The 288,358-nt window shown below is 46.2% G+C and overlaps 5 protein-coding genes across 29 annotated transcripts in view; 3 read left to right on the top strand and 2 right to left on the bottom strand.

Moving 5' to 3' along the window:
- Window positions 1-42,762, bottom strand: part of ZNF469 (zinc finger protein 469) — a 191,727-nt gene extending 148,965 nt beyond the window's left edge. The window contains exons 1-2 of one of the 3 annotated variants that reach the window (XM_021408829.1): window positions 40,595-42,762; window positions 11,531-11,593 (exon numbers count right to left, since the gene is read on the bottom strand). The gene's annotated coding sequence lies outside the window, so the exon portion shown is untranslated. Of the gene's footprint in view, window positions 1-11,530; window positions 11,594-12,943; window positions 13,768-17,050; window positions 18,693-40,594 lie in introns of those variants that run through there. The other 2 variants (XM_021408827.1, XM_021408828.1) reach the window with 2 other exon arrangements.
- On the bottom strand, window positions 47,912-179,787 carry BANP (BTG3 associated nuclear protein). 19 transcript variants are annotated; one of them, XR_002442273.1, is made up of 15 exons: window positions 179,617-179,786; window positions 168,535-168,679; window positions 167,966-168,037; window positions 167,592-167,686; window positions 165,982-166,181; window positions 152,275-152,397; window positions 151,442-151,617; window positions 140,567-140,806; window positions 124,531-124,698; window positions 115,956-116,086; window positions 112,756-112,827; window positions 110,729-110,773; window positions 52,726-52,869; window positions 49,760-52,233; window positions 47,912-48,714 (listed from the first exon to the last, which is right to left on the bottom strand). XR_002442273.1 is itself a non-coding variant. In XM_021408832.1 (15 exons), the coding sequence occupies exons 2-15, from the start codon at window positions 168,602-168,604 to the stop codon at window positions 48,643-48,645; spliced, it is 1,671 nt and encodes a 556-aa protein (XP_021264507.1). In that variant the 5' UTR covers window positions 168,605-168,679; window positions 179,617-179,785; the 3' UTR covers window positions 47,912-48,642. The 19 variants fall into 19 exon arrangements, 17 of the variants coding, with proteins under 17 accessions (XP_021264507.1, XP_021264505.1, XP_021264506.1 ...); XR_002442274.1 differs by having other exon boundaries at window positions 49,768-52,233; XM_021408832.1 differs by having other exon boundaries at window positions 52,171-52,233; window positions 179,617-179,785.
- On the top strand, window positions 187,052-206,379 carry CA5A (carbonic anhydrase 5A). The gene is made up of 7 exons (XM_021408848.1): window positions 187,052-187,236; window positions 193,662-193,859; window positions 198,110-198,228; window positions 199,922-200,017; window positions 200,184-200,246; window positions 200,853-201,008; window positions 202,840-206,379. The coding sequence occupies exons 1-7, from the start codon at window positions 187,101-187,103 to the stop codon at window positions 203,017-203,019; spliced, it is 948 nt and encodes a 315-aa protein (XP_021264523.1). The 5' UTR covers window positions 187,052-187,100; the 3' UTR covers window positions 203,020-206,379.
- On the top strand, window positions 209,306-243,722 carry SLC7A5 (solute carrier family 7 member 5). Its single transcript, XM_021408485.1, has 10 exons — window positions 209,306-210,054; window positions 221,797-221,922; window positions 232,418-232,523; window positions 233,245-233,289; window positions 234,555-234,678; window positions 235,776-235,879; window positions 236,429-236,525; window positions 236,861-237,010; window positions 238,039-238,216; window positions 239,903-243,722. The coding sequence occupies exons 1-10, from the start codon at window positions 209,460-209,462 to the stop codon at window positions 239,956-239,958; spliced, it is 1,581 nt and encodes a 526-aa protein (XP_021264160.1). The 5' UTR covers window positions 209,306-209,459; the 3' UTR covers window positions 239,959-243,722.
- On the top strand, window positions 257,267-284,269 carry KLHDC4 (kelch domain containing 4). 5 transcript variants are annotated; one of them, XM_021408478.1, is made up of 13 exons: window positions 257,505-257,646; window positions 258,399-258,490; window positions 259,471-259,526; window positions 260,659-260,757; window positions 261,578-261,719; window positions 263,772-263,908; window positions 271,046-271,138; window positions 272,078-272,237; window positions 278,740-278,821; window positions 280,843-281,051; window positions 282,349-282,751; window positions 283,259-283,372; window positions 283,660-284,269. In XM_021408478.1, the coding sequence occupies exons 7-13, from the start codon at window positions 271,083-271,085 to the stop codon at window positions 283,833-283,835; spliced, it is 1,200 nt and encodes a 399-aa protein (XP_021264153.1). In that variant the 5' UTR covers window positions 257,505-257,646; window positions 258,399-258,490; window positions 259,471-259,526; window positions 260,659-260,757; window positions 261,578-261,719; window positions 263,772-263,908; window positions 271,046-271,082; the 3' UTR covers window positions 283,836-284,269. The 5 variants fall into 5 exon arrangements, with proteins under 5 accessions (XP_021264151.1, XP_021264155.1, XP_021264153.1 ...); XM_021408476.1 differs by lacking the exons at window positions 257,505-257,646; window positions 261,578-261,719 and adding an exon at window positions 257,267-257,488 and having other exon boundaries at window positions 259,471-259,549; XM_021408481.1 differs by lacking the exon at window positions 261,578-261,719 and having other exon boundaries at window positions 257,628-257,646; window positions 259,471-259,549.

The following is a 288,358-nucleotide window of genomic DNA, read 5'->3' as shown; positions in this document are numbered from 1 at the left end:
AAAGATAACTTAGCATTCTTGCACAATTTTCTATTATAAAATGTAGTTCTTCCATCATTCTGAAAGCAGAAAAGCACTTAAATTGAAAGACCAGCTCCCAGAGGGCTGCTGGATTTACTGAGCATTGACAGTACTCATACAACAGAAGAGAAAGAGGAGCTCCTTCTCTGAAATGCACATGAGCTAAACTAGAGATGACAGGATTACGGCTGCGTTAAGCAGTGAGCTGGCTCTGCACAGCCCCCAGAAGATGACATGTTCCCAACCCTTACCGTGCTTACAGGCCAAATAGATGTACAGGATAAAACAAGCTCCAAATCAAATGTTTCTTGGAGAATTATATATATGGTTTTTTTCCCCTTAAATATTTCGGCTCCAATTCAGCCTGTTATTTCAGCATAAGACCGGTCTCCCTGGACACGAGGTTAGCCCCATGCCTTCACCGAGGAATGTGCTTCAGATGCACTGCTGAACTGCGACCTCTCGGATGACGTTGGGTCAAAAAGCATGCTTACAGCAGGGGAGGCTCTCGAATCAGAGCGATCTAGTATGAACCAAGATCCAACTTCCCAGCTGCGCTGGGCGTTTATTTTCGTTTTAGTCTTTAACATTTCACTACTGAGTGGTGTCATGCAAGAACCGTGCATGCATCCAGCAGGATCACTCTAAGGAGACCCAAGTGTGCAAAAGAAGCAACTGAATTTAAGAGCTGTTTTTACATAGAATAGAAGCAGCTGGCTCCAGAGGCTTCATTCTGTTTGACCTGTAGGCATTAAGAGCTCCAAGGCTGTCGTTACGTGCCTGTGCAGAGATTTCTCCACCTCCAGATCAACTACACTGCAGAGGTCAGTACTGCCTTAACTGAGCATTAGGAACTGACCAAAGTTGTGTGATATGCAACGTGGAGATGGCGTTAAATGAGGTTCAGCCTCATCAAAAACAAGACAGAGTCAAGAGGAAGCCTTCAAGTACCCATTTTATACCAGCATACTTCTTAACACCAGCAGCTATGTGCCAGCCCAATAATACTTCTTAAGGCTTTTAATTCCAAACCCAGAGCTATCGCATCCCCCAGTTACACCACAGCACGATAACCTTGACCAGACAGATTAATTTCCCAGAGATATGGCAATAAATGGTACTTAGAGCTGCTAACCCACTAAATAATTACCTATGTTGCAAAGTCAACAAACAGGTTTGGTAAGGGGTCCAGTCCTTCAGCATCCTGGATAACCACATTATAAAACCCCATTCACAACTTCAGTGCAGCCTCTGAATTAAGATCGGCACAAGTTTTGGCTCCTAATAACCAGCTCTAGAACCTCCCCTTACCATAGAACCCTTACACTAGAACCTTCCCTTACTACTACTCCTCTGTTTCAGTTGACTGCCATTTGCTCCTGGCACAACTCAGTGCTTCTGGAGAACCCAGCCCCCATTTGAGTCATTTCTCAAACTTATTATGCACCTACACATGGAAACACACACAGCACCCTGGGACCAAGAGGCCAAAGACCAAAAGGGAAGAGGCATCCAATGGTCACGGTGAAGACTGGCACATCCCCTAGCTACGACGTTCTCATGTTCCTTTAGCTCTACAAATAGCAAAGCTGTTGCACAATACGCAAAAAATAAATGTGCTTAGAGACTTTTTATCTTAGCAAAGAGTAAACGTGTTGCTTTCTGATAACATCAGAAATCCACAGAATGGGAAAACTCTAGGAAGAAACTGAACGCTGTAAAATCCTGGAAAATAATTAATAGATTTTTCTGGGCTTTCATAATAGCATTCACTTGGGTAACCATAAAAAAATGATTATTATGGTAATAAAACAGGATGAATAATTTATTATCAATCGCAGACAAACTGTTCCCTTCCAGAATTCTAAGATGACTGCATGCATGTGAAAATAATCTCTTAAATGTGTATGCTCGCTGTAACTGTTGGGAAAGAAGATGTCTGCCATCCTCTATAGTTTTATTGGATTTCGTTTCTCTTTTCCAAAGTTTTCCTTGGGAATTCAAATCATAAAATTAATCCTATTGGCACCCTGCTGTATCTGCAAGACTGCTTAACCTGCTTCTTCCCACTTGTTTAGCACAGGGCTCAGATTTGTTGCCTGCTGAGTTCTGAAACACACAGAACAAGTTGGGAAACTGCTCATTGACCCCCTCCCTAATACTTGCATCCCCTCCACAGAGGATACTGATACCCAGCATACACTTGCTTGCAAATCTGGTCTGCAAGAACAGCATTCAGAACTGCAGGCATCTTTGTATACAGACTGACCATCACAGTAATGAGTTAAGGTGCAGGGAATAAACCAGTTACTTGCCAGACACCACCACATTGCAATTGGAGGGGATCTTTTATCACAGAGTTCAGTCGTTAATGTATTTGCAAACTCAAGCATTATTCAAAGAAAAAAAAAAAGACCACAAAGACCAATGGCTGCATCACACAAAGGGGCTGTCCTGCTGCAATTCTCCAGCCTTGTCATAGCCTAAAATCTATCTCAGCCTCTTTACATCAGTAGCAAACCAAGACCCAGCTGTAGTCCCAGTCTCCACCACGACCACCAGTTTTCTGCTCTATGCTTTCTTCTGCTGCCCCTTAGATCTACACTGTACACCAGGACAGCGTATCTTGGGTCACGTGCCAATGTTAGCACTCACTACACCTATCTGCTAAACGAACAACCTTCCATTTTCAGTGTTTTCCCTTCAGTCTGTGCACTGAGTGATGATACTGAAGGCACTTATTAAACAAGAAAAAAAACACACTACTGTCCCTCAGTCTATTCAAACACTTCTGGCACATTCATTTACATCTGTATCATCTCATGCTTATTCTTCTTACAACTTCTCTACAGCTTCACTGGAGCCCTGTTGGCTATTACATGAAGTTCATCTTCATAGCAATAAAATTTTTCCTTTCTTTCTTCTGGAGACAGACGTCTGGAAGTTGGGTATTCCAAATAACAGGTTTATCCAGGCACTACCCAGGACTGCATTACATTTTGAGCTCACATCGAGGTCCCATGAGAAGCCTACATAAGAAATTGTTATCTTCTATTAAGCTCCAGCCCTCTCACCAGAAAAAAACAGGTTCCCTCCATCTCCCCAAGCACACAGTGCTGCTGACAACAGAGAAAAGCAAGGGGGAAAAGACGAACATGGCAAGTCCCAGAGATAACCCAGGTCCTGAGGGGGACATGCAATTACCCTGTGGTTAGTACGTGAGCAAAACCATTCTCTCTCCATGTCTGCTATAGCAGTAGGTTCAACAGAAGCCCTGAATTACCGTAACACAGAGATTACCAATGAGTACAAACACGAGCAATAAGTGAAGCTCCTTCCAAAACAAACAGCCATAATTCACTGAGACCTAACAAATTACCTATCGAGAAAAGTAGAAGCCTGATCTTAATAAAGCATAACTGCCTGGCTTGGATTTTGCAGATGTTCAAAGTGTTCACAATCTGGAATTAAATGAGACTAATCTAAATGTTAAATACAAACCATCATTCGGGCTCTATCTGTAACCCTCTGGTTCAACTCACAGCTCATTTTTCTGGAGTTCAACAAGCTACACATAAACCTTAGAGAAAGAAAAAGGATTCGCTTCGTGTCTAATGTAATCCATTAAGTAAGTCCTCATACACACGCCATCATAAAATTCAATTTATTATAGTTTGTAAAATGCGATTCCCCTCCGTGATAATTAAAAAGATATTGTAATAAAAAGTCTTCAGTCTCCATGCACTCGCATTTGTCAAGATTTGATTTTTATCTGAGCAGAAAGATTGTAAGGACACGGAATCACTCGTACAGCCTTCATGGGCTAACACAGCCTCAGGTGAGCCCGTCTTGTGTCACATCCATAGCAGGAAATTGAGCACCCGAAGATCCCTGCACCGCTTCCAGTGCACACAGATCCTTGGCACAAACAGGGGATTAACTCTGCTTTGGATTCAATGGCAAGCTCAGAGCTGGTGCTATTGAATGGGCAGAAGAACCAGAGGTACAGCACTGGTGCACCCAACCTGTGTTGGTAGCTAGTATCCTGGATCTCCTTGCCTGGTTTCCAAAAGGAGCCCAGTACTGTCCAGTTCAGTGTGCAATGCACAGTCATTTTTCCCTGACTCAAGTAGGAAAGGAGAATTTCCTTGCATACACTGCCAAGCCAATGCCAGAGAAACCTTGCACTCTGTTGGCACCTTTGCAGGGCGCAGCACCATTCCTTCGTGGCTTTTTCCTGGCCCCTTCTCCCTCTCCTAATACATACACACACAAAAAACCTAACCAGGACTCCAGCCCTGCACTCAACCACACATGGGAAAACCCAGCAAACCTCCTCAAGTCTGCTCTGAGCCCCCTGAACCTGCTACCTTAGCCTAAAACAGGCTTGACTGGCTCTGCAAGGAGCTGGGTGAATTGCCCTTGCTGTGAGCAGGAGGAGCAACCAGACAGGGATCAGAGAGCCCATTCTGGAAGCTGTCTCCTCATAGAAAGGTTGCCCAGAGATGCAGTAGATGCTCCATCCCTGCAGACACCCAGGGTCAGGCTGGGGGGGGGCTCTGAGCACCTGATGGAGCTGTGGCTGCTCCTGTTCATTGCAGGGAAATGGGACCACATGGCCTTCAGAGGTCCGTTCCAACCCATTTTTAGATGCTTTTATTGTAGAGAGCTAGGCAAAAAGCACTGCAGCATTCCCAATCCACTCATCCACACAACTCATACGGGTCAGTAAGTTTATTTGTTCGTATCCAGCCACACATAAAAACACATAATCTCTGTGAAGAATTTAAGAGCTTGAAGCAGGATACCTTAATTCAGACAAGTCACTGTAGAAACAGAACACAAACTGTGAGCTATTTGGAAGAGAGCCTAAGAGCAAAGCATGACAATAGATGGAGACTAAAGAACACAAGGACCATTGCTACCATATGGAGACCAGTATTTGTTTTGCAGAATCCAACCAGCAAGATCATTTATTTATTTTTACACAGCATCAGGCCAGGACTGAAAGGAAAAATCATGCAAAGAGCAGCAGAGGAGACAGCATAAAGGCTTGTCTCTTTTGTAGGCTCTATGGCAAAGCAAAGATTCCAACTGTACTATGCATTTAAACAGCTCCACTACAACGCCAGGTGATAATGCAAAGAAGAAACAGCGCTGTGCAATACATGCATTAATATTTAGTTATATATATATTTTAACAGGAATACCCTGAAATAATCTTCTACACCTTCATCTGCAGTTTTTGGTGTGTGAGCAGAGCTGCTGGTGCCTGCATGCACATCGATGCCATCCATGCTAGCTGTGGTGCATGAGCTGAAGGACAGCAGGTGAAACCTGCCAGCTGCTTCTCCCCTACTCCAGGAAGTCATGCAGTGCACTGATTTATCAATTACAAACAGCTTAAAAGGACATATATGCTTACATAGCTTGAAATATCCGTTCACAAAAGCCTCCAAGGCCACAGTGCCTCATAGAAAAGCAAGCAGAGCAAAGCAACGCATAGAGACGGTCAGCCCTCCTTTCTCACCAGCACTCCAAAAAACACATCTGGTTCTGGGAAGGGCCATCGCTCGCAGCTCATCTCAGCGCTGCACACGAGAGGGCACTGTTCCGTAGCTCAGGGGTTGGAGCACAAATTAATCGCGCTGCAGATGGAACTCTGTGCGAGCATCGAGCAATTAAACCTCCTCCGGAGAATTCATTGCAGCCAGAAGCAAACACAGCAACTGGTTCAACATCTGAAAACATCTCAGGTGATCAGTGACCAGCACTGCCCACTTGTCATAAACAAAAAAACAAGAGGAAAAAGCCAATTATCTTGCCACAACTATATCACTTTCCTGACATTACAAACCCAGAGATGACTCTGCAGAAGGGAGCAGCTTTTTGCTGGGGATACCAGCACAAGGGCTGCACATGGCACAGAGAGCTTCAGAGGACCTCGTGGTCCAGCCCGGGCTGGGTGAGCAGTTTGAGCTTGGCTGAGTAATGCAGGATGAAACAAATGCTCTACTTTGAGTATGTGAGGCTGAAGCAACCTCTAATTGAATCCAGCAAAGCAACTGGCTGCAAAGCAGTGACACCGCTGAGGCCTCGGGCAGAGGAGAGTGCCAGTGCTCCCAGGACCTTGGACTGCTATTAGTGGGGTGCAGGGGACACGGAAGGGACAGAAGCAGAGCAGCAAAGCAGCAAGCAGGTATACCAGGTTCAGAAGCACACAGAGCTGCCACTCCCGTAGAATAAACACTGCTAAAATAAAGGAAATTCTGCATAGTCATCCCAGATTTGCCCAGGAATACATGGGCTGTGCCTTCAGCTTCGCCCCCAGCCTGACACCCCTCCGACTGCTGCTGCATTTGCAACATTTGCTGCTCTCTCAGAGCAACACACATCACCTACGGCCTTCCTCCCCTCCCTCCTGTAACTTACCCAAACCAAATTAGCAGGAAAGACGTTTTTATTATTTAAAACACAGGCATCCACCCCCCCCCCCCCCCCCCCCGTCAAGCCCCAGTTTGAGGCTTCCTTATTCCTCCTGCAGCACGCGTTGACAGATGCCGCATTCCTCTCACTGCCATATGTTTCTGCACCAGGGGAAAGACAGCGGCAGACTACGGCCTGGAAACATAAGTGCGGCAGGAAATTGCTATCTGTTCATTTGATATAAAGGGAAATATATGCACGGCTTCTCCAAAGACAATAACAATAGGAACCGGGGCCAATGCCTTCATATCCGATTACCTGCATCCCAGAGCATTTTATTACTCCCTTCTTCACCTATAAGATTTACAAAGCTAAAATGTAAGAGGCCAAACCCCATATCTGCCTAGTCATCGTGTCTGTCTCTCGCATGCTTTCTCCTCTTTGTATGCCAGAAGAATGAGCCCCTCACCACAGGACAAGCAAAGCATTGTAGGCAGATGCCCCAGTACTACCGGGCACTGGTGACCACAGGCAGCTCAACTCTCCTTCCTACATGGCAGCCCATCCCAACCCTCCATCCTGCACAGCAGCCCACCCCACCCCCCACCATTCCATCCCTCCAACCCACGTGGCAGCCCACCCCATCCATCCTACATGGCAGCCCAGCCCATCCCTCCGCCCCATCCACCAGCAGGGCTTCCCAGCAGGAGGGCTGTATAAAGCTCCTGGATGAGAGGCATCCTGAAAGTGCCAAGTTGATTGGCCAGTGGAGGCTTTCCTTGTATTAAGTAACCTGAGGATGGCCTCAGTCCAGCGGTGTTGTGTGTTACCAAGGACAAAGTGCACGCCTGGAACAAAAATTTGTTGTCCTTAGGTAGCCTGTGAACTTCCTGAACTCATCTGAGCCTACGAATCAAGAGTTCATCGCTACATGCCACACTGAGGGATATTCATGTCTCCCTTGCCAATGCTCTGTATTGCTATGGAGTCATTATATCATCATCTGTATTTCAGAAAGATGTTTCAAACATCTGGTTAGCTTTAAATGCACAAAACCACATGCACACATCAGTATTCTTCACGTTAATCTGCTTCTCCCATGGTTATGAGGGAACGCAAGAGCACATGAACCTCAGTGACTCCTGACTGATGATGGACACTCTGTTTACATTTCAGCTGACAACACCAAGGTATTTCCTCTCCAGCTGCAGCCAAACAACAACAACAACGAATGAGCACCACCAGAACCCCCAGTCACGAGTCACGGAGCCCGAGCCCGCTGTCTCCAGGCCACGAGAGCTGCAGAGGTAATAACATCACAGCAACAAACAGCATCCTTCATCCCTATGCCAAAGAGATGCAGATGGAGAACATTATTTTACCTATTGCTTAGAGGCACTAAGCTCCAATCTGGGAACCGTTTAACGCAACAGTGATGATTAAACTAGAAAGTGAGCAGTCTCCTGCTTGCTCAATACCACGATAATAGAAGCAAAATGGAATTTGATCAAGAAGCAAAGCGGGCTCCAGAAAGGCACTGTTGGCTTAAGGGTCTCCAGGGAACACAGCATCACTGGGACCAAATCCCCAGCTCCACCACAACATGCATAGCACTGGATGAGAACAGGAAATCACAAGTAACATACCTGATCTGAAAACATCCTTCTATAAAAACCCTACAACATTTCCTTTTACTAGAAGGAATTCCTTCTTTAGGGAATAACATAGGAGATATTGGGAGAGCAGGGAAGGGGAAAGACTATCACCACTCCACCTCATTAGAAACACCTCTTCTGATAAGAGCTCTGAGAAATAGCAGGGCACCTACACAGTGGTTGTCTCAAAGAGAAGATAAATATGAAAGGAAGGATAAGCACACCAAGAGCTCCCTTGCCTTGACAGTTCACCTATGCCTCAGAGCTCCTGCACCACTTGTTTTTTTACCAACTTCAGATTCTTCATAAAAACTGCTTTATTTGGCCAGCCTTTGACCTAGTTATCATTTACCATGCTCTGTCACAAGAGAAAACTCTAGAGCCCTACAGCTGGTAGCATGCACTACCCCTGAGTGCTTCAACTCCTTTGGAGAAGGTATCAGAGAAGATGCGAGAACAGCTGTGCCTGCACTGCCTGTTGCAGCACTCCAGCCTGTGAGGACATGGTCATGACCATAAGTCTCATTCTCTCCTTTTAGTCCCCCCCCCCCCAAAAAAAAACCATCAGTTTTTTCCATCAGAATATAACAGCATTTGCAAAGCTTCATAGACACCTGGACCGAGTCCTGGGGGGACGGTGCTGTCTCCTGCTCTGACCTCCTGCAGCACGCCAACCACTGCAGTTCATCCAAGTACCCAGCTGTGCTAAGCCCAAGAACTGGAGCACTACAGCCAGAGCTCAAATGAAGCTGTGGTTAAGTGTGCCTCCCGGGCACACAGCCTTGATTTGACAAGTATCAAGAGATGGTAAATCCTCTGCGGTGCTCGTACTCCAACACGTGCTTCGCATCTCAGTCAATGCGTTGGTTTCTGCTTCCAGCCAGGATTCACATTATAACATTTCCTTTTGTTTCCAAAGCTTCCCCCCCACCCCAAATTACCCCCGTGCATAAATACCCAATCACTTCATTTTTTTTTTTCTTGAATTCAGTAGATTAAATATCTCACTTTCCTCACCTCTCAAGTTGAGAGTCTAGCTTTCCCAGTCCCCCTCGACTACATTGACAGCCTTTTTCAAAACAAACAAGACCCAACCCACAGTTTGGCAAGAGCACACAGCCCAGCATCACCGTGACCTCTTTTTCACCCACCAGGAGCATGGGTACCTCACTCTGTGACTGCCCCATCCCTTGGCACAAGCCTTTATTTCCCCACCAGCGCCGCAGGTACCGCCTGCCTGCACAGCTCTCAGATGTGGAGCTGCATCTGCATCAAAGCACGCTGAGTTTCCGTGGGCTGAGCTTACCAAAGCCTTCCAGACCACATGGCATTGCTTCTGCGCTCCCCCTCCATGCTTCCCGGCCAAAGCATGAGCTGTACAAAAGCTTTATCAGCAGTAATTCCATCTTGACTCTAGGCGGCTGATGAGACGATGGAATAACAATGTGCCAAACTCCACACAGCCCAGCTAGCAACCTCTCTTATTTCATGAGGGTTCCCTGATGATGACTATTTTTTCAGATGTATCGGCCAACTCTTAATCCACTTGGTATGCGTGCTTGATGCAGTAAAACGCTAATTGCTTTCTTAAGATCCAAGTCCAGCGCGTCCAAAATGTACCCAACTGTATTTCACCTAATTTTGTCTACCAAGTCCTGAAAGAGTGGCAAGTTCTGTTCAGCAGTCGGCCTCCATTAAAAAGCATCCAACAAAACCCATGTTTGGCCACAACTGGAACAGTTTATTAGTGCTTTTTTCTCCTCTATGGAGAAACTCCCAGGAAAACAGAGCAGCCAATCGAGCAGCAATAGTTCACTCCATTGGGAAGCCCAGTCTATCTGGGTGTCAAAGGCAAGAGCTGCTTTTCCCAAAACAGAAAACCAGATAAAAGCATCCATGAGAACAGGGCGCTCAGAGCAGAGCATTTGGGATTCCCACGAGATAATCATCTCTCAATAACAGCTCTCCAGAAGCACATGCGTGAATTGGTAACAGCCTCAAGAACACTCAGAACCAAAAGGTAAATCAAGTCTTCATACTCCCCTCATGCTGGTCAAATAACGCTCTGCTCATTCATCCTGCAAATCTGGCTCTCAGCTGAAGCCACAACAATCTACAAACAGCCCATCCACAAGCTCCCTATCACCCAGCTCTGATAACAGACCCAACGAGTCGCTATGAGTCCGGGCCACCACTGCCACTCAATCAGTCACCCAGGGCAGATGCTTTCATTCCCGTGCCAACCTTGACAATCAAAGGCTTTGATAAATCACACGTCCTCCCAACCCGCCTGCCAGTTGCCCACCAAACAGCGATAAACATTCAACAACTCTCTCCTCTGAGTAATCGGGAGAGAATTCGCCGGCGGCCGTGCGAGCGCCTTCGACGTGGATTCTCTTGTGAATATTTACTCGCACAAGTATGCGACGTGATGTTGCTTTCCCACAAATGTTCTTGGCAATGCAGATTTGCTCATCTGAAGCAGTTGGGGAATAAACAAAGGAGTGTGGTCAGAACGAGCAGCGCAGCGGCTCAGCGACTTCGAGATGGAAAAATGTTGATGGCGGATGATGCTGAGCGCGGCGAGGAGCGGCTCGGTGCCCATGCACTCATTGTTTGCTCAGCAATTTGCCTTCCCTGTGGCAAGAGGGCAAATCTGCCTCCTTTTCCTCTCCCCTCTATGCTCCTGCAGCCAAACGCTCGTTTCCAAGCGGAAATAGTGGAATGCAATGTATAGTAGCAAATACCAATAGGAAAACATATGAAAACGATCACATAAAATGGGTGAAGCACTTCATGCAATTCAATTGTATAGCCAGAACTCAGCACTGCCTCACACCCCGCGGTCACCAGAGAGTACCGTAACTTTAAAGTGATGAAAGGAGGTTGAGGATCAGTTTGACAAGACGTATTACAGTGCTGCAGACGCTTCAGAAGTGTGGGATGTCTCAGGTCACGCGAGGGGCTTTCCTCCTGGCACACCGCATCTGCGATAAGAAACAGCTGGGAAGGCAGCCCCAGCCCTCTGTATAGGCACAGCAATGCAGGATGCAAGAATGCAATGGCCATCAGCAGGGGTGCTGGTGCCCTTCGTGCAGCCCTGACCCCCTACACCTCCAAAACCCCTATTATTAAGGAAACAAGGACTTCAGCGGGGACACTGCAAGACCTCCTCGTGCCACGCAGCTCCCTCCAAACAGCACAATTCCCAGTCCCTATTTCCATGAGCCCCATCACCCTCTGGTTTTCATGAGCACAAACATCTTGTGGCAGGTAAAAAACACGGGACTTCAAAAAGCAAGGTTAAGCACCAAGCACAGATCCATCAGACCATCCAGACCCTTCTTTTCACTCCATAGCACTTCAGAAGGCACAGACCAACCCAGCAACTTATTGCACTTTCGATGGAAGAAAAATAAGAGAAGTACCTGGTGCAGGCGTTCAGGAGATGGATTCACACAGGACAGAATCAGCACGTTGAATCAATAATCCTGCCCCCAAAAAACAGGGAGAAAGAATAATTAATACTTGGTCAGAATTTATAACAGAAGATCATCCATCTCAAAAGCTCTCAGCAGAATAGCTTTGGAACACACTTATTCATTAAGGAGGAGGAGCCTTGAGTTTCTTTAAGCCATGAACTCTGTCCTGTAAAGGAATAGTTATTAAGGTCTGTAATAATATTGATTATTCACCCTCCTCCTATGGTCCAAGAATCAGATTTTTGTTCTAACATAAGCCTTTGTTAAAAAAAATGTTGGATGTCGAAGTTTCATGAACAAGCTTCTTCAGCAGCTGGTTCCTTTATGTCATCACAAAGTCTATCAGATAATTTCTTGATAGTACAAACACTAGCAATTACCCTTTCACCCCACAGAAATTTGTGAAAGTTGTCATGACAGACTGCTTTTTTAAATTATCTATTTTATCATTTCAACATGCAAAGAAATTATGAAACAATAAAAACGTTTCAGCAAAGACCTAAAACTTCAGGGACAGGGTTGCAATTTCCATTAACAGCATCCTCCATAAGCATAAATGTCTGCAGCCATCCTGATTGATTGTGGCAGCAAGAAAAGGGCTCAAAACCCAAACGAGATGCCAGGTAAGCTCTTATTTGCTGGAGATGAGAAGGGCTTTTCTTTTCAGGGTTGAAACTAAATGATCTTTATGACCTTTCCAACCCAAGCCATTCTATGATTCCCATCCCTACAGCGAGAGGATGGGAGTGACAGCATCCCCACGCCAACCTGCAGTCCCCACCATGCCCATCCCACTGCTGCCCACCAGAGCCCAAGCTGCCAGCTCCAAACATCAGATCATTGCTTTAAAGACTCAACACCCAAAGGCTCACATCAGCAGAAGCGTTAGCTGTTTCCTTACAATTAAGGAATAAATCCCAAGCTACTCAGATGGTAGGGAAATCCAGGATGCAACTATTAGACTCACAGAATCATTCAGGTTGGAAGAGAGCTTTGAGATCCTCAAGTCCAACCCCAACCCACTATACCCATGACCATGTCCCTCAGTGCCACATCTCCACGGTTCTGGGACACCTCCAGCAATGGTGACCCTGATGCCTCCCCAGGCACCCTGCGTTGGTGCATCACCACTCTTTTGGAGTGGAATTTTTTCCTGATATCCAGCCTGGTGCAACTTGAAGCCATCGCCTCTCATCCCACTGCTGTTACATGGGAGAAGACACCCACCCCCACCTTCCTTCCAAGCTGCTGTAGGGAGCAAACTGACTTTACCCAGAACCCAGCTGTCAGAAGGCAAACCCAAGTACCCCATGTTTATTTATTTATTGTAAATCTCATGACTTGCAGCAATTGACTCACAAGTATTAAGTGTGCGGGGCTGGCAGAGCTGCAAATCCCATTGACTCATCGCACGGACAGGGGAATCCTGGGGGTTACGACCACGTCTGGGAGGGAACAGGCCTCCCCATTCACTGCGGCCATCAGAGACTTCTTCCCAACGTATCTATGGCAAACAGAGCTCCATTGCACAACCAGCAACGCAAAGCGGCCCGCTAAAATACGGCCAGCATTTTGAAACCACAGAAAGAATGCCAGAAAGATAAATATTTATGGGCTTTGATGAGCTGCAGCACTGCGCTAATGAAATCAAGACTTCAATGTGCTTGGACCGTCCTTTACCCAAAAGGAGTAAGGCTTCACTGTAAATATTGCTGTGCAAATAAGTGATTTATGCAATCTCAATGGCAGGGAGCACACATGGTAGATCAGAGGGCAGTCTGTTAATTGACACTAAGACAGCCGTGCTGACACCAGGGAGCCCGGCAGCACTGGGAAGCAAAGCTCACCCACGCACCAAAATCCCATCGAGCTTCTGCAGTGCAGGAATCCCCAACGCAGAGCAGCACAGAGGTGCAGTTCCCTTCTGCAACCCTTGCTGCAAACTCTCAGGCCGTGCAGACACGCTGCTTTTCCCACCAGAAAGAACACCGCTCCACGAATTCCTGATAAACGCTTTTCCCATCGCATTATAGTCCCCCGGCAAAAAATAAGCCAGATAAGCAGTGCCTGCCTACAAGTGTTAGGATCATACTTCTAACACAGCTGAACTTCAAAGAGACCAAACAGAAGAACTGCTCATCCCAGCAAATACTCGCTCCAGCTCCCACCTCCAGTGTCTTTCAGGTGCCTGATAATCAGGTTATGCCATGGAAAGACTTGCAAATTAAAGGATTCCCCACCCGTACGGAGGTGGCTGATAAGCTTCTTACCCACTGACCTTCTAAACCCCTGAAATGATCAGGGAGTGAGACTGAAAAAAGAGAAGGGGGGGGAAAAAAAAAAAAAGAACACACATGGTAGCACACTCAAACATAATGGTCTTAAAAGGAAATAAAAGCTCTCTGTAGACTCCACATCCTCTAAACCCATTCTGAGAACAGATAAAAGCCACATTGTAGTCGAGCCTCCACCTCAACACTCAGGCAGAATCTAGGTCAGCATCCACCCGGAGGAGCTGATGTTTTAATCAGCGTCGCTTCCACCGCGGCTTTGGACTTTTATATAGGAGCTGGCAGCCGCCACCTTCGGCAACTCAATACTCCTTCGAAGACTCAGAGAGCCAAAAGTTGCACTTGAAAAGGACTTAGAAGCCGACTGAAAAACAAGGCGGGCTTTGCCCTTACTCAAAGGAAGATAAGTATCAAGAAAATATATCAAGAAATGAAGGTAACACCATGCGTCGGTACCAGCAGCTCCAAGGCAGCACTCCCTCCCCAGTGCCTCCCCATGCAGGTAGATGGGTCTGCTCCAGGTCCCGTGCCCGTGGGAGCAGCCCCCAGCCCACCCCTGTTGGGATCTGAAATGGGAACCAGGTCGCAGGGAGCTTCTGGGGCACTGGATTTCAAGTGGGACCATCTCTGCTGGCTGGAAACTCAGTTTCTCATCCCAGTTCTTCGGGATAGGACTCGGGATGTGGTTCCTCTTGGCTGCAATAAAGGAACTTCAGTTTTTCTGCCTGAGTAGCCCATAGAGACATCCGTTAGTTTTAACATTACTTGGTGGAAAAGAATGAGGTCCAGCGTGAGCCATTCGCTGCCCCCAGAGATGCAGAGCGGTGGGAGGGGATCCTTTGCTATCCAAAAAGAAATGTTTTGTCTCCATTCCATTCAGAAGAAAAAAAAATTATATAAAAACCCTCGTTCTGGAAGGTCTTGTTTCCATTCCTTTGTGGAACGAAGCCGCATTTTAATCCCCCTTATTTGTCCAAAGCATCAGTTGGTCACTGATAGCTCTCACTCCACCCCAGCTTGCATCAAGGGCCATTCCCAGCAATGGAGCAGCCACATTCAGCCTCCCATCCCCTGCTTAGCAAAGGGCTTTGTTTTGTTTCCTATTTGCATCGGTTTTATGTGCACGTGTCTGGTTTTATTACGTGCATCTCCCTCACCCTCCTGACCCAGCACCTCTTCCAGAGATCGCAGTCTCACTGTATGAGATATTCATCTCCAAACAACAACAAAACAAATCGAGAACACTTTTAGGCTGTGCCACTGCATGGGAAAGACGGGCTCTAAGTTAACGGCTTGAATTAACAAGCCAGCAAAACTTAAAGTGACCTTCTTTGTAGTTCTTGGCACTAGAGGAAACATCAAGCCTCCCTTTCTCCTCTTTTTTTTTCTTGTTTGCATGGCAGAAGATGGGTAAACAGAGAGCTGCTGATGGTATCAAGTGTTCTGTTTCAATTTTCGTCTCTAAGAAAGAGAAGAAAAACCTCCTCCTTCCCCAGCGCAGCCCCACCTCCAAGGCAGAGCTTTTACTGAATGATAAACGGTATAATTAAGTTTTAACGAGGCTGTCCACAAAGCAGCAGTATTCAAGCTATCCCCTGTAGCATACGCTTCGCAAAGGGTATGGGGGAAAACAGAGATGCTATTGAAGTCACGTTTCAACAGCATCCTCGTGTTTCTCAGTACGAGCCCTTTCGGGGGACGCAGCAATACCTCTGCTGGGATCACGTTGCTCAGGAGCTGTGCTGGGTGCAATGCCAGCTGCAGAACCACAGCACAGCCCAATGCCTCGTCCCCTGACCCCTCTTATTTCTTCTCCCAGCTGTTAGCTATTCTATTTTCCTTCCAAAGAGCTCCAGAAAGTTATTTACAGCCAGCGCTGCTATTTAGGAAACGCGCACCCACGTGCCCCGTAAATCAAACAGGGGAGTTGAATCAAACTTTTACAGTTTGAATAAATGGAAGTACGAGAAGCTTTCAAGGAGCACTTCCAGAGGACAGCCCATCTGTGCATCCCCCAGACCCGCACCCTCATCTGCTCTGTGCAGAAGCTACCACTGAGGGAACAGGAAAGAACTGCAGCAGGTGCTTAATGGAAATGGCTCTTGAACGTGCACTGCAGCGTGGATGTAAGCACTTGCTGCAGAGCCACACAGCTGAGGAACACTAAACCATGTTCTCAAAGCTCTTCACGTACCCAACAGGTGAATGCAAGCCATGCAAATCAAACCTCCAGAGAGGCCCCCCCCAAAAAAATCACAACTCAGCTGCTACCTAATCCCAGAAACACCTGGGGACCACTGACTCTCATGGCAATGTTAAACATTTCCAGGTATGCAATATTCTGCCTCCAGACAGGCAGGATGACCAGTTCTTAGGAGAGCTCAGCCACTCAACACGGATTTCCGAGGCTCCATCAGACCCCAGCTCTTCCTATTCAGGACTTGGCTCTGAAAGCTCAGAACCGAGGAAGGGAGAAGGCTGATATGGAGCAGACTGTGGCTACAAAGCACACAGTGCTGCAGAGGGATGGGCAGAGCTCACCCTCCCACAAGGAGCAGCGAGGGCTGCACTTGTCCCCTTCCTACAACATGCAAAAGACAATTCTTTGTTGTTCTCTCCAAGTAGCAGGTAACACAATGCATCACATAATTAATTACAATTGCCAGAGAGCAGCTGTCCTCAATCAAACATACAGGGTCACAAGGAGAAGAACAGAGGGAGATAATGTCAGCATCCATCAACAAGAAGGGACTTGGTACATGCACTGCCAGCACTTGGAAACCATAGAAAGGGCCTGGTAAGCAGTAACACTCAGACGTACCTGCTGGTGACACTGAGGAGCTCGGGACCAGACAGGATGAGGCTTTACAAGAAACACAGAGCAAAACCCAGAGCTACTTTGCTGCTAAGGAACGGCCCCTGAAGCTGCAGCAGTTCCTGTATGCCAAGATCTCAGACACAGGGCTGAGAGATACCACCCTGAGCAACACGGAAGGAGCAGGGGGAGCTTGGCAGCTGAGCCCCCAGCTCAGGGCAGGCAGCACAGTAGCACCAGCGATTCAGGAGGGAGTTGAACCAAACCACAGCTCAGCCTCCCACCCACGCACCAGGAAATCACAACCCATTAGCATCAAATACAGGCACTTTCAGGACACAGAGGAGACACCTCACTGACCTGCTGGGTTCATACGTGCTGCTCTGGAAAGCAAGGACAGCGCAGGGAGATGCTGAGGGCTGCAGCCAGGTCCCAGAAGAGATGACGAACTCCACAAGGTCAACATCAGCCCAAACGCAGCACCAAGCAACCCAAATCCAGGCAAAAAAACTTTCACAGGAGGAAAAGACCCACTACCCAACTCCCTTCCTGCTGCCGGCAAGCCCTTAAAACCCAGCTCCAAGCAGCTCCTACCCAATTATAGCCCCCAGGCAGGGGGAGGGCAGAAAGTGCTCATCTGCAGCCAGCTGGGAGCTGGGCTGGGCTCTCCCACCCCGTGATCTCTTTCAGCTGCCCACGATCACTGATCGCCCACCTGGGTGAGCACAGGCAGCACCAGGACAAGGGCTGCTCTCATGGCTATGGGTGCCTGGTGTCTTTCTGGGACTTGCTTTGCAGCTCTGCTCCCTGTCTGCCCACGATACGGATGCTCTTGGATTCCCTTGTACATGGCATGAGCAAGCGGCTCTCGCAAACTCTTCTGCAAGCCCTGGCGAAGAGGGTTGGGTTGCATAGCTAATGGTGGTGGCTATGTAGGCAAACAGTTTTGCAGCTGAGAATTTGCCCCATCAAACAGTGCTATTGTGCTCTTTGTAGCTGTTGTGGTTTCCATGGAAATAAATAGGAGGCATTACTCTCTGAGCAACCTATGTAAAGCTACGATGAACCTCCCAGAGCTTGCCATGGGAGCATCTGCATTCCCCAACAGGGGAGTTAGCCTCACCACCCCCACAGCAAAGAATTTCTTCCTAATCTACCAGTCTAAATCCATCCTCTTCCAGTTTAAAGCCATTTCCCCTCATCCCGTTGCTACAGCGCTGTCCCAAAAGCAGCACCCACAGCAAACTTTGCTGCTATGGCTCATAAAGTGCTTTACGAGCAGCAGCTGAAGTGCATCTTTCCCCACCCCAATCCACCGCCTGGGGAGCAGGCACAGCTCTCCCTGCCTTCTCCCACTTGAGCTGCTCCAACTTTGCTCAGGATTTGTGCAAACGTGGCTGCTCTTGTGCTGCCCCACGGATGGGTTCCTGTGCAAGAGCAGGGATGGGAGCTATCAAATACAGCTGCCTTAACCCCACCCCAAACGCAGCCTTGAGTTTCCTTCCCCCTCCCAGCAAACTGAAGCCCTGGAGATGCCCTCCCAAAGCTGCTGGATGGCATCACACCACTATGGGCATGGCAGCCCCAAGAGACAGCCCTGGGGCTGATTCCCAGCCACCTCCTCACTCTTCCTTAGCCTTTTGCTGACTTCAGTGCTTTCATGGACGTGCAGAAAATGCAGAAAGACCCCGAGCGACTGCACGGCAAAACGTTATTTCTGGATGGCAGCAAATGACAGCTCCGCTCCAGCCTCGCGTTTGCAGGCTAACTTATGGGATGTAGTTCCTATGGAGTAACCTTTCACCAGGCTGTAACGGTGTCAATTCTGCTTTTGGAAGAGCAGCGAGGTTGGGAATTGCCAAGATTCCCCAGCAAAAGGCGGCCAGGAGAAAGCCAGCTGTGACACCCCTACAAGTATGCTCTATATGAATGCTGGAGGGCTCGATGGAAACTGGAGAGCGCACCTCTGGTATTTGCAGTGTATGCATTTTTTTTCCGAGACCGAGGCCCGTTTTTGTGGGGCTATAAATCAGCCATAATAAAAATTAATTCTCAGCACAAAACACTGCCCCAAAGAAAATTTTTTTTCTTTCTTTCTTTTTTTTTTTTTTTTAACAGAATTTTTTTATATATAATTTTGGGTCGCGTTTCCACTTTGGGTTCTACTCCCGACGTTTCCTTCCCCCACCTGTCTGGTCCTGAAACCTTGCAGAAGATGGGCTCGGACCCAGCAGCCTGGATGTGACCTACAGGAAAACAGCAGAGGCAATGCCTGCCCTGGGGGATGGCCCCTGGACCCTGTGGGATGCGTGCACACCACTGAGATAGGTGCGCTGTGTGCAAGCAGCAATTGCGTTTCCCACCCATCCCGTGCCACGGTGCAGAGCAAATTCCCCTTGTTATGAGGATAAACCAGCACTCGGCCAATATTTAATGACTGGAGAGGATTTCCAGCCACAAATGTGAAGCCCTGGCAAGCGCTGGCTAAGAGCATTTCCTCCGCCCAGGTGTGCATGTGAGCAGCACTGGCTGGAAAACAGGCATTGCCAGGCTCAGGATGGACAGCCGCCCCGACGTGAGATGGATGGCTGCCCAGAGCTCAGAACCAGGGGGGGGAAAGGCTGAAATTCCAATAAAACTCGATCCACAGAAAATAGCAAAGGTCAAACAGTGCCACGGCAGCGCTGTCTTTCATTTAATTTTGGACAGGGCACAAGCCAGTCTTTCAGGGAGGAGCATAGTGCTGATGCCGCATTTTGCGGCTGGCAGCGGGACTGGGGTCGGTGGAGGTCCCTGTGCAGGGACTGGTGCATGGCACGTCCCCTCCTGCAGCACAGACACGTCCTGCAGGCAGCATCCCAGAGGCCCCGGCAAGCCCAAGCCTCTGCACATCAGAGTAGAAAAGCAGCTCCCAGGCAGCTTCCTTTGGCTGCAGAGGATGGCGATCCCAGGAGAGGATGCTGCCTGCTAACTCCACCTCCGTGCTGGTCTCAAGGCAGGGAGCCCCGGGAGCAATTTGAGATGTATCATTTCTAAGCAGTGCTCGAAGCCTCACAGCCCCCTATCTGGGGGAAAACAGGGGAAATCCCTTCCCTGCTGGGGAATTCCTTGTCCCAGGAGCAATCCCAGCACCTGCTGGATGCACCTCGCAAGGGTTTCCCTTGGATGAGCAGCAGAAGAATTGAAAGGGAAGAGAAAAAGAGAAAACTGAGCTGGAGGAGGAGGAGGAAAGCCACTCGCAGTCCGTGCCAGGACACTTCCAGCAGGCTGAGCCCACACCGTGCAGCCCTTCCCCCTGCCCCAAGCACATCAGCATTGCTGATGCCATGGGAAACCCCATGGACACCTCCCTGGGTGCTCTGCCTCACTCCCCTCTGCTTTTCAGCTCTGTGGCATCACAGCATCATGGCCCAGGGCCACGCTCCCACCTGTAGCTCGGGCTGCTCAGGCCTGGCTTGGCATGGGCTTCTTCCAGCTCGGGAGTCTTTGCAGCAAAGGTGAGAAAAGGGAACAAACAAATAAGCAGCAAGGAAGGCTGCCATCTAAGAATAAAATTAAGCCAGGGAAGATTTCGAATGTCAGAGTTTGCACCATCCCTTTCTCATCTGCCCTTGAGCAAAGACAGATAGTGAAATACCTCTGAAATGAGAAAAAAAAAATATTTAAAATGTGTTCTAAATGCTGCTAGCACGGGGCAGCAGCATGAGCTGTGTTATCTCGCTCCCCAGGACAAAGGGCTCATTAATCATCTTGCACTATTCCACGCATTGTATCTTATCTCGGCTTGCTCCCTACGCTCCCTTTCACAGGACATCCGTGAGCAGAAGTGACAGCAGTAAAGCATTCGTTCACATCACTATGTATCGATGCTCCTCACCAAAATGGGTTTAGTAGTGATAGAGATGCGGACACTGCCCCGGAAGGTGGTCACCTCCTGGGTGGGATCTGTCCACGGAGCAGGGTTGGGAATAGGAAACAAAACCCCGCAGCGACGAGGAACAACGTGAGGCCGTAAGGAAGGTGGAGCACAAGGGCACGAAGCAGGAATTAAGGCAGAAGAATTGCACAAGGTCCATTCTGTCTTGGGAGAACAAACCCTCAGTAAATAGGGCAGACCAGGTCCTGCCCCAGGCAGCCTGACAGCAGCACGAAGACTGAGATGCTGAGCTCTGGATGCAGCTCAGCCCCCATTAAAGCCATCCCATTAAAAGGGGCCCTACACCTGATCCCTACTGGAAAGCTGCTCCTGCAGCACGTGGGAATGGCTGCACCCTGCAGCTGGAGAGCGGCAGCACCGTGGCTGCGCTGGGATGGGGGGTCCTGGAGCACGTCCCGTCAGCAATGGCTGTGAATGGATGGAGGATGACATCAGCCCAAGAACAGAGATTGATTTTAGGGCCTAGGATGGGTGTATGCTGCAAGAAAACACTGCGAAACACCTTAGGATTAAAAGGATCGCAGGAATCCTTTGCAATCCCCGGGGTGCAGGCTGATCTCCCTGCTGCTGGCAGAGGACAGGCTGAAGCTTTTTGCTCCTGCCCTGGGGAGAGCCTTAGCACTGCACCCATGGGTGCTGCACCCCTGCCAGCGGGAACACCCCCAGGGCACCAAGAGCATTTCCATCATGCAAAATAGGGGCTGTCCGCAGAGAGCAGCAGCCCAGCAGTGAAGTAATGACCTTCAGGGAGGTGGAGACCGATGAGTTACGAACCCATCGCCGCTCCCCCCGCGGCCGAACTCATGTATACACTTATGCAATGATTTATTTGCATCCTGCACGAAAACAAATGGATGTTTTACATATTTATATCGTAAGGCAAACCGATATTTAAGCTGATCAAAGACAGCGGCAGATCTGGAGGCGATTAGAGCAAGTGTTTGCTTAACTGAGGTCACGCCGCGCTCGGTGCGGGGTGAGGCTGCGGATCTGCTGCGCACATGTGGGCGCGCGGAAGGGCAGCAGTGTGCTGGGAGCCCCCAGCATCCCAGCAGCCCCGACAGCTCGGGCACAGCCCAGCACGGCCCCCAGGTACATGCTGAAAATCCCTGCAGCCCGGGCTCTGAGTCGCAAAGCTGCCAGCTGCCTGCTTGCAGAGACGGGTGCTTCATTCTGCCAACCAGACCGGGCACAGCGAGGCTGTCACATCGCAGGGATCTTCCCCTGCAGCGTCTCAGGATAGGCACCGAACCGCAGCGCTGGGAATGGGACGCTGGGAATGGGATGCTGCTTCCCCTGTGGAAATGGGCAAGGGATAAAATGGCTGTCCCAGCTCCACTTGCAGAAGCAGCCCGCTGACAGGGAAGCGCAGTGCCTTGGGGCTGCGCTGGGGTTTGACATCTGGGGCCCCGCTGGCCGAAGGGGAACGCTCCTCCGTCCGTTTCACGGGATGCTGAATTGAAAACAGCATCGTTCTCTTCCACCCCCTTGTCGTCCCGGCTCTCTGCAACTCATTTCCTCCACCCTGACCCCTTTTTGGCACCTAGGTCACGGCGGGGAGGGACGGGGCTGCAGCCTGCGGCTGTCTGCGCGGGCACATCCCTAACGAGCCCACGTGTCCCATGCACGGGACGAGATGCTGCATTGCCCCGACATCACAGCGTGCTCCGGTTCTCCACCTGTTTCGGGCGGGATGGAAGATCGGCCCCAGCTGACTCTGGGGGTAGCTGCAGCGCTGCTGAAGTGCCGTCTGCTTTCCAGCACGCAGCCTCGCTGCAGGTGGAAGGCTCCCGGGAGGGCTGAGAGCTCAGCAACCACAGGAATGTTCTGCGGCACTTTCCTTTCCGTGCTGTGAAGGGCAGGCACTGCTTCAGTGCCGACACCAAGCACCTCAGTGATGCTTCGGAGTGGACGAAGCCGAGCAGCAAGCAGGGGGCTCTGCTGCGAGCTGTCCCCTCCCCACACATCCTCACCATCCCTGAGAAGTGGCTGGGACCTGAGGATTCCACAGCACAGCTCCAGGTTTGCCTTCCCCCTCCTTTTGGCAGTGCATGCAGGTCACAGTGCTCTGCCTTGCTGTGCGGGCATCAGCGTGATCGCAGGGTCGCACAGCCCGCTCACCGCAGAAAAGCAATCACTTGGTCTATGAAGGAATTTTGATACAGAAGAGCGAAAGAATTAAAACTTCCTGTAGCCAAATTCCTGCATAATACATAAAAGACACATGAAAGGGCAGCGACTTCAAACAGCATCTTCCAGAAACCGTTCGGCAGACAAACGAGGAGCCGTGATTTTCTATCAGTCAGCAGGACGGGGGCTGCCACGCACGTTTCCCATCACCTCCACTCCCCCCAGCCCTGGCTGATGGGCATGAGCCTCAGCCTCCCCCCAGCCAGGGAGAGACCTCTGCAGGACCCTCCTGTTTCCAAGACCTGACTCCCTGCAACGTGAAGGCACAGCCTGTGCATATCTGATCCCACAGGAACACCGCTGGATCGCAATGGAACTGGGATAAGCAAATGACCCCAAAATGAAGGGTTCCACGTCCCTTGTCTCCAGCCAACATCGTCCCTTTGCTGTGCACGCGTTCCCTTCAGCTCCCGGCTCTTGGCAAGGCCAACCCCAGCATCCATCTGCACCCCCCAAACCCTCCGCAAAGCCTTCGGAAAAGGACAGATTTCATCCCTCTTATCTCAGCTCCGGAGACAACATTTATCTTCTCTGACAGAGATCAACTTGGGACGCGAGCGAGGAGACGAATTAAAGGCCAGCAGACCCAGGAGGGCCCGCACTCCTCGGGTGGGAAGTCTGTGCCATCAGCATTTGGTTCCAGTTTGTCCCTCTGCTCGACACGTTGCCGGTGCTTGTGGGAGACTGAGCAGGCCACGCAGAGCACAGAGCTTGGGGATGCAAAATGGGACACGTATGGGATGGGGCCGCATCCCTGCCATGTCCCCTTGAGCTCCCCATGCTGTCCTGCAGCCACGTTGCTGCTGGCTCCCGGGCCGGCTGGGCTGCGGGACAGGGATGAAATAATATTTGGACGCGCTCAGCGGTAACAAGAAGGGTTTGCTCGCAGCGGCGTTGCGTGCCGGCAGGTTGCATGGGGTTTCAGGAAGATTTTGAGGTCACCGGTGTCACTTCATGGGGAGAGAAGCGGTTCGAAGTATTTGGTAGAGCAGGATGGGTTCCTCCGCCACACAGCGTCCTGCTCAAGGTGGGGAAATGATGCCGAAATGGTGGAATGGGCCACCAAAGCCTCAGAGATGCGGGGCATTGAAAGGCAAGAGGGGTTTTGGTGGGAGCCTGGACCTCTGGGCCACCAGAATCGGTCCCAAAGTGAGCAATGAGTGAAGCGAGCAAATCCCACCCTGAGCATCATCAGGTCAGACACGTCTGTCATCCTGGCATCAGGATCCAGAGCCGAAATGCTCCCGTTCAGGGAAGAAGCGCAGCAGCAGCTCCAGGAATGGAAAGTGAATCCAAGCAAATTCCCTGCCCAAGACAGAGCTCCTGGTTGCACAGACTTGGCTCATTTCTCTAGGAAAAGCTCTGTCCTCCCATGCCCTGCACAGCCCAGATTTGGAGCAAAGAGGGAGCAAACACTGCTCCATATGGATAGGAGACATCTGACGCGCTCCCTGTGCACCGTGTGTGGGTGAATAACGGCGTCTGAATCAAAAATCTCTTCTTGGTTCACCCAGAGCCTCAGCCGCTCCCTGCAGCACGCACACATCCAAGGCCCAGCTCAACAACAAAGCCCACTGCAGACTGCAATGAGCCAGGGATCTCCAGCCAGGCAGAGCAGCCCGGGCTCAAAAAACACGGTGTCCTGCCACGGAGAGGGTGTCTCTGCTGACCTCCCTCTATCAAAGCTTCCAGGTTCTGTTTGCTTGAACTCTCAGTTCCTTCTTTACAGTTCCCTGGAGCTGACATACTCATCGCCGACCGCGCTCCAGAAGTGACCCATCGTGCTGAGATCCAACGGCCAGACAGCACAGAGCAGCCCAGCCAGCAGCCTGCACAACAGCTCCTCGGTGGTGGCAAAACCGATCCGTGGGGAAGCAGCCTGGAAGGCTGCTCTGGGTGTGAAAGCCATGTGGGACAAGTTTCCAAGCACATGGCTTTGAGTTGCCCAGAGCAAGCGGAGCAGCCTGGGGTTGGGTTGCTCCTGGGTGCAGAGATGCGGCCTCACCAGTGGCTGCAGGAGCAGGGACAGGCAGCTGGAGATGCGGCACGTGCAGCCCGGCAGCACATCGTGATCTGCCCATGGGAGAGAGCTGCTCTTTCATTTTTCTCTGCAATTAAATGAACACGGGCGGCATTGAGCCGTGAGCTCAGCTCGCTTTGTGGGGTTTCTCTTGACATTTCGCCTGCAGAAAATATTGGCTGGTGGATTTTGGCAGCGGTTTTCCAAAGACCCAAAGAGGATCAGGCAGCAAATGCTCAAAAATGTGCACTTAACTCCCATTACGCAAACATCTCGAGCTCCACAGAAAATCCCAGCTGCCATTAGGAAGAGATTGCCAAGGATTCTGCTCTTCACTGCTTGAGCTTCTGTGCACCTCATGCCCAGAGCCCAACCTCCGCAGAGAACTTGGAGCTCTTTGGTGATAGAGGTTCATTCTCCACCGTGCGTTGGTGATGCCATCACTGGCCTTGTGCTTGCCCCCTTAAATGTGCTTAGGGGAAATAGGGGGGCGATGGTTCACAGCTGGCCTTGATGACCTCAGAGGTTTTTTCCGACCTTAATGATTCTATAACTCTACACTCAGCGCGCCCCATTCCCTCCTCACCTGCTTGGGAACCTCAGCAGTGACATCCCAGCCCCGGACTTCAGTGCCATGGAAATTCCTTCCAGGCAGGCAGCGCTTGGATTCTGTAAGGAGTTCTGTGGGCAGATCAGCACAGAGGGAACGAATTTGCTGCTTCCCTGAAATAACCGGTGCACAAGACAAAACACGCAACTACAAAAGGATGCAGCTGCCGCCCACTGTTGCACAAGCCTAACTAAAAAAGAACCCAAAGAAGCAGTGGTCTCCTCCTTCAATCCCACAAAGAGACTGCAAAGTGCCGGGGGCAGGCACTGCTATTCACCATCAGATAGAACGTGGAGGGGGGGGGGCGGGAGCAGGAGCTGGTCCTCTCCGGCATCCACATCCCTGCAGGCGTTCACCCAGCGTTAGTGCAAAGCTGTGACTACACCCTGCCCAGCAGGATGCAGGCTCAGGATGTCCCGAACGCTCCTGGGAAGCGCAGCCCTGCTGTGCTCAGCGTGGAGCTGCCATCAATTTTAAGGCTGTTTTTCAGAAATTCCCGCTGCTTGATTGGAACAAAACCCACATCCTCCCATGGCAAAGCCTCCATCCATTGGAGCAGCAGGAAACGATGATGCACTCTTTTCAAGGAACAGAGGCCCTGTTTACATAAAGGGCCGGGGAAGAACAGAAAGAACAATATCACAGGCTTGGAAAAGAGACTTTGGGTGTGGGTTGGGACCGCGACAGCGCTGAGAGGGACACAGCTTCCCTGCAGGTAGGGGCACGCAGCGCTCCCCACTCACCGCTCTCTAATACGCTTCCAGTAGATAAAAATGCAAAGCGACACCTGAGAGCTGTTCCTGTTTCTTCCAAAGCTTTCCGCAGAGGCCTCAGAGCCACCACAGCGAGCAGAATGTGAGTCTGTCCTGGTAGAGCACGAGGCGTCCCACCGCCGGGCTCGGAGCAGGATGCTGGGGCCGGCGAGCAGGGACTCTCCGAGGGCTGGGCAGGGCTCTGCCTCGCTCCTGCTTTTGAAGGGCTTTTCTCATGTTGTTTGAAAGTTTGTTTATCCATCTGGTTGTAATTCTGCTGAGGTTTGGGTGTTTTACAGTTAACGAGAAATGGTTGTGTGCACCCCAAGCTATAGCGAGCGGGAGAAAGGGTGGGGGCTCCTGGAAGCTGTTGCTGCGGACAGCTGAGCAAAGCACATTTCCTGCGAGGCCGTTTAAGCTTGGAGTCACAGCACTGGGGTCCTCCACTGGGCCCTGCAGAACTCTCTGCTCAGCACAGACGCTGCCCCTGTTTTCCTGCTCCTTTGACTCAAAGGCTCTCGGCGGGGACCTGCCCTCCCACTCCCACTTTGCCCCACTGCCTCCACCCGGGGACGATCGGGCACCACTGCTCCCCAGACTGAGAGCACTGAGCTTAGTCAAGGCCTTATCCTGGGTGTTGTATCAGCACAGCCTGTCCTTTCCTTACCATTTTCACCCTTTGCATCCCTCCTGATTCAAATCTGCCTGCCTGCGCTCCATAAGCTTCTAACTATCAGCTCCTAGCTATCAGCTGAAGGTTTAATTCCACTCGCGCTGCCTTGCTTGAGAAACGCTCGTGCCCCACGGTCATGGTTAGACTGAGTCACTTTCTGGCCAGACATCAGCAAAACTCTGCTGAATGGACAGGCAAAGCCCGAGGACCAGCTTGGTCCTGAATTCAACTACAAACAAATCATTCATCCACCGCGAATGAAGTTTTCCCAGCAGAGAGAGGGGAAAAGGTCCGGGTTTAGCACGCAGCCTTTACGCACTGAGAACTGTCCTTCCCAGCCACACAACGCACACGCTTCTCACTGTTCTCACCCTGTGCTTTACTACAGTCACGTAAGACAGCAGTGACTTCAGCTCACTGCACAGCAGAGGTGACACAGCACCCGTACAGGAACTACAGGCTGCATAACCTCAGATTTGAGGTCTCTGGGATTGAGTGACTCTGGGGTATTTTGTCATTTTTGGAAACAGGCGAAACACTGGAATATAACCCGTTGGGAGCAAATCCCAGGGAGGATGCTGGCAGCTCTGCAATCCCCCACAGCACCTGGTGGAGAAGGAGGGGATGGAGGAGCTGGCATCAGCTCCCTCCTGTCCTCCAGCCCAAGAGCTCTCGTGGCCCCGCTCCCCCCAGGACACAGATTCATCCATCCATAAGGAACAGAAAGGAATATTAATCTGGTCTCACTGCAGCCACCTGGGGCTGCACTAAGCTGAGCATGCAGTGACATGCTGGCAACATGTTTTTAGGGGTAGGTGGGTTGTCTTTTGGCCCAGAATTTTCATGGTTTTTTTTTTGTTTTTTTTTTCCTCCCCTGGGGCAGCGAAGCAGATCCTCCATTCTCAGTGCCTCTGAGAGCTTCAGAAATACAATGGGTGCTGCTGGATGTCTGGAGCTAATTAAATGAAAGCACCCAGGCTCAGCGGGCAGAGGAAGCTTGCTGAGCACGGGTACGTCAGCACTGCCCAGGTGTCTGCTCAGCACACTGTGCCCAGCTCACACCGAGTACTGCAAAGCCCCCAGAGGTTCCACCTCTGGATATTGAGGGCAGAAATGCCGTGGTTTTTCCATACCAGCAGTGCCACAATGCTGTGCCCAAGTCTAGATCCCCACTGTGATGCCACTGCGAGGACAGCAAAGAGGGAGAGAGAAACCTCAGCTGGATGCAGGGAAGGGGCAGCTGCTTCCCCACGGTTTGCTCGAGGAACTGCTGGGCTGCCAGTGCAGGAACAGGGCAGCAGCAGCGGGACCTGCAAGGCTTAGCAACTGAGAGCAAAAGATTGGACAAGGGGAAAAGCAACATTAATAAAACTCCCTTTGTTCTGCCCGGCCCGATATAAAAAGCACAGAGAACTGAAGCGGAGGGAGCAGCTCTCCCTTGCCTGCCAGTTGTGTTGTTCAAATCCAGATCGCTCGGTAAGAAAACAAACCCCAAAGCCAACACCATCCTCGTGCACTCACATCCTTGCTTGCACTGCATTGCCTTGCCCAAAAGCCACGAGATGCTCACTCCCACCCTGAAGTCATCCCGGCACCGCGCGCCTCTCGCTGACGGTTATGAACGGGTTTTAATCTGATGCTAAAGAGGTGAGGCCGCCAGTGCTGCGGGTAACAGCTGTCTCTGATTAACTCTGCGTTGTGGAGTCGGTTTCGTTTGGAAGCCCGCAGCCAACACGAAACTCCCTTTGGAAGGCCGTGGTGCCATTGTGCGAAGGGAAAAAAAATAATAAGAGAAACCTCAGGAGGAGATTAATTTATCATCCGCTGCTCGCTAACGTGTGTCCACAGGATGAACCTCTGTCACAAGACAGGGGGAAAGCCAGCCTTGGTCAAAGCCAATCTGGAGATTTCCTCAATCCCCGAGGAAAACAAATATCTGCTAATCTAGGAGTCTCCGGGCCAGAGCTGGATATCCATTAGACTGGGCAAAAGCCAGAACTTCAACTCTAGTCCTCCGCTTTTCCTTTTTTCTGTTGGGTCTTTGTATGTTTTTCAGCAAAGGGGTGAAGGTGGTGACTGCGTGATCCCCACCCAGTGCTCGGTGATGCCTCGAGTGTGAGCAGCAGGCAATGGTCCCTTCGGGCACCTCCTGGAGCTCGGGCATGACCCTGCCGTTCCAACACGACCCGTGCTGTGTTGCCAAGCCATGAGCCATGCCTTGGGCTGAACCTTAGCAAAGCTGTCCCGAAGGGAGAAGGCGGTGAGTGACCTCCAACACACACAACTGGGATCTGCCGAGCTGTAGCTCACCAGTGCAGCAGCACACAGATGGAACCAGCTGGAAGAGAGGGCTGTCTTTTTTTTTTTTTTTTTTTTTTTTTTTTTTTTTCTTTTTTTTTTTTAAAACTCCACTGTTTTAACTGGAAGATGATAATTCTAGGAGGGGGGTAGCACATCTCCTTACGTTTGGTTATGCCCAGCCTGAAATTATATTCACAGAGAGAGAAAACATCACCCCAGGACATCGTCTGGGTAAATCTTGAATCCTTACACCCGCTTCCTATGGCCCAGGACAGTGATTTCAGTTGCAAGGAAAACAACAGAGATACAACCAAACAACAACAACAACAAAAAAACAAAAACCCCACCGCTGACCCAGAGCTTTGCCTCTCCAAAGCTGCAATATGTCCGGCTGATGACAGACTCTGAGGCACTGCAATGGCCCTGGTATCTAAAACCTCTGCACAGAGACCTCAAAGGGTGGCAAAATATCTCAATATTCCTCTTCTCTTCTGACATCCATCACATAGGATGCAGCTGATGAGCAACGTCCGTGTCATCAGCCTCCAGCCAACAGTCCAACCTTGCCACCTCTGGTCAACACCCTCAGTCCAACCTCACCACCTCTGACCAATGCCATCGGTTCAACTTCGCCACCTCTGGTCAACGTCATTGACCCAGCGTTGGCACCCAGCTGACATCACCTTGCTCCAAGCACAGGGCTCTGCTATAGCTCACTGAGGATGGGCACCCGCAGTGGGGATGCCGCTCACTCTCCTGCTCTTGCCCTGAACCATGAAGCCCAGATGTGAAGCCCACAAAGCTGCCAGCTCCAGCATCCACCACAGCATGAGATGAGCCCGATTAACGCAACCGCTCATTGTGCTGGTGAAGGAACGGTCATTTTTGCATGAAGTCTCAGTTCATTTTTAACACAACAGTTGCATAAACATTTTTCTTTCTGGTTAATTGTAAAACACGGCCCAAGGTCTCCTCCAAAGTGAGTAAGGTGTTATTGTAAGGGGTGAGTGGGTAAAACACACTGGAAAGAAAAAAAAAAGAAAACAGAGCTATGCAAGCCTCAAGTCTTTTTCAGCTCTGGAGACTGAAATTATTAGAGTTCAAATCACTGCTATTTTCTGGAATAGCACCTGGGAGGAGGTTTAACCCTCGGAACAAGCATTATTAATTTTTTAAAAAGGGAATTTTAGTAGCTTTATTCTTCAGAGGAATGTAACTCCTGTATTATTAACGCCACCAGGGATTATTAAAAACGGTGAAAGCAAATTAAAATCTAATTCTGGTCTCACCATTTCCTGACTTATGCTTTTCCCATCCTGCAGCGTGAGATGCTGCAGAGGAACAGAGCACAGGACGGGCCAGGGGGAGCTCAGCTTGAGCTGGAGAATTCACTTCCAAGCCTCTGCCGCTGCCTTGCATTTCCCATTTCCACTTGTTTTCATTCTTTGGTGCATGCACACTGGGGAGAGCAACACTGGGAGTTCCCACAGCAAATAGAAACAGAAGAGATCCATCCGCTTACCTCGGTTTTTGGAGGGTCCCTGCCTGGGTGAGCCCCTGCCTGTCCCCGTGAGCACACACGCAGCGGGGATGACCACTCTCCAGCAGGTGACTGCACACAATGCTGCAGTTCCAAAGGTGTTCTTAAAAGATGTGACAGATATCACAGAGCACAGCCACCCCACAGCCCTCTCACAACAAACAAAGCCTTTATCCGGCAGCAGAACAAAGCTGCCCAGCGAGGAGGACTGGGAACCAGTGTGTGTCAGCATGCTTTTACTGGACACAGCCCCGCCTCAAGGTGAAAATAAACTAAAGGCAGTTGTTAAAGAATTGGAAACAGGTGATTCCTATTAAATTCCGCAGGACTTTTCTGAGTCCTTGTTTTCAAGCTGTGTCCCATCTCAGGAGATCAGACACAAACAGGTGCCCGGCGTTTGGTGAGCGCACACCACTTTAATCAGTTGCATGTGTGCACGCCCTGTTATCTACAAACAACTGTTTTTCATCTTTTTGCATTTGTCAAAACAAGGATGTTTTCCAGCAGAAATCTCCTACGGAGACGTCTGTGTCTTGCTGTGTCTGTGGCTTGCTGCAGAACGCATGAGGGTTTGCTTTTCATGGTTACTTCTATAGACCCCATGACTGCAGCCCACAGACACCCAAAGATGTGTTTGCCTGCTGCTGGCAGGATGACCCACAGAGCCGTGCAAAGATCCCCCCACCAGCACCATGTGTCTATGGGTACCAGGGCACGGGGAGAAAGGATGCAGCTCTGAGCTCTGGGAGAGAGGATGCTCCAGGGCCCTGCAGCTGTGCCTAAGCAGCCTCTGGGAGATGCAGGGCAGCGATGGAGAGGGCTCCATGTGCAGGTGTTCAGCATTTCTATGAAACCTCAGATTAAATCCTCCTGGATAATTTCTCTGTATAAGGTAGAAAGGTGCAGCCCTTTCTGCCCGGGAGTTTCCATGCCTAGAAATGCTCTGCAGGCTATAGATGGTGGTTTGGGGCTAAGGTCTAAAACCCCAAAGAAAATCATAAAGCCTTGGGAAAAGAAATCTATTTGACAAAGCAGAAGACATACTTGCAAATATATACATATATTCTTTTTTCCATCCAGTCCTCATCCTAATCTACCCAGGATGTCTGTTCTTAGCAAAGAGCCACCTTCTGTCCCTGGGTGCTTTGAAAAATAAAGACAGGAGTGTTCTGAGTTAGGAAAACAGCTGCAGGGGAATTTGCCCAGCAAAAAGCAACCTACGGCCCCACGTACCACCATCAGCACTACAAAGCCCTCCAGCCACAGACAGGAAGGGATGGGCAGGGAGAGGAACTGATCCAAACACAACTTTTCCTTGCCTGGAAAAGCTGAAGGTAGGAGAATCTGCTCACAGATGAGGAAAAGGCACTGAACCACCGAGGACAGACAGAAGCAGGTGTCAGTCTCTTCTGTCAGCTTTTGCATCTGAACAGAACCAGTCCTGGGGTGTTTCAGAACAGCCCAGAGAAAGCATCCAGATGAGCGTTTATCGCCAGCTCTGTCTGCACTAACACTTCATTGATGTTTCTTGCTAAGCCTGCAGAGGAAGCCTGTAGGAAAAGAGGCAAAAATGGCTTCTTCTCTATCTGCCGTGATGAAACCTTAACCTAAAACCTTGCTTGCACCTCTGTTGTTGCTTCCTGCTCTTGCAAGGTGAGTACGCACAGGGATATTTCCGCATGAAACATGGCTTGCCATGAAGCCCCTTGGGAACTCTGGGGGAGTATAAGCAGAAACACTGCCACTTCCAGAGCTCCCCTGCTCGAGAAGCTCAGGCCGAGAGCTGGGAGCTCAGTTTACAGCACAGTGGGAGCGAAACATGGACCAGTTTCCACCTCACTCAGCTCTCAGAAAGCTGGGGACAGACTGGACAAGGGGCACACAGGGCTCCTCCAGCCTGGTGGCTGCAAGCAGCTCCTCCTAGCATGCCCTGCAGAAAGAAACGCAATTTAGCCTCTGGGGGTAACTTTGCTGGGGGAAAAAAGAAAAAAAAAAAAAAACCAGCAGCAAAATTTGTGCAGAGGTGCTGTGATGCGTTTTCCTCTCCGTCCAGCGCCCACGTTGCTGCACGGTGTCTGCTTTGATTGCTTACTTTTTGCTGTGTAATCACCAATAATCATTTCTCCACGCTAGGACCATTAGGCATGCTTGTAAAGCGATTGCCTGGCCCCGAGAGACCGTGCAATCGGATAGCTCGTGTGCTAACCCATGAACTGCATCCACTTCAGCACACACAGGGCCCGAGGCCTCGAGGAAATCAGCAATCCAAACAAACCCTGCTGAGGTTTAAAAGATGAATTATTTTAATAATACTGAACTTAAACTGGATTCTGGGTTGGAGACGGTTCTCTGCAAAACGAGGCAAAATGTCTCTAACAAAAAGGGGGGGTTTGACCAAACTGCAGCTCCATTGTCACGTACTTTTGTCTCCTTTCCCTGTGCTGCTGATGAACTAGATTACTTATGTCTAAGCACAAGTCCAGTCTCTGTTTCCTTATCCATAAGCTTGCCCTTTCCACAGAAAAACGAAAGTGAGTGGATTAAAGATGGGGGAAAAAACCTGCTATCTCCAATGACTTCTGCTTCTGGCGCTTCAAGACCTGTTCCTTGCTTTGCTTGCTCTGCTTTATTCCTTGCCTTTACATCTCCCTCTTCCCAACAGCAAGCTGCAAAGGCCAGACAGTGCCACAATGTGCATGCCTTCTGCAAGGCAAGGGGGAACAAGGCCCTTCCACAGTTTTAGAGACCAAACCAAGAAAATAGGCAAGACAAGTTCTACAGGTGACCTCAACCCCATGCACGGCCTAGCAGATGACTGGTCCAGCCCACGTGCACGTGTGTGCACAAACACGAGTCCATCCACCAAGCCTTGAAATCCCAGCACAGACAAGGCAGACAGCTTCCCTCTGTTGCTGTTGGACAGATGTGATGACCCCCATGACCTCTGTGATCTCGGGGATGTCAGTCTATGGGTGAAAGCCAGCGCTCATACAGGAACTACCCCTTGGGAAGGCTACAGCAGCAAATCCCCCGGCTCAGATTTACTTTAGCAGTTTCCTAAGGTAAATACACCACAAAGCAACAAGAGGAAAGGGATGGGGAAGGACTCTGTCCTGGAGGAAGAGCAGCAATGCTATCCCATTAGTGAGAAGATGCTGGTTTCACCTGTAGCAATTCACTAGCGCCAAAACAGTTCCTTAATGGCTAAAAACATGTGTCACGGCACTGGATTTGCAAACAGTGCCATGTTCCACAGCTCGAGCCCTTTCCCAGTTGCAGCATGAGCAGTAAACCAGCACGGGATTGTTTTCTGCTGGCTGAGATGGAGCGGGTGTAGCCCAGCTCCAGCCTGGTCCCTGGAAGGAAAGCAGACCAGCTCTGCAGGCGCCCAGCCCTCCCTGCCTCTCTGCTAAGGACGCTGTTACCCCACAGCACTCCCCCTACCCAGAGCTCCCAAACAAAGCTCCACAAACTAAAAGAAACCAACCCCCTCCCCCTGCCCCCAGCACTTCAGCTCTGCTCTCGGTCTGGCAGCAGCCTGTTAGGCCCCTTCTAGGAACAGGAAAAGCTGTCACAGCAAACCCAGCTCCTAAGCTCTGGGTGATGAAGGGGCAGCTGCCCGCGCTTGCTCCTCACCACAGTGCCGTGCAGTTTGTTGCATAGCTACCATGCTGCCCAGTGGTCCTATGGCTCTGAGGGAGAGAACCTCAGCGCAGCCCCTCTGGGTTACCAGAACTTCAGCTCTTCTTGGAGAAAAAAAAACGTGCTTCAAACAGCCTACACTGAAAAATACAACTGTGATGCACCAGTGCACGCGCGACGCTGGACTCTGCTCCATGCCCGCTCTGCACAGGGAGATACACAGCATCCCCAAATTCAGGGTCTGGGTCTGCACCGCAGTTCGGGACCTTAAGCTCCCCACATCTGTGATGGAGCTCTCACACCTAGCAGCCCAGGTAAGAGCTGGCCCAATGGCATAAAGGAGATCCCAAATTCGGCCCCTCCATCACCATCTCTTACCCTCAGTGGAACCGGTGGCACAAGACTTCCAGCTGAGGACACCAGCACTCACACACAGGGCTGTTCTGTGCCGTGTGAAGGTGACGGATGCAGACACTCGTGCTGTGAACCCTGCGAAGGACAAGTCTCTGCAGGACAGCTGTGTGTGTCTGATGTCCTGCCAAAGAAGTGCTGGCCCTCGTGATGGAAAAAGATCTTCAGCATTAGCTGAAATCCAAACCGTGGTGTTGATGAATTACAACAATATATCCCTGAAAGACTCTGTTTTATTAAGGAATAAAACAGGATTGTGGAATAAAGGGAATTCAGCTGAATTCAGTCAGCTCATTAACTGGGTGGAAGCTTGCACAGATCGAAGTGAGACGCTCTTCTGGGAACGTGTGAACCTAAATCAAACAGGAAAAAAAGGAAGTGGATTGCAGGAAACAACTCTATGCTAATAAGAAAGTGAAGCAGATGAGATCTAGAAGGGCTCAGATGATCTGTTAGTGATGAGAACAGACACAGCAGACATATCATGAAGGGAGACCTGCATTTAGTCCCTTGTCCTGCTGAGGATGGTGAGACAGTGCTTCAAGCAGCTACAGAAGCAGGCTTAAAACGCTGGGAGGAGCTGAATGAGTATAGCTGGTCTTGGCTTCATCTCCCTGTCATAAAAACAAGTGAATTTAAGGCAGAGGATAAAAAGAAGTAGCAACAAGTGCAAAATAAGTAGAAAGTTTATGTACATTAGCTGTTTATAGCAGGAGAATGAGTCAGTCTATCCCAGCAGTTTTCATTACGACCCAGATTAGGCCTACAGTGAATCCCCACCTTGAAAATGGAAAAAGCTTCTGTATGTCGCATATAAATAGCAATTTTCCAGACACATGAGGACAAGAGCTCAGACTAACTGGACAGACATCGCTCCACCATGTAAAACTGCCATCGGGTTTTCTTATTATTAGCTAAAAACTGACCTTATTTACTGCAAAAGTTAAGAAGTGAAATCGTAGTTGAAAGGGAAAAGCTTTGTATGTTCACATACTACAGGACTCTATTCCATATGCTATAAGGTGGTGCTGGTTACCTGCTCCCCCTCTGGGAAATATAAGGCTGTCTAAACGGAGAGTCCATCTACCTCAGACTCCACTCGATGTAGATCCCAAAAGAACTAATAATGCAAACAAGGATGAAAGCCAGGATGGGTTGAACAGTTGCAGAGTGATGGTGAAAACCCTATTCTCAACCCAGGCTTCTCCCACGAGCATTGACGTGCACACTGGCCTCTGATGCCAAGACTCGTGTCCCTTGCACAATCAGCACAGCTCCAGCCTGCTACTCCCAGGTTCCTTTCATCCTATGGCTGACTTCCCTTGAAGATTGTTTCTTCCCTGGATCCAAGGAAACATCAGCGAGGAAAGGCAGCTGCTAATGCAAGCCAAAATTGAGCCAAGCATGGAGATGCTTCCTGGATCCTCAAGGAACCCTTTGGCTACAGCCTACTTGCAAAGGGACTCATTACCTATAAAATCAAACTTTATCATATGCAGCTGAAGGAGATCTGGGCTTTCCCTACAGAAACGCATGGGATCCCTAGCAAAGCCTAGCAGCTGTCTACAGCTGCTCCCTCCTTAAGCCATGCCTTAGGAGCACGCACAGAATATTTGGAGTGGGTTGGTGTGCTAGGAGGAGGCCTGTGCTAAACAACACCGAGGGGCTGGAAGCAGATCTATAGGGGAACTTGCCATAAGCACTGCAAATGCAAGGCAGCACTGCATGGCCTCAACACTTTCGATCAATCTCTGGTTGTGGGTTTTGCTGCTTTGGGATTGCTGCTGTTTTTTTTTTTTTTTAAGCTTCCTGGCTCTGAGCAATTACTGAACAACACCGGGACCCCGAGTAACAGGCTATCCCGAGAAAAAAGAAACAGCAGAAGGCTTTGCCAGAGCTGAAATCCATGAGAAATGAATCAAATGCAAAGTCTACCAAAACAGAGGACAACAGTGAGAACTGAGTGAAGGCTTTGTGGGAACAGGAGAGAAAGCTGCAGGTCAGCAGGCACTACTGCACGGACCACATCTCCCCAGGTAGAGAGGGGAGCTGCTAAACATGCAGAGTGAAGCAGAAGTGACTGCCTGCTGCCTTCATGCAGAAACTGCAGGTTGGAAGGACTCACCACTTTGGGAACAGAGCAAGGAAAAGAATCAACAGATTCGTTATACTCACAGGTTACTGCGAGAAAAAAAAAAACACGCAGACAAAAATAATTACCAGAATGTGTTAAAAAGGCAACATTTTCCATTACCTACAGAGGGAGATTTTTAGAGGGATGTCCGATGCCAAACATATTTCTGTGCTCGATGCATCAGCAGCCTTCTGGCAGGTGCCCTTAGAAAAACAAAGCGCGTGTTTGTGGGCATTCAGCACTCTATTTGAGAGGCACTTTCCTCAGCCTGTCACTTGGGCCGAGTTCAGCACCAGAGGTGTTTCGCTGGAAAATCCAACATATTTTTGTTGGTGTATCCAGGAGGGTTCCAAAGCCTACAGAGCGGATGCTTACAGCTGGGGAAAAATCTGCAGAAAAAGCAATGGGAGAAGCTCCAGCTCACTTTGCAAAGAGCCGGAGTCGCTAGGCTGGAGCTGAATTCCAAGCACTGGAAATAAGGAGAAGATAGGAGGCAGAGCAGGTTGGCTGCAGGCACCCGGCTGCCACAGCAGACAAGGAGGAGATTCAAGGATTTCCTGGAATGACCGAGTGCAAACAAAGCTGCCCTACTTCAGCTGCTCAGATTAGCAACCTGAGAGCGCTACTGTTCACAAAGCTGCCCCAGGGAACAAAGGATGCTGCTCCGAACGGAGCAGGCGTGGAAATTGAGAAAGCAAGGCTCCTGTGCTGCGAGATGCCTCCCGAGGGGTACGGCACAGGCTCTGCCATGGTCAAAACCAAGAGCCATGCCACTTGCACTGTGGTGCTGGTACCACCGAGGTGGAGATTTTGGCCATGGTGGATGGCTACATGCTTGAAAACAGAAGTCCCTCTGGTGTCACCCGCGATCGGTCACAAACCATGAGCATGACTGGAATACAGAAACGTCACCATCCCAGAAAGATGCTGAGCAAGGCACTCCTGGAGAGCACCTCCCAGTTTCAGCTACGAATGCGAGGAGCACATCAAGTCTGGCGGTTGCAGAGATGCACCCAACACCTCCTAATCCATCACTCTGCTACCAGCAGCAACAGCCTCACGTGCTGCATTCCCACCAGCACCACGACCAAGCTCTGGGCTCAGAGACCTGCTGATGGGAAAGGGGCTGCTCCCATCTCCCCCAGCCCCATATATATATTCTACTCTATATTCTCCATCTGCGTGATTGGAAAAATTACAGGTGGCAAATACCAGAGCTGTTGTAGAAGACAAGCACTCATGGGAAGCAACAATGCTTGACCAAGCTAATATACTTCTAATACACCTTTAATCTCAACAGGACCTTTCCACATTTGAGAGGATTTTGTTTAAAGGCAGTTGGACAGCAGAGAGAAATGTTTTACACCAGCCTAATGGAGAAATGGCCTGGAATTAGTTGGTCAGGATTGTCACATATGGCAAGAACAGTCAAACGAGGACAAAAATCAGTGCACTACGAACAGCTTTTCACCAGAACATTGGAGGCATACTTTAATTAAGAAAACGGTGTACGATCTGGATTATTAAACGCCTTGCCATGGTACGGCTCACTAGAAGACACAGCAGCAAACCACATCTCACTGAGTTTTACCAAGTGCCACACCTGAAATAACAGCCCCTTGTGATGGGCTTGACCACCTGCAGCAAGATCAGGGCTGGAGTTTCCTTTCCACCCTGCTCCTGTTATCACCAGTGCAGTGGCTTGGTGGAAAATGCCAAAACAGTAAAGCACCTACTGAGAAACTGCTCTTGAGCCGGGCTCTTGCTGGAACGTTTGCTCTGTGTTTCTAATCCATCACCTTGCTTCTTGGTTTTATTCATGCATGTCAACTCCAAGCTCGTTACGCTTAATCACTGCAGGTAAAATAATACAAAATATGTCCAACACTGCACATGTACTAAGGACCAAAGCTGGTGACAAGTGAAATTAGTGAATGGATTACTATTGGCATCCTGCGAATAGGAACTATGTGCTGAACGAGACAGTCCAAGCTTCAAAGAGACAGAGGGCTGATAAAGACAGGGAATGCAGGGAGGGAAATAACGCAATGTTTAAGAACAATACATCATGTTTAGACCTAATATGGAGAGGTCTTAGTAACTGAAAGAGTCACACTTTCCACTGCAGGCACAGAAAACAATGCACCATAGGAAGGGACCAGAGGGCAAGAAGCTGCTGGCATGCAAGGTTTTCTTCCTATTGAGTGTTAAGGGGCAGCACAGGGAAAAGAACTGATCTTAAATGAGAAACCAGATACGAGATGAGGATGGGCCAAGCAGGACTGCAGGAGTACCGACAAGTATTTGATGTGATAGAGAAGAAAAAGCCAAACGAGAGGAAGTTTGCTGAATGGATATGGTTTGGGCAAAAGTCAGCATTCATCAAAGCCAAGAGAAAAGGATGTTGCGTTAGTCGAGGCATGATGAGGCAACAACTTGGACAAGAGTTTTAGCTGTGAGGAAGAAAAGGTTAAACACTTATGGCTGAAAACACTTAATATAGGAACAGGAAAACAAGAAGATGTTTATTGGCCAGAAATAGAAGGAAAATCAATCCACCACCTGAGCTGCATCAGCTGAGACAAGCCCTCCCGGGAGACCTTCCTTCCCCTCCCACTTTGTCCAGCTTCCTCCTTCAGCCCTGCCTCCCATTCCCAGCTTTCTGTTATCATTTGGATGTCTATCTTTTCCTTCTGCAAAGGACTTGACCAAGGCAAACAGAGGGCTTGTAAATCCGCCTGCCTGGATGTGGCTTTTTGATGTCTGGAGTGCAGAGACACGCTGCTGAAATTTATGTTTTCCGAGGAGGACTGAGAAAGGGAGAAATTTATGTTAGGAAAAAGTGACTGTCATCTGAGTTTATCTCCCAATTTTGTAATGGAAAACAGGCTTCCTACAAACGCATACACACAGAGCCCAGCATGAAACCGCTCATGAACTGGAGGCACATTAACCAAGAACCGTTCCACAACCAGTGGTAATAACAACACGAACAACGCCGTACATCACACACCGCCTCCAACATGCCCGTCTCCCCAGCAGGGAGAAGCCAACCTGCTGAGAAGCAAAGCAGCAGCACCCCTCTGCTTTCCCATCCTTCACTCTGCTTTTATCAACCACGCTGGGTCCCCCGGAGCAGTGCACCGACCACAAAGTGCCCGCAGCCCTCGCAGACGTTGCTGTGCATCGCGCCGGCAGCAAAGAACGCACAGAGCTCAACCAGAGGGTGCTTCAAAGCCTGAAAGTGACAGCTCCGAGCCCACCCCAAACACGTGGATCGTCTGAATACGTCCGGCTTGATGAGCTGAAGCAGGCAGGTAATTAGTGCAACTCAGGCAATGAGATGGAAGGAGTTAAGGCGTTAAAGCAGAAACGTCCTGATTTGTATAGTAAAAAACAAGCAGATTGGCATTCCTGCTCCATGAGCGTGCTTCTCAATCCTTGGCAGTTCATTTGGAGTTCTGAATTTATGGCAGGAAGCAATATAGATCATGTTTCAGACGACTACAGTTTATTTCTTGAGACTGTCTGCAAAGAAACTTGAAACTTGCATTAAGATAAAGAGCATCTATTTGAGCTGGTCCCAAGTAACTTGAATGCAATACTACCTCAATTTCTGAAGCTCGCACCAAGCCATCTCAAAGTATTCAAACCATTCTGCAAGCGTTTAGACAGGAAGCTTTTCCATACTCACCCTGGAGGAAGTGGTGGCATTACTGATATATGTCCTGCACTACATTAAATGTGGCTGTGGAGTTATTTATGTGCTTTTCCTGACTTCTTTTGACACGGGAGTTGGTTGCAGCGCTGTATGATTACGTCTGCATCCTCGAATCTTTCTCAGCTGGAAAGTCTCAAGTTCCAAGCTGGGATTCCCTCTCCACCCCCTTCTCATGGACTTAACCCTCCTTCTGCTGGAAGCATCCAGTAAACATCCACAAAAAGCTCTTAGGTACAGAGACAGCAGAGAGGCAGGAAGCGGGCAGGCTGCATTTTAAGAGGAAAAAAAAAAAGACACTTTCTCAGATGCTCCCTGCTTTTTAGCTCTGTGCTACAAGAAAACACTTTCTAGTCACGGTCTTTTTAACTATGGACTCTTAGAAACTGATCCCAGAGGACCAGGGATTTCAAGTTGTTTTTTTCTAATTCTTTCTTGAATTCTTTTTCCTGTGATCTTTATCAACCCCTCCTCTCGCCGCTCGGTTCCCAGACCACCTACAGACAGAAGCATTGCTCATGAGTGAGACATTCACTGCCGGCTAAAAGCAAGCATCTGTGTACAAGAACCTATCTCACTGGCTTCAGTGGTTGCATCCAGCCCCCCACAACCCTCACGTGTCCGACTGTCCACCCACCACCACCGTGCCCACTAACCCATGTCCCCCATCCTGTGACCTCCCGTGGCCAGGCATGCCTGCCACTGCTGCTCTCCATCATCTTATTCAGGAGGCAGATGATCAGACAGACCAGAAAAACACCCTACAGCACAGCTCCAGTGGCTCAGAAGGTTTTGAGCGTTTGGAGAGATGCTAAGAACCCTCTGCTGTGTGGCTCATGGGTTTTATTCCTGAGTTTAATACTGAACTCATGAGTTTTCTTCAAAGACATTGCACAGAACAGTTCCCTACCGCCCTTAGTTACCGTGCCCCATTCCTAGGGCTATCTGGGTATCTTCTCATTACAAGTTGCAGACACTGCAAGAAACCAGGACAGCAGCAAAGCCCTCGATCTTTTCTACTTCTACTTCCACATTTTAATCGTATGGCTTTTAAATTTAGGACGCATCCAGCATCAACAGGCTGTGCTTTGCAGCACGTGTTGGGAGAGAAGAGCAGCAACATCCTCCGTGGTTCTTGAGTCTGGGGAATGCATTTAATGGCCGTGGGCTTTCCTGTGCGGATATACTGTTGTGAGGGTGTGTGGGAACCACGGGCATCCCCTGGGATAACCCTGGCACACACACAGCGGTGTGCAGCTGCTGTAGATCAATGCACGCTCCGTTGCCGTCACTCGGCGAGCCGCAGCATCGCGTGGGTGGATTTGGTGACAGCCCATCGAGAACAGGAGATACCTCAAGCTGAGGAATCCACCTCTCCTGACAGTTCATTCCAGTCATTAATCTTCTTTCGCGCTCATTGTCAAACGCCGTGTCTCGTTTCCCACCTGAACCGGAGTGGCTTACGGTTCATGTAATTCCCTCCCTGCCCAAACCCAAGAGCTCATCACTAGGCAGTATCTTCCTCCCAAAGGGATCGCTTGAATAAGTGCTTTCCTATCACCCTCTCTATTTGCCCAAGTCTGTGCACTGATTAAAGTAGCAAAGATTCAGAGGCACTCAGAGCCCACAGTTTGCAATCAGGAGGGAGCTCGAACATTTCTCTGCCACGTTCGCTCCTGCACAGCACAGAGCCTCCTATGGTGAAATGACACAGGTAAAAAAAAAAAATAATACATATGTATGTTTATAAGCAATTTCCCACACAGAAAACCTTCCCCAGAATATGCAGCCGCTTCCTGCTCATGGAAAAGGAAAGAAAGGATTTTCACAAACACGAAGGAGCAGTCAGACTTTTGCCACAGAAAAAAAAATCCGCATGAGAATGCATGCAAGCATCAAGAGTAGAAAGCAGAGAGATGCCCTGTTCTGCTTGCTGGCTGTCTGAAATGGTGAGAAGGAAAGTGCTGGAGAAGCTCCCAGTTTCATTAGAATGTTCGCTTTAATGAAACATGAAGGAATTCCAGGCAGAGCCCAAACCAGATGTAATACCCCCAGATGCTTACAAGCTATTTTACAACACAGCAAGTTATAAACAAGGCTTAAAAAACCTACAAAAAAAAAAAATTAAAAAAGCAGAACTTGTAACTATTCTTCTGCCCCCCACCCTGCCCCTGCCTACCTCCAAAGCTGCTGCTCCTTGGGTAAAAGGAGGACAGTTTTGTCAATATTGTACTTCAAAAAAAGGAAGGACTTCTCAATGCGAACCCCCTCCCTGGGCTGCGTGCTCAGCTGCAGAAAGGCAACCTGAATGAATGAGAAGGGAGGAAGGGATTCAAAACAAATGGACAAACAGCTCCTTTCTCAGCTGCTCCTCGATTCCTCCCACCTCCTCTTTTCACGAACATTTGGGCTTTTTTGTTTCTCCTCCGGTTTTGCTGAAGAGAGCAGGGAGCCCATTAGAGCAGGGGGATTAAGAGAGTTGAAGCCGGATTGAGTAATAAAACTGCTGGTAAGTAACGGCAATTATGCAAGGCAGATGGCCCCAGCCAGAGCTCAGCGTTTCAAAGGCGCAGGGCAGGGAGCAGAACTGCGCTCTGCTGTCGAGAGAGCACGTCATTTGTGTCTGCTGAAACGATACCAGTCTGTGATCATCGGAGAAGAGCTGCCCTAAGAGGGGTAGGACACCGGGGGGACGGGAGGGAAGGCGCTAAGCGGCGAGTGCAGCTGATGCTTCACCCAGTTGGGAAGGCTGAGCGCAGCTCTCCATGCACCCCACGCTACTGCCTACCTGCATTAACACAAGGGCTTGCAAAAGGAGTTCTGATTTTGCTACCGCGTGGGAAAAGCAGGGCAAAACCTGGTTATTAAACTGAAAACGCTGATGATTAATTGCAGACGTGTCACGTCCGAGGGTGGCTGTTTTTTATATGCTGTTAAGCCAAAGAAGAGAGCTACTTCCCTAGGCACAACTGCTTTCTCTGTCAGATGCGATTCAGAACACAGCAGCCCAAGGCTTTAGCGTTTATTATTTTTTAATTAGAGGTGGCTGGCCAAGCTCCTCTGCTAAGATCAATGCAGCAAAATGCATTTAGACTTTGCGTAAGTTTATAAAGACCATAGAAGTGGGGGGAAGTAAAAAAACAAATCAAAAGAAAGTGAAGAGAGAAGAGAGACAACTTCTAGCACTGAAGTAGGAAGAGCTGAAGCCACCCCAGGCCAACTGGGGGGCACGTACATATCCATATATGATTCTATGATATATTCATGGATGGGTGCATATTAGATACGTACACAAAGCGAGTCGAAGCGCACATTTCAATTAGTCAGATGGTGTCAGCCAGCTCCCAGTTTTTCCCTGCTTTACCAAGGAAGCCAAGGGCAAATTTAATATATGTTCATCTACTCAACTATTAAAAAATGTCTTATATGTACATACGGGATATTTATTCTCCCTGTGGTAATAACAAGAGTAAAGTCCCTTTTATTTCAGCTGACTTGCTTTAATTCTCAGCACCTGCTACGATGCACTGAAATTGGCAAGCAAACCCCAGTATACCTTTAACAGAAATCCCAAAGATTCCGTAAGAAAAACAGGGAATCAATGTGGACAATGGGGGGCTTTACTGCTTTCAAATGAAATATACCATAAGTGTCCAGGCTGTGGCACAGTGAGGGACAAGGAACGGTCTGTCCTTACAGCTGGCATCGCGGCGTAGGATGGAGTGACATCAGGCTAAGCTTTGCTTTCCATCCAAGCTTTTGTCAATCTGTTGCACAACTGGATTAAGTTTTTATTAAATAGCATGAAGAACCCAAAAGAAAATATTTACTGGAAGGTTGTGCAGCATATATTAACTCACGCTCGACTCAAGCTGTTGGACAGAGATGAAACTGGATAGTTTGCTTCAACATTCAAAAACACAGCTTCACTCGAGCGACTGCAAGAAGCACAGAACTTTTCCCTGCCTACTGGTTACATACAAATATCCACAGCCATGAAAAAAAATCCTAAAGATGTCATTTTGTGCCCAAAGTATAAAATTTTATTAGGCTTAATCAAAAGACATTCTCCTTGGACAAATGTAAACTGTGCACATTTTAATAAATAATAATAATAAAAAAAACCTTGAGGAAGTTTTCAATACTAGAATCCCCATACGTTTAAAAACAAAACAAAACCCAAGCAAAAAAAGGCCAATTAACAAACACAGGAGACACATGCCCTCGAATCAAACATCCCATGTGAAGTTGTGGATGAAGACAAAAAATAGGTTTTCCCCCAGTCCCACCTGGTTCATGACACTACTGACCGACGCTTGATGAGAAGTCCCCTGACCCACTCAGAGGCTGAGCTGCATCCCACCCACCTCAGCTCTCAGCTCCAGCTCCTGGCCACGCTTCCATCAGCTCCTGCCTCCACGTGCTGCAGTTAGTCACAGTTTTGCGGGGTATAAAACAACCTCTGTATAAACCAAACCTTGCTCAGCAAAGAGATCAAGCATGTCAGCTCGTAGCAGCGCGTTACAACGGCAATCTCAGCTTACCCCAAACAGCGTGGGTAACTAAATGACTTTCTTGTTCCTGGCTTCAGTCAAGGAAATGAGGTTTGACTGCTGAGTACTCATCTAAATCAGCAGAGCTTACAGAAGTGCTTTGGGATCGCCACGGGTGAAAGGGACGTTCTTATTTCTCATGATGGAAAACAGTTTTTGCTGAATTATGGCTGTGGTTCCAAATTTTCAGTGCCTAGATAGTTAGGAATTGTGAAGGAATTCCCAATACAAGGTTGCGCAAAGTGATATTCCGCTGTAATTTCTGTGTGTGGGTGGGTTTTTTCATTAGATAATAGTTTTCTCGCTGTGTTTTCTAACCTGAAACCCCAGAGCAGTTCTGTGAAGCAGATAGACATCAAAGACATGGCTACCAGAGTATGTAACCAGTAGGCATGTAACCAAACATGCCAGGTTCCCCACAATGGAGACAAGCTCCAGAACAACATCTTGGCCAGCATTCCTCGCTTTACAGGCAAATTGTCAATACTGAAATGTCTAAAACTGTGCCTAATGAAGACATTCCAGTTTATTTGGGTCACAGAAGGGTGCTCATTTTTATAGTTTTGTTTTGCAAGGCAAAATATGTAAAACTAATAAGGAATAAAAGAAAGAAAAACAAAACCAGAAAAGAAACAAGCCAACAACGTAGGACTCTTGGTCATAGGTTCTCACCCCCTGCCTCTTGGACTGAAGCAGTATCAGGGGAAAAAAAAATGGTTTAATACCATCAGAAGCTGTGAAAACGAAAGGAGACAAAATGAGAACTCATTTCTAGCAGACCTACCACAATGGTCAAACAGTCCTGGTGGGCAGAACTACCTCCGTGGGGACACAACAGTGACCTACCTGAATGGAGAGCCAAGAAAAGCCCTCACTACTGCTGCAAGAGCATCTTAAACATCTGTAGGACTTCTTACTGTTGATATGTTAGTTAGGATGGTCTCTGTACGAACACTTGCAACGGATCTTACAGACTCTTCGTAGTTACGAGCTTGTCCTGAAATGCTCTTCTTGGGAATGACTGGTTTGCACATGACATAGCCTGTGATGTCTAGAAAACATATAAAACATTCTTGAAAAGAAGTCATTTCCTCCTTGGAGAAAACCATAAATCCTCCAGTTACATAAAACCTAAGGGAACAGGGACAGCGATTACTCATAGGGATACCTGACTCAGTGCTGAAGTCTCTTTGAGCTATAAACACGATGTGACACAGCTTAGACTAATGCAAACACTGACAGCCCAGGAAAACCCCATGTCTTGAGGAACACGCAGTCATAACATCTGAATGCACAGAAGGACCTTAACATGGTCCTCTGCTGACCTACATATTTCAAATGATTTATACACTCTCCACTCCACACTGGTGAAGATTTCATTCTCCTGAAATCTAGCCAACGCTACGCACTTTCAGCAGAAGATTTGAGCAAGCAGCAGTCTAATGGCTAAAGGAAACCTCTCTTGAACCCAATTTTTTCCTCTTATGCTTCATTCTTCTACTTGAGCTGAAAACTGCAGAGGAAAAAAAACCTCTTAATGGTACCATAAAACAAAGACAGATATCTCTACACTTTAAATCTGAGTGTGTGTTTCCCGTGAAAGCAGGAGATGTCCAGGGCTCAAAAGGAAAGCTGGGCAAGAATAGGACCCTCTGATGAAGGCAGGAAAGGCTCTGTAGCCAATTTGGATGTAGCAAGGATGTGGTATGTGGCAGCACGCAGATGTGCCATCCCAATGCGTTCTCAAAGTCATTTCCAAGTGATAAATTATTATTAAACAGTCACACTAAAATGCACAGCCTTGCTTTATTTTTAGGCTTCTGTTTGGATGCCAAGCTCTCTAAAAATCGCCCAGTCTGGGAAACACTATTAAAAAAAGAAACTGAAGAGTAGCCAAATTCTTAGCCTGTTGCAAACATTGTATTCCGCGGGCTGCGGTTCGGTTTGCATTGTACTTGTGCGTCAACAAATACCCTAAAGAAAAGCAAGAACTGACATAAAGTGCAGCGCTTACCAGGGACAGCATTCCCAGGAACTGGGTGTGCACAGTCCCTCTTCTCAGAAAAATGTTCTCCTGAATTCAGCCATGTAGAATAGCTACGTCCCGCTCATTGATATATTAAACACAGTATGAGCCATATATTGACAATAACCATAAATAAAAACACAAGACAACCCCTCTCTCAGTAAATTCCATACTTTCCTAGGCAGGTTATAGCAAACATACGTCCTTTCCACTCAAGCTTAGCAAATATGAAAAGGTAGTTTTGCTGAGATTGGTATCAAGCTTCCCATAAGTCTTGGCAGAGAGAGGATTTCACCTTGCTGCTGCAGGCTGGATAACAAGACGAGAACGAGAAGTTCTGTAACTCAGCTTTTAAGGGATGAATCCCAAACTCAGGTATTGCCCCGAATGGCTGCACTACGGAGACAGGAGGTACTAAAAAGGAAAGAGCTCAGAAGAATCATTCACATTTTGTAAAAACGATTTCATAACGTCACTGTACAAAATAGGATTTGCAGACCCAAAAGCTTAACTGTTCCATTTTCCTTGTGCTGGAAATTTAGATAATAACGTTATCTGAGATTGACATCTTCCTTACAGACTTAACCTTACTCCTCGGTGGACAGCAGAGCTTGCCCAGTAGCATCTGTCTTCGGATGCTCCAGGACTACACTGCTCCATCACAGCCTGGTCAAGCCGTACTCGTTCCTAAAGCAGAGAGCAACTTAGAGCTGCACTATTCATAAATACACATTTATTTTTCATTAGAAATGCATAATTACAGCATTTAAAAGCATTTTCCCCTAGAAAAGTAGTTAAGCAACAGTACAAACAAAATTGTTAGTCTTCTGCAAATACATTTTTCATTACACCGAACAGAAAACACCAGCAAAAGGCTAATACTTGCAGTTATGGAATTTTTCTTTTTTTTTTTTTTTTTTTTTAAATATTTTCCATTTTTGTTATAAACAGCACAGCAAATAAAAAAAGCTGTCTGAACGGTGAAAAATATTGGAGCTCCTGATCTTCGATGCGTGGTACAGCAAGTATTGCGAAGCAGCAATACACCTCCTAAGACGCTCTGCAGACATTCAAATGGTGTAATTCACAGAAGAAACGACAGGATGGAACATTAATGTAAGTCTCACGGTTTCGATTAATTAGACTTCTTCCCAAAACGACTCTTTCCTCCTTAAATATACCTAAGGGCGGGCCATGTTTTTTTTGTTTTTTTTTTTTTTCTGAGGGGCATATTCTCAACAGACGCAGCGATGCAGCTCCAACTGCAGCAAATGGCTCTGGTTTATCCTGGCTGAGCACAAACAGATGGTCAGAAACCTGCTACGTGCAGGGGAGCGACCGTCAGTCTACGAGTCCACCTTCCCGGGGTTGCACGACGACTGCAGCACTTCATTTCCCACCGTGGCTCACTGACACCTCGGCTCGTGCAGCTCTTCGCCACTTCCTTATTGGATTTGGATGGCTCCGTGCTCTATCTGCATTTCTGGTTGGATTGCTGACTGGAGGGTGTCAGTGCCCTGCAGGAGGAAACGTGAGATCAGGAAATGGATGCGCAAACGTTTGTCGCTGATGCAGCCAAAGGAATGCTAACAAACCACACTAATACAAAGTTCTTCCATATACCAGAGCGTTATCTGTGTGAATATCAGCTCTGTGACAGAGCTGAAATAGGAGCGTGCTTACGAAGGCACTAAAAATGGCCAGAACAGAACAGCTTCCATACAAAAACTAATGCCCTTCAGGTTGGAAAAGAGGAGGTTGAAAGAACAAAACCGTAACAAGGACCTATAACATCATGAGTGGCAGAAAGAGAGCAAATAGCAAAGAAAAAAAAAACCTATTTAAATGTCTCTTCCCAGAGAGGAACCACCTGTAAGGAGAACCAGAACCAAAGCTGTGTGCTGCCCAAGCAGACAGGGGTCTCACTCCAGCACATTCTGACGGCTCAGGGCACGTGGGCTGGAGCTGAATGGTGCTATGGAAGAAAAACCCATCCGTGGCAATCACAGCAAGGCCAGCAAGTCCTGGGGTGACAAAACTATCACAGTATGATTATCTGTTTGCTCTGTGCTCTTCATTTTCCCTGCTGCTTCAGGACACGGGCTGAGCAGACCTCTGACCTTACCCACTGCAGTTCTTCTATGCTCTGTGCCAAATGAGAACATTGCTACCAATATTCTTTTTCCTCGAAATTCTCCCTAAGGGCCTCAGGCTCTCCCCACTTTCCAAGCCTAAGCAGTCCTCCGTGACAGCATTTAGAGTAAAACCAGTCATAGGAGGTCTCATCAAAGACGGAGTTGCCACGCAGCAGTACTAACAGTGCTGGGAAGGGGTAATCCTGCAGCGAATCGCCTTTTCGACCAAGTTAGCCCGAGTACGGAAAACCAGATTATCGAGCACGCTGCGTCGTTAAAGCTATAAAATGAGAAGCATTTCAGAACAGCTGTACTGGCTTGGATAAAGTCCCTCACACCCAATAATCCTTCCCCTGATAGCAGCCAATATCACAAACACAGATAAACTCCGAGAAAAGGGCAAGCGCTTAATGGTATTTTCCTGTACACTCCCACAGATTCCGGAGATCTGCTCTGGATGGATTTTCCCTCCATAAATTCATCTAATCGATGCTTTATGTAACGTCCTGGATACAGAAGTGTTTCCGTGGAAATTCTTCTTTTATGACAGCGTCTTCCCCGCAGCCCTGCTCTGCGCTCTCAGCCTGGGGCTGACACTCAATGAGCCACAAAGAAGCAGGGGCGGAAACCCAACCTGCTTTCCTCTCCTTTAGGGTTTGCCCAGCAGCCACGGGTTATTTACTCGAATGAAAATACAGGAGGTTCAAAATTATAGGGCGCCGCTTCTACGTGACGACCGGGCTGGGAAATCTTCTCTCCATCTCTCTGATTTATGGCCAGTAATTGCACACTGCTACAAGATCTGTTCCCGTCCCGCTTTAGAGGTAATTCGGCGTTTATTTACACGTTCAATAAATTGGAGTCAATAGATTACTGTCAATAGATGAGAGTCGAAGCAGTGAATAATTCTACCAGACTGCTACATTTGTTAGCAGGTAAAAGTCTTCAAGTGATGAGTTTTCTCTCTCATTAGAAGAAAGCTTTTATCCAAAATTTTTATTTATCCAAAATTCAGACTAATATAGAAGACTGCCCAAAGGGGACAGAAGCACAATTCAGGTTTGGAGTTATGCTTTTTCCAAAGCTGATGAAGTTTACCACCAACATAGGAAATCTGAGCACAGAATTAATCCAAAGACTCTTTGTCACGTTTTGTATCCCTAAATTCTGCAAGTGGTTACAAGTAAGAATGCTAGCGAGATAAGAAAACAAGCTCATTAAACCTGAATCTCCAAAACACATCTGGTCTCAAACGATGCTTCTGTAAGTGCATTTGCAATTTGATGCCTGCAAAAGAATGTTGGCACATGGATAGCTTGTGTTTATACCTGTGCTGTAAGGGGAACTAAGAGACTTCTGGAATACTTGCAATTCACACTTCTGCCTGCAGCCAATTTGCAAATGCAAAATCCCGCATCGCACTGAGAATGCTGAATTGAAGCGTGCACCACTGTGGGCTTCAGCTGAAGTCAGAGCAGGGACTCACTGCAAACAGCTCCCTGCCACCTTCAGGCACAGCTCTCAAGAACAGGAGGCCTTGTTTTCAGGCATTCAACAAACTCACACTTGCAGTGTTTTCAAGCGTGGAATTTGCATAGGGCATGGCATCCAACACAAGCAGACAATTAACTCCACTTTGCAAAGCTCTGATTGATAAACAGATTCAAAATCATTGAGAACATCTCAGTACCTCGGCAAAGGAGCCCACGAATGCAATCGTTGCTCCAGCCTTGGTGAGAGATATCTCTACGACCTCTCCCTTCTGATGAAGATCTTCCTAAGATGCTGTAGGACTGTTCCACGTTAGCCAAAAAAGCTACAGTTCTCCACGCAACTCCGAGTAGCGCAAATTCCACGTTGGTTTCTCCAATTCATTATCAGATCCTTGGTTTTCAGTTTGTGTAAACGGAGGAAATATTTATGGCAAACTTATTTTTAGTCTGTTTTTCCTTTCATACTTTTCTTATTTCACATTCCTTTTCTGTTTCTCTTCAGCTCTGTATAAATCTGTGGTTAACCACAATATTAAAACCTAACACGGTGCAAAGTGTCCCTGAAGAGAGAAGTAGCTCCTCTGGTGGCTGCCAGTCGTGTGGGAGACGGATGCTGATGTTTATAACCACAGCCTCCTGCCACGGGAGGTGGGAGCCAAGGGGGGAGCGCAGGCTCCAGGAACAGACCCAGCCCGTGGGTGCTGAATTTGAGACTCTCCAAGGCATGGAGTGAGGAAAGCAGCATGTCAGGAGAGAAACACCTCTCGCTATCCGATGCCTACATGCCTTATTAGTTGCATGGACCAGCAGCACTCTTGGTACTGCACGACTGCAAGAAATGAGGCACGATCCATCAGCAGCACTCTCATGTCTGGCACACTATTACAAGTGAGTGTGAATCAGTGACTGAGGAGGCCTGAGAGCACTGGCAACAGAGACAAACCTAGGGAAGGAACGTGACCTCCTTCATTTCTTATGCAAGTCAAGAGACCCAACACCCAAATGTTTGCAGCCAGATCAGAACTCTCTGCAAAACTGGGTACCTATCAGACAAAAATCCCTTCTAAGATTGGCTGCTGAGGATGGCATTATATTCTGGCTGGTAAGCCAACACATTTCTCAAGCACTAGGCATCCTCTAGAGAAGGTGCCCACAGGGTTCATGGAACAACATGTAATCATCTTCAGAAAAATCTCTGGCAACTGCTGTACTGTATTCCTGTACTGCCACCAGGCATGGCTTTGAGCTGGTTCTAGCCTCAGGCACGTGACTGTTCAAACTGATTTAAAAAAGAAATAAAACACACCTCCTCCACCTTAACTGACACCATCGAGTGTTCACTTACAATTGCACACATTGCAGCTCCCGGGGGAAATCCAGACTGCGGATCAAAATAACTGGAAAACTTCTGTCAGAAAGAGAATAACCTTTTTAAGAGAAACCTCAGTCTGAAAAACACTTTTTGGATAGTTTCCAAGCAAGTTTTTCTCCACGTCCTGTAAAAATGGCTCTCAGCCCTCAAGGATGCAGAAAAACAATGGTGACCAAAATAACTGTTCTCTGGGGGCACTGAGCAACAACGCAGAAGAAGGAATACTCCATAACCAGTTTTACCTTTAAGAAAGTTATGTTTCTTATTATAGACGGCTCTTTTTTTTTTTCCCCTTTTTTTAACAGTTTGGAAATAGGATCATACTCTCGAACGGGCACTTGAGCCCATCCATACCTTGAAGAAAACGACACTTCTTATTTTGTATTTTTGGTTTGGAAACAGGGCCGGGGACCCATTCAGATAGCTTATCTGGCAGGTGTTTCAACCAAGCTAAGTACATTCAGAAGGTAAATATATATATATATGGCAGATATATATATATATATCTACGCATATACGCAGGCATACTTGACTGGTGGCAGAGTGGTCTGTCACTGGCGTGAGCTGCACATACTGCACTTGGATATCGCTGCCTTGCAGAGGGGATCCATCAACACCTCCTGATGCAGGCTCGGCAGAGGCAACAGCGATCAGCTGAGCGCCCTGCAACACCTGCAAGCAGAGCAAAGGAGAAACAGCTTGTAAGCGGGCACAGCCAGAAACGCATTAGGAAAACATCTACCTTAAAACAGACGCAAAACCAAAGACGATTACACAGAAATTTGAGGAAACTTGTACATCAGTAACAGTTTGAATAATGCGGGCTTCCAGGAGGACGTGGTGTACACGTGGAAGATTCTCACAAAAGATTCTCACTGCGTTTTGCCTTATGAGACATGGATTCCTGCAGCTGTTCCTTGGAAGGGCTAACCTGCACCATACCCAGAAACGTTCAGCTCTCTTACAATCCCAAACACAAAATAAGCCATACCCTACCTCTATCAGCACTAGCAAAGGAATAAATCATCCTGGTGGCTTATGTCAAATAGGTCACTTTTAATACTAATTCATTCTAACAATAGTTAGCACACTAATTCCCCAGTCCACGTCTATATTCCCTGGGTGCCCCCAGTTCCCCCAGCTCTGCAGGGTTGTACCTGCGACCCAAGCAAAAGCAAGGCTTGTTGACTTAAGAAGCCACACAGAGGGAAAAGCCAAAGCACTGATTCTGCTGCGTAGTTTGTAAGTGTGAGAAGTGGCCTGTTCTACAGTTTGCAGTTATGAACACTGATCTGTTTGTTTTGACAGACGACAGATGAACACAGCAGCGCCGTCGGCTCAGGTTCCTCATAGGACGAGGTGGTGAGAAGGAGCAAAGCCGTGCAGCCAGCGACCACAGCGCTGATCTGGGGGAAGCTGCTTCAGAAAGCTCTTCTGCTTGGTTTTATGATGGCAGAAAGTGGGGGGGGGAGGGGGGGGGGGAGGAAACAAAGGGCAGATGTGGACTTTGCTCCCAGCATTCTTGCACCTTCAGGTTGAAGATCAGAGGGCAGGAGGCAGGTTTGCTGGGAAAAAAAAGGACTTGTTCAGTTTTGCTTGTTTGCTGCTGTCTCCTTGCATGGAAATGCTGTGCTCCTGCGGCTGGGAAACATTTCAGAAGATGTTTTTTTGGCCAACTGCTTCCAGCGAGAGATAGTGGCTTTCCGAAGGAGTGGGCTGTTACCGCCCTCATGATAAATGACACCTCCCTAAGCGTTGCAAAAGATAATTGATGAAGGATTCATAATTCTGCTAACGATTATTGAGAAGAGTACGTGGGACAGACCGAGCAGCCTGCGCTGCGGTAATGTCAATAGCACGCTGCCATCTCCCAAATAACGTGTTCACCGTTATATAAATAGAGAGACAGAGCCAAGATACTTATTCTCACAGCCAAACACATTCAACTTTCAACAATTTCTTACAGTAATGTTGATCTTCCTATTGTACACGAAGGTGCAGATTTACAAATCACTGCTAATTAACGCTCGCAGCCACTGACTCTACACATCTGCATGTTGACTGGTCGAGGCTGTGAGTCCCCCGTTAGCCAAAGAGCAACAAAAGAGCGGATGATTCACCTAAAATTGCTTGCTTAAAACCATCCCTGTGATTAGAGCCATTGTAATTTACTACTTGAAACACAAATCAGAATAAAATATACGTATGTAAACAACAGCAAGTCCCCCGATCTCATTTTAAAACGCGGCCAAAATACACAAACTCCGTTTTGGTTTCTATACGCTGTGAGTGCTGTTTTGTTTTTAACTACCCCTGGTATTTGAACCGCAGCGCTCAAAAGATGCCTTTCAAGCGAAGGAAGGAGAACCGAGAGCAAAAATAACATTGTTAACAAAAGCTTCCCTTACCCGAGTATGATTTCTCAGCTGATGGGAGGGTGGGTGGCCGTGAAGGAGTGGGCAGCGCAGCCCTTCCCTGGAGAGTGTGGGAGGCCAAGAGGTGACCCCTGGAAACGACCTTCGGGGTGTTGGCAGGGTTTTATGGGGATCTTGGGTGTTCCGAGATACCGTCAGCACCAAGCTGCAGAAGGATGCTGCGCTCTGTTTTTACAGGAGTAAGCAAAAGCCTCTTGTCCTGCACTATTTACTTTGGAACGACATGATACGCGTTGTCAGAACTGCATTGCAGTCCGTCCCATTGATTATCTGCGGCTCTAAAATGTATTTCGTCTCGTTAACTTCCGAAGCACGAACCTCAGGATGAATGCGAGCAACCAAACCAGCCCCTTTCTTGCACACCAACTGCTTTACAACAAAGAAGCCCACAGCTGCTGATAGCACCAGCTTCCCTGTTTTAGGGTGTGCTCCCAGCTGCACCCCTTCCAGCGCACTTCTGAAGAACTCACTTTGATAGTGCACAATCTGGAGACCAACTAACTCTGCTGTAAGCTATCTTACACCAAAACCATGTGATTCCTATTGATAATCTAACTTTATCATCCAGCTTGCCAAAACAATAGCCATATTTGCATAAAATACTTTTTGCTGTCCAAAGACACTTTCTCTATTGGTTTCACGCAAACAGCGATGTGCTTTTCATATTTTATGTTCTGCAGGACAAGCCATCTGCAATGAAATTTCATTCACAAAGAAATGTGAGTGATAAAGCCCAACTAGTTATCGCAGAGGATGAGTGGATAACATGCCAACAAGAATGGGTTTGTAATGGAATTGGAAGTAAAGCCGCCTCTGCAGTCATGATGGCACAGAACCTGGTGCTTCATCTGCTTTGCCAAAGAGCGGATCGATCCAATTCCAGGCTCAGTCTGCACCATTTGATCCCAATCCTTGTCTGAACACCTTTGTGTCCAATGCGACACGGTGGCCTACAGCACACTAAAGATACTGCTGCACTAACCACACCGTACTCATGAGAGAACACCATTCATTGGGAATCTCAAGTGCATTCAGACACGAAAATCCAAATGAACCGACATTAAGAACGACAAACGACATTTGCTTTAGGCACTAGTTGTGATTAAGATAGACCAGTTCTGTTTCGGTCTTAAAAATAGGCTAGAAGTTTGTTATGCTGCAGAATTCAGAGTGAAGTCATGCTTTCTAGCTCTCTCCAACAGCAGCACGGATCGATACTTGGTTCAGAAAATGCCCAATGTAGCCAATGGAGAGGGAAGTTTGCTTACGGGCCTGGGGCTCTGCATACGTTTGCAATACATTCTTTCATAGTATTCAAAGTCCCATGGAAAAAGAGGCATCCCAGTTTCCTTTCACATAGGGTAGGAAGCTCCTAGACGAAGAAATTCTCTCCAAATCCCATGCTGACAGGCTGACAGACAAATAAATGTGAAGAAGGACAGAGTTCATACAGCAGATTCAAGTGGATCCAAACAGACGCCCTCTAATCAGCAAGAGCATGCTTAATCAGATAAAAGCCCCAGCCCTATGACTTCAGTCTGCTTCGTTTCATAGTTTTGTCGTGTTTGCAAATACCACAAGTTTTATAGGAAACTATAGGGAGGCTGCAAAAATTAAAGACATCAAGGGATCAACAGCTTTATGTAGGGCAGTAGAGGAGCGGGGGAACAGAGCCTTCAGCAATAGGGGCAGGTGTGAGGATATGGCTTTTCTTTGGCTGCTCGCTTGGCTCCCAGACCAATACTTTAACTTTGTGATTCTTACCCGCCCTTGACCTTGAAATAAAGGAATTGTACCACAAAAATTAACAATCTGCCCTGAAAATGAACCTCTTTTCCCAGCTCCGCTGGGCTTCTCTAACATCCTGCCTCACTGCTCCAAAACAGGTAACAGAATATGGTTAAAGTAAAAAATAATAAACTTTCCTTCGAACAGAAGGGATTAATTCGTGCTCTGGACACCCACAAACAAGCAGCATGAAGGCAGCTTCCACTCACTCAGCACACAACCCAGCAGGACCCGACTGGGTTTCGCTCAAGCTCACTTGGGTTGGTGAGAGCTCAGGTCAGCAATAAGAACAATCCTACAAAAGTCAGCCCTTAAAATTAACAAGCAGGTCTTAAAAAAAGTATTTTTTTAAAATAATTCAGGGGAATATTTGGAAAAAGGACACGTTTGGCCATCTGTTACTGCTTGATGGCAGCGTAAGGCGTTGCCTTGACAGTGATGAGATGTTTAGCCCTCGCAGAGCCTTTACATCACCTTCACACACCCCTCTTTGCGGATGCGTTGAAGCTACCAATGCTCTTCAAACACTACTGGTGACCTGGCCTGATCTTCCCAACCTTCACGTTTCAATGAGGACCACACTGCACGGTGACCCTGGTACAACTCACCTCAACTGCAAAGCACCAGGGAGCCCCGTCCTTCACCGTACCCAGCTTTCAGAAGAAGAAAATGTTCCCTAACTCCTTCCGAAAGAACTCTAAGTGCGTTTCTATTAGTTTTGATTATAAATGATCCTAGAAATACCAGAAGGAAAAGTATTTTGCTCGGATGTTTATAATGAAGTGCGAACTCCTGGCATCACCAGCGCACGCAGAACCGCACTTTCTCCGACCAAACATTTCCTTTCCTTAGCGCTCCACAGATTCCAAGGAGACTCAAGAACCAATGGATCCGATAAAATGAGCTGAGAGGTGGACACATCCCTCCCATCCTCTTGAAGCAGACTGTGCCCATAGGCATCACCCACCCCTCCTTAGAGCTGTACGTGTGCTCGGATGGGACCCACAGAGCCTCGCAGCAGCAGCCAGCTGTGCTCCTACCGACCCCAACCTTGGCCTTCCTCCTGTTGGGTTCTTTTTGCTTCCTTTCCCCTCCGTTGTTTTTCTGTCCTTCTCTTTTCAAACTCTCGATGGATGGAAACATAAAGGCACGGAGTCTGAAGGTCCCACATTTCTATTTTTGGTCCTGTCTTCAGTGAGTTTGCCATGAAAAATGTGGTAATAATAAAATTAGTAGTAATAATGAAAACCAGCTATTTTCTCTGCTCTCCTCCTTTCCATTTTTGCCCATAACTAATAGTTCCATTCAACATTCAACTGCCAGGGCAGGAAATAATAATAATAATGAAAAAAAAAAGAAGAAGATTAAAATATAATACATTTTCCTTTGGTTTCTTCCAAAATTATTCAAGCACAATTTCCAACCATGGTTCAGATCATATCATCACATCCTCTACTGATTTTACTTATCGTAGAAAATTGTTCATCTAGATGCCTGCAACTTTTAAAGTCATCCCCTAGCCCCCAACCCTCCAGTAAAGGTAATTGTTTCAGGATAACTGAAGTTCATTTACAAAGAATAAAATCCCTCAGTCTGGTCCTTGACGGATCGAGCCTTCTAAAACACATTCTTGCTACTGTTGTTGTGTGCTTTTTTTTTATTAATCTAGGCAAGCACATGTGTTTGCCTACCCATAAAAAGCTCAGAACCAAGACACACTGGGATTTCGGTGCCTTTTTTTCCACCGTTTCTTCCCATTCCTGCTGCAGGAATGCAATAAAAGATGATGTTTCTTTAAATAATGAGACTTTGACTCACTGAAAGGGTGGTTGTTCATGGATGGCTCGCAGCTGAAAATGCCGTAACACTGACACACAGCAAATGCTGCACAAAAGAAGTGAGTTTTGCATAGGAAAGCCCTGTGCAATGCTGCAGCTAACACACTGATGAAAGGGCAGTTTGGGCACAAAAGTGTACAGACAGTGATGGCTTTACCGTCCTCCTGTGCTGTCATCACTGATGGCAAAACCACATGAATACATCCAAAGAACAAGCACGGCTCCTTCAAACACTAAGAAGTTCTGCTGATAAACACATTCACTTAAATAGCATAACTCCCTCTAACTCATTCTTTTCAGTCTTAAAGTTTTCCCTGTGGAGTCTTAATGCTAAGAACATGCACTGTGCCACTCGGTGCCAACGGAACATGTATTCAATAAATTTACAGGATCACAGATGAGTTTCCCTGGGACAGCAGTACTCTGCGGCCTGCAGCATCTAACACACTGCCTCATCTTCTCTCTTCTCTATGTTCCTTGCAGGAAAACATTTGGGAGGTGAAAGAGTAGACTGTACCACGCCAAGCAGGTCGCCAAGCCTTCCGCAGTATCACTCCTGCAGCACTTGTTCTTGGCACAATACGTTACCTTGCATTTGGCTTAATTAAAGGCAGGTGGAGTCAATCGTATCTAGCAATCTAGGTCAGAGGGCAAAAATGCCCTGTTACTTTCATTACTGAGCATTTAATTACACTGCCGTTACATATCATTAATTATCAGCTTTCCTTCATATCTTGCACTGAAACACCGAATAGCATTAATCAAAGATATTTGTGGGAAAACACTAGAAAATACTAACGGGAAGGCTTAAAATTACATTTTGCAATAGATCAACTAAATTATTTTGAATAAATTTAATATCACCTACAATCACTCGCTGCGGAGTTTCCTTTTCAAGTCATCTGAACGGCCTGTTGGAAATGCAGAGCCAACAGGTACAGTCAGCCAAGCCCACAGAAAAACACACAGTCTAGTTTTGATAAAGTCATACTGCTTCACATTAAATACTGCAACATTTTAATTATTTACTAAGTATATTCTAAACATTCCCCCCCCAAATTGAATTAAACTGAATTAAAAATGCACCCACTGTAATGTCTGTGCTCCGGTGGGCTCCACTTAAATATAAAAGCGACAGCTGCCGAAGAAAAAATGAGGCTATGACATCTGCTTTGCACTTGAGACAGACACCAGGGAGGGATTGAGCTATGGAAAGAAGAAAAAGGCACGGGCTGGGGGAGACCCAGCAGTAATGAAGTGACTACAAGTCAGAGGCTGTGAACCAAACATCCTACTTGCATTTCCCATCACCCAAATCGAATCGCTCCGCTCACCTGTCCTCACCCACTGCAGCGTGTCTGATAAGGATTTTGCAGAAAATTACACCGTGAGAGCATCGCTTGAGGCAATATATTCACTTTCCCATTGCAATGCGTTTTGTTTAAAATAAAAGCATGCTCAATCTAATGTAAGCGGGAGCAATATAAAAAGGATTCGCTGCCCTTAAATATTAGGGTGTCCTCCTGAAGTTAAGGATCTAGGTCGTAAAGCTTTGGGTCATTCCTGACTCCAACGACGCCCTGCACCTAAATTTGCTATTTATTTCCTGCATAAAATGTGCCAATACAAAAATAAATTCAGCATATATAAAAGTCCAAGATACAACCATTCCGAGAGAGAGGAACTCTCCCCGCTGTGTATTTCTAAGCGTGCTGCATCGAACCGTGCAAAATGGGACCTTAAATCTGTCAAAACTTCATTAACTTACACCCCTACAGGGCCATATAACTGAGAGCACCTCCTTTAAATTCCCCAAACTAAAGCCCATGAAAACCGACACTGATTTCGGGTCTACCAAGTGCGGAAAAACGAGGAGAGTAATTCCAGAGTGCGTTTTTATCAGTGGCACTATTTCCTTGCATAACAAATAATAAAGCATCTCATCTGCTCTTAGTTGGAGTATATCAAGCAGCACGGTTTTATTCCATAATGTCTACTTCGAGATTCCCTTAATGTGCTGGTACAAATCCCGCAGAAATGCAAGAACGCAAGCGGCAGCTATTGCGGTTAGCTGAACAAACTTGACAAAAAATGTCCATCCTTCTGGCCACTGCGGTCAGATTGAGCCAGATAAGGGGCGGCAAGCTGCGGCTTAGCAGATTTAAACCATCTGCATCCTCCGAAGAGCAGGAGCCCCTTCCCAGCACCTTGCTCCCCGCAAGCTGCATTTCAGAGAGCAGCCAGGCTCAAAGACAGCCAGGCTCTGCAGGCCTTAGGGACAAACCTGAGCCTCTGAAAATCCACGGTGTGCCATAAAGCCACCGGTACGCCCCAGCACGATGGTTTTATGGAGAGCTGCAGCCGCCGGTGAAACGTTGCAATGGGCCCCAAGCACAGGAGAGAGAGATGCACAGAGCTGGATCGAGATGCACAGAGCTGGATCCACATTTGGAAGGGAAAACGTGGCAGAGGTTCATGATCTTTATCAGCATTCCCCTCTACTTTTTTTTTTTTTTTTTTGCCTGTAATTAGTTGTAAATAAATAGTCTGGGGTCTTTGGAAAGCGTTCACATCTAATTTGGTAAATAAACTGGAGAAACATAAAGGGAGGAAAAAAGCTGAATAAACGCAGTCAGTTCGTGTTCTCTTGTTTCTCTTTCAGAACAGACAGCTCTCTCAACAGCACACCCCCCCCAACCCTTTCCAAAGCACAATGCAACCTAAGTAGCCTGACCCATTATACCTGTATATAATACATATAACATCTGTAGTAGTTAAAAATGCATAACGTGTACGAAAAACACAGGAGGCTCGCACCCTGCCCCCAGGTTACACCATCCTGCCTAAACTGGGGGGAACACCTGAGGGCGGAGGTGCAGGCGTTTGCTCAAGCATCTCATGCTTCTGCTGGGCCAGTGCTGCCCTGTGGCTGGGAGAGCCCCACTTGGCTCTCCCAGCACTCCCAGCCCCTTTGAGAAGCAGCTGGTAGCAACCAAAAAAAGGTAATTGGTGTAATTAAGACCTTATCTTTGCGCTGTTGCACTGGCTGAAAGGGATGCAAACTTCATTACTAGGAAATAAAGGGCTAAATCAAGCTCCGTATCATGTGATCTAAGACTTCATATAAGCTCATCGTGCTTACGTAAGTAGTTCAAACCTACATCAGCCTTTTCTGTTTGCTTGTTTTTAATTCAGCGAATGACCCACGCCACAGGTAGATGGACAATAAGGTCCCTGCCAGCATCAGGAAATGGGTAACAAAGCAAAGGAACAGGTATTGTCCCATGACACTTCGGGGTCGCATCCTACTGACTTCAGGAGGGGTCCACTACATGCAGAGCTGAACTTGGGCCCCATAAAATTATGCAAAATAAACCAAAACACAACACAGGCCTTCACTGAAAATGCACTTCAAAACTGGCACACGTGCAAACCTTGATTATAATTAGTTGGCAGTTGAGCCGCAGATGTAATTTCAGTAAAAATTACTTGGATATGGAAAGAAGAATTACCTCATCTAAATTGACTGCATCGAATTAAGGGGCTTGTAAGGGAATCTGCATCGTCCATCTGACTCATCTTTTGCACAAAGATGCTCTCAGAAAATGGCCCGCAGGGGGAAATTTCCCCAAAGAACTCTGTGGTTAACCAGCAGCTCTCCTCAGATGCCGTACTTCCCAAATCTCAACCCACAGCCTCACTTGGGCTGTTAGACAAAAGATAGTTTTGTGCAGAGGTACCTGAGTTAAGGAGTTAGAGCATCTCCTGCCCTCCTCCTCTAAAGGAGAGGCTCGGGCTCCGGTTCCTCCATCTCTTTTCTGCATCTCTCTTCAGCTTAAGCAGCGTGTTACCTTATTCAAGCTACACACACGCACACGGAGATAATCAGAGATAATCAACCCACCAAAATTATTTCACGTATCTCGATCATCTTTTAGAATAAATAATAAAAAAAAAAAAAAAGCAGAAATATTCCACCAAGCATTTCAGCCTTCTCAGCCTTCTGCATTGCTGCAGCGTGCAAAATCTTTCGAGCTAATTCAATCTAAGAATGGGAAAGATTATTCAAATCTTCACAGTTGCAATGCTTTGTGATGAAGCGTTCACTGCTCGCAGTAGGTACAGTAAAATGGATGGAACTACTTCCAAAAGTCAGAATTTTCAAGAGCAGACCATTAAGCTTCCCTACGATAATTCACTATTTCGAGAAATACTAACGAAGCTTTTGGCTTAAACGTTTTTTTGTTGGGATTTTTCTTTTTTTTTTTTTTTTTCTTTTCCAATAGAATGTTGTTTTTGGGATTTGGTCAACATACAACCGAGCGCTAGGAAGACATGGCTGGATCGTGCGGAGAAAAATACTACGGTGTCAAAGAAATGGTTCGAAGCTGGAGCTGCCGAGCGCACGAGCTCCAGAAGAGCCGGCCCCGAGTGACCCAGACTCGCTCCCACTGACCAGCACCGATAGAGGTTATCCCAGTGAAAAATAAACGGTGACTCACGCAGCATCTGGCTGGTGGGAAAGTTTTTGTTGTGACATAACAGCCAAGCGGGAGAGGAGTGCTTAAGTCTTCCAGGGCCGTCTTCCTTTATGTTTTGGTGTGACAGGGCTAAAAATGTAAATGGGGGTTTAAATGTCACCCTGCTGGTCTCGTCCTCCAGTCTCTAGTTCCTGCCAGGATGAGTTTACGCTTCAACAAAAGGTCAAGAGAAACGCCGAGGCGCTTTGCTTTAAGACAAACACACGCTACAGAATTCTGCTAAAGCCTTCAGCCACTTCCAGCAGAAAGAGCGTTCACAAACAACTTAAAAACTAGAATTCGGGCTGCTAGTGCTGACGAGAGGGTCTGTCCCCTGCCATGGGACCAGTAGTAAATACGCCACTTCAAAACAGATCACCGAGGATCTACCAGAATCACACGCATCTGTTATTTTGCTCTGAAACGTCTAAAACGACGCATTGGTTTCCACTCAGAGCGGTGATTTCAGTCGGATTCCAAAAAGAAGAGGCACGGAGGGGAGCTGCAAGTGCTTACATCGCAGCTGGCAGCGGGTCATGGGTTGGTTTTTTTTTTTGTTTTGTTTTTTTTTTTAATACTAGCAAAATAAGATGTGAAAGTTTGGCGCTTGTTGCTTGGGTAACAAAACACTGCTCCCACCGTACGCCGCGCGCTGCTGTGAAGAGGGAGAAATACAGATGGGGGGGGGGGGGAAAGCACATGTGACAACGACACGAGCCTCTGCGGGCAGGGGAACAGCAAAACTGGAGTTATCGCAACGCTGAGCAAAAGTCCTAAGGAGAAGAAGGTGAATGCGCTCCCTCCCGCGCTCATAATTACGAAGTGATGCCATCAGCTCGATTTATAACCGTCGGAAGTGCATAATGGCTCCAGAGGGGAAGCAGGAGAGCTGCGGGAGGAGGTGCCTGTCGCTGCGCCCGAGCTATAGATCAGCAGCTGGAGAAAGCTGCAAGCACGTACCTGTCAATTACAGAGCACTTAAGTGAGAAAGCAGCGCTCCTGAGAATTGCCTGAACCGCGTTCAAAGTTTCTCACGGAAACTTACACAGAAAATTACACCGTAGCCATAATACAAGGAAAAAAAAAAAGAAAAAAAGGGAGAAAGGATGAGACAAAGTGTAAATCTGACAGAAGTTAACAGCAGGTTCAAACATTCAGCTTTTTTTTTTCCAGCCAGCAAGCCCAAGGAACCCAGGAAACCTAAGGAAGATGCTCTCTGATTGGCACAGATAGAGAAGGATACAGAACTGTGTCACTTGGCTCAGGTTTTACTTTTCCACCCCATGGCTTGAACACAAACAACTTTGAGAAGCTCCACTGGGATGCACACAGGCAGTACAAACTGCAGAACCACAGGTTAGAGACACGGATACCATGAGAAAGAGATGGACATACAGCTCACAGCACTGCAACTATTTCCTTAGTAGGTGTCAAGCACGTCAGTGAGTAACAAGCGTCTTATTAAGTGGTCATCAACTTCTGTTTTGAATTCCAGTGACATCAGGATGAGTGCTAAGGGAAGTTGCTAACTGTGATGGATGGTGTGAGGAGGAGGAGGGTGGCTTCTATGGGGCATGCAATAGGAGAGCTCAGTCTCTGTCCTATGGCCCCAAAGGTAACATGGAGACGTTTGTCGCTGTGGTCAGATCACTTCCATGCAAGGCACAGTTCCAGATATTGAAAATACGGAGAGATTACAAAGAAAATCTTGAGTCTTCAAAATGTAATACCGGTTCTCAATTTCTCTTCTGACGCAGATACAGAAGAGATAAAGCTGTTTCCCCAAGCAGAATCTAGGACACAAATGAACACGAAGTGACCAATCGAAGAAAAACATCCAACCAGAACACCTGGGCTCCTCTAAATACTCTGCAGGAGATTACAGGATAACGGTAAGAAGAGAAATAAAATACCCAACACCCCTAATCTTGGCTTTATGTAACAGTTAAGTTCATGTAAAGAGAATCCAAAATAACAGGAGCTTCACCTACTTTGCTTCAATTGCAGCAGTGTCACTGCCAACAGCTCAGATCGCTCCAGCCATGACCAAAACCAAAAGCGGATGCAATGGACACTTCAAGCTCTGTATCATGTGTCACTTCAAAAAAAACAACCTATGTTTCACATCAAAAAGATTTTCAGACAATAGCGCTCAAAAGCCATTAGGAAAGCAAAATGATTGATTTCTTTTATTAAAGGAGGTGCTCTCGCTTCTATCCACTGTCACGTTCAAAACCGTCATCTTTTCGACGGGTTTCATCTGTCACACTAACACCAATCTCCCTCCTCTGATTTCCATCAAAGCTCACAGATAAGGAATCAGTTATAAATGCTCCCCTGAAACCTCATCTTTTCCGATCAGCTGCTCCATCAGCGCCCTGCTCAGCAATGCCACTTCGCATACGCTTTCCCTTCAGCCCAAGCACGGAGCAGACAGATGTTAGCACTGCCCTGCAGAAGCGCTTGGAAACCGGTGCTTCCTTCACACCAGCATTGGCAACGATGACACGAAAATGAATCCTAACAGGGTGTCAGTTCGGTGCGCTGCGTGTTACGGCCACGCAGATTATACTTCCCCAATTTTTGCAATGCGTTCTCGGTCACTGAATTGATTTCCTCCTTTGTTTTGTCTTTCTCAATAAGCTGACCTGTAGGAGCTGCATAAAGCGTTAAAAATGTGAACAGCAGGTAGGGAACACAAGCAACATCCCTCTCCTGGTAGTGAATTTTGAAATGCAGCTTTGGCTTGGTTGCATTAGCCTCCAGCACGATGTCCCGCGATGCACGGGAAAGCGTTTTCAGAGCAACCAGCATTACAGCTGATAACCAAAACTCAGCCGCTTCAATTCTGAACAAAGAAGAAGTGGTTGTTTATCCGCTCCACTTCCTGCACCGCTTAGAAAACCGTATCAAGTCATTCTAAGCACATTAGGTAACATGTACACACTGTTCTGCTATAAATCATTAAAATCTCTTTGTTTTGGGGTGGAAAACAATTGGCACAGTAGTTGAGTGCCTGTTCTCCCTCGTGGATTAAACTTCGACCATATGTCTGTTGTCAGGGCAATTTCACCCCCGAAGAACAGCCTCGGGACTCCTCCAAAGTTCCGCGCTCTTATCTGTGCTCTCTCATTTATTTACCCATTCGTTCACATCTCGCGTTCATTTTCCACTTCGGTGCAAGCCACGGCAGCCGCTCGCTTTGGGACGTGACCGTAGGATCCGCCCATCAGTGTGCAGGCTCCGAATGCCCCACGGCTGCAGGGCTCCCAGCTTCACCCCTGCACGGCTCCCAGATGCCAATGGCCACAGCTGAGCTGAACCCAGGTCCTCGCACACAGCGACACGTTGTGCTACCGGCCGAGCCCCCGGGCCAGCCAAAGGGCTCTCCTCTCCGAAGGGATAGGCAGTGAGCATTTGCATACACGTTAAACTTTCCGATCGTCGTCTGCGTTTGTTTTTTTTTTTTTACGACGCGTTTTGGAACAGCTCTCGATTTTTTTTTTTTTATTATTATTTTTCATTTTTGGTGAGAAAAGGGAGAGGAATACGGAGCGTGAATTTGAAGCAGGCTTCAATGAAAGCTCTGAACCCATAACTATTGTTTTCTTAGAGTACACATCTGGTTTTCCCCAGCATACTGCCAGTTCTGTAACTCAGTTTAATACCCAGCTGGGATAATGTAAAACTAGCATATAACCTAAAATCAGTGCGAGAAGCACATATTTTTGTTCAGTAATACATGTACGCGTGAAGTTCAACTTGACTAACGTTCTACCCACATACTGAAAAGTTTGCATCGGTGGAGGGGGGAGAGGAAGGGGGAATCACTCCCCAACCAGGCACTGTGCGTGTGTGGCCACACAACTGGAGACTGGAAGCAAAGCTCACCCGGAGCAGCATAAAATCGTGCTTTTCAAAGGTTAAAATTACTCTTTTTTTTTTTTTTTTTTTTTTTACAACGAAAAGGCAAGTTTTTAAAGAGCAGACATTTAAAATGTGGTTTTCTCCTAACATCAGAAAGGAATTATCAAAGAGGGTAGCACTAGTGCGTTGCAGGAATGTTCCCCGGGCTGTTGACAATCTTTTCCCTGACCAGCTTGAAACTTTCCTCTTTCTAGCCCGTGGGAAGCGCAGTGTCTGGTAACAACATTTTTACTCTTAGGAAACTAAGCATACTGCAGTGCACAGAGGAAACTGCTGACCAAAAAGCACTGAACCTAAGGAACACTCTTATATAGAAAAACATCTTCTTTTGGCAACTCTAATGGCCAAAACAGAAATCAAAAGCCGTGGCAGCAATAAAAGCGACAACCCGATAATGTTCTCCTGAAGGCTGCTAATAGGTAAGCGGGAAGCAAGGAACACGGCGAGCTTCTTTGGAAAGCAACTGGCAAAATGGTACTAAAGGAGTTGGAAGAGGTGTCTGTAAAAGTTGTTCCTTCCTCCAGCCCATTAATGCAAGAATTGTTTTGACTGAGATTATCAGTAACTCTGCATCCCTACCGTGTGAGTCTGATGCTGTACGGCTGGCTGTTCTTATGGAGACTAATAAAGGCTTAAAGAGAATTCAGTCTTTTAGAAAAAAAAGCAAAAACATTTGGACTTGATCAAATCTGGTCTCGATACAAATTACAGTATTTACAAACCAGATTTGCAGCCCTCACGTGGCTCCTGAGACTGTCCTGGGAACATAAATTCCAAGTTGCTTTTAATACAAGGATTCCATACAGCATGTACTCTAAAAAAGCATTTTGTTTCATATCTTCTGCAGAACACGTTACTTCTTTTTTTTTTTTTCCTGAAAAAATCAGTCTATTAGACAAACAGAACGTGATATTAGGACAGCAGACCTGAGCAATCTTGCTGCTCTGTGCCAACCCATCAGACTACCTGCACTGCATTGCTGCAGCTGGGACTCAAACCCAAAACCCACCATTAATTGGGGAATGCTGGAAATACTTCCTCTTACGTGGTGATCTTAAGAACCTATCTCCTCCTAGGTACCAACATTTATTTTCCTTTTCAAAAATCTTTGTATCTGGCTGTCATCACGACGGTCAAGGTGCAAAGACTCCACACTGCATACTACAAAGCTATCGCACGACATCCATTAAATCCATGCCTTTAGGGGGAAGGGAGGAAAGGGGGTTGAAGGAGAAGGAGGTAGCAAATGTTACTTAAGTATTTGCCATAGCAAGAAGATAAAAGCATAGGAAAAAATAAAGGAGTAAGACAGAATCCCCAAGGGTGCAGAAAATATACAGCTTGCGAACTATTCCCTCTGATACTTTACATATTTATTTACCTGCTGCTGTCCCTATGGCATTTTCCCACATGTCTGATGCAGAAATTAGATCACACAAAGCACAAAGAAGCCCACTATATACTAAATAAGCCACACGGGAGATAAGCAACAAAACGGCACCAAAAAAGATTAAGTTAAAAATGTTTTCTCCGTTCAACCACAAGCAAATCTTAAAAAAAAAAAACCTAATTATCCATCTTAGCATTTAAGATAACTAATAAACCACTGCACATCACAGATTTGGAGTAGCCAGTGTTAGAAATAATAATAGTTAATGGCTAGATATTAAAGTTTAAATGCTGGCAGATAGGTGAACAGGTAAACTTTTCCAACAGGTTTGAGAGTCTATGCTTTGAGAAGAATTTAATCTTCAAAATACATACAAACAAACATTCCTGGCCGTTTTTGTAACAGTGACACTTCCTATATACAACTGGCCAGGGGTTTAAGGTAATTGCCCAAGTGTGCAGACACAGCTGGAAATAATGAGAAGATAAGTATGAAATCTTGCCCAGCCTGAAGTGCTCAAGCTCCTCTCCCTGGTAATGCAGAGAAGAGAATTCCCGCATCATCCAAGGGTGAGTTTCTGCCTACAGTCACCAGATTTTTACTATTAGGGCTCAACAATTTAACACTTTGCTTCTCTCCCCTGCCAGGGAGCAGACCTGAACAGGACAATGAATCCAGCCGCGGTGCTTGCCGCTCCGAAACAGACAAGCTTCTTTGCGTTGCCCCTTCAAGATGCAGCTCATTTGGAGATTTTTCAGCTGTTTTCCCCTCTGAAATCCCATGTCTCCTGAACAGCTGTGGCAAACATCAGCACTGTTCTGGCTAATGACCTGTTTCACTGCCGGTCCCGGGTCCACGCCAGATTTTTTGCTGAATACTGCATTAACACGTTCCAAAATGACAAGAGGCAACTCAAAGAAAAAAAGCAGCAGCTCTTTTGGTGAGATACCCATAGGCAACACTTACAAAAGAAGCACTAGAGTTTGAACGTTTGACAACCTTTGATATTTCTTGACTAAGCTCAAAATTTGTCACAGTGGTAATTTCTAGCGTTGTAAAAATGTGCTGTCTTTGTGAACTAAATCACTGGTGACATTTACTGTGGTCTTTTCAGAGAGCCACACAGGTCAGTCCTAGACCTATTACGTGTTTTATGTACAAAGAGCTCCTTTGAGAGCACGAGCAAGCTCCACACAGATTGATGCATGCCTTTAAACCATTACAGATCTCATTACCGAAAACATAGCTGCAGTTGCTGACACTCATAAGCGAATTTCTCATGTATTAGGGCACAGGAAAACAGTAACGTTACACAATTCCCTTTGGAGTTTTCAGGGTGTCTAGCGAACAAGAGAGCAAAACACAGCAGCTACCTATGGGAACAGAGAAGCACTGTTGCTTTTCCTGGGCAGTGTGCGATGCTCTTGTGAACAAATCCACAGCTGAGGCTGCACACTCCCCTTTATTTTTCAGTGATGAACAAAACTGTATGCTGGAATGCTTACTGATGTTACTACTGGTAATGGTTACTTCCTCAGTCAGGTAATGTGTGCTGATCTCCACGGAGGCAAAGATGAAATAATGAAACTTTCAGTTAACATTGTAAAAATGGTGTGAAGACTCTTGTTGCTAACAAGGAGGTAATGAATACTCGGACAGTGCTAACGAGGCAATAAAGGTGCACCTGAAAATTACTCAGAGAGGACGAAGCTGGAAAAAAGGGACACAAGAAGGAATCTGAAAATGTGCATTCATATGCAGAGACCTCGTATATCAGTGCTCACACACATTTTATCTATCTATGTAAAGAATCTGAAGTAAGGATCCAAGAAGAGATAGAAATTCCATTAAAGAGATTAAGAGAAAAACCAAGAAGTTCAAAGCGACCCGATCTGTTTGATTCTCAACAGACTACCTTCAGGATAAAAATTATGCTGGAATATTGATGACAGTCAATAAAAAAAAAATAATAAAACCAACTGCTGAGCACTGCTGTTACTTGAGTTATGGGAAACATGGTAGAAATGTATTACTGTATGTTAAGATAAATACAGGGCACGGTCAATAAGGTCTGTATCTTGATAAATAGCTGAAAAACCTGTCAACATGCTGATAAAATATTAGACTCTAAGATAAATCAGCGATAGATCTGCAATTAATTTGTTGCATGCCAGATTCCTTAAAAACTTTAAGCAGAGAGGGGGGAACGTTCTGCACTGAGGAACAATTTGAAACAGTTAAAATCTGTTTGTAATGTAAGTTACAAAGCACATGGGCAATTGATGTACTTGTTATAAAGGGCAGAAGTTTCTACTCATACACTCAGCTCAAACCACTTGACTGGGAGCTGGCTGTGCACTTAAAGCAACGCTACCTTTCAAAAGCTTCCACAGGAATATTTTTAGATACACAAATAAAATTCAAAATACATTATATTCATCACAAGAGGGAAAGTGAAAAAAAAAAAAAACAGAACAGAAAAAGCAAACATCAGTTTTACTGTTTTTACTGGGGCTGGAAATTAGATTTCAGATAGAAAGGAAAGGATAAACACTGTTTGGTCTTATGTCTAAATATGTTTGTTCGCTGGTGGAGAACTGGGGAAGGTTTCCGTCCAAGGAAAATAATGAGCCCGACCCAACAAACCAAAGGGTGAGAGAGGATTCAGTCTGCGTGATAATAAGGATACAAATCATGTTAAATTACATGCGAGCAAAGAGACAGCTCTGAGCTTCACATACCAAGAATTTCTCACACTGATCCCATGCCCGAAATGCTTCTGGCCTCGATCCTTCTCTGGGCGCAGCTGCCTTGCACGGAAGTACCGCAGATTTTGGCCACCGAGCAAGCAAGGCCTGGCAGGAACACAGCGCGGCTGGGCCGCTCGCAAGGCCTATACCCGCCAAGGCCTGTGCCCGTTTGGGCCTCTCTCAAACTTTGCCCTTAGCTAAGCATCTAAACCACCGCCACCCCATGCACAACTCATGCACTGCACTGCAGTCGGGTTATGTTCCGCTTGCTGCACTGACATCCTTTGCTTTTCAGAGCATTTAGCCTTTCCACAGCAGGCCTGTGGGCAGAAGCAGGTTGCGTGCTCAGCCACTGAAATGCATTTTTTTTTAGTTCTACTTAGCACGCCTGCCGTACAGACCGGGTCAGTGAAGACCGAGAGAAAGCAAAGCGTGTACTGCCTTTAAGAGAGCGCAATAAAACCTTCAGAAAATTGATTTACAAAACATGCCAGGAAACTTGGAAAGCCAAATCAGTTTTAATATCATGATGACTGAGTGTATTTAAAAGGAAAATGAAAGGGAGGATGATTTTGCTTCAAAATGCAGTTAGATAAAATCTATCTTAGACCACAAATGTACAAAAGTAAATGAGTAATAAGCTGCTAATCTCCAAGACTTTTCCAAGTTTTTACTCACTCAATGGTAACAAAGAGGAATGGCCCCCTCTTTAATAGGAAATACTTTCTATTGGTCATCTATGACTAAGACTGCTAAAAGCCTCAGATTGACAATTTGGGGGGATTAGACAATTTTTCTGACTTTAAAAGTTCTGCTTTCCATTTCTTTAACAGCACTGAAAAGCCAAGAACTTTAAATAAAGGACATTTATTTAATGCCTATGTTGTTACTTACTTGATTGACAGGGCAGCACAATTACCAAAAATTCATTTGAAATACTGAAGGATTTTGAAATATCTGGCTAATGAGTGAATAATTGCCAAGCAACTTAATGACTTAAATCACTGGTATCCCAGGTAAATAGGAACTGCCCAGATACAGAATGTTCCCAGCAGAGAAGCCAAGACTGTGGAAACTGGCTCACGGCAAGCTGCGTGTTTTTGTGAATGCGATGCAGAGGACGGACTGGTGGAAGGACTCCTATGGGACAGGCTGAGCTGAAGGAATGCTCAAAGGCTATGAAAGATTTATTATCTAATGAAACCACCTGAATTTTTCTATGCGAAACGCACTGCATTTTCAACTCAAATAGCTACCTAAATGGCGTTATCTTTTCTCCTGAAGTATGCAGAGCGCTATTACCAAAGTAAAGAATTTTGCAGTAACTTGGGACAACATTACAGCCACAATAACAATGACAAAACACCAAGCAAATAAAACGACAGGTCAGTGTGAAAACCTTGGCTAAATATTCTGAAGGACTGAGCACTGAGCCCAATTCCCAATATCACTTAAAAGCAAAAGTGAAGAGAGAACAAATCACTTTTCCCTCAGTATACGGGGAGAATCTTTAGAATTAAAATTATGCACTAAACACGCTGTTTTACAGGACATCCCCAGCTACAGTATCCAGTTTTGCCAATATTTATCTTTGCAACTGAAGAAAAATGTTTTCTTTCATTATATTAGAAGGAAACGTAACACTTTGCCGAGCTGGATCCTGCATTGCATAGCACCGCAGTGCAGCTCGGTGCCAGGCAGCAGCCGGTGCCGTTCCATGCAGATCTGCTCTGAGCTGATCCAACCTGGGCACTCGGAGGCTCAGCACAGAGCCCTGGGGACCTGAAGCTTCAGCTCCACCTGGGTCTTTGGTTCTAACACATCATTTCCAGAGCTGAATACGATGCGATCTTACCAGTATCTAACTAGACACTGCCAAGAATTTTCACAGGCTTTGTGATTTATTGCTCTGGGTTGTTTTATTGTGATCATAACCTTTTTCATTAGCTTGTAAATTAACGATGCAAAAAAGCAAGGATAAAGCAGATATTCCGAAGTTGTCATGGTATTTTTTTTTATTAAAAACATTTTGAAAGTGAGTACTTGTTTTAGCCAAAAACAAAAGGCTCTAAGTTCCCTCTCTGCTTTTACACGCAGCTGCGGGCAACTGCTAGATGAACAGAACATTCTGCTACCTAACGAGACACAAGTATTTCTATTAGCTGGGAAAATTAAAACCAAACTCCTTAGAAGACACAAAAAGCTGACTTCAGGCTATTTCTGGTGGTGCTTGGTCAACATTTTCGCAAGGGATGCAAAGAATCTTTGAAGCAGTTCTGCGGTCTTCGAGCTTCAGTTGCCATAAGCAAGGAGGAGTGAATTGTTACTGTACCGAGCCACCTCAGCTAGAATCTTTGTTTATGAATTTGCACATCAAAAAAACTCTATTGTCAATGCGCACAACTCACGATGCACAACAACATAAAGAGCAGACGATTCAAACTGGAAAGCAATCTCACAGAAATGATGGAGTGCCAAATGAACCATCACTAGGGCAAATTTTAATCCTATCCATATAGTCCTATCCATCCTTGTTTCTTATTCTTGTGGCGCAGTGAAGGCACAAGGGCCCGTCAATACGGTGGTAGGGAAAATGAGCCATGGGGTGAATAAATATTAGGGGAGTTCCAGTAACATTGTAAGCAACTGAAAAAAAGTGTTTTTTTTTTCTTTTTAAACAAATCAGGTGTCATTCTTGAAAGAGATTGATGTGCTGTTTTACAACACGTGCTACGTTACATATAGCAATATGTAATGCACATACTCTTAAAACACTCAACAATGGCTGCAGGTAAAATTCTTACAAGAAGAATACTGAAGACATACACAGCATAAATGCTGAAAAAGAGCCTAGTGTTTTCCATTCACTTTTATTCCCCTTAGGCTCGCTTCAGAAATCCCAATCATCATAAACTAGCCATTGCATTTCAGACAACTATATATTTTCCCGAGCATTAACATTATTAACATATGAACGTACATAATTTAAAACAAACAAGTGACTTCATTTTGCCAGCTAAATGAAAAGCCTCCTGAAATGATTGCATTTGCAACATACTGAAAGAGAATTCATTTATATGAAACATAACAGGGAAATCAAATGCATCCCCAAGATTTTGGAAAACAACCATCACGAATACGTCAGGCTCTCCTGTTCGCTAAGAAGCGTGATGTATTTGAATACAAAGCACTGCACTACACGTCAGAGCTACGAGAGCTCTGAAGTTCCCGGTGAATGTGCAGACTGAGTGACTTTTATAGATCTGGTTCCCATCTGACACGGTCAGGGGACTTCGGAAGAGTTTCCCGATGCGGTTCAATGCACAGCAATATACATTTTGCTAATTGTCCGCAGAGGAACTGGAAGAATTTCCAGTTATTACTCATAAGCTCCTCTGCAAAGGAGGGCTGAGATGTGATCTCAAGCACAGCAGAAAGGAATCAAGCCGTTTTCCTCCAAAAGCAAGAACGCTTTGGCTCCTTCCCCAGTAAAAGCACGACAAAATCTATCGCTGAATCAGAGCAAAGGCTCAAAAATGCAAACAAGAAACCCAGGATTCCTAAGTTCTTATCTCCGTTCCCTATTCACCTAGGTGATTTGGGCAAATCATTGCTTCCATCCCCTCCCGAGTGCACTCAGGTCGTTACTACATCCTTAGGGGTATTTTTGGAGAGCTGTCTGACAGCAAGGCTCCAAATAACATTAACTGGGGGCACGGGCTGCTACCAGCGGCTCCACACATCTGGCAGGGGCTCCACTGACAGAGCTGCACTTAAAACCAGGTTTAAAATGAGAAATAAATCCCTGTCCCCCTGGAAGTAGCTAAGCAATTAGACCACGTCCTGTCCTGTGAGCGCCGTTTCAATTTTTATGGGATCCTGCGCTTCATCCGAAATTTCTCTGCGGCTGAACCCTTCGTCGCTGGAAATATTCATACAAGCCCCGTTCGCCGTTAAGCACATTACTAATTCGTCCATCAGCAGTCAAAACTCTACTCCTGCACAGGAGGGGCACACAGACGGGGCGATGTTTTGGAGCCACAACTAGGACTGCCATTAAAGACACGCAGCAACAAATAACTGCGCGGGGAAGGGACGGCGCGCCGCGCAGAGACAACGGCCTCATCAATTCACAAGCTTTCAGAATTACAGCAACGCTGGCACCTTGCATCCGTGACCAATCCCCTGAGATTCTCCCCGAAATCTGCTGCAGGAGGACTGGCACAACACAGCACCGCTAAGATGCGGTGCGACGACTGGCGAAACGCGCATCTGCGGCTCTTCAATCACGCACCGCCGAGCAAAAACAGCTCAGCTTTAAAACTGACAATACCAATTCCCTTCAACTGTATTTCAAACGTTCTTTGTTACCCTCTGAAAAAGAGGAGAGGTTTGCGAGCAGCGCGTTCCCTGTGGAAAGGAAGCGCCGCGTTCTGCTGAAGGCAGGCAACTCCGATGCGCTAATTATGAGTAGTTGGACAGAATTTAATTTGCAACCGTAACGAAAAACAACAACCAGCATAATCTGCACACTTTGAAAAACAAGAGCTGACATGCATCTATACCTATCCGAAGTTTTTTCTGCTTTTATAGATGCCGTTTTCATCTTTATTATATTTGCCAAATATTTTGTGGCATATTAGCACACGCGCAGCAGTGCTTTCAAAAAGTCATTTCTAGGAAGTTCCTAAAAAGCACAGTTTTTGCCTTAAAGTAAGTCCCCAAAAGGAGTCCAAAACCAAAAGTAAAATCCATTTTGTTTGTGAAATCTCGGCTTAATTTAGCATATTTTGGGGGGTCTAAAACATAAGCAGAACAGTAAGGAGAAAAAGTCCTAACACCTGATCTGTGCCAATTCTTCTCATGGCTATTTTGTTTAAACTTTTTCTTTCACTTTCCCATAGTTTGAGTCCTCACAACATCCCTCTGCGAACAGATACGACAAGGTTTCACAAAGCATTTGCTCCACCCAACGCCCAGTTCATATATGTTTTTACAGCACGGAGGGGGAAAAAACTTCAGAAGGACAGAAGGGATTTATCTTCTGCTTGATCTCTCTCTTTGCTCTCATTTTTCTTTCTATAGGTGACTTGCACGAATAGCAAATAGAAGGGCAAAATTCAACCAGCAATGTTCTTTTCGTGACAGCGGAACCACCTCCTGTCCCCTGGCTCCCCCAGCCCCGGGAGCACAGCTTAGCAGAGCTCCAGCCTAGGAAAAATCACTAACAAATGCTCACAGCTCTCAGAGTGAAAGCATTTCCAACGCACTGTTTTTTTTTTATATGGCATATATATGTATACGCATACTTAGACATATTTCACTAGCGTGGCCAATTAGGGAAAGCGGTTCAATATGCTCCTAATTTCTCTCTTAGAAAAAAAAATAAAATAAAATCATTTAAGTCGTCTTGCTGTCAGACACGCGTCTTTGGCCCATGTGAACCAGTTTCTGCCTCCTCCCAACACCCACGGGGCACTTCAGACATATTTCAGGGCTGGCCTCCGAATCCTGAGCAGACGTATGGGGGACTGCGAGAGAGCTCTCACTGAGTGCTGGGGAGCGCTTACGCTCTGAGCTGATAAGGAATGCAGCCAGGAGTGTCAGCACGGCGGGATTTTGTCAGCTGCAATGCAAAACGAGACAAGGTAATCCGTTTCTGAACCTCATCTGAGTTAAGATTTGCACTGCTTGAAGCGCAGTATGGAAGCTTCAAAGAAAAGCAGCACTGTAATATATATATTAATAAAATGCCCCCCCCCGCCCCCCCCGAGCTGATGTACCTCACGGTAACCAAACACCGGGCTCAGCTACTAACAGCTACTGAGTCCACAGAGCAGGAAAAAAAAACAAGCAATTAAAATAATGACATTCTTGTAGCCGCCGCTGAAAACGGCAAGGTCTGAGCCAGGTCCTGTCAAACCAACAGCAAAATTCCCAATGGCTTGGAATGGAATAGCACCAAACCAAAGCATGAGGAGCAGGATGGCGGCTGCGTGCACAGAGAAACAGGTTTGCTGAGGATGTGAGCATCGGATGTGTGAGCTGGGGCACGCGAGGCGAGCGGGGAAACCCAAGGTGCTCTCCCCAGAAGCTGCAGTACCACAATGCAGGCCCTAGAATTAAGGTAAACATAGGAAGTGGCATTCTGTCCAGCTGTCCGTCCTGCTATCCGGAGATGCACATGCTTAGCAGTGCCTATCTGGAACACAGAACATTTTTAAGTGGGTAAGCTAAGCTAGATCAAATCCCTCAGCAGACAATCTCATTCATAATTCAAGTGACTTCCACTCAATTCCATTTAATTAGACTCGAAAGTGAAATCAAGATACATGAATTAAATCCGCTTGAATTCTGTAATTTACTGCCCACACGTGGGCTTATTACGGTTTAAAATAATCCACTAAACGTATACCTACAGTTAATTTAGATAAGCTTTTTGAAGGATTCTTGCAAAGAGAAGCCGAGAACACAGGATCTCTCCAGAGGATGAGCTCAGCAGAGTTATCCAAGGCATTCCTGCACACCCATCTACAGCTTGGGGATTTTGCTTTTAAAACAGAACATCAAAACGAATCTCCGTTGAGAAGCTCACGTGTTTAATGCAGACTGCCATCACCTGCTGCAGCCACGTCACACTGCTGGCAATGGTCATTAAATACCTGCTGCAGGCACTGCTGGATGTAACACCCATCCGAGCGATTGTCATTAAACACAACGAACCCCACACTTGCCCTGCTGGTGCTCAGTCTTCCAAGCCAGCAGAGGCGTGCCAACAACTGTAAAAATTACATGGGAAATGCACTTCTTTCCTGCAATAAGCCTGACCTTCCAGAACGTCACCTTAAAGATTATCACAACGTCGTCCACCGAAGATGTTTTTCTCTCTGATGCCATTGCATTTCCCTCTTTCTTAGAGAGCTTAATTTGTTGCATGCAGTAACCCCATGTCCAACGTCTGTCCCATCTGGGTTGCGGTGGAGGGGCTGCCCGGAGCCTGCTCTACTGGAAGTCAGCCTGTTCTGCTGTAACTCTATTGCTACTGCACATCACCTCCATCCAAAGCCATCTCTGCGGGTATCCCCCTCCTCTGGGAGGCCAAAGTGGATGGAATGTGGGAGGCGATGCCACAACCAAGCCCAGCTCTAGTGAAAGAACCAGCTCCATTCCTTTTTTTTTTTTTTTTTAAATGAGAAATAAATGCTCTCTACCCCAAGATAAGGGGGTTGACACACGGAACCTGCAGGGGGCATGCTGCTTTCTTCCTCCGTCTTTCACACCTCCAAATTTGAGCTTCCATAAAGGAGAGCACGGCAGGTGCCGAGGCCACATCCTGCACTGTCACTGAGCACAAGCACCCAGCCCACGGCCCCGTGATCACCGTACAACAGGAGGGCACAAAGCCACAACTGTGTGACAACATACGGCACCACACATCAGCACTTGGATCTCAAATCTGCTTAATTGATACCATTCATAGCACGGCGCAGCCCTCCAAGTGTTAAGAGCAGCGGAAGCCAGCAGCGCTTACGTCTCACGTTTTCCATTTATCAGCTTAAAACCCCTTCTGAAACGCTGCCAAAACCGAATCAGAAAAACCTCTCGCTACCTAAAAGCCTCCTGCGGTGAATAACCCAACGTATCCGTCAAGCACGTCTACGCATTTTCAACAGCCTGAGAAATTGCTGAAAACTTAATTAATAAAGTCATTAAATGTTTAAGCTTTCCCCTTCTCGGAGGAAGTTGGTGCCTGTCCCTGGCGAATTATTTTCTAGGAAATTCCCGGGCTCTGTTTCCAGTTCCAAACACTTGTAGCTAAGGGCAGCGAGAAATAACGACATGAAAAACATTCAAAAGAAAAGCTTCATTTACAGACACGATATCCATCCATCTGCTCTGTCATGTGCAAACTAGAACAGAACCCACTACCGACTTCTGGTCAGTGCATCAACCTGCATAGACACAACAACTGAAGCCACGATGGGAAGGCACACGCATTTTGTACAGGTTCTGCATTGCAGATCCCCATGCTTGCTGCGACAGCTGTGCCTTATGGGTTATCATTTACAGAAGGCAAAGCCAAGCCCTGCAGGCACAGCGCTGAGCCGCAGCTCGCATTTATCGCCCTCTCTGCAGCAGGAGCGCTCCCCTTCCCGAGCACAACCGCAATATCAGAGCGACTCCCACCTCCCCAAAGAAACACACAGCGTCGCTCCATTCGTTTTTTACAGGAGAAACGCTGAGATCATTTTCGATGGCAAAGGAACAGGAGTGCAAATGCACCAAGAGAGTTCCTTGAGAGAAAGCGCAGCCGCCCGCTGAGCGCGCTGCTGGAAGAGGCACTTGTCCTGCCCTGCTGGCCTGGGCCTCTTTTGGCCTCGCTTCGCCTTTGCCAGACTCGCACTTGATGTTCACTTGTTTTTTGAGCCTTTACTAGGGTGTTTCTTGGAAATAATAAACACTGAACCCATTCTCTTGACTCATTATGGCTTGAATTTTATTTTCCACTGATTCTGGTAGGGATGGGTTTCCCATAAGGGATTCATTCCCTCGCTACCTAGGCTCTCCAACATTCCTGTTTCTGTTTTAGCAAGCAATAAAGGAATATTTTTGCTTGCGAGGAGCACTACGATTAACAGAGAAGTAACAAATTACACTGCCTGCTGGGTTAGTATTATTCCTTGTTGCATGGCAGGTTATTACCAGTAGAAACCTCTGGAAGCTGCAACACAAAACTAAAGGATTTTTTTTTATTATTTTTTTTAAACACAAATGAAACGTTAATTCCCATTTCTCCCAATCTTTTGTCATCCGTGTTTCCAAAAAAATCACTTCGTGGAAAAGATGGAAGTTATCTTTTGTTACATTTTCAAGAACACAAGGTTCAAGTTGAATGATGCCAGCGCTGTTGTTGGCTGGCTGCTTGCGAGCTGTCTGAAGCAATGCATGGAGAAGCCTTCCTGTGCAAACGGCCCTTGGATACACAGAGTCTCAAAGACTTGTTTGGCAAGGGCTCTTTCACAGGAAAACACTCAGTATGATTTTTTTTTTCCCCCCATAAAAAGACACAGACTGAAAGCAGAGATAACGGTATCCAAGTTTGTACGGGGGAAAAAAAAAATCAAACAATTGTAAAAACAGAAAATGAAAATACCTCCATCTCTGAAGCCTCTTTAGCTCCTGCGTAGTGCTCTCAAACAAGGGAGCACCTCTGAGGAGCTGCTTGGCTTCCTCAGAGACCAAACCCGGTGACTTCGGTGTCTGTGGACACGGTCCAAAGTTCCATCTTTGCATTCATTGCCAAGTTCTGACCTGACAGCTCAGCACAGCAGACAGAAGCACAACGCCAAAAGAATTCCTTCGCAGTTCTCTAGCACCCTGCTACTGCTGCGTTGCCCTTCGAAGTCCAGTTGCAAGCAGGGAGCTTCAAAACCCCCCACAGCCAGCGCTTAATTAGGCCTTAAAACCTCTGCACAAATCACTGTGTGTCTGGATCAGATTTCACTGCGGTGCTGCAGCGACGTGTCAGGAAAACTGTGATTTAATCGGTGAGTAAATTCATTTGGGTTGGAATTGTATTGCGTTGAAAATGCAAAACTTTCATGGAATCACAGAATAACCCGAGTTGGGCAGGACCTGTACGGACCATAGAGTCCAGCCCCAGTGGACACAGGAACACCCAATGGACACAGGAACACCCAAACTGGATGTGGCCAAAGGGAACCTCTGACCTCCCCAAATCTTACACTCCAATTCCCGTTCCAATAGGAGCACGGCGATAATTACAGACAATTATCACATAAGTGTCCTTACTCTGAATGCTGCAGCCTCCGTTATCTGCCTGTACATCACTGGTGCGTAACTGAAAAGGTGCTGATAGCCTGTTTTTATCTGCAGAGAAATAAATGACTTTACAAAAACGATTCGTTCCGTTCCCCTTGTAAGCCCAGCAGGGAAAGATACAACAACACGTGCAACAAGCTTCTCCTCTTTGAAAACAATCCTTTCCTTTCTTTTGTCGCGTATTTGAATATGGAGGATGGACAGTTTACGATCTGAGCTCTCTTTTTGGGCAGCATTTAGCCCAGCCTGGCTGCCACAGGCGTGCTCACACGCTTGTCACTGCCTGAGGTCTGCCATAAAACCGAGCACAGAGCTGCGCTGCACTGCTGGTCCACTGACAAAGCCGTGGCACTGAAGGTTACAGCCCAAATCTGGGGAGACCTCAAGTGTCTGCTTGAAAACATGCAACTGTGCCTCCCGTGGCCTGCCTGGGGCAGCTGGATGTCGAATGTTTCTCGTCTGAGAGCATTTAATGCAATTTACAAAGACTGAACTAGCGGAGCAGATGTATCCAATTCCCCTCCAGTGATTTTGCAAAATGAATTTAATTCCTCGTGAGTGTTTTGAATGATTTTTTTTTTCCCTCCCCCCCCCCAAAAAAAAAGAATAATACCAGAAATCGAGAACTTACAACTCAGCTTAACAGTAACAGACCATATACATAAACAACTCATAGGGGGGAACGCAGTCCTCAATCCAGCTGGTGTCATATTTACTGGTGAAAAAAGAATATGTTAAAGGAGTCCACGATACTTCCAATCCAAACATACTATTTACAGAACATACTTCTTTCCAAATTTATCTAAAAATCTAAAGGTGACTTCTATGGAGAATGGCAGCTACTCAGCATGTCTCCAGAAGGGTAAATCCTGAGCCAAGGAGCCCGTATGGAGTCCTAACATTAAGAGGAACGCTGTGGGATTTTTAATTGCTGTTTTTTTTTTAAAAAAACGTTTTAATATTCACATTCCAAAAGATGAAACAGCAACGTGCAAATCTTGGGAGGTGACAAACCATTCTGATACAACCCCTGCAACGGAATCCAAACGCAGTTAGTGCTCCCTGAGAGCAGAGCAGCACGAGGACAGGTGAAATCCATCCCCAGAAGCGTGAATTCATGCCACAGATGCACCCGTTAACTGTAGGCACTCACAAAGAAGAAACACACAGGAACAGAGGTGCTAATGTTCAACTAAATGAATGTGACAAGGCATGGGAAAGAAGGAAACTAAAAATCCTTGGTCATCATGCAAAACAGTATTTAGCATTATGCCCTTAAGTACGGGCTCAATTTCAGCTTCCCCAGCTAACCAACAAAAAAAAAAGCATAAGGGAAGCGGCCAAGGGGAAAGTAGTGAAATCTACCACGGAGCTGCAAGTTCTTTAGGAGAGGTTGGGAAGGTGAGCATCCCAAAGACAAACAGGCACACGGCGCTGCCCGTGCCGCACCGTGGCACTGAGTACAAGAGATCTCCTCACACTGCAGTGATTTAGCTCAGCACCACGAGACGCTTTTCACGTTTGCTTCTTCGCAGCACTTTGCTTCGTTTCCAAACGGAAAGTGACGCTTCCTTCAGCTTGCTCCCTGCAGCCAATGCCCTCCGTTCCAGCTAGGAGGGATTTACACGGGCTGTGCAGGGTCGGTGCCACGCTGCCGTGCTCCCAGCAGGAACTGCTGCTCCCACACCTCGGCACAGTGTGAGGAGAGCTGCAGGGAAACGAGCTGCTTGCACCACAAACGGAGCTGAGTACACTTTACATGAAGCCGTGCTTCAAGAAAGCATTGAAGGCTTCCGAAACGGGCGATTATTTTTTAAATTGCTGTCGCTAATTCGGAAAAATTCCCAACTGAATGCGAGCAGCAGAAGGGTCTTTTGGAAATGAAAGACTTAACCATACAAATTTGGGAAAACTCAGACAAAAAGACAACGATTAAGCAGTAGAAAAGTCTGTGAATCCTTACCAATTGCACGCTCCTCACCATCTCAGGGGGTAATACGGAATCTAAACTAAGTGCCGGGAGCAATTCCTCGCTCCGAAGCGGCGCATCCTCCGCGTTGCTGCTGGAACGTGAGCACCCTGCTCTCAGCTGCAAGCCAAAGCGCTCAGGGTGCTCGCTCCAAACGCATATTTCTCAGTGCCTTGCTGAACGGACTTGAAAGCGAGATAAAGCAGAGACAGCTGGAAATGCAACTTGGACAAAGGAAACAAACGCACCATGGACTCCGCCACTTCGCGCGCAAAGTTCTGGTTCATTTAATAAGGCTCTCCTGGCCAGGCAGGTGTAAGAGAAAACGCCGCTTTCTAATGCCCCTCTAACTCAGGCAAAAGTTAGAAAACTTTTTAAGTTTAAAAGGATAAAACCCCTTCTGAATACACCAGGGCTCAGAGCATCTGCGCTGCTGAAACGCTCATCCAGCTCAACACGTGTGAGGCTGTACGGAGGAAAGCAGGGCTGGAATTGCTCCTTTTTCGGACTCCCAGAGATGAAGACCAAATTTTGCTGCTTTTGACAGCACGTGCACCATTACAGCCGGGACAGAACTCGTTTAGCTCGCAATGACCAGGTTAGCCTGAGGTGTGCCTCCCCCAAGCCCTCTCTTTAACAGATAAATACTTTTTCAAAACGCTGTCGCTTCAGATCCTACAAACATCGACCCTCAGAATTATCAGATAAAAATCACCAAGGCACTCCATGGAAAAAGATCTCTTCTATCAGTAAAATCTGCAGAAAATGATTACAAAAATCGGCTGGGGGTTTTTTGTTTTACCCATCTGTTTCATATCAATTTCTTTCTCAAAATCCTTTAGCCTAGACATAGCATTACAAACAGCAGTAGTAAGTTAGAGAGTACTGTAACATAAGCTCATATATTTTAGTAATATAGGAAAATCCTCCCTCCATCCATCTAGGTTGAAAATTTTCTACACAAGATATTAATCGATAGTAAAATATTAACAGAAAGCACTCATTCAGCAGGGTATTTTCCCCATATCTCCTGTAATCCATTACCTTCTGGACGGGTTTGGGATCATTCTCCAAAATATAAAATGCACGTTATGAATGAACAATGTTCTCCTAGGTATATATTGCATGAAGGATCAGAAAAGCAGTCAATAAACCACTTCGCAGGTGTTTTTCCACCATTTCTTAACCAAAAGCCAATAGACCATCCAATCTGTTCTTCTCTTTGGTGGGAATGTGTTATAGCTTTGCAGCCATCAGCCTCAGTAAAGGCACCACCAGGTGTTCCCTTTCTCCATGTAGGCATGTGGCTGCAGGATGCTATTCCCAGCGTAATGAAGAGTTAATATGGAAAAGAAGTACACTTTAAGCGGGTTTTTTTGTTAGTTTAATCGCATACTAAACTCCAGCAATATGCCAGGACAACGTTGAAACAGAAGCTGTGTCCCTGCAATGGAGTTTGAGAAACGCTGCACCTTGCACCTGCCTGACAGCACACTTGCACACCTAAGCCATGTGCAGGCTCTGCTGGGGCAGACAGAGAGCACCCATGGGTGCAGTCCTACCATCCCCATCTCCTGAGCAAAGGGGCTTGGGGGAGGCACACCTCACATTAACCTGGTCACTGGGAGATAAACGAGTTCTGTCCCGGCTGTAATGGTGCACGTGCTGTCAAAAGCAGCAAAATTTGGTCTTCATCTCTGGGAATCTGAAAAAGGAGCAATGCCAACCCTAATTTCCTGTGCACAGCCTCACACGTGTTGAGCTGGATGAGCGTGTCGGCAGTGCAGAAGCTTTGAGCCCTAGTGCATCCAGAAGCCTACCCTTAATTAAGAGATTACTTTCGAAAGTCACTAAACGACTTTTCAACGTGCTGTTTTTTTCAGCCTCCAGAGCCTTGCCAGCAGGGTCACTTAAAGGCCCTCTGGGCTCTAAGCCAGAGCAGCAGCTCCAGAGCTGCACACCTCAGCCAGGAAGGCTCACACCATTGGTATCATTATATTTTAGCTGGAAAATCTTGACACAAGCAGCTGGGCTGATCGTGGCGCGACGAACACACGCACAGGGCGACGTGCACGTTGACCTGCCAACGGCACCAGTACAGCTCCTCCCCATCACCAGGGAGTTGTTTCGTGCAAAGAAAATGAGCTGCTGCTAAGTCTGCTGCAGATCTCAACCAAGGGCTTGGCCATTGGTGACCTTAAACCACTGGCATGAAGCAACATGCTTATCACCTAACTAATCCAGTCTTATGGCTGCCTGATCTTTTTCCTTCTGTAGCTACTATGGAAGATGTGGCTGATGGAAAGATTCTGCTCATTGTTAGGCTTTTGTTCCCCTCGCATAAATATTTGGTGCTTTTATTTTTTGTTCATCCCTCACATAGCCAGTAAAAGCTGCAACGACCGAGCCCTACCTCCCTGCCATTGAAGGATCCATGGGAACAATTCTACTGCTCTCCTGCAGGGCACCTTAGGAGACTGGCAGCGCTGGGATGTGCGGAGCAGCTCCTGCTACCTTGGACTCAATGGGAAAAAAAGAGATGGTAAAAATATCTGAATATTTCTGTTCAGCTGCGCATTCTGAATTGTGGACTTGCACTGGAGCAGCCACCAAGTCTCCTCTAAGGGCCGCTGGCTGTCTTGCAGCTGACACTGTCATCAAACTCTCATGTTTAATTATGCAGTTCCATCATTACAACTGTTAATAAGACCTAAGGCCAACCCCATCCCAAATGGCAGGACGCACTGCAGGCTGCTGTCCCAGCATCTGCTTTGGGGTGAACTTTTCTTTGCCTCAAAAAAGGACCGAATAGAAACTCAAAGACCCATGCAGCGATCTATTAAACAGGATCAGAAGGCAATCAGCAGTGAAGAGGCAGATAAGAGCAAGCCCGTTACAACCACTAGTAGTAACAAATGATGCTGACAGCAGGATTGATTGGGAACTGACCCCACGGATGCTGAGATTTCAGCCAACCAGGTTGTTACAGCACAAACCAATAGTTTCTGTAAGAATTTGTGATCCTTTTCTCCGCCGTTACCATCACACATGGTCAAGGATGACTGAGCAGCACATTGTTGGTGCTCTTGGATTGGAAATGAAGGGATAAAAACATGGGAGAAAGCAGCCCAGATTTGCAAACTTGCTCGCATTGGTTTTCTGAGCCAACCCTTTGCTGTTACCTTACTGAAATCCCATCTCTGCTTAATAAGAGGAAGACTACACAGCTGGAAAGAGAAGCAAAGCTACTCCTTGAGCATGCTTGGTGCTTAATCTCAGTGACTAGTGTTTCCCTGGGACACAAGCGACCGCAGTAAAAAGGACACATGGATGGATTTTCACAACACCGAGAACATGTTTTTTGAGGGAAAGTAAAAACAAAACTGCCAGATCAGCATAAACCAAATGAAGGAGATATTTCAGTTTCAAGTCTGGGCACAAAACGAGAGGGACCAAATGCTTTTTTTTTTTTAGAAAGGAAAAGAGCACTCTTTCTTTCTTGTCTAGAACCATGGACCTCATTCTTTCCGAGTCCCCATTTCACACCAAAAACATTCAGAAAATAACTATTTGTTAAAACAGTCCAGAGCCACTGCAATAAGAATTTATGCATAGAAAGCTACTCTCACTTATAAAAAAACAACTCTCCTAGAGCCCTACGAATTTTTACTTTTATTATTTGCTTGGTTTTTCTTCTTCAAAAACCAGACCTGGTGCACCTGGCACACAGCCGAGTCAGTACCTAATGAAGAGACCTAATCAAGAGGCAGAGGCACAGGGATGGGAGCTGGAATGCACTTGGGTCTTATGAACTTCCTAACCCCCATTGGATGGCTCAGGTTCGCTGCCTTTGTTTCGTCTGTCTCACCGGATGCTTTCCTTGGCACTGGTACAGGTGAGGGTTTTTCGCAGTCAACTGGATCAGCCTTCAATTACACAATTCTGAGCAGCCGTTTTGATGTTAAAGAGAAGAGCTCTGATTGAAGCTTTGGCTGGGTTATTGAATTCTAAATCATAAGAACCTAATAAAAGACCAAAACAGTCTTATAAATATTTATAATTTATTCTTATTACATTTTATTTATTACCGCCAAAAGTATGAACCATGGAAAATTACACTGTAGTCATCAAGAAAGGCCTTTTTTTTTTTTTTTACATTCTATAAACCGATAAACAGAAAGGATTCTAAATAAATCCTTTAGAGCTCCTAATCCAAGACAAACACGGTGATTATGATTGCAGAAAGCTCCCGCAGGGCATGTGCTGGGTACTCAGTTGTTTCACGTGGTAGAACTAACCCCTGCCTTGATAGGACGGCAGCTGCACTTTAAGGCCAGAGCACATCTGGTTATCCTACACACACACTGGAAAAATTGCTTCTCATTCAGACATGCAATGACCACTACCAAAAAGAAGTGAAACAGAGTATTTTCCCTGTAAAAATATTTTCACAATATCCGTGCTGGAACTCCAAGCTGTGCCATTGCTTTTTATGGTGGAAGTAATGGTTTTCATTGGCAACAAGCTCTACACCCCTGGAACTCAGGGTCTTGCTGGGGCTCCTCCTGTGCCAGAAGTATCAGAGCTGCAGCATCGGGATGTTCGTTCATCACTATTGTTTGTAACAGTAAACTAAATCTAAATACATGCAAGAAGGTCATTTGCCACTTGGTTTTCAGCCTCAGAGAATGGACCAACTTCCTCTAAATTTACAGTGCGATTTCAATCACAGCCATTGCCCCCCGATACCGCTTTCACGGTGACTGCTTTACGTTCTTCTTTTTGAACAAGGAAGAAAAACTTGGATCAGGAAACTGTTTAGTTCAAAACCATTTGATTCAGTCAAAACAAGAGGCTTCTGCGTATTCTATGACCTGCAGCTCTTTGCTGCCAGCAGCATTATCCTCCCCAAATTAAGCTGGTTTTGAAGCCTCTGAAACAAATGGCCAGCAAATGAAACAACAATGAAAAAATGATAAAGCAGAAAACAAGGAGCTTATACTTATCCCCTGGCCTTTATGTATCCAACCTGAGCTATACCATGCATACTTCAGGAAGGAAGAGGCCTTTTTTCTGTGAATCACCTTCATCCTGAACTTTTTTGGTCTTAGCCTTCTCGTAACCTTGAAAACCAATAACGATAAAATTCCAGAAATACTGCAGAGACCACAAGGGCACTTAACTGAAGTGTACTGTTACAGATATGACATTTAGAATCAGGCCTGGACTCGGCTGGACAGCTTCTCTAATATAATAAAAATAGCCTTTTCTTTCCCACATTTTACTATCTGTCTTTGTTTATTCAACCATTCAGCAGACCCAGCTGGATCACAGACATTGTCATCAAAGAAACATTCTAGGTCAGCCAGAAGTGGATGCCAATTGTCTAAAAATAAATAAAGGCTTTGTCACTGGAGTATAATTTTAAGGCCCTTGCAATGAATAATGGAGGAGAAGATCTTTCCAAGGAAGTGGGATGCACTGATTTCGAGCAGTAAGATTTCACAGTTAATCTGAAATTCACAGTTATAGTCAATTGCAGATAACCCCATTCTTATTTTACTCCCCATAAAAATGGTATGTGGAGGAGCTTATCAGAAAGCTTGGTACTAGTTTTAAACACTTAAAGAGTGGCAGAATACCTTGGAAGACAGACGAGACCAGCAACTATCTACCACGTAGGCAAGAAAACTGAAGCAATGCAGTGCACCAATTTCCTGTGGGTCACGATGTGTATAACTGGGATGAGATTTTACAATTTCTAGCATGTATCCCACATCTCTAAGTTATTTTCTCTAAGCTAAGAAGATAAAAAAAAGATCAGAACAAATAGCTTTATCCATATAGACTAATTGCTAAAGATCTTAAAAGACCTTAAATAAGGAGAGCACCTACAGAAGTCAAAGATAGCAGTACAACTAGCTGGGCATTGTAAGTGCAGCAAATCACTTGGAAGCAAATAGTTATTAACTAAAAATAAACTTATTTACAAAAGTTTTTAAAAGCAAGTCCTTCGGAGGGTAAATACAGAAGCTTTCCAGCTGACACTTATCCAGGTCTTGTAGGAGAGACAAGCTATTTTCTCCAGTGACTATCACTGGAGATAAAGGTTACTAACAGACCATGTGGGAACTCACTGTAAATCAAACAACGCTTGCTCCATTTATTTTGCCTTCATTAATTCCTACCTAAAGCACGTCCCAACCTTTTCCATTCAGTTCAAGGCGCCTTAAGAACAGACTGGCGCAGAGGAGACACACGTAAGGTTTGCTTTTGTGGTTTTGACACTGGGAAACTTGAGATACCAAACAAAAATTCCAGTAAATTGAGAGCAATGTACCACAGGCCATGCCCACAGCACCAGCGCAGCTGAGCACAGTCTCAGTCACTCTTTTCTTGGTGCACACCAGGCTCGCTTCGGATAACCTCAAGGTACCTGTTCACTATTGCACTATTCATTCTGCAGAGTACAGAGTAGGACGCACTGAGAGCAAACAAAAGATGCACACAAAAGCAGTGGCACTCAGATGAACAGTTTCCTGATTGTGGTTCACTGTCACGCTGTTGGTTCACCCAGCGAAGAAGCCTACAGAGATTTGGGGCTGGGTGGTGCAGGGTCAGGATCGCTGACAACAAATTGCAAATTTTACAATTTCCATTTCTTTAGAAATGAATGGTTTTGCCGCCAGGTCTTTCAACTTGCTAGAATCAATTCCTCCTGGCAAAATGAACGCCAAGTTCTACAGAAGCAACAATAACTTACTTATAAGATTACAACTTTGAAATCTACGAGCCACACTGCAGTCATCTCCTTGCCATCTCCCTCCCACATGCCACAGAGAGGCAAACTTCCAACCTCCAGCAATTAAAGAAAAGTGCAGGTTCATGTGAACCCCGGCCTGTGACGGAACGGACTGCATGCCATGCAGTTCCACATTTTGCATGGGAAATCCTTGCTCTGGCTCAGCTCTTACAGCGATAAGATGCTATGTGTCAAGGAACTCTGTAGCACAGTCACAGCCTCATATTTTTTGCCAACTGTCTGTGGCCGTATTCCTTCATACCAACAGCGATATCACGTTTTCTATAGTTAAACTGAGCAATGGCAGGCACTCCTCTGAGGAGGAGGAGTTTTGGCTTTCGGTTCAGCACTCAATAGATTATATGACATTAAGGAACAGAATAGATCCCAAAGAACGATAAATCCAAGTCCTAAAACAACAAAGTGTGTCAATATTTCTTTTAGGACTGAATTGATCTTCGCTGAGCCCGCTGTGCTTTTCTCTTGTTCAATATTTTGAAATCATCAAGATAAAACGCCCAAAGAATGACATGGTAACTGAGTACAATTCAAGTGAATATAATCCACTACTTGTTGTAAAACCAGGGAATTACTGAACTCATTGCTATACTTTTGGCATCGCCTGTGCGAGATATAAGCTCCCACATGCTCTTGACATCTGATATTGCTGTAACATACATTAGAAATGACGTTCCATCCCTTCAGAAGGAAATCCAACCAATTTCAAACATCCCCAAAGTTGCCGAAATTGTTCAGAATCTAACGTAAACTATCCCAGACAAATTATTTTCTTTTCTAATTGGTTGGAACTCTACTGTTCCTTAAAATAAGCCTCCGAGCAAAATGCCTCCTCGCAGCGCTCTCATTCTGCGAGCGTTACAACCCCAAGTTTCTTAGGTTTCTCAAAGCGTTCACGATAAAAATAGTCTGGAAAAAGAAACATTTAAACAGGAGAGGAAAAGGAAAAAAAAAAAAAGGTTTTGCACGTTTTTCTCATCAGGTTGGATTCTATTTTTCTATTAAAGTTATTCCAAAAAAGAAATGATTCACACTCCCCGAGTTTAAATGCTGAGAAATTTATGGTATCTTCCATCCTCGCTCTGCCTGCTCCAACATGAGCCTGCAAGCAATGGGAATTAGAAGCCACAGCAATGACAGGAACGTGAAACCAATGCTTCCCAGCCTCTCCGGGAGAACACGTCGGGTACTTGTGACCGCAAGCTTGCCTTTGTTTACTCTGTTGTGAAATACTTCGTATTCTGATCAGTTCTGTGGTTGCAAGAGGCTTAATGAATAAAATCTGCTCTAGCGATAATACCGAGACTGTCGTGAAGACAATTCCCTGTAAACACTGATAAACAAACACCACCATAAAGATAGGAAAGATAAAAGCTGGCTGAAGTTACTCTCATGTGTCATAGCATTAATTGACACAAAACGAGTGTCACGGTTTATCAACAGACCCATCCCTTCAGAGGGAAGAACTGAAAGCAGTGAGGACTCAGAGGTCCATTTTCTCCTCCCGATGGGCTACAGCCAGGCAGCACTCCCAGGAACACAACAAGGTGATGCAGGCTGCGCTGCACAGCTGGCAGTTTATTTCTCTTAAACGAACAGATCAGCTCAAGAGAAAAACGTCAGGACTGGAATGAAATATTCGCAGCCAACCTCGTGCACAGCACTTCTTGCTCCGTTAGTTAAATGCTCCGTGCCAACACCTGGACCTGCTGGCTGCCTTGCAGCATTGGTGTTGCTGATGGAGGGGTGCTTGCTGGCTGGCCCACAGCATCAATTCCATAGACAAAACCCCAATTATTAATAAATTAGTTTCCCGTCCTTCAGTTCAATGCTGACATCACATTCTACGCAGTGCAGGCATTCTTGCTTTCACTCCTCCATTGAACAAAATGCCAAAAGGTGATAATCAGTGCTGCTACTCTGCAATTTAACAGCATCTCATCCAGCTCCAGCTGCAAGGGTTTTCACTGATCTGAGATTACAAAACCTCCTAGTGCTCCCTGAAGATCTGTTTTTAACTCTTGGACAGTCACAATGCTTGTTTTTGAAGACTTATTTTTGAACAAAACCAGAAAAACCCGAGTTTGCTACCTTTAAATAAGTTACCACAAGGCCTACCAAATTCACACGGTGACGCTGGAGATGCATTGCCTCAAGCCCTCAGCTGCAATTAACGGCTTGAGTTGCTTTCTGCAAGATCCCATCCTCTGTGCAAGCTCTGGCAACTGCAGGCCACATTGTGTCTGATTCTGGACAGGGTTTGTCTGTGTATACTTGGTTTTGATCAGGTTGACATGTACTAAATTTAACTTCGGTCTTTGTTCCACTGTGCTTTTGGCTAAAACTCTAGAAATCATGTCTGCAAACAAAGTGTCTAAGTTTTGTTTTTCGCCGGCTAGTCTTCTACGCAGTCAAAAAAATAATCTCTATTTTCCAGAGGGATATCACCCACTTGCTCTATTTGGCAATACCAGTTAGTGGCTGATGGTCAGCTGGCCTCTCCGAGACACATCGTGAACACTTCTCACACGGCTGTATTAAGGCCAAAGCCTCCTCCTCTTTTCACTATACCAGTGCCTAATTTATCTAGCAACTGCTACCTACTGGTTCCCAGCCTTCAGTCCCGATTACACAGACGTAAAAGAAGAGCACAGAAGTCTGAAGGCTTGAGTCGTTTCTGTATCGTCACAGCTCTGTAGCTTCAGATGGTTTGGGGTTTTTCTTTTTTGGGGGGAAGGCGGCCAAAAGCAGCTCCTCTCCTCCCTCATTTACTGCCCTGGGCCTGCCCACCCCATCCCAACATATGTGCCAAGAAACCACTGCCCAGCAGCTCCTTCCTGGCTCCTCCATGCCCTCTGCTCAGCTCACCTCACCTGCAGGCCTCATCTTCTCTCTCCTGTTCCCATTTGCTCCCCAGTGCACGAGCATCCTCCAAGTTGAGCACCTCCTGAGCTGCCTCTGCCACGGGGCCTCTTCCTGAGTGCAAGCTCATGAGTGAGTCAGACCAACTCCAGAATATTATTCATCTCCCCTCCTCCCTGTTGCAGACATATCCAAAAACAGTGACAGTGCTGCTGAGACAGAAAACTTCCTAGCACATTACTGCTGCAGCAACCATAGCCCAGGCAATAAATTCTTCTGGCAGGCCAAATGCCCACCCCAGGCCGTGTGCTGCCCATCACTGCTCTGGGCTATCAAAACCATGCTGTTATTTCCAGCAGAGCATCCCCAGCACTGAACCGAACTCATACGATGATACAAGAAAACCATCATTTGCAACAAGATTAAAATCATAGAATGGCTTGGGTTGGAAGGGTGCTCAAGGATCACCAAGCTCCAACGCCCCCGTCACAGGCAGGGCTGCCAACCTCCACATCTAACACCAGACCAGGCTGCCCAGGGCCCCATCCAACCTGGCCTTGAACACCTCCAGGAGCGTGGCATCCACAACCTCTCTGGGCAGCCTCTTCCAGCAAAAAATCCATATAAAAACACAGTTCTGCTTATTACAGGCTGTTGTGACAGCCCTCCCGCCTTCGTGAGGAGGCAGAGATGCTGGATAAAGCAAAACCAAACATTCAGCAAACACTGCTGCTGGATGCCAGCTGTCTGCAGCATGTGGGCTGTGGCTGCAGGTCCCTTCTCCTGCAGGATTTGCATTCTGCACCATGCCACCGTAGCCAGGCTGTACCCACCGCCCTCCCATAACCCAAACAGCTTGCTTTCATCGACGAGCTCTGCTGCTTCCAAAAGCGTTCTGCTTCTGAGCTCTCTCCATCAGATTACAATTGTGATCTTATCTCTTATCGCCTTCCATCGCACTGGCAATAAAAAAAATCCTTCAAAATTGAAAACATAGTTCTCGAGTCGGATTAGTCACAGGACTTTCTATCATTTCAACCTCTTTGAGCACGCTCAGCCTTAGAAGGTGAGAATGAATAGCTCCCCTGTATTTCAGGTCTTCCCGAAGTGCAGCACCATTCTGATTTCTTCAATCCAATTTCACAGTTACTTTTTTTTTTTCCTCTTCCAGAGTTGAAAGAAAATGGCTAAATGCACCAAGTGTTCCAGAAGCAGCTATTACTGCCCAACCACATTCCTTTTCGTTGTACTCAGCCCATTTTGGTTTCAACTTTCCTGCACACCTAGCAAATGCAGATTTTAAACCCTCTGTTCTCCCACTGACTACACCCCTGTTTTCTTTTTATGCCCAGTGCAGCATGGAATTCAGTGATCCCATGAGACTTCTGCACGTGTGCCTTTGTATGTTTTGACATATATATATCTTTTCTAAACCCTATAGCCTGTTCCAAGTTGGCAGCATAAGCTTGGCAACCCTCTATGTACACCCTGCCTGGAAAACTCAGCTCCCAAAGGAGCTGTCCCTACCACCACCAATGCTGCCCAAGGAACGTCTCGGTTCTTCAGGTTGAAATTAAGCACAATCATTAACCCTAAAAGTGACACTTTCTGAATTACGTGCAACTGACTCACATTTTAGGGCTGTTTTTTTTCCTTTTAGACACAGCACAGTGGTATAAAGCTGTAGGATATGATATGCAAGAATACACTCACAGTTCGTTAATTGCCAAGCATGACTACCTGGCACAATTAAGTTTGCTTCTAAAATATACGTATTTCGGAATACATATCTTACAGAACTCCTACGCTGCTTTCAAGAAAGATTGTGGAGGAAGAACTGACTATGCAATGCAATCGATTCACAACAAATAAAGATGGAATCGAGGAGGAAAGCAGTCCCGAGCAATTCAACAGAATACTTCCATAGAAGCAACAAACCACCGAGCAGGAAATGAAAACAAAAAAAGCGATGCTCCCTTACAATTTCTGATCTCGGTTACCGCTCGCTCTCGAATGTTGTAATTTTTTGCATGAAGTCATAACCTGAGATCACATTCCTGGGGCTGTGCCAGAAGCTCTGTGCCGCTGCCCGCGCTGCGATGAAAGAGCCGGGAGCCCGGCAGCGAGCGGGATGCAGAGCGGTACCTGGCAGCCGCACGGAGCCCCAGGGAGAGCGCTGCCCAAATCGCTTGGAATCTGAGAAAGGGCTTCTGGGGCTCCAAACCAGTTATGCAAAAAGTGGCACGAGCACACTTCAAAGGGAACGGCGCAGGATATTCCTGAAGTTTCAGCAAAAAAGCACGGCCGGGAAGGAATGTCAGGGCAGGCGGGAGCCAGGAGGCAGCCTTTGATGGGCTCTGAGAACACAGACCAGGGGAAACCAACGCAAAGCCAAAATGAGAAGGTTCTTTGGGAGCCAAACTTTTCCTGGAGCAACTGGAGAAAAAAGATGCCAAAGCCCATCCTGAGGGAGAAACAAGCTCCTGATTAGACAGACATATGGAGACATATGGAGAGTAGAGAAAGTCTACTTTTTGACCTACAAAGAACGGTTCAAAAAGGCTTCAAGAAATGGGACAGAGATGATGTTTTTATTGAAGCTAATTCCTAAGACGTTGCCATTTATTGCTCAGAACAGAAGACCCACACAGCTCTTCACAGAATAAAAAATAAAATAAAAAAAACCAACAACGCTCTGGGGTCACAATAATTCAAAAGCAACCTTAAATTCGCAGCTCAGATGCAACTGATGCTCTGACATGTCTGTGCAGAACTGCAAGTCACAGAGCTGGCTTCTGTCAAGGCCGTGCCCAAACAAAGGCTCCCTCCTTCTGACCGACACCGCTTTCAGAACAGAAAAATGAGGTTTGTGTTACTGCTACGTGATGCATCTAGTACAACCAGATTAAGAAGAAATAGCTGGGAGCTCCTCTCATTGGGTTCTCTGTTCGACTCCTCCGTGGTGGCGATGGAGGCTGCAGCTTAAGAGACTGGAGGCAAAATGTCACCCAGGGTCCACCAATGTGTATGAAGATGAAGGAAATAATCAGCAGTGGAAACGCTCAGTGAAACAAAGAGCTGGCTGTATGTAACACCTAAACAAAGCCAGCCATCTGATAAGCTGCTTGGTGACCCCCACGAGATGGGTGCAACTCGTATAACCAAATTATTCTCCACCTACACATTTTTTCTAATTGTTACCTATTCCATATAGATGTTTCTGAATGAAGGGAGCGTGATTTTCTCCGCTCAGCAGTGAGAGCTGCTCAACCCCACGGCGCACTGGCACTCGAGGGGATGGTTTTATAACAGCACTTAGAAAACACGGTTTGCAAAAATCACAGCCCAGGCAGAAGCATCGGTGCTGCCGGGGAGCACAAACGTCCCGGGACGCTCTGAACATTGCACTGCTGCTGACACGGCCCCGCAGCTCCTTTCCATTTCTGTTCCATTATAAAACTCTGCTCGGGGAAACAAAGCATTTTCCTACACGCCGCCTCGGAGAAAGCGCGGGATGAGAGGATCGCGGCGTTGAACTGTTCTTTTAATTCCTCGTGGGGTCCAGGGCTCGGAGCAAATCATTTTGTTTCCTTGGTACTTGGTAACGGCAGCACCGCTCCTCAATGGGATTTCACCGAGACACACACGGGAGCTGTTCCTCCCCATTTCCTTCTCCTTAAAGCAGCCGCTCTCAAAACAATTCCCTGCAACACTCCATTGTATGCATTGCTGGTAAGTGCAGGCACGAAGCTAACAGCACAAGGTGAAAGTCACTTCCCCTACGGACACCCGACAACCTCAGCGCTCCCCCCACACACAGCACCCCGCCGAGCTCGGGCACAGCTGCAAAGTCACACGGTTACGCATTACTTTTTAAATTCAACCCCATAGCAGCCGCACCACAGGCGACGTGCTGGAGAGAGCAGGTTCCTGCACAGCCCTGCTCTGCTTCACAGCAAGAGAGAGGGACCGCGTGGGGAACGGCAGCGAACGCAGCGCTGAGATGCTGCCAGCAACACCGTAAAGCTCCATGGCTATCCAATAAAGCACAGAGGCACACGGGGGGCAGCCACCTCTCACCCCTCTTTAAGCACGACACAGGACAACCCTGACTTTTGTTTTTCTCTTCCTGGCCCTGTTTTGGTTTTCGTGTCACTAAATTTCATTATTGCGGCGCGTGTTTGTGCTGTCGCCCTCCTATTTTCACTACATTTGCTGATCACCTTCCAGCTTTTCTAGGGGAAGCACAAGAAAGCTTCGTAAATCGGCACGAAGAGAAAGTCTGGGGACATTTCAGCTGTCAGTTTTTGTCAGGTGCAGAAAAGCAAGGATTCTCACCGCATTCAAACACTTTGCCCCCGTTTCTGCTTTAATGGTAATTACAGTAAAAAACACAAACAGACGACAAATCCATTTCTCTAAAACGCTCCACTTGAACTGGAAAACACAGTTCTCAACGAATTCAACGTTTGGAATCAACGGAGCGTTCGCATGAATTTAGAGGAGAATTCCAAATCAATATCAGTTCTTGCCCTGACATCGAGATCTGACTTGAAGGAAAGACAAAGCCATCAGCTGCTAGGGCTGCAGCGTGCAATGGGAGCTGCCTCCTTGCTCAGGGCCATTAGCAGACGTGGGACAGCAGCCGCTGGATGCCGTGTGCCATGACAGGGGCTGACCCGGGGGGAACCACCAACTCGTCCGCTCTGCTTCCCTGCTCTGAGCAAAACAAATGTAAAGGGATGTTATTTGCTTCCAAGGGGTAATTCATTATTATTATTATTTTTTTTAATGAACTATGTTTTCTTCTTCTACAATTATGCACTAGTCTGTAATTAAAAGGTTTTTCAAGCCGGGAAATCCTGCAGGCAAAAATGATATATTTGTCTGAAAATTTATAATAGCGAAGGAGAGAAGTGATGAGGCAGAATCACAGAAGCATTGAGGTTGGAGAAGACCTCCCAGATCACCCAGTCCAGATCTCCCTGTCAGTTTTGAAGCTTGAGAAGTCTGCACTCCTAATTTTGTGGCTGACACGGAAAAGGAAAGGCTCTTCCACTTCATATTTCAGGCTGGGAAAAAATACATTAAACAACAAAAGCCTATAAAACAATCTGCCTTAGTCTGATGCAATGGAACTGGAAATGAGATTAAAACTGCGTTAGAAAAATGGAATGTCCTTAATTGACTCCCGAAGGTGCTGGCTTCCAACCCAGCACAGAAGCCACCAACGTGACCAGAGCCAGCAAACACGCAGCCCTTCCTTCACCGCCGCCGGATCGAGGGCACTAACAGCGTCCATTTGGTCAACGGTTCTGCAGTGCCCTAGGAATTTGTTTGTTCCCCTGACTCTCTTTGCTGAAGTTTTCATCATAGCTTTCCAGAAAAACAAAGAATTGCTGGAAGAAGTTTACAATTCAGTGATAGTGAACGGGGCCTCCAGCAGCGCAGCAAGCATTAAATGCGCTGCTCCACCTGGAAAACGTGGTCACCCAACTCTGACTTCGGATGTTCTGACTTCACGAAAGTCAGAAGTGACAGATTTTTTTAACAATCAAATCAGACAGCAGTCCCAAGATACATTCCACTACACTCCCATAACAATGAAAAATGCAGTACTCAGCACCCAGAAAAAAGTGTGCTGCTATCATTAGTGGAACAGCTCTAGAAAGTCACAGGTATTGCTATGCCAAGAGCAAATGGGGTTCTTCAAGGAACTGGTGCAATTTAAGTTTTCCCAAGGGAAGAGAGCATTTCTATTGAAGACATTTGCAGCCGGTGTACCTAATAAATGCTCCTAACATAAGCATTTTTTCCAAAAGAACAGATGGAAGTGTCCCTGAGCAGTCCTACCTACCCATGCCTACCTCAACCATTCCCAATCCTCCACACAGATTTCCTCCACGACTACTACTCCACTCCAAACAAAGTACATGGATCCAACCGAAGGTCATCTTAATTTGGAGCATCTCCATAAAAGACCAATCTGTTCCTCACATTTGGGGCTTTTACGAATAGATCTCCACAAACTGCCATGAAACATTCATGAACCTCATGACTGATTTCATTACTTAGAGTCCAGTGTCAAACAGACACCAAATAACGGAGCTCTCAGCATCCCTTGGAAAAGAATTAGGCCAATGACAAATGTTTTTGACAGTTCCACTCCCGTTATGCTGGATTGAGTCGCATTTTGTTTAATTCAGAACAGATGATTCACTGTTCACTTTCCCCGTGTTTCACGTAGCATCTCTCTGATTTATAACCACCGACAACAAAAAACATGCACCAAAAGGTAAAAATCATCTGGCATTTTACTACACATCTTTGAAGCTCAGCATCCTGCTCCTGGCACTGCACAGACCTGCAGACAGAACTGACTTCCCTTTAGGAGATCTGCAGTCCAGGTTCACGCCGAAACGCAACCCATTCACACACAGGTGTGTGGGACAGAGTCCATTTCATTGACAAAAACTTGATACCTGGCACTGAGTTTTAGTGTACACATCACTGGGACATACTCTTCCCTAGGTGCTTCCAAGCCCTTTTACCATCTGATAAGCTCTTTTTTATTGACCCGCTATAGAACAAATTTATCCTGAAGGAAAATGTGATCCCATCACCAAAGCAACAACAGAAGTCATTGTGCCATAGCTGGAACAATCTCTTTGGTTTTGGTCCGGTCTTTCTCACAACGTTTTGCTCTCCACATCTCTTTTGTTCGTACAGCACAGACGTCCTATCCCTGACATGCACATTGCTGTTTTCCTACCATTATTCACGCAAAATGCTTTAATATAGAAAAACTGCAAAAGAAGTCACACAGAACAGTTCTGGGATGTATAAATTCTGATCAACATTTTGTCATTACTAGTCAATACCTCTGCTTACTTACCGGCACCGCTGACATTTTGCTTCTACCCGAATCTGACGCATTACAGTGACTTCCACAACCCTCTTTCTTTCTTTTCAACAATTGAAACCAACGGGCTGACTGAGTTTTGGAATCAGCTCTGCAGCACCAGCCCTGAAAACACAGAGTCCTGGACACAAAACAGAGCCTAGGTCAGATGGGTTGGGTAAAACAGTCATGGGACTGAGATTCCCTGTTCCCAGGGTCGTTAGTGGCACTTGTAACAAAGCAGTTAACTAGAAAATCACACTAAGGTGACATATGACTTGAACGCTTCCTCCTGGTGAACTCTGTAACACTTGTGCTGTTTAACATAAATACGTAGCGTCAGTCCAAAAGCAGGGAATGATCTATTTCAGGAGGAGAAACAGTTGTTAAAAAAAGAAAACGGAGCCATTTATAACACAGATTCATTCATAGCCCAGCCCTGGTCGGAGCCCAGAGTCCCTATCAAAGGAACAGTATCTGTGTGTAAAGCAGTGCTGCTTCTTGCTTCCAGATCAGTCGGGAACTGATAGCTCTAGCTGGATAATTGATGGAGCCTGTATACAGCAATTAGTCCCAGCAGATCAGAGCAAATAAAATAAATCAAGCTTACAATTTAATGCACTTATTCCACAAAGAAGAATTTTGTTCGCAGAACGCTGAAGAAATGGCTAAAGCAAGCTACTGCGGATAGTTTTCCAAACGTACTTTCCAAATGTTACAGTAATAAAGTGAGATTTTGAATACGCCGAATACATCTCAGCTAATTAAAACAGCATCTGAGATCAGAACTGAAAACTGCGCTGTTGATGTGGGATTTCAATCACTAAAGCAAGCAACAAATTGGCCGTTTTGGAGGTTTTTTCTTAAGTGTCAGTATTTGCTTGAAACAAAAATTAACTATTAAAAATTCCAGCTGCAGAAATATGTGGTTTTCTATACGGTTTGTTCCAAGTCAGCACACAAGTCACAAAGGAATGTTCTCCGAACATCCTTCTTCAATTTATTAGATATTTGCTCCGCTACTTCAAAATATTTTAAGAATTCTGAAAAACTGGGCTGAAAAATCTGTTGGAACGATGGAAAGGATTAAATACAAAAAAACAACAGAGCTCCAAGCGTGGTGAAATCTCACCGCGTTTAACATTATCTTGCAAAAGCCATAGAAAGTCTGCGTAAACCACGTAGGTTTTCCCCCAAAGATCAGCTCGGTCCTCATTTCCAAATGAGCCACCGTGGTTTAACTTTGAAAAGAGATAGCAGTTGTGCCCCAACTCTTCAAGAAAGCAAATGCTTGAAGAGAGGAGACAAAACAGGGGAGTCCTCCTGTTTGTGAAACAGCAAAAAATCCCCTGGATCGCCCAAGCGAGGCAGGGAGCATGGAAATCTGGAGACAGGTTTAAATCAGCGAGATTTACCGTTGCACTTCACGCAGTGCAAAGTTTAACCGCGCTCATGGCCTGAACTCTATACCTGCCATTTAGTAACCTGACAACACGCGCACACGAACACGAGGACTTTGTTTTTCATCAGGGTGAAATGAGATCTCTCCATGCTGAACAGTTAAGCAATCAGAGGGGTCAGCCAGCAGCAAGCAAGTAGCTGCTTCCCAGCCACGGATATATAATACATGCAGCATGAACGCATCATGGGCACAAACAGCCCAACCCTTGCGCCCACCCCCCAAATTCTTCATGGGTCGCAGTCTGGAATGGGGGACAGTGATTTCTGAAAGCGCATCTGTTACGAGGGGCAGCCCTGCTGCTTAAAGGAACTGAGCACAGAACTCTTAGAACGCGCAGCGTGGAACAGCGATGGGAGATGCCACGACATCTGCGGTGTGAAGACAGGGCTCACGTCACGTGGCGAGAAAAATCATAAATGAGGAGCATTAAAAAAAAAACAACAAAACCCAAACAAAACAAAAAAGAAACGATTTCTCTAGATCAGCGCAGCGAGATAGCTTTGTGATGACTGCTATTCTACAAGCAGAGATTTTTATTACCAAAATCTCTAATAAGAGATGGCTTAGACCTATGCCTTCTACGAAGGCGGAGAAAATTATTTCTCCTTATATTTAAAAGATTATCACTTCATATCTCATCTCTTCTTATTAAGTTTACAGCAATATTAAAACAAGATTTGGGTGAATAAAGAACATAATATACTCAAAAATAGAGAACATATTCTTTGGAGCATTATAAATGCTCCCGTCTGCTTGAATGGAATTTTAATGGAACAACCCACCCTCTCAGGAGGAAAATAGAAAAAAAGATGACAGAAAATATTATCCTTTTCCAAACCCTTCATTAAACAGCCTTGCTGTACAACCACTGCAGATCACTCTATGGACTCTGTCGCTCAGGGACCGTACCAAACTGAGTGTAAGAGATGAACAAGTCACCTTTATTCATCTCTTCCACCAGCCAGAGCGCTCAAACAAAGCAAATCATTTGGAGGAGAAAATCCTAATATTTTTCAATATTAAAATAATACACTGATTTTAACATCTCTGCGCACTTTATTACTTTTGATCAGAAAGCCAAGGAACAGCAACTAAGGCTCTGATGTGAGAGCAAGACTCTACAGGTCATTAAGATATTGTGTTGGGAACTGGGACTTCTGAACAGAAGACAAAAATAGTTGAGTGACATAATGTCTAAGCCTTAAGAAGCGCTAGGGAAAAACTTTGTGTTTCAAACACAGACATTATATTATGCTCTTCGAGCCAACTATCTGCTGGAATTTACTATTTGCTCCCAAAACAAATCTTTACCTGCGTCACTGAAATGAAGCATGAAAGCAGCGTCAAATTTGGATCTTCTGTTATTAGTGGGAAGCTATTTCCTTCGTGTTTCGCTTTGCCAAAAGCTGAACCGACCAAAAAATGCCATAAATACATTAGAGATTTTGCTACTGAAGCCTGTTTACAGAGCCTTCAGCAGAGGGATTTTTTTTTCTGCACATAAAGGCAGGCTGGGTCTCACACTAGAAAAGGTCAAAAAAAGCAAGACAGAAGAGCATGGCTGATGAGAATTAGAGTAATTAACGACCATCATAAGATGAGGAAAGTTCTTAAGCAAGCTGACTTGAAAGGCAACCGTGGTGTTCTCTCAAACTAAGATAAGGATGATGCAATGTTATCACAACAAAGGTAGAGGCATAACCAAGTGTTGTCCCCATAAAAAGGGGAATAAATGCCAGCAAATACCAATCTCTTAGGGGCTCGTCGGAAAAAGAAAGAAAGCTGAGTCTGTTTCAAGCAGCACTATGGACTGTAGACGCTGGTCCTGTTCTGCAAAGCGAGTCGTGTTTGACTTGCATGCACAGCTCCTTCCAGCCACCTCTACCCTTGGGCTTTTTGTACATGGCCAGCCTCGTACATTCTGCTTAGGCAAACCCACTCTGCAGCAAGGCTTTTTGTTGCAGCTTGCCTAAATTACACCTGTAACTCAGCAGAAGGACATAGATTTTAACAGAGAAATGACAAATTGAAATGTTTACATTCGTCCTACATTTGCAGTTGGATTAGTTTAGAGAAGTCCACGACTGCATCGTGCAGAAGAAATTTTTCAGCCTGCTGGACCGAGCCCACGCTCCTTAGATCTGACGTTATAATCTGTAAGGAAGAACTGGAGCACGCAGCTGTACTTCACCTTGCTCATAACACAACTGGTAGAACAACAACAGCTCTGTAACTCTCAGACAGCACCATGCACCCCATGAGTGTTGGTGAATGTCAGTGGAGATGCAGAGCACAGCTGTGCCTATGAGTTCCTAAGCTCACATCTTAAATCAGATGCAGAACTGCACAAGAACAGCAATTAGCGGCCCCTGATAGACTACAGCACAAGAACTGCTACCCTAATTACGCAGTAACAGTGACTTAATATTTGGTTCATCTCCAGAGGAGCAATTCCTTCCTTCTGCTCCTGATGAACTGAGTTACACCTGTCTCTTTCCTCTGTGCTTCCTTCCTTTCCACATGTTAAAACCTAAATGGACACGTCTACCTGAAAAGATTAAGTGCACACAGCACTCCTTCCTTCCACTCTCTGTGACATTCAGATGAGAACTTCACCACGCACCACGGGTTTTCTTCTTGCCCCAGCTGAGGATACTGTGCATGGTGCTGGATGCGGGCAGCGTGGCTTGGTAAAACGAAGCAGCACCTTCTGGCAATAAAGGAGCAAGAGCATAGAGACAGAACAGCAGAGAGAAGAATAACTTAAAAGACAGCAAGGTGAAGGAGAAGACTTGTGCAAACAGCAGCAATGCTTATCCTTGGTTGCACGCTGCTTTGCATTTGCCAGAGCTGCAGCTCCTACTCCCATTTTAGAAGATGTTGGCACTTTCTCTCATCTTTAAGCAATAGAAGTCATGAAAACGACTGCACGCAAACAGGTTAATGCAGTGAGACTGCTACCAAAAATAACTTGCCTTGTTTTTAACCTTGAACCTAAAAATAATTTAGCAATCGTTTGTCGAATAACAGACCATTATAAAAAGTGCTAGTAACATACTCGGAAGGTTTTCCATTCTGTAAGGTACTTCGGAGGAAAAGAAAATACATGTTTTGAAATGTAAAGCTATGAGAAAAACTGAAGCTACTTTCCGATCGTTGTGGCTTTCAGGATGTGCTGCAGCTCTGCACTGACTCCAGAACTTGGCCATCCAATAACTCATTAGTGAAATTTTACATTGTTAACGAGAGCAGAAGGCCAATTACACCAAGTCCATATGCTCATGGGATATGAAGAGGTGCCTTCACTTTCAGGCTTCCAAGGCAGCTCCCTGGCAGGAGGGTCCCTTAACTCAGCAGCACAGACATGCAAGAAGTGGTCCACCAACACAACTGCGTTAAAACTGAAGTCTTAACCAGTTGGAAGCCCTGCATTTACGAAACAGGTGTTTTTCAAACATGATACCTCATTTATAAAGCAAGGCCTGCTGACTTGCAAGGACCATCTACACAGCTCAGCATTTTCTCCAGAAGTGGACAAGGTATGCAGTTTAAAGAAACTGGCATTTTCAATGAAATATCAGAATTATTTTTGCATTCTGCAACTACAGAGGATGCAATTTTTGCAATAGTATCCCTTAAGCAGCAGTTCCCTTTCTGTGCTTTGGTTCATATTTTATGCTTAGCTGACTGCCACCGTGGCCCTGTGTTTCCCCTAGTACAGTTTCCTAATATGAGGCAGGAGAATTTTGTCATTCCGACATCAAATCTAACAACCTGCAGCAAACATTTGTGCAGATTTGCTTCAGGAACCTTACACAAAACCACAATGACAAGGACCACCGAGCCTGTCCTGCCTATTGCTGTCCTACAGGACAGCATCCTGCCCTGCTGCAGTGTTACCAAAAGGTGCAAACCTTCCTCAATTCTTCAAAATCTATACGTATCTGTAAATCTTAACACAGTTAACGGCTTTAAAATTAGTTTGATTTTCATTTCCTGAAACACCTGTTCAACTAAAGCGCTGCCTTCTTGGGCAGACTGAGCCTGCAGGACTCAGGAGTCTGACGACTCATTTGCCTGATCCAAAGGGAGGAATGGAGTTTAAAATGGGGAACACCTCTTCTGTAGGCTGCCAAATTAAGGAGTGTATGTGCACAACGGTCAAGGAGAAAAAAAAGGAATAATCTCAATTAAAAGGCTCATGCTAAAATTTAAGTGGTCTTACTTAATCCATAAATACAGAATGTTTCTATATTAAATTTGCATACAGCACATTTTGCTTCAAAACGATTAATTTCGGCTCCTAACAAGAGAGCAGACCTGCAAGACTTCAGTACCACTTGTTACCAAAGAAGAACTACTAGGAAATAACCAGTTACTTTCTTCAAGACCATCCAAGCAGCGCCTGAGCTCCAGCTGCACCATATTGGGGTTTTCACTCTGCTGTTTTTCTTCTAGCAATCCTGTTTGTTTCTCGGCGCACGTTATTCAAAGCAGATGTGCTGCAACAGGGACGAGCCTCCTCCACCTCCTGCTACAGCCGCTGCAAGAGTTACGGTCTTCTTCCCTTCTGTCCGTTGCACACAAGCAGACACAGACCCCGATGCATGCACAAAGACTCACATTGCGAGCACGCCTCTGTCCCCATGGCACGGCACCTTGCAGGGCTGATGATGGAGCAGCTCGTGCCTTCGGATCGCCTCCTCATTCCTCCAGGCTTTCGCTCCGAAGGCGGCTGACAATCGTCTGAATGCTGCTGCCCTCTGCTGCTTAGAAATCAGGGATAGGAATGGCGCCTCGTACACCGTATTCGTTCTTGACCACAGAATCCCAATTAGGGGAAAAAAAAAATTGGTATTTTTAAATCCAGGACTTTTTAATTAGATCCATGATATGAGAATTGAGAACTGTGAAATGCAGCTCTTTCCTCTGTTTCAGATAATATATTATTATTGAAGTTGTTAATATTGATAGAAACCGCAGTATCTATCTCCAAAGGCTTAGGAAAGGCAATTAAAATGCATGTTCAGAAACTATATTAAACAGTTTCACTCCCAGTAAAATGACATCTGCAACAGGCATAGAAGCCAGCAGATGCCGGGTCAGTACATCAATACCTTTTTGTTTGTGTAACCGAAAACCTTGCTCGAATTAGGAACTAAATTGGACGTTCAAAAAGCATGCTGCTCTCCCTGCAAAGCAAAGCGTGAATATCTCAGTAATTATCAGCGAGGTAAACAGACAAAAACGAGCTCTCAGAAGAGCTGCTTCCAAACCGTCCCATAAGTTCCTAAGTAATTTCTTCCACAAACAAGCTACTCTTGTCTGAGTTTGATCTGCTCACAAGTGAGACTCCCTGGATGTTATGTGGAATTACTAGAATTAGCAAGGTTTATTCTCACCATTTGGAACCATTCTCTCCCTTTTTCCATCCCTCTAAGACTTAACAGCCTGCCCGGCACTTCAGGCTGCAGCAGAGAACAGCCACAGGACAGATGTTTCAAGCATAGGTGATGAGGTCATATCTCCTTTGAGCTTGTTACGGGGCGTGCTGCGTGTATTGAAACCAGACCTGAACAAGGCAGCGGATCCATCCTCCTCCCCAGGACACGAAAGACAAGCTCTCACTGATCCGTTCCTCACACACGTGTCGGCTCCGACCTTTCAGGCCCAGCAGCGGCAAGCTGACGGCAGCTTTGCAAGAATCTCTTTCCTGATCGTGGATTCATCCGCTCACAACAGATGCTGCACATACCACGGGTTGGGGATGCTCTGCTGAAGCTTACCTGCTGAGCTACCTCGGAGCTGCAGCAAAGGCAGCACGAAGGCTTGCAGAGAGGTGATGGGATCATTGCTCCATACAAACACCCCACTGAGCAGCAGGAGGACGTGTTACTCGGGTGATCCCCCCCCATGTACCTGGAGCCCAGCAGCTACAGCTGGCTCTCAGTGCACCACTAATCAAAAACTTTTATCCGGAAGAGACTGTGCCTATCTGTATTAGATGCTAAGTTGTTTTGTTGTCTTTTTTAAAGGAATGTATCAGAAACAATTCTAAGTGTTCACTGCATACACACAGTAGGAAGAATGACATTACAAAAGGAACTTCTAGTCGCTGGCTTTTTGCTGCTAACCACACAGGCTGTTTGTTCTGGATTCTGCTAACCATTCTAACTTACCTACACATACTCTCACTTCAGATTAAGCGAACTAATGCTTAATTATTATTATATTATTATTATACTATTCCTATTAATTATTTGTTCATTGAGCAGAACAAACCGTCAGCTCTCCAGTAATATATAGATGATCTTATTTCAGATTTTCAAGTGTACTAAATTTTTAATTTAAAAACTAGGGCTATTAGTTGAAGAACATTTGCCTGGTGTCACTTCAATTGATTTCTACATTGGAGTAACACTGGCTGTGAGGACACACTAGATGGAATGCCTAAAACACGACGCTGAGGAACATCAAATCTCTCAAGCTGTCCTGTTCTGCCTCTCTACACTCCAAAGCACATTTCCAAGCAGCGTGGCACCACGTGAGCACATCGTGTGCAGGGCACACATCAAACACCTCCTGACACGCAGGACACTATGGCTATCCGAAGGAAGACAATGATGGAGGTAGGGAGAAAGGAAGCCGGGTAATCAGAGGAAAGAGACAAATTAGAAACCTTCTAGTAATTCACAAGTACGAAACGCCGAGCCCGAAGAAATTCCCACTGCTCCAAGGCCTCAAGTGTTAGTTAATACAAAGTCTAATTATTTTTGCAGTTTGGTATTTTTATTAAACGTGCATTGAAATACGAAACTTTCAGCTAATAGAACACATGTGTAGGTAGAGCGTGTCCTTTTTGGCATGATTTCATTAGTTCCATGAACAACGATGCCAGAAAAACAAGATCTAAATTCAGTGCAACTACCAGGACAGACAATTCAGAAGTGGGTGGAAAAATAAAGAAAAAAGAAAAAAAATGAAGTCAACAACTGCAGCATTCTACAGAGAAGCTGCTATTTAGTGCCAGCATCATGAGGCTTTAAACACATCCGTCACCTTGGAAGCTTTACTGATAAAATTTCACGGTAGATTTATCCCATTTTTTCCTGTTTTTCAGATGAACAATCCCATGCTCTGCTCCAAACAAGAAGCAGAAGGCTTACAAGGAGCTGGGGTTGCAAAGGCTGCACCAGGAGGCAGAACCAAACTCATCCCAACAGAGGGGATATTTGGAGCCTGCTGAGGTGCTGCGGTTTAAGATAAAAATGATTTGCTAAGATAGAGAAAAGGAAAAGGACAAGAATTATGACAATATATATCTATACGAAAGCACATGGAGCAAGTGGTGCAGAAGCAATTCTCACCGCCCCCAACTGATGCAGTAACAAGAGGGAGACAGAACTCCCACCCTCCTCAGAACTCCTCCTGCACTGTGTCATATGGTACAGAATATCCCTCTGGCCAGTTCAAGTCAGCTGTCCTCATTCTGTTCCCTCCCCACTGCCTGGGCCCTTTGCTGAGAATGGCCTTGGCTCTGCACAGCACTGCTTAGCAGAGCTAGAAACTTGGGTGTGCTATCAGCACTGCTTTCCTCCTAGAACCAGGACACAGCATCACACCAGACGCTCTGAAGGAAACAATTCCACCCTGGCTGGGACTAAGACATAAGGTCACAGCAGTATGAGGGAAAAGGGAGAATAAGAAGCATTTTCAAAGGGAATAGCAAGTAGACAAACTGAGACCTAGTGCTGTTAGGAAGTACACATTTATCAGCTAGGCGTATTTGATAAGCGAATGAAGACGCCGAAGCGATGCATTATTCACTTCCCCTAATACCCAGCTGTTCAGAGTCCCCTGGCAGGGCACATTCAAGTTCTCAATCAGGAAGAAAAAGGCACTCTCCTGAAAAGTAATGGACAGGTGGGAAAAACCACAGAAGTCCTTTAGATCGCAGGTCATGCACAGCCGATGCGAGCTACTGGATTGTTATGACTTGCATTACCGCTGAACCGTATCGCATGACAGGTTTTTGTGCTCTTATCCCGCTGCCAGCGCCAAGGAAAATGCATTAGTTTCAACTTCCATTCTTAAACCACAAACAGAGTTGAGTTTAACTCATTTTCCTTCGCAATTTTTATGAGCTAATAGCTCGAAAACTGGTCGCTTAACGCGGCTCAGCTGATGAGCAGGAGCCAGCTCAGCCCCAGCTGCTGCAGGAATCATGTGAGCGCTGCTCATCCACCCCGGGGCAAAAACAAGCCACAAGGCCTCAGCTGCTGCTGGAGCTTTCGATGTCAAGTGAAGAAAGGAGATGAAATCCCCTAAATGGTCGCTTGCTCCTTGTTTTTGCTCTGCTGGAATACAGCTAAGCAGCAGGCGCTTTTGGGGGACCCGGGTGCTAAGTTCATTTCCTACACATACAGCCACTCAGAACCAAACTATCCCCACGGATATCTACACTGCTTAATAGCACACGTGTCTTTATACAGACAAGCTACTGATGTATTTTATGTGCACACATACCTGTATGTGCACACAACAAGAGCTTTCAGAATGCCTTTTTCCAGCGCTGTGTGTCCTAATGCAACCGGTCAGACGATCAGCAAGACTCAAGTGATGGGCATTTGTGTTTGGGAAGTCTCTTTGCTCCATAAGTATTTTAGCAGGAGACACAGCTGAGTGCTACACTGCATCATGGAAGGACATGCCTGCCCTGCCTGCCATGGAGGAGGGGGTCAGGAAAACGTTCAGCATTCAAGCACGTCCCTTAAAGTAGCATGAATTTGCAATGACAATTTACACTGTGTTCTTCAGCTTTACTTGAGATTGAGATGCAATTTGAGGCACACTTGTCACGAGCATGCACTGCAAGGGGAACAATAACAGTACTCAGCTGTGACCTACAAAATTCAAGTTAATTCATCGATGCCGCTGTCAGAGAGACGCCGAAGCAGCCAATATTAACCTTTCCAGAAGATGTAATACTGATATCAGTATGTTACCAGGAAGGGAGAACGATCAGTACGTTCCAAAACAAAGGTTATCACATGCACCCCAAACATCACCTTCCCCAGTCTCCGTTCTCAAAACTTATTTTTAATTACAGTCTCAGTACCAAACATTTAAAGCGTTGGGCTTTTTTTCATTTTTATTTTTTAAATTGCTCCCATGCTGGCCATGGTCAGAAGTCCTGAGCACCAACAGCTTCTCAGGCCTTCGGGTTCACGAGCCCTTGCAGTCTGAGCCTCTGCGGCTCAGGGCAGCGCTCGAGCTCCAGCCATCTGTCTCAGCTTATTAACATTCAACACCAACAGAAAAGCCTCAAAACAATTTTTTTTTTTTTTTCCTCCAAGTGGCCCGCCTAGAAAGCTCCGTACAGGAATATTTTTGTGCTGTGGACACGGTAATATAATTCAGCACTTAGCGAGAGTGTGCCTGAGATCAGATGTTAACAATATTGCCAACACCTAACATGGAAATTCTGCTCATTTGAACACTCACTGACTCATCACTCAAAGCAAAAACTTTTTTCTTACCTCATGTACACACATGCGCCTAATAAAACCATCTTATCAGAAAGAACAAAAGCAGATGTGAAAGATCTGCTTCTCCCAAAACAGCCATATAATGAAAAAATAGCTGCCTAAAACTCAGCAATAAATGCTCGTCGGTTTGCACAGCCTGCGGTCCACATCTGGCCCCAGTGACAGCTGATAGCATGGAAAAGAACACACTGTACATCAAATAATCAATCCAGTTAGTAAACATAGGAGCAAAGAGGCCAAAGAAAGTAGAAAACACGGGGATAAAGCCTATGGCAGGAGGAATGGTGCAAGTCTGGTCACACACTGAGCCCACAGACAAAATACTTAGTTGACGTTTTCTCATTTTGCAAGTTGTTTACTCAAACAAAGCCCAGAGCAGATTTTGCTCCATAAAACAGACACTAATAACACGAAATCATTCCAAGTGCAACACCAGTTACAAAGTAAGACGGTGCTTAGAGCTCAGCTCGGTTCCTACCTGCCCATCCTGCCCAACGTGCACTTGGTGTATCTGCAGGTTTCCCTGTAAAACAAAAGCATTGACAGTGAACAAGTTGTGAATCCAGAAAATTGCCCGCTCCTGGGAAAAAAAAAAAAAAGCCCGTTTCTCATCTCATTATCAAACTCCTTCAATATTAAGGAAATCTACTGATTTTGGAAATTCTTCTGAGGGCTATCTTGGCAATTCAGCTACGCTTCAATGCTCAGCGCTTTAACCACAAAGGATAAACAGACTTTACAGAAAAAAAAAAAGCAAGGAGGGTTTTCAGCACCAGCAAGCTTTCCTGGGATTGTTCTTTTTCCTTATTCATATAGAAGTGCCAACGTAAGTCAAAGCCTCATTAACTAGAATTAGCCGTGCAAGCTTTATCAGCACGGAACGCTGCCAGCCACCACCTGCTGTCAGAAAGTCCCTGTCTGTGCTGACAGGTTTTTTGTTTTATCAATATTTGAAGCTGAAGGCCAGCATGGTTCTGTTGCAGGAACTGCACCCACTGCAACAAACTCTGAGTAACGTCAAGTGCTTCAAAGGAAACCGCAGCTACAAAGTCTGAAAGTGAAAGAAGAATCGTGACAAAAGGAAGCTGGGACCCACGAGCTCAGGGATGCCTTGTTAAAAGCACAGGGACTAACAGAAAACCTGCTGCCCTAACAGCAAGGACTGCTTTCAGGAAAAGAAATTAGCTCTTTGATTTGCATCTTTTCTACATTTTCTCCTACTGGCAACACTTCTTTTTTTTTTTTGAAGCTGTGTACGTTGCAATAAACTTAAAACCAGATGTCTGCATCTGTCACAGACCAACGGAACCCTCCACTCCCTCACACCCAGCAGCTCCCATCGCATGGATGCGGGTGATTAAACCTCAGAATCAAATTATAACTGGAGATGATTAATTAATTTTGTTTTTCCAGTGGCTTTTAAACCAATGGTGTGTACTCAAGAACTGTCTCAGACTCATTGTAGCACACACCATGTCCCCTCAGTCCCCAAACATTTTGATCCTTCCTCGCTGCTCCCTTGGTCCGAAGAGCTTTGTCAAGAGCACTGCCTTTAACTGCAATATTTATGTAATATTTATCATAACATTTACTCTGCAATACCTCCCTGTGTCATCACTATTCCTCTGCACCAAAAGCGGTTCTTTGAAATATTATTTGGATACTTTGGAAAGCGATTAAGCTAACCCACGAACAGATATGTTTAATGTTGGGCAACAAAAATGCTACAAGGAAACCATACACAGTGCATACTGCAGTCTGTATTTATGCTTAACCTTATTTTGCTGTTGCTTCCTCATGTAAACAAGGTCTGAGAGCAGAGCAAATAGGACAGCAGCCCCTGCAGTTATGAGTTCCTATACATTCTTAAGTAACCACCAGCAGCCCCACTCGGGTACATGGAGCAGCTTCACGTGGTCATTTTGCCTGAGTGGAAAAAGAGCCCAAATTGGCGGGTTCAGCACTGGATTTATCCATCTCCGTTCTATAGCACAACTCCTATGGAAAAAATTATGAAGTGCAAGCAGTGCGGTGCCAGATTGCTCGATGCATAATGAAGGTAAATGCACTTCAGTCTGGAATATATCTTCACGAGGTGAAGTCTGACTGCTCTCCAGACTCCTGCTGAAGAGTTTACGCAATTAAAGACGCAGAGCATTCCCAACACATTCAGTTCATACACCTACAGAAAGCTGTCTCATTCCTCAATGGCAACGCAAGCACCCAAGCTTGGTTTCCTATAATGCTCTGAATATACCCAATTCCATCTCCAATGAAGACCATACACCACAATCATTAACATCACATCCAGACAGCGCAGCCTTCTCGGCTGGTCAGGAAAAGAAATAAATATAATAAAAAAAGTATATTGCATTTACTGCTGTGGCACAGAGTTTGTTCTGGCTCGACCACAAGCATTCACCCCGGCCCCTCGCAGGGCTGGGGAGCACGTTCCCAAATCAGGGCCCCACGTTCTACCCACAGGTACCCAACGCTTTAGCTCACCTCGCTGTCCTGCGTGATTTGGACTTGCTCGCCTTGAGGAACCTGGGCTATGTGGAGATGGCCCTGCGGGATCCACAACAAAAGAAAACACCAGGAAGCATCAGAAGAAAACCAAAACTAGAGGAAGAAACTACTCACTTGGATTGAATGCAGTTAAAACGTTCACAATTGCAGATGGAAGCAAAAGACTTATGCAGTGAAAAACATTTAAGATTGATTAAAAAAAACCTAAAGCGTAACCACATCTCACCAGCCTGTATGCAAAGTGTGAGTTGTGAAATCATTTATTTTCACCTCAGAGGAAATGAAAACGGGCAAAATTAAAACAGAAAGCCCATTTACACAGCACATCTCTCTACAAAAGAACCACCTGCAATTTTGACTGATGCACAAAGCATGGGGCTAACAGGCATTGGCAGATAGGCATTAGCCCTCCCAAACTGGGGAGTTCCAAAGAAGAAACCCATTTACAGACCTTGGAAACTCAATTCTTAAGAGAGATGTGACAAAACCACTCACAGTTTGTTTCTAAAAGGTATTTGTACCAATCATATGCATTTTGACATTCGCAAAGTCACGGTGAAGCACAGTCCCACGCTAACCACCACCTCACAAGCTGCCATAAATTGGCATGAAGTTAGTAATTCCAATGCAGCTACACTGGCTTGCGTTAGCTGAGAACCTGCCCTAGGGGTTTTAATAAGGTTAATGCTCAGCGTGGCTGGCCACACCACCCCTGCAGAATGGCATCACTTTATCATTTGATTGAAACGTGGATAAGAGGGGGGAAGGAATTCCTTGTGCGTCCTCACCAGCCCAGAGAGGTCTTTGCCACTGTGATTTACCTGGAGGGAGATTGGATTCTAAATAACCTACTTCAGAGTTTATAAGGCTTTGTGTTCATTTTAATATGCCTGCATGAGACAGAGATTAAAGATAATCATTTGGAATTCTGTCAAAGGCTCTTCTTATTTTATAACACAAGAACAATTGCATGTGATTTTCAAAGAAACACAGATCCCTCTATTTCAAACAGTTTCATTTCCTTTGGAAGGAAACTGTCTATTTATAGGGAGAAAAAAACATACTGAAAGTATCACTCTGACAATAGAGACTGTATATAAAATTAGAGCACAGCCCAGTCCACGTCGAGATTAGAATCAGTTTCCCTCTTTAGCATCGAGCTCTCAGGGCTCCCAGGGAAAAACAAGGAACATTTTAAAGACCCATTTATAGCGTTTTCAAACAAGCAATCCTTTCTGCCTGGGGACAGGGGGGGAAGAAGGTGACTTTTTTTTTCTTTAAACCTTTGTAGCACGCAGCATTCCAAAACAGAACTGCTCGTTCATCTTTTGCAGATACATAGCTGGCCTTCAAGGACAGACTCTTTAGTTTGCTCCTGAATTCCAACAACACCTCTCTGAATCTTAACTCAGAGCGTTTACAGACAGTCAGGAAATCCCTGGCATTCAGTTCTGCACTGATTTCTCTTTAAATACACACAGAATAAATGACTACTGCTATGGCAATGGCTCTCTGCCTTATCCATGCGTATCATTCCCTGCAACTGGAAAAGCAACACAATTTAATCTGCTTCATGGCCCTCCCTGCATGCCAGGCAAACTATGACCATGTTTCTGTTGTGGGTCATAGTGGATTTTTCCCAGATTTCACAACAATCACTTTAAGGATGATTGGCAGGTCCAGGTATTTTTTTTAAGGAAGCAAACTCCCATCAATTAGATCTATAAACATAACCATTTTGTCCATTATATCCCTGTATTTCATGTCATTCTCCTTCTACCTTGTCTTTTAAGACTTTAAAGTACTCTTTAATCATCACTAAGTGACACAAAGATGTATAAAGCAACCAAGAAGATACGCTCCTTAAAACGTACAGGGAAACTAAGAGACAAAGAAACTCACAAGATAACATGGTGAAGTAATGGAAAAGGGAGACAGAAGTTCCTCTTTGTTTCCTCTGTTGCCTCTCTCACTGGGGGGTAGAACACCCTACGTATTGAGAAAGACACCTCACTATCCTACTGCAGACTCTTCTTTGTAACAGCACTGACCAAAACCCTTGCCAGACCACTAGGTACTACAGGCTGCCATGCTGGCTAGTAGCTCCTCACATTTCCACAGCCTGGTTCCTATGGACAGAGGGCTTATGTCATCGCACAGAACAGGTACGTACACATCTGTGCACGTTTAGTTCTGCTCTGTGCCTGTACGCTGCCCACCAGAGCTGTGCACTGGCCCACACAAGACTTCTGGGTACCTTAAAATCATGAACACAGCCAGTGAAAAAGTTTAAGAAAAAGGTTTATACCTTACATGAGTGTGCATGAAAGCTGTCAACTGCAAAGACTAAAGTTTCTAAAAAACTAATGGCAGAGGGATTGCACACACACATCCTCAGGTTCCTACAACAAAGGAACGAGCATGCAGATGTAATTCACTATTTCTGAATGTTGCATATCCGAAACTCTACACGTCAGAAACATCACACCATCCATTTTCTCATTGTTTTCTTTCTTTCATATATATGATTTAAACAAAAGCCAATTCTTGCAGTTAAACCATGGCACACAGGAGCTAAACCAAGGTATGTTTTGGCAGAATACACAAATTTTGTTTAAAAATAATCATTGTCCGAGCTTTGCTAGCTGCGTCACGGTCAAAAAATGTCAATATTTATAACTTCTGCTTATATACATGTATCTAAATGAATACACATGTAAAGGTTCAGCTAACAGATGTTCAAAAATGCCTGAGAATGCAGTCATACTTAATGAAAACAAATGAAGCTACGATTCTATGAATCACATAAACGCATTTTTGTTTTGAAAGCCACAGTCAGAACTACCCCCTTAGTGTAAATGGTGCAGTTTGTAGGTCTGCTGTTAGTATTATGGTAACAAACGCAAGCACAGGGCCAGGTAGAGGCTCGACTTCTCAATTCTGGCTACAATAATGAACGTGTATTTATCTGCAATGATTTTGTGAGCAAGTCCCGCACGGGCATTTTTGCCAATAACTCTTTACATAAGCCTTCAATGTTTATTTTCTCAAAATCACGCTTACTACATGACAATGAGTCATCAGTAACACTAAAAAAATTAAATTCCCATTGAAGCTAAGTTTACACTAACGTGGAGTGTTTAAACAGAGCAATTTAGAAAAGGCTGAGTACATACTACTTGGACTTGTCCATCTTCTCCTATTTGGTGGATCTGAACCTGCTGGGCGTTGGCCAGTGCGTAGTGTAGTGCCTGGGGCTGGTTCTGCTGGATCTCGCTCGAGGCCGACACCGAGCTCTGAGGACCCTCTGAAAGAGACACAAATCCACCTTCGTTACATCTGCAGATCCCGTGCAACGAAGCGTGCTTAAAAACGGTGGAAAACAAGCAGAGTCAGTAAGCAGATGCAGATCATTTCTACATTCGTATTTCTTATGCCCATCGTTGCTCATTGGCTACAAATTTCAGTGGAGCCCCGATTAGGGTTTGTCTCGGTGAAAGCATACAGAGAAAAAGCATCTTTTGAATCTAGATTAAGGGTCCTGCAGATGTCAAAGTAACACGACAGGCAAAGCACACAAACTTCCTAAGCAGCTGAGCACTACAGGACCTGGCTGTTTCCTTCTGCTCACGGTGACAGCCAGCAGGAAAGTAGGCAGCAGATTTCAGTGGGATAACTTGCATTCAGAGCTCACATACTGTGTATTCACTTCTAGGCTTTCCTCTTCCAAGGAGAAGGCCCTCATAAATATAAGAGGCAAGAACTAAAATTAGGTTGTAATACACAACCACTCAACTACCATTATTTCTTGAAACCCGAGGTTTTTATGCACATGGGGGTCAATGATAACGGGAATAATGTTGGTAGTTCTGTATCAGAAGGGTGAAATGGAACACGAGGGAGCAGAGGCAATTTGGGGGAGGACATCACTGCAGGTGAACAGCACCAGATGCTGCATCCCACCAGGAAGAGCCTTGGAACATCCCCATGTCACACAGATGAGTGGGATTCTGCATCAGTCCCAGCTGGTTTTCCTTTTTTCCTAAATCTGAGACAACTAGAAGATCTGGACTGTCATAACAGGCTCTTAAAATAATGTATTTGAAGAAAGGCTTTTTTTATATACAGTGTTTCTGTAATCAGTTTAATGGTTTTCTTTCGCTACGCTACAAAAATATATCAGACAAAATCTTTCAAGCGGCAAATTTGTTTTACAGCCCTTTCTCCCAGAGTATTTATTGCTCCAACAATGACTTTTACGCTACGTGGTAACATAAAACACATTAACATTTAGCACACAGTAGCATTTGGTACTACAGGGCTTTCAAACCATTCAAGTGCAGGAAGCTCTAATAAAAATATTTAAGGAGTGCTGTCACTCTACTTCTGCTGTAGATAATTTTCTTACAAGATGTTAGGCATTGTTTAAATAAAGCCTAGGAGGGCCTCATCCTGCTCAGAGATGACTGATGTAGTTTGATTTTAAGCGCAACCAACGTAACAGGAAGCTGTTTTTCATAAATTAATACTTCTCCTTAATACCCTGAGATTAGGGCAGATTCTATGATTCTGTGATTCCTTTGAAAACAGAACGCTGCTTTCACAAGACCGAGCTTTATTCAATCATACAAAAATTTTAATGGAAATGTTCTTTAATAACATTGTCCATTTGGGTTTTTTTTCTTTTTTCATCATGTCTGCAAATGTTTGTGGACGAAGACAGTTTTGAGCCTAAGCCTGAACATGGGGATTGGAAATTAATTCAATGCCACCAAGCTTGTATTTACTCCTTTGTTGAAAAGCTTAGCTGCTTAACAGTTGAACTGAACAGCTGTAATTACGTCAACAATCTGCAAATGCGTAACGACAACCAGAGCCCTAATGGAATAGCTCAGTAAAACACAAGTACAGGGCTTTGGTATTGACTGGATACCTTACATTGGACTAGTAGGTAACACCCCAAAACGCATCATTTCTTAAATACAGTCCTGTTGCAATTCCAGTGCTTCCCACACTGCTGGGCAGCACACAGGACCGGGCTAACGAACTCTGTACCTGGTATGGAAAACTTCAGTGGCAGCCAAAGAGAAGGGCCATGGCCTGCTGTCAAATCAGGACACCTGATCATGCCTTCCATGGCCAGTAGCTTTGTCACAACCACTTCAAGTGGTGATTCCGTGCCCCCAGTTCCCTGCTACAGAACTCAACAGCCAAGCTACAACCCATCTGGACAGACCGTGGTGTCCAAATACACGAGCCTTCATTTAGATGAGTGTACGTGTACATAGAACTTCATATTTATACACGCTATATATACACACACGTGTATAGTACTAATGTATTACATGCACATAGAGAAAAGCATTTTCAACTTCCTAAATAAACTTTATTGCTCACAGATGCCAGAAATTATTAAGCTGCTCAGAAGTGGGAACAGAAGATAAGGACTGAATGCCATCACGCTGCATATATCTTGCATGGCCAATCGTAAATAGTTTTCACTTTGACTTCACTGCAACAACCATCGTTGGTTCAGTGTTTTTTTTTTGTTTTGTTTTCCTTTTTTCTCTTTAGGGATATAGAAGAGGATTGAAATGTGTGTAAGAACAAAACATCCTTTATATCCACCGCTTTTCTCCAAATATCTGACCAGACAAAAGCAATATTTATCCATTTTTAAACATTCCCCATTAAAAACAAACACAAACATGAATAGCACACAGCTTGAATAGAGGATATGTCAACGGTTATAAATCACCATCATGTAAACTATCTGGCTTTGCATGTACAACTTTGATACGTTAGAGAATCCCTGGCACTGAGAAGCCATGCAGCTGAACTCATGCTGTGAGATTTTCCGCTGCACCGGCTGCAATCCTTGGCCATCAGCTGGGCAGTACACAGCCCTGCTACCGAGCACATCACCTACAGCAAACCCAAAGCACCCCATGGAGATGGGAGAGTTTGGAGCTACCCAGAGAGCAGCACTGCTGCCCTGACCGCTCTGCAGTTGCTTACACTGTGATACAGGAGGAAAAAAAAAAAAAAAGCTGAAATATTCCTTCTTCCCTAATTGAGACAAGGCCTTCAGCATTTCTTCCTTCCTATTCTCATTAGGCTTCGTATTTATCAGTTGAAAATCTGCCTTCTCATTTTGGAAGGAAATGGAGGAGGTATGGATTCTGCAGTTGATGGGATCCGAGTTAAGTCTCCTCACTTGTGTACTGAGGCTCCAAACTGCTTTACTTCCCTGTAGGCTCCACACTTCTGCTTAAAGCCTAGGATGTGTTTTCTTATCTCCTTGATATGTAGTGCTAGCAAGGAAAGGTTAATGGGCAGATGAAGAAAAGCACTCTAAAAACAAGAAAAAACGGGGGGAAAAAAAGAAGCACCATTACCCAGGAATAAAACTGTATATTGTAAACCATTATCTCAGCCTGACTCATCCAGTGCTAAATGGCTCCAGTTTTGCAGAACAGCTTTGAAGATTTTGGCTGTGACATCTGTTTTCACATTGACATCTTGGCACAGCCGAGCACTTCAGCCCAAATCTACATGTAAATCCCAAAGTCATGGACCTAACTAATAATTCCAGCATGGAAAACTGTGATAACAGCTTTAACAATCTTAAGAGAAATTAAAAGAAAGGGAGAGGAGGCACTCTCCAGTTAATCCTCCTCTCAAAAAAACTCATTTCCTCCTCCCTTCCCTCCACAGACTGCTAACGAATTTAAAAAGAATATCTCACCAAATTATCATGGCAGCCACGTGCACCACTTCTATCAGAAAAAGGGAGAGAGGAAAGCACACATTAAGGAGTAACCCACTGGCTCAGAGAGGAGCAACCCACTGCAATTAATGCCTCAAGCCCAACAAAAGGAAGAGCCAGAAAAAAAATAAGGAAACAATTTCTGTCTCCATTTGACAGCCTGCTACGACTTTACGCCAACTGTAAATCTTGTGGATACTGTAAAGCTGCCCAGACAATTAAACATAGACCAATCTTACTGAGCATCCATGGGGGTGAAGGACAGAGAGGTGTTCATTGGTATCTCCCTATCAGCTTCCTGATCCTAGTCTGCAGCTCAGTTCCTCTTCAGCTCTTAGCATGTGAGCAGTACCCAACGAGTGCCAAAAACTTGTCGGGTCCATGCAAGGATGGCAGGCTCAGCGTGGTGCTTTCTGTCGCATTTCCACTGCTAATTCTTCCGTATCATAAACAGAGCAGAGAGGAATCTGTTATCATTTCCGCCCACACAATGCAAATCAAAGCCACGCACTATGAGGGCTTTTATGCACAAGAAGCAGAAAAAGCCTAAAAGTTTGGATGTGTCCAACAAGGGCAGAAGAATTAAGCTCAAGGACAGCAACTCGCTTTGGATGTAAATATTTCAGATTTATTATGTGTGCAATAACTCAACGCTCATAAAACCCACCAAACCACAGAGCAGATGAGGTTGGAAAAGTCCTCTGGAGATCACCTAATAAAATCCCCCCACTCAAACCAGGCTCAGCTACAGCAGTTTGCTCAGGACTGCGACCAGCAGGAGATGGAATCTCTGCAGGCTAGCTGGTCCTGTGGTCAACCACCCATAAGATCCCTCAAAACCAAAGCTGCACGAGTCAGGTCACAGACAGGTGAGTTTCAGACTGCTCTATTTTTTTAATGAAGCGAAGTAATTGCTTCTAAAAAGAACCTCTGGAAAATCAAGTACCCTGAATTCGTAGGAGAGTGCGTACAGGAGCCATGCTGATTTGACACTATTTCAAGAACCAACACAAATACTATTTCCAATGATATAGCTGAAACCAGGACACACGTTGAGTTGTTCAACAATTTTTCACTGCCAAACAGAAAAGGATGAAGCCATTCCACGCTTCTTGCACAGCAACATAAAGAAACACCGTGATACACACTGAGTTGGACTCCATGATCCTTGTGGGTCCCTTCCAGTTCAGGATATTCTACAACTCTGTGATTCAACAGAGAACAGTGCTCCTTTCCAACATTTGAAGAAAGTGCCAATAACTTTCTGTTGATTTAAACATATACGTTTATATGAAGATATAACAGAAAGACACCTTGCTATTATCAGATCTCAGAGAGAGGTGATGAAAATAATATTACTTCAAGCCAAACAACTGCTTTGGATTTGAGTTGTCTTTTCCGTTGTACCTTTTGATCCCAACTTCAACATGAACCACAATATATTACAAGTTCATAGTCAGAAAAACACTGCCAAACTATGGGAAAGAGTTCATGTGGGGAACACAGAGTTCATTCATTCACACTCAGGCCCTCAAAATCATATTTAATCATCACTTAATGATTAAAGTTATGATGATTAAATCAACACAATGATAACAGCTCATCTGCACGGCAGACACTATGACACTACGCATCTACTCAGCGTATTTGTTGATGGGAATGGAGCATCTTCAAAGAGAAGTGTTTCCTGAATGCTAAGGGAACATCTTTCAGAGTAAGCCCTAAAACTTCCTTAGGAAATGATGATCATTTGGCTGTGCATCAAAGGGTAATATTCCATGGGTATTCCTAATCCCTTTTTAAGGGATACACCGAGCCATAACAAAAATGCCCATTACATATGAACGAGCATGGAGCAAGCATTACACAGTGAAACCAAGCACAGATAATCTTCTGCAGAGCGCACCTAGAAGCTGAGCTAAGCCCTGCTAACAATAGTGGGAAAGACAGGTTCTCAAGTAGCTGGATTCCAGACCATTCGAGGCTCACCTTAACTTGCCCCTTGAAACAAACGCTACCATAAAAGCTGTCTGGGTTGATATGTAACACTTTCAAAAGCCGTCTTTGACAGCTATGTTGTCATAACTGTGAAATACAGACCCCCTTTACTTCAGAGCTGTGAAATATTACTTCTCCTTCCTGCTAACTGGCAGCAGGAATTCTGCTATATCCACTATACAGTGTATATAATAAGGAACAGATGCCTGTGAATTATGATGCTGTAATTCCATCGAGGGCTTCCAGAGATGTCAAACCACAAAGACAAAGCCTGAGCAGCTCACGGAGATACCTGAACAGACCAGGATTATCGCAGCCCTGTGGTGTGGAAGCTACCTTTCTCAACTCTGTGTGAATTTTTTTTTACTTCTATCTTCTTTTATTCCTTCCTTCCTCCCTGACTCAGCCCTTTATCCATCCCACCCTCCTGTTTTTTCCTCCTACCTCTTCTTCTTTCAGGTGAAATCCCGCTCCCACCTGCCTTTGGAATGCAATTAGTTTCTCTGAGGACCACCTGGCTCTGAGAACGGGGCTGTTTTTCTAACAACGTTTTCACAGCGGGTGCGAATGTAGTGGTGAATTCATCTAACATCTTTACAGCCTCCCAGAAAACGATGCCAGAGACATTCTGAGTAAGAGCAATGTTTTAAAGAAATTAACAAAAAAACTCAGAATCCATGGAACATTTTCACATACCATTACCAAAGGCAGATGTTAATGCTATTGCCAGTTCTCTACTTTTGGCTGCACAGCTTACGTGCAGTCCTGCAAATGACATGTCAAGATGCCTCGGCTGACCTCCACCATTTTTAGGACCATATTTAGGGTCTTCATCATGTTTAGGAGCATACTTCAGACGTGCAGTCACCTCTTTGCTATCCAGAGGAGCTGGGAGCTGAGACATCCTGCACAGTGGGAGCCCCAGGTGGCACAGAACACCGGGGAAATGCAGGAGATTGGGGGGGAAGCTCAAATCCCAGCAGTTACCCCAGGTGCATTTGTACCCATGGAACAAGATATTCCTGAGTGGTGTTTGTGGAACTGGGACCAGGCTAAAAGGAAGAAAAAAAAAAAAACCTGGAGGTTTCAGCTTAATGAACAACCCACAACATCTTACTTTATGACTTTCTAAAGTTAAGAACTCCCCGAATCTGTGTTTTACGTCTCTATACTGGTCTCTCCAAATCTCCCAACCTGGAGATTAAAGATAATATTTTTTAATAATAAATCTCAACAACAGTCAAAGCGTACGGCCTAATGAGCACAGGCCTGTAATAGCCCCTTACTACTGCACTTTTAGTCTAAGGAGACTGAAAATAAAACTCCCATCAACATATATATACGGCTTATGGTTATCATTAGGTTGATTAGTTGTTTTAATTTGAAAATTTTGGATTTGATTCCCAGTTCCAGCACATAAAAGTTTCCATTGAAAGCAGATTTTGGCTTCCTTTGCATGAGATACAGTGGTTAGTGTTAACATGCAACCAAAAATTTTATGCAGGCAAATAAACTTGCTTCCTTTTCTTTGGGCTCACTTCCAAAACACTGGTTTTAATATATGATGTACAAATGTCCCATAACACTGCTTTATATTAAAAGCATGAGCCAGAAACGTCCTATGAGAACACTTCTTAGCTCAGTATTTTTCATTTGTTATTATTATTCATGCCTACGCACCTATGTGGAAATACAGAATCAGCTACAACATATTTAATTTCTACAGAGGAGAATACTTTATAGGCAAAATTTAGCACGTCCTACTAAACGGTGCGGACACGCTGAGGAAGGTTTATTCACTTGACTCCACTCATGAGCATCAGCTGCAGATAAAATGCTTTGACCTTCTACTGAAAGTCTATCGTGGGAAATTACACGTGTGATGCTGCACGTTGTGAACTGTGTCAATTAGCACACGGGATGGACATTCCCAACCATGCCTGGGAAGTCAGTTCAGAGAACACACGTATCACCAAAGCCAAATCTCTCTTACACCATGGAATGTACCACGCTTTCCTTTCTGAGAAATCCGTATTTTACAACTGCTTTAGAGACAGTTTCCCTTCTCCCTCTCCTTTTGGTGCACAAACACACCTCTCGCTTCCTATCCTGGGTCAGCAGTACGTTCCAACCAGTGGCTTTGCAGCCACAATTTGTAGAAGCGATAGATTTTCACTCTACCAGGGACTGACTGTGGAACGAGCCCCAGGAGGGGCCGCCAAGGACTCTGCATGTACCAGAAGGTGGCTGGATTGCACTGAACCTACCACGATTTAGCTGTGAGTGGCTGCCTCCAATTACTAAATGAATGCTGCAGTCATTCCTTGAGGAGCACTGCAGACACGTGTCTATACTGTAACGGAGAAACAGGTCTCCTTGCCCATGATAAATGGTACTTAAGAAAAAAATAACAATAATACAAAATCCACTAAGAAATGGAGAGGAGAACTGTCTCCCTTTATAGTTCTTATGGGGAAAAAAAACCAACAGATTTGTGGGTACAATATGCACCTGTTACAGGTGTAACTTAAGAGAAAAATCTGCTGTAATGTGATAGAAAGTGCAGCAGAGTAGCAAAGTCCCAGGCTGCAGCAAGCGAGGACTTGTTCAAATGCAAGAACCATGGGCACAGAAACAAAGGAAAGAATCTGCTTACCTTCAGAAGGCCTCAGGCACGCAGAGATCTCCAGCAAGATCCCCTCACCTCCTCTGCCAACCCTTAAATGAGGGCTGGGAAGGGACGGGTCCTGGCTCTACCCCTTGCAGTCACTCAGGTGCATTGCTTGCAGCTGAGCTCCCCTGGGCTGGCCCTGCCTTCCCACCAGGTGCTCAGTCACTGCTTCAAGCTGTGACTTAGCATTCCCACTACACCTGTGCAAGGTGTATCGAAAGACAATTGCAGATATAACAATAAAAATAACTGTGAGATATAACAAAAAACTGCATGTTTCCACATTCCTGGATTTTAGGGGCTTTCTCTTTACCTGAACCACTGTAAGACGACGACGAAGGCGTTCGCCTTGAGAAGCTTTTCACGGCGAGACTCTGGCCCCGCTGCTTCCTCCTCCAAGCTGTTCGGCACTTGGAGTCTATGCTCTGCTTGATCCGATACCAGTCAGACTCTGAGATTCCAAATTTATAAAAGAGATGACCTGTAATTAGAGAGAGAAACACAAAGGGATGGAACCTAGCTTTCGGGAACACGCACCGCTGACGCACGCTGCCGTGCACACCGGGCAAACAAGGAACTGAACGATTCAGAGCAGCCTACAGAAAAACGGTGGCAGTCAGAAGCTGTACAGTGGGGTGATTTCAGCAACAACTTCAACAATATTCCCAACATTAAGGGTGCACAGTTGTGTATTTACAAGCATCGCTACCGTGAAGTTTTGAATGCATGCTTCTACCCGCGGAAACTGCACTCTCACATCTAAGATGAGCAGTACAGCAACAGAAGGAGCCAGCTCTCCTAAGCCCAAACTGGAGAAAGCTTTATTTATTGCTGATAGCGCTCACGACGTGTGCGTATGATAAGTACGAGGCCACATAAAGCTGCATATAAAACAAACTCTTAAAACTCAGTGCGGGATTCAATAGAACCCAATAAAAACACGGCACAACATTCAAGTCTTCTGAAAACGTTACTACTATTACTGAGTCATTTAAAGAGCCACATTCTGCACTTCCCAGCATTTGGTGCTAAGTTGCCAAACTCTTATAAAAACACCATGTTGACTTGTGAGTTGAACTGTTTGAGTGTTTTGAAACAAAGCTGATACAGATGGAGTCCCACTGCCAACACAAACCCCGTTCGTTAGCATCTGCAAACTCTGCACTCGAAGTGGAAGCCTAGTTGTACAAGAAGTGGTGCAAAAATACTCGTTGGGGTCCAAAGAATACTCATTTCGACATCTGGACAAATAGCTAAAAAATTGAGAAGGAAACATGTTGTACATGGCTAGCTCTTTCAAGGCACTTCTCACACCACTTTGCTGTAACCTCACAGCTCTTTACACGCTGCTGAAAGCACTCAGAATTGGGGGGTGTCTGACTGGACGTTAAGGGAAAATTATAACCCCTGCAACTGCAGAAAAAAAAAAAAAAAAAACACTTGAAAAAGTGAAGTCAAAGTTTCCAAACTGTGATGTAAACCAGAACCATCCGAACATTCAACAATCGGTGCAATTTCAGTACTTCTAAACTTCTCAGATTTAGTTCTGCAATAACGCAGTTAAAAACCAACCTGAAGCTGTAGTATTTGGTTTTGGTCAATGTGGCTGTGCTTGAAGGAGCTCTTAAAATTCTTGTACTCCTTTTTGTATTAATCGCTTACCATGCCCGGCACAATAAAACCAGCTTTTCAATCTACTGGGTTTACAAATTTACACCCCAACAGGATCCTGAAGTACACAAGGGAAGTAGTTACACTCAAGCTGCTGTACAGCCCTCTGAGCAGGGCACGTCCATTCCTGCAAGAGAAATAACTCCAAGGTGACAGCAGCAAAATGCCAGGTTTGCACAAACTAAGAGCTGTGGGCTTTCCTTTCTATTATACCTGAGCTGATAGTCCTCAGAATGTGAAATCCAGGGGCACCGACCTAATGTGGCCAAGAGGAACGTCGTATCCGTTAAGTCATCATCATTCTTCAGCTGTTTATTTTCTGACACTTCCTATTATTTTAGTATAGATTTGTTCAAAAAGCAACTCGAACATACAGGAGGAAAGCACTGGCATCAAGGAGCCGGTTCCAAAGCACTCTTAAAAGGCCAAGGACTGGTGACCAGCAAGTGACAGAGCCACGTTAACACAGAGGTTGCTTTAGAACCCCTGCACTGTGTCTCCAAACCAAGGGTTGGAGTAGGGAAGGAGGAAAACCGATCGAAATTATCATCTGCTGCTGTGCAACAGTTTCCTTTCCATGGGTGTCAGCAAAAGGAAAGCACATACTGTACTGTAAATACTGAGACCACATTTCTGAGTGCAATCTATTACTAATATGCGCTGTACGGAGAAATGGGTTTATAAATCTTTGCAGCAATGTCCAATAAAAACAGTCGTGTTTTAACTCTTGGTATGACCTCAGCTGTCAGTGCACACGGAGTACTTGCGTTGTCCTGCATAACACAGCCATATGCTCCGTGATCATTTTGAACAAATGTCCGTATTTTGTTCATAAATACATTTTAATGATTATCATCTTGTGCGCTGCCGTTAGAGAAGTGACTGCACTGGCTGCAGGTCTGAGAAAACTCTCCCAGTAAAGCAATCCAGCTAGGGATTTTAACTCTTACGGTGTTAGCACGGCACATTCCAGGATATCACTTCATCCCAACAGAAATCCAAAGCAATATCATTTATGACAAGAGCCTCGGCGAGCTGTTTGCATTGGGAGACCCAACGCCAGCAGGACAAGAGCTTGAGAAAGACGCTGGGTCGAGAGGTGAGACACAAAGCATTCCAGAAGCTGCTCCGTGGACAGAAGACAAGAAAAGACATTCGGCTTATTGACAGCAAAAGCTAATTGAAGTGATAAGGAGCGCTCACAAAATACCGGGCAGAGGGACCACTGCCTTCATAGAGAGAGCACAACTACAGAGGAAAGCAGGGAAGGCAGATGACGAGCTGAACAGGGTATAGTGAGAAAAGCAGAACTGGGACTGGAGAGTCTGCCACAGCCAGGTGTATTTCTTTTCCCTTACCCATTTCGTCTGATTGAGCTGCTCAAAGGCACAGAACTGGTGCAGATGATGCAGCTGCTGCACGCACACCACAACCGCACGCTCAGCCACAGCGACCGCACGTGCAAATCGGGCGTGACAAATCGGCCCTTAAGCACCAAGATAGCTGACATCCAGCCTACTGAATTGCACGTGTATAAATGCATCTCGCTGGCGCTCCAGCTCCAAGCGTTACCCTATTAACAGGTCATTAGCGACTGCCCCCGGAGCAGCCTGCTGATGGCTGAAGGAAGGGCTGATGCAGCTGATAGCAGGGGGGGGGGGGCTTTTTGAAGTACACATGCACATCCCGAAGAAAGCCTTCACCGTAACATTACAAATATGATTTACCTCGAGCAGAGAGATACATCTCGAGAACATGTGCAAGCAATATTCGAGAACGTAAGCGTGCTGCCTCGCTGCTCTCTCCCATAAGTGATCACATGCAGGAGAGCTTTCAGCCCAGCAGCTTGCTCTGAACACATCAAACGCCAGAAAAAAAAAGCATGAAAGGCAGGAATAAAGCAAGTGGCTGCAAATGAGACCTTTAACTTGGGGAAGTCCTTATTAGAAAAGACAGCAATGCTTCGGCGAGAGGGATTTTCAGAACGCTTGCTAGTCAAAAGCAGCACGAAGCGCCGCAATTTGTGGGCAGCACAGCTTCCCTGAGCCACATCACAGCCCTGATAAAAACATCAAGACACATTCAGCAGTGTAATCCAGTGCCTCGGCAAAAAGGCAGCGTGTTCTTGGAGGTCTTTTCTCCAGGACAAGGCACGGCCACCAGTAACAAAGGATGTGCTTGTTTTTAAATGCGAAGGGTCCGGAGCTCGCTTGCTTTGGGAAGCTCACCTCCCAGATAAAGCTTTCTAAAATGTCATCCAGCAAAAGCGAGGAGGAAAGCATCTGCACGTTGGGAAAAGTCAGCAAGGCAGCATGAAAAGCAGCAGGTGCAACGCTGCAGCTAGAGCCCAGCTCGGGAACACCGCACCACTTCTGGTGACACATTTGCTGAGAACTAAAAGATGCCACGACACAAAGTTCTACAACGTTTCTTGTGCGTCACAGAATAAATCTTTTTGTTGCACAAAGGGGAAAAAAAAAATTGGAAAGATGGTAAAGGTGAGCTGGTAAGAGCAGGAAGATTGCCAGCAATGGTGTTTGAAATGGCCATGCGTTCCCATGGGGCATCTAATGGACAAAATGTTGGGGGTTTTGAAATGTTTTTTTTCGTAAGGGAATAAAACAGAATTAAGAAAAAAAAAATGAAAACAACGCTCCTGAGAAAGTACTCCTCTCTTTCTTAAAGGTCAGAAGCCAGTCAGCAGACAAAGCAACCCACAGAAAACACTAAATTGTAGCAAAATTTAATTAAGAACAAATTGAGGAGGAAGAGAAGACGTTTGTAATATCAAAACCAGACACGAAATACTCCACATTCAAAATCCGCCTCCGAAAAAACAAACTTCATGTCAACAGCTCGCATTTAGATGCTGTATGTTGTGCTACTTCCCATTCTCCGTGAACAGCAGATTTACTTGCAAAATTAAAAGGCAAATCCTTGTATTCACGGAGCTGGCAGGGCTCCCTTTGCTGCCCTTTATCCTGGGATGGCACAGACTCGTGCTCTTCTATTGTTAGGTTCTGAAAGACCGAAGGGAAAGTGCTACCCCAGAAAAAAACAGACGTGCTCACGTCGAGTGCGATCCAAGCAGGCACACATGGAGAGCTGTTCTTTCCACTTTCAACTTCAACATTACTTTTAAAGTCTGCCCCGCTGCAGAGGATTCCAATTCAATCAAATTTCAGATTCAAGTGATCAAATTGATGAACAGAACCGCTTTCGTTTTTAAGCCACAAGACGGGCGCTGTGAAAAAGCAAGGGCTGCAGGTTTCACCGGCACACAATCAGAAAAAGGGGCGATGGTTTGGGGGCTTGGCCAATAAAAAGCATTTTTTCACAGCAGGGTCATGCATTTGGAGCTCTTTTTACGAAACGAATAGCGCGCGACAACAGAATCTGCCGCACGAAGGACGCCAACAAGATCGAGCACCTCTGCTGTTACTTCTTGCGTCTTCGGGCTTCAGTTCTCCCCATACAAAACCATGGCCGTGCACTGACCATATTGAAGCAATTTCTCAACGAGTGATTGTGTACTCGTTTAGGGCTGGGAGGAGGCGGGGGTACGCTCCCCAGTGCTCAGAGGCCAACCCCCCCGCACAGCCCCGAGATGAGTGGGGCTGGGCAGGGCGATGCCGGCCCTCCCTGCTGCCTCCGTGGGCTGGCGGGTGACTTCTGCAGCCTCACGTGCTTTGTGCCCCCGTGTCACCACTGCTGTCTGCACCGCTGCTCTCATCCACGGGATGAACAACGTCCAGAAAGAGATGGGGGCAGCTGGAAGAACTGGGGAGAGGAGGAGGAGGGAACGGAGCCTCAGCTACCGAGCCGGTCCTGCTTCCCATTTTGTCCCTACGGTTCCTTTGCTTAACTCTTACATTCAAATCTTTCCAACAGCTACAAACTTAGCGCAGAGCGCAGCGTGCACCCTTTCCAACACAGATGGCATTCAGGGGTGCATACGGGCAGCCTCAATCTCAGCAGAAAGCCTATTCTACCACGCAAAGCTAAGGGAGGATTTACCAAACCTGCACCAGTAACCACAAGAATTTTGAAACTCAAATATGAAAATCAACGTTAAGTGTCGGTGAAATCCCAGCTGTTAAAAGCAAGCTCCACTGTCAGCTCTTAACGAGAACGAACGTCCCGCTCCCCTGAGTGCAGAAGATACGGTTTAAGAGGATTTGCACAAATAAGGTCCCATGACAAATGGATTATTCTACTGCACTCTTCAACCAAGTTATAATAATACATAAAAGCCAAAATTACACATTAATCAAATTCCTTCCCGTGTGGACAACAGGAACTCTAACTGCAGATCGCATAAGGAACGTCATCTTCAATGACTCTCTGACCAAGTGCATAACTGCTCATTTCACAACTGTTTTACAACAAATACCCATACAGCGTTCACCTACAGTAAGGAAATTAAGTCTGGCGTGATGAGAGAATAAGGGAATTCCTGAATATCATTAAGGACATAATCTTAAAAAGAGGCATGCCTGAGGTAAACACTCCACATGTGAAAAATGTGAGTGAGTCATTGCTCCGAAATAGAAGCGTGTGATTATACAGTGTAGGGAACGAGGACTAACATTAGGGACACCGCAAATACACTCCTCCCAGGTGCGCATCGCTCAGCAGAACTGCGCTAGGCTTCCAGATGCCATCGCGCTCCGGGGTTACATAAATACACGTGTCAGCCCATTAAGGAACTAAATGAGTATTCCCATCGCTTTACGAGGCAGCTGGAACAGAAGCAGGCCCGCAGATAGCGAGCTCTGCAGGCTGAGCTGAATCCAGCTGTGCAGTGCCCCTCTCTGCTCCCCAGAGCACAGCAACGTGGCTCTAACAATTAATTACCCACGCCCCGACGGCCCTAAACCCCACAGCAACCCCCAGAATCCCCGGAGCTGAGGAATGGGATGGGTCGCCCTTTAGGATGAAAATCCTTCTAACACAAATGGCAGCAGCGTGTTTTTAGCTAGGTCGGGGAAACTAACGATTCAAAACGATGTGATCTCGGCTGCTAAAACGAAGCTGAGCTCAAATGAAGTCTCTGGCTGGGAGGAATCCTACCGAGGTGCAGCTGCAGAGCCGCGGCCACGGGGAGCGCCTGCATTTGTCCAGAGCACTCCTGGTCACAGAGCTTGCAAGAGCCCTCTGCAAAGCTCCTGCCAGGCAGCATCATCTCGCTGCAGGGAAAGACAGCGTTGGATTTTATTCTTTTATTTTTCCTGCTCTGAGGGTTTCCTTTCTCTTTTTAAATTAGCCCAGCCCAAGAGGCGTGAGATGTCTCTCTCTGTTCTTGCTTGCTACAAAATGCTGCCTTTTACTTTAAGAAATGTAAAGCGTTACGAAATTGAAAGCATTCTGAGACCCAAATTGTACGTGAGAATAGGAAGCACCTCTGGATGCTAACGCTGATGTTTCGCACTGACAATGTACTGTCATGCTCCTCGAAAGAATAACTAGTATTAACCCGAATGCTAGCTACTAACTCCCACTTAGCTAACCTGTAATTGTAATTTAATAAAAGTCAACTGGTCAGAATATTTCATTAATATTTGTTCTAAGTATTTACTTGGGTTTTATTCTTTTCCAGTGGAGCACAGAATCAGTGGAAACACGAAACTAAAAACTGTTTTAAATATTCCACAGATTAAAAGGACCAATCTCGGTCTGCAAGCTTTCATCAGAAGTTTCAAGAACAAAATATCCATGTATTTATTTTTTAGCACCTGGAACCTCGAAAGTGCCCCGATGCATCCTGCTCTCCAACATAAGAACTCCTGCAACCACTCACACCTTACCCCCTGCCTGCTAACCATGCCTGCCTGCTTCTAGCTGCTTTGCCAAGAGCAGAACCTGTTTGATTGACTCAAGGCAGAGCCATGAGCACGCAAACCATGACATCTAGTGGAGCAGCCATGTACCGGCCCGGCGAGGAGCAGCAGCATGCACAGCCCTTGCACAACGCTGCTCCATCTCCACTTCTGCTGCTCAGGGTTCCTGGGGTGCACAACCAGGATCTGCTCCCAGACAGGAGGGGGTCAATCCCTGAGCACGGCGGTGTTCCTTGCTCCTGCTTGCACACTCGATGGGATTTCCAAACTGTGTGTTCAATCGCAGTGCTCTGATGGTGACCCAATATTAGCAGCTGCCTATACGTAAGCATTTAAGAACCCAAGTGTCATTAGCAGGAGCCTAACTCCTTAATTAAATTTAACTCCAAATGAACTAACCCCACAAGAAAATAATTCCAGACCAAACCCGAGGGTTTATACCCTGGATATCTCCTGCTATCTCCCTGCTACGTGAAAGGTGCTCCACAGCAACAACATGAAATAGAACCACTTCTATTCTCCCCCGGTTTTGAAGGAAAACAGATTCCTAGCTCTGAAAAACATCTCGCAAATCTGAAGGCACAGCAAACGAAACAAAATACTTTGGGGAAAAAAACAAAACCAAACCAGAAGATCTATGTTTCATTTCCTCCCAGAATGTATATATCCATGCAACATTTGGGTCGCAGTATGAAAGTGAAATTGCATATTTCATATCTCTACGGCTGAAAGTCACGATGGCAGCATTCCACACAGACTACACAAGTGTTTTCATCTGAAACGTCTTCACGAAGATTAGGACCTGAAGGATGCCAGCCCTGTCCCGACCAATCCCCCTTCCAAATCAAAGATCTCGCGCGCTCACCCTTCCGCGTGATAAAAATGCATGCGTGCTTTTGAGCCTTCAAATCAATTCACCTTCCAGTTTGGCACGTTCAAAATGTCAGAGTTCATTTATGATCCGACTGAGCGAGCAAGGATCCTCCTATTCCTCTTAGTCCCTCTTTGGGGAGAACCGCTCCCGCACGGCCCATCGGCAGTCATACACCTGGGTATATGGTGTGTTTACTGCCGAGGGATCGACTTACTGCTTGAAATCAAAGCTGAAAACAAATGGAAGCCCCCAATTTGAAGTAATAAGGCGTGATCGAAATAAAAGGTTCTGATGCGAAGGAGCCGCTGCCAACAATCACACGTCAGGTCATTTCTGATCTCTACGCCTTGAAAGAGGAATTGATTAAACAGCCGTTTGTTTTTACACTGCACCACAATTTAACCTGACAGAGCCCGCGGTGAAACCGATGGAAAAAGGAGAGCAGAGGGCTTTGCTTTCGGCACCCCCCTCCCCGAGCCACCCCGTTACATAAGCCCTCGCCGCGGTGCCTCAGGATCCCATCTGGATGGCAGTCACCGCCCCACGTGCCGCCAAGAAAAACTCGCTTAGGAATCAACAACGAAAATTTCTCCCCTTCCGAAGGAGCTTGTGGGTTTGGAAAGGGCTGGCACGACAGAAACCTGAACGCTGCGGGGAATTTATTTACATTTTACTTGCAGCCCGCTTGAAGCATCTCCCCACGCCGCTCTTTAACCCTTAGGAAACGAAGGAGAGAGAGTTCAAAGCGGGGAAGGGAAAGCTCTGCAGCTTTCTGGAATTCCGTTTACGAGATGTTGTGGACGCGCAGCTCCCCACGACCGCGGCCGTCAGCTTTCCAGGGCAGCGTGCGTTACGTGTGCGCCGACCCATCTGCATTGTGCTGGCTGCTCCTGCTCTCACCATGTCAGGGATCAGCTATGTTACCTCTGACTGCTCACGTCTTCTCAAAGCACAGTGCAAAAGTTCAGCTTTCTCGCGAAAGTCTGTCGGTGGAACTTCTCTGAAAAAGGATGCTGTATGTTGGAATGATCAAAAATAACCCCACCGTATTTTATTTATGCACGGATCGAGCCCGAGCGATGCTGGGGAGCTGCCGGCCTCCAGCACAGGCAGCAAGAGCAAGGAAAGCTCCTGGCTCAGACCGCAGAGGGACGGCAGCACCGCACCGTGCAGCACCTGCCCTGCGGACAGCTGTGACCCTGCAGAAGGCTCCACATATGGAGAAATCAGCCTTCCCTTGCACTTGAAACTCCTGGATGGAACCGCAGTGCTGATGGAGAAGATCCTTGGACATTGCCGTCAACGTGAACCAGAAAGGGCCCAACCCTTCTCGATGCCATCAGTGTTTGGGGATTCTTACTACAGCAATCCGCAGTGACTTCTGAAATCCACCTAAGAATCCCTAGGTTTTCATTCTACAGCTATCATGCAAATGAATTACCATATTTGTAGCAGGAATTTTCACACTGAGCATCTCTCTCTTACTAACGACGCAATGTGGACCCTTTTTTTTTTTTGCATTATACCCTCCTGAAGCAATGTCTGAAATCACTAAGGAAACTCTTTTCACGTTCGTAGACGGGTCTGCTTCAGCACAGAGCAGGGCACTTCAGCACGTATGTTAAATACGCCTGGCCAAAGCGCAAAAGCATTGACAGGATGGAACAATCACGTTTAAGCCGTAAAGAGATGGTCCAAGTGACCTCATGTATTAGTTCTCTTCTTTCTCTAGAGCCCATGAACTCACACATGCTTGACAGCACATCATGCACAATCAAGCTACACGCAGTCGCAGTTACAACTGACAGGCCAGGCAGTTGGAAATGGAAAACTAAATTCATCGCTTTTACAATGCAAGAACCACAAGAGAAGTGGGAGATGGAGAGAGAAAACACCCTGCAAACAATTTATTCCTTCTTTTCCCCCAGAATTGCCACTTTCTTTTTTTTTCAGTTTATTAAACAGTAACTGGCCAGGAAAGTAATTGAAATATACACAAGCACCCAGGAAAGAAGAAAACAACAGCCAGCATTAAATTATAGTGCTTACATAAAGTCAGTAAGCAAGGGCCAGCATTGATGCCATTTATGAGAACTGCGGTGCCGAGATAAACTCGATGGGTTCTCATATTATCTTCTTGCCTAGCCTCAAAAGGGGTTATCACTTCCCTCCATGTGGCAGCGTTTAATTGATTCACAAAGCAGCAGCTATTTGGAACTGAAGCCAGACTTCTGCAGCTCTCAGGAAGACAACATGTTTGCAAAAAAGCAGCACTGCTGCATCAAGGCCTTCCCTGATGGTGCTGTACCAAACAAATAATGCTTTTGGGATATCATAAAAGCATAACAAATGTGTTTTTTTTCTTCCCCTTCTTTTCATTTAAAGATGTGCTGAGCTCTCAGGCTCTGCTTCTCACTCTCTGCTTGAGGTATGAGATAGCTCAGCAGCTCTGCAGACTCCTCCTGCTCTCTGCCCCAGTTCTCCCTGTACCAGTTACCACCATCACAGAAAGAACCATAAAAGCAGCTTTCCAGAACTTGTCTGATGGACGTGGTCCACTCAGTGAGATTCAGAGTGGAGGTTTCAAATAGCACTCAGCTTGGGAGAGTCTGCTTCAGCTCCTCCATCTGCCGCAGGCATGATGCTGCAGATTTGGGCGAATCCTTGTTTACTTACATTCAACCCTTTGAACTGTAAAATGGAGTTTGCCCTACCTCTAAACCACGATCTGGCAGTCAAGAAGCGCACTGCAATGTCTAATAACACCCCTGTCCTCAAAGGAACGGGCTGAAGTGAGTTTATATTTCCAAACTGCTCCATAGTATTTATTACTAGGAGAAGAAAATGTTGGCAAAAAGTATTTCCAGGGACCACAAGATTAGCTCATCCATGTGGACACAAACCACACAACTTTGTTTCAGAGTACTATAGCTTGGAAGATTAGTTAACGTCCTATATAACGAAGAAACAGAAGCACGGGTTAAAGAGAAAGCATTGGCAATCTGCAGCAAATTACCAGCTTGAGAGCTAGCACTGACCCAATGCTCTTTGCCCAACCTCCAGAGCACCCGGAGCAGCACTGACTTCAGTTAGTTGGTCTGTCCAAGGAGATGGACTGCAAATGCAATTAGCAATGTAGCCACAACCATTCGGGTTTAAAAAAAATATCGCATCAGTTTGTAGTCCTGATAAAATAGGAGAGATAGGACAAAATGCCCATTTTTTTAAATTTGATCCTTTTTTTTTTTTTTAATCCTCCATCTGCCTCCTGATGGAATCCCCCATCGAGCTGTGTGCCTCCAGTCACTCATAACCAGCACTTGGAGCAATGCGTGTTGCAGTTATGTACAGCAGTGCGTTGTACCACTGTATGTATGCCGTATGTTCTAGGGCAATATCCCATAATAAGACACACGTGAAGCCCAGGAAATGAAAGGAAGACAGAGTGCAAAACAAGTTTAAAGAGATTAGGAGAATAAAAGAATGGGCGTAATTTATAAAAACATTGAGATAGAAAGCTTTTCTAAAGTGGAAAAAAATAGCAAAGATTCTGCATTTGTAGAACACACACTGAGTAACTGCAGTGTTTTATGTAAAACGTTCTACATAACAACAGAAGTCTGAAGTCTCTCCTAAGACAGATCCTCTGGTGAGAAATATTAGAGCTAACAGCTTGTCTATGAGATGCAACTCCTTACCTTTCCCCCAACACTGACAAGCATGACGATGCGGACGGAGCAGAAGCGTGCTGCATTTGTTTTATACCCTGCACTGTTATTAAGATCAAAACCTTCATTAGAAGCAAATGAGAAGTTCAAACACGAGTGAATTACTGTGACCAGCACGTTCAAAATCTACAGGACAGGCTCCAAGCTGCTGAAACTGGCCTGACCTGCATTATGTGCATGAGTACATATATACAAATGCAACATGCTGCTCTACGTAGCACGCTCTACACAAGCAGGAGTCAAATGTGTTTCCTATTAAACAAATGCGGGTGGTCTGCTTCTCCATCTGAAGCAGGATCGTGTCGATAAATTTGGTAAAGCAACACAGTGCTTAATTCTATCCGAACAGCTCTCTGAAGAGCTCTCTTCTATCAAAGCTTATTCGTATCTTTCAGCTAGTAAAATATAAAGATGAAATAAGCGTTAACCCATGAACTGAAGGTTAATGAAATCCACTCTACAGAGCAGTCCTGGAAGCAGACAGGGAAATTCAGCAGAATAGCACTGAACTGACGAGGGCTGCAGCCAGTCATAACCACAGGGATCCTACTGAGAGGAACCCTTGGTGTCCGTCAGCACAACAGAACATAAGGGCACAGCTCTCCCTGCACACCGTGCATCTACATCTCTCTCTTCCATGCAGCCCCTCGCTTTGCCTTTCATTTCATTTCTAGATACTGACCGTGCCTTCTCTTGTCAAGTTTGGCCAAAATTGACACGTACGTTAAAAAAGGATTGGTGAGAGCCTGCAGAAACAAGTGTGCAGACGCAAGAGGCCGTCGCAGAAACGAGGCACTAACAGCAAAGTTATGCAGGGAATAATTCATGTTATTTCCTTTCCATCCTAGTATTACTATTTTATACAATGAGGACTATTGATAGTGGTGCTGTCTTTTACTGCTCAGTTTTTACAAAGTTCAGAAAACCCCTCTCCACGCTTCCCAAGGCCACATGTAAAATCATCCTCCACGTTACACAGTTTCTTGTAAATGCAAAATTCTCAATTTGGAAACACGTTGGGTTTTTGGGTGGTTTGTTTTTTTTTTTTTCCTTTTCAAACTCATCTGCAGAGATTGCTATAAGACCTCCAAAGGGCTAAACCTGAAGTTTCGTTACACACTGAAAATGAGAACTGCTGATGTTCTTATATTTCATGAGAAGACGTCTACGTTTTCAGCAGGGTTGAAGTAATGAGCTTCTTAATGACACATCGTGCATTTAAGTCATTTTGGTTTCTTGCCTAAAAACTTTCTTCACTGCTGCTGCCACCCCACAAGCACATTTATACCATTTATACCACAAATGAGAACGTACACTTCCAAAGATAAACTTCCATCTCCCTGTGGTAAACCTTGTGCAGTACACCAAGAATTTCTCATAGACATGCATCCGTTCGTTCCCTATAGCTTCTGCACATTATTCAAAATGTTTTCTATTAAACACAGATTTCGATGTCTTCTTTCCCTTCCAGAAAAAAAAGAAAGGAAGAAATAGCTTTCCACTGACAAACTTAAAGAAACCTGAAACAAAAGGAGAAATGTAATCCCTTACGCTCTGGCTTGAGCTTTGCTAGCTACGATTGGCAAAAGCAAGGCTGATGACATGAGATTTTCATTTAAGTTTAACACAACGCGTCAAAGTATTACTGCTCAGAGCACAAGCAAACCACACAGTCAGGACAACAACATAATTTAGCTCCCATGCCAGCACCGCACTCAGTTTTCAGCAGGATTTATGGAACAGCACATTGCCAATGGAAACCAGATGGGCTCTGGAGTGGTAGTGCCAAGCGGGCACGGTGTGCTGGGGCTCTTCTCACCTCCTCTCTGACAAATGGAAAGACGAAATCCTGGCACGGCTGAACTCGACAGGAGTTGTACAACGCAGCCAGGACCTCATCCTCAACTGCGATGAGGCATTCATCCATATGCTCTCTCACATCGCAGCAAATTCATCATCTGCCTACCGAAACCAAACTGCATTTTAAATGAATTATTGGTAGTGATAACATGACGTGAAATCATCGTTTGTGGGCCAATGTTGTTCCTGGTAAATTTATTGCTTCATCAAGCTTACATGAATTCTCTTTAGTTGACACGACAGATGCAAATCTCAACCACCATTAACATCCAGGCACCCAAAACAACCAACTGCGGGCAGGTTCATGCAGGGCACAGCTGTTTCCAAAGGCACACAGCCTCCAGTGGTTACACATCGGTTCCCAAAAGAAAGCAACACGTCAGACAGCGTGCAGAAGGAGCTTTCAGAACTGTGCCTGTGGCACGAAAGACAAACCCAGCAGTTCCTGTGCCCATCACTCAGAACGCTGCTGCTCATCGCCAGCGGCTGGTGGCACTCCTGCCACTGCAAACCCTTCCCACCTGCAGGGATCACCTCTGTCATCCAATTTCTTTAGGATCAGAATGCCTCATAGAAATGGACGTGCTCCTCGCTTGAGCGTTTGGTCACACACATTCCTTCCCAATGCTCGTCCTTTCAAAAAACCGTTCCTCCTACGCAACTAGTTGTAAGTTAACGTGTGCTCACAGATTTAAGGGGTGGGGAGAAGAGTTCAAAATTGTTTTAAAATTGGAGCTAGAAGAGGAGAAGGCTGTTCATTTTGACATATGTCTAAAAATCACTGTCTACAAGAATCTATCTAGGTTTAAAAACAATGTAACACGATCATTTGCACTGACGAGATCAATAGATAAGCAGGTTTTGGAGATCAAAATTCCTTTGGATCATAATCTCCCCAACAAATACAGATTTAATATGATTGCAGTACAAGCCTGACATCGTCTGCTTCAGGTACACAAAAAGACAGTTGGCCTCATGCAGCAAACTGAATGGTTATTGCCTATTACCATCCCTGACATAGCCAGTAAACTACTAGAAATGAAAACAGGTCAATAGGAGTTTATTTCTTGGCTCAGTTTAGAGTATAGAAAGCAGAGCAGTATCATCATCAAACACTCTTCCGTGTAACTATTAAACCCATTGCCCTAACAGAAGCATAAAAACAGAACATCAAATTCTTCAAACAGCAATGGAAATAAGCTCTCTCTGGCTATGTTCTTAAGCCTTAATTGGCATTTCAAATTGGCAATGGCATACAAAACATTTTAGTATAACAAATTATTCCTTCTCTACTAATCCACGGGTGATCTACATAAGATCTGACTAGAAAGAGTGAGACCTAGTTCAACGAGTCAAGTTGGTCATTTTTAGACACACTCAATTGTACACCAACACTTAAAGCTCTGCTCCCTCTATACACAGCAAAGGTATCACACAAGAGCTGAAGCATTGTGTCAGATGTTTGGATGTCTGCAAGGTCTTCACCTACTTGCTTTGCAGTAAAATATTTACACCACAGCACGAGGAAGAGACTTGGCTGTCCTCATTAATGCATTCACCAAGTAATCCCCCTACGTGAAGCCACCGTATCAGAGCGAGATGCACACACCCATATTCTCCTTCACTCCTCACTAGGGGCTATGCTTGCTGTACTCCATATGCAAAACGTATTTAATACCTTTCACACTGCCAAAATTGCTTCTGCAATGTAAGTAATATCTGTTTGTTACCGCATAATAGCTTTAATAACCAAAAAATCATGCACACTACAACAGACATTGTACATTAGCACCGTGTGAATTCTTGCTGGGAATCCACAGACTTGATGATACTTAATCTCTCCTTAAAAGAGATTGCAATTTTTTTTCCATCTCAATGTCAGCAAGGTTTTTGAACCAATGAACGCAAATGGAAAGCAAAAACTTGAGATAAAGACTATTACTTTGAACATGTGAGTAGTATTTAAGTGTTCCTGTTCATTGCAGGGGAGTTGGACCAGATGACCTTCAAGAGTCCCTTCCAACTCAAAAGATTCTATGGTTGTATGAATATTTAAATAAATAACTCGTTTCCTTTTATGATCTCTTCCAATTTAGCCAAAGTAATATTTGTCAGCCAGATTATTTGTTACACTTGGTGCGCTCGCAGCTGCTAGCTGCAATTAAATCTGAATTCAGATTTTAAGATTGAGGAATTTCTGGCCCACAACAAGCTACTTTAAAGCAGTCCATTAGGATTCCTTCATAAGCAAAAGCTAAAAAGCCATCTGTCTGGCAACACACCCCATTCTCACAAAACACAGCGCAACTGGGAGCAGCCCACAGTCGCTGCCTTACCTATGCAGTACAAACGGGGAACTTTCGGTATTATACTCACAGCGAATTCCATATATCATGAGAGGATCGAGCTGCTTCTTCCCATGCTTCCCCTGGCCTGAAAGGTTGGAGATGGCCTGAATTTCCCGATGGAAGAGATAATCGAGCAACGTCAGTGCCATCTTCTCGGCCGTGCGGCAGTTGGTGCTGATGTGCAGCATGTCAGCAGGGGTGATGGGGCAACGGACCCGCATCTCAGGGTTATTTTCATCTCCGAGCCACGTCCCGTTGGGGTAATCCTCTAGAAACAGAGATTGTAGAAATTGTTATCGTGACCAGGAATGCAACAGCGAGGTTCAAGCAGCAGCCAACATTTCTTAAGTTCTTTCCGTTTTCTCTGTCGTCTCCATAAGCTTCTTTCAGATCTAGAATGACTGATAGGCTCACAGCATTTGTTGTGGATAAGAAGTTATTCTCAGATCCACATCAACAGTGAGCAAAGCAATTACCATTAACATTCTGTTCTACAGAAGGAACGCGGTGCAATTAGCCCCCATGTCCAATTTGCTCTCACATAGCTTTTCAAAGTGCCTCATGTTAGAAGCCAACAGCTGAAAAAGCACACTGCATCCACAACGTTCTCATTTTTTAACAAGTTACTCATCCCCTAAAAATGAATTACTGCAACCCCACAGTATTCTCAAAGTATAGCTAATTTCAACAAGCTAGCAGCCTCGAACCACATTTCTCCCCAAAAGCATCAGGTTAAAATGAGTCTAAGCAAGATTATAAATTTAAGAAGTTATAATCAATAGTGGGCAGTAACTTGTCTGATCACTTACAAAAACAGTGTTTTAAGCAATAGCAATCACTCAAAGCGTAGCCAGACATCCCAAGCAAAATTTTGTTTTTCCCTCAAATTTACTGGCCAGTATTCTATATTATTTCCTAAAAACACAGCTTACCAAGGAATAGTCCCAGCACAAAGATAATAAATTAATCATTAGTCATCTCCCCAGTGCATTTTCGCTTCTCATCGAGGATGAGGTCATTAGCAGCACAATATATTTTAATTTTAATCGCTGCCAGAACTGCACCTAACTTCTCTGTGTACACACACACACTTATCTGTATGTATATCTCCAGAAGATTTTTGACTTGGCCTCAATGTCTCAAGTTTGAGGGGGGAAAAACTGTTCATTTTAAGAGAAATACCAAGCCCTCACTGTAAGCGAATCTTTGGTAATGCCAAAAGTTAGCGGCTTCGAGACTAACCAGGAACTAGAACCGAGCTCAGAAGGATGACCAACCACTAACAGAGGATGGGATGCAACACATGACACAGGGCGAGACGCTCGTTCCAAGTAAAAACTGAATTCCCAGTACAAATGTTGACAACGTCGGTAGGAACTGGGAAAAACAACAAATGTTCACTGACTGAGACCGTCTGATTTCTGGCTTTGCTCTTTGTGGAGTACAACACAAAGCTTCCCGACCTAGGAACCGTTGGCTCCTTGAGCGTTACAGCATCTTCCCACTGTTTCCCATACCCTCGGAATGGTAAAAATGAGAAAAGGAAATTCAGTGACATTATTTATCTCGCACAAAATGCCTCTGAAACGGAGTTTTATGGTACATATGAAGTCACAGAGCCCTGTCTTCCATAACCCCTTTAGCCAATAAAGTGACAGCATTCCAACCAATGAGCACTCTTCATATCGAACCCCAAGCCATCAGCAGCCTTACCTCTAACAACTGGTACATGCTGTCAGCTTGCATTTCCCTAGACTGTAAGCCAAGGATATGCGCAATAAAACCTAACATAAAAGCAACTCCAACACACAGAACACTTTTTCAATACGACCTTCAGGTTGGGTCATACCACTGCTGCCAGACGCAATTTAATTGCAATGAATAATGACAGTATGGAGCAAATGTTAGATTGTGCAATAGCGATGTATCATTACAAAAAGCAGATTATCAAATATAATAATGTCTAAGGCAAAAGTGCTTATCACTGACATATGGAGCAGCTAGTCCCTCAAATTTATTTCTGATGAAATCAGAACTTAATTCTCTGTTCTGAATATACTGTTATACTCCCGTTTTTATTCATAAGTACATAAAGTACTTTACATATATTTTTACTTGTACCTCACTTTTGATTCTAAACTAGGGAATAGAGCACACGGGTGGTTTTCTGTCCACAGCACCAGGTGCCATCTGAAAAATAAGGTGGTTCAGATTGATTACGACTTGTTTTGAATGCCACTGTGTCTGGTCTCACCACAAGTCTGGTTAACATTATCAAGGAAAATAACACTCTGTTCCTGAAGACAAATGGGGTGCTTGATAAAAATGCGGACAGGGCTGGCAAAGCAAAGATGTCATCGGAGAGATGTGGGTGTTTTTCAATGAGAATTAGGAAGCCCAAGGAAGATGCCACACTCCTTCCAAACCTTACAACCGTACCAGTTCCCACTATTACTACCATTAGGTGCAAGTTATTAACACACTGGCAAAACCTTTCTTCTGTACTCTTGCTATCAGCCCACACCATCCCAAGATTTTTATCATTTTGCAAAATCATCACTTGTGTGGTTTTGTCTTTTTTTTTTTTTTTTACTGGCACCAAGTCCAGAACATACTGTTTTCACCACATGCAACTGTCCTTTTATTGCTAGCAGCCTGCAAAAAAGACACTGCCTTGTTATTCTGACCTACGAATGCAAGCCCCACGTGAAATTCTGTCTTCTACTTTCATCCTGCTTTTAAAAGCTCATCTGAAAGCCTCCTTTTCCCTCTAGAAATACAAGTAATCATTAAAGAAAATGACTTGTATGAAATTACCAGTGGTCTTCACATACATCTACTCAACATTCATGCTAACAATTCCATTCAGTCCAAACCAAACCGGTTTGAAGGTGCCACGTTAATTCATTCCCTGCTGTCTTCTAAATGAAATTCTTCCTGTCAAAACGACACCTGAAACAGTACCAAAATGTTGATGGTAATGAGAGACTGATGATTCAGAAAGGCACGGTAACCTAACAAAAATTCTGACAGCTCTATGGATGCGCACAGTCTCCTCCTCGCCTCTTCCTTTCCCATGCATTCCAGGTCACATATACAAACATATACACGTAACCATCACCCAAAGCCTTACAAGCTGAGGTCCACAGGCTTTGATGTGTAATCATTTTGTTTGGTGGAACTTACATGAGTGAAGTTACACATGGCTGTCTCTCTGAGCTACCCACTGGCACACAAGCTAAAATTCTCCTTATCACACATGAAAATCCCTGACTCTCAAAGTGAGGCTGGATCAGGATCTTGGCAACCTGGTGGAGCTGTGGATGTCCCTGTTTGTTGCAGGGGAGATGGACTAGATGGCCTCTGGGGGTCCCTTCCAAGTCCCTAAGGTTTCTATGAAAATATTATCCATACCAAATTGTCAACACATGTGGCACCTTGTACACAACAAATAGGAAAAGACTGACACCCAAAATAATGGGGAGAAGAAGAAGCAGAGAGCCAGTCATGAGGGAACTGGCTCTGAACGAGTGGAAAAAAGAGACTGAATAGGGAGAGGGACAAAAAGGAGGAGTGTGATGGATGTTCTTTTCCCTAAGCAATTATTTAGCACATAAATACTATTGATTAAAGCTACTTCGTTTGAAGCTTCCAGCACTCAAGCCGCCTTTTTATGTTCACTGTAATGGTTCCTGATGTGAATTATCAGGCATTATATTTAATATCTAGATAGGATCTCGATGAGCCAGGTTATTTAGTACGTACATTGCAACAGTCAGATACCGAGCCAGGACTCCACTAGGCACTGCACAATCACACACAGCAGCACAAGGCTTCTACTCTTTAAAGGCAGCCAAAAGACAAAGAACACGTGAAGGGCTGGGGAGGACAAATATGCTCAGATAACACACTTTTCTTAAAAATCAGCACATATAAACGCACACGCTCATCCGTATGCCAGGGTAAACATAAACCTTTCTGGTTTCACCCCGAAGGATTTTTCTCTCGTTAATTTTCCTAATGGCTCTGTTGTCCCACTTAAACTCTGGCATTCAAAATGTGCTCTGGAGAGGAGCTCTGCCATGTGACTACGTGCTGCAGAAAGGTACTTCCTTGCAGTTCTGCACGCCAAATACTGTATCATCAGCAAAGTGGCTCTCGATCATTCCTATTTCCAGTGCTAAAAGTTCTGATGTTTTTATCTGATTTGCTCTCTGCACTCAGAAACTCATTTCAATGACAGACAATCTACGTTTCTAGTTTCTCTTCAGTTTTTTCAAGATCAGAAAATGTGCCTTTATCTCCAGCCTGCCGAATCCAGAACTAGTTTGCTTTTCAATGCTGTTTTCAAATCTTTTTGACTGTATTAAGTCCATTTCTTTTATCTCAAAACACAGTTGACCGTTCCTCTGTGACCGGAGAACACAATGGTTTCAAGCCAGCACGTGTGAGCAGACAGAGGAGGCTGGGGCTGCTACGTAACCACGCACTGCTACGGAAACAGTGCAGGGAGCTGTGAGGTTAGCATCCAAACCCCTGTGTCAAGAGCACAGCCACCGGACAAGAGTCACTGCAGATTTCATGCCTGGTCTCACTGTGCACGTGTGTGCTCCCACCCAAGGAGATGGCAGAGTCTGCGCTGCTACTCATGTCTCTCCAATGGGACACGTTCCCCTAATTTGACATACGAGCATCAGCGGTAAGACCAGAAACAAAGCTAGGCTTTGCTCTCTCACTAGGTGTTGTCAATCATTCCTTTAAAGAAAATCACTCCTTTAAACAAAAAACAAGATGAACCACCTGCCACATAAATACTGCAATTAACCTGTTCCATTATTCAGGGTAGCTGCATTTGTTTTACTAGAAAGGTTGAGTGGAAGCTGGTACTTGCAGCAGAAAAGAATACCAGGTAACTGCCATAGAAAGGCAGCGAGATGACTTATCCTTAAAACAAAAAGAAGCCCTGGTTCCTAGAGACATTAAGTAATATTCTGGCTGGCGTGTAGGAGATTCTGCGTCTTTTTAAATAAACTTGTGTCAAACAGACGGAGTCCTCTGCCCCTGCAAGGGTTCACAGTGGGGGGGTGATTAGCAGAGCTCCCAGTAATCCAAACCCAGTGCAGTCCCATTTCTATAGCTTTCTTTGGCTTTAACTCGTCAGTGAAGTTCGTGAGGTCTGATCAGTGTGCGTTCACATCAGCTGTGTACCCTGCTCTGCTATTTTAAGGAATGGAAAAAGTTTGCTCCGCGAAGGTTCACTCTTGCTGTCTGCATCTGGTCATAAGGAGCTCAGCAGGAGAAGCAGAAGAGTTGCAAGCGACGATCTAAAATGCAGGATTTGATCTTAACAGCGAACTAAAAATCCTGCAGATAAGTCTTGGCCACTTAAAAAACAGCTGCTTGGTATCACACTGCAAAAACTGTGAGCTCTGTTAAATACTGCTATTGGAAAATAACTGCTTTAGATGCAAAGCTGAGGGGACACGTCGTGACTACGCAATTTTCTTTGGAAAAAAAGAACCTATTTTTCCTTTAATTAACATGCCGCGTAGACCAGCTTTCCCTTATCTTCTCCAAAAATATGCATGTTTACATTTCTACTTCTAGTTTTGTGATAGTCTTAAAATGCAGTAAAAAGAACACTGAGAAAGGAGATACGACACCAAAGCATCACGTACAGTGCCAAACATTGCATGTCGGTGTTATCGAGCGTAAAGTTCACTGAACCAAAAGCTAAGTCAATGGATCTTGCCGTTTTATTTATATCACTTAAAAATAGTCTTCAAGGGGCTCTGTTTAAAAGCATTTCACATACTCGGACAGTATGTTTCTTTCTTAGCAGTTTCAAAGCCTTGGCTTTAGCTTAGACATTTCAAATAAGATTTGCTTTTAAAGCAGCACAGCAATGCTGAATGGGGCATTCTTATAACACAAAGATGAGAGGTCCGGCTCTCCTTCCTTCCATATTAAAAATAGGACAGTAACTCTATTGTCCAAGAAACAGATTTAAAAGGATAACAATGTGAATTAATGTTTCTGGAACAGATGCTCCTCTCGTCTGTACAGCAGGTCACAGAACAGAAACTTTAAATGTTACCACACACCGAATGTGCAAAAGAAAAACACTCTTACAATACTCCCTATATCTTGAAATCTCTTATATCTTGAAAGCAATGCGTGGTGCTAATCAAAATACTCCTGGGGATAGGTGTGCAAGCAGCGAATAATCACAGTGCCTTCGACAGCTTATTAGCAGAAGCATTCAACATCTGGGCTTCGTTGCTAAACTCAATCGGCTCTTCAAGTTTGTACTTCTTCTGGGCATAAGCAGCAAAAAACCAGCAAGTTCTGTTTATACCAACACTCTGATGGGAAGCTTTGAAGAGTAAGTGAGGAATGGCCATGGCTCGTGGTCTGCTTCCTACAAACCCAACCGTGCAATGACCCCTGCTCAGCACTGAGTGTTGGGGAAAGTACTATGGAAGTGCAGAACAAATACAACCCAGAATTTTTAGCACGTATTGAACATTAGGAACCTGCCATCAGCTGCTGAGGAAGGGAGAGCAACTCTGAACAGCGGAGATAGCAAAAGACAAGGTGTTCGTAGGGGGCTGTACAGTGGCACGGGATCACAGTGCTGGGTTATGGTGACAGGCTGTAACAGCATTTTGAATGGAAGGCCAGAGGAGGACAGAGAGTGAAGAGGATGGGAAGGAACTGGAACCTGGACAAGTGTTATTTTCATCTCAGATGTTATCTATTAAGAACATAAAAGCCTCCTTTTTAAGCACTGACCATTTGAAAGTCTATTCACCATTCTCAACGAAGTTTAATCGCTCGTAGTTACTCAGGCTTGCTGTTTCTCATCTAATGTGAACTCTCCGCAGTTAGAAGTTTAGACAAACACATTTGAGAACGTCAGAATATTGTTTAACAGATTTGTGGTGAGAATGAAAGCGCGTAGGGCTGCCAGGTTACAGCTTAGTCAACTGAAAACCAACCCTTGGCAGGATTACTGCACATACCAGTACCAGAGAGTTCATTAAAATCAGAAAATAAAAGAGGTGCTTAATATCGTAGGTTTAAAACTTCTGTAACTTAAAACTAGCGTGGATCTAACGTTCTTCTCAGTTTCTGCAGTGGAAGACAAAATCCAAAAAGAATGCCATGATATTAAAACCAAAGTTTTCGTGAAGAGTGACACTAGAGGAGCCTCTCCACCTCCAAAACTGCATCGGTGAAATTAAGGAGGTCACTTGCTCTGCTTATTTTTCATATCGTAGTGAATTGTACAAAGCCGCAGGGTGCCCGTGCCCGAAGTCACAGAATTCAGCAGACCTGACTGCAGTTCAATGGATGGATAAGCTATTCAGCACACACAGCTAAATGTTCACGGCCACAAATCATAGAAACAGAATCACCAAGGTTGGAAAAGAGCTCCAAGATCATCCAGCCCAACTATCCACATATCACCACCAGCTGCCCACTAAACCACGTCCCTTAGTTTCGACAAACTCTTTCTGGAGCAGCTCCTGAAGATCTACTGATGGCAACAATTTTAAAAGGCTCTTCATTAATCAGTTGCTCGTTGGTTTTAAGCCGCATTAGAAAGCTCAAGATACAAAAAGCACGACGTTGTTTGAACTGGGAATATGCTGTATTCAAAACCTACCCTAAAAACACGTTCATGTCAAAATCAACTGGGCTCACAAAAAGGCCAAAAGCACACCCACCAACTGATGACAGCCGCTTTAAACAAATCTTAGTGGTAAATGTTCGTTCCTTATTCCGTTAAATGAAAAAGATGCTTCATCCACACTGAGAACAAAAAAAAACTAGGGCAGCGAACAAGAAAAATCCCCCCAATTTTTGAACGCAGTTTTCTTCCGGATTAAAGAAAAAGCACAGAGCGCCCCAGGAAAATACATCACGAAAATGAATGTTTTCTGAACCATCGTATGGGATTCAATGTTTTTTTGGAGACAGCCAGCAGAGAGCAAACAATGCATCTGTTAACTGCATGCTGGAAACACCCCCAGGTCAAGGCCACGCTCAAGGTCAGCTGAAGGCACACCACGAGCACAGAGGCGTTTTGCTTTCTAGATACAAGGCAACAAATGGCACTTGTACTGGAAAAGGGCTGAAGTTTGCCCTTCTTGTCCCCTCGTATTTTAGGACCAATCCAGATTCCTCTGAGCAACTCAAAGTCATTCCGAATCCTGTCCCAGACAACGAAAGCGAGCTGATGAGCGCTGTAACTTTTGCGTTTTACTGCTGAAGAAAACAAGTCTGCACAACAGTTACTCTTCACTGCTTCCTTTACTAATAATGTCATTTGTGACATCCTGCAGGCTACGCTGCTTAGCATTCCCTCTGTACAAGCAGTCCTCTCTCATCTCCACGAGGGCACGAGAGGTAAGTGTGGGGATTACTAACCTGACCTCTCCAAGCATCCATCAGTCTCCAGGAGATTTGGAATGGATGACTGTTCTAAAGGTCTGAAGAAAATCAGATCTGAGGACGTTAATGGATTGGCCGTTTCTTCCAAATTTACATACACGACAACTGTGTAAAAGGCCAACATCACATCTGTTTGTGCAAATCTGTGCCAAAAGCACCAAGGTAAAAAGGGCATCATACAACAGGTTCCCTCCTAATGCTAGAAACTTTGCTCCTGACGTAGGGGACGCAGAGCTGCATGAAATATGAACAGACTCCACAGAGCTTCATACACAAGCCCTGCCATTGCAGGAACACCCCGTTTCCACTTGGGACATTTATTTGCTGAATAAAGATTTCTTAAAGATTTCTCAGTCTTTCCTGATTTAAATTCTGGGCCAACACACGCTCGGTTAAGTGTGAGCATGCAAAGTATTTTCCCTCTCTGGTAGCATAAGGTTTCTACCTCGTGCAGCTTTCAAGCTTTGCAAGGAAAGCTTAGAGAACAGTTTCTGCCATAGATACTGAGTGCCATGCATGCTGCATACTGTAACAAATGCAGCCTTTCCTGATGATGTTGTGCATACCAGATTCTGCTCATGAATGCTCAAAGTATGTCTGCTTCCATAGAAATTCCACAAAGTAAGCTTTTTTTGGGGGAAAAAAAAGATCTTTAAAAATACTTACTTCAATTTCCATTGAAACAATACAGGGCAATAATTTGCATTACCCTGAGCAGTATCTGCAGCATAACAATTTTATCATTTCTATTTGTGCCATTCATCCTCCCTATCAGCCATATTAAAACAGAATAAATAAATAAAAATTTGACAACCTCCTTTTTCATCCTTCCCCCTGTTTCCACCAAAGAAGCATATAATGTGTTTTACTGGTCTCCTTACTGGCACTCCAGTATGGAAAACAACTACAGGCTGTTTCCAAAGACCTCAGTGAGCATACCTTGTGTTCAGCCAGCTCCTATAGCCAGGGAGTTCTGGCTTTACATTCCACAGACTGAGGATCTATCTCTATTCCTTGCATCGTTAAGTTAGTCAGAGCCAAAGCTTTTATCAGTGATGCCTTCTGCCTGCTGCTTTCACTTGACTAACAGGACTCAGACCTTCCTCCCACTGGTTTCACCCATCTGGAAGAAATGGGTAACTAGGACACAGCTTGTAAAACTGGACATTTTAGGATTTCCTAGTCATCAGACATCGATCACAACTTGAGCACAGAAGACTTCCAGATATTCCCTAATCCGAGGAAGCAGAGATCTTATGCTAAATTCATCTGATTCCAAAAAGCACAGAATAAATTTCCTCACGTGGAAGCCAGAAAGGAATTCAGATAAAGTTAATCTGGAAAGAATTCAACAAGGAAGTTATACAACTAGTACAATTACTTTATGCAGATTAAAAATTCATTTTGCAGCCCATTCCTGCTTCTATTTTCAAATGGAAATGTCAGCACTATCTGCAATCCGAACATTTTTTGAGAGGGACTCCTCAGACAGCTAAGGGTCCTTTTGTCCTCAGATTGCTAAGGGTCCTTTTATTCTCCACTGACCCAAAGTGAAGTGCCCTTCAGGAGCAGCTCATTATCCCAACATACACATAGGACAGATCTCAAAGGAGCTTTATGAAACACTGTATGGGGTAGCCATCAGAATCAAAGAATCTCAGGTTTAAATGCTTCAGAACAATATTTTCAGAAACAATCTTTGGTGCACAACACTTGCAGTAGATCAATTTTTCAAGTTAAGCAAATATCAAAATTTATCATAAGTTATTTCCACCTAAAACTCAGTGCCCCTTATCCCATCTTGTCTGTGATTGAAATTCCTAACTAACATTCAATATTTCAATTATTTCCAACCATGTAAAATAGAGCATCTTTATAAGGCCAAACTAAAATTCTTTGACTTCATTAAAAGTGATTCGTGCATTTAAAAAAAAAATTCTAAAGAAATACTTCAGAAAAATCTGACACTAATCACTGCTCTGTTAACAGTGTCTTTCACATGAGTTTACTTATAAAACTCTTTAAGAGTTGCTAAAATAAATACTTTTCATTTATAGGAACTAAAGGAGTGGGTTGGCATAACAAGTTGAGATGGAGCAGTAGATGCTATTTCCCAGAGAAGGCATTTATGTTCCTGAAACAACCCAGTGATTGAAAATCCTGAAGGTTGCATGTCTTCATTAAAAAGGTTTTTTAAAAAAACATACACAGCTATAGGGAGGCATACATTTTACATTTTACAAGCAGTTTTAATTAGCTGTTCTGCCTGTAAAGCTAGTATAGATAATATATATATGACTGAAGTATATATATGAATATATATATATTCATTCAGTTTATTATTCATTCCCATCTGATGCTTGCCGTACTGAAGCTTCCAGCTGAATTTGGGTTCATTCCACCACCTCATTTGCTTTGCTCATGTAGTCTTAGGTCAGCATACCTTCAGAGTTCAGCGTAATAAGGGTGACATTGTTCCCAATACTTTGGCTTCCTAATTGTCCACTGTTGGATACTGAGTCACTGGCCTCAGAGCCACTCTCTCCATCTTCGTTGTGACTGTCGTCATGCCCTGGAACCTTCACCACTATGGTGTTCTGCCTACGTCCAGGAACAGCACTAGGGAAAAGAAAAGGATGTAACTTTGGGAAAACACAATCCTTGATCAGGAGAAACATCACGATAAGGGAATCAAAAACGCTAACTGAAAACTGCTCTAACAATCTGCTGTTTATAACTAATGGCTATCCAGCAAAAATAAAATGGAAGGAAAACAGCAGCGTAAATATTAATTTCAGGACAATAGTTTACACATCAAGAAAATTTTCTAACCACCATCTCCAACTCCACTTAATTTGAACTTTGCTTTCAATTGTGCACAATTGAACAGCCTTGCTGGGCTGCAGCGTACTCTTTATTCGGTTGATTAAATACAGGATATTGGCACGTTCCCAAGCAATTATGTATCCATGTAAAAAAAAATACGGCGCTACGGGAACTCTTTCAGTTGTCATCTCTCAACGAACGCTGAACTAATCCCAGCTCCTCTAAGATGTCCTCTCCACACCAGCGGCGAAGCAGTGCTCTGTACCTCCTCATGCAGGCTTTCCCCAGGCAGGACTGATGCATTCATTTAGTACTCGCATTTATTTTACCTTCCCCCCAGCCCCCCCATTACCTAGAACATTCCTCACTTTCACTGGGAATTGCTGCAGTCTGCTGCTGATCTGTCAAAGGAGGGAGCGAAGGGGGAGGATTCCCAGAACTGCTACTAACTTGCTAAGGATATTTTCCAGAGAATCCGCTGCTCTGCTCAATGGCTCTTCCTGCCCAACCATCTTGGCTACAATTGAATTCTGCCGGTCGTTGTTCAGTATTACTGTGGTCTGGGGAACGACACTACAAGACAAAAAGTCAGAGAGGAAAATGGAATGTAAAGGAGAAGACCTTTAAAATAATACATTAACACAATCTCATTGCTCAAATAGCCTACTTAAAGAACAAAGCTTAGAGGCAGTCCCTGTTTTTCTCCCTGCATCGCGGTTACGTATCAAATGCTAAAGCTGGTAATCCATCACACTTGACATCTGTATCACTTTAAGTACTCATAACTCTTTCAGAGGACCAACGGCTTCAATGGAATTATATAAAGTCCACGACCCCTGGAAAAGTGATAAAGAATCCATCAAGTCAAGACGCACAGGAGGAAGTCTGCAAACCACAGCTCCAGAGAGTCACCAAATTCTTGTTTTGAGAAGCCTGAAAGTGAGCATTCTCAGAGCTCCTACGGCCAACTTACGTGGTAAGGCAGCTGTGCTAGGAGGATAATTCCTAGAAAAAGAATGTGAAAATAAGGACAGCAGAATCAGATAAGGAGCTTAGTTGAAAAGTACGTATTGTTGGATGGGGCTGGGGGCTTTGAGGGGCACGGAGGTGAGAGCAGCATCGAGGGCATCAGAGTAGAACATTCAATGATAACAAGACTAAGCTATTTCTTGTATTAAAAAAAATGTAACACGACAGAAAAGCAGTCAGTGGACAGAGCAACAAGGAACCAGCATTGAGAAGCTATCACTGATTAAAATAAAAGCACTAAGTCTGCAACACAATACAAAAGTAAATATGTAGTAATTAATTGTCTTCGACACGCAGATTACTGTTTAATTTTGTTTCTGAGATTACCATCGTTATTCCCACACTATTTCTCTGCATTCTGAGCAAGGCATCGTTTTGATGTTGGAGCTGCTTTTCACCATGGTCATGGGGAACTGAAGGGCAGAAAGAACTCCAAAGAAATGTTTGTGCTCAAGTGACAGAGAAGGTTTTCTTCTTTCTCTTTGCTTCACGCAGTAAACAATCTGCTATTGTTTTTACTTGTCCAACATCTCAAACATAACTGATGGCCATTTATTTTTCCTAACTGTATTCCTTGGCTAATTGTTGAAAGAAATATGAAAGACAAACAAATTAAACAAATGTGATGACAGCAACTCTGTTTATTTCAGCTGTAACAGCGCCCGCTGCCATGAATATTCATGTGTGCTCATAAGGCTTTAAGTGCTACAATATCCATCGTTAAGATCTAACGAGAAGATAAGAAGCTGTCATAAGAGCGAACAACAAATGGATCTCAACTTTGGCTCCACTGAAGTGGCTGATATGGTTCTTTTGGAAAGAAAAAGTCCAAGGGCCTAATGCCCTGCTCCCCTCTTCCAGCAATTGTATCTGTTGCTAGTAACAAATGGGATTCCTTGAGGACTGCCAATGATCTGCTGGACTGCAAACCTCATGAAGCTCTGGAAGATGTTTGTCTAATCGTGGATGAGTACAGAGTGTGCTATAGCTTTTCATGTCGATGCAAAGTTCAAGCTCTATTAAGCAACAAATGGCTTGGGATTTTTGGGTTTATTTTAGTTGCGATCTGGAGTACAAGGGTTTACGATGCTTTCACAGTCACCTTTTCAACGTGATCTCTCATTAAGAGAAACTACGCACATTACCAGATGCCAAATTCTCCTACTTAAATAAAAAGGCAACTTCTATTTCCCCCAGCTTTAAGAGCAAACACCCACCCAGTGCTTGATCAAACACCAACGCGTGGCAGCGTTGGCAGCTGCCCCAGCCCAGCAGCCACGTGTTCTTGTTACATCTCCCAAGTTGTCCAAATGGATGAAGTTTTTACAGGGCAGCTTACAAGGTCACAAATCTCATACTTCCTCTTGGACGTTATTATCACCATCTTTCTCCCAAACATTTGCGAGTACCTTTTTAAAATTTCACTTACCAAAGCTTATTTTTAATGAACGCTGAATAATTAATTGCAGCTGTAGAGATAAATTCAATAAAATTCCATTTATCATGTCCCTAAGCTTTGGCTCATATTGAGCTTTGATTTGAAAAAAATTGTCTTAGCACTAAAAGAAAGAAGGTTTTGGTCTGTTTTTTTTTCAGACAATGTTCTTTTTAAAGGAGACACTCTGGACATTAAGCCAGATGGCACATACTTCATTTAAACCCATCATGAATGAGGAAACACTTTACTATAAACCATCAGTACAAATTTATCCCTCTCCTCAATGCATCAATGTATGTTCAAGCTCACTGATTAAATCCACTATTTTTCCTTTCCCCCCAAGATCTACCCCCTACAACAAACAGGCATGAAAACACCAGGTCCTCTGTAAGCATTATTCTATTAACTAGGAAAGGTTAAATTATTGAGAGGAAAAATCCACCATACGGTTGTTTGGGAGGAGCCACTAACTAAACATACCATTTTACTGACACTTCTTTTCCTGGCTATACAGCACAAAGGCAAAACCAGACACCACAGACACAAGGAAAATCTCAGTAACCAGTCACAGCGAGCGCCAACTTGTCCATCCATTGCTCTGCGTTTGGAAATGCGCTGCTACCAAGTGGTAAGGATTCACAGACTCAGTTTGGAGAGGAAACTGAGTCCCACAAAGCACAGTGGTAGAGAACAGCATCTGTTTGGAGATGTTCGACACAGCGCAACACTCAACAACCACTGACAAATCCTTCTCAGTGATTAACCTGAGTGGGAACTCTACATCTGGTTTCAAAATAACTGAATGAAGCTCCTTGTCCATTTCCAGGAATCACGAGGCAGTGGATAAAAGATCTCTTTCTGTGCTCTGTATCTAACACACAGACTCTAGTACAACCCATTCCGTTCCACTTTGATCCTAAAGTAGAAAGAATTTTTTTTTTTTTTTTTTAATGTGTAATGCTTAATTCCTGAAGAATGATGCTTCCAAAAGCAGAGACCTACGGAGGAGGAGGAGGTTGCCTTTCTGTTCAAACGGCCATGAAGGTTAAGCCAGAAACCATGGTTCTGGTCCACGCTCTGCACACGAGCGCGCTGCGAAGCTGCTGACCAGTTCTGACAACGAAGCATCAGGAGGCAGAAAGCTCTGAGAGCTGATGCTGTGAAACCTGAGCAGCTAATTAGCTGGAAGAAAAACAAAACAACAGTTGGGACCAATACAAAAAGGGAGGCCTGATGCTTGCCAACAGGAGGATTTCACTCTCAGTATGTACGCAGGCAAAACAGATAGGCACAAGATTCCCTGCAGATACGGGAATGCGCTCCCCAGTAAATTCCCTGTGAGATGTTCTATTGTCTGTTCTCAGTTTTGTTTATTTTAGGGAGACAGCAACAAGAAATCTGCTGAACCTGTACAACTTTAAACAAGGAGTTTATGTAGTCAAAACAGAAGGGGCAACCTTAAAGAGCCCAACGGAGGAAATTGTTAAATCTTATTACAGCCTACTGGATCCGCACAGTGGATTATTCTCTTTTCTTTTTCCAGACCGTACGCCTTATCCTGAAAATAAATCTACTGCAATTGTTACTTTTATCATTGCGACTATTTTATGTATTAAAACACAGAAAACGAAAATCAGGAAGAAGGAGGAGGGCAGCTACCGACGCTCAACCAGCTCCCAAATGAAGCAATTCTTTCTAGCAGTGCTGCCAGTACCATACTCACGACAATGATGGAAAGAAAGTATTAAAAGGGGTCAGAGGGAGTGCTGCAGAAACCCAGCATTGTTGCACGGGCTTCAGTAGTTTCCATTTATGTTCACATATTCCTTTCCCCATAAGCATTAGAACTTGGAGAGGCTACTTCTGCAGTTTGTCTGTTCTTGGACACAACTTAGTAAAAAAATATTTTAACAGCGCGATGCTTGTAGATAGATTTATATTTGGGGATTATGTTTTTTAATGTCACTAAATGATCTGCTAAATTACAGCAGAAAATATTTCTAAAAGAATAAACATGCCAGATAATGGTTTTCAAGCGCGTACATTCAGCCTCTGGCTTCTTTTTTAAAATACAGAAGAGCTTTCTATCTTCTGCATAAGAAAAATGCTGCCAATGGTAATTCTCAGTCTGGAAAATGTGGGAGTCAGATAGGATCATTACTCTTAACTCTGTCGGCTTTTTCCATTGCCAATAGCCTGTCAATCACGTAGAATGCCATCAATGCCATAAAAGAACTCAGCCACTGTGACACTGCCCACCGTATTCCTCCCAGATTAAGCTTTTATTTAGAAGAGAAAAAACAGAAGGAACTAACAGAACTAACCTTCTGGAGCGTCTCTGGGCATGCTAATACAAATAGTTAATGGAATCTTTACAGCAGCCTTCAACCAGTTAAAGAAAGAGGAGAGTCCTCTGTTCACTTCTGAGCCTCCTTTGCACATAAATGAATGCATGCAGCTCCTAATGTTCCAAAAGGGAAGAAAGTTGCCACCAGCTAAATGAATGGCAAGTGAATGTCGTTCACCAAGAAGAACAGCAGGACACCTGCTATAGAACAGAGCATGCTATCCGGGCACTCAAACAGTTAATGTTTTAATGTCCCTAAACTCTCCAGCCATCTAGCCATAGGCAGCTGCCAGAAAAGCAGCAGTGCTATCCGTCATTTTCAGTAACAGTTCAGTTACCCAAAATTATCTTTGGATTCCATGCATCTGGAATATCCCGTACAAGCAGACATTATAAAGATAGCATTAACGATTAGGTCCCACACGAAGACAAGCCAAAGTACACCGACCATCACGGGGGAGAGATTCACGGATCCGAAAACCGAGAAAGCTGTAATTAATTTATAGTAAAGATAAAGCAAAAGCAGCATTTATTAAAGCGCGCTTAACGTTTTAAGATTTAAAATACTCGAGCTGGAAACTCACTGTAAACTCCGGACATGTTCCAAGTTACAAAAGATATCTACGTAGAGTTTATGGTGCTCAGCCTTACCTACAGAGGCGGCCTTTGAACAGGCTGACACCTGGAAAGAGATGGATTACCGCTTTCGGACCAATTTTATCCATCAACTTTAAAACCTTTTAAACCGATCTGCTGTAAATTATCCTGCTCTGAGAAATGCCAAACACGTTTGTACGCCCGACTGTGATCATTCACAAACGCTAACAGCCTTTTGCAGGGGTTCTCCTACTGACCAGAAGCCACGCACTGCTACAAGTGACCTCCAGAACCGCCGCTTCCCAGTGGAGCTCAGCACTTTATGGATTTTACAGTACTGTGCATGTATAAAAGTAACTCTCACTTTAAAAAAAAGCTTCTCTCATTCTGAGCACAGCTGAAACTCTGTAGAAATTAAATGCACAGGGAAACGGTCTTTGAAGAAGCTTTAGACTAAGCAGACGCAGAAAAGAAGCAATAAAACAGTACAGCTGGGTCAGCTTGCAATCGGGAGTAAAGGATACCATAACCAGAAATGGCATTAGTCTTCTGCTTGTGAATAAAGACCAGAAAAAGACAGGTCACGACTTACAATCAGCAGGCTAACACAAGCCTCTTTAGAGATAAATGTACTCAAAAACATAACAGCAAAGATAACACAAAGATACATCAGTAATTTATCGTGGCTGGTAACAGACGTGCAGAACAGCAGAGCAGACTCATGAGAAGACTGTGGTGGCTTAATCCTTGAGTAAAATACTGCTTTCTCTTCGTAAACTCACTCCCAATCTGGGATGACACCTGTCCTAGGCACATTCCAAACAGAGAACAAAAACCACATCTTTTTTTCCTCAATTTCAAACGCGCAAACTACTGGAAATGAGACAAGAACTAACATGAAACGCGTGTCTTATAACCCAAATATCAAAGGGCTCTATTCCTAAAGACAAAAAAGCCCCGAGGAAATAAATGCCTCATCCGTACGCGTTATGGAAACCACCTGCAGCACGACCACAACGGGCAGCTGAGCACAGCAGCGTCAGCGGGGTGACGTGGGTAAAAGGGCCAGAAAGGAAACCCCAGAGTGGGGAAAACGTGCAACCAAAAATTCGCAGAGCAATCTGTTACGCTGAGCCACGTTACGAACAGGAGACTAAGTGCTCTTCTGTAAACTACAACGAATGGGGCAGATTTTACGATCCAAAAATCAAGTGGAACCTATCCTGGCGCGATCCGTTACCATGCAGTTGCCTACAATGAAAACTATTCCCCAAACTCTCTTACGCTTTCTAATCTCTGCATCATCACACTCGATGGGCAGTTTCAGCCTCCAGCATCACGACCGCAGCGCCAGGTTCCTGCAGGCAGAACCAAAGCACACAGCAGCGGTGCAGAAGCGATTTCCAACGTCTATTTCTGTTTCTCTTGCTTCTCATTACCCACCGAGTTACGCACACTCGCCACTACCCATGTATTTCTGGAGAGCCCGAGGATGCTGCTACCCCGAGAGCTGGTAGCGAAGCTTTCATATCCCTATTTTCACAAATAACACAGTTCTGAAGGACACCGGGAGCAGATTTCCTCTCTCATACCCCACCCTTTAATATGGAACAAAGAGATCGAGCTAAAGATATGCAAAAATGTACAGTTCCACAGAAGGGGAAAAAATTCCATTTGGAAAGACATTTGGATTCCAAAGCGCGCTTCTGACGTTTGGAAACGTATCAGTTAAATAACATCAGCTGCCAAGGGAGGCAGATGGAAGCCTGGCTCAGGGCAGCGTCGCCGATTCCTCGCTGCATGTGTGGCTTTGCATCCCTCTGCTTCCAGCCCCAGCTGCTTCCCACCTTGAGCAAAGCAAAGCCAGCGCTCTCCAAAACCAGCCATAGCTTCCCTCTTTAACAACGATGCTAACGAACCGTTTTCCATACGTAACGAAGACTAGCGGGTTGTGCAGCTTTTAAACCCAGTAACACGGGTGCATTAATCTGGTAACAGGTATGCACATTACTTTCAGTCACAACGTGGACATTCAACATCTGCCCTTTCCATAGGAAGAAGAAAATGTACCGCCAGCAATCCCTGCCTGATGAGGTGCTCTCCTTCTTGTCGGTGTATCCTTGGAACGAAACACTCCACGTTACAGCAATACTTCCAAGGGAGAGGGCTCCTAACGCTGAATTTTTCAACCCTAAGCATCTCCAGACACTGACATGAAAAACACATTCTCCAACCTGGAGCACAAAGCAATACACGAGGCTTTTCTGCCCCCTTCTGTTTACTACGTTGGAGAGATGACTTCTTAAAACACATAGCATGGAAATGTGTGCGTCCAGAAGCCGTTGTACTGCCTCAAACCTACTGAAATTTCAGAGTTGCACTAAAATAAAACCTTAAATTTTCTCTCATTTTACAATGGTCACGGGGTAAAAACTGTCCCCTTCTATTAAAAACAATAATTCCTTTCAAACATTTTGTCACACGTTTCTTTGGGAAAAAGGACAAGTGTCACCCATACAAATGCATTTCTCCTGAACCAAATTTCAATTCGTGTACTCTCCACCTCTATTTCTTAAATGCAATAGCTGGCTCTGCTCGTGGAACCACAGAATTGAGGTAAATCTTCTGCTTTCCCCAGAAGTCATCTAATATGACCTTATGGGATTTGGCAACAGCGCAGGTCAACCTACATTTTAATGCTTCTATAACTGGTTTGAAAGGGATTTTCTTATACATTAATCACGCTAGTAAATGTCCCCCCTAATCCAGACACAGAACTCAAAGCCTTTTTGATCCCCATCTACGCCTCCCTTTTCCATTAGCAGGTACCCTCACAGCTAATGGACGTCCATTCCTAAAATGTCTCAGCATTCGCCCTTTTGTGCCGTAAATTCCAGAATCACTCAAGCCAGACGCAGAACAAAGTTGTTGTACGTTAGCTAAGAGGGAATAAACATCCATTCACACGTGGTTCAAAACCAATACAAATGATTTCATGTTTTACACCTCCCAATTTAAAGGGCTCCGCATTGATCACAGGCAGAGTAGCAATGGGAAGCTTATGGTATGAGAGCATGGTAAATAGGCAAAAATTAAGGCCTGCAAGGCCTCTGCAAGACTGAGATGGGAAGAAAGTTTATTACCTCAGACTTGACTAAGCGTACATTGCTGAAAATCTTACCTACTGTTGTATATCTTTTAAGAATTAAAACCATCTCCTTCAATATTTTTTAAGCACATTTTAACCACATTTAAGAAGAAATCCGCTTATTTTGCGTCTGTTTCTCAGGCAGAAGTAATCAGCCATACTCGCTAAGCTGTCATCTGAGTCACTGCGCCGTTAGAAAGGATATTTCATCAGAAATCATGAAGTTAAAAACATATGGGCTGGGAAGAAGGAATCAACACAGTTCAAATCTTGGTCAGTTCAAAACGTTCTACAGATTAAGTTCCATCCATACACGCATGACTCTCCCAAAAACAGATGAAATGTTAGCATTAAATTGTTGTTTTAATTCTATAACTGACCTCGTGCTCTCAACCTAAATGCTATCTGAAAGTTATATATTGTTCCTGAATTTATCAAATCCCACCAACAAATTACTACATGTTTGGCTCCTCGATATCTTAATGCAACAATAATGGAATGCGAAATTCCAACGAGAACACTGCTGCACAAACCTCTTCAATCCAAGAGACCACTTCTCCTCAGCCCCGCGCGAATTTTAACTCCCAGCAGCGGAGGGATTCAATTCAAAACGGACACAAATCAATGATGCATGGAATTTGGAGCACTCGGTGATGGTCTGTAACAAAAACTCCAGACAGACAGAGCCTACAGGACAAGATTCATTTCTTAATATCTAAGCCTCCAGCACAAGCGTCCAAAACAAGAGTTATGATCGCTTGCAGCACGGCTGCTGTAGATCTTACCAGACACAGCAAATTGCAATAAAAATCAGAGTCAGGAGAGTTCCTAAACTATTTTTAATATAAGGATGTGCCGGTCCCAAGTATAATCAATCACAGAGGTTCGCTGAAGTTACAGCACGCACTTGTAACTGAGACGCCTGTGTCAACGCGCTCAAAAGATGTCAGTCGGAATTATTACCACTGAGGACCGCAGTCACTTCGAAGAAGTTGAGGCTGACAAGTTCTTCTGACAAACTGGGAGATTTTGGAAGGGCTCCAGTGTTTTTCAGGGAATCAGACGCTAAGTGCTTTGTCCGCAGATCAGCCAAAAGCAAACGCTATGCAGCTCAGGAACGGGGGCTGCCACCTCATTGCAGAATTCCAGTCCTTGCTTAAATTCAGTTCCTGACATTGAACTATGATTATAAGAGAAGCTCATTTTCAGACAAACACATCTATGACACCCCAGCAAGTTATGTGGGGATTTAATCTGTTAATTTAAGCCACAACAATTCCTCCAGGCTACAATGCAGATGAATGCTTGCCGACGTTGTAAGGAGCAGGTGCCTAATTTCCTTCAAGAAAACCACGGAGATCATACTTCATACCTGAAAACTAATGACTATATGTGTGTCTCCGCATGCAAAAACGGGTGTGCAAGAAACCCCTCTGTTACGTCTTTGCTGCTGGGGATTTAAGAAAAAGAGGTGGTAGAATTAAAGGCTAAAGCCAAAACAGGCAGGGAAAGTAATCGCATTTTGGGGCAAGTGATGCAATTACAAAGACCTGACTCCTTCAGTGAAAATTCAGTTTTGTCTAAAATGGTTTGGGGTTTTTCTGCTGGTTTTTTTTTTGTGGGTTTTTTTTTTTCAAAATGCCCAAATTATTTCGCTTATTATTATTACAGTACTATTATTATTTCATTAATATTGACTTTGTCCCCTAATCAGGGGTGTACCTGAAGTGCTACAGGCAGATTTGCCATCTCCCTTCCCATGCACAACGCCTATGGGCTGGACTCAGGCATAAGGAGCTGCTCAACACAAGGGCAGCACGGTCCCCTTCAGCTCCTCATGACACAATCCCATTAATTACAAACAGAACCCCTACTGGCTGACGCTGCAGGTATGACACTCCAGCTGCTAATTTAAAACAAGTTTGTTTGCACACAACACCGCTGACCGACACCAGAAAATAAGGGAGAACGTTGGTTAGTTGATTGATAGCACAGGGTCCGGACCCAAACCATGACAGGCGCTCATCTGTGTTTTTCTCAGTCACTCCCAAACTTCAAGGGCTGCACTGAGCACTCCGCTGGAACGAGGCCCCACCATCAGGCATCCCGATGGATCAACAAACAGCGCTTGCTTATATAAAGTGACAAGAATTTCTGTAAAGCCCATGAACTCCGATTTTGTTCCAAAGATTCTCCAAATACGTACTGGTTACCACCCCAAACAATGCAATTTCTTTTCAAGACTTACTTTTTTTTTTTTTTTTTTTTTGAACCTGGCTTAATTTAACATATTTTACAACACAAAGGGCTGTTGGGTCGTCTTCAGGGCTGAACGTGGAACCAGAGAAATACTTTTCCAGGCCTAAGTTCAATGCATGAGACCAGGCTCACGGCAGGCAAAACAATGTACCTGTAACTTGCAAAACAAACCCTATGCCATACTTCTTTCATGACGCTATATCCCACAATACGAGCTTTCTTTCAAACTGTGGCAACCTGAAAAAATTCCTCCTGCAAATGGAGCGCCTTCAGACTCGAAGCGAGCGCTCCTCCAGGAAGGGACCATCAGCTCTTACCTTTGGTTGCAGATATTCCCTACCCAAAAGGTTTACAACGCTGATCTACTTTATCAATGAATGTTAAAAGGAAAGAAAAAAACAGCCAGGAATTAAACTTGGATACTAGCTTACATTGCTTAATGAATTATACGAAAAAGAGGTTAACGACATTCCCCAGAGCCTCAGCAGCCACTATTTAACGATAAGAACTGAAGAATTACTATTCTTTTTGAAAGCCTGGATTAGTATCGTTGGATACTTCATTAAAATCAATAACAATCCTTATGATAAAAACGCAACAAAAATGAAAAAGCCATTCAGCACCTGATAACGTGAAATTAGGTTGGCTAAGGGAGTTGTAATTCATAGAAAATACATACAGAAAATTCCAGGTCTTTGGTTTTTATACCAATGCCTTCATTAATCCTAGTGGTCACAAACATATTAACGATCTACACCTATAAAAATACAGACGTTCTTACATCCTACCTGGTACACAACTGCATTGAGCCTTCTCTTCTGCATATAAGACAAAGAAAGACAAGTGCAGTGGCCTAGAACCAGCTGACGGAACCTACCGCCACCAGGAGTAACTGCAGCCAGGGCAGCCACATGCAGCTTCCTTTGAGTTGGCCAACATCCATCCCCAGAGCAGGTCTAGCTCAAGGACGCCGTGCCAGGCCCTTGCACAAATAATGCCTGCACAAAACCCTGCGGTTCCATTTGACTCTCCCATTAAAGACAAAAACATACCTCCACCCTCAGTGATCAGTATCCTAAATTGGTTAGCCCCAAACACATATCGGAAAGAACCTGATGTACATGGTCCGTAGTTTAACTTCACCATAACAAAGGTTCAAAGGAAAGATGTGAACAAAAGAGAAATTCTACTTACGTATGAATTTCCATATCTCATCAGAAACATTTTTATGATTATGAAGAAAATACCAATTTTAAATGTAAATCCCCTCCAAAATCAATACATTTCAAAAACTATTATCCTCGATTTAACAGCAATAAAAAAATTATACCCTTAAGAACACAGCAGAATTGCACAATGTAACATTGGCAGAATACACCCAGAAAAACAAATGAGAGAGAGTTCAGTAAAACCAAAACAAATTCCTGTGTTATCTAAAGCAATCAACCTGAACCATTTATACTTGGGCTCACTCACTTGGAAGAATGATGAATGGAAAGATGCTAACCAAAATAACGCTGTTTCTGGACTGAAACCTTTCAGATGAAAGATTTTCTTTAAAACACGGACAGAAGATTTCAGCCGTGCTGTCACACCATACGTTCATCAACTTATAAATCTCAGGGCCGGGCACACGCTGCATTTCAGACTTATCATGCGGGGCTGCCACTCTGACGGCCATCAGGCACCGCACCAGCACAGCTAGCCAAGAAGCTTTCAGCAGCTACCGGGATTGTTGAGCAGCGTGGTACCTCATAAAGAAAAGTAATTAGGTATTTCTAATGGCCACATAGGCAGGAAATGTTGCAGACAGAGGAAGAGACGCAATCAGTTTGAGAAGGGGAAAGCGGGGCTGTGACACAGAGCTGGACACGGCTCCCAACACCATGACAACGTACGTGCTCCACGACGAACTCACGGCATTACGCTCCTGCTGTTCTTGGCTCTTCTCAAAGCCCAACACAGCTCTGTGCAATCTAGCTCCATGCCCTCCATTCTTTTAGTTTTGAAACACTGACAGCCTTATTTCCAAATAAAGATGAAGAACTTGTGCTTATTTAGTCAGTTCTACCGGCAGCTGGTTGACAAGCCGCAGGTAAGTATGCTTTTGTTAGAGGGGTAACCCTGGCAGAAAACATTCATTTCTCATGGCAACAAGCTGATATTCCACCCTGTCTCACAAAGGCATGAACTACAAGATATAATAAAACGTGACCGTGAGCTTGAGATACATTCCTTAACCTAAAATACCAATTATTAAAACATCAATAATAAAAGTTAATAAAATACAGCAGCGAGCAAGTAGCAGCATAATAGAAAAAGGCTAACGTTGGTGGTTTGTGTTTGTTTGCTTACCTCATATGGATGCCCCTCACAACGTAAAATAAGGAATTTATTTTCTCCTATGAAGCTCTAAGGTAGCGCACCCAGAACACCGCACTGAGCATAACTTATTCAAAGTGTTTTTCAAGTATTAATCAAGTTCAGAATGGGTAGTGGAAAAGATCAGAAGGTGGAAAATCACACTGAGAAAAGACAATTTAGATTGGTGTATCTTGACTAGAATAGTATTATGTGAAAGTTGTCGATGGATGTTACACAGTTACAATGGGAAATGAGTAATCAACATTAAGAGAAGTATTAAGTTTTTCCTAGGAATAGAATTACCAACAATGGAAAAGTTGCTACACACAAAGTCTCTCGATCATCATATTCCTTTGGCTGGAAGAATATCCATGGTAAAATGATAGGCACATCAATATTTAAGATATTTAGAACCACATTATACAACTCAAAAAGGTGTTCCAGGTCAAACCTGCCACTTCACATTAAGGTGGATTCGATTATTCTACAGGTTTTCCATCTCAGACTTCTAACCCCAAAGCAATCACAGATACTATTCTATCGAGAGTCTTTAGAAAACAAGCACAAGAAACAATCTCCATTGTATTTCTGGCTGATAAAAATGTGAAGTAATCAGAATGACGAACTCATTAACTCAAAACAACCACATAAATAAATAAAGGAAAAGCAAATCTTCAAAACAGTCTAAAACAGCTGATGTGACTTTTTCCAGAGATGGATGAATCTGTCTCATTTAAGCCAAAATGAAACGTGGAAACAGTTGCAAACTGTCCACAGATGAGCGTGATGGGATTAGCCTTATTCTAACTAGAAGTAACATCGTGACATCGGGACAAAAGTTACCTTTGAGAAATTCATTCCACATTCATAAGCAGCACACCGAGATGCTGACAGCTATATGGAAACCACGGAGCTCGATGCCAGGGAAAGGGATTTGGGTCGTTTTACAAAGCGTTATTTCTATTCTTTTCTTACCATCGTACTTTATTGCAGGTCTGCGTAGCGCCAAGAGGAGAACCTGCCACCATGGGGACCTGGATGGGGCTATGCTGTTTGTTCATGACAAGATCCAACTTCTCTTCCAGTGATTTACAGGTAGCCTCTAGCGCCAGCAACTTTGCCTCAATGCTATCCAGTCGCAGGCATATTGTCTGATTAATGGAACACAGGAACGACTAGAAAGGGGAGAATGCAAGAGAAACTGCTTTTAAAAACTTACACATTTATCTCCAAGCACCATACATATAGGGAAGCTCAGATAAATGTGACTGGAAAACAATTCTAAAGGAGCTAGCAGTGTGCCTAGTGACTAAATTCAGCCACGGACAAAACCGATGACATCCAGGAGCATTTTAGCATTCTCAGACTCATCCAGATCCTTATTTAGAAGCCAAAAGCATCCGAGCCAAACACATTTTCACCTAAGCACTTTGTATGATTTCATACACCACAAAATCATTTAAAATGACATGCCAGTGCCTTTCATTCAAAGTATTTAAAAACAAAAGGATTATAAACATCTGAAAGCATCCTTTTGGATAAAGTCAAGATGTTTTTCCTGTCCAAGCAGATAAATTCACATGATTACAGTGGAAATTATTTCAACACAAATCACTTCAGAGATGATAAACGCCGCTCACTTTGGTTTTCTCCTGAACGGCAAGTCAGGAAAAGCAAATAAATAAAATCTGTTTTCCTAAGCAATTGTACTTAAAAGAAAGCATATTCCACTCGGTTTCCCTTGGGAAAAAATAGGCTACTGAAGGGTAATGGTACCCACGCTTCTCTGCAAACAGCAGCCACGCCATCTTGTGGCCCGCAGCTGCAATTTACACAGCTAATCCGGCCGTCCTACAGCACTGCTGCCCCACTGCTCTAAATACAGAGCTCCACTTTCTATGACAGAATTCCTCTGTCGAATCACATGCCACCGAACAAGCACGGCAGCAAAATACAACTCATTCACTTAAGCTGCAAGAAAAAAAAAAACACTGAAACACACTAGTAAGGGCAGCATAGAACCATAGAACGGCCTGGGTTGGAAGGAGCTCAAAGATCACCCAGCTCCAGCCCCTTTCCTTGGACAGGGATGGCCAAGAGGAGCTCAGGCACCAGGTCAGCATGGGAAGCTCTGTGAGCACAGAAAAGGCTGAGCTAACTGAGCCTGAACCAAATAGAGCTTAACTCTTAGCTGAAGAAATACTGTGTTTTACATTATATGTAGCTGCATGCTGTAATGATAATGAAAATGTTCAATTCATCTTATATATATATTACCTCTATATATTTATTACAACATCTGGGCATTGTAATACAGTATATCAAGTTTATTCTCTAGGTCAAGTTTACTCCGAATCACTGGAATTAATTCTGGTTACATTTTACTTTGCACATAAACTTTATGCTATCGATTTTACGCCAGAGATTTATCAATTCTCTAGATTCAAGAACTTTGGCACAAAAATGAATGCACATTGCAAGAAGGATATAATTCCAGTCTTACATACAAACACCTGTTCATTTTCCCCAGGAAAGCTTACTTAATTGGTTCTTTGAATAAAAACAGAAGGAGATATGATGGTAACCTTAATAGAGGGATCCTGGCAGTTAATTTCTATGCGCTGACGTTTCAGAGTGGGCTCTACATCATCGTCTGTCACTTCATGATTCGCCAACACAACTGCAAAGAAAAATAAGCTCTGCCATAGCGTCTACTACAACAGACAAGAATCATTAAAAATACATTAAATGGACAAATCACAAAGTATAAAAGCAGTTTGGTTAACATACCGTAAGTTTTTTCAGACTTACTTGTGTTAACTTGTGTTAAATTACGACAACAGCTTACTACTTCTCAGAAAATGATCATCCAGATCTGAGACAGTTTCAACTGCACTGAGGGTGTAAAGCTTGGGTGTTACCTTGGATATTTCTTCTTCTTTTTTAATTAGGAACTCACCGTGAGGAAGCAGAGTTGCCACATCAGCTGTTCTGCTTCGACAGATCCACTGGCTTCTGAAACCCCAACACTCTACAAAACCGTAAGCAGCGCTAATGAAGTTCTAACAAACACAGGATTTCCCCCACTCTATCCAGGGTAGCAACAGATAGTTTTCCCCCAAAACAGATTACCAAAAAAAGCTGCAAGCTTTCCCAAATAAATAGTTGGCTATGCAGACCATGCTGCGGGCAGTAATCCTGCCCAGCAGGATCCTAGCCATGCTGGGGCAGGTGGCTCCCAGCTGTTCCTCCAGCTCTTTGGAAACATTTCTGAACAAACTTTTGCCTTCTGCATCACAAGAAAGTTTTCGATAAGAGTTTATATTTTCTGTAACTGTGGTTACTGCTCATTTCTGTCAACACTTGCTCACCTATACGTGAGTAATAATCTGATCCAAAGGGTATTTAAGATAAAGAAAGCTGTTCGAATTTGGCAAGTACTCTTAATAAGCACTTGAGATTTCTTAAAAAAAAAAAAAAAAAAAAGTTCAGGAGCGATTTCCACCTTGTCAGTGGGCGATACTGTACCTGGGTTGTCTGGAGTCAGGTCTTCAACAGCAATCTGAACAACATCTGCCAAATCCTGTTCTGACATCATTCAGAACCAGGTTGCAATATCCAGTCAAACACCACTGCAGGCCCCCAGACAAGCCGTTTTACGAGACATGCAACCCTGAAAAACAGCAGCAAGAGGAGCATTAATCCCTGATATATAACAATTTAGCGCTTATTTTTTCAGTGACCAACAAAGAAAACTGCTCACACAATGGCACAAACTGCTGCGTTAATTGGAAGCTTCATCAAAGAGGCAGCAGCTGAACTATGGGCATCACCTCTATGAGTAACCTTCCTACATTAGGAGCAGGGCCACGGTGCAAGCCTTTCTTGCTGAGCCACCATTCTACATTTTCCCAATGGATAAAGAGATGGTTTAGCATCAGTGATTTGGTGGCTCACCAGTATAAAACACAAAATGTTTTCTTCCCAATGTATTGGCTTACTTTATTTTAAAGGCTTGTAAGAGAATTCAAGTCCATCCGTAAGTTGCAGGGTTTTAATTTGCAAATTATTACTTCACTCCTGGAAGCGCTCAGACCCAAGCCTTGATGTTGCAACAGCACATGAAGCTCCCAAACCACACAGCCCACTGCAGCCTGCACAGACCCATACACACACAAGGTCCTACCATGTACATACAGACTGTAACAGGCCTCCGAAATTCAGTGGGGACTGGGAGCTTCCTTGCTGCTAATTACAAGTAGACTTGAAACAAAAGTTCCCTTTTTTTTCTTGGCTATTGAATCTGTTTTTTTCTACTGTCCAATTCCGATGAAGCTATTTTCAGAATATTTCCTGATTTCTCAGCCCTGCTCCCTTGGAACTCTCCATCAGCGTTATTTATTAGGGTTTTAAGAGAAACCTTCAGCCTCTAAAATTGAATTAAAATCACTGGAATCGGTCGTATCTGTTCCTTCCCACAGTCATAAAAGGACGGGCAACAAATACAAAGAGATCGGTCAATTTTATTTTTTTTTCCCCCCCTTTCCAACCTGAAGCAAAAAACCACAAGCGAAATAATTTGAGGTTTACCCGTGGAAACGGTAATTCATCCCTTAACACGGACTCTGCCCCAGATCCAGCTCCGCATAAAGATTTCCCTCTTTCCCTCTTCCACCGGAACGCAAGAACGCCATTGACGCAGGCAGGTGGAGCACGGAGCGCTGGGGAGAGCATCGGAGCTCGGGAAGGATTCGGGACCCGGCAGCGCCCGTCCCCACGTTGGGACTCCCCACATCTCAGAACTGTTTACTCAAAATAGCGGCGTTGCCAGTGTTGAGTCATTTACAATTCTGATGGTGGTGAAAAACGGCTGGGACTGCGCGACCGTGGCAGCGCGCCCGAGAAAACTGGCAATCTCCCGCTGCGCGCGGGTGCCATTTGGCAAATGAGGTTTGCCATTTCTGAGAAACCCTGGTCCGCAGCCAGTCTTAACATAATAAAGCAGCTGTGCTCGAGTTACTGTCCATAATGTCACACACTGAAATACTGAGAACCCGGCCCTCGAGTTGAAGACATCCACCGCTCGAGCGCTAAAAATGGACCAACTACAACAAAACCCAACTTTGAGAACTTGGCCCATTTACACAATGTTGGATTTCACTGATACTTGCGTTTCGACCAGCTTCGCCCACGAAGACATCAGTAACTCATAAATCATTCCAAATTATTGCTATTTTTTTTTCAAGCCATTCTAATACATATTTAGCTTTCCAAAACTCATCATAAAACTGACTGAGATGAATTAAATCTTCCTGCAACACAAACACAAAGTAATTTCACGCTTCTGACCTCTGTTCTGCAGCTCTCGTGGGTCACAGCCCAAAGTATTCAACCTCAGATCAGAAAATAAGCCCTGAAGGATTCTGCCAGCCCTTAAATAACAGCACGGCAACCAAACCGTGATGGGGAAAACAGCCATGACACACACACAGCAGTGTTTCTTTGTAACATCGATGTTTTATTTCCATTTAAACACATTGTATTACAATTTCAAGGAATCCTGCACTGCTGGTAGGCAGTAGGCCAGCATCGGGACTGAACCCATTCTTGCATTCCCCGTGGGTGGAACAGAACATAGCAGTGCTGTCAGCAGACTCAATGAGCTGCTGCATGGAGAAGGGTGGTTATGGAAGCAGTTTCTGAGCGAGCTGCACCGTGTACTGCAACCGTAGCGGCTTCCACAACTCGGAATAACTCTTCCCAATTCAGAATTTCAGTTTGCAGTTGAGAACTTCCATAGCGGGCTAAAGAACCCTATGACCACCCCTTGACTTCAGAGCCAAGGGTGAAAGAATGATGAAATCAAAGTGTTACAGTTCGAATTAGACTGTCACCTTTGAAAAGTCTCAGTCTACAAATTCAGAACAATTTCCCCAATTTACTTTCCATGTATTTTACTCGGCCAAGTATTCAACATGTCTGAAAGCCAAATATTTCCTCTAACATCTGCCCGACATCCCCAGCCTTCCCCACTCGCCCGTTTTCTTCCTTCTGCCTGCAAGCCTTCCCCCCACTCACTCTAAATTAAGTTGGCACACACCAGCTTTAAGAACCCGACGCTGAAACATTACCTGGAACAAATATGAAGTGATAAGAGAAAAAACACAAACAGAAAGGCTGGAAGCTCGGGATAAGCCTCCACGGGGAAGGAAATGTGCCCGCTTTGCTTCCCCCAGGCCGGGTGCAGGTTGGGTCCTGCAGGGCCGGCCCGCTGTTACCTGGGGGAGGGCATGGGAACGCTGCTGAGCTCGAGCTCAGGATCCCTGCGAGCGCTCTCACTCCAAATCGATACACTCGATACTCTAGATTTAAAGTAGCCTTTGTTTAATTAAGTAAATTATTATTTGTAAGCAACTAAATTACGTTCAGGTCACCCGAATTCTAAATTAGCTTACCTGCGCATGAGTTTAATTTAATTAATCCATTTTAAAGCATTAATTCAGAATAATTCTTCTGAGCCTTCGCTTGTAAACAAACCTATTTACTGAAATATCTGATGGCTTTACAAAATCACGGGGCACCATTCCAAAGCGTATAACCAAACGCATCCAGTGACTTGTTAACATACGAGAACATGTGCTGAACAGAAATCTTCTCTCGTGCTAATTAGCGAGGGCAAACACTGTGTTCTTCAAAAAACACCAACGTTCTGCAAAGCTTTATTCTGCTCACAGTGTTTACTTGAACTTTTCTGATTCGAGCAGATCATTGCTCCCCTCGCTGGCACTTCTCAGCACTGGTAGAGTCAGAGAATCACTAAGGCTGGAAATGATCACTACAAGCACCCAGTCCAACCGCTGCCCCATCACCACCATGCCCACTGCACTGACAAAACACTTTGTCATGCTTCAATCTGTACCAAAATTTACCACCAGTTGTGCAAAACAAGGCTGAAGAGCGCCGTTTCGTTTCCAAAGGTTGTTCCTCTTCATTTCACTCTTCCTTTCAATCAAGGGCAATTTTCAAGTACGCCATTTTTGTTGCGTTCCCCTGAGTACCACCCCTGTTAGCCAAGCAGTCCATCTTTCCAAGCCTAACATCTACCTCAAAAGGGACAAGGAGCCTCATCTTGCCAAGAGCTGTGATTTGCTACAGAGGCAAACCAAATGGCTCCGTGCACTTTGCATGTGCAGGAAGGGTAGTAACCCTCTGCGAGGACAGCTTTGTTCACAAGCAGGAGGAGCCTATGGGGCAGAGGGATTACAGCACGCGGATCTGCCCTCGTGCAAGTTATGCAGAAGCAGCAAAAAGTCCCTCCGGGCACAAAACACAGCTTTTCAGATGCAATCCCCGTGAAGAATAAGCCAACACGCCCAGGTTATGAACTGGCACAGCAACGAGCATGCTGCATCTTCACGGAAACAAGCCCCAAGACCATTCCCATGCAGAGAGATGGGAAACACTCACCTAATTGGATACGTGAAGTTACTCATGGGAACTACGAGGTTCAGAACGCACCAACGCTCTTTCAGTCTTGCTCTGAGGCATGCAACAATTTCATGGCACCAAAGCCTGACTTTTCTCTAAGTTAAGGTCATTTCAGTTGGCAGGTGGAATGGAGCCTTCCTACACCAACTCCTTATTCCCCAGCAAGCCACGTTGTTGCTTATGTTATTACACCACAGCACGCAAGCTAAAATAGCAGCAGTGTAATAGAACATAGGGTTCAATGCTCTAAAGCTACAGTCCCTCAACACACCAAGTCAGAAGTCACTTTCAAAAATAAAAATAGGAAAAAAAAAAATCCGATTTTGCACCTTTTCATCACTATTTAAAACTAAAAGAGGAGACTCTAACCTTTCTCATCTTCTGTTTAGCTTTTATCATTCTCAACCCATGTAAAAGGGATGCAAAAGCATTGTGCTTCACATGAATTTCACAGCAGAGTTAAGCAACATGTGTTTCAGTTTAACGCTTTAAAAAATTGGTGTAATATACGTGCATCTTTGGTTCAGCCAAAGATCAGGAAAAAACGTCTGTGTGCCCAAAGCCCGACAGAAATGCTCCTTATCCGTACAAGCCAGGACAGCAGCCACAAGGCTCTGCAGATAGGTATATAAAATAAATATCACTGCTGATAGACTCCTGGACAAGGTCCTCACATGTAGACAGAAACATAAAAAAAAGGACAGCTGCTCCAAAAGTGAAGAATTATGGCCTTTCTTTGGAGTACAAAATCTTGCAGGAAAGCAAAAAAAACTACTCAAATATTGCTGGATCCCATATAATTATTATCACTTTATTGCTTTGCACTGTGTGGCCACACACGTCAACTCCAGCATGAGTTCCCCATGCACCTTGCACAAACATGCTCACTGCTGTCATGTGCAAACACCCACATCATTGATGTAATTATTCCCAAAGGAGCAAGGAAGGATTGGCTGACACTCATCACAAGTACACTTTAAAGGACTTGGACATGTCAAGTCTGAACTTAATTGCAGAGATATATAATCCTGCTGAATTTCATGACTATCTATATGGACTGGATGTACCTACGGGTTTGCAGATGCGGTGCCCCACAGCAGAGGTCAATTTTCTGCATCCCAGTAAAATCACCCAGGATACTGGTCATTAACGCTGGGCACAATTTGTACAGCTGAAAACCACCACGGAGAATCACAGAATCCAAGTACCACGCAAGAACTGCTCAGCTAGCAAACGCAGTGCGCAGAACCTGATGTAGCCATGGTGTTTTGTTGTTTTCATCCACTAGATGGAGAATCTTTATTGGTAACATCTCCAAAAGAAACACAAGCGCTTGAAGAACAGACTTCTTGAACCCGTTTCCCATTACATACATAGAAGGCTCTCCTTGTCTCAAGGAACCTTTGCCCATGACTGAGGGGCACTGAGGTGGGTTCTGCAGACATGTTTTCAATCTGGTGACCACACCACCACCTGAAACAGCAGCATCAGCCCACTGCAAACTGGGCATCCCTCTGCGTTACTTCATACTGGCTTTGGGAATTCCAAATCACCACTTAATGCGATCAGAATTATTTGGAGCAGATGTGAGCTCTTCACAAGAACCGTAACACTGCCAAAAGTGTAGGAGACCCAAAACAACAAGATGGGCATAGCCTCAGACCTTTCTACAACAGAAACTGCCCTCGAAAAGACAGCCCAAGCTTTGCACACATACAGGCACAGCCTTTCGAGACAGGTCTCCTTCGCAGCAGAGGGATGCGCATTCTCCCCTCACAAGGGACATTTCCCCCAGCACAGATGTGCTGATGAAGCAAGGCTTATCGCCAGAGCTTTGGCCATAAACTTCTCTCCAGTGCCATGAACTAGCAATGAAACTCCAATCTGGAGGTTCCTAATGCCTAGGACTAGAAGGAATACAGCCCAAAGGATCAGAGTTGCAGCCGACTACAACTGCAGCAATAGCCCACAGGTCTGTACATACTTACAGGAACAGTAGCAGTGAAATGCTACTGTAAAATGGTAAACTAACCACATAAAAAAGTGGAAACCCTAATTCATAATACAAATATATAGAAAGCAATCCAATAAACAAAATAGAACCATTACTATCTGATGAGCAAAAAGCTACAAAGAGGCATAGATGGACTCTTAAGAAGGAAACAGAAACAAATATGAGATGGGACCCATCTGAATCTCTGGTCCTCAAAATTTAAGATTCTTTTTTGTGTTATTTAAGCATGAAAAAATCACTGCTACGCTCCAGCCAAAACCTTAGAGTGCTGTTACTTAGAAACGGCAAGGAGCTTATTAAAAAATATTTCAACACATGGTAATTTAATATTTGAATCCCCTTTGGAAAGTGGGAAATAAACAGCATAACAAAATGGTGCCAACCAAAAATAACAGCTCTAAAAAAGTTGTCAGATGCTGCCAAGAGAAGAGGAGGTGGAAAAAAAAAAAAAAACCTCCCAATTACAATAGTTGCTCAAACTGAACAAAGGACAGCTTCTTGGGAGTGACCACCTACGTTATGGCTTATACCCTTACAAAGTATTTGCCTGTGTTCCTAAGGCAACTCCAGAAACCATTGCAGCAGTCAGGAACGGCTGCCGAAGCTTCCCTCCTGCATCACACCTTCATTCCATTTTACTGCGCAAATTATTTTCACAAGTATCTGTCAACTTGTGTTGTTTAAAACCATTTCCCTCTTACAAGACCACTGATGGAGTCAAGACCAAAAAATGGGAAATGGATTTTAAGGAATTGAGCATCGTTTTCAATTTATACCCCCGAACACCCATTTTTCCCCTTCCATTGTCCAATTGTTTCAGTATCACAAAGTAACTTTGTCTCATAAAGAAATAATTCTCTGTACTCAAGAGAACAGCTGACTGAAGAGTATCTCAGTGCATTAATCTTTCAGTGCCCACCGGAATAATGAGGTCTATTTAATTCAGTGCAATTATTTGCATTATTTGCAAGAAATCTTGGAGAATATTATTTGCTCTGAATAGAAGACATTACTAAAATCTGAGTGTGCTTCAAACTGAAAACACAGCAGTAGGCAGGTTTGTGTCTCAAACCAGAGAAGATCTGGCAGCCAGTTTCTAGTTTAGCAACATCCATGCTGTTCAAGAAGAATCAGAATATTTCATTGCTCAGATGAAACAAGAGCCCTGCACCTGGGACAGCAGACCCAGCCATGCACAACCGATGAGAAACACCCACCCCGGGGCACATCTCAGCGCTGACAGCACTGCTCAACAGAAATCCCCAGCGGTGAAACCAAACAAGAAGAGACTGCTGAGGGAAGCATCGTGGCCCATACTGCTCTGCAAACAGACAGCACTGTTGGGAAGCCACATCCATCTGCTAAGCTCTTCCATGTCCTGGGTTGTGCTGTCCTCACGCCAAGGCACCAGGTGCACATTACAGGGCTGCGTTGTGGAGCACAGATACTAAGCCAGAATTTATCTTCCTCTGATCATCGTATTAACTCATCACATTATAGCCAGCTCCTCTAGAGAGACAGAAAATAAATGGAAAGGCAGGCTGTGGGAATAAGACTCATATTTGAGCCTGACCTCATTCCCTAACGTCGTAAGATACCCTGTTCAGTGCAGCCTTTTCAATGGCACAAGGATTCAGACTGCAAGGTTACAGCACTAGAAAGCTTCACTTTCCCTTTGCAAAGTGACTTGGCTACAGCGTTTATAGGCTTTGCCCTGAAGGCTGCTCAGCCCCGACACAGGAGACGCCACGGGCCCAGCACGCAGCTTGCCTGCGCTCTGCAGAGCACACAACCCAGATCTCACTTCAGTCTGTAAATACCTGACATCTGGCTGGGGTTCAAAGGAGACTTGTGCAAATGCTTCATTCTTTTGTGCTTGGCTTACCTCAAACAGGAAGTTTACAGCAAAAGGGAGTAACACAGTTTTGTATTTTTCCAACCACGTGCTCATCTCCTATATATTGGAAACAATCTGATCTAGCCATTCTGGTGAAAAATAAAACCCCAGGAATGTTGCTACAGGTGCCTACTATCACAAAGCACAGTAGCCAGCATAAGATCTACAGCAAAACAAGTCACCTGCTTGCTCAGAAGTCTCACAGATTTATCTCCTGCAAACACTTACAAAACATCCAAGCTCCTGAAACAGACTTCAGTGCCACTTTAAAACCCAGGGATAACATTTGTGAGTTCTTAACCCCCCCCCCAAAAAAAAAAAAATCTGAAGAGCATCACCAGAACAAAACCACAGCTCCCATGTCCTTCTGAAATACTTTACCGGGACAGCCTGATCCTGTTTTGCCAGCATCCCCCCCCTCCTCCAGAAAGTAATTCCAGCTTAAACTTGCAAGAGTATATCTAGGTAGGCTGGTAGAGTTGATACATGTAGCAGGTACATTTGTGTTTGTAAGGAGCGGGGAAGTGTTTTTCTTCACAGTTTCTATGAATCCACACCATGGGCAGAAGATGAGCATTCTTTCTTCATCATAAGATACAGATGCATTTGAACGCAATGTACGTTTCCCTTGAGCAGTCAGGGTTTCCCCCTTCCAGTCACACTTTTACAAACAGGAAATGAGATGAAAGAATTTTGTCCAACAGATATCATCATAAATTATTTTATTTAAGGTCCCAAACGCAAAGGATTTTATAAAATTAACCTTTGTGTGCACGTTTGCTGTATGTATATGACATGCGGGCTAACAAGTGGTAGACAAAACTAAGCACTTAACAGCACCTTTTTCAAGAAGAGCTACAACTGCAAGGAAACAAGTGCTTGACATGACTTTCAAAGACATTTTATTTTTATTTTTTTCTTGAAAAAAAAAAGGAGTACCATTTAGCATGTAATGGATACGTTAAAAAAAAAGAAATTACTTCTATAGACAACAGCTAAACACCAAGTTTGAAACTAAAGCAAATCAGACCTGTGGAAGAAAAGTGTATTGGTGAAGTCTAGTATCCACAGACATCCTGTTGTTTGACTTGTTTGGCACGCACTGCCTCCTCTACAAGCAGCTCTTGCTGGTCTGCTCAACTCAGTTTCTGTAGGTCTCTGGGCCAAGAGCTTCTATGCACAAAGAGAAATGCCCCTCTCTTCCTTTTAAAATGGCTGTAATCAAAGTGCCTTTAATTGACTTCCTAAGGAGGAAGTCTCAATCCAAGCCATTCTTCAGTGAAAGATATGAAGGCATTCAAATTCTGAAAAAAAATAAAGATGTATTCTTCCTGCACAAACAATTCTTTAAAGGTCAGTGAAAAGCTGAAGATAAAAACCAGAGATGAGACAAAATGCTTGAAACGTGAGCCTGGATCCCACAACAGGGCACTGCTCTGCCAAGCAGGGGTCAACTTGCAAACAGCCCTTCTGGGTACAAGGAATCACAAGCTCGTCTTTCTTCACCTAGCCTGCGTAGAGCAGCACAGAACATGTACGTGGTGCTGTGCTACAAACAGAGCAGGCAGGCAACAAGCCTTAAAGACACACGTTCAGCAGAACAAGTGCTGATGGAATCCTGTCTGCTATGAACACGGACGGTCAGCATTGTGCTACCTGTGACGTGCTCAAATGCTCATTTTAAAGAACCTCACAGCTTTAAACCTGTTCTAAATCCATCCAGCCATAGCTGGATAATTAAGTCATTAAAGCCGGTTTCTGTTATAGCATAACAGATGATAAATTAAAAACAAAGAAAAAAAGTTGCAAAATATTTTCATCCTCTAAAGCAGATGGGCTGCTAATGCTTCCAGAATCCCAACGCCATCTTTCACTCTTCTAAATAAAATAAGAAGTCTTCCTTCCTAGCATGTAGTGCTGAAAACTGAACAACTGCCAAGGAGCCATTGAATGCACGGAGTCCAGTTTCAGCATCGCACACTCGTTATTCTGGCCAGTTCCCACGGACAGCCATTCACAGGTGCACAAACTCTCCCCACCCACATAAACCCATTGTTTCAGCAGGCACCGCTGTGATATGAAAACAAGCCGGGTGGTTCAGCTGTATTTTAAGACCTTGCGTGAGCACTCAAAACCCTACAGACAAATGTTATGTTTGTTCCTTGACATTGATCAGCAGGGTACTATGCTCAAGGTAACCTAACACGGAAAGGGGAAAAAAAAAGGGGGGGGGGATAGTTTTACAACAAATGATCTGAGCTACCATGTCACAAGATGCTGAAAGTTGCTCCAATGGAAGCAATCGCTCTGCTGCTGTACCCCCTCCCAACTTGTTTCCTTGGGATTTTTTATTTTTTTTCCCCTGGAGAACTCTAAAAATAAACTGATAGATAAACCATATCCACAGCAGGATAAAACCGCCGCGTTTAGTTAAGGGCGTAACTTCCCACAGTACGAGGGATTTAAAACTTTTTAAGATGCTGTTGTTGGTTTGTTTGTTTTTTTTCCAAATCACAGATAAGGACGAAGGGAAGAAAAACATTAAGAGCGTGTTGCCCACCCCCGAACAGAGCAGCACACAGCCCGGGTGCAGATGTGGGAAACCTTTACTGTGCCCGATGAACACACAGAACGCGGCCCCGGGGGGTTCCCCCTAGGAAGTCTCCAGCCCCCTCAATGTCACCGCTTATTTACGCTCTGTCGCGACAAGGTGGGGGGGCTGCGATTGCCCGGCGATACACCCCTCCTTCCCAAGACCCGAAAGGGGGAAGGCTCCTTCCAAAAGGGAAGGCGCAGCCTGAGGGAGCGGGGGCACCGCGGGGAGGGCCGGCCTCAGTCGCACGGGGACGGCGACGAGGGGAGTGGGCCGTGCCCGCGGAGCCCCCCGGTCCGGGCGCGGAGCAGGCAGGCGGGGAGCGAGGTGCGCGGGGCGGGCTGCAAGCAGGGCCCGGCTCCGGCGCCCCGCGGCCGCAGGAAGCGGAGGAGGAGGAGGAGGAAGAGAGGCCCCGGCCGCCCCCCCTCGCTCGCTCCCCGGCTGAGAGCCCGCGGCCCCCCCGCCTCACGCCCCTCCCCGGAGCCGCCGCCTCACGGCCCGGCTGCTCGGGCTGCGCTGTGAGGAGCGGGAACGCTGCGAGAAGCGGGGCTCTACGCCCGGCCTGAGGCCCCCCGGGAGCTCGGCCCCAGCCGTCCGGCCGCGGGGCGCCGTGGTTACCGTGTGCCGTGCCGAATTCTCGTGGTGTTTGTCGGGCGGCTGCGATAATGGCGTCCTTCCTCGCGAGAGATCTCCGTCTCCTCAGCGCGCACGCGCCGCCGCCCTGCGCCCGCTCAGCCCCCGCCCGCCTCGAGCGCCCGCGCAGGCGCAAGAGAGACGCGGCCTCGCAGCCGCCCTTCACGGCCGCGCCACTGGGAAAGACTATAACTCCCAGAGGGCAGCGCGCCCGCTCTTGGGCGCCGCCCCCGCCGAGCAGGCCGGGACCTGTAGTACACGCGGCTGGAGCGGTGCACTCTGGGAATTGTAGTCCGCACACTACACCGCCTCAGCGCGCGTAGACGCGCACGCCCCACGCGATGTACCCCTTTCAGCCCCTGCTCTGACTGGCAGACCTGCCCAGCGCCGTGGGGAGATTCCTCTCTGGCCCTATCTCAGGGCTGTTCCAAATGGCAGTGTCGCGTCTCTTTTTTATTATTGGTTTCCTGACCTGCCGAGCAAAGTAGCTGTGGTGTTCAGTCACTGCAGCTGTGAGTGAGCAGATGAAAAGCATCTCATCCCCTCAGGAGCTGCTGCACCACACACTCATGCTCTGCCTTCCGCTACTCCCTCCTATTAAATCCCTGATTAAACAGATCCTGAGCGCATGCATCACTGAAATGGGATGTTCTGAATGGGAGCTGTCGCATTAAGGAGAAAAATGTCACTCTGCTCGCTGAGGAACAGACAGCAAGTGGGAATTGGCTAAACAAGCACCCCAGAGCAATTCCTCTGTTGCCCCCTCCCTGCTCCTGATGCGAGCATGGAATGGAGAAGAGAGCAACTTGCTCTTAAAGAAGAAAAAAGATCATAACATCGTCACCAGATGTCATTTCTCAGCCCCAGCACAGCCAGCAGTGGCTTTCACGCTTTTGCATTAAAATGTTCCTCAAATGAGAAGCTTAAATCTACTCTGCATTGTCACAGTACGCGATTGATTCCATTCTGGTATGCCAGCACCTACAGACCTATGACCAAATGGTTTGGAGTCACTGCTGTAGCTGCTGGGTCAGCGGTCAAAACTCTGCTCTCGGGCACTGTAGGCTTGTGGTGTTCCATCCCGAGGTGTCTTCTGCACAACTTCTGTATCTGTGTGAAAGTAAATGGTGCAGGCCACAAAAGCTCCAGTTTCTGAAGTGTTTCTGACCCCAGGGAAGCAGCAGTTCCTCCTGCTCATCTGTCTGCGAGCTATGGGGAGAATCAGAGAACATAACCCATTTGTTTCACCTTTCAAACAGGGAAATTTATGCTGATGAGGCACCTGCACTGCGTCTTTCTTTGAAAGTGATAGTACTCGCTTCTTAAAACAATGTTTCCAGTGTTAAAGAGTCACTAGGAGCCTGGAAATTAACAATTGGTACTTACAAAAAGCCTTCCTTCTGCTTCCAGATTTGTAAATGTTCAGCTGAGTCCATGGATTTATTTAGCGTGTTCTTTTCCTTCACAAGCAGATTAGGAAGTTCAAAGGTTAAACTACTTATAAACTGACTTTTCACATAGGATTATTTCATGCTTTTCTGCACAGAGTTGCCCTATAACAGACTTGGCAAACTCAAGCAACCACTAGGTCCCTGCTAGAAAAACAACAGTATAAATAAATACCAGCACAGTACTTGCTGTGCAGAGATGCCAGTAAAATCCTTTGCTGTCAAAACCTAAATCCATCATAACAACCCTCCTGTTTTCTCATCAGTGCATTCCCTCCCAGAGATTATTAACTCAGGTTCTGCTGAGGAGGTGAGATCCTACTCCTCAAAGCCAGTAAATCACTTCTCACCTAAAACAACATATCAACCAATTATGTTATTCACCTGCAGTCATCAAAGTAACTGTAGGAAATCATGGCAGGATCCAGCTGACGTCTACAGCTTTGATCAGAGATAGCAACACAATAAAAAAAATACAACAATTTGGCACCTTCTCAGTGCTTAAATGAGGACCAATTTTGGTTTTTAGTCCTTATTTACAGTGTGAACCACTTAGCAAGGACAAACAGGTGTTTCCTGTGCTTCACAAAATCTCCTAAGCTTTATGAGCTTTCAAAAATGTGCTCACCTGAATATTTGTGCAATAATGTATTGAAATGCAGTATATGTTCCCTGTTAGCAAATGAGGACTTCACTTTACCACGAGCTAAGAGATTGCTTGTGAACAAGCACCAGGAAGAAGCTGATACACAGTTCTGTTCCAAGTTGAACCCACTGTAACTTGAGCAAGTGCCTTTGTCAAATCCACTCCTATTCCAGCCACCCCCCCTCCTTATAAAAATGAATAAGAACATCAGGGTGCTAATATATCATTCTTTTTTTTTAATTTTATAGAAGTAAATACATCTTATTGCCCTATTGGCTTATTCTCCCAAATGAAATAAGCTAGATATTTCCTTGTTGTTCTAATTCCTCACCTTTTTCATCCTTATTTTTCAGTCACTTTCTTGCACTTTGCACGTATGCTAACTTTTCTCTGTCTCATTATGAAAAATCATTTGGTTCCAGGAAACATCTAGCTTATTTTACCTTTGTATCAGCATTCACTCGCTATTGTTTCCTAAGGAAGTTGCTGCTTTTAGATGTTTTTGTGTAGATCAAAAAAGATTGGTATCTCGTTCATTGGTTTCCTTTTATTTATTTATTTTGTTGTTGTTAGAAGAAAAACCTTACTCTAGCGTCAGAGGTAAAAAATTAACACACTGTGCACACAATTTTGCAGCTGCATAAGCAGTAGGAAAACAAAGGTTGCCAAACAAAGCATTTGTTTAAACAAGTGACTGGCATTCATAATTACGTTCAGTGCCGAGCATGAGAGTATGGAAACAAAGGCGAGAAGAACACAAAAGATGGAAGTAACCCCAGAGCATTTGAAATAGGAACTTGATTATATACTATGATATTAAAAAAAAAATACTTGAAAATCTCCTGTTTATTAAGTTTCTGTCTGAGTTACTTTATTCATTTTCTTTATATTAATGCTCATAACTGGAGAGGAATACAAACATCCTTCTGAACACAGGATGCACTCTTCTGTGACATGGTGGTACTTAAGGAAAAGTGGCTGAATTAATATATAAGGATTCGTATAAATTACATTTTTCAAACACAGTTAATACTAATGCCATTTGTAAACCTGCTGCAGTGTTTCTGCTGATAGATAGGAAACCTTTCTGCTTGTTATCAGTCTTCCTCCTCCAACCACACGCTTCTCCTCACTGACTCTTCAGATAGCATGTCTATTTTCAATTCTTTCCTTATTTTTTTTATTTTTTTACAAAAACCAGGTTGGGATTTGGAGGCTTGTACTCCTAAACCTACTTCAGCTAGCACTGTGACTTAGGGCAAGACACAGACTTCTGTTCTGACTCTAATCTCACTTCAGTTCTAAGTATACCACATTTCATCTGCTGAAGATATTCCCAATTTTCATGAATGAGGAAGGAAGAAAAGACCTTGAAATCCCAAAGCAGAGAGAAAAACAGTGTTACCCATTTGATCACTCAGTTGGTCAAAGTTCACGGTCTTGTAAGGACATTTGTGCTAAGCTGAGAAATTAGGTGAGAAGGGTCAGGCTTGATCTCAGTGCTCTCTCATTTATTTACATACTGTTCAATTTCCGTGTATACGTCATGGAAAAAATAATAGGAATCTATTCCCTTTCTCAGAAATATGTAGTTCTAAAAAGCTCTCTTAGAATTTTGCCCTTCCGTGACCTTCCCAGGATCACGCTCCCAGCTGTGCCTGCTGCCCTTTTCCCTGTTACACAGCTGATAGCTTTGCCCAGTATTTGCTAGTTTGCTAGCTTTGTTCAGCTTTGCTACAGCCCATGTTTATTTGGTCAGGTACATCATCATCATCATCATCATCAGTCTTTTCTAGTCCACTGGCATTATCAAACACCTAAAGGGAAGCTCATCATACGTAACGTTGATAGAGGATTTTATCCTTTCCTTTAGACTGAAGGTTGCCTGAGAACCCCATTTGTTTACTATGTAGTCCTCAGCTCCATCCAGTTTCTTCAGATCTCCAGACAGAAAATGTTTCATAGCATCAATGTACAATTAATGCTATTATTCTAAGCCAAATTTGTCCATCTCCTATTCCTGGACCTGCATTTGTTTAAAAGTCTTTGCAATGTAACCCCACTTTTTCAGATGTGAGAGGTAAAACGAATGTGACCACTCAGCACCTGTCAGGACACACCTGGAATACACTTAGTCCCCTGATGCAAGAGAGAGATTGAAAAACTGGAGGTTGTTAGTGGGCTGGAGAGATCAGCCACATTAACAAAAGTTCTAACCAGCTCTGGATGTGGAAGAAAAGCTTTCCTTAGGCTGAAGTAATATGTAAGCCACGAGAAGTGTGTGCCAGACCACAGAGAAATGAGTGTTAAAGCCAACAGAGCAATCATCTGCTGTGTGAATGCTATCTAGATGGTATTTTTAGGTGCTCAGTAGAGGTTTCGTGCAGACAGCTCAGCAGCGATGCCAGTCTAGGTAGCTTCCATTTGTTCTATCCTGTCAGCTGTTATAAAACAGTAACTAGCTGAGGAAAATGTTAATTATGTGATTGCTTTAATTATACCTTCCTAACTATAGTAAAATTGCAAGACTACTTTTTCTCTGAATTGTTGGGCTTGGCTTGCCAATGTTGCAATTAAGACAACATCAGCGCAGGAACACCTTTGCAAGCATAATGCCAGGAGAAACAGATCTCTGGAAGCGCTATAGGTGAAATAGTGGAGTGGGAAATGAAGGTTTTGTTTCCTCTTTCTTCCCTAGGTCTGAATTTCAAATGGTGCAGAGACAGCATGCTGGATGTAAAGACAGACAGAGGATATTCTAATATTTCTCCTTTCAAAGGAATTGGTAACTGCCACATGGCACAGAAACAGTGCCAAAAACAGGAATGGAAAGACTGAAACTATAGCAGAACATCCTATGTGTGATTTCCTTCACGCTGTTCATGAGCTCACCTCTGATTATACTCTGTCCTGTCCAGGTTCTGCACTTCAGCTGGGAGGACGAAGCATCGCATTTCTCCCCAGTGGCTTAGCCTCCATGTTTACAGTCCTAAAAGCAACCAGTTTTTGCTCCCGGCTAGCTGGGAATTGAGCATGGGGCTTCACAGAAATAGCCGTAAATAATAAAGTTCAGACAGCACAAGGGAAGCTTATCTTTTGGGGAAAAAAAAAAACAAACACATTGATTCAGAGTGATCTGAATAGTTCTTCTGCGGAATCAGAATGTTGATAAGGTTGCACAGACCTAAACGCGTGCAGAATGTACATATTGGCAGCCCTCCAGCAAACATCAGAAAGAAAACAAATATCGAGCCTCTCTGTCCAGTCTGGAGGCACTTGGAGCAGAAGTCAGATGGGTAGTGACAGCAAGAGATCCCTAGCTTTTTGCTTCTCCAGTTTCTGTGAAGACTAAGAAAGCACATTTTTATTGCATCCAGTCACACTCCACATATGAGATTACCCACAATTAAGAGCAAAAATAGAAGCCTGATTTTGAAGATTTTCTGCTGGCAGAACCCCTGGCTGACAATGACGTGCTGACACTTCAAAGCAGGCAGCTGAGGTAATAAATGACAAGCATTAAGAAATACTCTCCTAAATAGCTGACTTGGGAACAGCAAATGGCACAGATAAGCCTGCTGCTTTAGGATACTAAAGAGGATTCCCTGAGCCTTCCACTTACACACTGTGCAGTAAGAGGTGACAGACATGCGTGTCTTTAATGAAAATATCACCAATTAAATATGTTTCTAATAAAAAATACCACCAGTTGTTAAGCAAAAACACCTACTGAGAAATTCTTCATCTGTAATTTTATGGATTAAGAAAGGACTGATTTTTAATGCCAGAATATTAATAGACTTATCACATCTTGTTCAATCACTGACAGATTATGTAGCTTTTAATATATGCCCTCCTATGTACTTAATAGAGGAAAACAGTCATGTGAACTTTACAACTACTTGCATAAAAATAATTAAAGGCCTCATTAGTGCTATGTGTTGTCAGGACCCTGAGGCCCCTAACAAGCCCTGATCACCTTAAGGAGCTTCACCTGGAGCCCCCACCATGCTCCCACCCATGGCCTAAGAGCCCGTTTAAGCTCAGGCTTGAGCTCTCTGAGCTTTGTTGTTGGGGCACTAACTTTCAGGTTTGCCTTTAGCCTTGTCAATAAGAAGGACTTTAGACCCATGCTGTTGCTTGGCTTTGGCCCTGTCTCCTTTCATTCCTGTTCAGGCTCCCTGGTTGGACCTTGGACCTGGTTTTCTGCTTGTTGCATTGTGAGCTTGTAATGGACCTTCTTATCAGGGCCAGCTCTGCTCAGTGTCTGCAGGATGGTATCCTGCTGGTAAGGGCTCTGATGGTACTGGGCTCCCCTTCCTCTGCCCTGGGAGAGAGCTGCCTGTCATTCCCTGACATGTGCAGGCACCCTCTGCAGATGTCTTTCCATCTTATTCCCATAGAGCTGATAATAACCTGCAACGCTGTGAGAAGTCTTTGGAGAATGAGTCGCTTGGTTTGAATGGGAATCTACAAGGGGTTGTGGTAGGAAGAGTGATTACAATGGCAGATACACCCCAAAGAAAGCAAAAAGGAGGCCATAAAACACAGATCTTTTCCATCAGGAAACAAAAGTTACTGAAATTGCATGTGGAAATAATGGAGTAGCTCTTCTCATGCTTTCATCCCTAAGAAGCAGGTCAGGGAACCCTGTTCTCCCACTGAAGAAACGCTTCAGCTGGGCCAAAGTGATGTTTGAGCTACAGTGGGAGCAGTAATGATGGTTCCACAGGTGTGTTCTCAGTCTACATGAAACAAACCCTCTTATGAGGCATCTTATAGCTCAGAAGAACAAATTCTTCACCTTGTGGTTGCTATAGTACTGTACTATGTGCTCAGAGTTGAAATATTTTTCTGCAGGCATTTGCTCCATCTCCTGCTCTGAGCAAGCCTTGTCTATCTACAAATGTCTGTGAATTCCTCAGCTTGGGCAGTCATCACTCCTCAGAATCACAATTGTCAATGACAGCAATGGTTAGCTATCAGTATTCAAAGAATGCATGCGTGAAGAAATGATAAGAAACCTCTTCTTGCATATGAAAGAGCAGTTTCTGTAACCCTTCAGTGTTCTTGGAGCCACATGAGAGAAAGCCTGGAAAGCACACAAATAATCATCAACTAGCCCAGCCTCCAACAAAATTAGAGCCAATGAGAAAAGCCAGAACAGGGACAAGTTGAAAATTAACTATTTGGTAAGCTTTCTCTCCAGCCAAGAAAGGGTGCTCTCAATTTTTTGTTATAAATAGGTCTGGAGATCCCTTGAAGCCGTTATGCCCACAGCATTTTTTTTTTCCTCTTTTCGTGTTGATAGGTTGCTGGATTCCGGAAAGTTCCTTGGGCTGTTTGACTAAGGGAAGATTTCAAGTGCTAAGGAGATGATGATGAATAGCATAAAGACAAATACCCTGGGACACTTATTCAAGCAGTTGAAAACTGTCTGGAGCTCACCAGCAGCGCCAGCACGAAGCTGCAGCCTGGCCGCCTGCACTCCTAAAAACAGGAACGATGCATGTAAGTATTTCTTGTTATCAAAACAGTTCTGGATACCCGCAGAAGTGAGATGCAGCGGTACAAAGATGGCAGATGCAGCTGATGCTCTTATTTCTTAGCTAACAGAAAAAGGGAATTTTTTTTTAGAATGTCCCTGAAAGTTTAAGGAAAAAGTGGATAGAAGGAGAGGAACTAGAGATAGAAATACCTTACCGAATTGCCTGATTTCTTTCCAAGTGCAGGATTCAAACGTTGTTATTTCTGCTCTAGCAGTGTTACTGGGTTCTTTGTGATTTCAGCTTGTAACTACAATGAAGAAACAGACTTTGCAACAACTAATTTTGTCGTGCAAGGCCTTAACTAGCTTCAATGAAATCTGGATTTACACAATGGATTCTGAATGGCTTTGAATTTAATGGATGCTACAATGTTAAATGTTGCAAATGAGGCCTAATAGAAGTACTAACCACAAAGCCTGCGTATAGCAGATCTATAAGAAATGACTTAAGTGCAATATACGCATAAATGAAAATGTCAAAGATTTAGTTGTTTGAAATGATGACAAGCTGATCTAAATCGGATTTGTAGTGAAGCCAGCCAGAGATTGCCTACTTGCTCATGTGAAGATAATGTCAGATGGAGAAATAGCGAAGAATAACTTTTTACATCTACCAAGTCCCTTTGTTTCCAGTATTTTTTTCTCTGTAAATGTATTTCTCTTATTAACTTTTCTCAGAGAACAGCTGTATCCCTCCTTGAAAACCCTGATGTGATTCTCATCTCTTCTTTTAATTATTTGGAATTGTTTGGTGGAGTCAGAAGGCACAGCGCAGAAAGGCTGCCATCTCTGTCTTGATGTGCTAATTGTTTGGGGGTTATCCATGGTCCATAGGATCCCACCAGGGAGCTAAATGATGCCATGTTTATTCCTGTGACCACTTGTCCATTGGAAACTGCACCGAGAAACCAAAATTCACGCTAACAGACATTCCTGGAAGAGATCATCCAAGGCCATTTCATCCCAAGGCCACTCTGCTATTAAACTAACTACAGATACTATCTGTTTTTGCTCACGTTCCTCTTCAGTTTAAGACAGATGCTATTTATTACTGAAATCTTTCTCTATTCCATGACATCTAGGCAGGAAATGCCAAAACAAACTGATTCAGAAAAATACCATCTTTGGAATGATTGGTTTCGGCTGCCAGGGAACAGACACTAGCTCTGAAGAAGCCAGCCTGTGTGTTCCTCCATCTGGTGGCTAGACCACGTACATAACATGCATTGAAAGCAAAACACACGTGCAATTAAACTCAGCTATTTGCAGATAATAGTACGAGCAGTCAGCTCAGCGACAAAGACTTGATCAAACAAATGGTCCACATTTTGAAGTTTGCCAAGACCAGACTATATAGTATTGTCTTCACTGAAAAGTTGATCTTTCTCATTTCACTGTTACCCTGAAGTTCATCTTTTACCTTTCCCTTTGTACCATTCCCATTCACAGAAGCAGTCTCTTGCCAAGCTAGGTGGTGATGCTCAGACTTTTGCTATGACAACACAGATTCAATCATTCAGAGACTGAAGCTTCCCAGTGCCTTTTGCTGGATTCTCATTGTGACCTCCCAAAAGTACAAACGAATTTCCTGCAATTCACTGAGGAAGCAGTGTAGAAACAATCCTGAGGAGCATAGGATATATGTGAAGATTTTTACTGACACTGAGTACCACAGTGGCTGCCTGCAGTAAACTCTATGGAGTATCCAACAATACGCAGAGGTTGGGGGTTTCAGGCACCTTCTAATACAATAAAAGAGTTGCTGGAAATGCTCTCCACTTCAAAGCTGTGGAGTATACCTTCATCCTGATAATTATTGCCAGAAAAAAACTGAAGGGCTTTCTGCTTTCTTACTCTTTGAGAACGTAAAGGGAAGCAGAGTCCTTTCATTCTATTTTAAATAACTGCCCAAGTACAGCAATGACACACGATCCAGGTGTGCCATCTCCAGGACAGCACATACAATTGCAGTAGCTGTACACAAATTGTCCACGAGATAGCTTAAGTCTTTTCCGTGCAGCGTTGCTAAACCCACGTGCATAATTTCAGCAAATGTTTTTATACAGAAAAGATAAAGCCCCTATTTACTTTACCTTGCCAACTGAAATTACCTTCTTATCTGGACTTAGCCTCAGCCACTGCCTTCTCATCCAGGCTCCTATCTCTGCCAAACCTTCTGGAAGCAGAGAAAAAAGCTCAGCGTTTCACAATCTGCTGCTGCTTTCCTGTTGAGCTTAAGAGTACTCTGTCAGTTGCATCCGTTTGATAAAAAGCATTGGACTGTTTATCAATAAACTGGCCTACATCACAGTCCAACTCTGACATCAGTTCAGCAGAACTTTCAACACCTTGTCATGATGGACCATAGCCAACCAGTGCCGCTATTGTCCAAAATCTTGATTCATACTAAAAAGCCTCAAAGAAATCAACCTATCTTGGATTTCCTCTCCAATATTCAATCCAAGTGGCTGAAGCAGAGCCATGGCCCTTTAAAGTTTATATGTTTATTTTTCTAATTCCGAATGTGTTGCTATGGAAAGCACAATGCAAGAAAAAAGCACATTTCTTTCAGATGGGTGCGGTTTCCTAACTGCTCCCACAGCCCTGTCCTCCTTGTTTTACTTCAGAGCAGGGTGAAGCTTGTTCAAAAGGCCCTGTGGAAACAAAGGGCTTTATTCAACAGGCCTTATTTTTTTATTATTTTTAGTTTTTAAAGATTAAAACCATAAAGACTAAAATCCACTAAAGCTGAGTCATTTTACCCTCATTTTTACTTGACAACTATCCAAACTAATTTTTGTACTCTTTATTCTAATTTAAATCCCTTATATGACATCTCCCCCCCTTCCCCCCCCAGGATACTTGAGGGGATTTCAGATAATTGTAAGCTACTCTTGCTTCACCAAACCAGATCTGGCAAACCACGAAAAAAAGTTTTGTCTCTTTACATCAAGTTTACATTAGTGCAAACTGGCAGCGGACCCTTTCATTTAACTGAATTTATTCTGGATTTTTTTTTACTGTACAACTGTTGCTATCAAGATGCTTTCTTGGAAATTGTTATAAATAACAAACAGCACATTAGTATGTGCAACCTGTATTTCAGTTTGGATCTTTACTCACACCCTGAAACTTCTGATGCTTTGGTACATCAGTGCTAATTGGACTTTCTAACAATTAGTCCAAATAGATCCGTTAAAGCATCCACAGCTGCTAGTAATCACAGAGAACAACTCAAAGTACAGAGCCACGGTGCCATTCTATCTACCTCAATTGGGAAAGGCAGGAAAAAAGAGCAGTGCCTCTAAATGCTATAAGACTAAATGTAGCACCACTGTGTCTGTCTGGAAGGTTCAAAAGAAAACAAAACAAGGTACAAATTTGTTCTAATGGGTCTGTCTTCATGGATAACTTGCGAGATGTCACCATTGTTCTACTACAGCATTTACTGTAACTGTTCTGACAGTACCGTGGATCTGCCCATAACAAAGGAAGATGAATAAACTAGACCCTTCCTCGTTGATCATAGATGAGGTATACATAAAGTCAGTGTACAGACTGTGTGGTAACTTAATTCTCAGTTTCTCTTCATTTGCCCATTTGGAAACTGATCTATTAAATAAGGTTTTTATTTGCTTCCCCTGTCAGTTCGGTATCACTTTCAGTTACCCCCTAGGCCAGTTGCCAGGTTTCTGGTTGTGCTGTTCCTCTTAGGCAGAAAGCACTGCCAGTGCAGGAACAACAGAGGGCGTAACTGAAACCCTCGAGATGGTCCAGAAAGGTCATAATTAAAAAAAAAAAAAACATGAGAAGAAAGATGTTGCAATTCTGGTAGCTGTCATTCTCTCCAGCTTGCTGCATGCCTGCCAAAAAGCACCTCTAACTGGGGCGTGGGCATGGAGAAGTTCTGTTTCTGAAATGGTCCAGAAAAAAAATGATTTTGGCCATTCTTGCTGAACGCTGAGAACAAAGTGTAGGGCTTTTCTTTTGCAGCTAGTCCTTGCATTTTTCTGCAGCTTCCAAAACAAAGAAAAGCAACACCTCGAGAAGGAAAAGGTTTTTCTGTAATTAAAGGCTCAAGCTTTACTGAAATACATGCTCAGTAAGAAACAGCACGTGTATGTAAGCTGGATGCACGTTCTGTGAATGATCCAGAAGGAAAACAGAAGTGTTGTGGGGCAGTTATTTCTCTGCAGCTTTGCAGCTGAACAGCCAATTGTTTCCACAAGCCTACGCTGTGAGAATTTTTCTCTGGTTGTGCCGTTCAGCCCACAAGAACTGACTCACTCTGTTCAGTTTAGTAGCTCTATAATAAGCTTTTAGAGATCCTTGCAGGATCAAATCCCTAAAAGGCTTGACAAAGTTTGGCTATCTTCGTGCTTCTTAGTGTAAAGACGACCGAGTGGAGTTGGGAGGCTTATTTTTCACATGTAGAGAAGTGACAGCTGCACAGCAACCAGGTTATGCTCCGCAACAATAAGCATCTATACTATGATGTAAACTCTACGTTAATTTGGTAGCCGTGTCCTCTAGGTCGCTCAAGACACTCAACTGTGTTTTGAGGACGTGTCACTGAAGAACGGAAAGTAATGATAAGCTTATTTTGCTAACAGATAAAAGGAAAAAACATCTCTTGTTTATGCTCAATGTTAAAAATATCTGAAGCTTCGCCAGTGCTCCCTGATGCAGTTAAGCATGGAGCTCACATGTGCTGTCCTCATAAGTAGCTTCAGCAACAGACATTTATGACCTGAGCTGAATACAGAGTCCTGAGCGTGGTCAGGAAACTACTGAGCTGTGGCAAAGCCTGAATGAATGACCTTCATGGTCTTTTGTTTCTTCTTTTTAAGTTACAGGAAGCTCCATGTGGGCAATAATAAACTTTAAAAACATTGGCAGTCAAAGCAAGAATTCACTGCATTTGCAATTGAATCCTAGCACATGGCACTTATCAGAAGGCATATTGAGGGACAGGGGAAGTAAAAGGAGATTCAGGTGTAATAAATCCTGACATTTGTATGAGATCGCATGCTGTCTGTGCACCTCCCTGTGCAGCCACTGGAAGCAAATGGCTTGCCAGATCTCAACTCTTTCAACTCAGGAGTGTCCAACTGGTGTTTTACTGTGGATGCAATGGAGACTTCTTACGCAGTACTGTAAACCACAGCAAACACTTCTCGCTTGCCTCCAGCTGAGTATCTTAGTTGATCCTGAGTACTCACACAGCTGAATCAGCCTGACCGTGGGAAATGGCCACCACGTACCTGCAGGCAGCTCTCATCTAAGGCGGCCGCAGGATGGAAGCCCGCCGGGCAGCGCAGCACCGCCCTCAGGGCGCCATGGCGGCGGGCGGGGCCGGGCCGGGAGGGGCCGCGATCCGCGATCCGCGGAGCGCCGCGCGATGCTCCCGCTGCTGCTGCGCCGGGCCGTGGCGGCGGCCGCTGCCTCATGGCGGGGGACGCGGCGGTGCAGCCTGGGGGCCTGCTGCTCGTACCGCCTGCGGAACGCCCGTGAGTGCCGCTCCCGTCGGGGCTCCCTCGTTGGAGCCGCGCGCGCCCATCCCGCCGCTCCCTCGGGGGAGCCGGTGGCTGCCTTCGTCCCCTCCGCTCTCCTTTCCCGATCTCTGAGGGGTCCCTGCCGCCTTCCAGCCCCGAGTTGAGGAGGTGCCAGGTCTCCCCGGGAAGGGCGGTGCGCTCCGTCCGCTCGCTTTGGGACACCGGCAAATGGCGGGCGGCTCGCGGGGAACTGCCCGCCCGAGGGTTTGCTCCTTGCCGGGGGAGGCGAAGGGAAAAGCTGCCCAGGGAGGTGGCGAGCCCCGACCCCGGGGGTGTCGGCGAACCGCCGGGATGTGGCACTGCGGGACGCGGTTGTGGGCACGGTGCGGTGGGCTTGGAGAGCTGAGGTCCGTGGGGAGGGGAGGCATCTCCACAGAGCGCTTCTGCCTGGGGCTGGGGGGTTCAGCCTGCGGCTGCTGCCAGCTGGCGTCGGGCAGCGGTGCGCCGAGGAAACTGCCGTGGTGTGGCAAAGCTGCAAACCGAGCTGCCTCGAAATCCATTTGCAATGAAAGGAAAACAATTTTCTGACAATTAAGAGGGGCAATTTCTTTGACGAGTGTTTTGCAAATGCACGAGTTTCGCCGCAGCTGTGAGTCAGCCTGTTAGGCTTCCCTGTGTAGCTCTGACTCACGTAATTGGAATTTTTTTTTTTTGATGCAGTTTCGTTTTTATCATTGTTATGAATTATTTTACTTTCCTAGGTACCTGCTAACTTAAATGATCCTTTGGAGCCAGTATTTCAATACGCCTTTTCTCGCCAGAAAGTTGTGAAGTTTTTAGATGTGAGTTCTGCCATCACGCGTCAGAGCCAAACTCTCTTTGTTGTCTTCCAGTGCATCCGCTTTGGCAGAGCCCGCTTACGATTCCCGGGGGCACTCGGCAGTCTCCGATCAACATCCAGTGGAGAGATAGCGTCTATGACCCCGTTCTGAAGCCTCTGAAAATCAGCTACGACCCAGCAACGTGTCTTCACATCTGGAACAACGGGTATTCGTTCCTGGTGGAGTTCGATGATTCTGATGATAGATCAAGTGAGCAGAACTGAGCGAGATCTACTCGATGTGTTGGTGACGCTTAGAGCGGAGAAGTCTTTGCTGTGAAAACCTCACGTTGAATAACAGTGCAAATGTTGAAAAGGAGCTTCAGCTAAACAGGTTTTTGGCAGTGGGAATTGTAGTTACAGAAGTTACATGTGGGCTCCCTTTTACCGTGCGTTTATTAACGTGGCTGTTGTACGCGCATTCTCTGTTGTAGGGTGACATTTATTTTTACTGCCCAAGCCTTAATGCCCTGCCTCTCCATAACATCCTGTAATAGTGCAGCTTTGCTTATGTGAGTCAATCTTCAGTCATAGGTGTATGTATCTACTTACCTTTAAGTAAGGTTTTATTATTAAACTTTATTAAAGTAATCTACCACTTCTCTTTTGCAATGTAAACAGATATATTTAATGCATTTGAAATAATCAGTAGCAAAATTACTTTCAGTTGGAAAGCATGCGTGCTGCAGTGGGAATGCTAAGTCACAGCTTGAAGCAGTGATGGAGCACCTGGTGGGAAGGCAGGGCCAGCCCAGGGGAGCTCAGCTGCAAGCAATGCACCTGAGTGACTGCAAGGGGTAGAGCCAGGACCCATCCCTTCCCAGCCCTCATTTAAGGGTTGGCAATGGAGGCGAGGGGATCTTGCTGGAGATCTCTGTTTGCTTGAGGCCTTCTGAAAGTAAGCAGCTTCTTTCCTTTGTTTCTGTGTCTACAGCTGCTGCATTTAGGCTTATCCTCACTTGCTGCAGCCTGGGACTTTGCTACCTCGCTCTCACTGCTGTGCTTTCCATCCCATTATAGTGTTACACATGCTTACTTAATTCTTTAAAAGTGTATTGAGATAATACTGAGCTGCTACCATATGGAGCAGGTGCATGTGTTCCTGTTGTTTTAGTATCAGCAGGAGTCTGTGCATGCAGAATCCAATCAAGCATTCCAGCAATTTATTAGGAATGAGCACTCTGACCTGAGCAGCTATTTTTTTATATGCTCAGTAGAGTCAAGTGATTAGAAATCGAGAGATTGCTACCAAATTAGAGATTTCCTGTTGATCGTTCCTTTTTAAACTTTAGTTTACCAAAGTATATTGTCATTTAAGAAGGATATTTTGTAAGAGTAGGTGAACTGGTCGGTCAGGGATATTGAGAAACACGTGATTCGTGTCAATTATTCAGCTTGTTTTGGAGGGGAGCACAGAGGGACCCTGGGCCAATCTGAACTTGTTGGATTAGAGGCATTTATCCTTGAGATGACTGCTTACCAGGAGAGATGCTGGAACTCCTTACGGGATTTCACAGTGCTCTTGGGAATGAAGCTTTTAGCACACTAGCAAATAAATGCTTAGTCTCCCTGGTACCAGCGTTTTTTGGTTGATGTTTGGAAGGAGGCTGATAGACAGTGTGGGTTTTCTGTCTGCTTGTTTTTTTATTGTTTACAGCTGTTCACCTAGGAAACATTCACACCCTTGTTCATTTCAGGGCCTGATGGTTTGTTTGTTTTCATTCTTTGGAGCTGTTCACCCAGGAAATGTTCTTGCCCTTGTTCATTTCAGGGCTTTCATATATAATAGAGAAACCACCTGTTTTTACAGTACAAACTGCACTTTCACTAATCAGAAGAGAGCTTACGATGGAGACGCACTAACAAACTCATCAGTGATTTTAGCCTATTAATTTTAGCTGTGTTTTTCTTTTAATCTTTCATTTATACATCCATAGCCTGTTATCTGTTGAGGACACATTCCCAGAAAGCGTGATTGTTTGCTGCAGTTCAGTGGATAGCGGTGTGGTTTTTTCCCTGTAAGAACTGATGCAGTAGAGGGGAGCTGCCAACAGGCAGTTAAGAAACGTGCAGGAAATATAGACAGGAAACAGTACTCATAGGGGCAAGCATGAGATGGAGACCCTCAGTTAGAGGGGTGCTGGCCTTTTTGAGGCTGGCTATTCACAGTGCATCGCAGCTCTGAAAGATCTCTTCTGTTTCATTTCCAAGACTGAAAGCTTGAGGTAAATCATAGTGAGCTTTCTTGCTGCCTCTTTCTGGCTGGCTGCCTTTCCATCATCGTCATCTTCCTTCAATTAAAGTCAGTTAATGGTGATGATGGTTCGTGGAGAGTGGTATTCAATCAGAGATGGAACTCCAAAATAACTGACAGAAACAACGCGTCATGGGGTGTTGCTGTATAAATGATCTGATTTCCAGGTGCCTGCATCTCTCCCCTGCCTTTCTCATTATTGTTGCTGTTCCTCATTTGTTTTCTTTCTGCCGGCTTATGCCTAACAATAATAGAAATCCAGAGAAGGAAGCTTATGAATAAATAAATTAGAAAAACAACAAAATTGAAACAGAAGACGAAGGTGTGCATCCAGGATAGACAGAAAAGCCCAACTCCTGAGATGAGGCAAAAAAGGCTTTGGCAAAAGATGCAGGCAGTGCTGCAATGGGGTGTTTGCTTTTGAGCAGAGCAGGAGGATGAAGGAGAGGGTGTGGGGAAGGTACGTACAGAATGTGGTCCTGTCTGTGTGCATGAATGCCATCCACTGCAAAGGAATGAGATGGCTGACGTGATTCTTTCCCCTTGTTATTTGTTAGTTTCTTATAACTTATAGCTTACTTTGAAATTATCAAAACCGTGGTAAAATGAGAGGAGGTAGACCAGGAAGCTGCTTATTTAAAAAAGGGGTTGTAAGGCCCTCTTCCCTTCTTGCCACTTTCTTCTGCCTGCTGGTTTTCTGCACGTGTGCCTATTCCTAACTCGGGAGCAAACATTCAGTTGAATGCGATTACTCACACGAATGTTGTCACTTACGGGTTTGCATCTTTGCTTAGTCAGGAATGAGTACAGAAGCCTTAATTCTGACTTGGCAGTGCAGGCCTCATCTTCATCCCATCCCTGGAACTTATGCCATCGTGATTTTTTTTTTGGTGATGGTCAGTTTTGTATTTATGCTAATTGCTCAGCAGCTGTGGATGAAATTAATTAAAACAAGCAATGTGTATTGATGTTTATCTCATCTCTGCTTGTTATGAAAGAGTATTTAGTTAGCATACCAGCAGTTTTTTAGTTCTGAAATAAAGCTTTCAATCCCTCTCATTTTTTTTTCTCCTTAGCATTAAAGTGATTAACTTCTTTCCAGAAGTAGTGTTGGATTATGCAGTTTATGTAGTGGTTTGCTGCAAAATTGAAGCATGATGTATGGTTAAGTAGAAATGGGCAAACTGGTTTCTACAGCAATGTGTTTGATATCAGCCCTTTGGAAGTAATGATGAGCTATAACTCTCAGATGCCCTGATGTAATAACAAGCAGGAAGGCTCTGCAGGATGTTCCTGGTTCAATTAGTTGGCAATGAATGGAAACCAGCAGCGCGCAGAAAACCAGGCGTCACGTTTTTCACTGATGTATTTACCAAATCCAGGGAGGCTTTCTGAAATCGGGACGGCAGGCTGAATGTTCACCCTTATTCCTGGCTACAAGATGCTTTATGGCTCCCAGAAACTGAGAGTGTTCCCACAGGCAAACTGTTCTTGTGCCCTTTGTGGAGCATTGTTTGCACAGTTCACAGTTGGCATAATACCAGCGATTTTTTTTTAATTTTTCCTGGGTATGCAGAGGATCTTTTTTAACATTTGTTAACGTGCAGTCTGAAAACTGCTGTGGGACAGAGGAGTACACTTGGGTGTTTGTAGCTTCAAAAGCAAGTTTGACACGATTTACTGATACTATTGGCGAAGCTTGAGTGAAAATGTTAAAGGCTTTTATTGCCATGGGAAATGTCAGCATTTCTCATAAATACTGAGGCTGCTTTAGGATGACAGCAGATGGATATCCATTGCTTAGTCACCCTATGTGTTTTCTGCAGTGAGGCAGTTCTCATCTGGCCGCTCCAAGAGGAGAGTATAGAACTAAATATGTAATCACCTTGACTCTACCAAACTTGATGTGAGATGCAAGGGGAAAAAAACCAGCACGTTGAGAGGAGTTGGATGGGGAGACTCTTCAGCTTATCTTTGATTTGACATAGGTTATTCAGACTGCAGGGGAAAAATAGTGATGTGTTTGAACAGTTGTATCCTTACAACGTGATTTGTAAAACTAACCAAGGGATAAGGGACTGTTCCAGCAAGATGCTTGCTCCAACAGATTTTTCTTTGGGTGAATGTGTTTGAAGGAACTGTGCTGCTTGTCTGGACAGTTCTAAATCATATTTGTTGCTGTGGATGTCTTGTCTTGTTTTTTTTAGTCATCGTCGGAGGTCCGTTGGAAAACCAGTACAGATTAAAGCAGTTCCACTTCCACTGGGGAGCCATCAACGAGTGGGGTTCAGAACACACAGTGGACAGTAAATTCTACCCAGCAGAGGTATGAGGAAAAGCCTGAGCAGTGCAGATAACAGAAGCTGCATCTTGGGCTGTCTGTGTACAAACTGTCATGCTTGCTAGAAAGTGCTGTATTTGTGAAAACTGCTTACTCTCAAGGATAAGACCTGCTAATTGCCACAGCTCATTCACCTATTTAGGAGTAAGTTTGTACTGACTGTATTTTCTGAAGGAGAACACAGACTGGAAGTAAACAGTGGCCCCTGCCTGAAAGCTTCAGTGATGTTTTCTTCTCCCTGAATGCCCACAGCAGAAGCTGCTGGACAAGCCAATGGCAGGCAGCGAAGCATCATTGCTATTCCAGCTCTGTCAGGAGGAAGTGGCACAAATCACTTGTCTTTCCTCCTTTTAAAGGGGAAAAGGGATCATAAACAGTCTCTGTAACAATCAGGGCGGGCGTTTGTCCTGGCATAATGAACTCGCAGGTTCCAGCTGATGCTGTGCATTATGCTGAGGTGAAATGTACAAACTCACTTCAGTTTGTTTTTACAAGTGCTTTACTCCTGAGCTGCAATAAACGGAGTTCGTGGGAGCTGCAGGATCTCTTTCCTTGGGAGTGCAGTGAATGTAGCACATCTCAGTTGCTGTCTAGTGGACCTCCAAGCCTCCCAGTCCTCAGTGCTTTAAAAGCACCTTGGTTGTTATTACTACACACTTACCAAGAATCCAAACTTGTACTAAATATTGTTCTTCTCAAATATTTGAAGAGAAAACAGAAGGCTGTTTGATTCTCTTGCCCATACCTGTAACTCCAGAAATCTAGCAGTACTCAACTTGTATACAGTATAATTCCCATGTGCATGTGAGCCTGGAGTCCTGGCTAATGTTGGACAGTTTCTTCCAATTATTAACAGAAAAAGAAAGAAAAAAGCATGAATGTTTCTTATTTCTGTGGAAATATAATGGCTCTCATGATGGCTTTATTTTCTGTTTTTAACTCTTATGAAATCACTGACGTGGCAGAATTCTGCCTCAGTACTTACGTAATTAAGGGAAAGAGTCAGTAAAGAGGATGGGGCCGAGGGGGAAAACACAGATGAAGTCGCTCAGGGCAGGTGGTATAACAGCAGTAAACATAATTATACACCAAAGGTGAAGCATTTGAAAAGTGTGGTTTTTTTTTCTGAGGGAATGTTTCTCTCCTGTTAATGTGTTCATAACGATGTCAGTCAGCTTTGTGAGGTACTTATTAGCAGCAAGGCTGTGACTAAGTGTTAGGACTGGTGTAGGCTGGCAGTTTATGCACAGAGCCTTTCAGAGAATGCATGTATCAGGCTGTAAGCAGTGCAAAGGAAGCGTGCTTTACATGGAGGACTTCTATTCTATTAAAGCAGATGGGAAAGTCCTTCAGTTCCAGTTATGCTAAGCAATTTTTGTCTATTTAACTATCATTTCTGTAATCTGTTCCCTGCTAACAGCATTCTTTTCATTTGTGTGACATGCACTTTATAGATTTTTTTGGGGTCTTGCTTAAAAAAGGCAGCTGGTAAGAAAAGAATTGCCTTTATTTTCTACCAGTGCTTTGGTCTTCATTTTTGTGGCCTCTGATTTCCATGGCCGCTCACTGCAGTGTTGCAAATTGCAAAGAACCAAGTGTAACAAAGATGAGAAGTCAAGTTTCTTGATGTCATTGCCGTGCTCTGTGTGTGTTGATGTCTCATTCGTTTATGTTTCAGCTGCATTTAGTACACTGGAATGCTGTGGTGTACCCAACTTTTGAAGAGGCTGTGATGGAGGGTGATGGCTTGGCTGTAATTGGAGTGTTTTTAAAGGTACTTCTGCTTTGTATAACAAGCTCTAATGATGATTTAGTTTTATTTTGGTAAAGCACATTTAGTGCAAAATACCTCTAGATGGCTTCTTGTTTGTCTGAAAGAGCTGATTAAGGTAGATAGGTAAGACGTTGGCTTAATATTTTCTCTTACTCGTCTTTTGTAGCTTGGAGCACATCATGAAGGGCTGCAGACATTGGTGGATGCCTTGCCAGCAATTAAACACAAGGTGAGTGTTTTTACACATCCCACCAGTTCTCAATCAGCGTAGCCAACAACCATTCAACAGAAATAATGCTTTGGGCATAGTAAAGTTCTAATGAATGTTAAGCGTCCGTAAGGGGTCTGATTGGCATGTGAATTATTGATTATACTGCAGAAAAAAATGCTATACTTAAAGGAGGAGATTGGATACTTCAAGCTTTCCAAATAATGAGAAAAAGAAATGGTGCTCTTGAGATTGTATCTCTTTAAGAGAGGGTAAAATACATGTGTAGAAAATGGTGAGTTCCTCCATACTGGCTGGTATCTCACTTGCTGCAGTCTGTTGTTCCTTTGCACACTTTGTTTTGTCTTGCAAGGATAGTAGGAATAACCAAATTTGGTCTGCTCAATAGCTGCTTCTACCTCAGACCTAGCTTAACAATCTTGTACAAGTTTGAGGCTTTACTTTACTACTTTAAGCAGATTATTACTAATACTTGCAGCACAATTTTACATTTGCAAACGTTTGTAGTATTTAATCTCATCATTAAGATCTCTTTAAATCTTCTGTCCTTTTTTTTTTTCCCCCTCCAATTGCAAGTTTTTAAAATAAGTTCTTTCTGGGGTTTAGGACACCGTTATTGAGTTTGATGTCTTTGACCCCTCCTGCCTGATACCTTCATGCCCTGATTACTGGACGTATGCAGGCTCTCTGACTACTCCCCCTCTTACTGAGTCAGTCACGTGGATTATTAAGAAGCAGCCGATAGAGGTCGATGAGAATCAGGTAAGTCTCTTGCTGATATTTAATACCACACCTGTTTGCCTGCCTGCTGCCACAGAGGGAAGAAGCACAGAAGCAGCTGCTTTGCACCCAGTATTTGTTTTGGGGTATCCTGATCTTAACAACAGACAGTGCTGGAAGGCTTAAGACCTCAGCAGTAAGCAGTTAAAGGTGTTTCTCCAGCTGCCCACACAGAGCTTTATCCTGATTTCTGGTAACAACACCTTGTGCTGGAAACTATGCCTTGAAACCTTACCAGGTTATTTACTAGAACGCCACGTAACTTTTCTCTGTTTACCGTAGTGCAGTCCTACTTGTTGTAGGGAGGGAGAAGAAAGGGTGTTTTTTTGTGAAATTCTGAACTCTGACCTTTTGTGCCTATAGCTGATAGTGCGTTCATTTGCACAGAACTCTTGCAGAACCTGCAAGGGCTGTTCCTTCCCTTGGGCAGGCTCTGAGGGTGCAGGAGGGATGGTGGCTCTGAGTCCTTCACATGCCATTCTCATGGCCAAAGATAGAGTCCCCACTGGGTTTTCTCCTTTGCCTTTGTCGGCGTGTCTGCTCACCACTTGGCTGTATTGCCTTTTTAAAAGGAAATTAAAATAAAAAAACCCAAGGGCAAAGGCTTCAGCAAGCGTTAAAACTACAGAAGTTAGTTCATATGGTCAGTAGTCTGCTGTCACCAGCCCTGCCTTTTTTTCATGCTCTTTATTGCTTCTGATTTTAGTACTTTGTTGTACAGTGTGACATTATTCCTTGGTATGAAATAGATGCAGGGCAAGTCAAAAATGGACGGGAGGACTGATCAGAACAGTGCTATTAACTGCTTTGTTATTGGCAGTTTTTAGGATACTTTTGTCTGTTCAGAGAAGTGCAGTAAATTGAGAGGCTTTACAAGCACAGAAAAAGTCCTGGAGATGGTTGCAAATAAGCAAAAACATTCTGGTCCAATCCACCAATTGTTTTTGTGGTTTAGAAGGCAATGCAAACTTGTTCTGTTTGGTTCTGTTTTTGTTTGTTTTTGAGACTTTGATCAATAATGAAGTGCAAGTCCAATCACAGGAGGCAAAATACTGATTCTGAATAGAACTGCTGCATGCAGCTCGACCATATGGGAAGTCAAACTCAAAACAAATATTAACAGTGAAGAACAGGCACGTACACGATGTTTTAGTTTAAATAAAGGAACAGAATGGGGAGACTGTAAGAGAGCAAGGAAAAATGAATGCGTATCTTTTTTTCTTGCACTTCAGACTTTTACTCGTTCTCTTGGTTCTTCACTCGTTCTTTCATGTCACTGAAAGTCTTATTGTTTACTTAGCATTCTTCTGTCCTTTGTGAGCATTAAAAATCTGATCTGCTGCACGCTTTGATCCCCAACTCTAAACCATTGAGAGCAAAAGCCATGTAGATTGTTGCAGGTTGAGACTGCGTTTTTCCTGAGTGTCAGCATATGCATGTCTGTATAAGAGAACAGAACTCCAGGAAGGGTTTGGAACTCCAGGAGCTAAATTGGGAGAGATTTATTTAAAGATAGCATATGTTCCATTTCTTGAATGGGAATCAGTTCCTTCTCAGATCTGACACATTTCATATCTAGCTTGCCTGAAGATGGCGTATGACCAACAGCTCATCTTCTGCATTGATATGGATGATGGCATAGTCTTTACCAGCAGGTGACGAAGAAGTGCCAGGAGGTCACGCTGAAATTTCTCAGAATGCAAATGTAACAGTACCTCTGATAATTTCCAAGCATGAATGACTGTGTTTTGTCATGTACTCCAAAAATTCTCCAGTTAGTAAAGTGACAAAATTGGCCGTTTCTCATTCTCAGCTGGAGGCATTTCGGATGCTGCTCTTCACTTCAGATGGTGAAGAAGAGAAGAGGATGGTGGACAACTTTCGCCCTCTTCAGCCGTTAATGAACAGAACCGTCCGCTCCTCCTTCCAGAGCAGGCATCTCTTGGATATTGAAGCACAGCACTCGGACCATGCTCAGCAGATCAGGCCATAGATGGCCCATGCAATGTCCGTCCAGATTGTAGTAACTGGGTTTTACTTTACTCTGTAATGATCTTTCCTTTTTTTTTTTGCAGGGTGTTTATGCCGTGCGGTTTCACAGACAGCTAGTTACGGTTCTAAGAGTCAATTGAGTTTCAGTAGAGAGGCTGTGTGTATTTTAATTTAAGGAAATAACACAAACTCTTAACAAATCCCTCACTCAAAAGCAGGGATCAATAAGGAATAATTTAGAAAGTTAAAGAAAAAGGAGGGCAGGAGATCTCTTTTCCTGTTTCTGTCTTCTGAATTGTTCTGCGTCTCTTCCAAACTGCTTCAGTGATTTGCTTAAATGAATAGTCCCAACTAAAAACACACTAACAAGCAGGAGGTGTGAAGGAGTGAAGTCTGTTAAGGTCCTCTGTGGAATTGCTTTGGAGGTTTGGGACTAGAACTGTCTCCTGCAGTCACGTGTACCGAGATGTTTTAGCTTTGTCCCTTTTTCAGAACAGCAGCAAAGACTTGGTGTGAAGGGTGGTGAGAAGAAAAGGAAAAAAATGCCTTGCCTGTGTGACCCATGTTTGGTAATGGATGACACAGAATGTCTGCCTTGTCTATACCATAAACCAGAATACTTTCCAAAACCTTATAGGGAGTGTAGAATGGGATTTGTGGACTAATTTTGCTTTTGAAACCTAATGGAATGGTAGATGAGTGTGGACAACATGCAGTGGTCAGATACTTGAAAGATTTTTTTTTTTTCCTGCAACTTCTAGAGCACCAGTGCACTCTTCCCAAAGTTTTATCTTAAGCTGAACTTCTGTTCTTGAGAGTTACCTACCCTCGTGGTTACTGGGGACCGTGTTTTTTATATAGCACCTTATGGTAACAAAGACAAGTGGTGGCTGGAACTCAGTTGTGGACCAGACAGAATTGTTTAAGCTACCAGTCGTGGGGCCTTATACTGAAGTTATGGTCCAATTGCCATGAACAATGTCTACCTCTGAAGTATGCTCCTAGCCATGATTTCCTGTAGTGCACCTTTCCCAGTGCCTTTTAATGCTTTGCTGTATTTAACAGTGTGCGTTCCAATTCCAAGTGTTCACTTTAAAAGCACTTTAACCCTTTTTTTTTTTTAGAGTGACCCTGATGATTTTAAAGCTTTTGACTATTTTTGTGTGACCAATCAAATTCCTGCCTTTGCTTCCTTAATAGCTCTACCTCAGACTTCTGTTGCATTTCAACAGTTGTGCCTTTCTCTGCTGGCAATATGGCTGCTTAATATTAGGGTGACTACATGGTAAATGCAAGAAAACCTCTCTTGGCTCCTGCTCCCTATGTAGTCTATATACATATTTAGGTAATGCCACTTCGTATATTCTGTATCTTCAATTTCATTACCTTTCCCAAGCCCTTACAGCTCAGTTGAATTATACCATGCATGACTTTGGCTGTACCTGCCAGATGGTTTTATTATGTTTCTGGTCTGCAGAGCCACTTCAGTGATGGTTTTGCCAGAGAATGGCAGGTTCTGAATAGAATTTGGGAAGGGATGTGTGCAGGCCTGGCAGTAGGAGGAGATTCCTTTTGCTTTGGACTTGAGTGCACTCAATCTTTGTTGTTAAGCTGGAGGCTTTCAGTGCTGCTCTTGGAGATTTTTCTTCTTCTGAGGGCCCTGTAGGAAGATGGCAGCAATTCAGAATTGACTGTGTTGCACATCTTGTTTGTCTGTGGGATTTTTGCTTCCCATCGTTAGCAATTAGGAAAAACCCTGTAATACAGAAACATCATAGTGTTGCCTTGACATTTAAAAGTGCAGGTGAGTCAGCAGAACTAAGCTAGGTAGAGGCATCCTGCATCAACCAAAGTATTTAAAACCACTGCTTTTAAATATGGAGGTGGATATGGTAGAGAGAACTGAAATAGGCTCCGTGAGATCAGGGAGAAGCCAGCTGCTTTACTGATGGAGGAAAACTGTTAGGATTACAGAGGGAACAACCTGGCTTAATTTGGATCAGTTTGAATTACCAGCTGAAAAGAGGAATGAAAAATTAACCTGCTTCCAGTTGCAAGCCAAGACAGTATCTCTGAATTGCTGTATAAGCTCTGATTAGGAAATCTTTTCTTGTGGGTATTAAAGTTCTTTAAAACAAGCACACTCTCACTATCATAAGTGAACGGGCCTCTAGAAAAGCTTCATGCAATTGCTCGAAGTATTTTAGTTGCCTTGGTAATTTTCCCTAAGTTTTTGTGTACCTCTGATCCACCGAGCTTGTTTCACTAACTCATGGACCTTCCCCGGCGTATGCAAATACAAAATACTCATTTTGTTCTTAGGGAATTACCGTGGTGTCAGTGTTCAATCTTCAGATGGTTTGTAATGCTCTAGGATGCTCACGTTCCACCGAGTTCTCATGGGTGAGGTTTGCTCCGTTGAAGGAAATTTCCTTCTTATTTGTGTAAATCTCTTTACCATGCCAGCATCACGCAGCTGTCTGAGATGGGGGTGGATATTCTGTTTTCAGTGAACTAAGATGCAAAATTCTCATAGAGGTTTACTCATTTTGTTCAAGTATTGCCGTGGAGGTTTTGTTGGCTAATGGGCGTACATAGAGTCACATCGAAATATTCTGACATAAGATCTATTTCAGCACTGAGTTTCATATATTTGTGGAAACAGGGTCAGAAAAGGAAAAAATAGACTGGAGAGTGCTAAAACAAACAAGCTTTCCAGGGCTTTGCTGTTACAGTTATGCTGCTTCCAGGATCCCCGTCGCATTTCCATGTTAGTGTTTTAGCATCTCTGGTTCCCATGGACGGTGCAGACTCCGGTTGAAATTAACAGACTGGAAATGAAAGTGGGTTTTTTTTGGTTTGTTTTCTAGTTTTTGTTGTATTTTATTGGGTTCTTATCTAATTTAGTTAGTGTTTGTAATGACTTTGCACAACTGCATTGGAAAGGTGTCTGCGTAGGAGTGTTTAGGCTCTTTTAGTCGGTACAATGGAGGAGGGTCAAAACAGACCAGGGTGTTTATCCTTGCATATTATCACTTCTGTTACTTAATACTGCTCTGGGAGACGTTCCTGTGGCAGCCAGTGCTGTGAATGAAAGGCTGTAGTGGAAATCATTGTGAGGATGGCTTATTGAAGGGAGAGTAGAAGTTCTCAAGTGCCTACTTCAATATTTGTCATGTGCCTAATGATAATTTACTGAAATAACCGTGTCTTTGTGGACAACATATGTAATGAGAAGTGCCTTTTGTACCCATGGGATACAGACCTTTCTTTTTAGTTTTGATGTAAAGAAACTTCTAGCTACTGCATTTTTAAGCTGTTAAACGAGTGTACAACTATGCAATAAAAAAAAGCACAGGAACCTGTGTCTGTATTTCATTGCGCAGTTGAGCTCTCCAAGTTAGAAAGTAGATTTTCTGCCAAGGAAAACAATACAATTCATCCTTCAGAATGACCCACTTCATTAGGAGCGGAATATGATCAGATGGCAGACGTTCTTTGATGCTGCAGTCTATGAAAGGCTCTGCTGAACTGTATTGTAATCGAGATGAAGGGACAATGACCTCTGTGTTGCAGCTGTACTGATGGATGTCCAGTTATTTGCTCCATCTGGATAGAGGCAACGTGCTGTCTACAGTGAGATTCCACATCTGAAGTTCCAAACTACTTCGTTTGATGGTTGGTGTGAAACTCAACCTAAAAACGGTCAGCTAAGTTCTTTTCTCTGTTGGGTAATTAGTGTTCATAGAACTGAACGATCTGACGTGTGGTGTAACTTACAAGAAGTTTCACATGTAGTGATTTTGCAGCGCTTCTACTGTTGTGGTGGTATGAATCTTATCAAATAACCTAAAAAAAAAAAAAGCCTTAATTAAAATAAATTGCTTTTACCAATAACAATTGGCTAATAACTAAAATAAACACGAAGTCATCTAGCTGACTTAGTAGTCGGGCTTAGGGCCTGGGTGTCACATAGGTACGTTGTGCTAAGCTGAAATTATTCAAACGAGTGCCCGCTTCTTTCCTTGGAATAGAAGGAGACTATTTCTGGTGAAGGAATTTGACCCCGTGAGTGGTTGTAGGCTTTGCCTACCCCTCTTCTGGAGGCCTTCCAGAAAGGCAAACCTTTTCAATAGGAGGGAAGATTGGCACAGGTTGAGAATAATACCAGCTCTACACTGCTTAAGGGTTCCAGGAGCTACCACCAATTCCACTTGGCCCAACAAAGAAGCTTAGGAGGGCTTGTAGCAATATAGCTGAGCCGTTTGCTGGAGAAATGGCTTTTCTTGGTGCCATGGGGCTGTCTTATTTTGATCAAGGCAGCTCTCACAACAAATGGTGAAGGACACGCGCGTTCGTTCGCACAAGTGGCCAGTTCACTTCTGCTGTTGGTAATTAGTGGCCTTTCTGACAAATAACTTTTCCGGTCTTTCTTTTTTTTTGGTGTGACAAATGGAAGTATTAACGTCTGGAGAGCCGGCTGTATAACCCAATTGCCTTCCGAGATCCCGCAGGATAACTTGGGGGACCTGAAGAGCTGAGGTTTGTGGTCAGAGCTGGTGATCATTCCGAACCATCTGTGCAGTGCTTTGAAGACAGAAGCTGCCCTATGAGCACACCCTGGCACCCACAGCACAGAGCAGGTATTTTCTCAGTACGAAGGGAGAAATGGTTGTGGAATGGACTCTGGTTCATGTGCAACACGGCCAGCTATGGGGGGTGACTTCAGATGGGGCTGCTGTGCTGCTGCTCAGCTGCTTCTTGAGCCTGGGATTTCCAGATGGGAATGGTGTCAAAACTGAGCTTGAAGCCTGCACGTTCTTAGCGCTCATTCTATGAAGAAGTTGCTTTTTTGGAAGAGCTGGAGGCAGAGAGAGAAAGGTAACCCGGTCCTGCTCCCGTGGAAACTGATGTGAATTAGAGTATCAGGATTAAAATGCCGGCTGTGAAGATGTCAATTTATTTGCCTTAAGGTAATCTTCCTTTGAAAAATAATCCATTCGGGTTCCAGTCACAGAGCCTGTGCGATAGAAGCGAGCAGGCTGGGAAAAGGATGGGGGATTTCCTGGTAAATTCTGATGATATTGCCCACTTTATTATTTTTTCATAGTCTGTGACATCTCTTCGGGATCCCGTTTCCTTTCGAAAACCAGGAAGATGTGCTCGGTGGCGAGGTCGTTTTTTTTTGTCTGTGCTTTCTTTCTCAGGATGCTCCTAGAAACTGAGCCAGGCAGTTGAAGCTCTGAGTGCTGCTGTGGCTCTTGGCCGCTAGGTGTCACGTTCTGCCAAGCTCTCCGAAAGCTCCGCACGGAGCCCGGCGTTCCTCTGCTGCCCCGAGGGTCACGCTGTCCCTGTCCAGTGCTAGCGACCTGAAAACGCGACTCGCATCTTCCAGCCTGCCCCAAAAGCGCGGACAGGACGTGTCTCAAAGGTATCTTCCAAAAACCCCCTGATGCGCCCCAGTGCCTGGAGCCGGGTTGGAAACCCGCGTGGAGGAGCACGGTTTGGGCACCGAGCCTTTGTTTTGGAGCCCGGGCACGACTTTGGTGTGTGACACCTGCTCTCCTGCAGCTGGGACACGGCTCCTCCGAGGCACCGCTCCCAGCTCGCCGTGGGGATGCTCGCTGCTGAGCGTGGGCTCCTGGGTGCAGAACTCATCTCCTATCCCGCAAAGGCAAGAGCTTAGTCAAGCATTGGCTCCGTTGTGGAGTTGCCAAGTAAGTCTCCTTGGATGCAGATCCTGTGCCTTCGCTGAGATAGGGAGATGGAAATGGCTTGTTCTGCCTGCGTGCTTGCCAGATGGGCAGGAGTTTTTGCTGTGAATGTATCTTTTTTAGTGTAAGAAGCGGCAGCAGGTTTCGGCAGTGCCTCTGCAGCAATGCAGGCAGCATGGCAGCTGGAACGTGGTCTGTGCTTTGAGTAAACACAGCATATAGAAGAACACAGCGAGCACCCTGAAACCAGACGAGGCTGTAGGATTTGGGTGATGCAGATTTTGCAGGATTCAGGGTTCCCCCCCGCTCCTCCGCCATATTCTGCTGTGTAAGAGCCCAGCTCAGGCCGGGTAACACAACTCCCGGCCTGGCCGGCTGCCCTGCGGGCTCCGCGGAGCCAACAGAGCCGGGGGCTGAACGGCGGGCACCGCTTTGCTCCCTTGCTTTCCCCGTCGCCCACCTTAGGGCGGAGGGCGCGGAGCTCGGCGCTTTCCCGGGGCAGAGCCCGCGGCGCGGCAACCGGCGCTGCCGCCTCCTCCTCCTCGCCGGGGGGGGGGAGGACGACGGCGAGGAGCCCAGCCCCTCGGCGGGCAGCTCCCCGCCTCACCGGGAGGCGCTCCCCGCACGCCGCCCACCGCCGAAGGAACAAAAGGGGCGGCTGCATGGTGGCAAGCGAGCGCCCGGCTGCTCCCGCCCCGCTCCGCGCCCCGCTCCGCTCCCCGCCACCATGTCGGGCAGCGGCGGCGGCAGCAGCGCGGTGAAGAAGAGGAGCCCGGCGGGCTCGGCCTCCTCCATGGCTCAGGAGGAGGAGAAGCAGGCGCTGGAGAAGATGCTGGAGGCGGCCGGAGGGGCGCAGGAGAACGGCTGCACCCGCACGCCTTCACCCGCCGCCGCTCCCGCTGAAGGCGAGGGGGTGGCCTTGCAGCGCTCCATCACGCTCATCAACGGCGTGGCCATCATCGTGGGGACCATCATCGGCTCCGGCATCTTCGTCACCCCCACCGGCGTGCTGCGGGAGGCCGGCTCGCCGGGGCTGTCGCTGGTGGTGTGGGCCGTGTGCGGGGCCTTCTCCATCGTGGGAGCCCTGTGCTACGCCGAGCTGGGCACCACCATCACCAAGTCCGGCGGGGACTATGCCTACATGCTGGAGGTGTACGGCTCCCTGCCCGCCTTCCTCAAGCTCTGGATAGAGCTGCTCATCATCCGGCCCTCCTCGCAGTACATCGTCGCTCTGGTTTTCGCCACCTACCTGCTCAAACCCATCTTCCCCACCTGCCCGGTGCCCGACGAAGCCGCCAAGCTGGTGGCCTGCCTCTGTGTCCGTAAGTAGCCGCACAATCCCCGCGTTCTCCCGTTTTCCCCGCGGGTTCCCTCCGCCCCACGTGGCTCCCGGCTCCCATCTTCCTCTGCCTTCCCCGCACGGCGGCTGCTCCCTTTTCTCCTTTGCCACGCTGTTCGGGCTGATTTTCAATGGATTTTTTTTTTTTTTTTGAACCGTGTGAGTAGAAGACCCCATCCCCAATAATCCAAGCGAAAAATAGTTCCCCCCCATCCTGCACGGTGGGCTGGGGAACCCCTCCGATGGCCGGAGCCGCAGCGGAGCAGCGTGCTGTCAATGCAGCGTGCGTCCTGGCTGCGCGCTGCGCTGGGATTGCTGTGCCCCACGGGAGCGCTGGGCCGGGGACTGGCATTTATCGGACTCTGTCTGTCCGTCCGTCCGTCCCAGCTAACCGTGCATCACAGGCTGCTATCTGGCTCCGGCAGCCGGTGCTGCGCTACCCGGCTGTTTTCAGCACCGCTTTTGAATCGTCGCTCGGCTCTCCTTTCCATGCTTGACAACTAGGCTGTGGGTTTTTAGGTTTGTTTGGGTTTGTTTTGCTGTGTTTTGGCTGGCAGATGTTGTTTCTCACGAGCGCTTGCCCCTCCAAGGAGTTCCGTGTGCCATGATAAGTTTTGGGCCACCGGTGTCTGTGCTGCGGTCCTCATCTTTTCTCTGTTTCCTGAGCTCTGGTGCTGTCAGTGAAGCCTCATTTCTCTTTGCTCTGGTGAATGCAAAGTCACCCCATCCAGATTCCCCATTCCACAAATACAGGAGCGGTTTCTGCCGTTCTTTCCCAATTTCCTAGTCCGTTGGTGTCCCACTCTACTGGTAGATCCTGTGCCATTGTAAAGATGTGTATTCCCATACTGTTCTTTCTTTTGGTGAGGGCTTCATAAAGCATTTATTTGATGCCTGACATTGCATGCTTTGTAGCTCTGAGGCTGTGGGGAGAGCAGTGCTGTCCGAGGGGAGGCTGTGTCAGATTCCTTCCTCCCCTGAGGATCGCAGGCATTCACAACTTGCAATCATTATAGGATGATATATTATCTGTAAACACCTTCATACACAAACTGACCAAGTCTCTTCATATGTACTTGACATTCCTTGCTAGCAGATAAAATGAGTAACAGCCAGGGCAGCAAACTGTGTATTTTGGGACAAGACTGAAACTTACTCCCCAGATAAACTTTTCAGAATGTCAAGGCAATGGGTCAGACGTATGGGCTTTCCTTCCAAGCCATGATCAAAGTGGAGTGCATACATTAAAACTATATATAGTCACCCATCTAATAAAGACGTAGCAGGCTTAGAAAATAGTTCTGCCGGTTGGTTTCTTGCATCTTGGGGTAAAATCTGCTTTTACATCTTCCTTGACTGTATGCAACATCTTTTCTTCAATGACACAGAAGAAGGGTGTGCATGCACGCGGTGTTCACCTTATTTATCTGCTGAGAAGCTAACAGCATTAGGGAGTTGGTTACGTAGACTTTCCTACTGTTAGGTCAAAGTAGCGCAGTGCACAAACACTTGATTTTATAGTTGACCAAAATCTTTGAGAACATGTCTTTCCCAAGACCTGACTTTTCATCTGCAGGAATTTTGCTGAAAGCCCTGGGATCAGGTGTTTCTGTTCCCATTTTGCTGATCAGAAAATAGATATGGGGATAACGTAGACTTGCCCGTGGCAAGATGTCTTCATCGGCGGGATGGATTGCATCATGAATCTTCTTGATGTCAGATCTCCTTCCCGCTTCTGCTTCTCTGATAAGTAATACGAGTGTCTGCAATATGCTTATGCTAGCAATTAGGTTTCCTGAAGCAGACTTTGTTCTTGAACCTTTGTGTTGAAAGGCCAAGGAGAGAGTTGCTAGTTCTACAAATCTGTGTCGTTTCCATGTGGTTCTCCTTTAAACCTTACTCCCCACTACCCCTGGTTACTGTTCTGTTTATGCTCTGGGTTAAATCTTTTTGTCTCCACTGCTTTTAAAGGTTAGTTCATCGTGCATTGCCTTCAGCAAGTTAGGTCTCTATAACCTTGTTTTCTGGAGTTAGCTTTCCTGCTGCCCGGTGCCAAAACCACATCATGAAATGGGAACAATAAATGAAGTAAATCTGGTCCAAGGGCTGAGGGAGTTACACAAAGCTTCAATGCACTTTCAAGCCGCTTTGTTACGGGGTTGTTCCAAACACCCCTAGCCAGTGATTTGGTGTTTGTTTTTCCAGGAGCCCTAGGGAAGGAAAAGTGACCTATTCGGGCATATGCTCTACAGCATATGTTCATCATAGAACGGGTTGGGTTGGAAGGATAATGAGTTATCTCAAAGAGGGAAAGAGTGATTTGGGAAGGAACAAGGGAATCTGGGCCCTGGACTCTTGACTTACTATGCAGCCAGCACCCAACCTCTAGAACAGTACGGGCTGTGTTCTTTGCAAAGTTTGTATCTCAACATAAGATGCAATTGACCGTATGGTTTCTGGGAAGAGGAGAAATAGGAAGTTAATCGTTTCTACTTCGTGTTACTGGTGTTGAACAGTTGAATGGGTTACGTGTTGTTTGGGATTTGCCACCGTGAAAGAAAAACAGCAATTGAGTTCCTGAGCATTAAGGTAATCTGAATAAATCACAGTCCTGAAAGAAGGAAAAAATAGTTGGAATAGGGAACTTGGTTTCCCTTACAGCACCGAGGAGGACAAAGTGGGTGGTAAGCAGAATTTAACTTCACGTAGACGCTTTCTGTAATGGGGATTGTAATCTGCAGATGAATGCAAGAGTTACTCCACGAGATGTTAGAGATGCTTGTCAAGGTTGCCAAATAAAAGTGTGAGAATCCACTGGAAGGAAGTCTGCCTGTAGTAAGATGGGTCAAGCTGTTCATCATCAGCGTGGCTTATTTTATGTTCATTGCACAACAGCTCGTGCTCCTTAGTTGTAAGAATTTGCAGGTAGTGGGTTTTAGCTGGTAGGTTACTTAGGTAGCCTGCGGTGATATAAACTGCACGTCGTTTAGCGTGTAAGATGGGATGCCTGATACTCCTAGGGCTGATAAACCATGAAGTTTACCTCTTTCACAGAGGATGGAGGAGCAGTTACTAGGTCCCGACTTCTCGTAGTTGATGATGCATCTACATTGTAGCATCAGTATTCTACATGGCAAAACTCAACCAGCTAAGGAGCCCGCTCCGGGTACCATCAGGAGGTTAAATGAGAATCCACTATATTCAGTGGTTCCTCTGTGGAAGCAGTGTCCAGGTGATGGTCTGAATGATGATGTGGGACAGCATCCAACCGAACGCGCGCCTCTGGGGTCGTGTGGTGCCCGCGGCCCGGATTTGTGTTTACAATTGGCTGCACTTGTGTGATGTTTCTCAGATTTGAGCTGACAAATCTTAAGGGGAAAAAAAAAAATCATTAAGAATTACAGAGCACAGCCCAATGTACAGTGTAAAGATAACACGCGTATTTCGTATTTCCAGCTGTGGATTTGAAGGTGTCATGCAAAAAATTCCCTGTGGATGAGGGAGATGGGATAATGTTTCTTCCAGACATGAGCTGGTTCTTGGCTGGTGTTTCACGTATCCGAGGCTGTTCTTCCTACAGATGCTCTTACACACAGCCTGCCCCCCACCCAAGTGCTGCGTAACAGATTATTCTATAATTCACTTATTTCTTGGCAACGTGATCTGCTCCCCGGAAGCTTAAGGAAACTGCCAGTTGCGTCTAATTTGACTCTTCTTCAATGTCAAGTGACTGATTTAACTGTTAGCTTCTGAAACCCGTTATTGCTTGCCAATTATATATGCTAATCTGGCACCGAGAACCCCAATATAGCTGCGGCAACATCTGCTCCTGCCAAAGCTGCCATGTTTTAATCTTCTTGCAGAGTTCTTTAGACTTCCTTTGCTGCTTCCGAATTGTTATTTCGGAGACTGCTGCAAGCGTGGGATTCCAGTAACATCATCGCACGTTCATCTCTTCTGTTAGGATCAACCTAAGAAGAAGCAGGAGCAGTGTGTGCAGAGCTGAGGCAAGCCCGGAGCACGCGTTGTGTGAAGTGCCTGCCATCCCTGAGTGTGCTGTGAGTTAGAGGCATCATCAAATCCAGTGGCTGACGAAAGTGCGTAAGCGCCTGCCTTGAGCGCCTGCCAAATTGTAGCCCATATTCAGTGGCGTTGTTTCAGCTAGAAACTGTGCATGTTGCAAGCAGGATGTCCTTTATCTGGTGCTGATATCTTACCCCAAATCTGGCAGGTGAGCTGTTTGGCCAGCTGCTAGAAATGAAGCTGTGGGTAGACTTAGAGCTCATCGGGTATTAGGTGGTAAGCGAAGCAAGCACAAAATGCATCTTAGACTTGTCTGTTCAAGGTAGGTTTATTCTGCAGCATTGATGCTTGGAATTAACCCGCCGTGCTGAGCGGGTTGTGAAGCTTTGAAGGCTTTTTTTTTTTTTTTTTTCCCCCTCTTCCAGAGAGGTGGATTAAGTAACTAAGCCGCATCTGTAAACGTGGGCCTGTTTGATCAGGTTGGAAGGAAGGGGTCTCTGCAGAATCCCTGCTGTATGGCTAATGCTGCAAGGCAGAGATTGCTTTTTTAAATCTGCGTTTAATTAGAGAGAGTAGCATTAATGCAAACAGCTTCTGACACTAGCAGGGCTCTCCTGAAATGGATGAGGGTTGGAGCACTCTTGTAACACAGCAAGCAACTACTGCGTTTCTTGGCATCCCTCTCCTGGCTCTTACACCAAATGTCCCATTAAATTTTATTGTATTTGAATGATTTACATTACCACTGAGATCCTTCCGAGTCTGGCTCTTCTAACATGAACAAATTGGGAAGGCTTTTTCGGAGAAACTCCCTGGAATCAGTCTAATTCAAAGCAGCGTGGCAGAGTGTTTCAGGCATGGCAGCAGCCTCGCGGTGCAGTGTCAGATGTGGCCGGGGGCTGAAGTGTGGTGGAGAGCCTGGAGCAGGGATGGTGATAGATCCGTGGGGTTCAGTGTGCACATAAAATATTGGTAAGGTGGTGCTTGCTGTTTGGAAGATACGTCGTGCAAAGTGATGGGAACGATGTCCAGCTTGCAGTCCAGTCCCTGCTGTATCTGCGAACCTGAAATTCGGTGTGCAGCTCTCCCTGGGGCTGCCTTGTTGCCCTGTGCTGTGTTGGCACAGCTCTTGGGAGACAGGGTGGCAAGTAAGGGCTTGTTAATTTTTTATCTTGCAGCATTCTGGAAATTTGCAGGTGTGTGGCTGCTTCTGGGCGCTGTGATACATGATGAAGTGCTCACTCCTCGGGGTGCCTGTTCTGAGCCTGATACAGCACCAGAGGTTTCCTGGAACTGAGAGCCAGCTGGGAGCTGGAGCTGTGATAGCAGCTTTGCTGTCCCTCTCCTAATGGTTCTGTGCAACAGGAGTTGAAGTGAGAGCACTTTTTTTTTCCCGGGATGGTGGTTCTTCTGTTCCTTCCCAGCCTGTTTGGGGATGGGTGCCATCACACGCATCTTGTTGCTAACCCTCTTCTTCCTCCCTTTGGTGTACAGATACCTCTGTCCTCTTTTTTCTTCACTCTCTATCCAACCTGTGTTCTGATTACAGCCCCCCTGCCCCGCAGCGTGCTCCCTTGGTTGGCTGAAGCTGGCAGGAGGGGCTGTTCCTTAGAGACGCACAGGGTTTGTGATTGCAGGGAGGCAGTGGCTCTGGGGGGGATCCCACTTTTAATCTCCAGTGGGAGCAGCAGCCCTTGCCTTCTCCTCTCACCTGTCATTTGCTGATGTGCTCACACCTCATTCCTCAGCATTGCTGCTCTGGGGAGAAGAATGTAAAGGAAGCTGGGAACTCCTGCAAAGATGCATGCAGGATTGCAAGTCAATTTTAATATTGACACATTTTCTCTGGTGCCAACTGCTCCTTTCCAGTCGCTTCACGTGAATCGAGCCTTTCCCTACTACAGACTGATTGCAACGGCTGTTAGGTTTCTCCAAGGACTTGTCCTTGAAGAAATAGCAGCAGAGGTTTTCTTTCTGTCTCTTCTGTTCGCCACTGTGCAGGGCACAGGGCTTCACTCAGCATCTATCAAGTTGAAGTTTCCCTTATCGCTTTCTGTCTGTGCCCTTGTATGCATGTCTTGTGTTAGCTTGTGCTACTAGAAGTAGATACCTGAGGCTGCTGGGAGGCTCTGTGTCCTCGTAGCCACCAGAACATAAGGTGAGTTCTGTTTGCCTTAGTGCATGGGTAAGGTATTGATTTCCCTGTGTTTAAAACTTTGTGCTCTGTTGAGAAATGCCTTATTTTTAATGAGTCCAACCCCCGTGGGCTTAGGCAGCAGCTCTCAGCAGGCAGTGTGTTCTTCTTTCAAGCCTGTGGGTTACTTCGTGTCTGTGCCACGTCCTGGTGCCATCCCTGTGGTTTGGTTCTCGGTGGCCACGTGCTTAGCTTGTCTCTTAGCTCGAAGCCTGGATGCGCTCTGCCTGCTGCAGGACAGAACCGTGCTCGTGTGCTGCCTGCGTTTTGTGAAGAGTGAAAGGAGCAGCTTTGGCTGTAGGATGGTGCAGCGGGAAGGGGCTGGGATCCGCGCTGTAAGTAACTGCAGGGAGAAAGCCAACATCATCCTGTGGCAGATGGTAAATGGGAGCATCGTGGTACGGCTGTAAGGGCTGAGCACTTGGGAAATGCATAAGATGTGAACAGGAGTGACTGCAGGAGGCATCCTCTGTGTGTTACAGTCCCTGTTTTCCTGGTGAGGAAGCTGAGGTGGAGCATGTCCCATCCTTCTTCCTTTTTCTTTTTCACGATGTATTCTGCAAATCCCCTGCCCTGCTGTGCACTGTCGCTCTGCTCTTGCAGTACCACGAATAGGAATCCATGGGTAACCTGCAGTAAGCCGAGTTCATGTATTAAAGCAAGCTGCTTATGTGCATTCATCCTCATTATAGAGGTGTATACAGACTTGCATAGGAGGCCCTGCAGAGCAAGACCAGGGAAACCGATAGGAAGTGAAACAAAGGACAACGGGGACATTGTGCAGTGCTCCCAAAGCAGCAGATAGCCTCACACACAGAGTGTGGGCAGCAGTGCCAGTGCCTCAACAACTCCACCATCCGTTTCAGCAGTGTTTCACCTGAAAACCTGCTAAAGATCTCGGGTAGGTGCTGAGCAAATCCTGTCTCCCCATCAGCAAGTGACACTGGCTGCTGGGATCGGATCCTTTTGTGCCCTGTGGAGGAGGACGGTTGCACAGCGCTCCGCATCGGCTGCGTGTCCGTTTGCATTTGTTCAAATGGAGCCGCCTTGAGCGCTGTCTTTTTTCCATTTCCTATCCCTGGCCACGTTCCATTACCCGTGAAAGCTGCAGCCCTGCCCTTTTCTCAAGGATAATTGCCAAGACTGTTGCATCATAAATGCCAAGCCCTGATTTACCTGTATTTAGCGCTCCATTCATGCGCTGTTTGCTTTGGGCAGAACCACATATGCCTACAGGGGAGCTTTCCTCCCTCCTGGCTTTGCTTTTTTGGACACAGATGATGATGTTACTGCAGTACATTCATCGTAGCCTTGGGCTTTGTCACTATCCCTTTCTACATCTGCTTTGTAGGGATTTATTCCCGTTGTTATCCAGTGTTTGGGAGGGATTGTGGAACTTGAGACCTGGAATCCCCATAAAATAAGAAGTGGGGTGGATGTTCTGCGTCCTATGTTGCGTTTGTCAGTTTATCCTGGGTTCCTATTAATGTCAGGGGGAAATTACCCAATCGTGCCAGTGAATTCCAGCAGAACAGGGTGAGTGACATGCCTGGGCTAAGCTGACACTGCTAGGACAGAGCAAATAATTGAAGCTGGACCCGCTGTTATCCTTGGGAAGCCCCATTTCTCTCGGACAGCCCCCAGCTGTCAGCTGGTGTTACCTTCACCCGCTGGCCTGGCTGAGTGTCCTGCAGGGAAGCTCTCCCAACAGCTAGGCTATGTCCTAAGGGAAGCCACGAATGGAGATGAAGGGGTGCGTGGCACTTCGTAAGCATACTCAGTCTACAGCAGTGAAATACCAGCGAGTATCACTTCCACCAAGGAGTAAAATAAAAATAGTACCCTCTCACATCTGAGCTCTCTGCGGCGTTCCGGCTCTCATTATCCCAATTATGCAAAGCCCTTTGAGTGGGGCCGCTGGCTGGGATGGATCTTTGGCTGGTGCTGCAACGTGTGTTCCTCGAATCACTCCTGAGAACCACGCCGTGGGTCGTGCCGAGGGCTGCCCCACTGCAGAGCTGCTTCCTGGCAGCTGGTGGGAGGCTCTGCCGCGTTGCTTTGTTTTTGTAGCCCATCTCATGCTGGAAAGCGTCGGAGCGTGGTAACTTTACCGCTCTCCTTTGGGAAAGACAAATATTATTGCATGGCGGGGAAAGCAAAGCGGAGAGGCTGTGACCTGAAGGGCCCTGAGCCGTGTCTGCCGTGGGGGAAGATCTCAGCTGTGTTCGGTCTCTGGCTCAATGTGTTTTCTTGTTTTCACGAAAGCTGTTTATCTGGAGCCGGTATATTCTGAAGGGCCAAAATGCAAAAGCTTCTGTCGCTTTTCGGTTTTGAACTGCCTGCAAGCTTTTGCCTTTTATGTCCAGCCCTAGCGGCAGACTTGTACACAAGCAGGAGGTGAAAAACGATCCCAGGACGGCAGCTCACTGCTTCGGCCCCCGCGCTATTGTCAAAGAAACAGAATGCCTAAATGGGGAAGGGAATGTCAGCGTTGCCCCTCCGAGGGCTGTCTTCGCTAACGGGAAAAGTGTGCTCCTAGACGTGTTAGCTCACGCTTTAAATATCCCTCTGTAAACAAGGAGAGGTTTATTTTTAGCATCATGGCCGGGCCGAGTGAGCCCTGGAGCCGCGGTTCCCCTCTCATCCTCCCCATTCGGATTCACCAGGGGTGTTTTCGGCCGACGAATTCCACGTGCTTGCTGTTATTCCTTTCCTTCTCTCCTCCCCGTCTCGCGCCCATACAGTAAGTTGGCCTTGCTCTCTATTCCGGTATTTTTCCTGCCCGTTTCTCTGGGCAGCGTCCCTTTCAGCAGGTGGTTGGAGCCAGATGTGCCCTGGCCTCCTGCTGCCCGCTGGCAGAGCTGTGACCCTGCTGCTCGGTGCTGCTGGACCCAGCTGCCTGGGGACGTGGTGTCTTTGCAGCGTGGCCCTATCTCTGCAGAGCAGCGCATGGTGAAGGCGCCGTGCGATAGCAGGTTATATTTGGGGGAATGCGCCTGGTGCGAGCTCTGCTTTCCTCGTCGCTTGCTTTCTGCCGTGTGCAGGGCAGCCAGAATGCAGCTCTTCTGTCACCTGCGGCCTCGCTCCGCTGGGTCAGTTCTGAAGCACCGCACTCCAAGCACCTGGGCTCCTCCAAGTGCCGAATGGGCTGAAATACACGATGCTAAAAGGAGTGCATCGTAAAATCCCTATTCTTTTAGTTTGCGTTGGCTCCTTTGCTTTTCTTTGGGAAGATTTCCAGCTCTCTCATTTTCCAAGCTTTATGCTGTCTTGTGTTCAGGTGACACTAGATTGTAGAGCTTTGCAAGGAACGGAGTAAAAGCCAACGCTCCTGAAAGCAGCCGCGGTGTTATGGGGCGTGCAGTGTGCTGTGCTCTTCCCTGCCCAAGGTTCCCCTTCCAGCTTTTCCTGAAGCCCTTAGCTGAGCAGCGTGCAGCCTCTGAAATCCGCTTATCCTGATGCGTGTCACCATGGTGCTGGGCTGCAGCGGGCTTTTAGACCCGTGAATGAATGATGCAATTTGTTCCCCTTCTTGCCTGCGTGTGCTCTGAGTCACCAGGAAGTCCTGTCACTCTGTGGCGCTCGAGCAGGAGTTGTGAGCAGGAGTTGTGAGCATGAGTATTGCTGTCAGACCCGGAAACCTGGAGTCCATGGGGACCGGGCTCTGCAGCCAGCCCTGGGTGCATCTGAGCGCATTCATCAGTTGCAGCAAGGTTATTCCCAGCTCTGCTGCAGGCTCCCTGAGCTCTTACCAATGTGGCTGCTGTCTTGGGGGCAGGGTAAGGATGGGAGGGTGGCTGTAAGCCAGTAAGACCCTTTTAAATGTCAGCGCTCATTCCTCCTCCCATCGTTTCATTTCTCAGTTTGCAGTTTGGTGTGCAAATTCCCCTCGTGCCCTCCCTGGAAGCAGAGTGTGAGGCTGCAGCAGCGAGCTGACGAGCAAGAAAATGATCCTGTGTGCCATGAGCCAGAGAGCGAAGGCGCTGCTGCTCCATCCCACTGCTTCCAGTTGGGCTGGTGCCCACACCCTTCAAGGGCACGTGTACCTCCAGTTGGGCACGGCTGTAATTTAGAGGTCATCTTTCTTCAGGGTAGTGTGTGTGTGTTGGGGATCTAAGGGGAGTGATGGAGCCATGCAGCTGCTGTATTTCTCCCTTCTTACCCCCCGTCAGCCTTTCTCCCCTCTGTCTGAAGCACGGGCACAGCTCAGCCCTTCTGGCAGCAGTCTGCCCCAGCAGTGCCCTGTTCTGAGGGCAGAGCTCTGACCTGATGGCTGTGCTGATGGGCCCCCTCACATCTCCTCTGATCAAAACTGAAATATCTCCATCAAATGCTTTGGGCTTTAAAATGTGAGCGTAGCCTGTGACTTCGGGAAGGCGACCTGAGCCTGAGTGCTTTGGGAAGCAGCTCTTTGGCTTGGGGGGGTGAGGAAGAGCCTTGCCACGAGGGCAGAGGGGAGCGAAAGGGCAACGTGTGACAGGCACACGAAGGAATGCAGTGGCCAGGCTGTATTCGAGCACGTCCCGTAACAGAGCAGCGCTGCTGGGCTCGCTCCATCCTGTACCAGCTTTAGAAAAGCTTGCCTGGCTTCTGGGGGGTAAAAATACAAGCTGCAACCTGAGTGGGAAAGGCTCAGAGCCCGCAGGGGGAGAAGCCTGTGGCTAAAGAGGGCAGGATGACGTCTGTCCACTCCTCCCCGGGCTGGCTGCTGCGGGCGCTGTGCGTGGGGTGGCATTCCCCCATCTCTGTAACAGGCCGCGGTGGTGGCTGTGACAATCTGTGCGACCTTCCTGGCACCACGGGGCGCTGGGGATTGAGTGCAGGAGCCCAGATTCACGGGGTTTGGCTTCTCTTCTCGCTGGCCCTTCTGACCCGCAGGCTTTGTTTGTTTCGTAGCTGGCTGAACGTGTCGGGGCTGCCTCCTTTTCTTTTACGTTCATGCAGCGCCAAGCGGCCTCGATAGCCTCTTAGGTGCTATTGTTAAGCTGGAAACAATACTTCAGTTCTGGAAGCTGTCCAGGCATCTCTAGGATGTTTCCGCGCAACTCCGACATCCCTGGTCAGGACGGGGATTGCAGCGGAGCGCTTTGATGCCGTTGGCCGCGGCTGCCACTTTTATTTCTGTGCCCTCAGCAATGTCCTTTCTGATGCAGAAGGGCAGTGCCTTGTCCTCAGGGAGCTCTCCGCTCGCCCTGCTGCAGAAACCGAGCACGGGACAGAGCGTGGAGAGCAGAGTGTTGTGTCTGAGAAGCTGCTATTCCAGGTCCTGGCTGACGCAGCTCAAAACGTGACGTTTCTTACCCATCATCACTGAGGAAGGTGGCAGTGTCCCAAGAGCCCCCAAACCAACGCACACAGATGCAGCTATGAGCTTGGTGAAGGGCGTCTGGTTATAAGAGACTCCTCGAGTTTGTTTGGGCCTTAGCAAGAAGCAGACGCCGACCAGTCGTCGTTTGTTGTCAGGGCTTTGCTGCAAGCTGATGTGTCTCCCCTGTCCTTTTCTTTCAGTGCTGCTCACAGCAGTGAACTGCTACAGTGTGAAAGCTGCTACCCGCGTCCAGGATGCCTTTGCTGCGGCGAAGCTGCTGGCGCTGGCTTTGATCATCATTCTTGGCTTCGTTCAGATTGCAAAGGGTGAGTACATCTCCTTCTGCTTCTGAAGGCGGTGCGGAGTTGGAGCTTGCCTGCCAGCTCACAAGCGAAAACCCAAGGAGATAGAAGTGGGAAGATGAAGCGAATTTTTGCCTTCTTTTCTTTTTTTCCCTCATTTGCCTCACGCGCGTATTAAAATCCCCTCCAACCCAGGGAAATACTTTGTTCCAAACCCCTTTGATCAGCTAATTTATACAGATGTGCTTAACTGGCTGCTTTTTTTTTGTTGTTGTTTTAATGAGTTTTGTTTTAGAAAAGAAAAAAAGAACTTTTCTCAGTGACCAGTACAGCCCTGCTTGGTCGAAGTGGATGTACATAATAGTCCCTCCCCTCTCTGCGAGGAGGATGTGCATGTTGGTATTTTAATTCCTGTTTCAGCTATGGGAGCCAGTGCTGTCTTTGCAGAATTTCTTGCTTTATCGGAGGTTTTATTTTCTTCCAGCTCAGTGCCTGCACTCAACAGGAACATTGTTTGAGGCTTATCGCAGAATATACCTCCCTCCTCTTTGTATCTCCCCTGCTTTGCTGAACTTCTTTCTGTCTTAGGAGGAAAAGTGAAAATAAGCCTTTGTTGGTTCTTTAATGTTTGACTAGAAGTCCTTGCAATTCTGTTTGTTTGCAGATAATAATCTTAATTTGCATGCTCGGAATCCCCTTCCCTCCCCTTGTGTCTTTGCTCCTTCTGTTGAGGCTGAGCCCCTCCCTGCCCTGGTTCCGTGGATAGAAATACATGTTGATTCCACGGGCTCCTATCTGTAAACAACAGGAGATTTTGGTCTCGTGCATAACAACCTGCATCCCGTACCCACCTGTCCCAGCAGCTCTTTACCTCCTGATAACTCACCAGCCTCAGCTTTTCTCCTCCCCTTGTGTTACATTATGCAGTCCTTCAGCTGCCAGCGGTGCCTCTGACCTATGAATGGAGCCTTTTGTGCAGCTCTCTCCTGCAGAGATGTCCTGGATGCTGCTTTCTCGTGCCCTCAGCTGACCTGGAACAGTGCACAGCCAGACAGGATCGCGGGCAGGGCTGAGCACGTGGCTTGCACCTTCTGTGCTGTCTCAGAAAGGCTGCTGGCAGCTGAAGCTGCAGTGTGTTTGAAGCTGTTTCCCTCTGCGTGCATCTTTTGGGTGGAAGTAGCATGAAACCTATTACAGCTGCAAGTTTTTGGGGAGGCCTCGGAAGGTACCAGCTGTGAGCTGCGTGCACGTTGCCATGCAGCTTGTTTCATGGGATGTTTAGTTTCCTACTAAACCACCTGGCTACTTAAGACAGAGAAAAGGAGCACGGTGAGAAGCAGCAGTTAGATTGTACCATTTGAAGGCACAGGGCTCTGTCTCCTGTGTGTGCACACAACGCTCGGGGGAAAGGAAACTGGATCAGGGCAGCAGTCTGGGGATGGAGTGAGACGTTCCTTAGAAAGCCTGCATTTGTATGCAGGGACACGCTTTTGTAAGGGGCACGCTACTGCTCGTCTGAGTTGCTGTTTTACAACACACTGCCTCGGTTTCTGCCCATAGCCTAGCGTGGATTTTATTGACCTCCTAATGGAAGTCGCGAGCTCTCTGCTAAATCACTCAGAATACACCCTTCCTTTTTAGTTTTTGCAACGTTCTCAGCTTTTCTTTGATGATCATCAGGGCTGGAGCGTCTTCCCTGCGAAGAAAGGCTGAGAGGGGTGGGCTTGTTCAGCCTGGAGAAGAGAAAGCTCCAGGGAGACCTCAGCGTGGCCTTCCAGTCCTTGAAGGGAGCTTGCAAGCAGGAAGAGGACTGACTTTTTCCACTGTCTGATAGCGATAGGACAAGGGGGAATGGCTTTAAACTAAAAGAGGGCAGGTTTAGCTTGGGTGTTTTATTCAGAGGGCGGTGAGGCGCTGGAACAGGTTGCCCAGCGAGGTGATGGGTGCCCCATCTCTGGAGGCATTCGAGGCCGGGTGGGATGGGATCCTGGGCAGCCTCATCTAGCGACTGACACCCGTGGAATGAGATGATCTTTAGGGCCCCCTCCAACCTAAGCCATCCTATGAAATCAGGCCAGATGACTCAACGCTCTTCTCTAGCAAGGATACATCGAGAGGCTTTTTTTCCTTCTTATCACTTCAGGCATGCTGGAAATGGGAAAGCGCTGCGCTGCTTCCTGTCTCTGTTAGGACGGGGAAAAAATGAATGCCATCTGTGAGTCAAGGGAAATGTTGGATTGGGCTTTAGGAAAACAGTTTCAACTAGAGCGGTGAGCTCAGGTAGGACGTGCAGAGAGGCTGTGGGACCGTGTGAGCGGAGATTTGCAGGAATGGATGAGTAGATGAATAGATGTCTCAGTGGTTTGAGTGAGGCAGGCCTGCCTTGAAGCAGGGAGACAAGCTGGTGCCTTGAGGCCCTCGTGTCTGCTCGGTGAGGCTGCGCTGCGGGCTGGTCCTACAATACAGAGCCGCTGGATCTTCTCCAGGAGAAATACTAGAGGGCCGGTCTTTTAAAGTGCTGACGCTTTGAAATGGATAACTTTCCTCCAAAAGGCCGTTTGACCTCTCGGGTAGGTGGGTGATCCAAGTCCCGTAGCCAGCGTCTCGCTTTTATTGCTCTTCAGTTGATTCTTTTATCCCAGCCGTGATGCTCCCTGCACAAAGCGGGCTCCCGGCGCAGCGAGCTCAGTCCCACACCGGCCACTGTTGTTGGGTGAAGTACAAGTCAAGCCCAAATGAATTCTGTGCTGTTTTGTCTGGTTTCAGCACTAGGGCCATGTGTTCCCATGGCTCGGGGTGGTGCCGGCACACTGCTGGTTAGTTCAGCGGTTACTTTCCCATCGCTGCTTTGTGTTTACAGTATCCATAAACAGAGGAGAGGGGCAATCCCACAGTTTCTTGCTCAAACGTGGAAACTTCTGAGACTTCACAGAAGTACGTCCTCCTCTGTACTGACCTCCCGCCTTCAGCTTTTGGGATTTTTGTCTTGTTGTCCTTCCATTCAACACGTTTGTTATTTTCCAAAAGGCAGTCACGTCTCAGGACAAATAGCGTGTGGCAATATTACCACGCGGAACACAGGGTTTCCTTGTGATCTTTCTGCAGACAGCTGGTTTGTATCTTCTTTCATGCAGCTTCAAAAGGAGGGGAGAAATTGGTTTCCTCCTTAACGCGGCCTTTCAGCTGCGTGACAGTTGAGTCAGTGTAAGCGATCCCCTTGGGATGCACTTATTGCACTAACACGAGTTGCACTTCTAAAGGCCTCTGTAGGACTGAAGTTGTGCTGCTTTGTAAGTTCAGTGTCCTGGACTTAGTGTGTTAGTGTGCAGAACCTTGCATGCGCTCCCCAGCTCTACCACCCTGCAGCCCGGCCCACTTAAGCAGTATAAATAACTTCTTGCATATGCAAGATCAGCGTTTTTTCCCTCTGCCCTTACTAAGAACTGGGCGTTGTTGTTTTTTTTTTTATCAGCCCTCAGGTTGCTTTCTGTCCAGCCCTTTCCGTTGCTTTCTGACCATGCTGTTAGTTGGGTGAGCAGACAGTAGGGCTCGGCTGGAAGGAGCGGAACAGTCAAGAAGTGTGCATGCTTAGAGATCAGCACTCCTGAGGAGCTCCAGCGAAGTCCTCCGTGTCAAACAAGTCTAGAATCACATCTCAGAAGGGATATTCAACCTTTTCTCTTAGCGATGTTCGAGGGTTTTTATTGTCCCCTTTTCCCTCTTAGTGCCTGATTCTGATCTCAAATCTCTTGTCTGCGCTGTCTCAAGCGCCTGCTATGATGGCAGCAGTCAGCATTATGCTGCCTCGTTCCCTTTGCTGTGCTTGCTGGAAAGCAGCAGAGCTGTGTCTGCTGAACCAGCACGGGGTGAGCTAAGGACAAAGTGGGCACGTCCAGCTCCGGACATTTCCCATGCAGGATTTCTCCTAGGCGGGGAATCTTGTTTGTGTCAGCCAGCGCTGGCACTCCTCACACCAATACTGCTTGCCCTTTGCAGAGGGGTATTTAGAGGTGGTACATTTTAAACTCTATGTGAGAGAGCTTCTGAAAGCGCAGAGATTAAGACCCAGACCTTCCATCGTTAAGGAGTTCGGCATGTCTATGAGGTCTAATAAAAATGCCATCTAAGTGCTCCAGATGCAAGGCAACATTTCAGGGCAGTGTGTGTGTGTGTGTGTGCTCACATCTGGGTATCTCTTTCATTTCTCAAATCCCTTTGCTAGAAGATGCCTTTTGATTTCTCTCTGTGGGGGTTATTTTGCTTGTTCTTTCTCTAGGTTTCTTTCAAGACCTGAGGGAAGGAAGGCTTACTCACTCTTCCTTCAGCCAGGGGCTGAACTCAGCCAACAGCAGAGGAGGGAGAGCAGCTCCGAGCTCAGAGGGCAGGGCTGCCACAGGTTTCCCTTTGGCCAGTTCCCATCACCTCTTGTGTTCACGGGGTGAGACCAAGAACAAATCTGATATTGAGAAGGCATTTTATGAGGTGATGTTTTCTCATTTTCTGCCCCATCCCTCGCGACCTGCCTTGTTGATGGCTGGGGTTGGATGCAGCAGGCAGCGTTGGCTCTGCGTGCCCTGTGCTGTGTGCAGCAGGGTGCCCGTGCTCGGGGCCCTGACCTGGGACATGGGAACCTTCTCGTGGTGGAGCTGTGGGTGTTTGAGATGAGCTTGGAGGACAAAGCCAAGCCAGGATGGGTGTTCACCCACTTATATCGTGACTAACTCGCACTGTAGATCCTCTTTGATGGAGATGAGACAAAGCCTATGGATAGTAAACATTCCTCCTGCCGTTAATTGTGTCCGTGCAAGTTGGGGCTGAGGCTCTCATACAAAAGATTGCAAGAAGCGTGCCCTGCAGCTGCCCGTGCTGTTTCTTGTTACCCTGGCAGTCAGAAATTCATGTTCCATTATTCAGACACACGTTTTACTGAGGGCAAGCTTTGAAGGAAAGCTGCTGTGCTTCCCTTACCCACCCTCCTGTTAACGGAGAGCGCGGGGAGTGGAAGATTGCACTGAAGGAGAGCACGAGGGAACGGGGAAGGCTGCCAGCATTCTGCACCTCTAAATCACATCAAGCGCATGGCGGAGATTAATCAGGCATCTCAACGTTAGCTGGAGGGCTGTTACAACACAGTTATGTTTTACGGGCCTCTCACTCTCTGATCTTTGATTTCATCCTCAGCCAAAGGTGAATGCAGGTGCTGAGGCCGGGTGGGCAGGCAGCTCGGTGCTGTGCAGCCTGTGTGTTCTGCTTTGCTGCTTCGTTTCTGCTCTGCCAACTCCTTCGTGCCCGCTCTGCCCCAGAAATTCTTGCCAATTACGGATCCAGGGGTAGAGTTTGGCTCGCTGGGGCTTTTGCGTTTTACAAGTGCGAAGTTGCCTGTCCCAAAATAAATAAAACAGGTTTAATAACAAATACAGAAGCAGGCAGTGACCTGTGCTGCTCGTTACGATCGCTGTGAGTGGCTCTGTTTGCACGCCCTGGAAGCCTGGCATTTAGTAATGAGGATGCGTGCTGCTGTTCAACATCTTACGTGGAAGTTCCTAGTTGTGTTAACTCCTCGGGGTGGAAGCGTGCCTTGGCAGCTGAGGAGTTGCGGATGGAGCACGTTACGCGTTGACGATTTTGGGCGCTCTGAAGGAGCTGCCAAAGGCTAGGTCGGGATGGGTGTTTTGTGTTCGAGCCTAAAGGGTGCACCCAGGCTTCTGCAGGGGACCTTGCTCTGCTGGTGGGAGCTGGGTGGGCGGTGAGGCAGCTGACAGGAGAGGCTCTGTTGGCTGCTCAGTTTTCCGAGTGCAGCTATCCCAGCAATGCAGATGTGTTTAACTAGAGAGCAGCTAATGCTTTGGCATTCGCTGTTTGCTTCCCTGCATCTCTGTCTGGGTCTCTTTGGCTGCAGCAGAAGTTGTCATTCATGCCCGACACGTATTGATGCAGTCAGCAGCTCCGTCTGCGCACGTGCGTTCTTTTGCTTGTGTTTTACATTGATCCTTTCCCACAGTTAATGACTTTGCAATTAATGGCCTGGGTGTCTGATGCTAGAGCTCTGGGTGACTGGCAGGTAAGGTGCCTGCCCTGGCTGTTCTTGGCTGTCTTGCTAATGAAGTTGGTTGGCTCTAGGCAGCTCCTCTTTGCCCTCCCTCTGGTCAGGTGGCTCATTGTTCTTTGTCTTTCCCAATCACAAGTTTCTATGGATGTGGCCTCAACCCTTTGTGCAGATAAGCAAAATAAAACCAAGCTTGTGGGAAGTGGCTGGAAACCCCCTGGGCGGTTTGTTTAGGGTTAGCACCTTGCCTTTCGTCTGCTCTGATAGGGGTGGACAAGGGGCATTTAGGAAATTCCTTTCCTGCTGTACCGAGGATCAAAGAGTCCCTATTTGTCCAGGCTCTCTGCGCTGCCTCTGCTTCCTGGCTCCTGGACAAGGCATGCTCTGTGGATGCCGTGCTCTGTGCTCACACCTGGCGGGGCCCGCGATGCTGCTTTTGGGTCTGCTTATTTATTTTTCATCAGCAGATGTTCTCCTGGCAGACACGGAGCTTGGGAAAGTCAGGAGGTGTTTGCACAAGGGGGAAGGGGGGGTGGGGGGGGCATTTTTGATGATATCAGCAGGATGGAGAGGAGGTGGAAAAGGTAACCAGGTCTCGTCTGGCCCAGTGCTCGGATGGAGCATTGCGGAGAGGAGCTGTGGAGTTCGAGGTCTGGGGCTTTCAGAAACTTCTCAGGAAGATTTTGTCTGAAGCGAATGGACGTAGGCAAGTTCCCATGCAGATCAGGGTGCGAGAGCGGAGTTTAGGAACGTGCGTGGTGGGTTAGCTTCTGAACACGGCTCCAGCAAACAGCTAACTGCTCTGCAGGCTCTGGGCGGCCTGAATGCCTCGATAGAGCTCATGGCGTGTTGTGGGGGCACGGATCTGGCAGCACAGTCCCAAAGGAGAAATAACAGCTCTTTGTGAACGGCGTTTCCAAAGCTTCCCTGCTCTGGGAGGAGAGGCATTTCCCATAGAACAGAAGGAAGCAATAGAAATAAGAAGCGTCATAACTTGTCCACAGCCGACGATGAGAGTCGGGAGCGTAACCCAGGAGCTCTGGCTCCTCCTTGGATGCTCCGTGCTGGTGCCAGATTTCCAGTGGTGTCTTTCAGACTGTAAGCAGGCACCCATGGGACCCCCCAAGTTCAATAGCTGCTGTGGAGCACTGTGCACAGAGAGCAGAGGCAGTGTGAGGTCGGTGAGCACCGTAAGGGAAGCACAAGTGGGCACGCGCTGGCAGCAGGGCTGTGTTCCCTCTCCTCACTGTTTAGGCAAGTTAAAAATACTTCATTATGGTTAACTGCTTTCTGCAGTAGAAGATTGCCGTGCTGTTAAAACCGGAGCGGACACGACTGGGGCGCAAATGAACGTTCTCAAAGAAAGGGTCTGAACATGCAGCGCGTGGACTGAAATAGGGCCCTCCTGCCGAAGGGCCCCAGGTGACCCATGGCTCACTGGTGTGCAATTACCAGAGTCTTGGCAGCTGGCAAGATCAGCAAATGGGATTTCTGTCAGAGCTTGTTACCTTAATTTGGTTAATTGTAGAGCAGAGTGCGGTTGAACAGCCAGTTCAAACCAGGTTTCAGAGCACCAGGGTGCCAGGCACGGGCAGGGAGCTGCCTGCTCCCAGCGGCTGTCGGTGGGACGGAATGGATGCAGGAGCCGAGGGGATGAGCAGAGCACGCCCCTGCCTGCAGCCTGTCACGGGCTGGGATGGGTTTGCTCACAAAGCCCTTGCTCTGTGGGAGCAGCCATGGCTGTGCTTGGCAATCTCACCTGCAAATTTGTACCCGTTGATTTGATCCCACGTCCTCCCAGAGGCGTGAGCTGTGTACAGTCAGGCTGGAAAGAGCAAGACGTAATGTGTGTCTGGAGCAGAAGTTCATCCCTCCGTCTTGAGCAGCAGGATAAGTGCCCGTGTTAGAGGCAGGAGGTAAGAAGAGCTGAGCTGCACCCCCAGCCCAGTATCCCCAGTCTCCGTCCGTGGCCGAGAGCAGCCACCTGTGGTGAACCTCAGAGCATGGAGGCTCTTTCTGGGACCTTTCTCAGCCTCCAGGTCTTCTGCAGCAGACGTGGTATCTTTGGATTTCTCTTCCAAGAATGAGTCTAACAACAGTTTGAACCTCCGAATAATTGGTGATGGGGCAGCTGTTAGCAAAGTCAGCACAAGGCGGGTGCAGTCGGAGCTCACCTGCTGTATTTTAAAACTTAGCCCCCGTAGAAAGACAGCTGGCATCCCTTTCTGGCAGTTTGAGGTTGGCTGGTTTGTTTTGCCCCAAGATGTGGTGCTGGTTGCGTCTGTGACCACGTGGCCATGAGGCACAAGTCAGTTACTATCTCTGGCAGGGCAGGATGGGGCTTTGAAAGGACGGCTCTCAGCTGAGATGTGATCTTCAGAGCAGGCTTGTTCAGGAACTCAGGCAGAAACCTGCTGTTCCCAAGTGGCTGGTGCATTGTGGTGCTGCATTCAGCTGTGCTCTTCTCCCTTCCTGGGCAGCTGTGCTGGCTCAGCCCTTCCCTGGTGGCACCCCAGGCAGCCTGGGGGGGCACAGAGCGAAACCTGCAGGTGTGACAGAAGAGAGAATGTGAGAGCTGGGTCAGCAGCATGAGCAGGCCTTTGGGAAGAGACATCTCAAGGGCTGTTTGAAATGCCCAGAGAGCTCTCCTACGCCGTCAGCACATGATTCCAGTAACTAATTAAAATCCCTGTTAACAAAGGTGTAGCTTATTCCCATAACAAAAGACCTGGGAAGAACTAGACTGGTAATTATTCAGGAGGTGCCGAAAATAAACTAAGGAGAGCGGAGGCTGTGGGATGGATGGAGCAGAATGTGATACCGGGCACACCCACCTCTCACTCAGCTCCATTGTTCAGAGCCAGGCCAGGGCACTAATGCTAAATTAAGATGATGTGGCCGAACCTGTAAGCCAGGAATTAAGGTTAAACTTTGCAGCATTGCATCAGTCTGCGTTTCCACGCAGCTCTCCTGTTTCAGTTCCTCGTTTCATTCAGGCGCTGGCAGCTGGGCCCTGGTTTGCAGCCTCCATCAGCTTGCTGGCTGATTTTAGACAAGTCACGTGGCTGGCCCATCTCTCCATTTCCGTCTTTTCCTCTGCCCCCTGCCCTGATTTTTGTACTCGTTTTCGCAATACTGCTCCCAACCGCGGATGCGCAGCAGAAGAGAGTGCTGAGCCCTGGGTAGGACTCAGCAGCAGGGAGAAATGGGGTGAAGAGGGGCGATGCCTGGGATGGGAAGGATGGAGATGGAGCAAGAGGTGCAATTCTCCCACACACACAGGACAGCTCCATGTCACGGCTTTGCGCTGCTGGCATGGGTTTGGAGCAGTCCCTAGCAAAGCCCCATAGAGAGAAGCACCCCCAGCAGACCGGAGCCCTGGCCCTTTCCCACTGCTGGGAACGTAGTGCTGTGTGTTTAAAGGTCTCTGGAAGCATGCTCGTTACTCTGCCTGCACAAACAGAGCTCTTGGTGGCCCAGGAGGAGGAAACTTCCCAGTGTGAAGCAGGAAGAAAGTGCTGTCCGAGGAGAAAACACCTCATGCTGTTCATACCTCTGTTCTTTCCCCACCTGCACGGCTGGGTACCTTGCGCTAAGAGCGGAAGGGTTAAGCTCCGGGCGCTGCTGACTGCCATGTGATGCGGTCGCTTGGGCGATTAGCAAAGATCTGTGCCCTAAGAGGAATCACATGGGCTGACGGGGCTCTGCGGCCGCACGCTGGGTGCAGGCGTGGTGCTGAGCCCTGCTCGCTCCCCTTCCTTCCTCGCCCAGGGCAGCGCCGGCTGCGCCGAAGGGAGCGCGGCTTCGCCAAGGCGGACGAGCACGGAGCCTCACATCAAAAGGCCGGGAACAAAACAGCTGCAGAGCGTTGCAAAGCAAAATAAATAAACCCTTGGCTGCTCTGGGGGGAGTTCGGACCAAATATACAATTGAGTCCTCTGTTAATGGCTTCTTATTTCAAAAGCAGCTCCATAACAGGAACTCGGGGTCTTCGAGCCCTGAAGGAGCTGACTTCTGATATTCAAGCCCTAAAAAAGCCAACTTCCCACAATCAAAGCGATTGCCGTAACCCTCTGCTTTATCAGGTGGAACTGGAGGAAATCCTGGGCCTTTTATCGAACGAGAGCAGCTTTCAGTTGAGAGAACAATGCGACAATATCTGTTTGCTTAGCATCTTCCAGCAGGAAGGCCCCCAAAGCGTTCTCTTCACAGAGAGATATCTGGGAGATTTACCTTGGTGATAGCACGTTGTTGTGTGAGAAGCCCTGACCGCTCGCTAATGGCCTGTTGCTCGACCGGGTGGATCTGGGCCTGATTATTTGGTGCATGACCCCAACTGAATCAAGCACTGTAAAACTGGAGGAGTCAGCGCAATCTGTGTGGGTGCAGGTGCTCTCCTGCACAGCCCCAGAATGCATCAGCGTGCCCATCGGCTGTGTGGCGTCAATCCTTTCTTCTTGTTCTCCTCTGCAGGTGATGTGACGAGCCTGACTCCTGAGCACTCCTTTGAAAACACGAAGGTGGGCGTGGGGAACATCGTGCTGGCCTTGTACAGTGGTCTTTTTGCCTATGGAGGATGGTAAGACGCAGCTCTCTTCCTTTTCTTGGTGTTAAATACTACGGTTTGTTCCTTTTGTCCCTAGATTGTGTTTGCAGGAGGAGGACGATCCCTCCAGCTCTTTCCTGTCACCAGGCCGGTGAGGCAGATAGATGCTCTGGGTTTCCCTACTAATGTTGATAGTCGTTCTTCACGTGCGATTTCCAGCCACGTTACTGAAGCATAAAGGCAGCACATGATGGATTGCTCGAGTTATCTCCTGAGAAGAAAGCAGGAGGGGTGGATTCCTGTAGCAGGGGCTTGCTGCATGCTGACAGATGAGTTTGGATGTGGCAAAGAAGGGAGACTGCCATGTCCCTCCCTGACAGCACCAAGCTCCTGGTGTACGTCGCTGTCAGCCCCTTTGAGCACTTAGCAGCTCAAGGACCTGCTCAAATTGCAGTGAATACCAACTAGTTGCAGCCATCCCACTGCCCACAGGGTGACCCTGTCACCAGCCCTGAGCCTGCAGCCAGCTCTCCTCTCCTCTTCTCTTGCATGGAAGCTGGCAGCATGGTGTGCAAGATCTGCCACCCAGGGCTTGCACTTGTGCAGGTTGGGAACTTAGGCATCATCCACTGTCAGTTTTACAGCAAGTTTTGGTTTCTCTCCCATCTGAAATCCCTCGCAGATAGGTAGGATGAAGGGCTTCATTTACTTTGCGGACTAACCAGAGTTCATTGCTGTTCTTTTCACGTTACAGGAATTACTTGAATTTTGTTACAGAAGAGATGATAAATCCCTACAGGTGGGTGTGGGTCCTGCGGTGACTTCCCTGGGAGGGAAACTTCTTCGTGGCTGTCCTGCATGTGTTGTGGGTTGTTCATCAGCCCAGAAGCCAAAGCCTCTTTGTAGGGCAATGGGCTAATGGCCTTGTTCTGCCTCGGATTAAGGGAAGGGGAATAATCATCTCTGTCTGAGAAGGGCTGTTGCTTACACTGGATTCCTGTACTGCTGATATTATCTGCGTTGTTGGAGTCCTATTTCCTTGGCATGGCACCTCTCTGAATTATAGGCAGGGAAGAGGCACTTAAAGCTTTATTGCTTTATTGTGTAAACTCCCACAACAATGTGCAGGCGTGCGTTTGTCATGCGCTCTTCCTGTTCTGTCGAGCAGCAGGCCGCTTTCTGCACCGCTCGTGCCTTGCAGGGCAGTGCCCAGGGAGCTGGTGAGATGAGGATGGGCTGCACCAAAGCAGGGCACCGCTGCTAGATCCCTTCTATGTGCCTGTAGGGAAGGTGCAGTCCTTCCATCAGCACAGGCTTTGGGATCAGCTGTGCAAGAGCCCGCTCCTGGCTGGCCCCAGCAGTGATTAGTGCCCGCTGGGAGCTAGGAGTTGACGCTTTCTTTTCTTGACAAACACGGTTAAAGAAAGTTTTTGCAGTTTGCAGTTATTTTCTGGACGCGGTCATGGCATTTGAGTCTCACCTCCTGTGACTTTGGACCAATTATACGTGGAACCAAGCAGGGTTTCCTTTTTCAGTTTCTGCTCACAAATGAGGTTAGGCTGTTGGGAAAGGCAAATTTGTACCAACGCGGCCTCGTCTGTGCAGCCCCCCTCAGCCTGTGGCTGAACTCATTTTCTCTGAGTTCCATCGGTCCAACCAGCTGCACAGAATGAGAGCTCAAAAGCAGCCGACTCAACCCCTGATCTTTCCATCCCCCACAAGAAAGCCACCAGCACAAATGCATCTCCTTTGTCCAAAGAGGATGACTGCACTAATGCTACTAGCTACCAAGAGCCGTGAGGTTTTATTTTTCCTTGTTTGCCCTGGCTGTGACCACGGATTACTGCTTCCCAGCCAGCCAGAGTCTCCCTCTGTAAGAAAAACCCCTTCTGCCGTCATCCTTCCCTCTGTCAGCTCCAAGCTGTTCCCGTGCAGGCATTTTCTGCTCTCCTGGAGCAGCGCAGTGTGACTGAGAAACTGTGTATGCTGGAGAGCCCTCATTGCTCCCTGTCAGTAGCTGTCCTCTTGGCTAGAGCTCCATGACAATTTATATTTTCTTCCTAGAAACCTGCCTCTGGCTATCATCATCTCACTACCTGTAGTCACTTTGGTTTATGTGCTGACAAACTTGGCTTACTTCACGACCCTGTCGACGGAGCAGATGCTGACGTCCGAAGCCGTGGCTGTGGTAGGTGCATTTCTGACGTGACTCATCTGGTTTCCAGGCCTGGTTAAATTGAACTTACAATCTCTGCATACATCTCCTACTTTGTCCCTCGCTGATCGTGGCTGCTTATAACAAAAATAAGCTGTTGTTTGACGGGAAATAAAGAGCAACTGTGACGGAGCAGGGAAGAACAGCGTGATACCAGGGGATTAATCACAGACAGGAGGGGCTCAGTTAGCGCTGCTCTTCGGTCATAAATAGCCCAGGTTCTGCTGCCGGCCCCATGACTTATCATCAGTTACCGGAACGTGATATTTATGGGAAAAGGTCATTCAGACAATACTGAACTGAGCCGTTCTCTCTCTCTCTCTGTATCTTCCTTGTTACAATTAAGAGAGAAAAAGAATACCTCTGTTAATTAAAATGCCAAGGAGGTCGGAAATCTGATGGCTTCAGAAATGAGTGGCGTGGCGTGACCTTGCAAAACTGTGTGACCAGGATTGTTTGGTGCTTCAGGGGTAATCTCCCGGCCCAGGATGGTTGGCCTGGGCCATCAGGGGACAGCTCCATCCTTTGGGTCAGCACAGAGCTCCAGCCTGCAAGGACACAGCGTGGCTTGCTGGAAATAGCAGCCTGCCTTGCGTTACTCCAGTTGTGTTCCTTTGCACGTCTGTCAAAATCAATGTGACTGTGATGGCATAGGACTGCAGTATGAGTGAGCCTGTAATTCAAGGCTACAACTCCAGGTCACTGCGTTTGTAAGGGGCTGCGTTCCAGCGTCCTCCCTCAGCTCCACGTGTGCAATTAGCAATATCTGAATGGCCGAATCTACTTCCATTTGGCTGTGAGCTTTTGGATAACTGTTCCAATAAATCTTGTCTCCCGACTCTCAGGGAAAGACTTTCTGCTGATTATTTATTTATTTTTTTTTTAAATTCCACCAATTTGTTTTTGGGAAAGGAGAGGCAGCAAACGGCAATGTGGAAAACTCCTTGGTAGTTTGAACCAGCAAACCGAGTTAATTGTTCAGATCTCTGCAAATGTTAAAGCTTTGTAGGCAACCGTGAGTTCTCTGGGGCATTTGGGTGTGATGCACCATTCTTGTTGACCCCATTTAGGACTTCGGGAATTACCACCTTGGTGTCATGTCCTGGATCATACCTGTCTTTGTGGGCTTATCGTGCTTCGGGTCCGTTAATGGATCTCTCTTCACCTCTTCCCGGTATGTTTCTTGCTGAGTTTTGTGGGCTTTGTTTACAAGCAGTGCTCGATGCCTCTTGGTTTGGAATAGTTGTCCTCCCCGGAGCAGCTGTGGGTAGACACAAAGTCTGAAGGGTCTGGAGGCCATGTGGGCAATGGTAGAAACAAAAATAAGGCTTTAAACCCATATCCAATTTAAAAGAAAGCCTGAAGTGGTCCCGGCCTTCAGTTCCTCAAGCAAAGCCCTGTTGAAGTTAATTAGGACATAAACAAACACAGGCTTGGAGTTCGTTGGCATTGCCTGAGAAAGTGGCTTTAATGAAAACCAGAAACTTACGAAACGTCAGGGCTGGGAATTCCTCCAGAGCGAGGGGAGAGGATGGGGCAGGGCACGGGCTGAGGAGGTGCCAGGTCTGATGCGCGTCCCCCAGGTTCTCTTAGGAAAGTCATTGAATTGTTCGCTCTGGGAAGGAGGATGTAGATACATCTTTACGGGCTGTCCCTGTGCAGGAGACAAACCCCAGCCCAGGGCTAAAGGTGGCAGAGGTGATAACTGCTCTGTGTCCCTCAGGCTGTTCTTCGTTGGATCCCGAGAAGGACACCTACCTTCAATCCTCTCTATGATTCACCCGAGGCTTCTCACTCCCGTGCCATCCCTCGTCTTTACGGTGAGCCCTGGGGTCTGTGATGAGGAATGCCAGCCTAGTATTGAGAAAAGGGTTGGGGATGGGATCCCAGTGGAGTGCTTGGAGAAGGCCTCCGAGCGCAGCCATTTCTGCTTGCTGCTGCGAGAGGGGATAGGTCCCTCTCATCTTATCTTATATCCCACTTCTGTTTAGGAATCATTCCAAGCACCAACCGAAAGTAGCTTAAATAAGTTAAAAAAAAAAAAATCAACATGATTCTCTTCTTGGCAGACAACTCCCATGTTCAGTGCTGTAATATACGTGGTTTTGCCTACTTTCCCCTTTGCTAATGGCTTTGTTTTTTTTTCTGGGTGCAGTGTGTCATGACTCTACTTTATGCCTTCTCCAATGACATTTTCTCAGTCATCAACTTCTTCAGCTTCTTCAACTGGCTGTGTGTGGCCCTGGCCATCATTGGCATGATGTGGCTGCGTTACAAGAAGCCGGAGCTGGAAAGGCCCATCAAGGTAAGAGCAGTGCAGGAGCTGCCTGCAGGTCCTCCCTGCGTTGGGCTTTTTCATTTGTGCTCAGAGAAAACACTGGAAATAGCTCTTCCAAACCGGTCAGAGGCTTCAGCTGGGGGAAGTGCCCTTGGCTTCCAGCAAGAACAGCTGCTTTTCCTGCATGGAAAAGGGACTGGAGTTGCAAGTGTATTGCCAGCAGGGGAAAAGCTGTGGAAGCGTGAGCTGTGTAGCTAACACAGGTGTCCCAGAGGCATCAAAATCTGCCCAAAGCGAATGGGTGCGCTCGCCACCCAGGAGGTGAAGAGTTGTGGTGGCAGTGAGAGCATAGGGATGAGGGATGCTCTGGGTGGCAGAGATGCGGGGTGGCCCAGCACACAGCTCTCAGTAGCTAACACGCTCCCCAGGACAATCCCCCGGGCGGTGACTCTCAGTGAAACGCTGTGTACCATCGTGGAATTCACTTAAAAGTTTTGATTTAATAAAGCAGACAAACCCATGCCTGCAGAGATGAGAACTTTGTTCTGTTTGTCCTTGGCCAGCTTGGCAGCGCTGCGTCCCGGCTGGGAGGAGGCCAAGACCATGTCAGCCACAAGCATGTCTGCCTTCCTTATGGGCATGTTTCTCACTCATCTCCCAGAGCACACTCAGGTCTCTGCCAGGCAACGGGGGGCCAGAGAGAAACAAACTCACAGACCTGTATCAGTGCCTTCCCAGAGTAACTCTTTGTGGAGTTTTCGTTGTTTTTTTTTTTTTTTTGGTTCCTTTGGCTTTTGTCGTTTTTTTTTTCTTTCTTTTTTTTTTTTTTCCCTTTGAAAAGATAAATGAAGGCAAAGCAGGCTGCTCTCAGCAGATGCCCTGCTCGGAGCAGTGTAACTGGGTCTCCTGGGAAGCAGAAGGTGCTATGGCTTGTGCTGTGTCTGCTGCTGCATTTGATGCTGTCAGTTCAGATGCTTTTTAGAAAGAATCATTCAAGAATGGTTTTCCCTCTTCCCCCGGTATAAGTTCTTACCTGTTCTTTGGTCCATGTGTAGGTGAACATCTGCCTGCCCATTTTCTTCATCCTGGCTTGCTTGTTTCTCATCGCTGTTTCCTTCTGGATGACACCAAAGGAATGTGGGATCGGCTTTGCCATTATCTTCAGCGGGATTCCTTTTTACTTGTTCGGGGTCTGGTGGCAAAACAAGCCCAAGTGGATTCTCCAAGGCATCTGTAAGTATGGCCAGGGCAGAGCAAGGGTGCAGCCTTGGCGCTTGCTCCAGGAATAGCCGTGCCTGCGGTGAGCATGCTGCAGCTAGCAGCACTGGCTCTTGCTTGTGCAGTGAGGGCTTCCAATGCCTTGGCTCTGATCAATGCTTCTAAGGCCAACAAGTTTTAGCTTGATGATTACCTTATCTACCAAGCACCTAAAGTGCACCTCGGCTTGTGATAATTGCAAAATTTAGGCCAAATATCTGCAGTGGAGCATAACTCAATGAGCACGTTGCTGCCTTCTGCCCCTTGTAAAAGCAAGGGGTTGAGCCTTTGCCAGCAGAGACTAGCTCTGTAGTGGTGTTGGGAGGGAAAAGAAGGAACAGCTCAGCATTCTGAGCACAGTTGGCCTCAATTTGACTGCTATCAGATCAGAATTAGTCCCACCTCATTGCTCGGCCAGCGCTAACGTTTCTGTTCCAGTCAAAGCTCTCTTTGACATCCAAATGTGACAGCAGAGCAAGGGGAGGAGAAAACCCTGCATCCCTTGGATGTTTTCTCTTATGGGACTTATTTTTAAGGCATCTTTGGATAACGTTTTCCAACAGCTGACTCTACACCAGGGTGTATTGTGAAGGGCTGGAAAGGCTGTGCTTGGCACACGCAACCTCTGTCTGAACAACTGCATCAAGAAAGTCAGCCCGTGTTGCCCAAGTACTAAGGTCTCCCATCTGTCTCCCATCCCTCATGCAGCAGGCTGACCCAGAAAAGCAGATGTGTAGAAATGCCCAGCCTCCACTGGGTGCTTTTTATGAAGGAGAAGATGATGTTTATCTGCGCTCAGCACTCATAATTCTTTTATTATTTTTTTTTCACACTTTTTTATTATTCTGAGTATTAGGCTCAGTTCCTGGAAGAGCTGTTTTTGCTGTGCCTAGGTGGTAAATTACTATAATGATTCTTTCCCCCCAGCAACAGCTTTTAAGGATAAGACAGAAAGTATTCTGGGAACACGTAGTGATAATCCTGCAAATGCCCTGCTAGAGACATGTGAACTTTAAACAGATGTGCATCCATATATTGCAGATAATTTGATCACCTCCAACTAATCTGAGTTTGACTTTGCTTGCGTGCATGTAGAACTGCTGCTGGTTTTCCTTGTCAGGACTGCTTAGTGGCATCCAAACAAGAGTGAAGCAGCAGAAAGGTGTGCTTGGATACCAGCCACCGTAACTAATGCTGGGAAAATAAAGCAGTCTAAAGAAGGTGTGTGCACGTACAGCCAAGGTTTTCCAAATTGGACGGAAACGCTTTGGCCTGTGCCCCTTCCTGCTATTGTGCCTGACTCTGTTTGGACTGCTTACAGCTCTGGCATCCAAATGCAGTTACTGTATCACCGTGCAAGTAGAAACTGGTGCAAAGTAGTTCCAGGAGCCTCTCCGGGCAGCGCAGCATCCATCTGCAGGAGCAAGGCTCCCACTGTTACATGCTCGAGTTCTAGGCAGGAGTGCGGAGCAGCCTGTGCTTTGCTTGCTTTCCAGTTTTAAACTGTATTTGGACTAATCCTGCTCAGAACCGCAGTGGGTCGGCTAGGGGCGTGCTCTGCTGCTTCTGAGGCGAAGAATCGTGAACTGAGACCAAGATAAATACGTTGGGCTCTCTGCATGCCATCTCTTTGACCCATACTTTGCTCTTTCCCCCCCGCAGTCCACGCGACAGCCATGTGCCAGAAACTGATGGAAGTGGTTCCGCAAGAATCGTAAGCAGGAAAAGCAGAGACGTTCGGCTCGAGGAAACGCACAATATTAAGACGACACAAGGAGAAAACACTTCTGATCCCTCATCAATAAAACCTAAGCACTGGAGCACCCTGTCAGAACTGCTTCATGTCTGACACCGTGCCGCCTGCTCTGCCTTGCCTCCTCCCGCCCTCCTGCTGCTGCCTGAGGAGTTCTCGGTACGAACGTGGGCCAGGAAGAGGAATTCCTGCCGGCGACTTCTTGGGCCTCCAGCCAGCCTCTGTGCGTGCGTGTGCGTGTGATACTGAGGGCTGCGCCTCGGTTCCGTGTGGGCTGGGTTGCTGCAGGGTTTTCAAAACTAAAATGAGCGGTGAGCCTGACCCACCTGGCCTACCTGGTCGGGGGGTGGGTGGGAAGCAAGGGTTGGCTGAGGGCTTGGGCTGGTGCTGGCTCTCACGCACGCTCAAGCTCACACCCAGATCCGTGCTTTGCGTTCTGTCCAGGGGGTGCCACTGGTGGTGATGGGTAGAGGTGAGACAAGGCAGAGCAGAACTAGTGTCAGAGAAACGGGAGTGAGGAGGCCTCGTCTGACTTTACTGTCTGGTCCCCTGCCATTGCGTGGCTGTAGCTCTCAGCTCCCAGCCGTCTCCTGCTGTTGACCTGGTTTGCTGGGATGCCCTTCACGAAAATGCCCACCCTGAGCCCTGTGTGACAGCGCTGGGATGGAGCAGGCCCAGGCGTGGAGTTCCTCCCAGTTAGCCCAGGGAACTGCAGGAGGTCAGTTCCGTAGCCTGCTCACTCCTTGTTTTCTTGTAGCTGTCATCCAGCGTGGGGTGAGCCCCGCTTGGCCCTGTCCTTGCCGTCAGGGTGACCCGTACTTGCCCCTAAGCCAACTCCAAAGATGAAATATGGGTGGGATTCTCCTGGCTTGTTCCCTGGGTTCCGCGTGGGAGATAGGACCAGCTGGGTCTGGGGGTTAGAAAGGGGTGCACACCCTGATGGCTGGGGCCTGCTTTAATCCTGGTCTCCTGTTCTGCTCAAGGAAGCCAGGACTGGAGGCTCCTTGAACGAGTGGCTCATATTGCCTCTGCACTCCAGGTGATAGTCAATTGGAACTCAAATGCATCTTTTCCCCACCCGTAAGCTGCACTTGTCTCTGTTACAATCTTCTTTGTGCTTGTGCTTTAGGAAGTGGTTGTTGATTTCTTTTCTCTACCAACCTTTTGTAAATTAAGCTGTTTGGAAGCTGGCATCCTCCAAGAGCAATTGCTACTTACTGGATTCTCCTCTTAGCACAGAGTCATTTTGGAGAAGAGGCATTAAGGACACCAATGGTACTACTAGCTCATGCACTGTCCTTTTAAGAAGCTCTTCAGCAAAACAAAGCTTTTATGTTATAGCAGGTAGCAGCTTCTGTCCTGTGTGGCAGTGACCACAGCCACGTCCCACACGTGTCTACGTGCAGCTCCTTGCTATTGCTTTGCCAGGCGTGCATCTTTGCTTTAAGGCAGGAATAGGTGAGACAATCATCACGCTGAAACCTTTGTGGTCACATTGCTTATTCCATGGCAATACAGTGCAGAGAGACCCAGCCCAACTCAGCTGCGCTTCACGCGCATCAACGCAGAGCTCTGCTTGAGCTGAGTTAGCCTATGGAGAATTGCAGCTGGTTGGGGTATGTCTGCAGTGCAGAAGTACCCAAAGTTCTGGCCGGTGCATGGCTGTTCAGGGACCTACGTGCAATGAATTGGAGCATCTCAGAGCCAGTGCCCATGGAGAGACGTTTGCATAGATAAGGTCGTGAATTACATAAATCCTGAACTCCGTTTTCCCTCTTTACGAGGAGTCCTCCTCCAGCTGAAGGCTGAGATGTTTTTGCAGGGTAGCGATGGGAAGTCGCTCCTTATGGGCCTGTTTAGTGGAGAAAAACCTGGCTCTCCCCTTCCCCTTTGGTCTTGGCAGTTTTTGGCTGCAGTGGTCTCAGGACTGGTTTCCTGCGGGGCCTGGATGGAATTTAGGGACTCTCAGTGCTAATAATATAAACCAGCAGAATTAACTCGAGTACTAATTTACATCAGATATAACTTGCATCACAAGACCAATCCACAGAGAGCTCAGAAATGGGTCCAAGTCTCCCAAACGTGTGGGGATTGCTTGGTTTGGGCATATCTCTTAATGAGTTTCATCAGTGATGAAGACCATCAATAAACGATATCCTCTTGGTGACCCTTTCACACTGGTTTTACAGAGGAGATGTCACACTGAGATTTATTTTTTTATTAACTGATCTTAATTAAAACCTTAACTCGCTCGCTTGCTTTTTAAGAACGTTGATTATTTTCTACTTGCTGCTAAAGATCTTTCTGTTGTGCTACTAACCTGCTGCCTCTGGCATTGACGTTGCACGTTGTGCAGTGACCTCGTTTCCGCAGCAATAGAGGTACAGGGAGGAACCGAACCAGGCACCAGCACAAATTCACACAACTTTTGTATTGGGCCAGCTCAGATCTCAGCCCTCCCAAAGCCCGATTTCTTTTATCCCCGATTCATGGAGGCCGCTTGTTCCCCTCTGCCAGAGCTTGGTGGCATGGCTGGTAGAGAAGGCTTTTTACACTCGAGATTAGGGAGGTGATAAATAAGCAGATAAGAGCGACTTTCATTTCAGCAAGGAAATGTGACTAAAGCCGTTTCTCCAAGGGGTGAAAGCTGTAAGTCACCACGGCTCCGTGGTCATGTCTCTGCAGGCGTTACCACGCAGTGAGCATTGCACCAAGCTGAGCCCCTGTCCCTTCCTGCGCTTCATGCAGCTTGGTTTTGAGTCTTTGGAGTCCCAGCATTGTGGGTATTATGGAACCGCGTCCCGTGGAATTCAGCGGAGGCTGCAGCCCATGGCTTTGCTTTGGGTTCCTCTTCCTGGTAAACACACCATTGTGTTCCAGCGGTCCTCTCTGTGTGCTGCTGAGTTCAAAGGGGTTCTGGCTCTTGCACAAACTTTCAGGACCCGTTGGGTGGAAGCTGGTGCAGGGAGGCTTTGTTCTCTGTGTGCTGTGTGTTTCCCACAGCCCTCCCCCAGCACCATGGGGAGAGCTGTGCGGTGCTGCCTGGCCCTGCAGGAAGGCTTCCTCTTTCTGCTGCTGCCCGTGCCTTTAGCCATGGCCACAGTGCTCTCGGGCTTCAGTAAGAATCCAAAAGGAAGAAAACAGCTGCGTGCTGTCCTTATGCAACACGCTGGCTGCCCGGGTGGCACAGCAGCTTGTGCACAACCCCGTTCCCAAAGACATCTGAAGGGAAAGGCACAGCGTGGCCAGACCCTGGTGGGGTTTTGCCTTCACAAGCTGCTGAAGCCACACTGCAGCTGGGGGAGGGCAGCCTGGGGGCTGTGCTGAGGCTGGGCACCTCACCAGAGCTCTGCACCACGGTCCCACCTCTGTCCGTGGAGCGGATGGGAGGTGGTCCTGTGATGGCTGAGCCCTCGGCCCTGAGCTGTTGCAGGGCTCTCCTTTGCTGTTTGCTTCAGGAGGGGCTGCAGCCCTGTACTGGCTTTGCCCATGCATGGGAAGTTTCTTCCCAGTTTACACGATCCAAACTGGAAGTGGCAATGGGGCGAGGGCTGCCCAGGGTCCAGCCGTAGCCCCTGGTATGGCACAGCCCTCTCCCCGGTCACAGTGGTTGGCAATGTCCCTTGGGTTAGGTCATCCCTAAGGAACCAATGTCCAGAGGATTTTCTTTGCTTCGAGCTCCTCACATGAGAAGGGGCGTTGCATCCCCCAGCTGCAGAGCGTCAACGAGAAAAGGAAAAAAAAAAAATAAAAAATATTTTTTTAAAACACTGAATTAATTTTCAAGTGGCCTAAACGAGACTTTCTATCTGCACCGCAACTCTTCCCATCGGTGACGCCCATCTCGGCGCAGGCTCCCGGCTGCCCCGTGCCGTGGGTTCTCCTGCGCAGGGATGGCCTTCACATGCCAAGGGAAGTCCCCATTGGTTCAGGGGGCAGAGCAGGGCCCGTGTGTCCCCCCACAGCCCTGCAGAGGGGGATGGCGGTGGGACACGGACCCGGCGCTGACCCGCAGAACAACAGGGCCGGAGTCACTGCTGCAGAATGAGCTGACTTTTCTGAAGTTCATATTTTTGTTCTTTTTTTTTTTTTTTTTAAAAGCAGGAATTATCTCAACCTCCGGAAAATCTAGATCTGATTTACCTTTTTTTTTTTTTTTTTTTTTTTTTTGTCGCATTTGGTTGCTTTGCAAAAAAAAAAAAAAAATTACTAATTTAAATGTTGCTGTAGATGACATTCTATTTATTTTAAGGGGTAAATATCTTTTAAGTCTTAATACTTCTACAGTCGATGCTATTTACAGTGTCTGTGCTCCCGTCGGCACAGCCAGCGGGAACGTCGTCAAACTGCCTTGTAAAACAAAATGTCTCCTGCAATGTATTTTTTTTCTAGTATTTCTTGATTCTTTTACGTCTGTGGTTAACAAACCTGTTCCGTGCTCGGGTTGTTTTATGTTTTGGGTTGTCCGGTTTTTGTTTGGTTGGTTGGTTTTTGTTTTTTTTTTTTTGTCGTTTGTTTTTTAACAAAGAAAGCTGAATTACAACTCTCCCGTTGCCGGTCTTTGCCTCCAACTCTTTTCATTTCGCGCGAGGTTCCGGTGTTGATCCCGCAGCCCCTCCTGCTCTCACGTGCACGTCCCTGTCTCTGGTTGGGCCAGATGAAGGGGATGGGGACGGGCAGTGGGGGGCACATGGAAAGGTGGAGGTGTGAGGAGTGCCACTGTGGGCGTGCAGGAGGAGATCTCGCCCCTACAGGAGAAGAGGGGGCCGAGCTTTCTCGGTGATGCACTTGCAGATGCCAGCGGGGAGAGGTGGGCACGGAACGAAGCTCCGAGAACCCGGCGGTGCGGGAGGCTGCGGTGCTGCTGCACACGTTGGTAGGGGATCTCTGCACTGCAGCCAGCTGGGTGAGAGCGGTTAGAGAACTCCCGAGAGAGGCAGTTCCTGCTTCAGGAGTGAGGATTGCGGCTGCTGCAGAAAGTAATGCTCGGAGGGAGGGAAGGCAGCGCTGCATGCTGGAGCCTTCTTAGAGCAAACCCAGCTTCTGCTGCAGCAACGTTCAGCTTTAGATGAAGTGAAGGAGGAAGTCAGGCGTGCAGAAATGAGGGCATTTGCAGGGCTGTTGTATGCAACCAGGGGCACGCACTGCATTAGAGGCGCTCGGTGGAGGTATTAATCTAAGGAAAACATCTCTAAAAGCCAGCGTGGCCAGAGAGCGGAATAGCGAGTGGCACCGGATTTAAAAGAGATCGGTCACAAAGTGACAGCTGTGGCCAAAGAAGGAAAACAGAAGAGAGAATGAACCCCGATAAGACACAGCAAACATTGCATTTGCAGTGCCACCACCGGCATGAGAACAGGATGGGGCTGGAGCCCGCAGGAAGCCGGCTCTGCACAGGGCTCCGCAGACAGAGATGGTGGCAGCAGAGAAATGACTTGAGTTGTTTGCATGGTGTTTGCTACAGCCTCGCTTGGAGAAGTTCCCGTGCTGGAGCTTTGCAGGGAACGTGCGCAGGGAACTGCTGCCAGACAAAGCGTCGTGCTTGGGAGCAAAGCTCCAGCTCTGGGTTTGGAGACTTGGAAAGCTCCTGCCAGGAAGGTCGGCCCAATGCGTGGCCCTGCAGCAATGCCCATGGTGTGGAAGGGGGCACACAGGGTGCTGGGGTGGGCAGAGGGTGCAGCGATAAGCCTGGAGCAGTTGCAAGAAGCTGTGATAGTGGACACAGTGAGCAGAGAGAAGAGTGTCCTGGGCAGAAACACCGCTTTGGGACAGGGTAGGAGCCGGCAGCTTCTGGTGACTTGTGTGAAATCCACAGTGGCCTGCAATGAGGTAAAAAGCAGAATTGCAGTGCTACTTTGTGTCATCACTCCGTGTGCCCATCCTGAGCATGAAGCTGCCCCGCTCGCCCCGACACAAAGGCAGGAAGGGGTTTCAGCGCACAGTGATGTTCATCACACGCTCAGGGGCAGAGGATGTTGGTGAGACCAGAAGTCTGGCCGCAGCAAAGTTCAAAAGGAGCGGAGAAAAGGGGCTGTTGTGAAGTGGAGCAGCGCTGAGCCTTGCTTTCCCAGGGCTGGGAGGGCAAAGTGGGGAGGGAAGGGATCGGGGCTGAGCAGTGATGGGAGGGGAAGGCTGGGAACGCAGCCCCAGGGCACGTCAGACATGGAGACTGATGTTTCCCCATTTATCTCCCCAAAACCAAAGCGGCACAGAGACGCTGAGCGGTCCACCACCAAGGATGGGTGAAGCAGCACAGCAGTGCCTCTGCAAGCTGGAGGCAAGCCCGGCAGAAAGCAATAACCCCGTCGTTTATTTGAAGGTTTGTGCACAAGATGAAAGGTGCCAAAGAAATGTGTTTGCAAGGGGGGAGAAGGCAGCCCGAGGGCGGGGTGTGATGCGCTGGGAGACGCTTCAAGGGCGCAAATGGGAAGGAAAGAAAGGAACTGAGGAGGGGTTGCGGCCACAGCCTCTGAGGGAGGTAAATTAATGTAGCAAAATGAGATCCAGGTGTGAGGAGAACGAATGGAGGAAGAGCCGGAGAGCTGGCGTTGACCAACTGCCTTGCAGCAAAGTAAAGAGGAGAACAAAACTGCCTCCTTAAAATTGAAGCAATGGAAGTTCTGCTCAGAAGCCTCTTTTTCTTTTTTTTGTTTTTTTCCAAAAAGGAGCCACGAGGAGCTGCTGCCATGTCCCCCGATGAAATAGAGGTGTTTCTCAGGAGGTTGGCAGCCTGGGTGCTCCTCCGGCCAGCTAGCGCTGTGCTGTGCTCCCGCTGCGCTGTCATCACTTGTCACTTTGTCATCTTTCAGAGCACAGCACAGCACCAGCGATGCCAGGGACATGCAGAGGGGTAGGGATGCACTCGCCAGGGCTCTGAGAAGAGCACATGACTGACTTTTATGGCTGCTGCTGGATGAGCTGACGGTCTCTACCCGTGCTCTGTCCGTGCGTGGTGCTAATGCGATGCAAGCTGTGAGCAGGGCATCAGCAAACACTTCCCAGACTGCTGGAAATGAGGTATTGTCTGTAACAGCATCGTGGCAGATCTCACAGCCTCCCGAGCGGCCAACGGCATCCTCGCAAAAATGAATAATAAAAACAAAATGTGCAGAGCCTCACACACGCTCTGTGCCATGAGCAAATGGTGCGGACGTGGCAAGGCGCCTGTACAAACCCTGCAAGTGTAACTGCACGGTGGGAACACAAACACGTTCTCCACTTGGACCGAGTTCCTGGCACATCCAGGCAGTGGCTGCAGGAGCTCTGGAGCTCACAGAGGTTCTTCCTCTACTTGTCTGGAGCAGCAGTGGCTGCTGTGACAAGGAGCTCATCCCTCCTGCCTGGGGGAGCTCATAAATCAGGTCTGGGCATCGCAGGTATTTGGGGTTGTGGTGCAATGAGATGCAGGTTGAGGTGCTGCTGCACGTCCTGTCTCACAGCCAGCAAATCAGTTAACACAAAAGGCAATGTCCGGAGGGTGTGCAGTACCTGCAGGCCAGGAGGGACCAAAGCTGCTGTCATAAAGGGCACACAGAGCTGCTGGGCCTGCAAGGACTCGCAGTGGGGCTGCTGCTGGCCCTGGTTTTCATTAAACAAAGTCAGCAGACCAACTGCATGTGGGTAATAAACCCAACTGTATGTGAAACCTTTCTACTCTGAGCTGAGAAAAGCAAGCTGAAGGTATCTGGGGTTGTGACAGCCGCAGCAGGGAGCTATGGGCAGACCAAGGGTGCAAAGCATTGAGGAGCAGGGATGTGCAGGGACCCCAAGGGAACATGCCATGGGGACACCACACTGCGAGACCAGGGAGTGCTGGGGTCCCCATCCCTGGGGGTTTCCCCGAACCACGGGGACGTGGCACTGAGGGATGTGGTTATGGGCCTGGTGGGGTGGGCTTGGGGATCCTAGAGGTCCTTCCAACCTGGATGATTCTGTGGCTCTAAGATGTGGCTTCGCCATGTCTCGTGCTCGGAGCACGCTGAGCTGCTGGCTCCCAGTGCCGCCGTGTCCGTCTGTCTGTCTGCAGCTTCCCCCCGCTGAATGGCGTTCTGCCATTTGCCAGCATTGTGTCTCCTTAGGAAAAAAAGCACAGATGGACAAAGCTGCTTTCAAAGAGATGCTGCCTTTCCGTGGCGCAAAGGGTTGGAGCTCTCACATGCTGTGTTCTCAATCACTGCAAACATCCGCGCTGGCTGCGGGCAGCGGATCACGGGGCGCGAGCAGGAGCTGTGGTGTGGAACAGGGAGCTCTGGGCTGACCGGCTGCTAATTGGAGCCTCCTTCCTCAGGTGGGGAGAATAATTGAAGGAAGACAAAATGCCAGCTCCTAGGAAAGAGCTATTTAAAGCCACACTAATCCAAGCGTACGGCAGTACCTGTGTGTAATTGGAAATTGCTGGTTGGTAACATTTTGGTTTCAGAAGGAACATCTGGGGATGGAAAAATCCTTCTGCTACTTGAACCTCCTGGAACCTGAGCGAACCCAGGCAGAAGATAAGACCAAAAATCTTGAGAAACATCCTCTATGGGATTTTCTTCTCGCTGCACGGGTCCAGTGCCACCTGGGTCTCTGTGCTTGCAGGAATGGAGCCCTTCACCCCAAAATTTGCTCAGGGCAGAGCTGCAGTGAGGTCACAGCAGTGGGCTGCAGAAGGGGATCTCCTGCAGGAACACGATTTACAACGATCAGCCACTTCAGTGCCTGCTTGCCATGACCTGTTCCCTGCCCAGACAATGGGGAAAGGCTTCAGCCCAGGAGCGCTGGGAGAGCAGAGCTCTGTTGATTCATGCAGGGGGTTAGGTGGGGAAGGATGCTTTCATGTGGTTCCTCGCCCTTATTACACAAATTCCAGGCTTTCTGTGGAGCTCACTCCCACTGTTTGTGCCGCCAGCTCCGGTCCTGGTGGTGATCTGGGGCTGCTTGCTCCAAGCATCAGCACAAGAACCGATCTGCTGCCTCCATGACCCAAAACGAAACCACAGGCACAGGGCAGGCTTCTCTCCCCTCTCTGCTGCAGACTTAGTTTGGAGGCTGCTTAACTCCAGCCAGGTGCAATGAACACAGGGCTTGGGAGGAGATGGGGAGTTGGAAACCAAGAGGAAAATTGGCCTGGCACGCAAAATGGAGCTTGATTCCACATTAGATCACGGAGTGAAGGTGTGCTGGGATGTGTGTCCCTGCCAGGTCGCGGTGCGGCAGGCAGAGGAGCGATGGCAGGATCTGGCTTTCAGCTAACTCACAGTGGGGGCAGGAGGATTTGGGCCATGGCCCTTACGTTCGTTCTGCAGCACCTGGGAAGATGAAGGGCTCTGGAGGCTGCTGCTCGATGGCCAAGCCAAACTGCTGGCACCGCTTGGGTTATGTTTCCCGGGTGTTCAGACTGATGCTTGGGGTTAGAGGATTTTCCCCAGCTGGGTTTGGTGGGACGGGCACGGGCAGTGCCCATCTCCTTGCCTCTCCCCAGCAAATAACCACCGGTGCAAACACCGCTGCCCTGCAGGCACAGCGAAGGAATTGAGGGATCTGTAGGAACGAGGAACCCAGCACCAGCCCACGCCTGCAGCTGAGCACTTTGCAGGCGAGCCCATGCCTGGGGAGAACCGCCAGCACCTCCAGCACTTCTGAGCATCTCCCAGTGCCATGTATTTGTCTGATCTGCGCTGATTCCCACTGTCAGAAAGCTGTAATACACACAGCATCCCGCAGCAGCCAGCCACCCCATTCCCTGCCCGTGCAGATGGGCTGCTGCTCACGCCGACCCCGCAACGTGACAGTTCATCTCATGGGAGAACACGAAGCTGGCCCGAGTGTCAACAGCCACCATAGAAACACAGCTCCCCGCTGTGATCCTGCCCAGATAGCGCCGCAGAGCAAGCAGCAGATAGCAGAGCAAATATTGGTTTTCCAGTGGGACCTAATGCCGCTCTGCTTCATCAGCAGGAATGGACCATCCGTGGTGTGTCAGATTGTTTTTCACGTGGGTTTCTTCATAATAAAGCCGTGTTTTCCACTTGAACATCACAGCAAAAAAAAAAAAAAGAAAAAAAAAAAAGCCTGATGTTACATATCAGCAAGGTCTGGTTCTCGCCTTTCTGCGTGCGTCTTCTATTCTAGTATGAGAAATGACATCACGGAGGAAATGATGATGGTTATTTCCAAGAGAGAACACGTACAGTAATAGAAAACCCCTAAGAGATACTAGTTGAGATTGCAGCTTGACGTTAAAATTAAACCTTTTCTTTGAAAAAGCAGATAGACAGATATGGAACCGTCACCTATTGCATCGTGAAGGTGAAAACGCTCTGAAAGTTGTTCAGAAGAGGATGTGATGTCATCTTTCACAAATAGAATCATACTCATTGCTGGAGTTTTCATCTAGCCCAGCGCTCCCTGCAGGACTGTGACAATGAGGTGAGGTTTGTACACGAGATGCTGCCTTGTGCTGGAACGAAAGAAGAAAGCTTTGCCTACACCTCACGATGTAGACAACCATCCCTATAGAGATGCTGCTAACCATCCCTGCAGGGAACTCTGAGTTTTGGGGTTCAGCCTTGCTGCAGCCACAGTGCTGCTCGTGGGCTCCATGCATGGTGTCTCACAAAGTGCAGACCCCATTGCAGCAGCCCCTTTGCCGTGCCCCAGCAGCCCAACACTTTAGGAGAACATTTCTATTCAGGAGGGAGTGGTTGATATACCCAGGTTTACCTTTCTAAGCCAGTGAGAATGAATAAATATTTTCTTTTCTTTTGCAAAACCACAAGGAATCTTGTCAGGGTCAGCATTTCCCGAGGGCAAATGTTTAACATGATAAGGGATGTATGGAGCTATCTTTATTGGGGGGCGACTAAACCAGACTGAACTGGAGTGAGAGAACATACCGAATCCCTCTGCATTGCAGTGCTCAGCATGGAAAAGTCATCAGCCCGAGGAGATGGCAGCAGGAGACAACCTGGCCCAGTCACGGTCAGGCTGGGGGCAGTGGCTTTTTGTGAAGACAAAACATGATTAATTTAATCAACAGTAGAATTAATTCAATCAGCATTGCCATTATCTGGACTGAGGTAGGTGAAAATCAAACACTAAAGGTCAGGCCCTGTCCTTTACCTCCTCAGCTGCAAAAAACTGCAGACGTTGGGCATGGCAGAAGGGTGAGGTCTGGCCTCTCCAGGGGTCTCCAGCCATCTGTGGCAGGCACTGGCCTCACTGCATCCTAGAAATGTCTTTGCCAATGTCACACCACTGCAGGCAGCCTCTGTCTCCCCGGCTTGGCACTCAGTTTTCTGAAAAGTCCAAATTCAACTCTGCCCCTGCCTGCCGTCACGCTACCAGGGCTTCTGCCCTCGTGGCTCTGGTGTTTCCTGCTCCATGAAGGCAGGATGCTCCTCTCATAAATATTCGGAGGCTCTGTGATGAGAGAGTCTGTAGTAGGAACTGAGGGTTGGCTCGGTGCTAACAGAACACTGATTACTCTTAACAAGGGAACTGGTAAGCTGTGTATGGACAGAAAACAGGGCTGAGAACCATGGGCAGTAGGTGATCCTCTCTACATCCATATGCAGCTTGACACCCATGGACACAGAGCACCATGTGCACCAGCTCCCGGGGCAGAACAAACCTTGGCGGGTGGAACAAATGTGCTCGGCCTCGCTCTCAGGGCAGGCAAAAGCCTTGCACTCAGTTCCCATCGGAACTGCTTCCTTCGTCATCTAATTAGTGACAACTGAAGAACAGGTTGGCGCTGCCTGAATCAGCGAGACCGGCAGTGACCGAAATGCAGATTCCTTGAGTGTGTTGTGCTGCTTTTCTCCTCGCATCCCCAAGCCTGGCCCTGGGCTGGGTTGCCCATTTCCCAGCAGTGGGAGCCCAGCACCTCCGCAGATGATGCAACGTCGCTGCTGCTCTTGCAGCACGGCGCGGAGCAAGCCACCCTTCATTGCAGAGCTGACACCCGGCGGCACGCAGGAGCCACTGCAAGTCCAGTCTTAGTACATTCCACCCTGGGTTGCATCAGACTCAGAATTTGAATAATGGGGAAAAAAATGGGTGGCGTACGTCAGGGCCGGAGATTTTGTGGTGGTTTTGGCTGCTTTGCTCTTGCTGGGCGATATGACCATCGCTGTCTGGAACTCACTGCTCACCCTGAGCTCTCTGGGGTTTCCCCTCACTCACTCCTTGCCCACTCATTTCACCAAATTATTTATCCTCCTCTTTAGGAATGCAAGGGGGGAATTCAAAGATGCCGGGGTGCCACGGATGGGGCTGAGCCCGCACCTGGGTCTCCCTACCAACTCCCGACCCACAGGTGAAGCGAGCCAATGCGCAATGACACAGGCATTTCAGATGAATGTTTTGCGTCATCTTTGTACGTAAGTGAGTGGAACAGCACCTGAGCACGCTCATCAATAAAACAGGAATAAAGCAAAACAAGCCTCATGACAGGTGAGGAGAAAGAGGTCCAGCTGTTACCAGCCACACTCCATCCCTGACATTGTGAATCCTACAGCCTTCCCCAGGGATGATTAAGCATCTCTAAAGAAGCTTAGGGAGCCTAATGAATGGCTTGCTAGCCTAATTAATAAAGATCCAGGACAGACATATAGGCAGCCTAAGATTTCTGCTTTCTTATTCCCATTCTGGGAGTAGGCACAGTGGCTCGAGCAGATTGATATGGGGCAATGGCACAGACAGACACAACAACAGCCGGACAGAGATCGCCTGTGTGGCTGCTGGAGCATTTTAATCAGGAGCAGCCTCCAGGCTGGGCTGCTCAATGCTGCCAGGCTCAGTGACTCTGCAGGCACCCTGCACACTTGAAATATCTGCTCTGATGAAATAGCGGAGGCAAAGAGCAGTCCTTGTTGCAATCCGTGTGACAGGATGCTTGACAAAGGACGAGCAAAAGAAAGCAGGGACACATGCGGAGGAATTCTGCTGCTCTACGAGGAAGTTTGCAACGGCTGATTTGAGTGCATTGAAACATTAGCTCCTACAAAAGTCCCGTCCTCCTGTGCTTTCATACATACATTTACATGCACGTGCACATAGGTTAAATCAGCAAAGCGTTTTTTTTTTTTTAAAGAATTTCCAAACGATTGTGCTTATCAACACAGTGGTAATTTTGAAAGACAAGCTCAGCAAACAGCATGAGAGGGCACTTCTCGGGTGGCAGCTGGTCGGGGCAAGCAGCTGAAATAATTTAGCAATCTTGAGCTGCTCACCAGGAGCAGAGCTGTGTTCACCAGGAGCAGCACCCTGGGCACTGCCAGGCGACCAGCACTCTCTCCTCACCCTCACAGGCAGTTTCAGCTGCTTTACACAAATGATTCTATAATCCTCCCAGTATATGGCCACCCTTAAAGGCTCCTCTGTTCCATCCTTCTTCAAGGCTAGAACCACTGTGTGTGCACAATGACCTTGTTTTCAGTCCCAGAATTCTCTCCAAGCAAGCATGGCGTGACGCTGAAGAGCAAAAAAAGCTGCAGCAAGAAATACATCTTAATGCTTCCTGCTCGCTATCTACCACGCCTCTCATCCTGGCACTTTCAGTGTGAGAACATTCATTCATTAAAAATGAGCAGAGTGCAGCTAGGCTGGGCAGCTTCACATGTACAGGAACATGGTGAGGAGGGGCCCCTTTGATCCTAAAAACAACCTTTTTTTTGATTTTAGGTGTTAGATATTCATTTTAGTGCTCAAATGGACAATTCTACATTTAAAAATTGAGCTCAGAGAGGGGAGAGGCATGCTCATTTGCTCTGGATCAGCAGTGGAGACATGCTTACTTGCTGTAGAAAGTGGTGAATTCAGATGAGGCTCCGTGGGTTTGTCCCTTTGGTTCTTTCCTATACATCAGCTGGAGCTGCCACCTTCATTATTGCTGCTCCTGGTGCTAATCATTAGTGCTATATAAATCACCCTCACCCTGAACATGCAAGATTGCTGCATCATTATTAATGATTAGAAATGTGAATTTCTGAACAACACTCCGGCTCTGTCTCGCTTTAATTCTTTCTCTGCAGTTTTCTTTCCCAAAACCACATAAAACCCAGTGATGTCCCACTGACATAGCGAGAGAAAGAGCCTTTTCAGATGTGCTGGGAAACCAGCCTCACGTGTGACAATCTGCTGATGGATTTAGATAGACATCCCTTGGGATCTGCACCTGAATAAAGCCACGCTTTGTACTCTCCCCCAGGGAAGGCTCTGCCTTTCTCTGCTTCCTCTGTTTTCAAGATATGAATGCACCAATTTCAACAAAGAAAATGCAGGAAGCCAATTGAATGGCCGTGAGATATTATCAGCCCCTGAATGGAGCAAAGCACCGTTGCTGACTTCGCAGCAGCCGCCTGCTTGGTTTGCATCCAGCCCCAGGTGCTGCACGCATCTGCAGGGGCCGAGGGGCCTCTGCTGGACTGTGAGCGCAGCCAGCACGAAACCCAGGCTGTGCAATAGCAGGGATTTGCAGCAAAGCGAGCCTGGCACGATTTTGTGTTCCCGTGCAGCTCTCTCCTCTTGCTGCGCAGGGCCTATACTAAAATGCCCCTGTGCTGGATCCTGCCAGCGTTTGAAGTGGTGCCCTCTAAGCAACCCCACGGTTCTCTGTTGCTGGGCTTAGCTTCATCCTTACCTTTCTACAGGGGAGCTGTGGGAATACCAGCCCTTGCTAGTGCTGCAACGCATTTTGGTTGACTTAGTTACTGTGCTGTCAGCATGTCCTCCTATTTAATCTGTGCCATTAATTCCTGCCTTGCTACTGGCTTCCGAAAGCATTAACAAGGGAAAAATAAATCAAGTGTTAGAGCACAAAGAAGACTTGTGGGAAAAAGCTTTTGAGTCTTTTCTGAGGCTTTCATGCCTGTTATTCTGAGCTTTGCTGATACAGCTGGATTTGCCATCCTGTTGAATGAGCATATTCCAGACTATAAAAAAAAAAAACAACAAAGTAAAACCACGTGCTCTTTGTATAGGTCAGAGCTGGAGAGGGGCTGCCAGCTATAACAGCGTGGGACACTTCGTAGCAGCAGAATGAAATGTGCAAACGCCGACACAGTTCAAAACACCAAAACAAAGCGAAAAAAATAACCTGGGACAGAAATTAGAGTGTGCAGACGTCTGCGCACGGCAGCATGGGTGCGCCTGAGCTTGTCTGTGTCCAGGAGCACACATCTGTCCTCCAGCTGCGCGAGGATGTTTGTGTGAAAGTGTAGGTGGACATGCGTGCAGCTCAAGTGGGAACGTGGAGTGGCCCTGGGTTTGTTCAGGGTGATGGAAGCCTGTGAAAAGAGTTCACCTAAGTCAGTTTTGGGGACATACTTTCAGACTGCAATCTTTAATCTCTGCCACTCAGCCGAGGTGTCCATCAGATCCATTCAAGACCACTTAGCAGCTACCATCATTGCTACAGCTGGACTTCCACACCGTGGTGGAGCAGGTGAATATTTATCCCTGAGAAGTTCGTGCCCTGATCCATGCGTGTGTTGTGCTTTGAGTTTTCAAATAGCAGTACAAAGTTTTCTTTGTCCTTTCATCCTCTTTTTCCACATATACCACGAGAAACCAGACTGCATAGTTCAAGAGATCAGAGAACTCACACTGAGAATGTTCTGCCCCACACAGTTCCCCACACAGTGGCTAGTTCCAAGTGACCCTGAGCATCTGAAACTACATTCAGAAATATGGAAAATAATGACTTGTGAGTGTAATTTGAGCTCAGAAAGCTGAGGATCACTGAGTTATGGAAATACTGTGAGTGATGCAGCACCAAAAAGGCTGATGCAAATGGAGGCGGGTGTACAGGAGACGAAAGACTCCTTGTTCCACTGTTAACCTCATGCCTAGTAAACACCTCAGGAGGATGTTTTATGAAGAGAGGTTGTTTTTCATGTCAAAGTCTCCCCAAAAAAGTTTGAAGAAGATCTGGTCCCAAGGGGACTCAGTGACCAAATTCCTGTAGACATCAGGAAGGGACATTTTTCACACACTCGTTTCTCCTTGAGGTTCAAGACCAAGAAGCAGCAGGGGAACTTCCTGGCCTATGTGTAGAGCCAGGGAACTCAGCAGAGTGCCTGTAACTTGCTGGCTGAGAAATCACCCCGTTCACTTGACCCAGCCTTCTGTTCTCTTCCTGGGCATAAACACTTTGCAGGCTGCGGCTTTACTTGTAACCACAATGTTGTCAGAATGACCAGACAAACAAAATCCTGGTCAGGATGTACATTGTCCACGATCTCAAAGTATTTTCCCAGCACTCCCTTTCTCCATGCTTTGGGGTCATGTTTCCAAGATGTGAGGTTCGTGTGTAGGCAGATTTGAAAGAGTAGGAATTCTCCTGCAGTTTCCAAAGCACGTATTTGATGTTTGGGGCTAACCTGCAGGCATTGAGCTGTGCCTTCAGTGATATTCCCCCTGGTTTGGGGTAGGCATTGGGTTGTACAGGAATGAAAACCACCCTGCCTCCAGGCAAAACAGGCTTTTGAGGGAATTCAGTGAAAAATATAATTGAATTCCCTCCCTAAAAGTGAGAAACAATCACAAAAGCAATTGTAAAGTGGGATGAAGGAAACTTGCAGCTCAAAGATGCGTTTGAACTCAAGTCATGTTTATAGTGTTTATTCTGGTTATGTGTTCAAAGATGCTGTTCTCACAGAAATTCTATCTGGGCTCAGCATCCGCATGAAATACCACATAAAAAGCCAAATTGTTATTACTTTTCCCCCAGTGGAGGCACCGCTGACTCGCAGCTGCCTGCCACCATCTCGCAGTGCCCGCCATCTCCTTCAGCTCTCCAACGCTCCACATTCTGCCTTCACCCCAATTTCCAAAACCGCTGCTGCAAAGGAAAACACTCACACAGTCCCCAGATACCCAGCACTTCCACCTCATGGCTTGCTTTTACTTTTGCTCGGGGAAGAGGCCCAGCTCACACTGTGGGGCAACCCAGAGGCCCTCTGCTTCCATTTTGTGTGAGGGAGGGGGCCATTTTGTGGGCTCCTCAGGGGAGAAATAAATGTGAACACGAGCTCAGAGAGCCCCCAAATTCCTCAAGTGGATGGTATGCAGTGTACGGAGCTGGCCTGAAGGCTCTACCCCACACAGCGAGGCTCTCAGCGCCTCTCCAGGCACCCCTCCAAGCACCCACACCCGCCGCCCTCGCTCAGCCCTCGCTCAGCCCTGGCCTGGAGCTCCGTGACGGAGGGCAGCGGGCCGAACATGGGCGAGCTGAGGCCGCCGGGCCGGCAGAGGGCCCCCGCGGCCGCGCTGCTGGAACAGGAGGCGGGCCGCGGCCTGCAGCACCGGGCTGGGGAAGGGCTTCCACCCGCCCGCGGTGCGCCCGAGGCGGGCAGGGCGGCGCTGCCAGGGCGGTGCGTCCCGCGGCCTAGGGCGGCCTGCCTGCCGCCATGGGGAAGAAGGGGAAGCGGGAGAAGAAGGGGAAGGGGGCCGAGAAGACGGCCGCGAAGATGGAGAGGAAGGTGTCCCGCAGGGCCAAGAAGGAGGAGGTGAGGGGCGGCAGCGGGGGGCTCCAGGAGCCCCGGCCCTTGGCCTGCCCGGCCCCGGGCGCTGCGGGTCTCGGGGAGCCGTGTGAGCGCTGCCCCCGAAGCGGCGCCTGAAGGGAAGCTGTGGCAGCGGGGCTGAAAGGAGAGCAAGAGAACGCAGTGTAAGGGCCCACGTGTTCTTCCACAAATGAAAGCTTGTGCCGCAGAGTTGGTGCATACGTTTGGGCCCTTTCCCTGGTTGCAGCGTGCTGCTGCCAGCTGTGTGCACGGCTCCATGCAGGGGAAGCGTGAGCAAGGAGAGCTGCTGCCACGGTGCAAAGGCAAAACCCCCGTATTCGGGAAATCTCCGGCTCGCTGCAGCTGCTGGGAGGGAAGGGTTGTCTGATGGAGGTGGTGGAGACACTGTGCTTCAGAAACTCCCCCTGGCTGCAGGCCTCGCAGTTCGGTGTGTTAATTGACAGAACTTTGTGGGGGATAAAATAGGTGCAGGTTTCCCTCCTGTTCCATGTAGGTAGTTCTCCACTGCAGACAAAGAACTGGTTGGGGCATAGCGTATGCTTGGTTATAATTTAGTCAGGGCTTATGTGATCGCTGTTTCCTTGCTGATCTGTGCAGTGTTTCTCGTGCAGGAGTAGCAGGTGTGTATAGGGTGCACTGTGTGTGCCATCCTGTTAGGCCTTTTCTGAGCAAACCTGTCAGGGTAGTAGGAGGGGAACAATCTTCAAAACATATGTGAATGTACTCAGCATCCATTTATTGTAGGTGGATGCGGGGAATCTAAGCAGATTTTTTTACTTTTTTTTTTTTTTATGCAGGGAAATTCTGATTGTGAATGCTGGTTTCATGTGGTGTGCAGGTGGTTCTGTCTGAACCAAGGAACTCAGGTCTGCGTTGTTTTTTTTTTTTTTTTCAGGAGGATCTTGAAGCGTTGATAGCAGAATTCCAGACTTTAGATGCTAAAAAGACCCAAGTAATTGAGACATCCTGCCCACCTCCCTCACCCAGGTAAGACATTGTGCAAGGCCTTTGCTATCACTTACACAGGCATTGATGACACTTATTTATGCCAAGTTATTTCCTGAGAGTGGAAGGCATAATAGCTGGCTTGACTGATATCTAGAGTTAGAAAATACCTGCTATATTGAGTCCTTGGGTTAAAAAAAGGAACCAAAAACATTTTTTTTCCCCTTAAAATCCACCTTTTAATCATCCCATCAGCGCAACTGAGGAGCCAAAAATTGGTTAAATTAAACAGCTTATAGAAAAATAAAAGTTAAGAGGAACCTTTGGACTTGGATTAGGAAGCTGAAGGGACTTGAGTCAAAAGGATGTGTCATGAGACCCAAGACACTTGAGGTCTACCTGCTGCTACATTCTGTACGTCTCTTTACTGTGCCTTGCTAAAATTCCTTCTGTGTGATATCTTCTGCCTCTGTATGGACGGACAGGTCAGTGTACTACTGTTAATGTCACCAGGGTGCTACAGTGGTCAGCTAGTGCCTCTCCAACAGTGCTAGGAATTTGTCTCCATGTGATGCAGAGCACTTTGGTGGTATGTAGATGAGTTGTGAACGTTGATGACTGCAGAAGAATGACACAGATAAGTTGATATGAGGCAGCCTAGTTCTACCAATAGGTATGTGCTCTCATAAAACTAATTTCTGTTCTTGACACATCAGCATTAAAATTCAAGAGCTCACGTCAGAAGGCATGTTAAATGACAGTGTAACGTGTGCTCCTAAAATAGGAGACGGTTTCAGACGGTGTCAAATTAATCTTGCTGGAAGTTTTTCAGAAGTTAATTTCTTTGGGGAGCTTTTCACCCGGGGGTGAATATCAGAGTCTAGTAATTTGGCAGCTGATGGTGAGACCTTTGTGGCTAGGGGGTCAAAATGCTAGTGCTAGCTTAGTTAAAGGCTACCAGCCTCAGAGTTTGAGAAGTCTTTTAACATCTGCTGATTTGGTCATCCCTCTCTTGTTTGCAGGCTGAATGGCTCCCTGTCTGCCCACCCTGAGAAAGATGAATTAATCCTTTTTGGAGGTGAATATTTCAATGGCCAAAAAGTAATGTATATTTCCACTTTTTTTTCTTCTTTATTCTGCCCTTCTCCTGTCTTTTACTGTAATTTGCATGAGTCTCATTTGAAGCGAAGATTCAAAGCAGCAGTCATAAAATATGTATTCGTCCCCAAATGAGAGCAAAATAGCCTTTTAATTCTGCCACGATACTGTCTTATGCCTGATCGGTTGGCAGGAAGGAGACATGCTAGAACCCATTAAGGAGTCAGAGTGATTGTCTCAGCATCAATATTTCAGGGCTTCATAATTTCTCCAGACTTAGTAGTAGCCATCTTTGCCCCTCATTTTTGATAACTATTGAAGAATCTGTATTTTCCAACTTTCAAAACAAGACACTTCTTCAGTTTTGCAGCTGGCAAGTCATTGCCTGCCTTGGAGATACATACAGTTGCAAATAAGTGGGCACTCTTCACTGAATTTCTGCAAGATGCAGGTGTTTGCAGTGCTTCTGGAGACAAATTGGTCGTTCCAGCCTTGAGAAGTTGTGTGTACTGTAGCTTGAAAACTCAAACCTGACGATGATATTTGATCTGAGGCTCATTCCATGTGATATGCTAAACTAATTCTCCTTGCTTCACTATCTTAGGTTATTCCTATCTCTGGAGTTGAGCAGCATTTTTGGGCAACTTTAACCTGCACATCTGTTTTAAGCTCTAGCTTCTTAAATCCTGAAATTTCAAGCTGCCACGGGCTTAAACAAGAGTTTGGGAAAGAACAGTTGAGTCTAGAGGCTCACACTGAAAAAAATTGTTGACTACCAGTCTAGTGGGGGAGATTCTTGTTCTCCTACCCTATGTGATAGAGGCTGGTGAGCTGTTGCTTTGCAAGACTGTTGCTTTTCAAGGCCAGACTGGATGGGAGTAGCCTGATCTCGTGGAAGGTATCCCTACCCAGGAGGTGAGGGTGTTGGAACTAGGTAGTCTTTAAGGTCCTTTCCACCCCAAACCATTCTCTGATTCTAAATGGAAAGCTGGTGCTGTGCACCTTTAATACCTAACTCACAGGTAACCCTAAGTGGTGCCTGTGCTTGGGGAGAGTAATCCTGTCCCATGGAGAGCTGTGTTGATGTGTATCTTTCTTTTCCTCTTTAACAGACGTACCTGTATAATGAACTGTATGTTTACAACATCCGGAAAAACAGCTGGACTAAAGTAGAGATTCCCAACCCACCCCCAAGGCGCTGTGCTCACCAGGTGAGGTGCAGGGTGCCACAGCAGCAGCTGGAATTGTTCTGATGCTGTGCTAAAAATGGATGGGAGTTGATGTTTGGTTTTTTTTTTTCCCCAAGGGTTTCTGGCTTCTCTGCATTTTCACTGTAGTGGGCTGCCAGTAGTGCCACCACTTGTGCTAAGGTTGGGGTTGGGGGTTGCAAAAGCCTGTAAAAAGGTGCTGGTGCTCTTCGATCCTTGAGTGACTTCGTAGAAATGTTATGTGGGGAGTGAAATGTTGGAGGTGTACCTGTTGTGTCAGCAGAACTCAAGCAGGACTCACAGGGAGAAGATGTTGTGAAGATGGACTAGTTGTCTTGAGCCAGCTCAACCATTCCAGGTTGGCTCAGTATTTTCAAAGTGCTGGTCAGGAAGTAACATAGAACTTGACCAGATTGCTCTGGGTGCCTGGGTTGCTGTGTGGGATTAGTGGCCACAGGCCTGCCTCTGTGGGTGTTACAGATCCCACCACTCCACCAACATGACTCATCCCTGTAAGATATCCTTGCTAGCATGTAGGATTGTCCCAACTGTGCAGCTGGATGCACTGTGTGTACCCTGCCTTTGGCTTGGGATTTCATTTACTTATTTATTTTCCTTGGTAGATGGATTGTTTTTCTTCAGCATCCACAAAGGCAGCGGACAAAGTTGTCTAAACTTTCTCTGGGATATTGTGAAACTCCCCTAGACTTCGTCTCTGTCATTAACGTCACTGGCTGGTTGTGATATTAAAGGATTTGTTTCTGTTTACTTTCTGTGAACACCTGCACACAGAAACTGGACCAGAGACTTGTATTTTTTGCAGGTCTTTGGACCTCACCAGCTGTCTGATAGATTATCTTACCTGTTGCAGCAAGTGGCTGGGTGACTGGTACATTTCAAAAGCTGCCATACAGGATGCGAATGTTATTTTCCTCCCTGTGGCCAAAGCTCTTTAGAGCTTCCTGGTAAGATCCAATACCCTGGTTAGGTTCCTGTACCCTTGTTATACTATGCATAAATGCCAGCGTTGCACTGAGTTGTGTGTATGCTTCTTGAATTGAAAGGCTTTGACTTGATACTTGAGCTACCTTGTAGTGCTTAGAATTGGTCATAATTTCAGACACCAAATTCCATGAGGAGGCCAGCGATTCGAATACTAGTTCCCCTGAGGTGATAAGGAGGTTGCTTTCTGACTGTGGAGTTGAGAGGTGCTTGTTTGTGTGTTGGTAGCCAGCAGGTGGCTGTCTAGCAGCTCAATTTGAACTGAGCAAGCAGGCTGTGCGTCTGGGAGCTGCAACTGGATTATAGCAGAAATAAAATTGAGGAACATACCAGAGGAGTCATGCTTAAACAATATGTTTTCTGTCTGATAATTAATCACAGTCACACAGGAGACTGTTCAGCCTCTTTAGCTGAATAGTTTGTTGTCTTCCCTGTGACTTTATTTTTAACACGTTTTCCACTTTAGCTTAAAGGTGAATAGAAGTTTGTCTGTGGGTTTGTGTGTGCATGCTTTCAATCTTATTTGTCATTAGTAGTCTCTGATGCATAGCCCTCTTTGACTTACATTGGCTTCATCGCATCAGTTCCATACAACTGGAGTCAGGGTAGCCATGGATGGCTGTTGTCATTTTTATTTGAGGAAAGGGTTTGACTGTGAGATGAATTTGAAGCCAGCTCCTCACGAGGTCGCATACAAGTATGGGCAGGCTGTTGTCTGTCCCTTCACTTAAACTTTTAATCACTAGATACCCATGAAGAAACCGTGCAGTTTTTCCTTTTGTTTAGGTAACCTGATGTTCCCACAAATCCTGCTTGTAAACACACCCAATATTTTCTCATGTGTGTCATCGCTGCGTGTATGGGCTGGTTTGTGTCAGAGTACTGTCATGTGTTTGATGCTGCAAGTCTTTGCTGTTTGCTGGAAAAGATAGGCAGGTATTGAAGCCCTTCTGAAGAGACTGTTAACCCAGTGTTCATCTGTGACGGGTATCCCGTTTAAAAAAAAAAAAAAAAAGACATGAAAGATTTTATTTTCTTTTTAATAGTGTAACCACCCCAGTAGGTCCCAGCCAAGGAAGAGGATTGTATATTCACTTAGTTTCATTTTTGGGGCTCCTGCCTTTTGCTGCTTAATCCCGGTGCTCTTCATTCCTTGCCTCTTAACAGTCTTCTTGTATTGCAACAGGGTGTTTCAATGCTGCTCCATGCAAAAATAGTAAAACAAATTCTTATAATGCTCTCCTTTCTGCTACCTGCCTTAATTAAAGCAGTAACAATCCACTCTTGTTCAAATACTGCACTTTTCCTTCTGTTGGTGGTCTTTTTTTTTTTTTTTTTCATCAGATAGAGCAGTAATGCTTTTCAGGTCTTAGAAATCTTCAGCTTTGGACTTGTACTGCAGCTTGGATTCTGAGCTGTATTTCTGTTTCTTAATGTACAAAAAATGGTAGTGTATGAAGGGCAGTTATGCACTGTTAATGGCCTTTTCCAAAATACTTCTACCTGCATTACTGTCTGGTGTTGGGATGTTATATGTGTTTCAGAAGCAGGAGCTGCTTCTGTACCTTACATGGATTGGAGTTAATCATCCCCCACTATGCCTTCTTATGTGACTGAAGGATGGGTGGAATGTTGCTGAGCCTTTGTTGTGGAGAGGTTTCCTTTTGCTGAACAGAAACATTTGAACAGTGGTTGTTAAAGTAAATCGCAAGATGCTTCTGAAGGAAGCTTGCATTTGTAGAACTGGAGCTTGGGCTGCTAGGAGATGGGAGCATCCAGCTCATTGGTTTACTTTCCTTTGCTGCAGGGAGGGTGTGCTACACAGTTACCAGCTTAGGTTTAAAATTTCCCTTCCTTCAGCCCCAGAGAGCTGCTTTTGCCAAGCAGGACAGCAGCAGCTGCTGCCATTTGTCTGCTTTCTGGTATTTGGGGGCAGCTGCACATCTGACTGATTAAGTTCTCCGTTCTCTGGCTTCTGCACTCTTGTCTGATCCTATTTGTTCTTCTTCTGGCAGGCAGCAGTGGTGCCCACAGCCGGTGGGCAGCTCTGGGTGTTTGGTGGGGAGTTTGCATCTCCCAGTGGGGAACAGTTCTACCATTACAAGGATCTCTGGGTCCTGCATTTGGCTACCAAGACCTGGGAGCAGATCAAGTAAGTGGTGTGTTCTCAAGTCAGTAACAGTGACCTCGTGAGGAACTGTGTCAGCACGGTCTGAACTTGGTTCCTGGTGTGCTGCTGTGATTTCCCAGCTCTCTATCCATCTCTCCCTTGGGTACAGAGGTGCCCATGGTAGAAATAATGGAGAAACAGCCTTCAGAAAAATAAGAGGGAATGAGAGATGTGTTTAAGACTGTTGAGGACAAAGTTATTTTGTATAATATGTGGCTTTTAGAGCATACCCAGCTTGGATCTTATGTAACTGAAGAAATGAGTATACTGAACACTGCCTGTCCTCCCAGCCATAGCAGAGGTAGATATCCAACTTTAAAACACTACTTGTTGCTCCATTTGTGTTCCATCTGGGCCTGGTCTTGTGGCTGTGCTGTACAAAAGATCTCATTCAATTTTACCACTGCTTGAGAAGACAGCAGGTATCTATCCACAGAGACAAGTTCTCTCCTGATAATTGACATTTGCTGCCTTAAGATGCCTTGGGATAAACAAGCCAGTAATTCTGACCCGTCAAGGTAAGTAGATGCCAAAAGCCATGGAAGCTTTTGGTGGGAGTAAAGGTGCCTAAAAATATTCTGTGGTTCTGGCCTCAAGTCTTCTGCTAATATTTGGCTTCTAAGTTTTTTCTGCTCATCTTCATATTTGCATTAGAGAAGGAAAAAGTCTGATGAGTCAGCTGGTAAACTGAGAGGCAGGAGACTGTGGCTTTGGTTCTGACTGTGACACAGACTTTCTTTTGTACTTCAGGATTGTCTTGACCACAGCATTTAGCCAGAGTATAGCCTCAGCTGGGCTGAAGCTCCTCCACAGCTGAGTTTTGAGGTGCTGCTGGGGAAAGCATCAGCTTTTGAACACTTGCTCACCTCCTGTTTTACCTGTCAATCTTCTGGGCAGGAACTCTGTGTCCTTCCTTCAGGTGGGAAAGCCCTAAATGTGCCCAGGCTAATCAGTTTTTGCCCTGCTTACAAAGTGCAGGTGCCTGTCATTTGTGTCTGTCCTTTCTTGTACAGTGATTGAGAGCCTGGTTTAGGACTGAGCTGTGCAGAGATGGATACCCTGGCTCTGCCTTGGCGCATGCCTCAGGCCACACAGTGACTCACTGTGCCTGTCTGCCTTTCTTCCCCTCCTTGCAAAATGGGAGCATTGATGTTGCCTGACGAGGGGGAATTTGGAGGTTGAGTTTTGTTAATGTAGCACTGAAAGGACTCTGGCATGGATGTAGGTATACTGAGCTAAAGAGCAAATAGTCCCAGTGAGTCCAGAACGGGCTGGGTAAAAAGGATGCTTCACAGCACAGGATCCTGGCAGTTGTCAGCCCTGTGAGAGTCCAGAGATCATCCTGTTGAGTACTTCCTGGAGGCCAGGGGAAAACTGCTCAGTTCCTCAGCGGCTGGTTCCTGTCTGTCAATGTGGTCCTTGGCTCCAGACCTGGCAGCATCAGTCTAATAGCAGCTGCAGCTTGTCTTGTTACAGGAAGCTGAGTTTACTCTGGTGAGCCCTGCTTGTCTTTGAGAAGTAGGGGTGAGGGAATCTCTGCAAAATGATAGAGGGCTCTTTAAGAGGTGCAAGGATTAAAAAGACCTGTCACTGTGCAGGCAGATTTGCCTATTGTTGTTAGGCAGAAGCTGACGTAATGACTGTGACTGTACCCCTCCCAGCTCCCCCAAAATAACTTCTGAATCCCTTGTTCAGTCTCAGCCAAATAAAAGGGGTAGAACTCAAATGCATTACATCCCTTCCAGTTTCATGAAAGCAGGCGGGGGAGAGGAAGTGATGATACCCATAGAGTCTCTGCGGAGAGAAAGGGTTGACATTTCAACCAAACTCTTGATTGAAAAAATCCTCACCGGAGAGCAATGTTAATACCCAGCTGCAGGGAGAGCGAGGGCGGGAGATTGTTTTTTGTGAGCCATCAGAGAACCCAGATGAGGCTTCGTTAGTTCCACCAGTGATGGCGCAAATTGTTCTCTCGTGGGTTTGCAGATGCCTTGCTGTAGAGCTGATTTAGGGTTCTCCACTCTCAAAACAAATGCTGCAATGCCTGACCTGCCTGGGAAGAGGAAATTGGGTAGTTACGCAGCTTTACTCATCCTGCATCTTATCTCTTATGGTATAGTAGCCTTGGGGGTGCTGAGTCTTACTGGTACTGCAAGATTGCCTGCTCCCACCCTGCAACATCAGGCCCCAGGTGGACTAAACCGTGGCAAGAGAACTTGTTGGAAGCTTGTGATGTTGTTAGTGAGGAGGGAGAAATTGGTAAGATGAGCTCCTGCTCTCAGTTATAAGTGGAAGCGAGTTCCTGGTGCCATGCTTTTCCAGCTGCCTGGAGCTACTCACAGTCCCCAGGTTGTCCTATGTCACGTCAGCATCTGTGAGACAATGGAAGGATGCATGGGGAGACTAGGACGCTTTGTTGTCTCTATAGGTAAATGGGTAAACATTTCCAGAGTTTGCTCTGGGGAGACTGTCATTCCTCTCTCCCTACCCCATGCAGGATCAACTCCATTTGAGTTTTCTGAGATGTTTGGGTGGACATCTGTCTTTCTGCCTTGCTGTAATTTTGAAAACACCTGTGCCCTGGTCCCAGCGTTGAAATAAAACAAAGTGCATCTCCTCCTCATCCTTGGGCAGAGCTCCAAGAGCTACATTAATTAGGCATCTGGTGTAGGAGGCTGTGAGGAGATGTCTTGGTTTTAATGCTAACTTGGCTGAGTGTGAAAATCAGGTTTCTGCTGCCTCTTTGTGTTTCCATATGGCATCAGGATGGCAGTTTGCTTGGAAGGGCAGTCTGCTTGGAGGGGGAAGAAAAAAGGAAAGGACAGTGATGATTGTTGAGTTGTATGAGGGATGTTTTTGTACTTCTTTATGATTGTAACGTGTGCTGCATTGTGCTTCCTTCAGCATCTTGCTTTCCTTATCAGGGGCCTCACTGCTGCCTGATACGTTTCCATGTAGGTTTCTCATGTCTGTCTGAAACCAAACGCTTGATTTGGATGAGGATGAGCAGTGACTGCATAGCTTGAGGTGTTACTGATGTTGGAAAGGTAAATATTTGGGAAGATGGAATGGAGGTGGCAAACAGTGTAGCCTTGTAGGCATAGAACAAGCTACCACTTAGCAGGCAAAGCAGTAATTACATGTGTCCAGTGTGGTAACAGTGTTACCTGAGTAAATACCTGTTGATAAACATTTGGGAGACAGACTGGTATTGAGTAGACTCAGTTGGGTCTGGGAGATGTCATTTTAGCATAGATAAAGCAGTAATTTTGTTACTGTATTAAGAAATGCCTGGATTAGCGAGACAAGGTTTCCATTTCCATTCCACCTGGGAAGAATCACCCAGCTTCAGTTGAGTTAGAATGAGTTAGTGGGATAGAATTGGTAGACAGTAGTTAAGGTGACCCTACTCTGATCTGAACTTGGAGTTCTAAGAAGTCCAGCCCCACAGCTTAGATTTCAGACAACTGTGTTGTCCTTCCTGACCTGCAGACCATCTCAGTGCCATGAGAAGCTTGACTGTAAAATGTTTGGAAGAGGATACCTTAAATAACTCACCTGTGCTGTGTCTGCAAAGGCTACTGGGGAAACTGATCCCTGTTACTGCGTAGTGCAGAGCCACACTGATGTCAGTCAGCTTGACAGAGTTAAAAATTGACAGCAGCTGTATTTGCTTGCATTCTGCCTGCACAAAGATGGCTCAAATGCCACAAATCTCAGCTTGTTGGATGACGTACCAGGAACTGACTTTGCTGACTTACTGGGACCACCTTATCATGTGCGTGAGGTGTGAGGTTTTCCCGGTGAGTGAACTGTTTGTTACTCTGCCTCTGAGCCAAGCAGTATTTTAACCTAATTGCCTCATTCCTTTCTAGAGAGAAGATTCCTATTCAGCTCTGTGTGGCCCAGAGCACTCCCTGAAAGCGAGATGGGGAGTGTCACACGCTGGGGTTGTGCTTGGGAGCTGGCAGATCCCTCTGTGCAGTTCTTTGCCTCACTTCTGAACCTGTATAACTCCCCTTTAATACTGGAATGCTAATGATACTTCACAGTTTTGTGAGTTATGGTGCTATAAATACCTCGGGGCAACGTTTCACAAGCGCATGTTGAGCGCTGTTTACGGAGAGGACTGGAGCAGAGCAGGATGCCTTTCTGCATTGGTTTGTTTCTGACCGATGGCTCTTGCTCATGTGCTCTTTGTCACCAGAAAGACCAGGTCCTGCAGAACAAGGCAGAAAGGTGCTTTGGTGCTTACAGAAGGGTATTTTGGTGTACTATTGAGCAGATTTCCTTTGACAGACCAGAAGGGAACCTTCTGAGCTCGTTCTCTTGTAGAGGAAGATCCAGACGTATGACCGTTGACTGACTTTGCAAAGGATTTGATTGGGGGGGGGTTTGTGCCTTGTAGCAATTTCGTATTCACTTGCGTGCCTCCGAATTAATTACCCAAGCACATGGGTACTATATCTGTGTGTACTGATGAACAGAACACTTGTCATTTGCATTTACAAGTGTAAGATACAAAACCGAACGCCAAAGTTCTGGATTTCAGCTGCTTCGTGTAGTGCAGGACAGAAATGCGTTATCCTGAAATGCCCCTTTGGTGGGATGTTCTGTGCATCGTTATTTTTTTCATAACAAGAAGTTGCAGAGATTGTTCTGAACTTTCTCTGGATGAAGGAATGAATGAGAGAGTAACTCACTCATGCAGTCTGTAGATACTGTGGCATGGAAGTCATTCTTGAAACTGGGGCTGAGTTCAGGTCTGTTATATTGCTCTAAGTCCCAGAGTAACTCTGCAAGCAACAGCAAATTCCTTATGGAGCAGTTTAGATCAGACTCATGCTTCCATGTGTAGAGCCAGTCCTTATCCAGACTTATCTGTTAATCTATTTTTAAAAAAGAGTCTGGAGAATTTACAGCTCCCTCCCACATGTCTGCTTTCTGGTGTCAACCCCATGAAGTAGCGTATTAATCATGAAGTCTGTGAAACCATTTCCAAAATGTTTATTTTGGCCCACGAGCAGCGATACAGGTAAAGGGAGACAGCCTGCATCTGGGAAGCAAGGCTCTGAGCTCGCAGCAAGTGCCTTCTGGAGCTGCTGCCACTCCTGCTTGACTCTGCCATGTGTTCTTACAGTGCTGTGTGTGGAGGCTGGGGAACAAGCCCTGGGCTGGATGAATTACTTCCTGTAAAAACACTCTCAAGGAGCACTTACTGCACGTTTAAGAGGGCATCTCTTTCCATCAAAGGCTGTGAGCTGTTTTTCATAGCTGATTCCTGGATGGCGAGTAATGCTAAAGTTGACAAAGCTGAGATGACACGACAGGGTGCAGGATGAGGCCTCCTGCAACCATGTTCCAGCATCTGCTCTTGTAGCTTGTATCCATATCCTAGAGAAAGGGGAGAACAGCCTTGTAACTGAGAGCAATTGATGCTGGTGCGGTGAGACTCCTCTGAATTCAGATCAGGCCCCGTTTGGGGTGGTGCTGTTTGTGACTTAGAGTTAATTGTACACTTGTGGGAACTCATTTATTAAAGCACATGCATCAGTGAATAAATGTTTTACCATTCAGAATTGATTTTTGACTTGGAGGAGATGTGTTTGAGAAGCAAGGCAGTAAGTATTCACTGAGAACGGGATTTTGTTGTTAACACTGACTTCCAATTCCTTCTTTTTTTTCCAGAAAAACCCAAGATTTTTCAAAGGTGACATCCTCTGGAGTAATAACATAGAAGTTTTGTTACAAAAGATAAAATAATATTTCAGATGTTGATGAGATTAATACAAGAGGTGATGTTCTGCAGGGTGGTACTTAAAAATCCAGTAAGTGCCTGGAAAACCTTACTGTCTGTTCGCATAGCAAGTCCAGGCAATCAATATTAATTCAGGCTTACCCAAACACCGCTGTTCTGCTTGGGGTTCTCCATTATGGCTGGTGTGTGATTGTCATTTTTGACTGTGAGTAAGGACCCTCATTTTCTCTCTCTGCAGAAATCTATCACTGCTCTTCAGAGTTCCCCACTGCCAGTTAAAGCGTAGCAGTAGGGTTGTGGGTTTAGATTTTGCTGTTGTTCTCGGTGGTGAGCAGATTTCTGATTTATTTAAGGCCTGGCTCTGCAGCCATCTAACACGCCTGTGCCTATTTGAGAAGCCTTGCTGAGCTCAGTGGTGCTGGGTGCACTTTGGGAGACTCCTCAGCGAGGCTGAAAATGTGATCGCTTAATCCAAGGGGCAGAGAACATGCAAAGCAAAGCTCTTGTTTTCTCTGTGGTTTGGCCTGAAGTTGCCTTTGTTTTGAGAGTTCTTTACATTTTCTTTGTTTTCTCTCATATGAAGATGCGACTGTGGATGATCACGAAGGAAAGCGCATCTCCATTGCCTCTCAGAAACGTGGTTGCCAGCTGCCTGGCTTTGCCTAAAGCTTTTGGATGTGACAGATGGGGTGTTGTTGCTTGTTCTTGCAGATGGAAGTGGTACATCTAACTGAAAGGTCGTGCGGGCTTGAAAAGAGCAGAGCAGTGATGAGTAGCTACTCCTTTAATAAGTAAGATGATGATGATAGCTTGTTTTGCCACCGTCTCATTTGTTCTTGAGGAAATCTGAGTAGTTAACCAAGTTTGGTGTAGCCTAGCTGCAGGTTGTTGAGTGAAGATAGTGTGGATAGGTGATTTCCTACGACAGTGAAGGAGAGTAGATGTCAGAGCCAGTTTCTGGCTTCTACCTGGTACTTAGGGAAAACATCTCTGTCTGGAGTGCTTCTCTTGAAGTTGTGGGAGTTAACTGCTATTCATTAAACTCTCCTGAAGAATTACCTCCTGAGTCATAGCAGAAAAGACTTCAAGTCTCGGGTACTGTTAGAGACTGTGTGGCTTATCACTGGGAATAAAACTGTTATTGCAAAACGCCTGTGCTGCAAATACCAAGCATTACAGGAAGAACACTTGTACTATTCTGGAAAAAAACGTACATCTGTGTTAAGGCGACAGAGTTCCCTATGGTTTTCCATGCCTGAACAGAAGCTAAACTCAGCTAGCCTTAGGACTTTAATACAAATGGGCTGGCCCACTAATAGGAAGGGAAACTTGCTGATGAGTGAAATTTCTTTGTCTTTCAGAGCATCAGGAGGGCCCTCTGGAAGAAGTGGGCATCGAATGGTTGCTTGCAGGAGACAGCTGATCGTCTTTGGAGGTTTCCATGAGAGCGCGAGGTGGGTTATTGCAGGATGGCTGGTGGTATTGAATCCTGGATCACTAAGGCAACGTAATTTCACCATTAACAGAAAGCTGGGCTTTAAGGCAAGGTTTTTATGTAGTGGTACTGTTAACAAACTACATAATTCTACGTTAGAAAGATAAGTGGTCTTGATTTTCAAGTCTTCAACTGTTTGAGAAATCATTTTGCCACTTAGATAATCACTGAAGTAGCTCCTCATCCTCATAGCTAAAGCTCAGTACGTCACTTTTGGACTCTGCCTCTCATCAAAGAGGCTTCTCTCCCTGGAAACGTCTTCCCCAGTAGGCTCTCACATGCCACATGAGGTCACAGCTGCTCTGTGATGAGGACTGAAGAGAGCTGAGCTACGTAATTTCTCAGAGCTGCATAACTGCAGACCCCAGGAGCACAGCACAGGTTGCAAAGCCTGCCTTAGATTTGGCTGTTTGGCAGTTTCACTGGTGCAGAGCATTTTCTACTAGCAGGGAGTTGGCTAGCAGAAAGAGAGCGTGTATGTATGTGTATATATACATCTTTCATTCCCACCTTGTAGACAGGCATTGCACTAATATGTTTTGATCTTTCGTGTTCTGGTTTAAGTCACCTTGGATTGTGTTTCTTGGAAAGAGTTGATGAAAGTTCTGTTATAATGAGGAATAACATGGGTAAAAAAAAAAAAAAAGGAACTCAGGTCTTGCATAAAGGAGCCGTGTTAAATGCATAAGTGCTGTGTTACTCTAAAGTAGTAACCTTCAACTGAACAAATCTCTACATTGCCATGGCTACAAAAGGAGAAAAATCAGAAATGTAGGGAGTCGAATAAGGTGTTGCACCTCTTCAGAGGTTCTTGGTGCTCTTGTTGAAGTGGTATTTTGTTCTGTCCTAAATGATGACCATTACCAAAACCCATCTTGTCCCAATTTGCTCTCCATAGAGATTACATCTATTACAACGATGTGTACGCGTTCAACTTGGACTCCTTCACCTGGAGCAAGCTGTCTCCATCAGGAATTGGACCTGCTCCAAGATCGGGATGTCAGATGGCTACCACTCCTGAGGGCAGCATAGTCATCTATGGAGGCTACTCCAAGCAGGTGGGAGAGACTCTGTGATAAGCCACTGCAACATTTCCCAAATGCCAAACAAAACAGCTGATGGAAAACCTAAAGGGCTAAAATGAAAGCTAAAATTTGATATTCAAATTGCATAAATAGCACCTAAGTGATTACCTTGACCTGTGTTGGTTGCAGGGTCCTGCGTCTTGACTGCTTGGAGAAGGCAACGGGAGGGCAGAATTCAAAGATGTAATCTGCCACTTTCCCTCTGCTCTTGTTTAACAAGCGTTGTCTCCAGTGCAGATCTGGTGACCTCATCGTGTAACTGCCCGCTGCTCTGACTGATGATATTTCCGCATGTCAGGCGGCTGTCAGATGTCCAAAAAAACACTAGCAATGGGAGTGCATGTTAGCCCGTGGGTATGCCAGCTTGGAGTGACTGTGCAATTGTGCCCTTGTGTTGTTCCTACACAGGATGGTTCAGGCTGCTGTGAGCCAGTATCGTTACCAAATTTGGCTTCTTGTCTTCTCATTTTCCCTTTGTTCACGCGGCCGTGTCCTGATCAAGGATCTGATCTCGGTTAAAACTGATGTTGTATTTTCCCTGCTAATCTAATCCAACGTAAGGAGGTGATGTTGTGGAAGTAGGAATAAGCAGCTGGGAGAAATGATATTTTCGGTAACAGCAGTCTTTATTGCCAACTTCAGGCATTCTTAGTCAGTACTCATCCGTGTTCCAGCACTTGTGGGTTAAAAGCAGCAGTTAGCAGGAGCCTCGTATTTTCTTGCATCAGGGAAAGGGTTAAGGCAGCAGCGCTTGTTGGCAAACTCAGTAAGCCAAAGAAGACTTCTGATGAGTACCAGGCTTCCTCTGCTTTGTTTCTTGCTATGTTAATCATGGTAATTTATACTGGATAGGCCTTTAGACCATATGTCCTTATTGACCAAGTATCCCTGTCTCCATGCTGGGCAGGAGGAAGTAAATATTTCATTGAGCAAAAGGCTCCTGCAAAAGCTTTTAATGTTGTGAATGCAGACTGAAGACCCAGATCCTGCTGCTGCTGTCTCAGTGGAAAGGCATTGCTTCCAGCAGTGCATCGCTGGGGGAGGAGGACGCGTTGTTCTTCTGATGTGAATAAACGAACAAAGAAGAGAAGCAGGGAAAGAGGAGAGAAGATAGTCTGTCTATATATTTAGAAGCATTTGTGCCTCCTCATGGCCTGCGCTTAGGGCTCTAACTCCTCAGATGTGCATTTAATTAAATAGCATTAACAATATGGAGGCATTTTCTGCCCAAAAGGGCTTTGACTGCTTCCTGTTCCCACACTCTTGAGAGTGGGAGAAGCCTGCACGCTGTACTAGGTGCGGCTCTCTTAGGGCTACTGAAAGTAACTGGGTTTCAAGTGCTCTCTGAGTCCCTTGGACACATAAAAGTTGACGCATTTTTGCAGTTAGCTCTATGCTGCTTTATGAGGATGGGCTCTGTTGCGCTGCTCTGGGTTGTTTTGAGCTAATAAAAATGAAGTAGAGGGGATAAGGGAATGCAAAGCTGCCTTCAACCTTCTGCTGTGACAAATGAGCACTCAGCCTTTATGCAGAGTACTGAGCAAGAGTAAGAGCTGGATGCAGTTCCTCTCCGGCTTGGTGAACAGCTTTTAGATTAAAACAAGCACTCTTGTTATTAATCTACTTCCTTTGTAACACAGAGAGCTGAGTCTGCTGCTGTTCCTGTCAAAGGCTTTGCTTGTGTCTTCTGCAGCACAGGTGAACTTTCAGGCAGGAATGGTGAAGCCAAGCTACAAACTGAGCAAAGTGCCAGACAGAATTTTCTCTGCAGCTTCCTTGGGATACAAAGGCAACAGACCTCTAGCATTGTCCTGAAAATTTAATTCAAGATTTAGCACCTCTAGTACAAACACAATTGATGTTTGGCTATCTAATTCTCAGTGCGTCTTTGCTTATAACTGGTCATGGAGCTGAATCTCTCTGGATTTACTTTGAAGTGAAGAAAATGTTTGGCTGTGGAGAACACGCCTCCCTCTGGAGTCATTGGTAGGGGTACTCAGGGGAGAAGTAAGAAGTGGAAGATGGAAGAAACAATACTTAATTGGAACAATACTTAATTGGAAGTAGGCAGGTACAGGAGAAGACCTGTTCTTTGTCTCCAATTAGAAGCAGATTCTACATTCAAGAGTATTCTGAAGATGTTTTGGGGCTCTACGCATGGGTATGAAACCAGAAGGGTGTCCAGATAAAGTGCCATTTGCCAAGTCCTGTAGACACTTCTTTTCTAATTTCCTTTCTACCAAGAGGCAGGACTTAGTGTCACGTGTGCTGTAGAAAGGTGCAGTTTTGCATGGAGTCTTCCTACAGCTGCTACCGTGTGTGTGTGGTTTGAAGAGAAGAAGGGAAGAAGTCAGGACTACCCCTCTGCTGGAGTACCAGGGCACGGTGTGGCTGTCAGGTTGCTGGAGGAGAGTTACGGTGTGGCAGGGCTGCTTTCCTGCACTGGGCAGTTCTGATGCATTATATCCTGTGGAGCCCTTAGCCCTTGTAAATCTGCTTTGAGGCTCTGTGCCGAAATAGCTGTGTGGTGGGATATAATGCGTGTTGCCAAAACAAAAAGAGACGTAAGCCCAAGAGATTGATGGTTATGGGTGGAATTGTAGGCATCTGTGTACCAAGCTGGCTGTCAGGGCCCTATAAAGCCTGAGCAACGTTGTCGGCTTGCAGCCACGGATGTTTCTGTGCTCAGTCTGCCCGTCCTCAGTCACAGGCAGAGAGGTCTGCTTTGTGCTTTGGTTTGCTGGATCTGCATGCAGAACTGAGCGTGGAGGGTCAGTTTTCAGTAATGTTTGTCAGTCCAGGCTCTGTTGCTGAATTCCCTTGATGTCACCTGGATAAGAGCTTCTTTCATGGCTGGGGAAAAGGGCAGGAAAGATCAAGTGGCTTGTCTGAGGCATTCCAGTACTTGTGGATGGAGCCAGGGCTGTTACCCTGGGACCCAGGCATGCATTTGCCTGTGCCAGCCACTAGATTTTGCTGTTCTAGGACGTTAAGTTCAGGCAGCGAGCATCCAGGATGCAAACAGGGAAGATGAAAATTTGAGCTTTACAACCCCAGGTGTGCAAATTGAACAAGAGCATGCTTGAAAATACATTATCCTTAGCACATTGGTGTCCTTGTGTTCTTCTGCTTTATCTTCAGCCCAGAAATGATAAAGACAACTACTGTGCTCTCTTACAGAAGACGTGTTGGTAGATTTTGTCATCTCTCTCTAAATACACCTCAGAAGCCTGTGAGACACTCAGACTTGCTTTCCTGCTGATCTTAAAGATGTCTTCACCCGTTTTCGCTTGCTGGGGATGGGGCTTGCTGCAGCAAGCTGCATTTTTGGCTGTATGAAGCAGTGAGACCTCTCTATTGCTAGGCAACGTGAGCACACTGTGCCTGGCTGGCACAGCGAATGCAGCCAGGACGTGTTGGAGGCTAACGCTGCTCTACCTTGCAGGTGGAAGCAGCCCACAAGCCACAGGAGCTCTGGCACTCCCTGTGTGCAGGGCTTTCGGATGCCAAAGTAGGCTATGGTGTATTTTTTTTTCTAATTTTAGCAGTGAGCTCTGCAAACCTGTAGTGGATTCTGCTGGGAGATTGCTTGTGGCAGGGCTGAAGACTGCTCTTGTGGGAAAGCTTCCCTCTGCAGTTCTGCCTGCTAAGGGCTTCACTTAATTGGATGTATTTTGCCACTGTTGATCTCTTTTATTAGCTGTGTTTAGCAGGTTATATACAGGGAGTCCTGAGTCCCGATGAGCAGGCAATGCTCATCTTGCTATGCTTGACAGCTTTGCTTCTGCACCTTTCAGCCTGTATGTCCCCTACATGTAAGAATGTGTGCTGTGCCTAACATTTAAGTACAAACTGCAGCCTACCTGAAATAGGAAACAAAACAAACCCCTCTTTCCATTCTCATGATCAGGAGTTTACTTTGCAGCCACTAGTCTGTGTTCAGCACTGCAAGCTGTAAAGCCCTGTGCCCATCTCTGTCCCCATTCCTCTCCTCTGTCCATCCATCCTTGACAGCTCTTTGCTTAGTTGAAGCTTGGAAGGGTGTTTGAAGCAAGGGAGAGACTAAAAAGGCTGCTGTAGCTCAGCCATCCATAGCTTGCAGCTTGCTGGTGAGTTCTGCTGCTCTAGACCTGTGTGGCAGAGACAGCAAAGTGTGACATTGCTGGAGAATGTTATTTGCTCTGTGCAGTGACTCACAGCCCTTTGAACTTGAGAGCTGCTGCTGTACATCCCACAATGTGTGCACTACCAGTCCATGGAATTGGTGTACTCAGTACTTAGAGCACTGTTCCTAGAAGGCGTTGCTTGCCCTGGCAAACTGTTCTGCTTGAAGTGGACAGCTCCCAGCCCCTCCAATTGTGTTTCCATTATCAGAGCTCCTCTAGCTATGTATCAGAACTACTGACCAATGCAAAAACTTGACTTGCCTGTTTTCCACGTGCTAGAGAACTGGCAGTGGCAGAAGGAGTCATCACAGTATATGCCCTTCTTCAGAGAATAGGCCTGTCACTGCTGCTTGTTCCTGCAGGCTTCCTTATCCCCTGTGTGCCTGATGTTCTGCTGCTCAAGAATAGTGGGTAGAATAGTGCAGTTGCTGACTTCATTAAGTGGTTGTTCAGAGGAGGATCCCTCCAGCTTAGACAGCCTCTCATGGAGAGATGTCTTTCAGTGTGCTGGTTGGAATGCTTAGATGCAAGTGGAGAGCAAGAACACACAAGATCTGCAACCCCAGACTAACAAATTACTTATGGCAGACCCTGGTCTTTGAGTTAACTGAAGCTTCCCTTTCCCTTTTGCTGCACTTTGAACAGCATTCTCCTGTTTCTTCCAGCACTTCATTATCAGCTTTCCCTGGAGCTTCTCAACATCATCCAAGTGAAAGCATTGTTGTGCAATGCCCCAAAGGCGCTTCATTCCCCTTCCTTCTCTGCCTTTCTAAGAATTGAATACCATTCCTGAGAACTGAGTACTGGGCCCTGCAATAACAACACAACATATCTCAAAATAACAAAACCTACCAAGTGCAAGGCACTGGGTTGAGTACGGGTATGGAGCAAGAACAAGATGACAGTGTGGCATGCACCCAAGCCCTACTCCTTCCCGAGCACTGGACTCATCCCTGCCAGCTCCTGCTGGGATCTGCTGCCTGCATCCTGGCAGTGCAGCAATGCCATTGCCCCCAGGAGGAAGGGAATTACAAGATAGTTGGAGCTCTGCATGAAGGATGGGTGGATAATGAGATTACTAAAAGACCTCCTGCCGTGGGGTTGCACAGTGCTGCTTTCAAATACTGCATGTTGCTGTGAGCACTGGAGTACTGAGGCTTGCAGTGAAAGGAGCAAGGGAAAATTGCATTTAAAATAATGCATTTAATTACTTTAGCTGAGACTTGCTGCTGCTTTTGCTGGTATCTTGCAGTTGCCTGTAATAGGGAGTAAGAGTGGGGCTTGTGATTCTGTTTGGGAGAGAAAACTGATTCTCAAGACTCTGTGGTGCCTCGAATGCTACTAATGACACCTGCAGTCAGGCTGTGGGGCAGAGAGAGCTCTGCTTCTGTTGTGGGGTGGATATTGGGGGTGGCAGGGACTGAAAGTCTGTGCTAGACTCAGATCTGTACTTAAAATTGGGCTGTGCAAATGATACAGCATAGGGACTGTGCTCCGTATTTGAGGACAGCATCCCAGAGGGCCTTGCAAGCCCTGCTGGAAGTTATGTGTGCCACTTTGGTGGAGCAGGTATGTGCTCTCTTTTACAGATAGAGGAGCAGAGGCACAGATGTTAAATTGCTCCCTTGGGAGCACCTGATGCTGTCTGTGGCAGAGTAAAAGGCAGAATCTTGACTCTCCTGTTTCCTTGGTGCTGCCCATCCTTCCTTTCTTCTTGTAAAGGGATCGGTTTTAAGCCCTGTGGCAATTTCTTTCTCTTCTGTGGGTGCCCAGATCTCTGCCCTTGCATTGATTGCATCCTGCAGTCTTCATGAGCCCACGAGTCCCAGGATCTGTGTGGCAGCCTGGAGAGCGGAGGGAGGCTCTGGTTGTCACAGGCAGAAGTTGCTTGTGCTTTATTACACATCTCCCACTGCTCACTTGTAGGATGGGACTGAGCGAGGCGTGCTTGAGAGTCACAAGACATCAGCCTCCATTTGTCCCTTCTGGCTGCCTCCATTTCCTCCAGGGGTAATCAGGTTTGCTGCTCGCCACAGAAAATAGCCCTGATTTCAGCACTGCAGTTGTGAACTGCCTGGTGCTCGCAGTGTGCCTGCCCGTGTGGTTTCTCCTTGCCCCTGTCACAGTGTTTGCTTTTTCAGCACGGGAACGTCCAGGTTCAGGCTGTGATTAGGCTTATCTGGGGATTGAGAGCTCAGAATGGCACGTTTTGGTGTGAGTGACTTTCTAGGCCTTGGAGAGTTGGGCCTCCTGCGTTTTGGCCATTGAAAGTGTTTCACCGAGCATCCCTGTCTTTCCTTTCTCTGCAGAGAGTTAAGAAAGATGTTGACAAAGGCACCCTGCATACAGATATGTTCCTGCTGAAGACTGAAGGTTCAGGCAAGGAGGAAGGTAAGCTACTGCTGCAGCTAGGGGGCTGTGCTGGAAGCAGTGCTGCAGGGCTGTGAGTCCTCTCTTCCTCTGAATAAGAAACCAAAAAAACCCAAACCCAGAACAAAATTTCCCTTTTAATGAAGAGCACTATGCCCCAGCTTTTGCTTTGGGGCTAAACACAGCAGATAAGTCGATTTAAATCTTTCTTCTTTCCCAGGAGTAGTTAAGTGCATTTGTATTCTGTGACTCTAGTTTAAAAAGAAAGGAGCTAGAGTGAAGGAATGGCAATTGCTGAGAGATATGAGAGAAGTTGTGTCCTACTTTTTCACCTGGGTGCTGGAGAAAGAAGATGGGCTATCACTTATACAGGCAGTATTCCCACCACTGTGTTCTATAGGAGGAAATGGGAGCAGGCTATAGGCCACACACCTTTCTTTTTCTCCCAGTCCATTTTACAGTCTGAAAAGATGAGGCCATGTCATCTCTGCTAACCAAAGCTTAGTGGTTGGCTGAAGGCTGTAGGAAGTCACAGTTCCCATCTCCAGGTGGCTTGATTTCAGAGCTGATGTAAATGGTAGCACTGTGAAACAGGTGAAGGTCTGGAGCTGCTTGAGAAACTTCAGTGGAGGATTGACAGAGCTAATGGAGGAAGGTTGGGAAGAGCTTTTTGTAATCAGCATTATTTATGTTGACATTTTCCAGCTGACCATGGAACAGTCTGAGATGGACTGGAGGGTCTCCAGGCTCCTTGCATAACTATGTGAGAAGTTCTGACCTGCCCAGGCAGCTCCATAAAAATTACAAGAAAAGATATTTTAGGGTTTTTTTTGGGTTTGTATGTGGGAGGGAATTAAAACAACGTTTTGAAATTGCTGTTCCCTGGGACATTTTGATCACTGCTCTTCTGTTTCACAACAGAAAATTGTTGGGATTTCAGAACTTCCCACACTGGAAATTCCTGTTTTCAAGAAGCTGTTTTTAGTAGTGGTGGGTCATCTATAAACTATTAAGAGAGAAGGTGGGGGTGTGAGCTCATGAGATTACCTAGTGCAGGGATATTAGCAGGAATGGGGTTTGGTTGATGGGTTGTTTGTTTTTTTTTCCCATCTATCTGTGAATGCCCTCAGAAATAGGAATTCCATCACTTTCCTTAGGAGAGAGAATTTTGTCCTTAGCTTAAGGAGCAGGACAATCTTCCATGAGCAGATTTTCCAAAATGTTAAAATCGTGACAGATTTCTTTAAACCCAACCATCTTAAAGTGGGATTTGGGGAGGAAGGTTGGTCACACATATTGTCGGGATTGCAGACCCTGCTTGCCTCATGTCCTATTTATAACTTATCTTTTTGAAATTGTGGTTCCTTCAGAAACATGGGGCCTAGCCAGTGCACATGCTTCTGCCAGCCTGCATTTTAGGGATTTGCTTTAAATCCATAACAGAAAGGAATGGAGCGAGAGCAGAGGGCTTGGAGCCCAAGCTTTCTCCCTCTGCTGGATATTTTTTTTATTATTATTATTTTAACACTTGTGTCTCCTTAAAATAAACTCTGCCTATTCTTGGGGTTAAGGCAGTGGTGCAAAATGACAGAGAAGACAGTGAAGTAGGAAGTTCACGTGGAGAGAATTGACGTGGTGTGGGTCCCGTGGGGTAACCAGAGTACCTTCCCTTGGTGTCCTGGGCTATAATCAATCCTGGTTTGAACTCCAGCTTCCTATAAAGGTGTATGTACCTTTCATGAGGCCCCTTGCTCCAGAAAGCACACCCTGAAGACAGCTTTCTTCATTTGCTTTTGTTGGAAACACAGCTGCTTTCTAAGGGTAGAAGGAAGCGTGTGGATGACTTGCGTGATTGAAGTGGAAATGCAAGTGGTTCTGATTTACATTATTGTTGAGCATGCACAGTGCAGTTTTGAGTGCGTCTGAAATGGATTATTGAGATGCTTGAAAAGATTGCTGGAGAACTGAAGGGTCTTGGAAGATGTGAGAATCATCAGGATTCTCTTTTACTGATCTGCCCGTCTGTTTTTATCCGTTACCAGATAAGTGGGTATGGAGTCGACTCAGCCCATCTGGAGTGAAACCCACTCCCAGGTCTGGCTTCTCCGTGGCAATTGGTCCCAATAACCGCTCCCTGCTGTTTGGAGGCGTGCACGATGAAGAAGAGGAAGAGAGCATTGAAGGGGACTTCTTCAATGATATTTATTTCTACGATATTGGGAAAAACCGTTGGTTTCCCGGTCAGCTAAAGGTCTTGTTTCAGAACTACACGAATGTCTTCAGTTCACTCTCCTCCATCTCCTTTGTCTCAACCTTTTCTGGCCCCATTCTGACAGGGTGGGCAAAGCCTCTATTTCGAGGCTGAGCCACCAGGTCTGTTTTCTGCTTCGATTTGTGACCAGGGGAAAGGCTGCAGGGATGAAGTTGGGGATGTGCAGCTTAGCAGGTTTTTGTTTCCAGACTGAATTCTCTAACTTTATGCTGCCCTTCTCCTTCCTCTCCATGTGGCTCCTTGTACCTTCCATGCCCTGCTTTCACTGTGTGATGCAGACTGTCACCAGGGCGGAGAGGAAACCTCTGAGCCCCAATGGCTGCATATGCACTGAGAAAGAGTGGCTCAGGAAGCAGCCCTCTTCCTCTGAGAGTCAGGCTGCATGTGCCCTCTCGTTGTGTAATGCAAAATGAAGCAAAGCAGCATGAAAACAGTTCTGGTATTTTACTAGGGGCTGGCCCCAGGTCAGATGTGTAAGTCTTGACGTGAGCTAGTTCAGTAAAAGCTATTGTGTAAAGATCTTGTGTTGCGTTGAGATAAAATAGCCTCCCACTTTTCTCCATTGCCAATGAGCTGCCGGAAGGGATGAAGTATTAACCCTTGGCTCATGAGAAATTCAGAAATGTGGCCCTCGGATCTTTGGCTTTGTTTGAACCACTCTCAAGGAGGAAGCAAGGTGCAAATGACCTTCTTTCTTTCCATCCCCACTGTTTCTGGCTGTGTCCTCAAAAAGGAGATGTCAATCACATAATAACAGGCAAACATCCACTCAGGTGTTTGCTTCTACCTTGCTAGCTGACTGTGTCCTATCCTTTTCACACAGTACTTTGAAGACCTGGAGTGCTTCCTGGTAATGCACTGTAATTTAGCACCCAGCAATTGTTTTGATTTCACAAAATGATGGGTTATTTACTCTTGCTCCTGTCACAGACCAGTGGACTGTGTGTGTGTGTGTGTGTGCATGTGTACATCTGCAAGATAGAGAGCAAAAGAGCTGTCTTCCCTCTCTCCAGCAGTGCTGCCATTAATAGATGCAGCAACTCCATGGTATGGCTTCTGAAGAGGTTTCACTGCTCCTTGTTTTATGGCTCGTAGAAGTTCATGCTTAGTAGGAGGTTGTAGCTATCACCTGAGACTTACCATTCTAGTGAAACGTAATTGAATTTTCCCCCTTCCCTCCCAGCAGCATCCGCAGTGTTGTATGAACTGCTGTACATGCTATTAGCTACACTCAGTTCACACACAGTCTGCCTCTGCTCCTTGTTCCTATTAACAGGTACCAAAATCAGAGAAGAAGAAGCGAAGACGTGGCAGACGAGCTGAGGCAGACGGTGCTGGAGGTGACGAGGTAGAGAAGCAAGCCCCACAAGGCCCAGTGGAGATAGTCAAAGAGGTGGTGGCAGAAGATGGGACTGTCATGACAATCAAGCAGGTGATCGCTGGGCCCGCAGATGAGAAGGAGAGGTCTGAATCAGAGGAGGAGGATGAAGATGGAGCCTTGGGCCCACAAGTGGAACCATGCCCACGTTCAAATGCCATGCTGGCAGTGAAGCATGGGGTTCTGTATGTGTACGGGGGAATGTTTGAGGTGGGCGATCGCCAGTTCACCCTCAGTGACCTCTACAGCATCGACCTGCACAAGATGGAAGAATGGAAAGTGCTAGTGGAGATAGACCCAAGTAAGCTCTGGTGGTGGGGTGTCTGTATGACTTTTTTGTAGCAAAGGCTGGGATGTTGTTTCCAGCAGCTCTCTATTTTATTCCTGGATGGGAGACAGCTTGAAAGTGTGTGGTATGCAGTGTCCTATAGTCTCTATCACCACAAAAGCCTGTCTTGTCCAGAGCTTTGTAATGGCTGTAGAGTATGAACTCTGGTCTGTCTGCTTCAGAAATCTAGACTTGTAAACAGAATGTCTTTGTTCACTGGTGGCTGGTTCTAACCTTAACCCTGCCCTGGAATCTCACAGTCTGCATGTGTGTAATGGATAAAGGGCAGAAAGGAAGGAGTTTTACTCATCATTTTGGAGCTGTAAAGTGCTTTGGAGGAGACTCTTGTCAGCGTCAGAACTCACCAGCTTGTCTTCCACAGCTGTTCTGTGCTGTTCACCATCTTCCTGTCCATATTAGATTTCTCCCCACTGTCCCTGGCTCATTTATTTATTTCTTTCATCTTCTTTCTCTCAAAAGAAACACAAGAATGGCTGGAGGAGTCAGAGTCAGATGAAGAGGAGGATGATATGGAAGGTGCAGAAGGAGGGGAAGAAGAAGAGAGCTCTGAAGAGGATAGTGAGGATGAAGGAGGTAACAAGAGGAATGTTTTCTTCATACTAACATAAAATACAGTACTCACTGATGTCACTGACCTCACTGGCATTCAGGTCAGTTTTGCAGCAAAAGCATGGTTTTCATAGTGCACAGTTCTTAAGGTAGTAAAGGAGAAATTTCTTTGGCCCCTGATGTGTTTAAATGGAATAGCCTAAAAACCTAAGCTGAAGCATAGCCTTGGCTGAGTTGACACATGGGAGAGCAGATTGCCTTCATTAGCTGTTTGTGACCTCTCTTTCTGTCTTCCTCCCATTGTGTACTAGGAGAGGAGCAACATCCATCTGTTCAGCCTGATGAGAAGCATGCAGACTATCTGTCCAGGACGGAGCAGTACTGGATCAAAGTAGCCCGCAGCAACATGGGCCCGGATGCCAAGGAGAAGAAGGTGGTGAAAGTGGCTCATGCCATGGCAAAGACATTCTATGAAGATTCAATCTAGATGATGTTGGGGCTGTTCTGTGAGTGCAGAAAGATGCTGGGAGCAACGGTTAGCCCCGCTGAAATCAGCCTGATGTGCCAGGCAGTCAGTGTGTAACCAGGAGGCTTCCTGGCACTCCAGCTCTTGCATACTCCATATGAGTGCCTCTGGGCTGACTAATCTCAATATGCCTGCTTGATTAATGCCCTGAATATACTGTTATTCCCCTGGTGGTTGTGGGAGGGACTTGGGGAACAGGATTACTGCCCAAACACTGGTTCTTCTGAGACTGGAGCATACAATAACCATCACCATTTTGTTCAAAAGTTATTTTGAGTCTGTGAAGACAAACTGCACATCACAATGGTTCTCTAGTTCCAAATTCCTGATCTTAACTGGGGCCAGAACTTGTCTCCGAGGATTTCTACAATAAACTTACTTGGTTGGTTACATCATCTTGGTTTTCTCAGTTAATCCCATCCTTGCTTTTCTTTTCCTTTGCTCCTGCTTGTGGAAGAAGAATTGCTGTCTCCTCTTTGAAACATGCAGGTAGAGGTCATAAGATGCACCAGCAGCCCTGAGGTGTGGCTGCATTATTTGGAGAAACCTGGGAATACTTTTGTACATTGTATGAGAACCACTGATGTGTGCAACAGAAGTCTCTTCAGTATTAGCTGTAGCAGGTTTGGTTTTTGCTTGTGGAATCCCCCACTTCAGTTTCTCACATTTTGGTCAAGAAGGCAGTTGTGCTACAAAGCAACTCTTTATGACCAGTGAAATGTTCTCCCTTGAGACCTGATGGCCTGCTGTGGTCTGGAACCAGCGGGCTCACACTCTCAAAAGGATTTTTTTATCCCTTCTTTCTTGATTCAGCCCTTCTCCTCAAAGCAGTTCTTTCTTTGCAGCAGAGCAGTGCTGTATGTAGTCCATAGGGACAACAGATGGGATACAAGTGTGTCTGCTGCAGAAAACAAGTGATGACTTGAGCTGACACCAGAAGGCACTGGCTGTTCTTGTGCAGAAAGATCCAGAGTGCTGTGGGTACTGTCTTGGCAGGGGCATCGCCAGGGAGCCAGCTCTCAGGTGAGCAGTGCAAGGCTCTACAAGGCTAGGATATAATAAAGATTGAATAGAGCCAGCTGCCCACATGGTATAATTGTCAAGATAAAAACACATTTGACAGGGAGGAGCCTTGCATGCAAAATAACAGGAGAGATGCAAACAAGTCATTTATTGATGATCTGGGGAAGAATCTGTAGTGCTCACTTGTCTAACAGCATCCATTGTCCTGTTGTCTTCTCGCTTTGATGCCTTGATCTCGTTGCCATTTGATTCTTTGTGCGTGTAAGACAACCAGTGGATTTCTGTGCAAACTATTGGGGAATCTGCCACTGAGTTGTATTTGCTGATTTTTTTTTTCCTTCTTTTTTTCCCTCGTTTGAAAATAGTCATATTGAAATCACAGCATCTGTGCACAGGCTCCATTACCAATGCCCAGCCAGAGAGGGGAACGTGCACTTTTTAACCAGATCTGCTTAATCAGGGCCGAGGGAGGGGGGGGGCTTTGGGGTGGCCTGGAGGGGAGCTCCTTCTGTTGCTGCACTGTGAGATTGGGATGAGCCTGCGTAGGCTGAGCTTGGCTGTATGATCTGGTGCTGGTGGTGCTGGTGGCCATCCTTAGGCTGTGTGATGAGGGGATGCTGCCATGAGCTCAAAACGGAGGCTTGGTTGTCAGCTCTGTTGAAATTCACAGCGCTGAATGGGAACAGCCTGCGTGGGGACTGACACCCGCACAGCGCCCACTCTCTCCAGAGCATTTGCAGCCATTGGACTTGAGATGGAAATTAATTCTAGTGCATCTACAGCCGCTGCTCAGCAGAACAGATGAGACAAGCGCAGCCAGCAACGGCCTCAGGGTCTGTCTGGGCCCATCTCGTGCTGGTGAGCTGGGCAAGGCTTGGGAGCTCTCACTTGTTGATTGAGTAAATAAAACCTCTGAAAAAAGGTAAGTTTTTTGTGGTGGAAACCTAAGCAGGGATGCCCGATTATCACCGTTATTATTATTACCACCAAGGGCTTGCAGAGGAGGCCAGAAGGTGGTGGGCCCTGCCCTGTCCTTAAGGCACCCAGGGGAAGGGCTGGGCCTAGAGCTTGGTGGAAAACTCGGAGCTGAGAAACTCCTGCAATGTCTGTCATAGGAAGAGTTGTTCTCGTCTGACGTGCACGAAGAACAGCTTGTGCTTGTTCAATGTATGAGCAGAACACTCAGATAAAATTCAATTATTCCTTTGGCATCCATCGGATCATGACGTTTGCCCATCTTATTGTAAAGGAGTGAGCGCGTCAGCATTTACATCGCAGAAAGAGACCGCAGTTTATTCTTATATCTGGAAACAGCCAAGCTGTTGTGTTGGGATTTTCCTTGTGGTTTTTTTGTTTGTTTGTTTTTCAGCTAAAAGACAAGACTGGAAGCTAAGAACGTCACCTGTTGTTTCTTTCAGGAAACTATTCAGTAATTCCTTTTCTTTTGGGCCACACACATACTGTAACTGCACTGTAAGGAACGCAGCGAAATGGGATTTTTCTGTTATGTTTGCATGCAGAGCTAGGAGGAAAGAACAGGGATGGGGGACTGCCAGCTGGAACGCAATCCACTTCAGAGGTTGCACAAAAAAGGCTGCAGGAGAAGGTAAGTGGTTTCGTGTCTGACTGCAGCTCAGCCTGCAGCACGTGGGATTACTTCTCCTGTCAGTGTGTTTGTTTTAGCATAACGGGGGCGTGGAAGCAAACGAGCTGTGGTTTATCAGAGAGCAGCCAGGGTAACTGGGCTGACCCAGAGCTAAATGCTGTTTGGAGGTGGAAGGACCATTCTTCACATCCCCGTCTGTGGGACTGTGTTAATAGTGAAGACAGAGTTCAGTCGTACTGAGTTCTATGGGGTTCCGTGCTCCTCGTCTTCCCAGAAGCTGCTGCTCACAGGTGTCCTGTCCCTTGTCACTACCAGGGCAGCAGAGCCAGCTGGAGGGCTTGAGGAACTGACCCATAAGCAGCCTAAATGGGGTGCAAACCTTCAGCCGTTCACGTGCATCTGTTGGTGTGGACACAAAACAGCAGGTGCGGGCAATTCACGTGGATTTACGAGCCCCGATGATAGATGTTTTCATGTGCCTTGGGTAGGTGTGCATGCATCCAGGGCTGATGAGACAGGGAAATGTGCTGAATTACCTCTCTCTCTGGGCTACTTCTCAAGAATATTTCTGGCCTTGGGCAAATGCGAAAGGCTCAGAACTAAGACAAATTGCTCAGCTCCCCGTGATTAATAAAGGAATCGTTATTTTTAAGCGCGTGGTTTGGGAGCCAATTAATATCAGTCTGTGGCTGTCTCTTGTGCTGAACGGACCTCGGCTTGACCAAGGGTTTGTCCCCAGGAACAAAGAAATGAAAAATCCGAGCTGTGTTTGCTGTGCTGGGTTGGCACAGAAGGCAAGAGCAGGAGCAAGTGGGTCCGCAGCGTGGAAGAGCTACCCATGAAATCACTGCTACCTCTGTGTGATGGATAACGAGGCATTTTTGCGCTGTCTTACTCCCACCTAAATATCAGACTGTTTGCAGGGAGCTGTTCGACCCGCTTCTATGGGATCCTTGTGTCGTACACTCAACGAACGTTCATAAAAAAACTTCTCTGAAGTCCTTAGGAAGAGCTGCAGCCAGCATTACAAAACACAGCGCAGCACGGCTGAGTGCCTAGGGCTGCAGTCCCAATATATTGTTGTTGGGTTCATCTCAGGTAGGCAGCAACCAACCACAATATATCGTTGCTGGGTTCGTCTCAGGTAGGCGGCAACCACTCAAGGGTGAAAAGGATGACTGAGGAGCAAAGAGGAAACAGCAGAAAGTGACGAGGTGCCAAGAGGATGGAGAGTTATTGCGGAACGTGCGATGGAAGAAGTTCTGTTGGTGTCACCTAACCCTGTGCCTGAAAGGGAGACGTGGAGGAAGGAAAACTGCGACAGGGAAGGAGAAAGACCATGTAAGGAAAAGAACTGAATTTAACTGGCACATGCTCTAATCCTTAGTTTATTTCTGGTTAAAAATATAGCAATCCAGTGCAGTGTAATAAGAAATCTGCTGAAAAGGTAGCAGAGAAACAGCTAAAACAGAAGCAAAGCAAAGCGGAGTCCGCTGCTCCCCACAGCACCGTGTGTGGCACGCAGAGCAGGGCCCCCGCGGGTCACATCCTGCCCGGGGGCACGGGGCTGGGATATGGCCTTGGCCATGGCCAACCCAAACCATGTCATTGGGACTGGGAGGGGACGCGGTGGCAGAGCCAATGGGCAGGGCAGGGCGGCGCGGGGGACCGGGCACGGGGACATCAGCCTTTACCAAGCCAGGACCACGCTCCTGTGATTGGGACCATAACAGCTCAGAACAGGGATACGGCATCTTTAATGAGTATGCATATTATCGGTGGGGAGAGGGGAGGGGAGAAAAATCAAGGCAGGCATATTACAAAGATGGTATAAACAAACAAATTAAGTGACATA

The sequence above is a fragment of the Numida meleagris genome, chromosome 10 (genome assembly GCF_002078875.1).
Source record: "Numida meleagris isolate 19003 breed g44 Domestic line chromosome 10, NumMel1.0, whole genome shotgun sequence".
Lineage (NCBI taxonomy): Eukaryota > Metazoa > Chordata > Aves > Galliformes > Numididae > Numida > Numida meleagris.
Note: the sequence above shows the minus strand (reverse complement) of the source record. Positions and strands in the feature narration are given on the sequence as shown.

Coding starts and splice junctions, on each gene's coding strand:
- SLC7A5 (XM_021408485.1), top strand. CDS start 209,460: ATGTCGGGCAGCGGCGGCGGCAGCAGCGCGGTGAAGAAGAGGAGCCCG. Junction 210,055..221,796: donor GGTGGCCTGCCTCTGTGTCC/GTAAGTAGCCGC, acceptor CTTTTCTTTCAG/TGCTGCTCACAGCAGTGAAC. Junction 232,524..233,244: donor CTTTTTGCCTATGGAGGATG/GTAAGACGCAGC, acceptor TTCACGTTACAG/GAATTACTTGAATTTTGTTA.
- KLHDC4 (XM_021408476.1), top strand. CDS start 257,390: ATGGGGAAGAAGGGGAAGCGGGAGAAGAAGGGGAAGGGGGCCGAGAAG. Junction 258,491..259,470: donor TGCCCACCTCCCTCACCCAG/GTAAGACATTGT, acceptor TCTTGTTTGCAG/GCTGAATGGCTCCCTGTCTG. Junction 283,373..283,659: donor GGATAGTGAGGATGAAGGAG/GTAACAAGAGGA, acceptor ATTGTGTACTAG/GAGAGGAGCAACATCCATCT.
- BANP (XM_021408830.1), bottom strand. CDS start 168,604: ATGATGTCAGAACAGGATTTGGCAGATGTTGTTCAGATTGCTGTTGAA. Junction 110,774..112,755: donor AAATCACGCAGGACAGCGAG/GTGAGCTAAAGC, acceptor TTTGTTTTACAG/GGAAACCTGCAGATACACCA. Junction 52,234..52,725: donor ACCACTCTGCCACCAGTCAA/GTATGCCTGCGT, acceptor TCTTTCTGACAG/AAGTTTTCCAGTTATTTTGA.
- CA5A (XM_021408848.1), top strand. CDS start 187,101: ATGATGATGAATAGCATAAAGACAAATACCCTGGGACACTTATTCAAG. Junction 187,237..193,661: donor TAAAAACAGGAACGATGCAT/GTAAGTATTTCT, acceptor GTTGTCTTCCAG/TGCATCCGCTTTGGCAGAGC. Junction 200,018..200,183: donor TAATTGGAGTGTTTTTAAAG/GTACTTCTGCTT, acceptor CGTCTTTTGTAG/CTTGGAGCACATCATGAAGG.